The sequence below is a fragment of the Chelonia mydas genome, chromosome 7 (genome assembly GCF_015237465.2).
Source record: "Chelonia mydas isolate rCheMyd1 chromosome 7, rCheMyd1.pri.v2, whole genome shotgun sequence".
Lineage (NCBI taxonomy): Eukaryota > Metazoa > Chordata > Testudines > Cheloniidae > Chelonia > Chelonia mydas.
Window position 1 is genome coordinate 47694132 of NC_057853.1, and position 270296 is coordinate 47964427.

Genomic DNA, 270296 nt, shown 5'->3' on the forward strand with positions numbered 1-270296 from the left:
TCCATCACACCAGACATCCACTGGCACGAGGTCCAGGGGGTGCCCAGCTGGGAACCAGGGAGCTGCAACCAGCGCTTGTCAACACCCCGTACCACCGCATCCTGGCGGAACTCAAGCGCCGTGGGGAGTGGAGTCCTCTGTGGCTAGCACTTCATCTGGAGCGCCTTCGCTGGGAGCATTCAACATTCAGAACCCCGCTTGGTTCTAGTGGACTTGTCGGTCCTCTGGTGTTGAATGTCCAGTCAGGGAACAAAATCAGCTTTGCCTGAAGGCAAAAATAGTTGGAACTATTTCTCACCTTATTCTGGGGTGAGGAATCAGACTTGGTGCATTGCCATCCTGAACCAACCCTAGCTATTTTTAATTGCTGTAAATACGCTCAGCCAAAACCTGAGAGGTGCAACACGCCCTGAGCCATTGTTTTCTGTCTTCTGATCCAACTACTGTAGCATCTCAGCGCCTCTCCATCTTTAAAATATTTCCCCTCATGCCAGCCATGATGTAGGGCTGTGCTGTTAGCCCTACTGGACAGATAACAATAGCTAACACCCAGCTCTTACATTGCGTTCTTTGTCAGTAGATCTCTCAGTTGCTGTAAAAGGAAGTCAAGTTCATTATTACCAGTTTACAGATGGGGAAACTGAGGCATGGAAAGACTAAGGTGGTGTCTCCACTGTAAACTCAATGTGTGACTGAAGCTCATGGAGACATACCCAAGTTGGCTTTAATCTAGTGTGCTCAGATCCTGAAGCAGTGAAGCCCTGGCAGCACTGCTGTCAGGCCCAGAACCCTGGGGAATTACTGAGGTGGCTAACCCATGCTGCCGTGCCTGCTCCGATACCCGAGCGAGCTAGATTAAAGCTTGTTTGGATGTATCTACAGGAGCTACAGTCACATCCCAGGATTGCACTAGACACATACCCTGAAGGTGTGTCTATATCGCAGTTAAACATCTGCTACTGGTCCCATGCCAGCTGCCTTGGGTTAAGAGGGTCTGTTTAATTGCTGGGTCCCTCCCATCTTGCAGGGTCCTAGAGCTTAGGCTGCAGCCCAAGCCTCTTCACTGCAATTAAACAGTGAGCCATGTGGGTTAGCTGGCATGTGCTAGCCAGGGGTCTTTAATTGAAGTGTAGACACACCTAAGTGACTTGCCTGAGGTCACCCAAGAAGTCTGTGGTAGAGTAGGGAACTGAGCCCAGGTCTTCCAATGCCCACGTTAGTGCCCTAACCACTGGGCCAATCTGCCTTTTTTTTAGTGGGTGCTTTGTATGAGCACTGTGTGCATGTTTCTCTTTACAGAGCCTCACTCCCAGGTCTTTACCCTCTTCTGCTGCTGCTTTGAGTGATACTTTGCTTATTGCAGTGTGCTTGAGGTAATGCAGTTTGGAAAAGGGATGACAAAAAGAAATAAAAAAGAAAGAAAGTAGTCGAAGACCAAAATATTTAGAGCTGGTGATGAAAACATACAATCTGGGATTGTTCTGGGGGTGAAGTCAGCCCAGTCCTTCCTGCTAATACCTGCTTGGACTAAAAAACACAATATTTAGTTTTGCGGTAGCAATTGGTATTTTTTACAGCTGCAGTGAATAAACAAGGCTGTAGTTTATCGGGAACTTGAGCTTGCTCTTGACAAAAGACATTTTCCACGTCAAGGATGCAGTGAACTCCTGGTAGCTGGAAGTGCTATCATTGTAACGGACCATGTGCCAAATGCAGTTCTCTTTCCAGCTAAGTGCAGACACCAGGGTCCCAGGCCTAACCTTAAGGCCTGATCTGAGATCATCGATAAGGCATAGGGCTAAGAGATCTGCTGGGGGGGGGGCGTCTATGGGAGCAATGGACAACTGGCAATGTCCCCACGTACTGATCCAAAACTTCTACCCAACATGGTAGAGAAGAATTAAAATAGTTTCCAGTGTCATGCATCATGCAGTGTTTTAAATCATAAACCTGGCTACATTGCACAGAGTCAGAGTTGGGGGTTTAGTGCGGTTGTTTGGGGAAGGAAGTATCATTTAACATACCACTGGCATGAAGTTACTGGGTATGATGAGTAAAGGAGAGGATCAAGCATTTCAGTGCCCTTTTAAATTATAATATGCCGTAGTTGATGCCTGGCACTTTTCAGCAGTAGATCTCAAAGCGCTTTACAAAGGTCAGTGTCATGATCCCTGTTTCACAGGTGGAGAAACTGAGGCACAAAGCGGGGCAGTGACTTGCCCAGGGTCATTCAGCACACCAGCAATGGAGCTGGGAGTAGAACTCAGCTGTCCTGAGTCCTAGTCTGTGCTCTGTTCACTAGGCCACATTGCCTCAATTAAAAAACCTAGGGACAAATCCTATGGTCTTTACTCAGACAGAATTCCCTTTGACTTCAGTGGGAGCGTGGGCCATCCCTCTGAACAAACCCCCAGCAATCCCTTTGGGTTTGGGGTTTATTTCCAGGATAACCACACTAAAATAGACTAGCAAAGGCTGTGGCCACATTTTCTTCTCAGACCAAACAAGGTAAACAGCATCAGCAATACGTTACCAACAGGGAAGCGTCATTTCTGCACTGCTCCCTGGCCTGCCCTCCATTCCCACTGCTGCTCCCCTCCCAGCCCCTCCCTGAGGCTTTGGGCCACAGTCACTAGTATGCTTCAGCTGGTTTGCCATGGGGTTTAGGGTGCCTTTGCGTTAGGGGGGCAATGTAAAGCAGCCAGAATCTGGGTTTATGAGACCAACTACATTTAGGTGTAGAGAAGCCTGTGTTTCCACATACATGCCCCACAACTACCCTCAGATCCCCCATGGACTCTGTGCCTGGGGTTTAATTCTGAGATGTACCCCTAGGAGCCCAGGCAAACGGAAGTGAAGGTGGCTGTAAGCCATCGTTGCGATGCCTGGATTCGAGGCGGACTAGAGGTTGCAAATTAGAGCAGCCCCGGTGGTTACCTATAGGGTGTGTGTCAGCCCAGAACCTCCATGGATGCATGTGCTTTGGAGAATCCCCCTCCATCTCCTGCCTCCACCTGGGGGCACGAGTAAGGTGGGCTATGTCATGGCTACAAGGGAGTTGTGCTAGAAAATGGATTGAAGGTTTCAAGATGTGGGGTGGAATCCTGCCATGCCCTGTTCACATTAGGGCCTGGGATGAGGTAGGGTGTGGCTCTTGTCCATAAAAATTGTTTTGCTGAGAGGTACTGTTGCTGCAGGAACCTCCATCGTCTCTGGGATTTAATGTGAGTGCCCCTTTCCATTAACATACCTGGCAGTGTGAGTGAATCACAAAACCAAAGACAAAAGGGGGTTGTGAACCCTCCCAGGTGTTTGGACTGAACCGGTGCTTTTGCTGAGTTGTGTGTGAGTGAGAGAGAGAGAGAGAGAGAAAAGATGACAGAAAATGGGGAAAGACTCAGATCCTGGAAGAAATTGTGGGAGAGGTTTTTGGGTCGGTGGTGCAAGCTGAAAAGTGTGTTCTTCCCCTGAGAAGAGTTTCCTGCCATTTGGTTCTTTCTGTGTTCACAGACACCGGACTTTGCGCATTCTTTGTAAATAAACACAATTTCAACAAAGAAATACTTATCACCCATTTCTACTCCTAGCTGGAACAACCCCAGGGCCCCAGAATTTGCCTAGCCACCTGGGTCAAAAAGTGGCAACACTATTTAATAAAACTTAAAACAAAACAAACCCTCTCTACATTTGAGGACTTACGTTCCCTGTAATTAGAGGAGGGCAAATAACTCAAATACTTCCATAGCTCTTCTCTCAAATCACAACCAGAATTTGCTTCCCCCGTGATTGTGCCTGCTTGTGTTCATATTCTAGCACACGGATTTCCTGGCAGGAAGGGACATACAAACCATGAATAGGGCAGAATATCTGCAAATGCTGAACTCAGGAATATTTGATTCTAAAAGCAATGCGGATCCAACTAGGGAAGCGATACAGTGCCATGTGATCGAAACATCTACTCCAAACTAACCAGCGCAGTTTGCATATGGAATGATTACAGTGGACCAGTTGATAAGTCCTACAAACAATTCTTGGCCTATCTGCTGAACAATTTTGAACAACAAAAGGAATTGGGGAGAACTGTGAGCTCCCCTCAGACAATTCACAAAGGGAAGATGAGGTAAAAATCAAGGTGTTCTCATGACAGTCAATTAATCATGACAATCCTGGGTTCTCAACCAGAGGTCATGATCAGGTGTTGAGGGCTTACGTCCACCATGCCCATCTCATATTACTAAAGGGGAGTGCGTTCCCTGCTAGCAGGGAGGGGGGCTATTGGGTCCCAGTCTAGAAAAGGGAGTCCCAATTTGGAAAAGGCTGAGAAGCAAACTGATCTATTACAAATAGTTTGCCCTGCGCAGCTGGAGCGATGGAATCCAAAATGATCACATGAAAAAATAAACAAAGCATGTACAAAAATTCTCTCCAGGGTCTCAGGTGGATGGCTTGTTGGCGGTAAATGTTGCTTTATGGGCCTTGACTCTCTGTTCAGGGTTGAGCATATGTACAGAGCACTGCCAAGCCAAATCCCACCTCTGTGGCCATCAAACCCCAGGAGATAAATGGATTCCAGTCTGTTGGAAAATAATTACCTTTCTAGAGTTCTTCAACTAGTCCCTCTTGAAAATCATGCTCCAATTAGAGGGTGCTGAATATAAATGCTTTGGATGTCCTTCTGGCCTGCAGATTAGCCCCAGATGTGCACCAGCAACAGGTGTTATTACATTAAACATCATAGCAATCAGTCCTGAGTCATGGTTTTTAAGATGTCAAAACTTTTTCTTCAGCAAAAAAGCTGATAGTGATTTGTGCTAAATTAACTACAGGGATTCAATTCATTTTAACAACATGAGAGCTCAGACTTGCACTTGGGGGTTGCAAAAACAGAGGGTTAGGCCCTATAGTTACCTGGTTTAACTAATCCCAAATTGTTACCGGAGTGTGGATGCTGCTATATGGGTATAAAAGTGCTTATACTATTATAGATTATTCCTGTATGGGAAGGGGAATAAGGTGTCCCAGTGTAAGGCATATTTTTACCAGTAAAACTGCGTCCAGACTAGGGGTTGTGTTGGTATAACTATTTCAGTTACCCACCCCCCAAACTGAAACAGTTATATTGGTACAAAGGCCTTAGTTTTTTTGGCAATGACGATTGTCATATCAAGCTGCAATCATCCAGGGAATTGATGTACTTACTAGCTGATAAATGCAGAATTCAGACAATCGAAGTGCCAATGTTTGGAAGGTGGGCCACATGCAGAATAGCTTCCAAATCCCACTTGCTCCCACCTCTCACCCATTAATCTAATCAGCCAAGGTACCTGGAGCAGGGGGGCTTCCCACCCCTAAACCCACTGTCTGTGTGCATAAATGCATGCTTGCACTCTCTCTCTATTTGGTAGAATGTGTGAGCCTGCACATGAGCTCCTCCTCTGTTGGTTAGTAGAGCTGCATCTCTGGCTTATAGGGTGAATACAGTATCTGCGTTTTTAAAAGGAGAGGGTTCTGAGCTGTGGCCCCGATAGTAATGAGCTAACAGCACATGCACTGTCTGGGATTTACTCCTACAGATTATTAGGCCCGTGATACGGGGGAAGTCCCAGATGACTGGAAAAAGGCTAATGTAGTGCCCATCTTTAAAAAAGGGAAGAAGGAGGATCCTGGGAACTACAGGCCAGTCAGCCTCACCTCAGTCCCTGGAAAAATCATGGAGCAGGTCCTCAAAGAATCAATCCTGAAGCACTTAGAGGAGAGGAAAGTGATCAGGAACAGTCAGCATGGATTCACCAAGGGAAGGTCATGCCTGACTAATCTAATCGCCTTTTATGATGAGATTACTGGTTCTGTGGATGAAGGGAAAGCAGTGGATGTATTGTTTCTTGACTTTAGCAAAGCTTTTGACACGGTCTCCCACAGCATTCTTGTCAGCAAGTTAAGGAAGTATGGGCTGGATGAATGCACTATAAGGTGGGTAGAAAGCTGGCTAGATTGTCGGGCTCAACGGGTAGTGATCAATGGCTCCATGTCTAGTTGGCAGCCGGTGTCAAGTGGAGTGCCCCAGGGGTCGGTCCTGGGGCCGGTTTTGTTCAATATCTTCATAAATGATCTGGAGGATGGTGTGGATTGCACTCTCAGCAAATTTGCGGATGATACTAAACTGGGAGGAGTGGTAGATACGCTGGAGGGGAGGGATAGGATACAGAAGGACCTAGACAAATTGGAGGATTGGGCCAAAAGAAATCTGATGAGGTTCAATAAGGATAAGTGCAGGGTCCTGCACTTAGGACGGAAGAACCCAATGCACCGCTACAGACTAGGGACCGAATGGCTAGGCAGCAGTTCTGCGGAAAAGGACCTAGGGGTGACAGTGGACGAGAAGCTGGATATGAGTCAGCAGTGTGCCCTTGTTGCCAAGAAGGCCAATGGCATTTTGGGATGTATAAGTAGGGGCATAGCGAGCAGATCGAGGGACGTGATCGTTCCCCTCTATTCGACACTGGTGAGGCCTCATCTGGAGTACTGTGTCCAGTTTTGGGCCCCACACTACAAGAAGGATGTGGATAAATTGGAAAGAGTCCAGCGAAGGGCAACAAAAATGATTAGGGGTCTAGAGCACATGACTTATGAGGAGAGGCTGAGGGAGCTGGGATTGTTTAGTCTGCAGAAGAGAAGAATGAGGGGAGATTTGATAGCTGCTTTCAACTACCTGAAAGGGGGTTCCAAAGAGGATGGCTCTAGACTGTTCTCAATGGTAGCAGATGACAGAACGAGGAGTAATGGTCTCAAGTTGCAATGGGGGAGGTTTAGATTGGATATTAGGAAAAACTTTTTCACTAAGAGGGTGGTGAAACACTGGAATGCGTTACCTAGGGAGGTGGTAGAATCTCCTTCCTTACAGGTTTTTAAGGTCAGGCTTGACAAAGCCCTGGCTGGGATGATTTAACTGGGACTTGGTCCTGCTTTGAGCAGGGGGTTGGACTAGATGACCTTCTGGGGTCCCTTCCAACCCTGATATTCTATGATTCTATGATTCTCATTAAACCTGCCCCCAAAGGTCCTTTCTGCAGCTTAGTAAAAATACTGAGCCAAATTCATCACTGAGGATGTTCTATTGAGTTCACTGCAGTAAGAGCAGGGATGGATTTATCCCTGCGTGGGGGATCCTTTCTCCAAGCACTTGTGATGACAGAAGGTTTCCACCATTATTCATAAGCCTGAATCCTAGAGATTTGCAATCAGGAGCATTTTCCTCTTCTCCAAAATTTGGTGTAACATTTGGTGCTTTCAGAGGCAGAGAAGGTCCAAAGGCGCCCAGCCCTTCCAGGAGTCATGAGATCCCCACTAGCTCTTCCTGTGCCCCCCAAAACCTCCCTCCATCACAGCCTTGAGCCACCACATACTGACAACCTCCATCATACCCCAGCACCTCTCAAAGCCACCATCTCAATACACAGCCAACCCCACTCACCCCCAATAACCTCAAAGCTGCCCCACTATTTGCCCCAACGCACCTCCACAGAGAATAGACCACGTTCTTTCTACTCTTGTGACTTTATTGTCAGTCTCGTGATTTTTTTCTTAAAGCCCCAGCTCCTGGACTCAAGTGACTATATAAGAACTTTTATTTTTAAAAATGGAAGTTTCTAGTTGTAGGGGTTTGTGAAGAAAAGTGAGACCTAAAGGTTCAAAATCCAGAAGGTAATTAAAAGGGACCCCAAATGTGTGGCTTTTTTAAAGTCTTGATTTTAAATGTATGGGGGTTGGCAACATTGTAAACCCCCACTGATTGCACCCCAACCCCTCCCCATACAGAGCCTCTGCACCAATTGCACCCCAAACCCATCCAATACAGAGTCACACCATCCCCAACCATTGCACCCCAAACCCACCATATTCAGAGTCACCCCACCACACCTCAGACTCATCCCAGAGCCACCCAACCCCCACCCATTGCACCCCAAACCCAACCCATACAGAGCCACCCCACCACCCATTGCACCCCAACCCAACCCATACAGAACCACCCCACCCATTGCATCCAAAACATACCCCATACAGAGTCACCCCACCCAAACTCCACCCCAAACCCACCCCCACCCACTGCACCTCAAACCTACCCCATACAGAGCTGCCCAGCCAACCCACTGCACATCAAACCCACCCCATGCAGAGCCACCCACCCCCACACCTTGCATAGTCACCCCATCCCCCCACGCTAAAACCCACCCCATACAGAGCAAGTCAACCCCTGCATCCCAAACCCACCCCATACAGAGCCACCCCACGCCCACCCATTGCAACCGAAACCCAACCCATTCAGAGCCACCCACCCCACCCATTGCATCCCAAACCCACCCCATTCACAGCCACCCCACCCCCACACATTGCATCCCAAACCCACCCCATTCACAGCCACCCCACCCCCACACATTGAACACCTAGCCCACCCCATACAGCACCATCCCAAACCCACCCCACACAGAGCCACCCCATCCCCGCCCATGGCACTACCCCATACAGAGCCACCCACCCCCACCCATTGCATCCCAAACCCAACCCATATAGATTCACTGCACCCCACCCACTGCAACCCATACCCTCCCTACCCAGAGTCACCCACACCCAACCATTGCACCTGAAACCCAACCCCAGACAGCCACCCACCCCACCGATTACATCCAAAACCCACTCCACCCACTGCACCCCAAAACCACCCTATTCAGAGCCACCCCATCCATTGCACCCCAAGCCCACCCGATACAGAGCCACCCAACCTCCACTGCACCACAAACCCACCCCGTTCAGTGCCACCCCACCCACTACCCCTGAACCCACCACATACAGAGCTAATTAACTCCACCCATTGCACCCCAAACCCACTCTCTACAAAGCCACTCCACCCTACCAATTACATCCTAAACACACCCCATACGCAGCCTCCCAATCCGCACCCATTTCATTCCAAACCCACCCCATACAGAGCCAGATGACCCCCACCCCCTGCAACCGAAACACACCACATACAGAGCCACCACACCCCACCTACTGCATACAAAACCCACCCCATAAAAAGTCACCCACCCCTACCCATTGCCCCCCAAACCCACCCCATACAGAGCCACCCCATCCCCCCACTGCACCCCAACCCCCCCATACAGAGCACCCAACCACTGCATCCCAAACCCACCCAATAGAGCCACCCCACCCATTCCACTCCAAACCCACACCATACAGAGCCATCCCACCCCTACCCACTGCACCCCACCCATTCCACCCCAAACCCACCCCATTTAGAGCTACCCCACCCCCACCCATTGAACCCCAAACCCATCCCACACAGAGCCACCCCACCCATGGCAATACCCCATAAAAAGCCACCCACACTCACCCATTGCATCCAAAACCCAACCCATATACAGCCACTGCACCCCACCCACTGCACCCCAAATTCATCCCCACCCATTTTACCCCAAACCCATCCCATACAGTCTCCCTACACCTACTACACCCCAAACCCACCCCATACAGAACTGCCCAATCCCCACCCACTGCACCCCAAACCCACCTCATACAGAGCCACACCATCCCAGCTTGTGCCACACGCTCTCAAAGAAACTGCGGAATCACCTGATCAACATCCTCTACAGCAAACAGGGAAAGATTAAGAATGAGCTCTCAAAAATGGATACTCTCATAAAAAACCAACCTTCCACACAAACTTCCTCGTGGCTGGACTTTACTAAAACTAGACAAGCCATTTACAACATACACTTTGCTTCTCTACAAAAGAAAAAGGACACTAAACTTTCTAAACTACTACATGCCACAAGGGGCTACAGCAATGGTTCCCTCAACCCACCCAGCAATATTGTTAACCTATCCAACTATACTCTCAGCCCAGCAGAAGCAGCTGTCCTATCTCGGGGCCTCTCCTTCTGCCCCTCCACCCCCACGAACATGATACAGCTCTGTGGTGTCCTGTAATCCTATTTTCGACGTCTCCAACTCAAGGAATATTTCCAACATACCTCTGAACAACATACTAATCCACAGAGACCTCCCTACCAACACTACAAAAAGAAGGATTCTAGGTGGACTCCTCCTGAAGGTCGAAACAGCAGACTGGACTTCTACATAGAGCGCTTCCGCCGACGTGCACGGGCTGAAATTGTGGAAAAGCAGCATCACTTGCTCCATAACCTCAGCCGTGCGGAACACAATGCCATCCACAGCCTCAGAAACAACTCTGACATCATAATCAAAAAGGCTGACAAAGGAGGTGCTGTTGTCATCATGAATAGGTCGGAATATGAACAAGAGGCTGCTCGGCAGCTCTCCAACACCACTTTCTACAAGCCATTACCCTCTGATCCCACTGAGAGTTACCAAAAGAAACTACAGCATTTGCTCAAGAAACTCCCTGAAAAAGCACAAGATCAAATCCGCACAGACACACCCCTGGAACCCCGACCTGGGATATTCTATCTACTACCCAAGATCCATAAACCTGGAAATCCTGGGCGCCCCATCATCTCAGGCATTGGCACCCTGACAGCAGGATTGTCTGGCTATGTAGACTCCCTCCTCAGGCCCTACGCTACCAGCACTCCCAGCTACCTTCGAGACACCACTGACTTCCTGAGGAAACTACAATCCATCGGTGATCTTCCTGATAACACCATCCTGGCCACTATGGATGCAGAAGCCCTCTACACCAACATTCCACACAAAGATGGAATACAAGCCGTCAAGAACACTAACCCCGATAATGTCATGGCTAACCTGGTGTCTGAACTTTGTGACTTTGTCCTTACCCATAACTATTTTACATTTGGGGACAATGTACACCTTCAGATCAGCGGCACTGCTATGGGTACCCGCATGGCCCCACAGTATGCCAACATTTTTATGGCTGATTTAGAACAACGCTTCCTCAGCTCTCGTCCCCTAACGCCCCTACTCTACTTGCGCTATATTGATGACATCTTCATCATTTGGACCCATGGAAAAGAAGCCCTTGAGGAATTCCACCATGATTTCAACAATTTCCATCCCACCATCAACCTCAGCCTGGTCCAGTCCACACAAGAGATCCACTTCCTGGACACTACAGTGCTAATAAACGATGGTCACATAAACACCACCCTATACCGGAAACCTACTGACCGCTATTCCTACCTACATGCCTCCAGCTTTCACCCTGACCACACCACACGATCCATCGTCTACAGCCAAGCTCTGCGATACAACCGCATTTGCTCCAACCCCTCAGACAGAGACAGACACCTACAAGATCTCTATCAAGCATTCTTACAACTACAATACCCACCTGCGGAAGTGAAGAAACAGATTGATAGAGCCAGAAGAGTTCCCAGAAGTCACCTACTACAGGACAGGCCTAACAAAGAAAATAACAGAACGCCACTAGCCATCACCTTCAGCCCCCAACTAAAACCCCTCCAACGCATTATTAAGGATCTAAAACCTATCCTGAAGGATGACCCAACACTCTCACAAATCTTGGGAGACAGGCCAGTCCTTGCCTACAGACAGCCCCCCAACCTGAAGCAAATACTCACCAGCAACCACATACCACACAACAGAACCACTAACCCAGGAACCTATCCTTGCAACAAAGCCTGTTGCCAACTGTGCCCACATATCTATTCAGGGGACACCATCACAGGGCCTAATAACATCAGCCACACTATCAGAGGCTCGTTCACCTGCACATCCACCAATGTGATATATGCCATCATGTGCCAGCAATGCCCCTCTGCCATGTACATTGGTCAAACTGGACAGTCTCTACGTAAAAGAGTAAATGGACACAAATCAGATGTCAAGAATTATAACATTCATAAACCAGTCGGAGAACACTTCAATCGCTCTGGTCACGCGATTACAGACATGAAAGTCGCTATTTTACAACAAAAAAACTTCAAATCCAGACTCCAGCGAGAAACTGCTGAATTGGAATTCATTTGCAAATTGGATACAATTAACTTAGGCTTGAATAGAGACTGGGAGTGGCTTAGTCATTATGCAAGGTAGCCTATTTCCCCTTGTTTTTTCCTACCCCCCTCCCCCTCAGACGTTCTTGTTAAACCCTGGATTTGTGCTGGAAATGGCCCACCTTGATTATCATACACAATGTAAGGAGAGTGGTCACTTTGGATAAGCTATTACCAGCAGGAGAGTGAGTTTGTGTGTGTGGGGGGGGGGGGGTGAGAAAACCTGGATTTGTGCTGGAAATGGCCCAACTTGATTATCATACACATTGTAAGGAGAGTGGTCACTTTAGATAAGCTATTACCAGCAGGAGAGTGGGGTGGGAGGAGGTATTTTTTCATGCTTTTTGTGTGTATATAATAAGATCTTCTATACTTTCCACAGTATGCATCCGATGAAGTGAGCTGTAGCTCATGAAAGCTTATGCTCAAATAAATTGGTTAGTCTCTAAGGTGCCACAAGTACTCCTTTTCTTTTTGCGAATACAGACTAACACGGCTGTTACTCTGAAACTAGTCAGGAAGACTCGATTTAATCCTGGATTTCTCCATAAAAGTGCATTCTTGTTGGTTGTTATAATACGTATTCTTCACAACTCAGGGATAGATGAGACCCAGACTGGGTCTCTTTTATGGCCTGCTGCCATTATAGGTTTTCTGTTCTCGTGAGAGAATGATATGGTAATCTCAAATCAATGAAGGCTACACTCAGAAAGACCTCAAGACTTCTGGAATATGCTGCTCAAACAGTTTCACTTTTGTTTCTACTGCCTGTCCCTCCCTTCTCACATTTATCTCCTGACTTCTCCTTGTCCAGATCTGTTCCAACCCCAACAATCTTCTATTCATTGAACTTTTTCAAACTTTGCACTTTTAGAGAGAGGTAAGGGACTGACTCTGTGCACACAAATTTGCAGAGAGACAATAGGGTTGAGGTCTGTTATTTCTCACCTCTGTATATTTTCAAGTTTGCAGATGACACTAAACTGGGAGGAGAGGTAGATACGGTGGAAGGTAAGGCTAGGATACAAAGGGACCTAGACAAATTAGAGGACTGGGCCAAAAGAAATCTGATGAGATTCAACAAGGACAAGTGCAGAGTTCTGCACTTAGCACGGAAGAATCTCATGCACTGCTACAGACCAGGGCATGAGTGGCTAGGCACCAGTTCTGCAGAAAAGGACCTAGGGGTTACAGTGGATGAGAAGCTGGATATCAGTCAACAGTGTGCCCTTGTTGCCAAGAAGGCTAATGCCATTATGGGCTGTATAAGTAGGAGCATTGCCAGCAGATCGAGGGACATGATCATTCCCCTCTATTTGGCATTGGTGAGGCCTCATCTGGAGTACTGTATCCAGTTTTGGGCCCCACACTACAAGAAGGATGTGGAAAAATTGGAAAGAGCCCAGCAAAGGGCAACAACAATGATTAGGGGGCTGGAGCACAGGATTTATGAGGAGAGGCTGAGGGAGCTGGGATTATTTAGTCTGAAGAAGAGAAGAATGAGGGGGGATTTGATAGCTGCTTTCAACTACCTGAAAGGGGATTCCAAAGAGGATGGATCTAGACTGTTCTCAGTGGTAGCAGATGACAGAACAAGGAGTAATGGTCTCAAGTTGCGGTGGGGGAGGTTTAGATTGGATATTAGGAAAAACTTTTTCACTAGGAGGGTGGTGAAGCACTGGAATGCGTTACCCAGGGAGGTGGTGGAATCTCCTTCCTTAGAAGTTTTTAAGGTCAGGCTTGACAAAGCTCTGGCTGGAATGATTTAGTTGGGGATTGGTCCTGCTTTGAGCAGGGGGTTGGACTAGATGACCTCCTGAGGTCCCTTCCAACCCTGATATTCTATATTATGTATTTAAAAACATTTTTGCTGTTAACAAGCATGTTATCTCTGGAGAGACAAATCCACAGTTTGAGAACTGCAAAACTAAGTATCTCTGATGTCTTCTAGACTGAGCACTGAGTCCCGTTGGGAGGATAGAAAGATTAACCTAAATAATTTACGCAGAAGCCCCTGGAACCCCATAAGATTGGGTCCCTAATCCATGAACTATTGGAACTCATTTACAAAACTTTTCTTAAACATTACATGAATATATTGTCTCATACTATTGAATTAGACTTTATAGTCACTATTTCATGATGAGATATCTTTGAGCTATAATGTATCTTAATTAAAATGATCTCTAGATCAGATTTTTTTGGTAAAATGCTTTTTTAGGAAAAAGCAATTTAAATAAAAAACCCCCAATTTTTAATTGTTTTAAAAATCATTGGATTTTTATCCACCCTGCCCCAAACAGAGCCACCCACCCCACCCATTGCACCCCGAACAGAGACACCCAACCCCCACCAACTGCACCACAAACCCACCCCATACTGAGCCACCCCACCCTCAGTGCACCCCAAAGTTACCCTATACAGACCCACTCCACCCCCACCCATTGCACCCTAAACCCACTGTATACACAGCCACCCAATGTACTCCAAGCCCCTCCCATACAGTCACCTTACACACACTGCACCCAACCCCACCCCATAAAGAGCCACTGCACCCTAAACCCACCTCCTACAGAACCACCCACCCGACCCATTGCACTCGAAACCCACTCCCTACAGAGCCACCCCTTATACCCCAAATCCACCCAGGCAGAGCCACCCCACGGCCCCGCCCCGCTACCGGAGGCCCCGCCCCGCCCCGCCGCGCCCCGCCCCCGCGCCGGGCGGCCCCGGGCTCAGAGCGGCGGCGGCAGGCTGAGGGGACGCATCGCAGCGCGGCGCGCGACCAGCCCGACTCGGCCGGGATCCGCCTCAGCCCGGCCCCGCAATGGGCTGCACCGTGAGCGCCGAGGACAAGGCGGCGGCCGAGCGCTCTAAGATGATCGACAAGAACCTGCGCGAGGACGGCGAGAAGGCGGCGCGGGAGGTCAAGCTGCTGCTGCTGGGTGAGCCCCGGCCCGCTCGGTCCCGTCCAGTGCCCCGGTCCCCCCGCCAGCCCGCCTCACCCCCGCCGGTACCGCCCGCCCCGCCCCGCCCCGCCCCGCGCTGCGACCCGCCGGTACCGACCGCCCCGCGCTGCGGCTCCCCGGTCCGCCCCGTACCATCTCGGCAGCCCCCGCCCCTCCTGGTCCCGCCGGCCGGCCCTGCCCAGCGACACCCTCGCCCCCCGCTACCACCCCGCCAGCGCCCTGCTCCTCCCGTCTGGCCCCCGCGGTGCCACTGCCCCGCTTTCCGGTACCACCCTGTCAGCCGCCTGCCTCGCTCCGGCGGTACCACCCTGTCAGCCGCCTGCCTCGCTCCGGCGGTACCGCCCTGCCCTTTATCCCCCCCCCCCCCCAGTACCTGGATCCCTCCTGGTGACACCCCCACACCTTGGTACCACCCCGCCAGGCTCCTGTCCACCTTGCCCCTGCGGTATTGCCCTGTCCTTGACCCCCAGTACTGCCTGGTACCACCCTGCCCTGTGACCCCCCCCCCCGTGCCCAGTACCACCTGCCAGACCCTTGTCCGGCCTGCCCTGCAACCCCTCAGGCCCGTGGTGCCGCTCTATATCCCCCCAGTGCCTCCTGGTACCACCCTGCCCAACGACACCCTGCCTTTGTACCATCTGCCCCACTGCCTGGGCCCACCCCCCTGGTCCCGCCCAGCGACACCCTTGCCATCTTCCCCCTGCCCAGCTTGCCTCTGTGATACCACCCAGCCCTGCGTCCGCCCAGTACCCTGGTACCGCCTGGCCCAGCGACCCTCCTCTGGCCCTGCCCTGCGACACCCTCCTGTCCTGGTACCACCTGGCCCAGCCTCCTGGGCCCACCGAGAACCCTCGGTTACACTCCTGGGATTCTCCAGCATCTGAGAGCCCCCGCTCAGCCTGCTACCTCCCACAGAACACCCCCTCTGTGGTTCTCAAGGGCTTTTGAGACCCTGCATACTTTTAGCCTGTCCCATCCAGTGACCTGCTTAGCAGACCCCAAGGTACAGCCCAGTCCATTCTCCCAAAGAGCCCCCTACTGGCTTCCTGCACTCCCCTATGTTGCACCCCAGAGACACTCCAAGCCCTCCAGACTGCATTCCCAGGCTGCCTACGTACACCCCAGCAACCCTATGATATACCCCCCTAGGTACAGCCTACACCCCATACATCTCCCCTAATATACACCCTCAGTAAATCCCACCCACCCAGACTCTCTCAATACACCATTGCACAGACCATTGAGCCCACAACCCCCTTACATACACTGACACCCCTTATGTCACAGTCCACACATCTTTTATATTACAGACTCCCTAGTAACACCCCCATATAACTCCAGCCTCCACCCCCATACATGACAGTCCTCCCAGATACCTCTACTTTCTTCTAGATACCATAAGCCCCACCGTACATGAAAACCCTCTGTTTCAATCCTCAGATACCACAGGCCCCCACCTCTTTCTCAGCCCCATATACCATGGGCGCCTATGTATGGCATATGGAGGCATGTACCTCAGCCCTACATGTACCCCAACTGCCAAGTTTCTCTCACAGCTTTCTTCACTACCCCTCAATTAAGCTCCCCACCCTCATTAAATACAGACTCCTATCCTTCCCTACAAATTCCTGTACAACCCTCTGTGAACACCCTCTCCCCATCTTCCCCCAGAGATCCCCCGAATGAAACCCTTCCATTCCTCCCCGAACTGCCTATTACCCCACTCCCTCCCTTCAGCTACCCTTTTCTTCTGGAAAGGCCAACTCCTCATCTCCACACCCCCAGCTGTCCATGTATCCGCAAAGAATCCCCATTCCTCTGTCAGCCCAACATTTCCACATGGTGAAATACGCCATCCCGTCCAAACCCACCACCCTCCCTGAAGCCTTGTCCACACTCCAGCTACCAAATCCCCTCCAAACATGTTCTTCAGCTGCACCCATTCGCATGCACCTCACCAAATATCCCCTGCCAGTTACAGAACTCCACCCTTGTACAGCTATATACCCTGCCTTGTGTTTTCCAGCCACTCTGCAGAGTAAATGTGTGGAGGGGAGAGCTTTGAGGGTGCCCATGCCCCCTCCCACATCCATGCAGATGATGATGGAGAAGAGTTAGGATCCCTGTCAACTGTGGCTGGGGATGGATTGCTTGGGAGGAGAGTTGGAGACAGCTGCTGCTCAGGATGATGGAACTTGGGGGGGGGGGGGGGGGAATTGAAAACACTTTCATCCTGCTTGATTTGGGGGGCACTGTGGTCTGTGAAGTGAACCCCCCTTGCACTGAGCAGTGCTGCTCAGGGGGCGGAACTGCTTTTTGTTGATTCTTAGTCTCCCCTTTTTGAAACCCTTTGCAATCTGACTGAGACCAGATGGTGTGCTCATCCCCTTCCAGGAGATGCCCAGAGTGAGCTGGGTGGGTAGCTTTGTGTCTGCAGTCCCAGGTTACTGGTCAAAGGGCTCTGTCAGCCGCTTTATGCCTTTAGCATTCAGCAGTGTTCCGCACTATTTCTCTCTTCCCTCCTTTCTCTGAGCTCATCATGGGGCCCCGTAAGCTAGGAAAGTAAACATCTATTTCAAATCCTCAGATTTTCTTGCTTTTCTTTTTCCCAAATACCCCCACTTTTTTTTTTTGAGGGGGGAGAGGAAATAAATTGATCTTCAGTGCCAAGGTAGCAGGGTATTGAAAGAAAGTGTTTTCTGCAGGCCTTAGTGTGACTTGAATGGTGGAAAGCATACCCTGACAAGAAGCAGCAATGTGGATTCAGTATGTGTGGATACTGGATGCTCTTATTTGCTTAGTTCAGTAGCAAACTTTGCACCAGTCCAGCCTGTGTTTACTGCTCCTCAAATATTTTTCCACTTGTTATGCCCGTCTTTTAATGAAGCTCTAATCCAAATTGAAGATTTGTGCCTTATGGACATCTGATGATGATGAGAATGATAATGTGTTTGCATACCACTTGCTGTGTTCAAAGCACTTTACAGACATAAAACTCGGACATCTCTGCTCTCTGTCCTTTGGCTTTGGGGAAGAAAGCAGATTTTTAAAAAAATTTTAAATGACCTCCTAACTGGATTTTATTCTGCTTCTGAAATTCCCAGGAAGAGCAATTCCTCATTTAGCCTTTTAAATGCCATATTATGTGATACTCCCACACAGTGTGGGGAAGCCCAGATGGGGTGGTAAACTGGAAGATGTGGGGTGGGTTGGGACAAGAGGTAATTAGGAGACATAGGATGGAAGGAGAGAAGCATGTGATGGCACAGCAGTTGAGAAAATGTCTGTCTTGTGGATTTTTTAAATAGAGGAAACAGTGGCAGGAAACAATGATGAAATCAGGCAGGCTCATTTCTTTAAACACAACCTTGCATTAGTAACTACATAATTAACATCTGAGCAGCTCTAGTCAATACAGCATTGTGTTGATAAAATAACAACAGTGACTTCTTGACTTATTTAATATTGGTTAAGTGCCAACAACGTATGTACTCCCGCTAGGAAAGTCCGTGGGCTTATTTGAAGACAGTGCAGATACACTGATGCTTTTTAGAAGGATTTCAGTAAACAAATTAGATCAGATTCCTGTGTTGGTGTGATGTGCTGATGATATCAGGACTGACCAACTGGAATGCAAGATTTCTTAATACCATTAATATTTTAGGCCCTGATCCTGCAATCAGGATCTATGTGGGTGGACACCAGAGTAGCTCCATTGACTTAAATGGGGCTCTGTGCAGGTATGGGGATCTGTTTACAGGATTGGGGACTTAGGTGGGGAGAAGTCCTACAAGTATTGATGTAACCTTATTTTTGGGTGTGAAGGATCCAGGCCTAGTCTTGCATCTTTTTTTCCCCTTTAGAAATAAATGGGTCAAGTAAAGCAGCAGCACTAAAACATTGTTTCTTGTAGCCTCTTTAAACCCCCTGCTCCCCATAACTCCTAAATATTTAATAATAAAGCTGCAGAATGAGGTGCCTGTAGTACTTTTATTAGCAAAAACAAAAACCCATGCTTGACTTCCCCCCCCCCCATGAATTTTCTTTTGTATGAGTCTAGCATCTGTTGGCCTGCATAATTTGTAACATAAACATGCTTGTGATAGCCTGTGGATTTACAGCTGGCTAGGTGAATTCACTGGATAAATAAGGCAGAGGGCAGCAGCTTCACCCATAAACTAAAAATAACTTACAAGGTCGCAGACACCTTTTGGATTTGGATTTCCACCTGTGTTAGAGTAAAGACAACAAGAAACCTGTTTGTAGAGCGCTACTGTAGCATTTTTGCTAGCTTTGGTAAAATTCTCTAGCTGAAATGGATACTCGCAGCAAATGGTTTTTTTGGATAATCACTTTTGCACTGAATATTAAATGTGAAACAAGGGCATGAGATTTTCAAAATGCAAATGATGCACATGGTTAATTTACAGGTAATAATATTCCGTATGCTTCACTACTGTATGTTTTCTCAGTTTAGGGGGGCTGTAGCCATGTCCTTTGCTGTGGCTGTTTAAAGTAACTCATTTAGTAAAAAAGGCCTCCATCCTGCAAGCACTTATTCATGTGCTTCACTTTATTCACACAATGACTGCTGTTGGAGTTAGTAGAACTACTGATATGTAAAGTTAAGCATCGGGGCACGCATTGGTGTAAGGGCTAGTCCAGTATGTGTGTTACAGGTCGTGTCCCATGCCCCCCTCAACCCCCCCCATGCCTGTCATTGAGGATCTGAGCTGTTGCAGCCCCCAGCTAGGTAGCCTTGGCTCTGTAGCTCAAGCTCAAATCTCCTGTTTTTATCCCTGGAGGTACCCAGTTCAGTCCCTGGTGTGTTGGCCAAGATGTTGGCTGTCACATTTGCAGGATTGCTGCCAAAATGACCATCTGTTTTTGAGTGCTACCTGTTGGCTACAAAATTAAAGGGAAGAAAATGTCTTGGCAGCTTTGAGTGGAGGATGAATGTGTGTATTCTGCCCTCTGTCATGCTGTATGTACAGTGCTTGGTTTTGGATGTCCAGTGTGGAATGAATTATTTATTCCCAAATTGTATCTTTATGTTGGAAAGGATGGGAGGTGGGAGGAAGGGAAGCATCCAAATGATCCTTGACTTCTGAAGTGGAGAGTATTTACAAAATACAATTCTGATCTTGGTGTGGGGCTCTAAATTCAAAAGTAGAGCAAGACAATTTTTCTTTCTAGCAGCTGTTCAAGTGTAAATAGTGCTGAAGACTTGAGTCATTATTGCCCTATATTTAAGCTGAGACATGTCTGCAAAATACTTTCAAATTAACTTGAAGGCATTGCACAAACAGATTGCTCTTTACTGAGAACAGCAGTAAGACACCTTACTTCGTAGATTGTGACTAATTGTAATGTTAACTTTGTAATTTCTGAGCACAGTTGTCAATTTTGGGTCAGTTACAACAGGGTGAATCTCATCAGTAAATTCTTATAACAAGCACAAATTTTAATAGACTTTTGAAGAGTGACTGTATAACTGAGGAGTCCCTGGGACTTAGCAAGCACTTTCAGGATGAAAACTGGCTTGACCTTGATGAAATGAGTGGTGAAGAGAATCTGACGTTTGGTCTGTTAGTTGTATGCTAGAAGATGTTCCTCATTGCAAGGCTGAAAGTATGCATGTCTAAGTGATGCTTGCAGATGGACTGTCCCAGGCAGGCTGGTAATGGCAGATGTATTGTATGTACATTAAAGATAAGTCAAGGAAAACTCCTGTGGTATGAGATCATTATTGTTTGTTTGAGGGGAAAATGGATGTAAGCCTTCTAATCCCAATAGCTCTGAAGTCTGGATTTGTTTTTTCACCAGGTCTGTTGTCTTTACAAAGTGATACCGGTATGGTTCTAATACTCAATTTACATACTTACTCCTTAACGTTCCACTGTAGATGGATTCCCTCCCCCCGCCCCCCCCCCCAAAAAAACAAATAAAAAAAACCCAACAACAAGCTGTGCTCTGATGAAAGTTCTTACTCTATCAAGCTGCTGTGAGCTATTGCTTTGTGAGCCTCTGGAGCAGAGGGTAGTACCACGTTTTATCAGGACTTTTGTCTGCTTTGGGGAGAGCAGCTGCAGTCATCAGAGAACCAACTTCTTGTACAAGCTCAAATTAGTACTTTTCAGCAAACACGGTGGCTTTTGTCTGTTGTGGCTAAAGACTGGACTGAGGTCTCAACAAATCCTCTGTCAAATCAGAACTCTGTCTCTTCCTGCTCTTCATGTGCATTCAAACAGGCTTAAAAGGCTTCTCTTGTCTCGAATCTTTTGCACCAGAGTGTTGGCAAACTAGAATAGTCGTGTAGCTAAGGGCTCGTCTACACTGGCAATTTACAGCGCTGCAACTTTCTTGCTTAGGGTGAAAAAACACCCCCCTGAGCGCAGCAAGTTTCACCACTGTAAAGCGTCAGTGTGAACACTGCACCAGCGCTGGGAGCTGCACCCCCCTTGTGCCCTCCCAGAGCTCTGCCGTGACCACACAAGCCACGTTAAAGCGCTGCCAGTGTAGACTAGCCCTAAATCTCAGTGTGCACCACTTGCCTGGAAAATTTAATCTGCCATTTCAGCTCCAACAAACATGTTAGGGAGGCAGTAGGTAATGTTTTCTGTTGTCTTGATTTTAAATGGTGCCCTGTGATCTCCGTCCTTCTTTCCTCTCTGAATCATGGATGTTTGCTTAGATTTTTCACACAAACATTCATTAGAAGTAGGGCTGTTGGTTGATCGCAGTTTAACTCATGGGATTAACTCAAAATTAATTATGATTAAAAAAATTAATCACGATTAATAGCAGTTTAAATCACTGTTAAACAATAGAATACCAATTGAAATTTATTAAATATTTTGATGTTTTTGTACATATTCAAATATATTGATTTCAGTTACAACGCAGTATACAAAGTGTACAGTGCTCACTTTATATTTTTGATTACAAATATTTTCACTGTAAAAATGATAAAATAGTATTTTTCAGTTCACTTCATACAAGTACTGCAGTGCAAACTCTTTATTGTGAAAGTGCAAGTTACAACCGTAGATTGTTTTGTTTTTAAGTGCAGTTATGTAACAAAAACAATGTAAAATTTTAGAGCCTACAAATCCACTCAGTCCTACTTCTTGTTCAGCCACTTGCTAAGACAGACAAGTTTGTTTACATTTATGGGAGATAATGCTGCCCACTTCTTATTCACTATGTTTCCTGAAAGTGAGAACAGGTATTTACATGACACTTTTGTAGCTAGCATTTTAAGGTATTTACATGCCAGATATGCTAAACATTTGTATGCTGCTTCAGCCACCCATTCCAGAGGACATGCTTCCATGCTGATGACACGCATTAAAAATGTGTTAATTACATTTGTGACTGAAGTCCTTGGGCGAAGAATTGTATGCTCTGTTCTACCCACATTCTGCCGTATATTTCATGTTATAGCAGTCTCGGATAATGACTCAGCAATGGTGTTTGTTTTAAGAACACTTTCACTGTAGATTTGACAAAACACAAAGAAGGTACCAATGTGAGATTTCTAAAGATAGCTTAGCATTCGACCCAAGGTTTAAGAATCTGAAGTTCTGTCCAAAATCTGATAGGGACGGGGTGTGGAGCATGCTTTCAGAAGTCTTAAAAGAGCAACACTCCAATGTGGAACCTACAGAATCCGAACCACCAAAAAAGAAAATCAACCTTCTGCTGGTGGCATCTGACTTGGGTGATGAAAATGAACATGTGCTGGTCTGCACTGCTTTGGATCGTTATCGAGCAGAACCCATCATCAGCATGGATGCGTGTCCTCTGGAGTGGTGGTTGAAGCATGAAGGGACATCTGAATTTTTAGTGCATCTGGCGCATAAATATTGTGCGACGCCAGCTACAATGGTGCCATGAGAATGCCTGTTCTCACTTTTAGGTGACATTGTAAACAAGAATCAGGCAGCATTATCTTCTGCAAATGTAAACAAACTTGTTTGTCTGAGCGATTTGCTGACCAAGAAATAGGACTGAGTGGACTTGTAGACTCTAAAGTTTACATTTTGTTTTTGAATGCAGTTATTTTTTGTACATAATTCTACATTTGTAAGTTCAACTTTCATGATAAAAAGAAAAGGAGTACTTGTGGCACCTTAGAGACCAACAAATTTATTTGAGCATAAGCATCCGATGAAGTGAGCTGTAGCTCACGAAAGCTTATGCTCCAATTAATTTGTTTAGAGACTAAGCTTCCGTGAGCTACAGCTCACTTCATCGGATGCTTATGCTCAAATAAATTTGTTGGTCTCTAAGGTGCCACAAGTACTCCTTTTCTTTTTGCGGATACAGACGAACATGGCTGCTACTCTGAAACTTTTCATGATAAAGAGATGGCACTACAGTACTTGTATTCGGTGAACTGAAAAATACTATTTTTTACAGTGCAAATATTTGTAAAAAAAATAAAGTGAGCACTGTACACTTTGTATTCTGTGTTGTAATTGAAATCAAATACAAGTACTGCAGTGCAATCTCTTTATCATGAAAGTGCAAGTTGAAAATGTAGAAAACATCAAAAATTTAAGTGGTATTCCATTATTTTTTTAAAAGTGCGATTAATCACAATTTTTTTAATCGTTTGAGAGCCCTAATTAGAAGTTTTAGTGTTTGAATGGCTTATTCCAGTGGGCCATAAATTACCAAAACAAAACTTGTGGCCGCTTTGAATCAAGCGCGCTCCGTCCCAGAAGCTTCCTTTGGTGGGATTCACCCTTGAATTTGCCCATCATTTAGTGTCAAAAATAGACTGCTGCACAAGGGGAAAAATGTTTTTTTAAAAAAGACAGACTTTGGTTAGTAATTCTAAATTATTGTAAGACTTTCCATCTCTCTCCTTGAGGAATGTTAGCATTAGAAAAAAAATGGCTATGCAGCTTTGTTCCAAGGTTGAGTCTTTAGCTAAAAATAAATACAACTAAAGACTGTTCAGCTGGCTTGGAAACGATTTCCAAAGCCAATGAGAAATACCCTCCTGTTACCAAAGAGAAAAGTGTTGCCGAATTTTGCTGACCCGAAAGTAGGGTGGAGAGTTTCACTTGTGCTATTACTTGCTGCAGATCTAGATGCATTCTCTTGTTAAATTTCCATTCTCAGAAAACCAGCCCTTGACTCTCTGACACGCAGCTCTCCCTGTAGGGTAGTCCCTTTTGTGTCTGAGCAGTATGAGCTATTTTAATTTAGATCTAAGCTCTGCCTCTGGGGAGGAGTGATGGAAATAATTTCATTCTCTTAATGGCTTCTTTATAATTAGTTTAGTAACTCTGATTGTGCCCAGAAGTTTTTGATATCTCTGTGGACCAAGGGTTTTTTTTTATCAGTTCAGATGTGAAAGTTGGCTTCATTTACCAGAGAAACTTAAAAAAAACAAAAACAAAAACTTATCTTGCTGATGAGGAGTTGAAGAAAGCAAAGGCCCTAGCTATTCATCTCAGCCCAAGTATGCTCTCCAGAAGCATGGGAGACATTGTTTCTCCAGCAACCGTGAAGGTAGTGGAATATTGTAGCAGAATTAACATTTTGGAGCAGCGATAGTAATTGTTGTATAACAACACTGAGAGAAAACTGGAACCACCAGGACCTCTGGAATTTAACAGTTCATCAAGGCTAATTTCAGTGGCAGTGCAAACCAAACTGTGTGCCAAACAGTTTTTCAAATTTTACTGTAAGGATAACTAAATTTTTTGGTGCATTTACCCAGTAGGAGAACATAACTGCTTATAGCAGAGCAGCATCAAACATACACAGTGCTACTCATGGACTTAATCACGTCAAAGAACATATGCTTCTGTTCTAGAACATTGTTATCAGATAGTAGATTTTTGTCACTGCTTATTTTGGAAAAAAAATCTTTGGTCTGTAGACAGAGTTAATGAGAGTGGGTGTGTGTATACAGTATATATACTTTCTACAGCTGAGTAAGGCATGAACATATGCAAAATAGTTAAATAATATTGTCTCTGTTAGATGGTCTGAGATCTACAGTTCCACAAATGGAGAAAGATGAATAGATTGGAAAACATGCCTTATAATATGCAGTGCTGATAGCCGTGTTGGTCCCAGGATATTAGAGGGACAGCGTGGGTGACGTAATATCTTTTATTGGACCAAGCTTTTAAGCCATACAGAGCTGCTCTTCAGGTCTCTTCCTGAGGAAGAGCTCTGTGTGGCTTGAAAGCTTGTCTCTCACCAACAGAAGTTGGTCCAATGAAAGATACTCCCTCGCCCGCCATGCCTTAAAGTGTTGGACTCCCAGAGCTCAATCTATTTAGCTTAACAAAGAGATGTGACTTGATCACAGTCTGCAAGTACCTACACGGGGAACTAAACTTTCATAATGGGCTCTTCAGTCTAGCATACAAAGATATAACAAGATCCACTGGCTGGAAGATGAAGCTAGACAAATTCAGACTGGAAATAAAGTGTAAATTTTTATCAGGGAGAGTGAGTAACCCCTGGCACAAGTTATCCTGAGCTATGGTGGATTCTCCATCACTGGAAATTTGTAAATCAAGGGCAGGAGTACATTTAAAACACTGCAGCAGCACAGCTCTTCAGTGAAGACATTCCAGCACCAATGGGAGCTCTGCCATCAACATAATTAATTCACCTCCATGAGAGGAGGTAGCTATGTCAAGGGGAGGAGCTATTCTGTCAACATAGTGCTGTCTACAAAGAGGGTTAGGTCGGTATAACTGCATCACTCAGGGATTTTGCACACCCCTGAGTGATGTATAGTGATACCAATGTAAGTGTATAGTGTAGATCTGGCCCAAGATTGGATATTTTTCTAAAAGATCTGCTTTAGTTCTAACAGGAATTATTTGGGGGCAGGTTTCAGTTCTCTGGCCTGTGTCACACAGGAGGTCAGACTGGATGATCACAGTGGTCCCTTCTGGCCTTAGAATGTAAATCTGATTGTCGTTAAGGTTACTGGATGGCTGACAGCCACTAGTAAGTTTTAATTCTTCTTGCCATTCAGAAATTTGCCTGCTCAAAAAGTATAGTGTACTTAAAGGTTTTGTTTATTGGCTAAGCTGTCTTTGTTTAGTCACACATCCAGCCATGTCTAAACCAATCTCAGTGTAACTATTCCATAATGATACAGTAGGAAAAACCTCGCTTCACTGTTCCAGTGTCCATCCGGCAAATAATTGTATCTTCATCAATCATTTGGAATAATAGAATTCAAGTAATTGAAACTGAACGTATTAGTGCAGCATATCTGTCTCCTGCTTGTAAAAATAAACATCTTGGCTATGCCTCAACCTTTCGCTCAAATAAATGAATCACCCTTTGTCTAGCAGTAGCAGACCACTGTCCTGTGACATTTGTTCTGTTTTGTTAACATTGTCTTTAGTGATTTTAAAAAAAAATGAACAAGTGATTTAATTTCTGGTTGATCCCTGACTGAAGAGTTCTTGGTGGTTTTTTTTAAATTATTACCTTTTAAATGGTCTCCATCCAGTATAGTTCTTGTAGTCAAGTGATTTATTTAGATGTCATACCTCCTAGGCATAATTGGGGCTCAGAGCAATTGTCTCAGGCTCTTTGCAACCTCAGGCATGTGTTGCTGCGCTGGTTACGCCCAGGGCAGCTTCCTCTCTTTAAGGGTTTGCCTTTACTGCATAGTGAACTCAAGTGTTGCCCCTAATTTGCAAGCATGCTGAATTATGTGGCTGGCCTGAGCAGGGATATAGGCCAAAATTGAGTGAGTACATCTAGTCAGCTGCTGATTGACCACTTTGTAGTATGGATGCAGGCTAGTGCCAGCTGAGCACTTCTAAGGCTGCCGTGCCTTGCCACAATTTTCCCAGTGTGCCCAGAAAGGACAGACAGGTTCTCCCACACATACTTCTGTGCAAAGAACCATGGGATGTGCTCCTAGAAGTTGTAACGCCACCCATGAGTGAGTGCAGTGCCTGTGTGGACACAGCAAGTCACTGCTTAGTTTGCAGAGTTGCTGCTTTCACTTGAACTCAGTTAACTTGGGTGTAGGTAATTGGAGTTAACTCTGCAGTGAAGACACAAGCAATTGAGAGCTGTTGTTTCAGGCTCTCTGCAGACACAGGCAAACACCACTGCATCCGTTACACCCTCTGAGGTATTGTTTCTCATGTTAAATTTTATCATCAGTGTCTGAAAAATCCCCTTTTTAATAGGAAACATTTCTCTGTGTGTGTGTTGCTTTCCTCAGTCTGCAGACAGCTCCAGTACTTTTGCTATTGCTCAGAGCTTTGCCAAGCTGCATCAGGCTGAAGTTAATTCAGGACCGTTTAGATGCTTCAGCTCAGAACCCTGTGGGCAGAAGTGAAACTATTGGTCACATCAGTTTCATGCAGCTGCTTGGAAAGGTCATGAGTAGCAGCGGAGGAAGGGATTGGAATTTCTTCTTATGGGGGGGAGGACCCAGAAAAGAGTCTGAGGGAGGGGTGGGGCAATGGACAGTCCCCATTCTCCTCTGTGGCAGCCAGGATCCTCTCTGGGACAGAAGAGTTGGCTGGCACATGCTTCTGTCCAGCTGCATGTAGAGAGTGGAGCTACTGTTATAACAGCACCTAAGATTCTGGAACTGATGAGCTGTTCTCTCCCTTTCCAGTTTTCAGATTTATTTTTTTTAAGGTAGTGAAACAGACTAGATGCAAACTGTTGTCAAGTGCAGAGCTGTATAGTCTGTTGTTTGTGTGGCTCTTTTCCACAGCAACAGGGAGAGGAAAAATATTTTTAAAAATAGGAAAATATGCTTGTAAATCCCAAAAAACTGGCAAGGGACTTCTGGGGTAAAGTGCGGTACCTGAAACTACGTTAGTCTTTTTTTTCCTTCAGTTGACTAAATCTCAAATTGGTGGTGTCCCTCTAATCTTCATGGCAGCTTCATTCCCCAAGCTACTGTAGCCTTCTTAAATTTCCCACTTAGGATTTTAAATAGATTTTTCTCTTTATCACTCTCCCTCCGCCAGGTATAACTCTTTATGATTGTAAAGCAGCAGGTATATTTTTCCAGGAACAGATTTTAGGACTCAGCAAATGCTGCAGAGAATTTTTCTAGTTATTTTAATTAAAACTAGTCCTTCTGGGGTCTCCCAGTAATACAATACTTCCTCTCTCCTCCCCGCACCCCACATGAAGCTTCATCATTTAAAACAAAACATCATATTGAGTTGAGAGGAGGAAAAATCCAGCCCAGCTGCTAAAGTTCAGTTTACTCTGGAGTTCTGAGTTGTCTTTGGTCCATTTTCTTTACAGATGACAGTGACCATAAGTAAATGGATATTGGCTTTCTCCCAGACACCCAAGTTATTTTTAGATTGTGAAGGTTTTCTGCTGTAGCATGTGGTGAGGCAAGTGGTTCTATGTTTGGGTGGGGGAAAAAATATTGTGCAGTAATACGTTACTTAGATTAATTTCACACCCACCCTACATTTTTCTGTAGAATTTTGCCTGTTACAATTTTTATTTGCTTCCTGATGTTGTATTGGACTTGATTGTTTGAATGCATGCCAAAATAACTTAAAAAAAAAAAAAAAACAATCCTGTTCTTAGGATGTTATCACTCTGATAACTTGGCTGAGATGTCGTGTCCTACCAAGAATAAGAATGAACTCTTTCAGTTAGTTGCATAACTTTTTGGGGGGAGGTGAAAGTGAGAGATGGGAGAAATTGACATAGTTGATGCATTAGATGTACAAGAAAATAGTCTTCAATATATGGAGCTTGATCTTTTAACAAGTAATAAAATCATACTTAAAAATAAGAGTCTGAAATGTCAGCTATCTGGTTACTTCAGAACATTTTTTGGAATTGTATTCAGTGGCTGCTTTTGTTTTGTTGTCTACATGAACAGTTACAAGCTCTCTGTGGGTGTGTCTTTAAAAAACAGACCCCTTGCCAATAATCTCACTGGGTCTCAGTAAATGATATGTAACAGTTCCTTCCTGGTGCCTGGATCAAGGGGGCTATGAGTGGGTTGTGTGTGTGGCTTTTATTTTTGTTTGTAACTGACCTTTTTGGAGGCCCCTCCCCCACCTCTTGTGAACTGGCCTCTTGCAGGAAAAATTTACTCAGCAACCTTTTCTTCTGTTTTCGAGGCTTGCATAAAAATAGAGGAAGGGAGGGGCTGGCTGCAACTCTCTGAGGCTTCGTTTTCCCAGTGCAGTAGGTGGAGCTAGGATGGGTTGTGTGTGTGTTGCTGCCCATTTTGTTGCATTTCACTTGAGTGACTTTTCGCTATGGTTAACGGACTGTGGTGCCCCCTCCCCTGCTCTGAACTTCATCAGTAGTAGTACTGAAATGTTTCCAAATTTAGGTGTTTGCCCTGAAGCACCTAAATCCATAGGGAGGCACATAATTGGTCCTAACTCTCCCACCCCGCCTCAGAGTGCTGAGCACTCCCAGCTGCCCTATTTTCCACTGGGGTTTGGAAGCCCTCAACTGCTCTGAAAAGCAGGTCACCTACTCTGGTTGCTTAACCTGAGGCCACTGAGGTTTGCAATCTTTGACTGAAGTTTCGTCTCTTCCCCCCCCGCCCCCCTTCCACACAGTCAAGCACCCTACTATACTTGAACTTCTTTTAAACACAGATTTTGTTGTAATGTTAAAGTCTTCTTGCCAGACTCTGAGATCAGGGCCTAAGTGAGGGCTCCAGGCACCCCCTCCCGTCCTGTTGCCAGTCCCCTCGCAGTAGCTGTTAGCAAAGGAGGAAATTCTGAGGCATTGAGGGTTGCACTCACAACATTACCCAGGATACTTCTCCAGCTTACAGTTATGTTGTTGTATCACTGGGAGTCTGATCCCTGGGAACACACTGAAAGGTTTAACCTGTGCTTTTGTTTTGTGTTGAATCCAGATGTTACAGGGACGTCTGTCAGGTCAGTTTTGGCTCCACAGTTAGGTTCCCTAGGTCTAAGCATGTATAGAACCTTAAAAATCAACAGAAATGTTTCCATTAGAAACTTCTGGAAAGTTTCCTTTCTCCCCCCCTCCAATGTTTGTAAACTAACCTTGGCTGCTTTATGCTGGTGACCCAGGAAGTGAAATTGACAAACTCACTTGTCTGTTTTCAGTGTAGTGAGCTGATAAAAATGCCTAACTGTCAAAAATACAGCAAAAATACATGCGATTCACATCCGACAAAGTGAGCTGTAGCTCACGAAAGCTCATGCTCAAATAAATTGGTTAGTCTCTAAGGTGCCACAAGTACTCCTTTTCTTTTTGCGGATACAGACTAACACTGTTGCTACTCTGAAGCTAGTGAAAAGTAAATGAGAACATATAACATTAATAAGCTGTGGTGTTTGACAATGGTAAACGAACTGCTTTCTTAATGGGATTTTTAACCATGTGGTGTCCCTTTCAAAGTAAGCTTGGTCATGATCAGTGCGGGTTTTCAACTCCAGGACAAAGGTGGATTTGGAAGAAATGGGAGGCAGCCTAAAAAGACCTTTAGGATTTAGAACCTGAAGGAATCCTTGATATGAAATTCACAGCAAACTGAGGGGCTTATAAAATAGCAACCATTGAGTTTGTTTCTGTGCTTACCTTGTAAGAGCTGAGAGCCTCACTAATACTTATAGCGGTGCAGAGAGCTGTATGCCTAGCAGGGCTTTGGAACCTAGCAATGCAGGAAAGAGCTGTGAACTTGGATCTTGGCAAGGGGAGGTGACTTTCAAGTATATCAAAACGGATTAGTAAATGTTAAGTCTAAATAGACAACTTTAGGTTCTATGTGTTTTCTCTATTTTAAAAAAATAAATGTCAGCTGGCTCACTTTTGTTTCCTGCTAGAAGCTCAGCTGGAGGAGCTCTGCTCATCATGGATACATTTTTTTTTTTTTTTTTTTTTAAATAAAAAGGTATATCTCTGACACTCCTGAGCCTAAGGACTTGCCTACAGTAGAAAGATGTGCCTTTTAAATATACTGATATGGGTCTGGTCTACATGAGAAAATTAGTTTGGCTTAACTATGTCAGTCAGGGGTGTGAAAAATCCACACCACTAGGTAATCCACCTCCCCAGGAGGCAGTAGTAGTCTTCTGTTGACCTAGTGCTGTCTACACAGAGACTTAACAGTAAAATCTTCCCCTAGTATGGGGGCAGTTACATCACTGGAAAGGTGCTTTCTGCTGGTGTAGTTATTGGGAAGGGGACTATGCTATACTGGTATAAAGAAACTTCATATTGGTGCATCCACAACTGGGATTGTCCCAGTATTGGTATTTGTTACCCCATACAAAATGTGTATGTGGAGCGGGCTGAAGATGGAATGCGCCACCTTGAAAAGTGATATTGTCCCACCCTTACTTGGCAACTTGTAAACCCACCTCCACATAGCTTTCATGTATTAAACAAGGGGTTAAAATGTCTGGACCCTGAGGCATTCAGCAAGGACAAGTGCAGAGTCCTGCACTTAGGAATCCCATGCACCGCTACAGACTAGGGACAAAATGGCTAGGCAACAGTTCTGCAGAAAAGGACCTAGGGGTTACAGTGGACAAGAAGCTGGATATCAGTCAACAGTGTGCCCTTGTAGCCAAGAAGGCTAACGGCATTTTGGGCTGTATAAATAGGGGCATTGTCAGCAGATCGAGGGACGTGATCATTCCCCTCTTTTTGGCATTGGTGAGGCCTCATCTGGAGTACTGTGTCCAGTTTTGGGCCCCACACTACAAGAAGGATGTGGAAAAATTGGAAAGAGTTCAGTGGAGGGCAACAAAAATGATTAGGGGGCTGGAGCACATGACTTATGTGGAGAGGCTGAGGGAACTGGGATTATTAAGTCTGCAGAAGAGAAGAATGAGTGGGGATTTGATAGCAGCTTTCAACTACCTGAAAGGGGGTTCCAAAGAGGATGGATCTAGACTGTTCTCAGTGGTAGCAGATGAGAGAACAAGGAGTAATAGTCTCAAATTGCAGTGGGGGAGGTTGGATGCTAGGAAAAACTTTTCCTCTAGGAGGGTGGTGAAGCACTAGAATGGGTTACCTAGGGAGGTGGTGGATTCTCCTTCCTTAGAGGTTTTTAAGGTCAGGCTTGACAAAGCCCTGGCTGGGATGATTTAATTGGGGATTGGTCCTACTTTGAGCAGGGGGTTGGACTAGATGACTTCCTGAGGTCCCTTCCAATCCTGAGATTCTATGATTCGGGAGACTGGAAGGCCTGGCAGCCTCCTCACTGCTAGGTTATGATGGGGAATAGTGAAATTAGCACCCCATTCTAGTGGGGTCTTTTAGAGTTCTCAGGACAGTGTAAAGCTGCCCTCCTCTGGTGAGAAATCCCAATGGATTGGGAGTGGGGGGACTGCTGACTTCCCTCCCCACAGTTTGGGGAGTCGGCCGGTGCAGGTGGAGTGTGTGTGTTTAATGCCTCTGCGCCAGCTGGGGTAAATCAGGTCCATTGTGTTTAATTTTTAAGCAGTTGTTAACCCTGACTTGGAAGAGGATGCATTTGTGTACAAGGGGAAATATAGAGCAGGCCCAGGCTGCTCATTAGAGAGGAGAATCACCTGTCAAGTGCTCAGTTGCTTCCCTCAGTGCTTCTCTAGTGACTCGGTTTACTGCAGCCTGGCGCTGGAGTGCAGGGCTGGTGACGTTTCCTAACTTCAAATGCCCTATGCAGTTTGTCCTCGTTACCAGAGTTCCTCCTTTCCTGGCGAATGTTCAGGTCTTGCACAGAGCAAGACCTGTGCCCGTCTGTCTTCTCCAGCTTCAAGAACATTGTCCTCTGGTGGCCCATCTTGTGATGTCAGCTTGAGAGGGAGGAGCTACTTTGCTTGTGAAAATCCTGAGGAGCCATTGACCCAGCTTTTTGTGAATGGATAGAGCTTTATCTGAAGAATGGCATTTTAGACATTGAATTACTGAATATAATTGTGCGCTAACCACACAGTGAATGTTCTGCTCTGACTCCAGTTTAGTTCTTTCCCCAGGATGTTAAATTCCATTTTTCCCTATGTATGAAAACAGGCCTGCCAATGCCTGCTCTCCAAGACTTCCCCGTGCCATGGGGAGGGCTGGGTAGACATTGCCATTCCAGATTCTGTTGTAGCAGACATGGGGATTTGCCCTCTGTGCTTGGCCCAGAGGGGTGGACTCTAGAGCTAGGAGGATGTGGGTTCTACTCCTGGCTCTGCTACAGGCTTGCTCCATGTCCTTGTGCCTCAGTTTCTCCATTTGTAAAATAGAGATGATGTTGACCCATCTCTAAAATGCTTTGAGATCTATTAAGGAAGAGCTGTTCTCTACAAAAATCATTTATTCCTCGTATTGAACTCCAGGAGTCCTGCTTGAGAGTGCTCTATGGCTGGGATCTAGCGAGCAGGTCCATCTGAATGCTCTGTACCATGCTCAGTTGCGCTTGGGGGAGTTCTCTGGAACCCTTTCATGCTTGTGCTGCCTGGTGTTTTAGCTAGATTGCCAATTCTTTAGTTCAGGGGTTTTGTATTGGTGACTCCTTTCACACAGCAAGCCTCCGAGTGCGACTGCCCTTATAAATTTCAATGCACAATTTTTTATATTAAACGCTATTATGAATGCTGGAGGCGAAGTGGGATTTGGGGGTGAAGGCTGAGTGCTCAAGACCCCCAGTTTGAGAATACCTGCTTTAGTTACTCTCCCTGTGGGTTGCTGTGAACCCACTTCAGAGCTGCAGCTGGAAAGCACCCAGAGTTTCCAGTGCTGTGATTGTCTGGTCTGAATCATTGTGGCTGTGCTAAGTGAGAAGGTGACTAAGCTGCTGCCCTAGCAGTGTAATGTCATGAGCCACCTCCTTGTTCCCAAAGCTGTGTGTCAAGTTCCTTTCATTTGCGCTGTATCCCAGAGCATGCTACAGATGGAGAACTGGGTGCTGACAAATGCTGACTCCAGCAAGTTTTGACAGTGGTTCAGTGTCGAGTGATAGTGCTTGCACAGCCTTCAGTGTGAGAACATGCGCTCTGTCTAGCGTAAGATGTTGGCTGGGACATGGGTTATCCTTGTCTCCTTTGGGGAAAAGCACTGTGGGATCTGTAACATGCACCAGCCATGGGCAGGAAGGATCTCTGGTTTATTACCTGCTCATCTGATAGCCAGCACCTTTTCTCTGCGAGCTCTGTGGGGCTTGCAGCCATGTACTTCTGGCATTGAGACAGGAGTCATAGTTGTAATATGCAACTGCAATTAAATAAGTAGGGGCATAGCGAGCAGATCGAGGGACGTGATCGTTCCCCTCTATTCGACACTAGGCCTCATCTGGAGTACTGTGTCCAGTTTTGGGCCCCACACTACAAGAAGGATGTGGATAAATTGGAGAGAGTCCAGCGAAGGGCAACAAAAATGATTAGGGGTCTAGAGCACATGACTTATGAGGAGAGGCTGAGGGAGCTGGGATTGTTTAGTCTGCAGAAGAGAAGAATGAGGGGGGATTTGATAGCTGCTTTCAACTACCTGAAAGGGGGTTCCAAAGAGGATGGCTCTAGACTGTTCTCAGTGGTAGAAGATGACAGAACGAGGAGTAATGGTCTCAAGTTGCAATGGGGGAGGTTTAGATTGGATATTAGGAAAAACTTTTTCACTAAGAGGGTGGTGAAACACTGGAATGGGTTACCTAGGGAGGTGGTAGAATCTCCTTCCTTAGAGGTTTTTAAGGTCAGGCTTGACAAAGCCCTGGCTGGGATGATTTAACTGGGAATTGGTCCTGCTTCGAGCAGGGGGTTGGACTAGATGACCTTCTGGGGTCCCTTCCAACCCTGATATTCTATGATTCTATGAAATGACCACACTGCCCTAACTTCCTTTTAGGGCGCTGATGGACCAATATAATGCAACAGAGCTACTGTCATTTTAGTTTAGTCCTTCAGATTAGTGGTGGGTTGGGGCAAGTAGAAGCTAGTCAGGTACCTTTTGAACTGTAAAAATGGAACCTCACCAGCCTGGCTGAATGCGTCTCACTGACTTCACGTAATCAGCCGTTCTTTAGCTCTGTCCAGCCATCAAAAGATCTCAAAGCCCTGGGTAGACATAATGAATGTAGATCCTGTCAGAATGCCTGTCCTGAACCGCTGAGTATTGGGGGAGCTTCTCTGGCTACAGTCTTTGTGTGCCATGGAGGTTCTTCAAACTGCATTCAGTACTTTGGGGAGGGAACATGCTGCCTTCAGTCTTCCAGGATGTGGTTTGTGAAGCAAAATGATATCTGTAGAGGGGTCTGTTAAACCATTTACATGGAAAAGAGAGGGGTTGCTAATTAAGGATAATACATAATTAACGTTGAAAGTTAGGTCCGTCATAAATTGCAACCTGGAAGTGCTCAGTCTCCCCAAGGGGGGCTGGGAGAGTTACTTCCCTGTAACACTTTCACTCCCTTGATTGAATTTCCTCTTGAGGAAAAGTTTGTTCTGCCACAGGGATTGCAAAGGCAGTTTCCCTCTAGATTCCCTATAGAGTCTTCACCAAGGTTTTTATTTCAGCCTGAGAAGAGTCATTTGCTAAAGTGTTGAAGCATCAGGGAGCTAATTTCATATCAAGTGAAGAAAATACATTTTTTCCTGGCTATTCCTCAGGCAATGCCATCCCAGAGGAAATACTTCTGCCATTGCAAACAGGGTTTGTTTCTTTAGGGGTTGAGGCTTGCCTTTTGTTTTCTGCTAAATCTCATTTGGTCATTCGCAAACTAGGAGAATTAGTGAGTTATGACACTGCTAGGCTTTTACTGGGGCAATCTAAATGCCAAGACCAGGAAAAGAGACCCTTGCACATGACACAGATGAAGACTTAGTATAACTATTGTTGCTGATTCTAATCAGGAGCTAGCACTAATTTGTCAGCATCTGGATTTGGCTGGCAAGTGTTTTTCTGAATTGGAATATATGACTGTGCGTTGTATGTAGAATCCCCGGGCAACAGCTTTTCTTGTGCTTGCTCTGAATTATGAGCAGGATCAATTCTGCCTCTTGAGAGTCCAATTCATCTTCCTCATTAATTCCCCTCTCCCCCATTTTTGGTTCAGCTTCTTGTGTGATGAGGCTTCTCTGGAAGGTGGAGTTTCTAGTTAAATTTGTGCTGTTTGTGTTTTCCTGTTTCCATGTTGCAGTGGCTGTTGAATTAACATACCTGACAAGGTTATTTTTCTTCCATTAATTTCTTCCATTAATTAAACGGGCCAAGCTCCCGTTTACTAGCTCTTGTTAGCAGTTGCTCTAGCTGATTGTTTGTTCAGGCATGAGAGATGGAAGGGGAACCATTAGTATCAAGCTGTGCTGTTGTGACAAAGCCTGCTTCCTCCATTTGAGTGAAGTGATGGGGGAGGGGGTGAATGGTTCATTTCACCTCTTACCATCCATCTCTTTAGTCTCCTTTGTTTGTTTCTGCTTCTTTGTCAAATGGCCACTGAATGTGGAGGATTTTCAGATCAGAGGAGCAGGCTGGTTGGCACATAGGACTGGACTGCGAGCCCTGGGTTCTATTCCTAAACTTGCCGTGTGAGGCTTAATTCAGGCACGATTGCAAGACACTCAAATGCTACTGTGACTAATGCCAGTTAATAAGGAATTGTGGGGACGGTACTGCTGGGGTGCGACATGAGAAACCAAGGCTGTGCTGTCAGAGGTGTCCAAGGGAATGCATGGGTTAAAGCACCTGTTTCAGGACAGCTGTAGGGGGCACTAAGAACTGGCCCCTGACAGGTATTTAGGTACCTAATCCCCATTGATTTCAGGTGCCTGAAAACCTTTCGGGATCTGGGCCCAGGCTAGCAAGCTGAATGCATGTGGCCTTTAGCCCCACAGAAGAACTGGGGTTGGGCGGCAGCACCAATGAGCGCTACTGCTCCCAAGAGAAGCACTTGGTCTGCCCTGTCCATCCCACTATAAGGTGCTCATTACCATTGTATCTGAGCCCAGCCAAAATGAAGGTTCTTCTGGAAATAAGTAGAACTTGTTTGTGTGTAACTTTTTATTCCCAGTTTGTCAGCAGCCTCAGGCTGTGTCTGTGTGCTCTATCAGGATCCCACCCATAGCAATCTTTTATGTTCCCTTCCAAATGGAAAGTAATATTTTACCACAACTGGGAGCCTTGAAATGCCATGAATATGGTAAAGGCCATTAGGCTCTGCCTCTGGTCACCACTGCTGTAAAAATCACTGCTTGTGCTTTGAATGTGACAGTGCTGCTCTCATACAAAGCTGTTGAGACTTGAGCCTGCCATGCAAGTCTGAATGGATTCCTTCCATCAGTTAGCTCATTATAACCCTCTCACCAGTGGCTGAATTGGCCTACCAGGGCAGTAGGCGTTCAAATGATTAGTAATTTTGCACCTTAAAAAACAAATGGAACTGTTCTTCAATGCAGCTAGTTCGTTCTTTAACAGTTTGTGTGGTTCAGCCGGATACCAACATTCCTTGTAAGTGTCTGCACTGAATTTTTACTGCCATGTATCATTTACCAAATCAGTTTCACTTAATTCCTAAGATTCAGTCTATTTTTATGTCTCAGATCAGTCACCTGCACTTAATGTACAATTCATCTGCTCTGAAAGTGTGATTTGCATCATCGCATCGCGATTCAGATCTGCTCAGTTGAGATCAGCCTCTTCTGTAGTGTAGCTTTGACTGTGTCTCAGAGAAGGCACAAGTCCTCTTCCTTTGTGACATGGACACCAAATTGGTCCCCAAACCCTCCTTGATCTGCTTTAATGATAATCTCTGGGGAGGTCTCTGAACTCCACTCTTCCACTCCACTGAGTCTCTGCTATTCAGTGCTATTAGTGATGGAGTGCTATTACAGGAGGGTCAGTGGTGACCTTTCTTCTTTTGTACAGAATACAAGCTGTCACTGTGTGCTCTACAGTATGAGTGGTGACCAGCTTTAACAGGAAGAAGGACGGTCCAGTGGTTAGAGCACTAGCCTAGGATTTGGGAGACCTGGGTGCAAGCCCCAGCTCTGTCACACATTTTCTTTATGACCTTGGCCAGTCACTGCCTCAGCTCCTGGCATTTCCCTTCCTGTGCAAGAACCAATACATTAAAGATTATGATGTGCTCAGGTACTGCAGTGATGGGAGAGCCTGATAAAGATCTCTAAAAGAGGTCAACGGCATGATGTACCATAATAACCCTAGAGGTCACCTGGTGTGAGGTTAGGTGTGGTTCTGGAGCCAGCCTAACTGTGTCTAGTCGTGGTGGCCAACAACAGAATCTAAAATATGTGGCTGGACTAATTTGCTTGCATCAGATTGTGTGTGCGGTGTGAGGCCCCGGGCCTCCTTTTGTGCCTTGATAAAGTTGGCCATTAATTGGTACATATGTCAGGGTGACATACTGAAATGTGCACAAGGCACTGCAGTAGATAATTTTTGTTTAAAAACTAATCTGATCTTCTGTAGCCAGCATAAATGCAAGCTCTTCAAGCTGTAAACCCTGCTTGTTGCATATGCTTTATTCATGGTATTAAGTGCTGAGAAATCTGTAACAGCTGGAACCAAGCATTGGCAAATTGCTGCTAACAGATGCAATTTTAATACCTAATTATGCAGGGTAAATGGAGACATGATCTAAAGTGCACTGGATTGGTAACACAAAGTATACCCAGTCTACAGATCCCCTTGATTAATTCTGCTGATTACCTATTCACCTATTTCTAGCAACTGCCTGAAAATCTCAGTACAAAGCTCATAAAAAATGGGAAAACAGACTGTGGCCTTGGTGCCTCTAACCTGCATGCTTAGCAAAATAGTATGGTCCTGATTTGGGCTTCAGAGCATGGTTGATCGTGTGTGGTTGGTCTACCTTCCCCCTGCTCCTTTACTACAGGAGGCTGGGAATGTCCTGGTTACTGAATATGCAAAAACCTTTGTTTCCAGCAGAGCAGTACAATTTATGTATGCTGAGCCACCAGCAGAACTGCCTTCCTCTTCTGTACGGCTGTAAGGAGTCTAGGGGCTGGGATTGGCATGTGGCATGTTGAGTTTGCTTCCATGCTTAGTTTGTTCGGTGGGCTTTTTGTCTGACTTTCCAGTTATTTCCCATGTTGTAAAAGTATATGGTGGAGATGTAAGTCAAATCTGCCATGTCTCAGGCCATTAACATGCCATACTCATGGTGGAAGAGAATCTGTTACTTAAGAACCCATGTCTTGGGGAATGAATTCAGGGGTCTCAACAAACCTCTCCTGCTTTGAAGGTGGAGGTACACTGGGCCCGATTACTGCTCTGGAATGCCCCTTTTGGTCAGAAGTGTGTCTGACCTCTGCAGCTGGCTGATCAGGCACAGCCTGATGGGCCATTAAAACACTTGCTCATGTACTTGTGCTGCTCAGAATACACACAGTGATTTTTAATACAGGGCAGAATCTCTTCTGTTCTGAATTTAAAGCCAACACATTGGTTGGTTTCACTTATGAAGCCCTGACCCCAGGACTTTTGGAGCCATATTAGCATTTGCCAGTGATGTCTGTTCAGGCTTTGTCATCCATTGAAGTAGGGAGACCTTTTTTAGCCTTGCATTTTTTGAGGCTGTCTTTAACATGTAGCTAAGGCTGGCAGGGGGAATCTGATTCTCGGTGAGTCGGCCTCGAGTCACTTTGGTGTGAGTGTCTGACCTTGTAGCAACAGATCAGCGGGCGGTGGTCTACCCCTTTTTTCCCCCTTGAGATCTTGGAAATGGGTTGCTGCATCAGCCTGTCTGCTGAAAGCTCTGTTTAGGAATGTCTAACTCTTACAACCCTTTACACTAGAGGTTTGCAATAAATTTAGCGGGAATGACAATAATTGGAATATTTTGTCCAAACATTAAAATGGTGCTATTAACAATAGTCTCCTAAAAGACAGTGCCGTATAATTTCAGTGCCAGCTAATACCTTTGAAGGACTGAGTGTTGGATGGCTCAGCTAATGCAGGAGAGAGCCTTTTGCCTCAAGGCGGCTGGTTCAAATTCTGTCCTGGCTGGTAACGACCAAAATTTGTTCCTATGGGAAGGCTGTTAAGTGGCCTCTGTGAAGTGAGTTGATGGTCTCTGTCTGGTTCTGGGTGTCCCAAGTCTCAATTTGCCTTCTCTGTAGTTGCTGTTGCAGATATTTGTTGTTTGTATCGTAGCAATGGCTAGAGGCCCCATGGAAAAAAAGGCCCTGCCCTCAAGAGCTTACAGTCAAGGCAGACGGAGGGTGGGAGGGAAGGTGACTGGCCCAGTATAGGATAGCACGTCAGTTGCAGAGCCATGGAAGAACACAGGTCTTCTGATTCCCACTGGACCACATCTCCCCCCCCCCCCCCCCCCCACTCTCTTTCTCTCTTTCTGCTCTGAAGACCTAAGTCTTCTGCTTATAGGGCCTCCCTTGCCATGGATGACACATCCCACTTGGATTTCACTGCAAGGTCAATCAATAAGAAAAACTGAGAGAAGTCTTTTATTTAAAGGTGACCTGTAAAAGGTGAATAGGTATGTGCTCTCTTGATGCTTTGGGGTGTATGAAGGGGGCCTGGACGGTGTTGGAAAACCCAGCAGAATGGTACAGCTGCATTTAGATTTAGGCTTTTGGAGGTTTATGGCACTGGGAGTGTTAACTGCAGGGGTCCTGGGTGAAGCAAGGTGTCACTTTCTGACCCAGGAAGAGCCGGTTCAGAGCACTACAGCTTCAAATATTAAATCATGAGTCTGGTGCCAAAAGATCATCAGATTGAAGCAATTGTATATTTGGGTTTTTTTATTTGCTCTCTGGGTTCTGAGCCCTTGGAGCACACTCGGGTCCTTTTCTCCAAGCACAAGGGCTGGGACTTTTTTTTCAGTGCAAGCTGAGAGTCTCAAGTAATTACCTGGCTCCTGGAACTGGGGCTTTAAAACGCTAAACGCTGCAAGACTTCGTGATAAAATTACAGGAGTTGGCAACATGGAATCAAGCTGCTTCTGCTAGTGATTGCTGCTGCATAGGAGGAGGTGAGGAAATAGAAGCTTCCCTTATGAGCCAGCACTACTAGAAGAGAATACTTACCCAGTATGACTTTTCCATATAACCTCTCACTAAATTGCCACAGGGAGATTGTGTAAATGGAAGGGGAGGTGGCTTCTGATTGCAAGTTTGTTGGGGAGCTGTGGTTGAGACAAGCTCTCTGAAACCTTGCTTGCAATAGAAAGGGTTTGGTGGTATAGCCCTACCGGCAAACCCTCCTAGTGGGGACACAGCTCATACCAGCAAAAGAGTGTGTAGGGCCTAGTAGATAGAGCACTGGACTGGGACTCAGGAGATCTGGGTTCTATTGCTGGCTCTGCCACTTATTACTATTGAACTTGGACAACTCACTTCAGCTCCCTGTGCCTCAGTTTCCCCATATGCAAAATGGGGATGATACTTGCCTCTTTATAAAGTGCATTGAGATCTACTGATGAAAAGTGCTAGATAAGAGATGGGGGTAGAATGTTGTTATATTGGCAAAGGCCCTTTTTTTGCTGGCATAATTGCATCTACACTTTAGGATGTACATTTTTTGCATCCCATGCTCCCATTCAGCAGGCCAGGTTTTGCTGCTCTAAAAATGTAATTAAAAAAAATCACCTCCCGCCCAGCTATTAATACTTTACCAGCCCTTTACCAACCACAGATCCTTGTGTAGACCAGACACTATGGACCCATGTTTGAGGACCCACCTGAGCTGGTGTTTAGTGCAGCTCTTTCAGGATAGTCTTGGATCATTACTTTGCAAGTTCAAAATTGTTCCCTTCCTTTGTGATACTTGCTTCCTGTTGCTGTTTTTTAAAAGAGACAAAGGAAGAGATATGAACAAAAATACCTTGAACCGGGGGAGGAAGCACTCAACAACTGTGCGACAAACAATGATCTGGCTGAGTTGGGTTTTCTTTTAGTGGTAATTTATAGACTTCCTTTTTTTGTGGGGGAAGCAGAATTTTTCTTCTCTTCATACTCGTTCCTAGAATTGGGCATATGCAACACTCCTAAAACAGTGTTAATTTGTGCCCCTACTCTGCCTGACTGGGAGTTCCCCAAGCAGCCTGTCATGCAGGTTACTCCTGTCAGGACCACGAGTGACCTGAATGGAAGAGGCTGCCCAGTGACTTCAGGGATGAGGGACTCTGGGTTAAAACAAATGAGTCTGTCTCTTTGGATTTTCCAGCCACACCTCAGAGTGCCTGTCAGCAGCTCAGTGTCCACGTCTGTTGGAAATGAGCTAGAACTGTGGTGCGCTCTGCAGCAATTCAGGCCTCCATGGAAGCCAAAACCTGGATTTGGTCCTCTGCACTCAACACAGAGAGAGTACAGAATATTCCCTTCAGCACTCAAAATTCACCTTGATGTTGGTGAAAGGACTCCATAGGCAATCCCAGGAGGCCGGTGTTACCTTTCCCAGGGTAGGTGCAGCACAAGGTTCTCCCATGCTGCCATGCCAGTGTGGACAAACTGTCCCTGGGGGCAACAGGGGAGTTCAGTCACCATGGGCTTTCGGCTGAGAGCACCAGCGGGATGGCTAAAGATGGGAGAGAGGCTTCCGTTCCTAGTGGGCAGGTGTCTGCTTTATACACACATGCAGTCATTTCACAGAAGCAGCCTCACAGCCATCTGATGCAGGGCTTGAGCCATGTGTCAGCAGTGGAAATAAAGGGGTTAGTGCATGGGGATGTGGCCCCCTCTGAAATCCAGGCACAGTGTTCTGAGCTGCTGGGCTTTGTGTCTACAACAGTGCAGTTGAATAACAGTTTGCATCAAATCCAAGGACACGAGTTGTGGCCCTTAACTGTGCCCTCTTGACTCCCTGTGGTGGCACCTGATGTGCACACATCCATATGCAAAATCCCAGGCCTACTCAATCCTTTCCCATTTAGTCAGAATCTAAGCCTGCGCTCTCAAAGTGAGAGACTCCAGTTCCTGAGGCAAGCCTGTCAGTGTTCCAGTGCTTTCGTGTATCTGTTACAGTCCCAGTAGCAGCAGGGAGAAGGAAGTATCTTTCAGCTTTAATGGACTATGCTTTATTGAACAGAACTAGTCTCTTTCTGGGGCCACGTCATGTCCTGTGCTGCAGGAGTGAGGAGGTTAAACTGAGACAGCCTCTCTACCTTTTTCAAGCAGCAGAGCTATTAGTTCAGTTCTGGGATTATGAAAAAAGGCAATGACCGACCTTTTAATTGATTTATTTTTAATTTATTTTATTTTCTTTTTCTTTGTTAAAGTCCTGATTGCATCCCTCGCTCCCACTTAGCAGGTCAGTAAACACACGGCCTCTCTAACTGTTTCTTTGAGATAGAAATGTCTTGGGAAATTAATTCTTGTCTGCTCTCTGCCAAGCATGTCTGGTTTCTGCTCACTTAGAGGAAGGCACATACCATTCTTCCTTACAGTAAAGTACAGTAGGATGGATTGCCACACTGTGGGTGGGAATCATGCCAAGGGGTATGCCATGGTGGGCGAGGAACTACATATCGGCCACTGAGTCTTGCTTGTCACCAGGGAAGGGGCTCGTGCTTGCTGAGGTGATGAGCAGGGAGGCTTGATGCAATGAGGCTGCCAGTTCTAATTGCACTGGTGGTTTTTCCTAACTTAATCCATTGGCAGAAGCAGGATGACTGCAGCTTTGTCTGCAGCACTGTGAAATCAGTGCCTCTTCTGTTAGCATGCTGCCTAGTGCTCAGCACCACAGCAAGGGGCTTGGAAATGCTGAAGTGTAGGCACCACAGGGCTTGTGGGCTGCACTCTTACCAGCTCTGTTCTCTCTGTGGCCAGCTGACGAGGGGAGAGACTAACCTGTGGTACAGGAGTGAGTGGATTTAAATTGGCAAGAGGAGCCTGTTTAATGCTTGTGTTTCATCTGTGCATCCTGGTCTAGTACAAGGCTTGAGGAAAATCCTGGCTGCTTCTCTGGGGTGGAGGGTGGGGACAGGGCCTGCTTTTCTACATCTCTCTTGAAAGGCATGGGCTCTTTTTTCTCTCTCTCACTCTCCCCCTTCTCTATTCTTTGGGTTCCCTCAGCTCTCTGAATAGCCCCAGTACCTTCAGAAGCTGCTGTTCTGAGCTTTCCCAAACAGCAGCAGCTGCCCAGTGAAGTTGACATGATTCTTGTCAGTTTCACTGCTGCTGTTCAGAATCTTGTGGGCAGGGATGAAATTGACATGAATCCTTGTCAACTTTCCTTATTTGTATGGGAGAAGGTGCTAGAGACATTTATTGAAATGAGTGTTTATATGTCCAGCAGCTCTTGGATTTGCTTAAATAAGGTTGTAGGAGCCAAAGATCCCCAGCAATATTCCCAAGTCAAAAGTTAACTGAAATAGTCTTTATGATCACAGTTTGGTTCCGTGCCATAGATCTGTGTTTGGAGTCCAGGAAGCTAACCTTAATTTCTCTCTTGTTTTGTGTGTGCACACGTGTGAGGCAGATCATGCTAAAAAGTACCCTACAGAGTTATTTTTTGAAACCTGGTGGCCACTCTATTTTTGGGATGTCCTAATTCAAGAAACCGTTATCCATCTCACTTCAGATTTTATTGAAAAATTCTACCTCAGCATCCAGATCTAGGATGCTAATTTGAGGTCAATCTGACTTTAATTTTAGTTCTGGAGTTCCAAATCAGGGCTGTTTTGGAAACATAGGTGGAAACCTTAACTATAAAAAGAACAGGAGTGCTTGTGGCACCTTAGAGCATAAGCTTTCGTGGGCTACAGCCCACTTTATCGGATGCATAGAATGGAACATATCGTATACGTGTGTGTATATCTTCTTACTCTAAGTTGGAAGTTGCCATACAAACTGTAAAAAGAAAAGGAGTTCTTGTGGCACCTTAGAGACTAACAAATGTATTTGAGCATAAGCTTCCGTGAGCTACAACTCACGAAAGCTTATGCTCAAATAAATTGGTTAGTCTCTAAGGTGCCACAAGTACTCCTTTTCTTTTTGCAAATACAGACTAACACGGCTGTTACTCTGATGTCAGATTTGTGTCCATTTATTCTTTTGCGTAGAGGCTGTCTAGTTTGGCCAATGTACATGGCAGAGGGGCATTGCTGGCACATGATGGCATATATCACATTGGTAGATGTGCAGGTGAACGAGTCCCTGATGGCATGGCTCATGTGATTAGGTCCTATGATGGTGTCACTTGAATAAATATGTGGACAGAGCTGGCATCGGGCTTTGTTGCAAGGATAGGTTCCTGGGTTAGTGTTTTTGTTGTGTGGTTGCTGGTGAGTATTTGCTTCAGGTTGGGGGGCTGTCTGTAAGCAAGGTTTGTCTGCCAAGATCTGTGAGAGTGAGGGATCATTTTTCAGGATAGGTTGTAAATCTTTGTGCTGGAGAGGTTTTAGTTGGGGGTTGAAGGTGACAGCTAGTGGTGTTCTGTTATTTTCTTTGGGCCTGTCCCGTAATAGGTGACTTCTGGGTACTCTTCTGGCTCTGTCAATCTGTTTTTTCACTTCAGCAGGTGGGTATTGTAGTTTTAAGAATACTTGATAGAGATCTTGTAGGTGTTTTGTCTCTGTCTGAGGAATTGGAGCAAATGCGGTTGTATCTTAGAGCTTGGCTGTAGACAATGGATCGTGTGGTGTGTCCTGGATGGAAGCTGGAGGCATGTAGGTAAGTATAGTGGTCAGTAGGTTTCCGGTACAGGATGGTGTTTGTGACCATCGCTTATTAGCAAGGTAGTAGGAAATGGGTAGGTAGGAAATGGACCGCTTGTGTGGATTGGTCTAGGTTGAGGTTGATGGTGGGATGGAAATTGTTGAAATCATGGTGGAATTCCTCAAGGGCTTCTTTCCCATGGGTCCATATGATGATGTCATCAATGTAGCGCAGGTAGAGTAGGGGCATTAGGGGACGAGAGCTGAGGAAGCATTGTTCTAAGTCAGCCATAAAAATGTTGGCATACTGTGGGGCCATGCGGGTACCCATAGCAGTGCCGCTGACTTGAACTATAAAGTGGCTGCTGTCTGTAATATTTCACTCCAAGGTGCATAACCTATTTGCTTTAAAAACAACGTATATCTGTTTTCATATCAGTAGATTTTGCAGTTAATGTTTGTTTGCACTGTGGTAGCACCTCAAGACCTCCAAACAAGGATCAGGGCTCACTGTTCTATACAAACTGTATAGATGACCAAAATGGACAGTCCTTGTAACAGATTTACAGTCTGAGATTAGGACAATAACAGGTGGATAAACAGTCAAGCAGTCGTGGGCTCCAAATTACAGTAAAGATCGGCGTGTTTATATACGTAAGTCATCTTGATGGTGATGGGACTTGGAGATGGTCACCAGCTGAGCCGGTGTCAGATGGTTGTGATTTTTAGACCTTGCGGCAGAGTTAGGGTTCAATGGTGGAAAGATCTGAATCCTGATTATAGCCCAGACTTCACTGACAGTTGTAGTTTGTATTCCCCTTCCCCCCCCGCCCCCCCCCCCACTCTCCCCATATATATTAGCAAAGCATGTTTTCTGTCTGTGGCATAGAGCTATCCACAGTGAATCACTGAGTACCATTCGTAGGGAGTTAAGTAGCGTTTCCACAGAGGATGCAAAATCTATGGTGCAATTAGTCAGTTTTTCAATCCGTTGGCTGTAGCAGAGTTTGGTGGTCACATTTGAAGTGGGTGACCCAATAAATATTGAGCAAGAAAATTGGAGTCTCCAGAGCATTTTAATAGATTTTCATCCTTATGCTATTTACTATCATTAATATATTAATTTTGTTATCATAACTTCTAGGAGCCCCAGTCATAGAGCATTGTGCGAGGTCGTACACAAACTCAGAGCAAAGGGTGTCCCTTCCCAGAGAGCTTACAATCTAAGTCATGACACTGGCTTTTTTTGTCTTATCTACTTTTTGCTTGGGGATGGATTTCAGAATGCGGGGGTGGTGGTGGAAATATCATTACTCCCCCTTCCCACTCTCCTTCCCCCCCAACTCACTGCCTGTCTCTCCAGCATACTGGGACAGCTGATTAGCTTGTAGGAGCAAGCAATACGTTTGTTTTTGCTAGAACTTGTAAGCAGTGATTTTATTCTAGTTTTAAGTTGCATTATACATAATTATGAAAACTCATACTTATATACACTGCAAGCTTAAAAAAAAAAAAAGACTTGAAGAAACTTCCGAGATCTGCTTTGCTGCATTGGAAGTTAGGACGGAGGATGTGATGCAACATATTCTAGATCATCCCCTTTTCCAGTAGGAAAAAAGCATTTCTGGGAGGGTGTAGCTTCTCGTGGCAGTAAAGAGAAGCATTCGGGATTGACTTGGTTAGTCCTCCCTTTCTAGACAGTTGTGACAGCTATGTTTGTGGCTGGGTCCTCTGTAGACTGCTTAAAACTTCTTTATCTAAAGGGCCTGATGATTGCATGTTGCATAATAGCTTGTGACTTTGCTGAGTATCTCAGTTGAGACAGATGTTTGAGGCATGTATACAAGAAAATAATATGGTGCATAAGCTGTAAAACAGGGAACTTGTGCACTTAAACATTCTCCTCCTCAAAATAACCCCATCTTGCTCTGAATAATAATTTGGCAAACATAAAGCATGTGTCTAAAGATAGTGGGGTGATTCATTGCAAGCTTCCTGGAGGGACTGCCATGAATGCAGGCAGCTCCTGCTTTTCTACTTCTTCGTTTCAGCTAGAAGGTCAATAAGCGACAGATCTGGCTAGTGGGGCAGCTGGCTGTTTCCTGATGATGCCCCATCCTGGTATTCTGCCCATTTCTTGAACACTCTTCATACAGGCTTTAGAGGAGTTTTCTGGGTCACTGTCCTGCTTACTGATGAAATCCAGATGAATTAGATGCTATCCAGATGGATACAGAATGCTGCAGTGTGTCAGTTCAAGAACAAAAAACCTTGGCTGTCTGAGCCTGAGTCGTATTCGACTTGTGACAGATATGAATAGCAAAAATCTAGGAACGGAATTAAAGAACAACGAGCAGTGCCTTCATTTCCTGTGGGTGGGAGGGAGGAGCGTCTGGGGCTAAGTCATTCGGAGTGTTGCTGGAGTTACATTTCCCATCATTCTGAGTTTAGGTTGAAGGTGGTGTTTACAGCTGTTGGACATGGAGGTGGGGGAGGGACAGAGATTTGCTGGTTTTATATGGAAAGTTACCATGAAAAGTTTAGCACTGATGTCAGCACAGCATTGGCACTCGTACATTTCGCTCTCTTTTCTAGTAGGCACCAGAGGGGGTGTGTGCATGCCACTGCAAGCACATAGGAACAGTCGAGAAACTGCTGCAGATTCTTCCAAGCCCTTATGCTGACCTGCTTTAATTAAAAATGTATATAATTACTCCTCCCCTTCAGAAAAGGAATGGCAAAAGCTCTAACCTATATGTTTGCTTTGCTGGAGATTGTATATACAGTGGGAGAACCATTACCCCCCTAATTCCCCCCTCCCCCCCCCCCCCCCCCCCCCCCAAAAAAAAAAACACCAAAAAACCACACCACCCTCCTATATGTTAGACAAAAGGGTTCTAGTGGCATAAAGGGCACTAAGGGTCTTTGGTCTGCCCATGTCAAGGTTCCTTCCCCACTCTGAACTCTAGGGTACAGATGTGGGGACCTGCACGAAACCAGCTTAGGTTATTTTTACCAGCTTATTTTTACCAGCTTAGGTTAAAACTTCCCCAAGGTACCTTTTGCCCTTGGACTTTATTGCTGCCACCACCAAGCGTCTAACAAATATATAACAGGGAAAGAGCCCGCTTGGAAACATCTTTCCCCCCAAAATCCTCCCCGAACCCTACACCCCCTTTGCTGGGGAAGGCTTGATAAAAAATCCTCACCAATTTGCATCGGTGAATACAGACCCAAACCCTTGGATCTTAAGAACAATGAAAAAGCAATCAGGTTCTTAAAAAAAGAATTTTAATTGAAGAAAAAGTAAGTCACCTCTGTAAAATCAGGACGGTAAATACCTTAAAGGGTAATCAGATTCGAAACATAGAGAATCCCTCTAGGCAAAACCTTAAGTTACAAAAAGACACAAACAGGAATATACATTCCATTCAGCACAGCTTATTTCCTCAGCCATTTAAACAAAACAGAATCTGCCATAAGCCTGCCTTCTGAGACTCCCCATGGCATAGGGACTGGGACAAGGCCCAGCGCCCACTGCTGCAAAGATTCCATGCAGCACTGCCATAGTTTAGACAGGTCCCTGGAGCAGGCCAGGATCAGGAGGGCCCAAAGGTGGCTTAAAGCTGCTGTAGCTCCATCCCCCTGGCTGCCAGTTCTGTGCTGCCTCTCTAGGAAGTACAGTGCAGAATCTCATCCAGTGAGCCCCAGCCTGAGCTCCTTAGTCAAACACTTGTAATCAGTGGGAGATCTGCTGGAGCAGGGATCTCGAGGATTTGGCTCAATAGAACTGGGTTAATAGATGCACTTCTGTGAGCTGAGAAGTGTAATAGAATGTCCTTAATACCAGCTGTTGAGGGTTTCACGTAGCAAATCCCCAAGGATGCATATATAAGGAAGAATCTCCATAAATCATGTATCTTGCTAAATTTTTCTGGGTGCCTTCCCATACCTGGACTCTGATTACCATTAAGGAGAATTCCTTCAATCCTTGGGCAGTAATATTGTGCCATCAGAGGGTAAAGGGATACAATTGACTTAAAAAACAAAAACCAAACATTTCTCTGACAGGGCCTTGTCTCTCTTGCAAGAAACACCTAAATTACTGCGTGCATGAAAGTGTATTTCATAAGTTGTTTCAAAGGCAAGCTCACAACTTGCTCCCTAGTAAATTCATCACCTGTTCCAGTTAACTTGATGCACTGCCAGAGGTATGTGAGGCATATGCCTTTGGAGATCCACCCACAAGCAAAATGTGGTGAGAAAAAACTAAGAACCACACTGATTTTTTTCTTATTTGTACACTATCTATTAAAATGATCCAGAACTCTTTGGTGCAATAATTTATTACAGAAAGATTTCTCCTCCTCCCTCATTTTCAGTGTGTTTACTTTGTGCTTTTGCAGGCATTTGCAATGTAGAGTCAGTTTCAGTGCCCCCTCCCCACTCAGTCATTTCCTCATATTCTTTGTGTGGATCTTTCCTTCAGCAACAAGGAAGAGGAAAAAGTATTTCTTGAGTTGGAAAACTTAATTGTAAAGTCATTACAAAAATTGTCAAATGTTGAGGGCAGTTTTACTGCTTGAAACGAAATTAAATCAACTTCAAGAAGTGAGTTCAGTTAAAGTTGAATTCAAGTTAATGGTCTCTCTTTTAAAATCAGGTTTCAGAGTAACAGCCGTGTTAGTCTGTATTCGCAAAAAGAAAAGGAGTACTTGTGGCACCTTAGAGACTAACCAATTTATTTGAGCATAAGCTTTTGTGAGCTACAGCTCACTTCATCGGATGCACCCGATGAAGTGAGCTGTAGCTCACAAAAGCTTATGCTCAAATAAATTGGTTAGTCTCTAAGGTGCCACAAGTACTCCTTTTCTTTTAAAATCCTTCCTCAAATCCTTTGCAGGCTGTGCTGTGGTGAAATGAGCTTGCTGGGTACTGTGGGCAGAAAGATACAGGAAGACCGTTTCCTTGGAGGCCACTAGTTAGCTTAAAGCACCCAGTCCTCATTGCAGGTCAGTCATCCATGGCACCATCTACCTTAAAATTGATGCAGGAAAAGTGGAGTCTTAGGGTTGAGGGAGATTAATTAGTTCACATATCCAGATAGATTTGGGCAGATCAGCATGCAGATGTTTCTCTGTGCTTTATTTACATCTGATTGCATGCATCTGAATTTGTGCATGGAGACTTAAAAGTTAACGTTCAGGCAAGTACGTTTTCAGCATGGATTGCCCTTGGTCTTTAATTCTACTTCAGTTGTACATGGAATTGAAAAAATCCACAACCATCTACCCCTGTTGTTCAGCATGGGATCTCAGAAGCATCCCAATAAATCAGTTTTTAAAGCTTATTTAAATATATTGCAGGAAGTCTGTTCTCAGCCATTTGTCTATTAAATGACTTGCGTTTGTTAAACTTCTGATGAAGTGTAATTTTTGACCCAGGCCAACAGAGCTTGACTTTTCTCAATCAAAGACTCAGTTTGGGACTCTACTTTAAAGTAGACACCATCTACTTTAAAAAAAAAAACCAAAAACCTTTCTCTTCAGTGACCATGCCATGTGGCCCAGTTTCTGGGCTGGAGGGCACAAATGCATAATAACTCTGAGGAAAAGGTTTCCCAGTACAGCTTATGGGGTTACAAAGATGATGCATTCTTGGGTACTGGTGAGTAGCTGTCTGAGCTTTTCAGACTGGTGTCTTCGCGATGGTTTTGCTTTTTTTAAATTTCCTTGCTGCTGTGATCCTCCCCAATGCAGGAGTCACTAGTTGAGATTAAGGCTCCGAACCATCAAGGTACTTTCCAGCTGTTATCTGACTCTAGAGACTTGCAAAATCCAGTTTTCATATAAGCCTTGCAGAAATTCCTTGAAAACAAACAGGGACAGGTGGAGAAAGAACAGTAGCCAGGACATTTACATTGCCATTTTAAACTTAGTCTCCTGGATTTAGTAGGAATGACTGAAAACTGGGACAAAATAACCCTTGGTTACACAACAGCCTCGCACTAAGAAAACATAAGGCATTACCCTGCTGGACCAGGCCTGTGATCCCGCTAGTGCATTATCTTGCTTCTGACACTGACCAATACTAGTTGCTTCAGAGGATGATACAAGAAGCCCCACAGTAAGCAGCTCTGGGATAATCAGCCCCCAGGGAAAATTTTTTTCTAACCCCCAATAGTTATGTCCTAAAGCGGCAGGATTTTTAGTCCTTCCTGCAGGCCTCTGACTTGAGCAACACTAGGCTTGCTCCCTTTTTTACTGCTTCCTGATGTACAAAGGTTGCCTGAAAGGTGTGTGGGTTCCCACACCAGATTTTTTTGTTTTGTTTTGCCAGTTTATTGCCATTAGGAATTCAATTGTTGGCTGCACTGGAAGACTGTATGGTGACTGTAAAAACCTGTGAAAATATACCCTCACGAGACTCAAGAGAGCAAAGGCTGTGCAGCTGAGAAGGAAGAGATCTTTTTTTAGACTGTTTAAAACTTCGAAGGCCACCTTTAAGAATTGTTTTGTTGCTTAGATTCTTGCCACAGATCCTTCATGTGGCGCAGCAGAGAGGTAGGCCTGGTAAACAGTAACCCATTTGCAGTGTCTACATATCAATTCCACCTCTCTCTCCCCAAAGGTTTATTGAATCACTGAAATCTTGGGGCTACCAGAGGTCACCTTGTCCTAAAGGAGGTTTAGTACAGTTGAAAGCATCACTTGGCTGCGTAGTTGCAATAATGCATGTTACCAGAATATCCAATTCCTGCCTGTAAGGTTATATCAGGGGGTATGTTTCCCCGCCAGTCAATATTTGAGAACAAGGAGCCTTGTGTGCTGCATTATAATGACAACTGAGTTGCCTTGCTTTATTGCTGTTCCAGAGGGGGAATGTAGTAAAATAACAAAAGGCTTTTTAATTTCCTGTTTGGTGGGGTTTTTAAAAGCCCCCCCCCCCCCACTGAATTTAGTACCGATGAAAGGTACTAGAGTGAAGCTCTCCATCTAAAGAACAAGGATGGTGATGGCAGCAGTACTGGCTAGCTTCCCTTCAACACGTCTCAACCCTGACCTATGTAGGAAGCCCTGATGTATGTTGGGGAGTTATTCAAGGCCCATTCAGTCCTTGGCTTCTCAACGAGGCTGCTGTTTGTAAGGTAGCTCCTCTGACATGGAAACTTTTTAGCTAGTGGCTAAAACTAGCTAGTCACTAAAACTAGATGGAAACTAGGAACTTGCTTCCTGTGGACCATTGCCTTCAGTCGCAGCTGATTAGAATGGATGATGTAAAGTTTCTGGATTTGTTAACCACTCAATCACCTAGCCCTTAGACCTTGTACAGGATTGCAGCCTCTCCTGGTAGTTACTACAGTGGAAGAATGGTTTGCTATTGAAGTCTCTGCCTAACTCAGGGCAGGTTCTAATCTGACTACAATGGTGGGCAGGTTTTAAATTCAAAGGAATTCTTTGTGGTGTGTTCTAGTGGAAACCTGACTGCTACAAAGAAATGCATGCTTTCTTTGGAGACCCACCATTTAGCTGGGGATAATACAGCTGCTTGATTTATACAAGAAAGCATTCAAGCGATTGCTTTACTACTTCTAATTCAGTGCAGAGGATGTGAACTAGATGGTGTCACTCTTCAGGAGGATTTTGAATGCTGCTTTTAAATGGGTGACAGAGATGGTAGCTTGTCATGGCTTTCATTTGAAGATGATAGCATCTGCCCGCAAGTCTGTGATTTTGAGAGGAGGCGAGAGAAGTATGGGGAGCCTTGCCTGCCAATCGTTTTCTCTTAGTCATTTTAGAAACACAGAATCCTGTTGAAAGGCTGCCAGCTCTGTATGGGAATCAGATGGCCACTTGTGAAAACATTCCTTTTTTAAATGCAATTATTTTTAAAAGTAATTTTCCATTTATTGTTGCTACAATGGGCAGTCCAAAGGAATGTTTATTTTGCAAGTTGTTTTACCCCAGTTCAGTAGCTATCTTCCTAAGGTGGGGCTTGAAAAATCCATTTGGCATGCTGGAAACTTTTCCATGTCAAATGAAGATCCCTAGCAATTCCTGCAGAAACAAAGCTTTAATTGAGGTGGGGGGAAAAAAGGGTTTGTAGCCTTCATGGTTGTGAAGAGACTCTTCCAAATATAAGCTGAAACAGTGTTTTCTTCCTGAGTTTGCAAGCAGGCAACTCCAGGGCTTTTACTGCTGTTCAAGTTTTCCCCTGGGGCAATAGAGTGAAATTGAGACCACACTAATCTGTTTCACTCTGCTGTGAAACAAACATGGCTTTTTATCAGTTTCACCCTGCTTGGGCAGTCAGGTCTCTGGCTGCGTAACCCTATTATTCTATCCTCTCCCCTATTTTTAAGGTCTACCTCTGGCTAGTGGGTTTCTGGTATGTTTTTGAAACCCTGATCCAAAGGGGTAGGTGAGTATTATGTTACTGAGTTCCTGTGGATGGATACACAGGTTGTTTTTTAAATGTGTACCTTTTTAGTATTTCCTAAATATACAGGAGGTAAAGTTGTCAAATCAATTTACAGTAATGAATAAATATATCTACCCTGTTCAGTTAACAGTAGTCAATAAGCTACAGTTGAGCTAAGAATTAATTATGGGAAAAATATCTGGCTGATTGCTAAAACAATATAATACTATGTCAATAATTTTCCTGTCCAGGGATTTCCAAACTGTGATCTATGGTGAGCTGGCTGGGCATATGGTACTGGCTCTCCTTGTTTCCAATTGCTTAATCTCCTAAAAAGACACTACTTTTCCCTATGTAAGCAATTGATCTGACGCAGGGATGGATATCTGATCACCATGGAAGTGATGAAGGTGGTCCATGAGACACTGTCTATCTTCCAGTCACCTAGAGGTGGTACTAAATCTACTGTCTAGTGCTTTGCTATTCATTGGCATGAAATAGATAACAGGGCCTTAAAATTCTCCCAGTGTCTGGTCAAATGTTTCCTCCAAATATTATATTTTTAAACCAGCTGCATCTCATAAATCTGAATAATTAAGCCCAGATTGTCCTAGTACTCCAAACTGCATGATGGACATAAACCCCACTTCCATATAGTAGCATTCTGTAGCTATTTATGATCTAGAATGAAAAGTTCTGCTCAGGGGATATTTATGATATGGTAAAAATTTAAGAGTAATTTTATGCGGTACATTAAGACAGGATCCTAAATCATTGGCAGATTAAATTCCAGTCCTTTTCCAGAGAAATTCAAATCTAAAGATTTATGTCTAAGAATTAAAGGAAACATTGAATGATTTAAAATATGCATTAGTAATTTCTTTTCCCATAAATGGAAGCAGATGACTTGCTAAGTGTTTAATTCTGGTTCTTTCAGCTCATCCCTGATATTAGAAATCCAAAAACTAATCTTGGAGAAGTATTGATAAAAACATGCAAAGGCACGATCATATCTGAAAATGTTAATTCATTATCTACTATATCTCCCCCTTCTCCCCCCCCCCCCCCCACATGCTCCACAGTCTAACCTGAACTTGTAGCTGATAAATAAGAAATATTTTTCAGTTTTGCATTGCAACCAGTGCCATCTGTGCCTGGATTTTGTAGTAGTATCATGCCAGGGAAAACATTAATGCACCATAAGGCAATCCAGAAAATAGTCTTTTCTCATCCACTAGCAGCTGCTGCTTCCTTTCTTTTATTGCCATGAATTTGTTCTGTGACTCCTGTTACCTAAGACAACTGCTTTGCCGTCCAACATACAGGAGGACCTGGCTGGCCTGTGTGAGCCCCTGTGTGTATGGGGAGCCCAGATGGATATGGGGGCAGGATGCTAGCTAGCAGTTCATACACTTGTAATGTCATAAGACCATTATGACCAACCTTCTTATAATGTCTGCAGGGAGCAATGTGGAGGGCCATTTTGGCAATAGTCTCTTCCAGCTTGCATAGCTGGCTCCTCTCTCTTTCTATCTTGGGTATGTATATGGCCCCTGTTACTGTAGTATCTGAGCACCATGCAGTTAGCATATTTCTCCTCTTGCACCCCTGTGAGACAGGGCGTGGCTATTATCCCCATTGTATAGATGAGGAGCTAAGGCCCAGTGGCACTCAGTGACTTTGTCCAAGGTCTTACAGGGCGTCTCTGGTGGAGCAGGGGTTTGAACCCAGGTCTCCCAAGTCCTAGGCTAGTGCCCTGCCCCGGCCTTTGTCCAGCCTTGCTTGCGGCACTTGTTTAATATGGCCAAGATGAGCAGACTCTTTACTTCCTCCATTACAAAATCTTAGTTTGTGTGTTGTATCCGGACTACATCTCTAGCATAGTCTTCCTGCTGGTCTCCCTGCATGTGTTGCCTCTAGCTTGTACAGAACTGCACTGCCAGGTTCATTTCTCAACATCCTCTCTAGTCCTGAGTCCTTCTATTATTATCCCCTTTGCTTATCTGCTAATGCATTCCCAGGTCAAGTTTAAAATCATGTTGGTCGTTACAGCATGTCACCCTTCCACTCAGTCTTGGGAGTGAATGAATGGAGATCAGTCCCTCAGCCAGGCATTTGTTCTATCAAAGCAATGAACTGAGATTGATTTCCCGTAATTCCCCTCTCCTGCTCTGCCAATCATATTACCTGCCTCCCAGCTGGCTTCCTCTCTTTCTAAAATCCCTTTATCCAGTTCCACACCAAGCTCCTCATCTTTCAAAGCTCTCAACGATTCTGACCCATCTCATCTGTTCTCATTTTGTCCAACCCTCCATCCCATTATGCTCCTTTGTATCCTCTCTCAGTCACTCCCTTTGATTCCTCTCCAGGCTGCCTTCTCGGAACAGCCACTTTTACAGTAGGTTCCTGCTCCTTTCCTAGTTTTCCTCACATTGCTCCCTTTAGCTGTGGTGTCTCCACCCTTTGCCATGTCTGGACTGTTGTCCTGGGCCATGTGCCTTAGCCTTCTGATGGTAAACAGGACAGGGACCTTGGAATGCTGTGTGTATGTATGTGACTGTTCATTTCCAAATTTCAGTCATTTGCCATGGAACAGTTGGTTTCGTTAACGCTTTTCATTGCTTCTGGTAGAAGTTCCACTTGTTTTACAGACATACAGCTTGTCTTGCTCTGCAGAGCTGAAGCCTTGACTCCTGGGTGAATGTAAGATCTGTAGGAGTCCCAACCCAGTGAAGTCCTGAAGTGCTCCATGCTTCCTGGCCCAGGTGGAGCTCTTTGGTCCTTTCCAAACCCTACAGGCTACTAGATCCCAGAAGCTTGTAGCTCTTGTAAAGGCACTAGGGGTTCTCTGGTCCTGTAGAAGTTAAAAAGCCTCATTTCAGAAGCTGTTGGAGGGTCCTTGGATCCTAAAGCAATTAGGAACTCCAAGTGAGTCCCAGCCAGGGACATTGCAGCACTGTTTATATACCAAGAGAATATCCCATGTATTTGAGAGGCAAATGCAACATTGCACCAACTAAACTTTTCAGAGGCTTATCTTTACTGCAACAGCTGGCTGGATTTATTCCACTTGAGCTTGCCTAGCTCGTGTGAGAGCAACCACACTGCAAAACAGCACTGCAGCTACACTCAGAGCGATGTGATTAGCAGTTGAGGAGTTCTAATGCGATCTGAGGCACCCCTTCTGTATTACTAGTAGCTCCAACATCAGCAGTAGTCAAGCTCCAATCCCTCTTCCTGTTACCTCTGCAGTTCAGCTGAAAAGTCACACATGAGAAACTCCAGGCAGATTGGTCTAGATTTGGCACGCTTGGAGTGGGAGGGTCAGTCTACGTTATAACCAAGATTGTGTCTAGCTTTGACGGTGCAGACTTTCCATGATCCAGGTGCTGCTTAACTTACCACACTTGGTTTGGTTACAGGCAGGAAAGGGTTAAGGGCACATGTACGCCAAGTGCCAAGTTATGGGAGAGGGTGGGGGGGAACGAATTGGCAGTAACTTCTGTGGAGGTTTATGGAAACTTCACCCTGCATCTCTCACTAAATAGGTAAGTCCCAATTCTTCGAGGGGCGAACGCTCACTGATGCACTGAGTTGCTAATTAGGTAGCAAGATAAGGTCTTCGGAGGAGCTCCACTCCAACCAGATCTTGGCATCGGGCCGTTGGAAGTGTGAGTATATAAATATTGCATTAGATGTCATGACTGTATTGAAAGAAGCTTTAAAAGCTTAAATCACAGTGTTCAAAATATATTGGAACTAAATAATTTATCTTGCTGGCAAAATGTTGTTAAAAGATAAACGTTGCCTTTCGGATCCAGCCATCTGCTTCCTCAATGTTTTTTAAAAAATACCCCCCTCCCTCCCTCCCCCCCCCCCCCACAAAAAAACAATTCCTTGTACTTCAGAGAGAGGTCGATCTGGGTGGTGAAAACTGTGGAGTGCCAGCTGGTGGAAATGGTGAAGGCCCTGATCCTGGGGAATGATCTATGTGGGTGGACCCGTGCACACACACAGGAGCCCACACAGGAGTGCAGCGGTCCCTCCTGGGCAGATTTCAGTGCAGGATCAGGGCAAAATCTGCCCTGAGAGAGTCTTTTCTAGAGGACTTAAAGCAGCCATCTTAGTTCTCTGACTACCTTACGGACAGATTCTCGTTCATAAACTTGGGCCTTTTACCTCTAGTAGCCATTTTGAATCCAGAGCTCTTTTTGTTCCTTGGTGGGATATGAGCCGGTGTTGGCAGCACCGTTGTCTTCTTGGCTCCTGAGACTGTCAGCAAGGTGGCCCTGTAGATCCTGAACTCCTACGTGCTAGCCTGTGGAGCTGATCTCCTCCCATCTGTGGGAGACAGGTTTGAGAGGAAATCTTGCACAACCACTGTTTTATCTGTTCTGTGCCAAGTATTTTGCTTCTAATCATGTTGACCTGGCACTTTCGTCAGCTTCAAATTAATTTTAAGGAACAGCTATTCACTGACCTCTCATGCGCTGGTTCAAAGTGAAATCAGTGGAAGGAGACTGGTGTAAAGCAGTGTAAGAAATGAATCGGGACCTGGGACCTCCAGCGCAGTCTTCACTGGGATCATAGATGTGATCTTCATTGTAAGTACATGAGAATGGAAGAGGACTCAGAGTACATCTTCATGGCAGAGGTAGCTTGCACGTTGAGCACCCACATTAGCTGAGCCTGGGTACAGGTATCCCCACTGCAAAGCTTTGCCTGTTTTACTGTGTCCTCACTGTTTCTGTATTTCTGTGTATGTGCCTGGGGGCATATCTCATGGTTTTGTGTGCAGAGACGCTCTAGGATTCTTTCCCAGTCTGTTGTGGGAGAATTTTCTGCCCTTGGGAGGGAATTGTGGGAAGGCATTGGAGGACTATTAGCACTTCAGTGATTTAGCCTGAGTCCTCACTGAAAAGAGGGTGGGGTTGCTGCCCAAGTTCAAGTGGAGCCTGGGCTCTAACCTGCATCCCCAGCCAGGCCAGCTAGCCTGAGCCTATAATATCTCCAAGCCTGGGTCAGAGGTTTTTCTGTGAAAGCGGTAGGGAGTGCTGGGCTAAAACCCATGGAAGAGCCCTGGTTAACTGTGCAGTGAACACAGACCCTGGAAGCCTGGCCGTCCTTACCCATACGCAAAGCATGCAGCTGCATAGGGCACCAGGAAATTGTGACCTGCGCAGCTGCATGCTGCTCCAGCCCCTGCTCTGCCTCTTCCCCAGGCCTCCGCCCCCCCCCCCCCGCCTCTTCCCCTGGGCCCCGCCCCTTCCCTCCCCCCCAGCACTCACCAGTGGTGCGGCTGAGGCTGGGTCACTGCACTCCTGCTGCTGGAGAGTGCAGGCCCAGCCCCAGCCCTGCCCCCACTCCCCTAAGCTCTGCAGCCGGGCTGGGCCTGCACTCACTGGGAGTGCAGCGACCCGGCCTCAGCTGCACCGCTGGTGAGTGCTGGGGGGTGGTTCCCCCTGCCCCCCAAGCCAGCTGTGTGCCCCCCCCCCCCCCCCCATGCAGAGGCCTCCCCCGGCAGGGAGGGCTGCGTAGGGCCCCAGAATTGCTAGGGATGGCCCTGCCTGGAAGACTTGTTCCTGCTTTGGCACTTGATCAGTTCTTACCTTTCAGACTGCAGGTTCACACTGCAATATCCTTCCTGCCTAAGTTTCTCTGTGCGCTGGGGTAGTTGGGGCGTGAAGCTCAACGGAAGGGAAATAGCTTTCTTTCCTACTGGTCTTGGCTGAACGCTTTGGTCCTAAAAAGGCCCCACACCTGTGACTGAGGAAGAATAGCAGGAAAAGGAAAAACCGGCAAAATGGGTTTCTACACTTCTGCTTGCTTGAGGGCTTTTCTCTGAGTTGAAAATGCCTTTTTCTTCTGAGACAGGGCTGCTTAAAATCCGGGAAATACTGCCTCTTCCTCCACTCCCAGGCAGCCATCCAGGCAATTGTTCCCTTTAGTGAATGGATGTCATTTACTGTGTTCTGGGGATCTGGGCAGTGCTTTGAGCGAGTCTCAGTTCTCTTGCACTCCCATGTGAAAGAGGAGAGGCTATGGAAGTTCCAGTGATACCAGGAAGTGCAGCTGAGTGAGTGGAGGGTGGAAAGGTTCACATTGGCTAGAGCGGGCAGAGACAGAAACTCACCTGGCAAGGTCCTGGGATTCAACCCCCAGCATTAGTCACTTTGCAGGCATCTGTTTTTTTTCATCAGAAATAATACATCTTATGTGGATGCTGTGTCCTGCTTTTTAAACATGAGCAAACAAGTGGTAGAACTTGCAATGCAGAGAGATGGGTTTTGATTTTTATTAATACATCTTTATTAAATGTTGTGATGCAGACATTATAAAATTTTTGAATACCCCTAGAACTTGCAAACCTCTTACGTAAGGAAATAAAATTTGAAACATGCTGGCTGTTGGGGTTTGCTTGTCAGGGAATCCAATACATGCTACTGTAGGAACTAAACATGTAGCAATAAGTTATGGAGACAGGCACAAATGGTGGAACTGTTATGTCCTTTTCTTCCCTCACGTCAGAAGCTTTATTGTTCACTAATACAAGTATGGGACTGAATCAGGGAAAAGATGCATTAACAATACCCATCTCTTGTCTGGTGCTTTTCATTAGTAGAACTCAAAGAAGCTCAGTATCATTATTCCTATTTTACAGATGGGGAAACTGAGGCACAGAGAGGTGGCTTGCCCAAGGTCATCCAGCAGGCCAGTGGCTGAGCTGGGAATAGAACCCAGGTCCCACGAGTCCCCGCCCAGTCAATGTAATTAGATTGAGGAGAATTTATTGCTCTTATTCCCTTTTTAGGGACAGAGCCCTAGATGACTTTTTACTGAAATAGCTACACTTAGTGAGGGTGCAGTTGTATCGTTACGTTGACGTAGCTTTATTCCCCTTCCCGTAGAGGAATAGCTGTCCTGCTATAAGCACCTTTATACTGGTACAAATGTGTCTGCGCTAGGGCAGTTGTATTGCTTTAATTATATTTAAAGCAGTACAACCTGTCTGTCTGCCTACGAGCCCTAAGGTCTCATGTAGGAGAGGGAAGTTCCTCACAGCCTCTGGAAGAGGACTACTCTAGTTTGCCAGCACCTTTGAGGCAGAAGGTTGCTGTGTGCTAGCTGACAGTTTCCTTTTTAACATCTGGCTGGCTAGAATCCGTGCAGGGTGAGGGCTCTGAGCTCTCCTCCACCAGTGACCATCTTCCCTAAAATTAGCGGTTGAAAAGGAATGTTCCATACTGTTGTGCAGTAGCAAAATGTGCCAAGCAAGTTTATTCCGTGCTACACAGCTGATTTGCATTGATGCCTTTCTTGGGAGGGCGTGGGGACTATCACCAAAAACCTGGCAACTGAAGTCACTCATGAAAGATCTTGTACAGTGGGGTATCCCTCCTGCCTCCAGTTTGGTAACCCCGGATAGAAAGCCAGAAAAGAATAATCCATTGCAGCCCTCTGAGCAGAGGAGCCTCTGAGTGTATTGTCTGGTGGGGATTTAGGATGACTTAATTCCCTTGGAATGCTGATCTTCTCCAGCCGCTGAGAGTGGAACCCATTCCGTTTCACAGTGCCGTAGGGAGGAGCTGTGGGCCAGAAAGGGGAGGAGAAGGAGGAGTGGCGAGCTTTGTTCTCCACAGGGAGTCGGGGCCTGACTGAGGAGGGAGAGCGGTGGGCATGGCAAAGCAGTCCCACTTGCAGGGAAGGCTGTTTCTTCAGCAAATCTCTGCCTTTAGCCATGACCTGCTCCTGGGTTCTGCAGTGCCACAGGCACCTTTTGCCACTTGGATTGCGAGCATCAGTTCAGACGGAGTGCTGGCATTAAGATCCACTGAAATGGAAATGATGTGCTTTTCATCCAGGAGTTTGGATGCCAAACCAGCGCCTTTCTGGTGACTTAATCAATAATGGCAGAGCTGTAGGCACTTTATTTCAGAGGTGGGGTGGTTCTGGAGGAAAAACTTTTGAGTGGCCGGGTTTCCCTTTTTTGGTCTTCCCAAGCCTGCAGGCATTTCCATATGGTACCTCCTTGAGAAAGGTGCGAACAGCCTCATTCAGCTCAATAGAGTGTTGACCCTGAAGCCTACTGATGCAAAATATCGGTGTTAACAGTATTTCTCTCTGGAGAGGATGGATGTGTCTAATGCACTAGACTGGGACTCAGGACACCTGGATTCAGTTTTAGCTCTTCCACAGACTCCCTATGCAACCTGGGGCAAGTCACTTAACGCATGATTTTGGGTCCTCACCTGTAAAATGGGAATTGACTGTCTTGTCTATTTAAACTGTAAGCTCAAGAAGGATCAGGGACCTGTCTCTCTTATTATTCATGAGTAGTACCTAGCACAATGGGGTCCTGCTCTCAGTAGGGGCAGCTAGATGCTAATATAATACAAATAAACTATTCCAATTTTATCAGAAATATTCAGCTAATGTACTCATCCAGCATGACTGGATAGCATACGACTGAGGGAAGGAAAGGGCCAGATCAGTCAGGTCTCGCCTGGTCTACCCCCCAGAAGGGTGAATGGTCAGCATATGTTTTCCTAATGCTCTGGTCTGTTCACTTTAAAATGTAGCAATCAGTGGGGTTTCTTCTGCTCCCCTGCAGAGACTTTCACCATCTAATAGATTTTCCCCCCACCCCCAGGTGTAAATGTTGCTCAGTTTCATCCCATTCTTTCCTACTTGTGCTCCCAGGACTCAATGTGAGCCCCAGAGAACCAGGAAAAGGAAGGGAGAAGATAGGTTAGTGAGGGATAAAGATGTTGGAGCCTGCGTAGAGTCGGTCCTGTCCCATTCCTGCCCCTCCCCCTCCCCCTATGGCTCTCATTGCTTTCATCCTTAGAAGTAATGATTTTAGCCGCTGTGACCCTGATGCCCTCTCTGTGTGTATGTGGTTTGCTGGGTCGGTAGAGGTGAGCTGAGTCGGGAAGGAGCTTTGATAAAGCTCCAGCTAATGATGAAAATAGAGTCTACAGCTATTGAAACTGAGAGAAATGAAACCATTTGATTCTGGAGCCTGCACATGACTTCTAGGGCCGTGGCTGCTGCTGCTATCTTCTCGTCAGGGCCTTTATTTCTGAGATAAGTGAGTCTTATCATCCCCATTATGTAGATAACTTCTCTGGGCCACAGTTTTCCTAAGTGACTTCCTCACATTCACGGGGTGAGTTAATGGCAGATCTAAGAATAGACCCAGGCCTGCTGTTCCCAGCTCTGTGCTTGAACCAATACAGCAGGGTGTGGTGGTATACTGGGAGTGCTGTTAGCACACTGGGAACAGAGCCCCTGAATTGCCTAAGGACACTGCTGTTGAGTATTCAGAAACCTTCTAAGGGGGCTATTTCTCCATTTTTCTCCTTGACCAGCTGATTTGTTCTATAATGCAGATGTGCTGTTACAGTTGCTCTCAGATAACTCACAAACTTTGAGGCCAGGCACCTTCAGCCAGCTGAGGACTGAAAGTAGCCAGCATTGCTTTAGAAAGTGGCTGGTTCTATTTGAGTAATGTTTGGCTGCTCACACTTGATGTGTCCTTTGTTATATCGAATACCTGCATTGATAGAAACTTTGCCAGCCAGTCAAATCTCTCCTCTTCCTGGCATGTGTTGGCTGGGTATGAATGGATTGGGCAGAATGCTGCCTGTCAAATCAGGGGAAAATGGATTACAGTGTCATCTCCACGGTTGGAGAACTTGGTTGTGCAGGGGTTAAATGGGAGCCTTGAGCTCCAAGAGGCCAGGAGGTCACGATAGGTGGTAAACAGATGCTTATGCAGAAATGGAGGTCCTGTGGAAAAACTTACTTTCTGCTTTACCTTTGTGCTGCAATCAATCATGTGCAGTCCCAGGCATGATACTGCTTCAGCTGAGCTAGAAGTGTAGTAAAGGAAGTATTGTGTCATAAAGCAGTGGATCAAAGCAACAGTAAAATAGCTTCTGCGGCAGCATAATTATCCAAGTAAATCTTCGAGGTGTGACCGTGCAGGGGCAGAGTCTAAACACTATAGCAGCTATTCCAGTAGTGATAGATCTTGGCTACTGTCTGGCCAATCCCAGACAGACATGTGAGATGCAGCAAGACAAGAATAACTCCAGTGTTCAGTGTAAAAAGAAAAGGAGTACTTGTGGCACCTTAGACACTAACAAATTTCTTTGAGCATAAGCTTTCGTGAGCTGTAGCTGCTTATGCTCAAAGAAATTTGTTAGTGTCTAAGGTGCCACAAGTACTCCTTTTCTTTTTGCGAATACAGACTAACATGGCTGCTACTCTGAAAAGTGTTCAGTGTGATGAGGAGGAGCTGCATGTTTGTTGTTCCCATAATCCTAAGGGCTTTGTCAGTTGCTGGCTTTCTACTGAGTTGGTCCTGGCCTCTCAGATTTCCTAATACACATAACTGAGGCTCTGATTTTGCCCTGATGGGCCCAGTGCTCATGGTAATCATGAATTCAAATAAACTCCATGACCCCCGTAACAATGTCTCCTATTCTCTCTAGGCATTGCAGCCTGTCCCGCGGAGTCGCAATGTCACTCAGGTTTGGTATGCTTGCTCCTCCACAGATGGAGATTGGGGGGTGGATGTGCCAAACTTGAGTGGCATCGTGACCTAGTGCACGCAGATGCAGTGCCAATGAATTTTGGCCCTTAACCCCTCCATCTACAAAGGAGCAGATGGACCAAACCTGAGTGGCATTGTGGCTGGCTCTGTGGATATAGAGAAAGAGGTGGATGTGATATATCTTGACTTTAGCAAAGTTTTTGGTACAGTCTCCCACAGTATTCTTGCCAGCAAGTTAAAGAAGTATGGATTGGATGAATGGACTATAAGGTGGATAGAAAGCTGGCTAGATTGTCGGGCTCAACGGGTAGTGATCAATGGCTCGATGTCTGGTTGGCAGCCGGTATCAAGTGGGGCCCCAGGGGTTGGTTCTGGGGCCGGTTTTGTTCAACATCTTTATCGATGGTCTGGATGATGGGATTAATTGCACCCTCGGCAAGTTCGTAGATGACACTAAACTGTGGGGAGAGGTAGATATGCTGGAGGGTAGGGATAGGGTCCAGAGTGACCTAGACAAATTGGAGGATTGGGCCAAAAGAAATCTGATGAGGTTCAACAAGGACAAGTGCAGAGTCCTGCACTTAAGAAGGAAGAATCCCATGCACCGCTGCAGGCTGGGGACCGACTGGCTAAGCAGCAGTTCCCCAGAAAAGGACCTGGGGACTGCAGTGGACAAGAAGATGGACATGAGTCAGTAGTGTGCCCTTGTTGCCAAGAAGGCCAATGGCATATTGGCTGTATTAGTAGGAGCATTGCCAGCAGATTGAGGGAAGTGATTATTCCCCTCTATTCGGCATTGGTGAGGCCACATCTGGAGCATTGTGTCCAGTTTTGGTCCCCCCACTACAGAAGGGATGTGGACAAATTGGAGAGAGTCCAGCGGAGGGCAACGAAAATGATCAGGGGGCACATAACTTACGAGGAGAGGCTGAGGGAACTGGGGTTATTTAGTCTGCAGAGGAGAAGAGTGAGGGGGGATTTGATAGCAGCTTTCAGTTACCTGAAGGGGGGTTCCAAAGAGGATGGAGCTTGGCTGTTCAGTGGTGGCAGATGGCAGAACAAGGAGCAATGGTCTCAAGTTGCAGTGGGGGAGGTCTAGGTTGGATTTTAGGAAACACTTTCACCAGGAGGGTGATGAGGCACTGGAATGGGTTACCTAAGGAGGTGGTGGAATCTCCATCCTTGGAGGTTTTTAAGGCCCAGCTTGACAGAGCCTTGGCTGGGATGATTTAGTTTGTGTTGGCCCTGCTTTTAGCAGGGGATTTGACTAGATTAGTGGTCTCCGAACTTTTTGGCTCGCCCAACCCCAGGGTGAAGACCGGAAGACCAGTTGCAGGCGCACCGCCAACGGAAGAAGACGGGAAGACTTACCGCAGGCGGGCCACCGGAGGGGAACATCAGCTGTGGATGTGCAGAGCTGCTGCCGAAGGAAAAAAATGGTGGAGTGCCGTCCGGTGGTGCTCCTGCTGCTGCGAACCCCCTGGGATAATCTCGCGTACTCCCTGGGGTGTGCGCACCCCAGTTTGGAGACCACTGGACTAGATGACCTCCTGAGGTCTCTTTCAGCCCTAATATTCTTTTGATTCTATGACTACGTGGGCCAGGTTACTATGCCCAGAGTTGGGAGCCATCCCCACAGGACCCATCACTGAGGGGTGAGCCACAAACACTTCCCCCACCTCCCATGGATCCCCCACTCCTCACCTTTCTGTGATGATCTTGTTTTCCCATGCCTCTTCTGTGAAATTGTTAAAATTTTCTGTGAATAAATCATAGCTTCAAACATCACTTTTAAAGGCATGGCGGAGTGAGAGCTGTCTTTGCGTTAGAGGAAACACAGGCGTAGGGCGTGTGCAGCAGCACAACTGTGTTGTGGTAGCTATGCTGTTGTGACCCTGTCATGCAGACACAGTCTATACTGACTCAAGGGTTTTTTCCAGTGCTGTAGTAATCCACCTCTACAAGTTGCAGGACTCATTCTTCTGTCACCCAGACTGTGTCTACACTGGGGGTTAGGTCGGCCTAGCTACCATAAATCTACATCCTGGAGCGTCATAGCAGTGTTGACTTAAGTGTGAGGTATAGACCATTCTTGAGCCCTCATTCACTGGTCATTGTCCCTGAATCGGTGCCACCTCGTCAGACAAAGGCAAATCCTGCCTTGCCCTTAATCCTGATCGTTGTTGCAGGCCAGCCATTGCTGAAATGGGGCTATTGCTGAATGTGGACAAGGGGCATGGCTACGCTTGCAGATGTAGAGCGCTATGAGTTAAACCAGCCCTTGGAGACTGCAGCAGGGAAAGCGCTGTAGTGTGTTCACACTGTCAGTTTCAAGCGCACTGGCATGGCCACATTTGCGGCACTTGCAGCAGCATTGGGAGCGGTGGATTATGGGCAGCTATCCCACGGATCACCTCTTCCCATTCTGGCGCTGTGGCTTGTGGGAAGGGGGAGGGAGGGAGATGCGGGGCATTCTGGGTCCTGTCCCAACGCCCCGTGATGCATCGCTTCACATCCCAGCAATCCCTGTGCTTCTGTCCACATTTGGTGCCATCTTTCAACATTTATTGTACTGCGCACTCGGTCTTCCCTTTCGGGCTGTGGGAATGGATCCCAGACTGCTGAGGAATATGCTGATGGGTCTTGCAAACATGTCACAAATTGCAGTCGAGTTACTCCTTAAGCTAAAAACTGACAGTGAGGAGTCCAACGATGTTGACGCGCATAACGCATACGAGCGGAGATTGCTTGTGGCATTCACAGACATGCTGACCACAGTGGAACGCCGCTTTTGGGCTCAGGAAACAAGCACTAAGTGGTGCGATCACATCGCCATGCAAGTCTGGGATGACGAGCAGTGGCTGTAGAACTTTCGGATGAGAAAAGCCACTTTCATGGGACTGTGTGAGGAGCTCGCCCCCACCCTGCAGCGCAAGGACACGAGATTGAGAGCTGCCCTGACGGTGGAGAAGCGGGTGGCTATTGCAATCTGGAAGCTGGCAACTCCAGACAGCGACCGATCGGTCACCTAACCAGTTTGGAGTGGGAAAGTCGACGGTTGGAATCCTGTTGATGCAAGTTTGCAGGACCGTTAATCGCATTCTGCTCAGAAGAACCGTGACTCCGGGTAACGTGCATGACATTGTGACTGGCTTTGCACAAGTGGGCTTCCCTAACTGTAGAGGGGCGGTAGATGGGATGCATATTCCAATTCTGGCACCAGCTCACCTAGCCTCCGAGTACATAAATTGGAAGGGGTATTTCTCTCTGGTTCTCCAGGTGCTTGTGGATCACCGTGGGCATTTCATTGACATTAACGCCAGCTGGCCTGGAAAGGTGCATGACGCATGCATCTTTCGGAACACAGGCCTGTTCATGAAGCTGCGAGCCAGGATTTTCTTCCCAGACCAGAAGATCACCATAGGGGAAGTTGAAATGCCCATTGTGATCCTTGGAGACCCCGCTTACTCTTTAATGCCGTGGCTCATGAAACCCTACGCAGGGAGCCTTGACAGCAGCAAGGAGCGGTTCAACAGGCTGAGTCAGTTGACTGTGGAGTGTGCTTTTGGCTGTTTAAAGGACTGCTGGTGCTCTCTATATGAGAAGCTGGACCTGGCCGATGACAGCATCCCTGCGGTTATATCTGCGTGCTGTACGCTCCATAACATTTGTGAAGGGAAGGGTGAAAGACAGATTCAGGTATGAAACTCGGAGGTTCAACAGCTGGAGGCTGAATTTGAACAGCCAGAGAGCCAGGCTATTAGAGGGGCCCAGTGGGGGCTGCAAGGATTAGGGATGCCTTGAGGGCGCAATTTGAGGCTGAAAGCCACCGGTAATGTTTGGTGCCCTGCACGGGAGTGAAGTGCAGTGCTTCCAATGTTAGTAGGAATCTGTGTTTGCTACATATGATGCACTGACTTGCAGTGTCTGTTGCTCTCCTGGGCTAAGGTATCTTTTACTTAATGCAATATTAAATGTTTTCAAAGCCAAAAAATTCTTTTATTGAAAAGAAACACAACTGCTTGGGAAACAGAAAGGGCATGACACATCTGTGCTGTTTGGGACGAGGGAAGGGGGTGGGGAGGGGAACGGGACAATCAGAGATTTGCGTATGTCCTGTTATCAAACTCAGCCTTCCTGTGTGGAGTGCCGTGCAATGAGTGCTGTGTTTCAGGCTGGCTAAAATGCATGGTGATGGGGGTTGAGTGCAGTGGGTAAGGGTCGTAGTTTGCAAGGCTGGGTGGTGAAGCTACAAGTGTTGGAGGCAGGTGGTGGCGAGAAGAACCTGGATGTTGGGGAAAATGGGTTGGCGGTGACATGGGGGCACAAGGGAAAGAGTTTTGGGACAAGGTCTACAGGGGCGGGAGGCGGGCAGGCGTGGAAATGCTCCGCTTGCATTGCTACTAGCGCCTATATCGAGTCTGCCTGGCACTCCATGATGCTTAGCAGCCGCTCTGTGCTTTGGTGCCAGCGATCCGCATTCTGCTGGCGGACCCTCCTTTCACTCTCCTGCCACTCCTGCACTTTTTGATTTTCATTAAGGGAGTGCTGCATGACTTCATGCAGCGTGTCCTCTTTGCTTCTACGAGGCTGCTTCCTGATTCTTCGGAGTTTTTTGGGCGGTGATAACAAGGACGGCTGGGATCTCAAGGCTGCATCTGTAGAGCCAAAATGCGACACTTAACAGAGGCAGCATTGTTCACATCAGACAGAGCAATGATTTGACTGTACTTAGACGAGCACAGTGTACGCAGTCACAGAAATTGCCCATCTCAAACCGAGCGCACATAAGCCGTGGGAGCCCCACAATGGTGAGCACAGGGGCAAGGTGGACTAATTGTTTCTCGGCCGTACTGTCCTCTGGGGTTCTGTGCCTTGGGGAGAGCCAACAGCTGCAGGGGGCCGCTATACTGAACGCTGTCCCCACATTTTCCACAGGATGAGTTCGTCCTGGAAAAGATCTTGCTACTGAGGGTGACCTGGGAAGCAAGGGAGGGTCTTCCACTGCAATGCGGCTTCCGCCCTGGCCCATATGCAGCTTGCCTGTGTGCAGCAATGGTCCCCCGGCCCATCACTGCACAGTGGTGCAGACATGTTAGCCTGACTGGGACAAGGACCACAGTAGCTCTGCCAAGAAACCTGCGCAAGCAGATTGCCCAGCGTCTGCATGAGACCTTTGAAGAGATCACTGAGGCCGATTTCTGCGATGTGAGACAGCACATCAATGCCCTATTCCGCATCTAGGCATGCATGGAGCCCTAACTCTCCTCGCCCCAACAGCCCGCACCGAATAACTTCCTTCCCAAAATAAAAGCCGCTTACCGGGAACCTCCTCTGGTGTTTGTCCTTCCCCAAGCACCAGCCGCCGCGACTGGCTGCCTTCCTCCTGGCTTGAAAACAGCTCCGGGCTGCATCCATCTAGGGATGCTGGGGCGTCTTCCTCCTCGTCCGCACCCTCGCTCCTGCTTTGCTGCTCCTTCTCCTGCCTTGTTGCGCTGGGCTCTGAAGTGTCCATGGTGGTATGGAGTGGAGGTGGGGTCGCCCCCAAGTATCACGTCCAGCTCTTTGTAGAAATGACAGGTCACAGGGGCAGCACTGGAGTGGCTGTTTTCCTCGCGGGCTTTGCGGTAGGCATTCTGCAGCTCCTTCACTTTAACCCTGCACAGCAGTGCGTCCCGGTCATGGCCCCTTTCCATCATGTCCCTTGGTATCTGCCGGAAGGTACTGTAATTCCTGCAGCTGGATTGCAGCTGGGACTGGACAGCTTTCTCCCCCCAAACACTGAGGTCTAGCCACCTCACCATTGCTTCATACTGGGGATCGCCTGGCGCTTGGAGGCATGGTCACCTGGAAAGATTCGCTGAGAGCACTCCACGCCTGGCTGAGCAAACAGGAAGGGGATTTTCAAAATTCCCAGAGAATTTAAAGGGTGGGTCTGACGACTGGTCACCTTAGGGCAGTAGAGTTCAAAGTGATGACCAGAGTGGCTAGAACGGGCATTGTGGGACACTTCTGGAGGCTGATAAGAGCGCATTAATAGATCAGGGCATCCACACTGGTGCTGCGGCGCTCCATGGAGGTGCATTAACTATAGCAATGAAAAACCCCTTCCACTGATGTAGGCTGTGTCCACGCTACAGGGTTACAAGGGTGATGGAAGAATTCTTTAGTTAACCTAGCTATTGCTGCTCGGAGGGCTGGGTTACGGAAAAATCCCTTCCACTGCTGTATGAAGCATGTATGCCATGGTTCTGTGGCTGTGCCATGTAGTGCCCAGAGTGTAGGCATGGCCTTACTTTCGCATCCCTATTCTCTCCTCTCCTTCGCTGGTTTTCAGAGGGGGAGTCCAGAATCTATCCAGCATCTGTCTCTTAGGTACGTATGTATATGGCCCCTGTTGCTGTAACACCCGACTGCCTCACAATCCTTAATGCACTGATCCTGTGAGACAGGGCAGGGCTGTTAACCCCATTGTACAGATTCAGGAACAGAGGCACAGAAAGGCTAAGGGTCTTGCCAAAGGATAGTACAGGAAGTCTGTGTCAGAGCAGGTATTTGAACCTTGGTCTTTCGAGTAGTAGGCTAGCACCCGAACCACTGGGCCACCCTGGCCAGCACCTGGCAATTCGAGCCACTGGCAACCCCATACAAACTAAATTGGAGCCAGTATGTTTACTGGGCAAATGGGATGATTTGAAAGGCAAATCAAATGAAAAGTTTTCCATGCAAACTGTATTGTAGGTTTATTTTATAGAATTGTCTTGCAGCCTAGCTTCCAAATGATGTCGTTTGTTTAAAACATTGCATGTTCTGTACTGGCACCATAAGTGTGCTTGGCATTTTAGGGATGATCAGGGCACTGCCCAGCCCTGGGGATTTCACAATATAGGTAGGTATGACATGTTTGATTCAGGGAGAGAAGGCAGTAGGCAAGGGGAGAGAAGGAACTGAGTCTTACTTACAGGCCAGGTCTACACTTAAAAATTAGATCGACCTAGCTGCGTTGCTCAAGACCGTGAACAATTTTGCGCCCTGGCCAATGCAGTTAGGTCAAGCTAATCCCGGTGTAGAAACTGCTAGGTTGATGGAAGAACTCTTCCGCCCATCTAGCTGCCACGTCTTGGAGAGACGGATTAGCTACTTTGACGGAAAAATCCCTTTTGTCAATGTGGGAAGTGCCTTCACTACAGTGTTTCAGCTGTGCCGATGTAGCATAGACACACCCTCAGTAGCATGCTGTTCTTTTTCCAGTTTTCTTAGGGCTTGTCTATACTGGCACGTTATAGCGCTGTAACTTTCTTGCTCAGGGGTGTGAAAAAACAAAAAAAATTCTCTGTAGTAATTCAGAGCCCTCCCAGTCTAGTGTCCAATCTCTAGCCATTGGAGATATTTGCTAATAATGCCCCATGGAGAAGAACAGAAACTATTCGTGCTCCTCTCAGAGCTATTGTTTCAGGCTCTCTGCAGAGCCAGGCAGTCATCACTTCACTGGTTACCCCATTTTCACAGTGTGAATGTTGTCTTTGCAAGAGGGCATGAGATGGGCTTGGTTAAATTCTGGAGCATGAGATGGCAGCCTGCTAGGGAAAAAAAAGCACCAAATTCAGGTCCTGGTGTAGGGGAGGGTTTAGAAGGAGGGGAGAGAATTTGCATGACCTGCAGGATCAGGGACGTTCTTTCAAGTACAGGGACTGCATGAGAGAAGGCCCCAAGTCTGGAGGGTCAGGGAGGTGGAAGGAAGTATGGTGAACATGTTGGAGTATGGATAGGGCCTAGGTGGGAGAGTTGCGATGGTAAAATATAGGTCAGGGGATACAGCATAGGCCTTGAGGGTAAGAATGAGGAGTTTTCACTGTTTTGAAAATGGTGACATGCTTTAATACTGGAAGCTGCTCTGTTGCTAGAGGCCAGATCCCACCACCTGTTTCATGTTAAGTGCCACTTTGTTGTGGCATGTGATGCTCCATGGGTAAGAATTGCAGGTTCTGGACTTGCTGCTGCTGAAATGAAATATCCATTTTCCGTGATCGCTCTGATTAACAAAGAGGCCTGATTTGAATTCTGCCCAACGGCTCCACAGAGGGTTGCCTTCTGCTGAGACACCATTTATTTACCCCCTACAGACAAGGCCTTAGTGCCTGATGAGGTGCTAACTACATTCATATAACACATTTGAGGCCTGAGAATAAGTTTTTGCACTCTCTTAGTACTTGAAGATGGACACTTAACCTGGCTAATCAGAGTGGATTGTGCTCTCAAAATTAATGAGACACTAAAGCACTGTAATGAATAAAGGGAGATTTTAAAAAAACCCACCAACCCCTGTACAACTTGAAGGGCTAGATTGAAAACCGTTTCAGAATATGGTGTAAACTCTGCTTTCTCTGAAAGGGTTTGAACACCATTAGGCTGTGACAAGTTCAGAATCTGTTCCCAATATGGTTTGTTCGTTGTCTGTGCTGGGCCATATTTTATTCAAAATTGGTGTAAAGAGCTTGATCTTCCCTTGTTCCACGGGCATGAATTTATGAAGATTTGGGACCAGATTCTGAACTTCTTTACAGCTATCTAACTTCATTGGAGTTGCTTCTGACTTACACCAGTGTGGTGGGAGGGTTCTTGAAGAATACATTAATTTTTTCTAAACCTTCTGTTTGTGGCTCAGTCCCTCCAATGCCTCATCTATGCTAGGGAAAAGCATTGGGTTAGAAAACGTGTTCACAATTTTGCCATTAGTATGAACCAGGATGTGACTGTCCTTGCCTGCACTAAGGGTGAAATAATGGTTAATTAACACATTTTTGAACTCTGCGTGCTCTATCCCAGTATAGAGGAAGCTAGGTTGGCTTGTGTGCTCCCTTGCTTTCTGGTTTGGGACCCTGCATTGCCAACTCTCAGCTGTGAAATGGATTTTTTTCAGTAAAGTTCCTCCTTCCCCTTCCTTTCCAAATGGATTTAAAGAGAACTGGTTGTTGAGTCATGCGACTGGACTAATTCAAGAGGGGAGTTTGGGAAAGGAATATGTTTGGAAGTGAGGGTGATGGGGACAATCCTGGATTCCAGCCATTGCTGCCATATTATTCAAACGCTGTTCTCTTAATGATGGGAGCGTTTTAGAAATCCAGCTGCTACAGCAGATGAGTCATCGCCCATCTTGAATGTCGTCTACTTCAGGGAATTTTAGAGAGATTCCCACTGGTGTCTGCTGCTGTCTCAGCTGTACTGATGGGAGCTGTCATTAAGACAAGGCCGCAGAAGCTTTACATCATGTCCGCTCACCCTGGTTAATTGATGTGGTTCTAAAAACGTAGAAGCTGCAGGGTGCTTTTCTGCACTATGGATCCCACTGGTCCAATGGAGCAGATGGTAGGAAACAGTCTCTAAAATTTCTTAGAATAGACAATGCCTAAGTGGTTCATTCCCGGCTGGGAACAGCCTAGGTGTGAAAGACGCATGGAAAAAACAACAAGAGTCCGGTGGCACTTTAAAGACTAACAGCTTTATTTGAGCATAAGCTTTCGTGGGTAAAAACCCTGAAGGTGCCACCGGACTCCTTGTCGTTTTTGTGGATACAGACTAACACGGCTACCCCTCTGATACTTGACAACATGAAAAAGAAGGCTTTCTGCAAAGGTAAAAGCACTGCCTGGGATCCCCAGAGTGCATGGTGCTGTATGTGTGACAGGGGATTGTATATGCTGTTCGTCTGATTGTTACTAATCTTTCTCATCCCGCTTGTCTTTCATCCATCTCGTATGTCCTTTGAGACATGTAGGCTGAGCTTTGTGGGGCAGAGGCTGTTGACTTTGTTTGTACAGTTCTAGCACGATGGGGCCCTGGTCTTGAACTGGGGTGCTGCCATAATACAAATTAGAAAAAATTAGTTCTGAAACAGAAGCTTTCATTTGGAAATTGGAGTCAAAAGGGACAAATCTCCCGAATTAGAGAACTCCAGTGGAAACAGGACAGTGTCAGTAAAAGCAAGGGATTTCGAGTTGGCAAAAAGGTGGTTTTTGTTTTGTTTTGCTTTTAAGTCTTGGAGACTAATTGAAAGAGTTCAAAACAGAGAAAAAGCCACTTACACAACTAGGGTGAATGCAGTCAAGAGAATTTGCAGTGACAGCTCTACTGCATCTTAGTTAAAATGTCACTTGCAAATGAAGGTGAGGGAATTCTGTAGCTCAGTTCCTTCTGACATCACAATTCCACCACCCAGCAACTTAGGGCTTGTCTACACTGGCACTTTACAGCACTGTAGCTTTCTTGCTCAGGGGTGTGAAAAAACGCCCCCTGGGCGCTGCACATTTCAGTGCTCTAATGTGCCAGTATAGACAGTGCACCAGCCCTGGGAGCTATGCCCCTCGTGGAGGTGGTGTGTGTGGGTTTGTTTTTTTTTTTTTTTTTTTTAAAAAGTGCTGGGAGAGAGCTCTCCCAGCAGTGCCGCAACCAAGCGGCAGCGCTTTAACGTCATCAGTGAAGACGCGTCCTTAGAGCGTGATTTCTTAGGCCTTGTCTACACTTACAGCGCTGCAGTGGCGCGGGTGCAGTGCTCAGTGATGACGTTACTTATACCGACGAGAGAGCTTCTCCCATCAGCGCAGGTACTCCACCTCCCCGGGAGGCGGGTAGCTGTGGTGATGGGAGCAGCCCTCCTGGCAACATAGCGCTGTCTACAGTGTGGGTTAGGTTGGTATAACTACATCTCTCAGGTATGTGGATTTTTCACACCTGCGCTGCCCTCCTTCCCCCAAGGCCCCACCCCTTGCTTGCTCTTCTCCTCCCCCTTCCATGCCAATTGTTCCCCCTTGTGGCCAGTAAAAAGTTATGTCGTCTCCCCCCCCCCGTCCCCCAGTTCCAGCACTCCTGTAAGCAGCCACTGTGCCACAAGTACTCCTTTTCTTTTTGCTGCTAAAAAGCCACTTCTCAACACTTCATCTCAATTCTTGCATCTTCCCCTTCTGCAAAGGATTCAGTTTTATTCTCTGCCTTTCCTCCCCTATTCTCAAGGTGGCTCAGACCTGTTTGGTGTTCTCATCACATCTCAGTTTCAAAGGAAATCAATTCTATGTAAACTGGCTTATGCAAACCTGGGAATCCTAGTGTGAAGGCTTGCATGGCCTTGTAGAATTGCCATGGGTGGGGATGCTGGAGTGAAGAGCAATTGTTTTCTTTAATTGAGCCTAATATAGACAGGTAGAGGATGACACATAGCAGCATTAATGAAGAGCAGGTTTATTTTTTACAGAAGTGATTGTTGTAATTACTGCTCAAGTTAATGATTATAAACAGATGCTTCTGTTTTTACAGCTAGTGGGAGTGATCACCTCAGGCTGTTCGGGTTTCAGTACTGTGAAAACAGGCTTGCTTCAAATTGGTACCTGGTGTCTGACTGGAGCTTTGCGGTCTATTTTCCCAGCATTGAAGGGACCATGTTTGCCTGGCTTATGTTCTTATTGATGAGAATCTTGTATGCCGTGGGAGCACATACCTGTTACTGAAGCTTTTAAGGGTAATATTGACTTTTCTTTTCCCTGTTCCAGCGCTCAAGAATAGCTCGCTAGATTTACTTTAGCAGCTGAAGTGTTAACTCTCTTTAAATTGTGCTCTGTAACTTCTCTGAGACTCTGATACCTCTGAGTTGGGATCCTTCTTTCCCGCTTCCTTCTAGACCCACTTTCTTCAGCCTGAAGGCAGTGATTGGGCCTAGTGATCTAGTTTTCCCTCAGCTGTACTTTGGAAATCAAGAGAGAATTGTTAGCATGGAATGAAGCTTATGCCTAGCCCGTCCTTGTGTCTTAAGTCTGCAGTCTAATCTGCATAGTTTAATGCATGAAGAAATTCACATACAGCTGGAAGGAACCAGAGAAATTTCCTGCCCAGTATCGCTCTACTTCCTGGGGTCACTAGTCAGTCTCTGACACCCTGTAAGGTAGTGGGGGTATCTTGGTGCTTAACACCAAGTGGAAATTACCAATAACCAACTGTACTAGTATGTTGAAGCGGGACCCTGAAATAAATGGAGACAGATTGGGAAGTTCCCTGCAGCTTTCAAAGATTCTGTTTAAACATGGGATACTATAGCCTTCAGAGGTGGAAAAACTGTATATGGGACAGGCTAAATCTCCTAACTGTTCCCCTTTGGTAGAGAATCTAGGGGGTGGGGGTCAGCCGTCTTTTCTTCAGCCTGTAGCGCAAGGGGCGGAGCTGAGTGACAGTGAAGGATCACTTAGAGAGGGTGCCCTTAAAGCTCTTACAATTTTGAAATACTTTACTGGTCTGAGAGAAGCTCTCTATAGGCTTACTAAAGAGTGGTGGTAGATGCACTGAAAACATTCACAGTGTGTCTACTGGAGCTGGGAATTGCACCTCCCGGCGGATGGGGAGACATACCCTCAGACAGTTTTCTCTGTCCGTCCTTTAGAGCCTGTCCACTCTATAGCTGAAATACTGACAGGTGAGGGTGTTAGTACCATAATTGCACAAGGACTATACAATCTGTCATGTATCCCCTAATACTGAGCAGCTGTCTGAACGTGCTTCAGGGACACATAACCTGGGCTTTGTGTCCCTAAGAATGTCTGTAGCACCAAGTTCAGCAGCCCTTGTAGCTAAAAGTCTCCACTACAGCTCTGTGCCTCAGTTTCCCATCTCTAAAATGTGGATAATGGCACTTACCCTCCTTTGTAAAGCACTTTGAGATCTGCAGATTGGATGTGCTGTGTAAGAGGTAGGTGGTAACAATATTATGAAAATGAAAACAATCCTTAGCGTGGTACTGTCAGTAGGTGATCCCATCTGCCTAAGTGGCCAAAGTATATCCCCAAAGTTTCCAGTCCAATTGTGTTGATCTTCTAGTAGCCACCTGGCTGTGTTGACGATCCCTTAGTGTTCACTAATGTCCTAACACTCTCTTCCCTGCCTGCCTTTCAGAATAGTCCAGTCCTCTTTCCATTTGATCTCAATGTAGGCTCGTATTCCAGGGTCCCTGTGGCCTCTGGATAGAATATAGCACTGCATAAAAGATTTGGGGTGGCATCCCAGTGGACTGAGTTTCGCTTACTGGCTGCCTTTTGATCACCTTGGCCTCATTGGTTCCTGAAGGAAGACACTCTGATATACAGTGTTCTTTCCATCAGTCTATGAGTCATATATTTGGTTCTGTGAAAAGGCTTTGTTAGTGACATGGCCTTTAAAAGTCCCATGGCGGTGCTGAGTGAAGGAAAGAAATCAGAATCATAGAATATCAGGATTGGAAGGGACCTCAGGAGGTCATCTAGTCAAACCCCCTGCTCAAAGCAGGACCAATCCCCAATTTTTGCCCCAGATCCCAAATGGCCTCCTCAAGGATTTGAACTCACAACCCTGGGTTTAGCAGGCCAATGCTCAAACCACTGAGCTATCCCTCCCGCCTCCTCCCCCCCCCGGTTCTTGTTTGCAAACCCAATGTGATTTTTCTTTCTTTCCGATCAATCACACACAACTTCAGTCAAACAGTATATTTCAAGTTAAGTTAAAAACATGTGATCCAATTCACTGGGGCGAGTGCCATCATGGGGGTAAGATGCTGCTTCCTTGGCCAATTCCTCCTAATGGTTCTCTCCTGGAAGGGCCTATAAGGAAAGCTAGCTTGGGAGGGAAGAAGATATTGAAAGGCTCCAGTCCATGTAGGTAGATATAAGGGGACAGTGTGGTAATGTCTCAGTACATTTCCCAGGGTAGGTACCAACCAGAGCAGCTCCATCAGTAGCTGCAGCAGTGCTAGAGTAGCAGCATCACTGGCACTCTAACCAGCATGTTACCTCACCCTGCTCAGAGAAGGTTTAGATAATGTGATTACAAACTGGTTGTCCATTTGTAGTACCAGGGCTGCCACTGTTGCTGCAAATGGTGGAGATGCTCAGGCTGGTGCGAACAGTGGGAAACACTGGGGGTTGAAATAAGAGGGTGGGCTTTGGTAGGGCACAAAATAGGCAGCAGCTGAAGGAGTAGAGGGGAAGGAATGTTTAGCGGCCCACTTCCAAGAGCATTATTGATCACAGGGGAACCGGGAGTCCTCAGGAACAGTGAGTCACTGCGTTGCGAGTCAGGTGATTCAACACCCTACCTGAAGGATGCTGACTCCCCAGTTCTCTAACTAGGTGCAGGAAGACTGTCTGAGATGGTGAACATTGTGTGGGAGAACGATCTACCTAGGGAGAAGGACAAAGCCCTGGTAACTCCATAAGGAATGGACTGGAGAAGTGGTGGAATGGTGCTCCCATCATCTGCTGTAATAAATACGCTCCCATCATGGGACATGTTGGGTGAAATCTTGGCCCCATTAAAGTTGATAGGAAGTCATCCATTGAAATCAATGGGGTCAAGATTTCATCCATGAAGGGTTCTGAGATCTATCAGGGAAGGATGTAAGGTACTGGATTCTGAGCTAGAGGTCACTAGAGATTTGAGAATATGGATAACCCATTCCTGAGTGTGCTTGATTGATGTTTGAGGAATTGGGGCTTAAGGGGATGAGTTGAAGGTCTGGATAACCATTTCAAAAGAAGCACAATCAAGAGTTGAATGAGGGGGAGACTAGCAAGGAGAAGTGACACTCTCCAGCACGTAATGCAGCATGAAGACCTAAGACCCTTAAACAGACTTGGGGTAGAGTATTTTATGACTAAAGATTTTGTTTAAGATTGTTGACTTGCAGAGCTGCATATCTGACTATTGAGGCTTTTCTTGGTAACAATAGGAAGTAGGAGTGGAACGGATTACTGTAGACATATCATACAGTGAGTTGGCAGCAGTTTTGACTAAATGTAAGAGTAATCCTAGATTTGTAATTGCTGTGTAGATAACCTGTACTTTCTTTCTTACAGCATAGACACATTGTGCAAAATCAAACTTTAGAGCTCAGTAACCCTTCTGCAGAATGTCTAAACTCTGTGCTTGTTATTTTATTCATATCTTGTCTTGTTTTATATGGGAACGGTCTACGGGAAATGCATTCACCACCTTGGCTGTGTTTTGGAGGCACCAGTAGAGAAATCTTGGAACCTTGGACCTCCAAGTTGAATCTGGGTCACTGAAATGGCAAATGTAGGTTCCTCAATTTTCTTAAGCTCCGTATTCACCATTAAAAGTCACTGTCGTACCCAGGATGGTATGATATAGCCTGTTATATACTTTCAGCATCTTGGGTATTGTGGGGTGTGGTAAATGTTCACTTGTAATAGTGACTACTGGCAGCACAGTGAGAAACCAAGAATTCTCACAGCCATGGTGGTTTCCTTCATCCACCTGCCCAGGATGGACTTCGTAGGTACGTGTCCTTCAAGCATTCTTCTGTGCATTATGTTTTGAGAGCCTGAGCTAGGAATCATAGAATATCAGGGTTGGGAGGGACCTCAGGAGGTCATCTAGTCCAACCCCCTGCTCAAAGCAGGACCCCAATTAAATTATCCCAGCCAGGGCTTTGTCAAGCCTGACCTTAAAAATCTCAAAGGAAGGAGAGTTCACCACCTCCCTAGGTAACGCATTCCAGTGCTTCACCACTCTCCTAGTGAACAAGTTTTTTCTAACATCCAACCTAAACCTCCCCCACTGTAACTTGAGACCATTACTCCTTGTTCTGTCATCTGCAACCACTGAGAACAGTCTAGATCCATCCTCTTTGGAACCCCCTTTCAGGTAGTTGAAAGCAGCTATTAAATCCCCCCTCATTCGTCTCTTCTGTAGACTAAATAATCCCAGTTCCCTCAGCCTCTCCTCATAACTCATGTGTTCCAGTCCCCTAATCATTTTTGTTGCCCTCCGCTGGACTCTTTCCAATTTTTCCATATCCTTCTTGTAGTGTGGGGCCCAAAACTGGAGACACTACTCCAGATGAGGCCTCGCCAATGTCGAATAGAGGGGAACGATCACGTCCCTCGATCTGCTGGCAATGCTCCTACTAATGCAGCCCAATATGCTGTTAGTCTTCTTGGCAACAAGGGCACACTGCTGACTCATACCCAGCTTCTCATCCACTGTAATCCCCAGGTCCTTTTCTGCAGAACTGCTGCCTAGCCGTTCAGTCCCTAGTCTTTAGTGGTGCATGGGATTCTTCCATCCTAAGTGCAGGACTCTGCACTTGTCCTTGTTGAACCTCATCAGATTTCTTTTGGCCCAATCCTCTAATTCGTCTAGGTCCTCTGTATCCTATCCCTACCCTTCAGCATATCTACCATTCCTCCCAGTTTAGTGTCATCTGCAAACTTGCTGAGGGTGCAGTCCATGCCATCCTCCAGACCATTAATGAAGCTATTGAACAAAACCAGCCCCAGGACTGACCCCTGGGGCACTTTGCTTGATACTGGCTGCCAACTAGACATGGAGCCATTGATCACTACCCGTTAAGCCCGACAATCTAGCCAGCTTTCTAACCACCTTATACTCCATTCATCCAGCCCATATGTCTTTAACTTAGTGGCAAGAATACTGTGGGAGACCGTATCAAAAGCTTCATTGCTTTGCACTCATTGTTCCTTCCAGCTGTACATTACAAATCTAGAGGTACATATCAAAGCGCAGTTGGAAGGAATGATGATCCATGTATCTAATGTGTGCTCTCAAAAAGCCATGCATGGAGACTTTGAGGTAAGTATGAGGAAAAATGCTGTCACCATTTGAATATTTGGTTGGAATAAGCTGCCAAGGCAGACTGAGCAGCTGACTGTCCCAAAGGTAACTCAGGCTGAGTCTGGAGACCCGTCTTGTGCAGTCAACGGAAAGCTTTAAAAGACACAATTGCCACATTAGACTCTTGAAAGCGGTGACTTGCTGCCCTTGTAAATATATGGAAAGCCATCAGTGAAACTCAGGGTATGTCTTTGGTAGCAATGTTTAAAGCGCTGCCATGGTAGCGCTTTAATGTACAGAGAGGCTAAATGCCTTGCCGTGGCAGCGCTTTAATGTGGCTGTGTAGTTGCAGCACCAGCAACTACAGAGAGAGAGCTCTCCCAGCGCTGTAAAAACACCACCCCACGAGGGGAGTAGCTACCAGTGCTGGGAGCATGGCTTCCAGCGCTAGTGCACTGTCTACACTGCCACTTTACAGCGCTGAAACTTGCAGCGCTCGGTTGTGTTTTTTCACATCTCCTGAGTGAGAGAGTTGCAGTGCTGTAAAGTGGCAGTGTAGACAAGGCCTCAGTGCTGCTGCTTGACTCACAATATTTACAAAGGATGAGTTTGAGCAGCTTGAACCTGTGATGGAGTGAGTGACCGTGGGCCGGGCCTTTAGATAAGGACACTTACTTGTGAACAGTTGTAATGAAATGGCTGACTGGGGAGAAGCTGCATAGCATCTGTCACTGCAGTTGTCTTCAGTGAGTGGACTATGGTACCACAATCACAGTGCAGTGTGCTCATTCTGTAATTGGCAGGGAAACAATCTTGGAGATGAAGAGGGGACAGCCATGCCCTCGGGGGAGAGTGGAATACATTATTAGTTCTTATCAAACTGTAGGACCTTTCAGGTGATGCTGAGAGCCCTCAGATTATCAATTCATTAGGTGTTTGCTGGCAGCGATTGTGAAGTGACTCCTTAGCACTGTGACTGCAGAGGGTACTCTCTGTGGTGTGCTATTACAATTCAGTGCCTCTTCAATAGGCCTAAAGTGGAGCTGCTGGTATACTGCTGTGAAATAGCCTTGAATGGAATAGTTATACGTCTTTTTCTTTTTTTTATTTTCCATTTCAAAATAATTCTTTTAACAAAGCCGCTGAGCTAAACTGGTGAGGCCTGATTAAATAGAAGGACACTGGGATAACCTGGTTAGTGACAGTTCCTCATTAAGCTCGTTAAGTCCATCTGCTCCATTACTTTGCTCGGCCTAGTTTGTAGTACTGCTTTTCCTGGACTATTGCCTAGTCTAATCGTTCCTGATGGTCTAAATTTCTCTTTGCTTGGTTGGGCATGGCTAACTGTTCCTTTCTAAGCTGGTGCTCGCACCTTTCAAATACCGGTGGACCCTTCTCTCCCGCTTCGATCATCACCTTGTCAAGATATCTAGCTCTCTGGAAAGCTCCCTCCACATGAGCCAATTCTCCTGTCCCTTTATCACTTTTGTTGCTCATCTGCATTTCCTCCAGTTCAGTATCTTTCTGGTATTGAGGTGCCCAGCACCGTGCTCAGTGTTGCAGATGTGGTCTCTGCAGAGCATCTAGGGACCATCTGTGGTGTGAGATCTCCATGCGTGCAGCTGAGGATCAAACTTGGTGTTGCTGTCTGCATTGTGCTTTGCTGCTGGTTCTCTCTGCCTTGGAACAGGTTTGCGATTCCTACACCATTATAGCTTTACATCTGGGGCTTTCCCAAACTGAATCTCATTTTATTTCCTGCACCCTATTTCTGCCCTCTCAGTTTGGGCCTCTATCCTCTGGCATTTGTGGCCCCTCAATGAGGTTACTCAATTGTCTCTCAAGTATTTATCTGGCCCCCATTACCATAGTGTCTGAGTACCTCACAATCTTCCTACTCACAACACCCTGGGGGGCAGGGCTGTTGTCTCCATTGCACAGATGGGGAACTGAGGTGCAGAGAGGCTAAATGCCTTGCCCAGGGTCACAGGAAGGTTGTGGCAGAGCCAGGGACTTGCACCCTGGTCTCCTGGGTCCATGGGAGAGCAAGGAAGAGCTTTAGTAAATGATATTTGAGGAAAAGTATTTTCTTATTTATTATTTCTGTAGATCTCAAAATCATCTAGGTGCTTTATAGCCTAATAATGTGGCCCCCAGCAGTTGGCCATCAAGAGATCTTGGCGTGTTCAGTATGGAAGGAAAAATGACCTTGGGCGATCTAACAGTGGTCTTCTATGTTGTTTGTTTGTATTGCCATAGGTCTTGATTCATCAAAGGGTTTTTTGATATTAGAGCTATAAACTTCCAGTTGTCCCTTGCCCTTGCCTGTTTGGTGAGCTTCTTGTGGTGGTGGAGATAGGTCTTGAGCAGGGCTTAGAGTGCGGACAGGGCTGTGCCTTTACAGATCAGCTCAGGAAGGACATGCCACGTGTCAAGGTTGGTACGGGAGAAAGCCCAGCGATGGCTGTGGGGGAGGTGGCTGAAAGGAGTATGAAGCCTGCCTAAAATACCGTACAAAGGACAGAGGTTGGTTATTCCCCTTAGGCCATGAGAAGAAATGAGCAGTCAGTGCAGCAGGGAGAATTTGAGGTAAGTATCTTGAAAAATGCTATCACCATTTAAATATTTGGTTGGAACAAACTGCCAAGGCAGATTAAGCAGCTGACTGTCCCAGAGGTAACCCAGGCTGAGTCTGGAGACCTGTCTTGTGCAGACCGTTGAAGGGTAATGAAATCTGTTCTGGAGGAAGGGCTCAGTGACCTGGAGCCTCCCTCCAGCCCTAGCGGTTCTCCTCACTTGAAGTTGCTAAGATCCCTTTTCAGTGTCTGAGATGCTGTGGTTAAAATTGTCTGCAAGACCAGAGGCTCAGGGCTCCATAACTTTCCTTCCAGGCTGAAACTTGTCGCCATGCTCCACCGCGGGAAGATTTTTTCCAAAAATGGGACCAGAATTGTTTCAGGTTCCTTGTGAGGAATGGAAGGTGGTGGGGACAGGGATGGAAGCTTTGGATTCCTTTGTTTGCCACCTTCAATCCAGAAAAAACTCTCCTTTAAAAATATAAATAACCCCACTCTCTTGTATGTCTGAGTGCTTTAATCTTTTGAGAACAATGAAGAAGGTGGGGTCTGAACTTGACTTCCCTTTGCAATAGTAGACTTGTAATCTAGAGAACCATGTCTTTGAGTTCTCAATATTCAGGAGCATTTCCTCTCTTAATCCACTGCTGTGGGGCTGAGAAATACTGAAGACTTTTGTGGAGCTAACGCAGTGGCAATATCTTGTGCTCGCCCTGCTGGCTGTGCAGTTACCGTGCCCTTGGTGGAGCTGGAGGGCGCATCCCAGATGGCTGCTGATGCCTACAAGTGCTGGTTTAGTTACTGTTTCGTCACCTGGGCACCTTTTCTTTGCTTTCAGTGTTCTTCTAGCACAATTTGTTGTGAAACTGCATCTGGGAGTAATTCAGGTCTGGGAGATAGGAGTGGGAAGAGAAATCTGCCTGAGACAATATTCCTACCTTCTTCCACAGCAGCAGTGATCAGTCTGGCATCTGAACCTCCATGGTCACTTGGATCGCTAAGAGGTCTGAAATGCAGCTCCCACCCTGGGCGTGGCCAACAACCTGGTTTGTATGCTACACAACTCCACCCCTTGAGGAGATGGAAGTGTAGTGGTAAGACCTATGAATCCACTGACTTCCATCACAGAGGCTTCCCACTTTGCTAACATAACTTTGGTAGCAGTTAATCCTGAACTGCCAGAGCTGATACTCAGATGGTGGCCGAGTACCTGGTGGCCTAGTTTAGTTTTTGGTATGTAGTGACTTCTGATGGGAAATCTGCTTGAGGAACAAACCACCTCCTGTTTAGATGGCATTTTAGAAATATTACTCTTTGTTTCCAGTCCAGATTTGTTCGAGTAAATGCTTCAAGCTATTGGACTGACCTGGCCTTTCTCAGAATGTAACTAAATTAATGTGTTTTTGGAGGGCATTAACAGGAATTAACTTCGTATTAGTCATTCCTCAGTCTAAGACGGGTGGGCAAACTTTTTGGGCTGAGGGCCACATCTGGGTGGGGAAACTGTATGCGGGCCTGGGCAGGGGGTTGGGGTGTGGGAGGGAGTGCGGGGTGTGGGAAGGGGTGTGGTGTGCAGGAATGGGCTTGGGGCAGAGGAGGGGTGGTGGGGTGTATGAGGGGGCTCAGGGAAGGGGGTTGGGGAGCAGGAGGGGGCTCAGGGCAGGGGTGCAGGAGGGGTGTGGACTGTGGGAGGGGGCTCAGGGCAGGGGGTTGGGGTGCAGGAGGGGTACGGGGTGCGGCTTGGCACCGCTTACCTAACGCAGCTCGGCACCGTTTACCTAACGTGGTTCCGGGGTGGCAGCGGCATGCACCGGAGCCAGGGCAGGCTCCCTGCCTGCCTGCCCTGGCCCCATGCTGTGCCGCTCCGGGAAGCGGCCGGCACTATGTCCCTGCCTGGCCGCTATCCTGAAGATGAGCAGAGGGTAATTTGCAAGGGAAATGGCTAGGGCTCTCGATTAATCGCAGTTAATTCACGGGATTAACGCAAAAAAAATTGTGATTAATTACGATTTTAATTGCACTGTTAAACATTAGAATATCAATTGAAATGTATTAAATATTTTAGATTTTCATATACATTATATTGTGTTGCAATTGAAATCAAAGTGTATATTTTTTATTACAAATATTTGCACTGTAAAAATGATAAACAAAAGAAATGGTATTTTTCAATTCACCTCATACAAGTATTGTAGGGCTATCTCTTTATCCTGAAAGTGCAACTTACAAATGTAGATTTTTTTGTTTGTTACATAACTGAACTCAAAAACAAAACCATGTAAAACTTCAGAGTTTACAAGTCCACTCAGTCCTACTTCTTGTTCAGCCACTCAGTAAGACAGACAAGTTTGTTTACATTTACAGGCGATAATGCTGCCCTCTTCTTAGAATCATAGAATGTTCGGGTTGGAAGAGACCTCAGGAGGGCTGGACTTCGTTTATTTGACCTTCTTTTACACCCCTCTGTGCACTCATTGCCTAACTTTTAAGGGCCAAATCTGAGTGTCAGTAGAAGCAGAAACGGCACACTTCTCCTCTCAAATCTTCCAGGAGACAGGCGACTTCATGGAATAGGTGGTGTGGCTCTTGCTGCCTATGAGCGACTGGGAGATACTCTTGATCTGCTTCCTCAAACCTGCTTTGCCAAGGATACCAAGCACCTGTCACCTTGTGTTTCAGCAGTTTCTCAGCAGGCAGAGAGATGGACTCCAGCCTTTGTATGCCTACTAATTAGAAGCAGAAAAACATGGTGGCAACATAGAATCAAAAGCTAGAAATGAAAAACTGGGTCCTGAAAATCCTTGCTAACCGTGTCAGCAGGTTTGGAAGGGTAGCCCAATAAACCCCATTCCATGCAGTTTGCTAGCTAATGATTTTATCTCCTTAATTGATCTTTAGTTCATCTATCCTCTATTTTTTGCCTCTTTATAGGGTTGTTTAAAAGCCCTTGGTTCCATTCTAGGCGTTATTTGCTTAATTCCGAACAGAGATGTATTTGGGCGACTTATCACCTGATTGAAATGACTTAAGAAAGAGCACCAGCAGACACTCTGACATGCGCCTGTTTGAGACGCCCCTGGAAAGTCTCTACAAAGATCAGGGGAACTATGTGGGGTTGGGTGAGCTGTCAGCTTCTCAAAAGCCAATGGTAGTGGTGGCTGCTTGGTGAACTGTTGCTCCACCTTAGAGTCCTGTGCCCCACTGATCTCTGCAAATCTGTGGTCAGATACTGGTAAGCGAATGGGTTGAAGAGTTATTGTGGGATGTTAGAGACCAGATTGCTACTCTCAGAGGAGACACAAAGTGCAGCATGCACCCCAGTGACTGCTCCACAGTCTTAGCATGACCCCTCACATCTCTGTTATGGAAGTGGGACCTATAAAGATCAGTAAGCACTACGGGGTGGAACCCTTCTTCTCTGTGGGGCTTGTTTCCATGTTGCAGATTAGGGCAGATAGTTTATCCAAGACAGTGCTGAGCTTTGGGTTTCTGGGGAAATTGCCAATGTCCTTCCCAGCTGGGCAGAGGATTCTAGGGCAGGTCAAGGGTTCGGAGGCTCCTGGGCAGCATTGGAAGCTCTAGCAGAGACTGGATTCCTATTACTTTCCCGTTTGTTAGCACAGCGGAGCAGACATTCCTGGTGGTAGTGGAGGAAATGAGGCAGCACTGATGAATTGCCCTTAAACTCTTGGTTTAAACAGGCTCAGATCTGAGAGGCAGGGCAGGCTGTGGAGGAGACAGCTCCCTCTGGCAGCTGGCCTCCTTACAGGGGCCCTGAGTGCATGAGGCCAAGGAGGACCTTTGAGCCATAGAAGTATAGGCTGCCAGTCTATAGGAAAGCACTGTGGTCAGTTGTCTGTCCCTGGGGCTTCCCATGTACAAAAATGGGTGGAATCCTTCATGTGGCTTTGTGCGGCTCCCGAGAGAGAAGTCAGTGGGATGAATTGTCTCCTGCGTAACAATCATCTTCTGAGGCCATGGCACTTTCCTTGGCATGCAGCCATGGAGGCGGTTCTAATCAAAGGAGTCTTGGGCTGGCTCCATCATGTCCCATCCGTGATGAGCTGGCCGTTACATTTTTCATTTAGAAGTTTCCTTTATTTTGTTGGGGGTTAGAGAAGCTTCCCCCCCACCCCCACTGTGAATGTCATGGAAACTATGCCATGCCTGTAATAGTAAAGATCGGATGTAGAGATAAATATAGCTTTGGGGTTAGCACTGACCTTGGCAAACTGCATTTCTGATTTGACACATGCTGGCCCGTCTCCTGCTGGCGGCAGTAAAACGTGAAAAAACAAAGCTGGATTATTCTCCCTCGATCTCTGCCTGGCTGGGGCTTTTGAAATCTCATCACTGTTTGGTTTGGATCTTGCCTTTGGACCAGGAATGAAACTAGCCTTCTGTCATTGCCACAGCAGCTCAAACGGTTTCCCCGTTCGTTTGAAGACGTGAGTATCTCGGATTCCAGAACTCTTAGGATTGGTGTGGCCTTTATTGTTTTTAAGATGAAAGCTGGTTTCTGTAAAGCTGCTGAGCAATGTGTTCCTAGTGTGCGTGGAATTTCCTCCCCCTGCACCACAATAAGTGTACATATTCCTGATTTGCATTCTGGGGGGATAAGGGAATAACTTTGATTCCCTCTTCTGAGAACCAGCATCTGAGCAAAAGCTAGTGTTTTGGAGGTTGTGAGCCTTGTAATTGCAGTTTGCTTAAATTTTAAGAGCAACTTAAGGAATTGTGCTGGCCCTAAATGTTGAAAAACAAATCCTATTTCCAGCAGTGAGTATAGCCAGCACCTTACAGGTTTGGTGTGATTGCCTACCTGCCATGCTGTGATTTGAACCACCATGAAGACCTTTTAAGCCATGGTCTGCTTCTCAGAAGTAGAGTTTTAAATGCAGGTGGGGTGGACCAATGCAAGCCCTGGGTAGTTCTACAATGCTGCAGTTGTCATGTGAAGTGGAGTGACTGGGACCATTGCATGCTGGGTCCTTCTAGTTTCTGCAGGTTGTGGTTCCATTTAAAGAGGGTGGCCAATGGCTTTGGTTTGGGCATAGTGTGGGTGCCCAGATCAAACATGATGTGCAGGCTCATCAGTCAACGGAGTGGCAGCTTGTTTGCATACCAGGCAAATAGCATCCTCCCCAAAGAGCATACGCATTGGGGTGATATTCCTGGTATACAAAGTAAGCTGAGACAACAACCGCCTGCTCTGGGGATTGACATGCTCAGATTAGCAAGTATATTTACAAAATAAAACCCTGCTAGGAAAAGAGCCCACAGAGAGGCCTTGTCATGCATGTGAGGTGTCCAGCGAGGCTACCCTGGCCACCTGTTCCCCCTACGCAGGGAAGGAATTAGAACCAGTTAAAAGTTCCCACAAACTGGGTGCCCAGTTCTGAGGTTGCCAAGTTGCAGAACAGGCTGGTAAGAAACCCTGTCTTGCTTAAGGGTGCCCCTTCTCCAGGCTTCATAAAGTCACCCAGACCAAGCAGACAAAGGAGTGTTTAATATAAGTCATGTCCAGTGAGACATTCTTGGCGCCTGTCTCTACTGCAGTCGGAGGTGTGATTGCAGGACTGTACATGCACGGGAGTTAGTGTTGATCTAGCTAGATCAGCGCTAGCTCGCGGGGATGTGCCCAGAGTCCTGGATGGGTGGGGCTAGCATGTGCAGCTGTCCATGTTGCCAGACCTTCGCTGCTATGCTTTCTTGAGTTAGCTTTCATCCAGCTAGCTCAAGTGTGCCTGCATGTGTGTGGCTGTCATACCTCTGATTGCAGCGTAGATGAACCCTTAGTGTGATTGGCTCCCCTAGCTCTTCTGGCAGCAGCACTGGAGTGGAGCCTAATGACATGCCCCTTCCCCAAGCAGGAGGAAAGATCTAGTCGTTGTAGTGGCAAAGCCTGGCACATGGAGATGGCAGCAATAATCTCCAGCATCAGTCATTGTCAGCACTCTTGTAGCTGTCCTGCTGCTGTGTCAGCATCTGCCAGCCGTGGTGCATTTTTCCCAGCTGACATCTCTCAGCTGAATCACTCCCTGTGTTTTGAGAGGTTAATTTTAGCATAATCTTTATTCCCCCCCCCGGTAATCTCATCCCCACTGTGGCGTGTAATGGGTCAACTCTGCCATCAGCCATTTAGAGTCCATTTTAAGTTCTGTGCAAGGCTTCTTTTAAACACAGGGTGCCACTTCTGTCTGACCTCAATCACAGTGCTGGGGGCTGTCATTTGGGATGGGCCGGCACTCTGCGCTGCTGTCGGACTCTTTCTGAAGCGACCCACCTTGTGTGCCCCACAGGGACGCTTTTGTTCTAGCAAATCTCTTGGGTGCAAAATGCAATTTGAAAGGTCGGGAACACAACTGTGCAATAGCTAAACATAGGCACATTGGATTTAAAATAACTTCTCTTTCTTGGTGGTTAGCTTATGAGGTGGGCTCAGCCTATGTTGGGCTCTACTGATGTAGGTGCCCCATGGGGTTGGGGGGGGGCAGTTGTGGGTCAGGTTCAGTAACCAGTCCAAAGCCAGCAAGGACCAGTGTATGTGCATGAATTATAGATTACATGTTGCATTATGACATGAAGTAAATGAGATCGTGTTGTGGTAGAGCTTAAAATTCTCAACTAAACGGCTGCTCCTGCCCTCTGCCAGACTTTTATTCCAGAAGATTGCCTTCTGATTGCCATCAGAACAGCTGGGGAGTGTCATGCTGCAATAGTTCTCCTGGCAGCCTGCTGTGCCCTGTCCCCAGCAGGTCACTCAGTGCCCTGGCATCAGTGCCATCTTCCTTCTCTCCTCTAGCTTCCTCACTCGCCCATCTGTGGCTTCTTTCATGAGCAGGCCTGTGGAGCTCTTCTGATCATTCCTTCTCCAGCCAGTACACCCTTGTCCAGCCCCACCTGTGGCACAGCTCCAGATCTCAGTCAACTGAAAGCCTTCCAAAGGAGATGAAACCCAGGGCCTAGCCTGTATGATGCTATGACCTGCTGGAGCCTTCCTGAAAGCCTTATTCCCTCCATTCCCATCTCTATACTGGCCTAACTTCTCCGCAGTTATCCCCAGTTTGGGGGGACCTGAACTGAGCTTCATTCAGACCAGAGCTTTCTAACAAAGCTGACCGGTGTTTGGGTGATGATTAAGTACATGGAGCTGTTTTTCCAGAGAGATCTAAGTGCTGGATTGCCTTGCTGTTGTGAAGGAGTCTCCTCTTGCAAGTTACTAAACCACATTTCATGCTGCAGCTGCAGGAAATAAACCACTTCTGGAAAAAACCATCAGTGTTAAATTCACTCCTAGTAATGCAGGGTTGACACTAGAATTGCATAAGTGTAGAACTAATTGCTGTATGTGTATTAGTGGGCCCGCCTACATATATAAATGTATCATCACTCTAGTATCTGAGCGAATCACAAGCCCTAACGTATCAAACCTTAACCCCCCCCCAGGCGGTGGAGAAAGTAGTATAATCCCTGTTTTACAGATAGGAAAACTGAGGCCCCGGGGGTGAATTGCCCTGTCTGAAGTTGCACAGAGGCTTTCTAGAAGAGCCGTTAAGGCGCGCAATGTCTCCTGGCTCTCACTCCTGTGCCATGACCGCTAGGCTATTCCTTCCTCTGCTTCAGTATTTAGTGATGGCATAACAAACAGCCAACTCGTTTTTAAATTGAAATGCTGAAAACACTACAATACATTGCTGGCTCTAGGACCCCGTAGAACCCTCAATCTGCTCATCAGTTTTGCCTGTTGGCCATTCCATTCAACCCCATCTGAGGAGGCAGGCTGCTTGTTTGAACTTCACTGTGGTTCCCTCCCCCATCTCCAGGTCTCAGGGGTATACTGAAGCCATTTAAAAATCCATCTCCTCTCTGTGTTTGTAATGAGTGCAGATATGTACACAGTGTGACTGTAATGCCAAATAACGGCTTAGTCTAGCAAACTGGATTTTACTGTGCTCTAGTCTTTGATTTTTCTTACACTAGCGATCAGTTAATGGTCTGTCAATGGAGCCCTTATAGCTGAGGCTGTTAAAACCTACAAATACCCGATGCATTGTCGAGAGATTCAGTTAATCAAATATAGACCTCAGAAGATTTTTTTAAAATAACTGTCAGGATATGTGATCCTTTTGCAATACTGCCTCTAACACGTAACGAATGTGTAGCAACATGAGGCTGTGAAAGGGAAGGGAAGGCTTTATTTCGAATTGGAAATGGTATTTTTTTATTGTGTTTCATGCCTCAGGCCCTGTGTTTGCTGACATATTGAAAGTGATGTATTGCTGTGGATGATGCGTTGTTTTCAACGGAAGCTGCCCTGCTGCTTAGAATATAAATGAATTCCGAAGTTATCCAGCTGTTGCCTTCTTTTCTTTGGAATCTTTGTGTTTTGAGTTGAAGTGACTTGTGCAAGGTGGAACCTGGGTTTCCTGACTCCTGGAGCAGTGTCCTCTCTCTTTAGAACAAGCTGCTTCTCAGAGTTATGGTTGTGCTGTTGCATCTCAATCCTTGATACGTTTGAGACTACTAGTGATTGAGCTGGAGATCTCTCCATGTCTGTCTGTCTCAGGGCTTGTCCACTCGGAGAAATTTCCTGGACTAGCTATACCAGAATGATTCCTCTAGTTCTACAAGTATAAATCAGTGTGTGTGGACACATTCTTCTGGAATAAGTGTTTTTATTCCACAATAATTACCCACTTGGTCTTTGAACCACTTAATTCTTTTTACCAGTAGCAGATTTTCTCTAGGATGCATTATTCATGAGTGCAGCTTGTTTGGGAATGAGAAGGTGTTGATATTAAATGTGGTGGAATGTCGTGTCCAGAGCCTACTAGTTTAAGACCGTGTCATCCAGTTGTAACAATGATGGGAAGGGAGCCAGCTGGAGGAGGTAAGATCAGGATAAAATGTTAAGTGGGGAACATTCTTCTGAAAGAATGGAGTATCTTTCTCTAGCTTTCTGTCCAGAAGGATCTGAAAGTACTTCACAAACGATGGTAGCTTCCTCTGCCTCTGATCGGGCCTGTTCTCGTCACTGAATGATGTGATACTGAGTAAAAACAACAAGGAGTCCGGTGGCACCTTAAAAACTAACAGATTTGTTTGGGCATAAGCTTTCGTGGGTAAAAAAACCACTTTTTTCAGACGCATGGAGTGGAGAAGAGGGAAAAAAACAAAAAAACCTTAGTGTGTCACAAACCATTGTGTTTCTTGGGAGGAAGGATGGGTCAGTGGGTAAGGTACTAGTTTGAGAATGGGGTTCAATACCTTGCTCCCTCTGTGACCTTGGTAAAGTCATTTAATCTCTCCGTTCCCTATCTGTAAAATGGGGATGGTCCACTGTCCCTCTCTACTCTAATATCTGGTCTTTGGGAGGTGCCCGCAACAGATGTTTCAGTGGAAGGTCCAAGACCCCTGCAGTGGGCAGTGGTGGAATAACCTGCCCATAGAGAGATTTTTTTCTTAACCCTTTACTTCTCCCCATAGATAATGACTGGCTTATGCCCTGAATTGGGGGTGTCAATTTTCCTTCCGGAACTCTTGCCTTTCCTTACTGTTGTCACTCTGGATGGCCTCACATGTCCAGCCCTCTTCTGAATCCTGCTAGGCTTTTAGTCTCAGTGCTGGCTTGTGGTAATGAGTACCACGGACTTAAGTGCACCATCAAAGGAAATACTTTTCTATGCCATACGTTTAAAGTTGCTGCCTTATTGTGGTTAGAAACTGCTCTTCTGCAAATCTGTTTAATTATAGGTAGCTCTTAGTTCAGGGGAGAATGTATTGCAGGAGAGACCACCACAAGAGGTGGAAGAAACTCTGATACATTACTGAAGGGACACGAATTATAAAAGAGCATTATAAAGATGAATGGTGGGTCTTTTAAACCATTTCAGCTTCTTTCCTTGTGTGCATACGTAGGAGTGCAAAAACCCTCACTATATCATGTATACTCCTTTGTTTACAGCTAACCTTTGTTCTGAAGTCATTTATTTGCAATTGGTTAATTACAGAGACCTCCTGGAACTTTTAAGTAAAAACCCAGGCTTTTCAAGGAAACTGCTGGGGCTAGCAATGGTGGCTTAGGATGCTGTCTTGAGGGCATGCTGTTGGTCAGGAGCTGGCTGCACAGAGCCAGCCAGTGTGGTGAGTAGCTTAGGGAATGCGTGTGCATGTGTTTGATGCAAAATCAGTATCAGTTGGAGGACGACGGATTTGTCTGCATGTCAACTATTTGCATTTCCAAGTAGTCTTCCCATGCTCCATGCCTGTTTGTTTTACTGTCGCTTCTAGTCACGTCAGTTCCTAGTGTTCTCTCCCCTTCCCTCCATGGGATTCCAACCATGTGCTCGCAAACAGGGGCAGCTGCTACCATGATGAAATACAGTGCAGGGCCTAAGAAGCCTTCGTGTATACTTTGCTTTTGGTGCATCTGCATTTGATGAACCCCGCTTTTTGCAGATCACTTACACATGTCTGCAGTAGCACAAGGTATGCAAGCACAGGGCAAAGTGCAAATATAAATACCCACACAGTGAACTCTATAAACAGGGCCCTGTGCAGTCCACAATTCCATGGTGCAGAATTGTGCTGTAGAATCTCAGCTTTCAGTTGTTTCTAGTCCTTGTGGCTTCAGAGAGAACCTCGAAAACATGGCCTGCATGTGAAGCCATGCAGCGTCACCTGCCTGAATCTGCAGACAGCATGAAAAGATGGCTTGAAGAGGTGTGAACTGTCTTATTCATCTCAGAGTCTGGGGCCCCTGGATTTGGCATTTCCCATGACACTCTGCAATTCAATGTTTCTGGCCCGGAATTTGGCATTTTACTGCAGGCAGGTGCTTGGCACTCATTTTGTCTCCCTGCCTGCTGGGATCTACCTGCTGCTGCCTCTTGCTCTCCAGCTTTCCCCATAATGGGGAGTTAATTGGATTTACAGTGCATGCTCCCTGCACTGTTCTGTGGAGCCAGGCAGCAGGGGTGTGAGCTAGTGAGGGTTTTCATCAGCCAGGAGAGGGGGTGGCGGAAGCATTAGTCTTTTAAGGCAGGGGCAGGCAAACTTTTTGGCCTGAGGGCCACATTGGGTTTCCAAAATTGTATGGAAGGCCGGTTAGGGGAGGCTGTGTCTCCTCAAACAGCCAGACATGGCTCATCCCCCGCCTCCTATGCAAACCCCCACCCCTGCTTCTCGCCCCCAGACCCCCCACCCCTGACTGCCCCCCCCCGCCCCCCAGGACCCCAGCCTCATCCAACCCCCCTGTTCCCTGCCCTTTGACCACCCCGACCCCTATCCACATCCCTGCCCCCTGACCACCACCCCCAACTCCTCTGCCCTCTATCCAACCCCCCCTGCCCCCTTACCACGCTGCCTGGAGCACTGGTGGCTGGCGGTGCTATAGCCACGCTGGTCAGAGCACTAGGTCAGGCCGCGGCTCTGCAACTGCGCTGCCCAGCTGCCTACAGCGTTGCGCTGGCAGCACAATGCGCTGAGGCTGCAAGGGAGGGGGGACGGCGGGGGAGGGGCCGAGGGGGCTAGCCTCCTGGGCCAGGAGTTCAGGGGCCAGGCAGGAGGGTCTCGCAGGCCGTAGTTTGCTCACTTCTGTTTTAAGGCCTTTTCCTCAGGGCTTGTTTTATGGTTGACAGAACAGGAAGCAAATCCATTGATCAAAACTGGGCATAATTCCCATAGGCGTTCCCTGCTGTGGACAGCCAGGAGAGCCGAGAACACTCCTCTGCACTTAGTTCCCCTTTGACCCAGCTTCCCTTTCCTGCGGCTAGGGGGCAAGCAGGGATGTGTTAACCCTTTACAGACTGCAGCTCCTGCTCCTTGTCACAAGGGAGTTGAGGAGCTAGAACCCAGCTTGCAGTCTGGAAGCAAAGGGAGCTGGAAGTGTATGCTGCCAAGCAAGGCAGTGGGGAGAACAGTGCAGGGACTGAAGTGTGGCGAGTCTGTCAGCCAGCTAGTCTTCCCCTTTCCCAGACACATGGGTTGAGCTGGGTTACCTGGTCAACATCTCAGGCTTTCTCTATGCTTGCAGCAGTGCATAGGGTTCATGTAGCCACACACCACAAGGAAAGGAGGCTGCGTCCATGGTCACTGTGGTGTCTAACTGCATGTGTAGAGCCCTGCGTGGAAATAAAATTTGCATCCGATCTGCAAACATGGTTCATGGACATAAAGTGGATTCCACAGTTTTCAGGGCTCTAGATATATTTGGATCCGCATCCATCCGCTATCCACAAATGTGGTGCTCAGATATCCGCAGATATAAAGTAGATATCCACAGATTTGCAGGGCTCTATGCATATGGCAGTGAAAGGCTCCTGCGGGAGGAGGCAGTGGGGAAGGGCTCCAGCAGCAAGGAGCTGCTGGAGCCTTTTCCCGCTGCCGGAGTCTTTCACTGCAGCAGAGAGAGGCTCCTGCAGCAGGCAGGCAGGCAGTGGGACATTACATTGCTGTTTTTAGCAGTGTAGACTTGCGGGGCACTGCTTGGGTGTGTAGAGAGCTGTGTAGAGTATATACCATAAGGTTTAGGCATTTCTACTCGCCTAACAGTGCCTAACTGTCTATGTTGCTGTTATATCTATGCTAGTTGGGTGTGCAGTATCTGTATGCTGCCACAAGTGTAGACCCACCCTAAGGAGCAAAGATCTGGGCATGGATCAGGCTGCCTCGATATCCTAACAAAAACCGCATCTTTAATGAATTTTAGCTGTGTTTTCTGACTGCCCCTGAGAGGGGGGGGTGGAGTGTGGGGGCAGTGGTAGCAAAGAGTGAAGAATGTTACTTAGCAATAGAATAATTATTGCTGCCGAATTTAGAAGTTGCAGTGAAATGTGGTCCCATCCTGGCTTGTAGTATGTGTGGCCCTGTGTATATAACACCTATGCTATTGTGTTCAGCTCCAAGGGTATGGCTCAACTGGGGGTTTTTTAGGAAAGAGCAACACAAGTGCTGCAAAGCTTGAGTCATGAGGAGAGATTGGGGCCCCGATTCAGCAAAGCTCTGAAGCACATGCTTAAATTAACCCATTGATTTCAGTGGGACTAAAGCACTGTTTAAGTGCTTTGCTGGATTGGGGTCTTAAAGAGCTAAATGTGCATAGCCGGGCAAAGTGCTGCCTAGGGGGATTAGACACAGCTCTGCAAATGTTGTTTTTTTAGGGTGTAAACACTGAAGAGGAAAAGGGATTTTTCAGGGTGTAATGGATAAATTATGACTTCATGGAGTGCACGGAAATTGTAAATATGCTCCCCCAAATCATGATCTTTTTTAAATATATTTTTTTTAAAAAGGAAAATGTCTACAACAAAGTCTTCAATACAGAAAATTACCTTAGCTAGTCGGTTTCCAGGACAGAATGAATTCTACAAGTCTGTGTTGAAGAATAGACTGGTGTGTGCATGCAACAAAAATAGATGAACACTTGGTTGACTGCATATGTTTGATTAAATTTACTTGAATTTTCTAAACTAATATTAGTGATGATTTATCTAGGGTAATGGGATAATGCTAAGAACAAGAAAGAAAATGGGGGTTAAAGATCAGGGAGACCTGAGATCCGTTAGACTCTGGAATGGTCTCCCAAGGATTGGGATGGTAACCCCATGGCTCAGAGCACTTAAACTGGACTGGATGCTGCACTGGAAGATACACACCTGGAAATAACCCAGCCCTGAAAAATGGCATTGATGTGACCTAATAAATTTATTTCCTCTCTTCTCAGGATACTGGGGCGGGGAGCATTGGCACTATGGGCAGAAATTGTTCAGAACATTCAACACTAAAAGTAGTAACTGAGATAGTAAACTCTTCAGGGCAGGAAATGTGTGCACTCCTTGACTTGGAAAACGTTATTTGGATTGTGGCCGGGCCCACAGTTAGCTCAGCAAACAGTACCAAGCCAGTCAGTTGTTTGAATTAAACTTGTTGCTGCTTACGTTTAGCCTTTGTGCTTTTAAATTCTTGTTCCTGTGTTGGGTTTCATGTGTCCCTATGCTTCTCTTTACCCTGAGAATCTGTGCAGTTCATCCAGATTGTGTTTGGCTGGCTGCCTGATCCACGTACTCTAAAGGATCATCAGCTGTTTTCAGGGGGCTCCAAGGATTGCCTGAGTAATGTTGAAGCAATCTTGAGATTAATCTTTCAACTGTTATCCAAGCAAGCAAACAGTACTGAGCAAATGTGCTAGAGGTTTGAGCAAATCTACTAGGCCTTTAGGTGTTAGGATGTCTCTGTGTTGGCAGATGTGATTTGCTGGGCTGTGACAGCCACTTTTCACGTTGGGCTTTCAAGCCATGATTACTCAGCATGGCAAGCCCCTAGAGAGAGACCTTTCCAAGGTGCATACTTTTTGAAGCATGTACTGGCCTACTTAAGTCCTTTATGAACATACTGGTGCTAGTGTGCTCTCGGGGTGGGGTTAAAATGAAGTGAGCGCTCCCCAGAACAGGTTTCAGAGTAACAGCCATGTTAGTCTGTATTCGCAAAAAGAAAAGGAGTGCTTGTGGCACCTTAGAGACTAACCAATTTATTTGAGCATAAGCTTTCGTGAGCTACAGCTCAAGTGAGCTGTAGCTCACGAAAGCTTATGCTCAAATAAATTGGTTAGTCTCTAAGGTGCCACAAGTACTCCTTTTCTTTTTACTCCCCAAAACATAGTCCTTAAACTGCAGATAGTCCTAGGAATTTGATTCTCCAGATTTCACTGTGCTTGGTGAGTATTTCAGCTGAAAAGTCATAAAGGCAGGACATGGCATAGACCAGTGACTGTTCATGAGGGAGTAATTCCACTGGAGACGTTGAGATGGTGCAGTCAGCCTTCAGAACCTTTTGACCTCACCAGAACCCAGAGGATCAATGCCAGGGAGCTTCCTGGGCTTTCTTTGTTCTGCATCTCTAGTGGGGTGTGTTGTGCATCATCCGCATTCTGGTGCCACCTGAATGCTCCATGGTGTCCCTGTCTGACTCCTCCCTCCTCATCCTGCATGGACACTGGCCCCTCCATCCTGCAGCATGCTACTCTCTGCGAGCAGGTTACACGCTCCACCTGAGTTCTCTGCCCTGTGGGCTATGAGTGTTGTAGTCATAGAGTTTACGGCCAGAAGGGCCCACCAGATGATCTAGTCTGACCTCCTATCTATCCCAGACCACCAGCACCACCCAGCCTTCGCACACTAAATCCAACCACCAAAATTAGACCCATGTATTACAGCCCACAGGAGACAAGACTGTTCTGTGCCACAGGCAGAGAATAGGAGGGACTGAGGTGCACCAGTGCCCGAGGCCCCTGCAACGACAGGGAATTGATTGTCAGAGATACCCAGATGATCCATCAAGTGACCTGGACCCACAAGCAGCAGAGGAAGGTGACTCCCCCACCAGTCTGGTGTGGGGGGAAATTCCTTTCCGACCCCACACGTGGTGATCAGTTAGACCCTGAGCATGTGGACAAGAACCTGCAAGCAAGCACCTGAGAAAGAGAAAGCTCAGTGCCACCTCGGAGCACTGGCCTTGTGGTCCACTGCCTCATCCCGAGCCATGGCCAACTCTGATGCTTCAAGAACGAGGAGTACTTGTGGCACCTTAAAGAATAACAAATTTATTTGCGCATAAGCTTTCGTGGGCTAAAGCCCACTTCATCAGATGCATGCAGTGGAAAATACAATAGGAAGATATATCGTGAACATGAAAAAATGGGTGTTGCCATACCAACTCTAAAGAGACTAATCAATTAAGGTGGGCTATTATCAGCAAGAGAAAAAAAATTTTGTAGTGATAATCAGGATGGCCCATTTCAAACAGTTCACAAGAAGGTGTGAGTAACAATAGGGGGAAAATTAGCATGGGGAAATAGTTTTTACTTTGTGTAATGACCTATCCACTCCCATTCCTTATTCAAGCCTAATGTAATGGTGTCCAGTTTGCAAATTAATTCTGGTTCTGCAGTTTCTCGTTGGAGTCTGTTTCTGAAGATTTTTTGTTGAAGAATTGAGACTTTTAGGTCTGTAATTGAGTGACCAGGGAGGCTGAAGTGTTCTCCGAGTGGTTTTTGAATGTTTTCTAATTCTTGACATCTGATTTGTGTCCATTTATTCTTTTGCATAGAGACTGTCCGGTTTGGCCAATGCAATGTACATGGCAGAGGGGCTTCATGCTTCAGAGGAAGGAGTCAAAAAGCCCAAGCAGATGGAATACATTGGGGAAGGAGAAATCCCTTCCCGACCCTGCAGGTGACGGGGCAAGCCATCAAAGCCCTGACGCATGGGATTTTAGGAACATAAGACATAAACCAGAGGGGACCCCCAGGGCTGTAGACCCTCCCTCCACCCTCCTAAGCAATCCCCATCATTCAGTCTCACTCAGAAATTTTTCTCTCTCTCTCTGTCTCTCATTCTCTACGCTAACAAAGATATTTTCCCCCACAACTCCTGTTGGGAGACTGCTCTGGAACCTCACTTCTCTGGTGGTTGAAACCTTTGAATTTACAGCCTGAATTTGTGAATGAGAGAGGATGTGAGTTTAGGTTTATACATTCAGAACATGTGTCACAATACATGTTTGCACTGTGTAGTTCAGTGAACATCAAGATTTGTTGTCCCTTGACATTACTCTTGACCTTAGCTTAGGGTAACATTTTCCCTCTGGGTTATTAAATCTGATTTCACCTCAACAGAAGTCAATAACTTATTGTACAGTGGCCTATGAATTTAGGATTGTAAGGCAACTGTTAACAACTTTTCCTCTTCGCATGGTTGGTGTGAATGTATTGGTCTAAGAGCATTGCTGCTGGAAGAGAGGAAATTGACAACCAAGTGCCAATGAATACCTATTGACCCATGAAGGATGGCTGGTGCAAAGTCTGCTGCATGCTGTAGGAACAGTCAGTATCTGTTTGTCAGAACAACCTGAACTGCAGCTGGCTCTGTAGCACTAACCGTTTCCGGGAAGGGTGAGCCAGCCAGCCATCTTGCAATGGAATGCTACAGGCACAAGCAAAGCAGAAAAGTCGGATAGCTCTTGCTAGGGCTGGACCCTGGAGGAGATGACAGGCCTCTGAGGCACGGTTGTAAAGCACTCTGTTTAGCAGCGAGAGCGCCTGTTTGACCTGCATGAAGGATTTGGCCTATAAATGGGATTAAGGGATTTAATGTACAAGAGGAGGAAGTGAAAGCACAATCTCTCATTAACTGGGGAAAGGCTGGCAGTGCACATGTGTGTGGGGAAACGGCAGAGCCCAGGTCACCACCAATAGCAGTGTCAGGAGATCAGAAAGCTTTGTTTGCAGGTAGGATTGGAGGCTCCGGGCTAAGGGGCTGAGAGGAAGGGTTACCCTAACTGTGTCTCAGGGTCTAGAAGGTAGCTCTTGTCTCTGAGGCCAAAGCATGGTCCAGGGAGCCTACAAATCCCAGCATGTAATGCAATCCCCATTTGAGCAGTTGCATGCTGGGACCACTAGTCTCCAAGTGCTTGATCTCATGTTGCTAATGTGGCCTTTTGACACAATTTTGTCATGTTCCTTGGACTCTGATTCCAAATTCACAGGAATAAGCAAACTAGCATACAAACCCATTCTGCCTGCTGGTTGGGCTGGAACAATGTCTTTGAGTTTGCTCAGAGTAGCTGTTTCCTTTGCAGAGGATGTGAAAACACTGGCTCCTCTCCGGTAGGGAAATGTTAAAACCTTATGATCCTCACATGGACTTTGTCAAGGATTTTGTCATTAGAGCAGCAGCTACAGCAGTGTTAAAAAGATTCCAGTAAAATGTCTTGTGCTCTGTTGGTTTCCATGCCTAATTAAGAGGCTTTTTAGTACGTTCTGTTTAGGAGAAAACCAATGGCTTCTCATCCCAGAGGGATCAATTAAAAGCCCATGTGTGACTGGGCTGGCTGAGTTGTGCCTTGCTGGGCGACCTGAGTGTTCTGTGCTGTTGGTACCATCTGTTACCAGCATCTCAGAACACGCTACTTGCTATTCAGGTACCTACTCGGAGCATGTGCACAGACACACAGTGTGGTTTCAGTTCTTATTCCGTAGAAAATAGCAAAGTGCCCGTCCCTCCATGGGGTGTGATTGCTCTGATCTGTTCACCGCTCCTGCAAATGGGAATTTGGTCTGAGGCACTGTGTAGCTGGCTGAAGGGCATCCATGAGGTTTGCAGCCCTGGCTCTTTTTAGATTGCTTTTGTAATGGTGGCACTTGGCCATCTGTGTCTCAATACCATGTGAGAATCCCTTCTCTCTGCCCTCTTGGCCACGCCTAACTTGACTGGAGTGGATGGAGCTGCAGAGAATTCAATTAGTATTCTAAGTTTTTCCTTCTTGCCTGCATTTAGACACCCGTGGCTGGCCCAGGCAAGCTAGCTGTTTAATTGTGGTGTGTGGACATTCAGGCTCGGAGGGTCCTAGAGCCTGGCCTCATGCACCAGCCAGAATGTCCACACCTCAATTAAAGTAAGCTGCGAGGGGGACATGGCTTGCACACAGCCGCTGTACTACACCTGGTTTGCCATCTGCTCGATCTTCCTGACAGCTGAAGTCTAGTGGGAAAGGGGAGTAAGGAGCCCCCTTTGTTGAGTGCTAATGAATCTTGTATTCGGGTCTGCTGCTGCCAAGCCCAGGGCTCTATTTACCTAATGAATCTCAGTTGTGGGAAACATGCACAAATGGGGGTGGGAGGGCACTAAATGGGTGACTGTGTGCGCAGGTGGGGAGGCGGGGACGACGTGGGTGATTCTGGACACTGCTGAGTTACCCAGTTTTTCGTATAGAGCTTAAATATAAGCAAAGGCTAGACCAGAGAAGTGGTTGGGTGACTGTATACCTGGTGAAGGGGTGTGGTCTATTCAGAGAAGTAGAAACCCTTTTCTCTAGGTTCCAAGCCATTCTGTCTTGCTGTCAGGTCAGAGTGCTGTGAGTCTATTTAGATGTGTTGAGTATATACCCCAGAGCTCTGGGGGAAGTGGACCATTGATAGCTACAAGTGTAGAAGAGCTCTGTGGGGTCTCGGAAGAGGATGCCTCCAGCAGCCCAGCGCTCCCTCAATTTGCACTGGGCCACAGGTGCAGTACGGACTGATAGAGGTGGCACTTTGGTCTTTAGAATCGCTGCTTCCTGCAGAGCCCCCCACCGAAATAATGGCCAGACCTGACCAAGCTCAGTCTGAGATCACAGGCTCTGGAGGGGGCGGCAGCTGCTCCTCAACCCCAGAGCTTCTGCAGAGGCATGGGATCTAAGGACCCTCCTCACGCCCATAACTCCCTGAGTGAGCACCCTACTGCAATTCCCTGCCACTGCAGAGGCCTCAGCCATGGGTGCACCTCTGTTCTCTGCCTGTGGTGCCTAGTAGTTGTCTCCTGATCACTGTAATGCTTGAGCCCAGTGATCCGGATTGGACTAAATACAAGGGTATCTGGGTGGGGTTTAGTGGCCTGTGAAGTGCAGGAGGTCAGACTAGATGGTTTGACCTTTAAACTTTGCGTCTCTTTGCTGCAGTACTGGTCCCCATTGAGGACACGGGTGATCCGTGTTGTGCGCGGCCACAGCAGGATAGTTGCTAGAAGTTTGTCTGCCATCACCTCGGCAGATGTTTGCGTGTCAGGGAGGCAAAGTTTAATCCACGCATTGTTCAGGAACCAGCTCTGCTGTTAGTTTGCTAATTACAATACTGACATAATTATACATCCGGTTTTATACATAACAAATACAGCACTGCTCGGGCAAGAGCAGCCCGGTAATTGAATCACCCCTACACAAGATCTTCCATTTGACAACAAACATTCATGTAAGCACAGCCCATCTATTGAGAGGCTTCAGCTCTTTCTGCACTGATTTATTGGAGGTGTAAGTATTTCTCATTTGCTGTTGGATTTGTTGTGGTGTCCCGGGTAGCTAAGTTAAAAGGCAGAGGCTCTTGGCTTGAAAACAGGGCATTGTCGTTAACTAGATGACACCTGCTAAGCTGAGCCCTTGGCCTTGTAGAAACCTTCAATAAATTAAATGCAGAAAGCCCAGTGTTGCAAAGGCCTGGCTGGAGTCCCGGCATGGCAGGGTAGTCCTTTGGCATTGAGTGATAAGCTTTTTTTGTCTTCACCAGAGGAGGTACCCACGGTCCTGTGCATGGGGCCTGAAATCCAGGTCTTCCTGGTGTTTTGAAATAAACAGTCAGAGGGAGTCCTCACACCTTAACATCAAAGAAGCTGCTGCACTGGAGTTTGACCTTCCATCTGTTTTCCATGATGCACTTTGGTGACTCCCACTGAACCCAAGTATTGCTGAGAAGGGGGGAGGGCTTTGATCTGGGTTGAATTCCCACACCTCATGGCTTTCCTTTCTGTATGAGCCCAGTCTTTGCTCCCACCTTCACTCTGCATCCCAATTACCCTGTCTGCCAGCGCAGCCTCTATATGGAGACCAGATTGTCGTTCCATCACTCAGGTTTGGCTGACCCCAGGGCTGGGCATGTTCCGTGTGTGAAACGCTGTGAGGCCAAGCAGCTGCAGCCATGCTTGAGATGTAACCGTTAATTACATCTTAGTTTTATGAAGTCAGACCCTTTTATTTCATTGATCTCACATTGAAGGCACTGCAGACACAGTAGGCTTTTATTTATAGCTGCTGCTGCTCCTTGGAACAGGCCTTTCCTCCTCTTGCATTTCAAACTGTCTTTGTTCCTTTCCTCTCCTCTTGCAGTCTGAAGTGGCTGGCTAGGCACCTATTTCCCATGCCCGCAGCATTTTATGTCAATGGCTTTTTAGCTTTCAGCCTTGTCCATTCTGGTTTGTAACCAGTTATGGCCCGGTTGGCTGTAAACATGATTTGTGTCTGCACATCATGTACTAAAATGAAGCTGTAGCAGCGAAGCATGTGGTCCCTGCCAGAGGCCTAGCTCGGCACATGACTCATGGAACTGGATTAGCACACTGGATTCATTTGCAGTTTGGACATGATTTCCTACTGGGCTCTGTGTAACGAGTTAGGGCAGTCCTCCTCCTTCCCAGCTGTCTGGGCAGTAGGACGTCTCAGAATTCATTTCCCCATGTTCTGCTGGGGTCCAAGGCACCAAGTGATTGCTGCCTGGATTTTCCTGGAATGCAGGCAGATGCATGGTAGGTTCAGATGCACAACCCCAGCTGTGGTGGCTATGATATGAACACTCACCAAATTGGGTTCTTTATACCTGGCTAAGGTGACCGGGTGTCTCACCAGATGGAGCATCACAATTAAAGGCTGTAGAGCAGGCAGGGGAGTCGTACAGTGGAGTTTGTAGGCAGGACCCTACCTAGCATCTTTTATCCACGTGGATTTCAAAGTGCGTTAGCCACTTCTCTGAACTGTGGAGGACAGACTGCTAAGCAATGGCACCAATTTACGTGGTAAAACATACTCCAGACTCTGTCTGGAAAAGGCCCTTTTTGTCTAGCACTTCTCCTGCCTTATCCCTGGCCAGCGGGGGAAATGTGTTTTTTTTTTTTTTTTTTTTAAACTGGACAAGTCATTTTAGAGCCTGATGGATTTATCTGTTTTGGAAACTTCTCTTTTCTGGTCACTCGCCCACAAACAGCTCGTTTGTTTTGCTCACTAGTCTTTGGGCCCTGTTTGTGCAAAGGGACAGTTTCTCCCCTCTTGAAGTCTCCAGCTCTTAAATTTATTAGGATTTTGAAAAGAGAGGCCAGTTTGTCTCAGGTAACCAATGCCAGAGTCTCATCTCGGTCATAACAGTGTGAACTGGGAGTAACTCCTTTGAAGCCAGTGAAATTACTCTGGACATACACCAGTGTAACTGAGCTGATAAGCCTGCTCTTGGAAATCTTGGGTAAATCAGTGGGATACATTTCCTTTGCCCAGACTGGCTTTCGGTTGTCACAGGCTTCTGGAAAACCAGATTTGTTTTTTCCTGACTGTCGTTTGACTGCTAAAAGTGGGCTTTTAAAACAGCTTGGCAGTTGTGCTTGTTGTCTGGGCTCCGTGGGTGCTAGAGTCAAGGCTGGTGTTTTTCGACGAAGAGATCAGAATTCGATTTTGATGTTGGCTTCTTCGGTTGCTGCTTTGTCCTGGGACTAAAATTATGTGCTTGCTGAGTTTGAGGATTGTTCTAGTTTTCTGTAGGAAAACGGGAGAAAGAGACACACAGATTTGGGGGTGGGACGAGGTGGGGTTGCCTGTCTGTGTAAGGAAAAAATGTGGGTTCTCTTGAAATCCGTGCTCCTTGCACCTCGGAGGGTGTGTGTATTTAGAGCAGCTGTGGTAGTTTTAAAACATTTACAGTATCTGTCAAAATAATGGGCTTCTGCCACAACTGAAAATGCGACTGCCTCTAGGGTAGAGTGCAGCTGGCCTTCAACATGCTGCAGCACTTGAGAACAGTTCAGGGCAGCCTGGTGGGTAATATTTAAGGCAAGCTCTTCCATCACTTTGCCCCTTTTTTATTAAATGTTTTAAGGTATCAATTTCCCAAGCACCTAGCCAAAAGGAAAAAAAAAATGCAGTGCAGGGAAGCAGGGAGCTGCCTCCACAGTGAAAGCGGTACATCTGTAGATGTGGAATCTGTTTCCTTCGAGCCTTGGGTGTACGCGTTCTTGGGTCACATTGACTCTGGGCTCATCTGGCTTGCATTAAAAGGCTGCTCTGCTTTCTCATAGGAAACCTTCTGGCTGGAAACCTCCTCCAGCAGACCAGGTGTCTTGTGGTTCCATGCCTATTGGGAAACGGATGGCAGGTTTGCTGTTTGGTTGTATTAACAACTGGGCCTTCATGTTCTTTCCTTCTGATCTTTTCCTGATTAGCCCCCCGAATGAGCGAGTGTCTCCTAGCATCTCGGTGTGGATATGTCAGCTAGCCCTGGCCAGATAGGCTCTGATCCTGCCATCTGCATGGAGCTGTGGTCAGCCAAAGTCAAATTACCATTTCAGGAATGTTGTCACTTGAAAACTCCCCTGGCTTATGCCATCCTCCATGTCCATTCTTCCTTCTCCAGTGCTGTTTTGGGGAGCGTCTGCACAGAGCTAGGGCTTGTGTTCAACTTGCCAGGTTAAATATAGGGCAGAACTGGAATGTTCTTGAGGAGTAGATGCTAGGACGTCACCTGCTGGTAGTTATAAAGCCCTGCTCTACCTCACTGCGCACACAGTGATACCATTGCTAGATGGTACACATGGAAGCCAAAGCTTAGAGGTTCCAAAACCTAGCGCTAGCATCTTCCCAGTTAAGTTCTGATTGAATTCGAGGTTGTTCAGGGAGTGATCCCTAGGATAAAACACCAAGAGACTCCTAGTGCAGATGCCCCTTTCCGGTGTACGGTTGGATACTTTGAGACTTGCTTTTATTATTTCTGTCCTCCTTACAGGCCTCTTTTCATAGCAAAATGCATACTGAGCTCTGTCCCCAGTAGTCCTTACCTTGTTAGTGGTGTCTGTTCTAAAACCAGCACACAATGTGTCCATGCAGCTAGTTTTGGTAAATCACTGTGAAAGTTTACCAGCCTAGGCACAATCTACCTGCCTACATTGATGATGGCAAAACAGATGTGTTGTTTACCCCTTCACATAACACAAGAACCACGAGTCGGCCTCTGAAATTAATAGGTAGCAGGTTTAAAACAAACAAAAGGAAGGACTTCTTCATGCAACCCACAGCCAACCTATAGAACTCATTGCCAGGGATGTTATGAAGGCCAAAAGTATAACTGGGTTTAAAAAAACCAAAAAAACTAGATAAGTTCCTGGAGGATGAGTCCATCAATGACTGTTAGCCAAGATGGTCAGGGACCCAGCCCCATGCTCTGGGTGTCCCTAAACCCTCAACAGCCAGAAGCTGGGACTGGACGATTGGGTGGATAACTCAAAATTGCCCTATTCTGTTCATTCCATCTGAAGCACCTGGCACTTGCCACTGTCAGAGACAGGACTTTGGGCTAGATGGACCATTGGTCTGACCCAGTGTGGCCGTTCTTATGTTTGCTTACCTGTGAGCAGAATTTTTTTCAGCCTGACACTACCTCAGCCACAGTTGTCTAGTGCTGCCTGGAGGGGTAATGAGCTGTGGTAGACAGAATCAGGATAATTGTAATAATATACAGCATTTATTTTGTCGGTTATTTGGAGAGCTTTTGGAGATGGGTGGGATTCTCCCCATATTAATAGATGGGGAAACGGAGGCAAAGAGCAGGGAAGTGACTTGCCCAAAATCTGAGTGTGTCCCTTACTGAACTGAGCATAGAACACAGGTCTCGTGACCTGCTGTGTAAGGCTCCAACCACTAGACTTGTTGCCTAGTATCTAATCTTGGTAGAGGGTTGTCTTGTGAGTGCTTCTGACTAGTGGGAGGCAGTGTGGCCTAGTAGATAGAGCACTGGATTGGGCCTCAGTTTCTGCCACTGGCCTGCTGCATGACCTTGGGCAAGTCACTTCCCCTCTCTGTGTCTCAGTTTCCCCATATGTAGATTGGGGATAATGATATTGACCTCTCTTGTAAAGTGCTTTGAGATCTACTGATGAGACATGCTAGAGAGGAGCGTGGGAATATTATAGTGCTTGTAGTACAGGTTGAAAAATGGCCACTTGGGCCACAGACTGAGCGATCTGCTCTTTATGGGGTTAAGTTCCTGAGTCTCTGCCAGGCCTTCCAGAGAGGGCACAGTGCTGTCTGATGCTAGGGAGCAGTCTTCAGGAGGCGGCCGGGTGACTTAGCTCTTCTCCAGCAGGAGAAGAGCTTCGCCCCTGCTGCTTTGAGATACCAGTGGTTAGTCCCCTCCCAGCACTAGGATCCCAGGTGACAGGGCCTGACCTTGGTTAAAAGGCAGAGGGTTAGCATGAAGAACCTGCTCTGAGGAGTGGCAAGCCGTTACGTAATGGTGTGCATGCTAACCCCTTGCAGCGCCTGGCGAAGTCTGACACCCTGGGCTGGACCCCATCTGGCCTGCTCAGCGTGAACCTGATTGTGTCCTGGGGTGGAACTGTCTCCGAGCTGTATGTTCCTGAAACACATGACTCTTTGCACCACATAGCAGGAGAATAAGGTGATCAGATTTGGTTTTATTTCCCTACTAGGGTAGCAAAGTAGGAGTGGAGACAGGAAACGCTTCCCAAGTGCCACTCGCTGAGCTTAGCAGCTCCTTTGAAGAGCCAAGACGCCAGTCAGGCCTTTCAAGAAAAAGCCAAGTCCCAGGCGGGAGCGCTCCTCCGTTTTAGAGGCCAACCTCCTTATTAGCTGGCTGCTCTCCATGCTATGTTCCGTAAGCCCAGACACTGTGACAGAATAATACCTAGAAGAGCATCTGCAGACCCTTGTCCTTCGGCAGGTGTCCCCGCTGGGTACCTAGCCATGATTAGAGACAATTGCTGTCTGTGAAAGGGATGGTACAGCTGTAGCTCAGCACTGGCACCAGCAAGCCAGCTGGCTTGCTCTGCTGAGTTGACACGGTGGCCTGGAGAGTGTCTGCACCATCTCACCGGCTTATTAAAATATCTTCTGACAGGCGCCAGCCTTGCTCGTAGAGGCTCATTGCAGGGAGAGCTTGGAGGCTCTGGATATCTTTCTGTTTGTGCACAGTGGCTCTCCCTTTAACTTACTTTTGCAAAGCTGTTGGCTAGCTGAGAGCTCTCTCAGCTTTTGACTGGCAGGGGCGGGAAGAGGGAGCCCTGGAACTCTCTGATCCAGGGCCCTTGCATTGCTTTTATTTAGGATATTGAATTTCTTTGACTTCCACCTCTTAGCCTGTACTCTGAGGCAGGGAGTGGCTAGGCTATTTGCAGGGAAGAGGCCTTCTCTTAGGTAGCTGGTACAGTAAGTGCATTGGATATATTTGTCAGGGTGGTGGCTAGATATGCTGGGGACCTTCCAGAGTCCATCTCGGGCTGACAAGCTATTGCTCCCAAGCTCACCTCCCCAGGGCCATCTGGCTGTTGGGGTTACCAGAGATCTCTGAGGGGGACAGGGATCCTCTGTATGAACACGTGCACTTGTGCCGGGCACATGTTGGCAGGAGAGGCTCTTGCCAGTCTTTAAAAGAGAACATTGGGCATCCAGAGGTAAAGAGTTTGCCCTCTGGACAACGCATGTCCCATTGGGATGCAGCAGACTGCAACAGTGTGTGTGGTGAGAGCTGCTTGGGGCTTCAGAAACTTAAATAGGCACAAATTCCATACCTCTTCCGCACTGAGAGACCATAACAAACCTGCCCCTGGTTCTCCGAGGGAGCATGGAAAGTCAGTTGCTGCCTGCTAATTACCATCCTTAGTTATGGATTAGAGTGGGGTGGTGACCATCTCCATACATGCAGTGTATTGGTCAGATACAATGCTCTGCACACAGCTGTGACTCTGGGTGTTTCTCTCCTCTTAGAGGCTGGGGAGGGGGAACAACAATGGCAGTGTTATTGGAGGAGGTGCACCTCAGTATTGATGTCCTTTCAGTCTACAGTGCACATATAATAAAGCACACAAAGAATCTGGGGGGTGGGGGAGCCTTAATAATGTCCCTTGTGATGAGCGTCTGGGAAATGGTGAGTTTAAGAAGGGTTTTCAATAGACTCTCCCTAATCCACATACAGGAGCAACTTGCTACCACCTGGAAATCTGCCCCCAGCAATGGCCATCTCGGAGATGCTACTGGAGCATCCGGACTGCTGAGCCTTCGCTATGGTTGTGAAGTGTGCTCCAGGGTGCTTCTGAAAACAAAGCCCTTAAATAAAACTCTGCTCCCGTTGATCAAATGAAGGAGCCGAGCTCATTCTGTGATGCATCATTTTGTGTATGTTCCTTTTTTCATTCATTTACACAACTGCTCGCAAGGGGTTGGTGAGACATAGCAGTAATCAGAGAGAACTTCAGGGTTTGGATATAAAATCAAACAAATCAGCCTTGTGGGATGTTAAATTGAGGGCAGTTTCAAATGGAAGTAGGTTGGTAAAACCGTATGTGGCAGTGGGTTGTTGCAGTAAAAGGAGGGAGATCCTAGTGATTGGGGTAATATGGTCTGAGCCAGTTATGCCACATGAGAACCAAAGTACTTGAATCTCCAGCGTCACAGATCAAAGCCCTGAACCTGATCTCTGCAGTTAGACAGCTGATCAGTGGGAGTCTGAGTGTGCAGCTGCCTGCAGGATTGGAGCCTGAGCTCATCCTTTTGGAGGATATTTACTGCATGTGTGAACAAGCTTCCTTGTCTCTTACCAACTGGATCGGTCCATTTTCTAGGCTTGCCAAACTTCCTCTTCCAAATGGAACCCTCCGATTGAGTTAGTGTTTGTGTACCTGGCTGCAGTGTGGTCCCTGCTGGTGGGAGCACAAACTCGCTCTGCTGTAACCAAGCCACACCAAATCAGTGCAGTCCCAGGAGATTCCCTGCATTCCAGGTCACCATGGGGCATACAGGCTCTGAGTGCTCAGTATCTTCTGTGTTTTTGTGACCTTTAAAATGGCTGAGCGGATGAGTTTTTGGCACTCCCCAGAAGGCTGTGCTTGGGTTGACACCTCATGTGCCAAGTTTCAGCCCTAGGCATATTTTGACAGCCGAACATTAAGGTCGTGTCGTCCCGTCCCCCCCCCCCGCCCCCCTCGCAATTCCCTATGAACAGCATAACTGAGCTCTGCCCTGAGCAGGGCAGGCATTAGTATCGGTGAGCTGTCTCTGCACAACCCAGTTGTGATCCGTTCAGCCCTGGGGCAACAGGGTTTGCTGCTGGTTGTAAATCACTGAGCAAGCCCCATGACTCACTCTTTCAGACCAAAGCTGAGCTGGGCTGCTGGGACTTGGGCGTCTTTCAGCATTACTGACTGGAAAGCCTGGTTCACACTCAGATCCCATTTCCAGACCTCCTGCTCTGTGCAGGGCGATACCCTAAAGCCAGAGACAAGCTGGACCCATGGTGATCTGAGAGCTCCTTTAACCAGCAGTATACAATACAGCAGTGCACAGACAATCCAGGAAGTTTTTGGAGAGTGTTGGGGACAACTTCCTGGTACGAGTGACGGAGGAACCGACTAGGGGCGTGCTCCTCTTGACCTGCTGCTTACAAACAGGGAAGAATTGGCAGGGGAAGTAGAAGTGGGTGGCAACCTAGGCAGCAGTGACCAGGAGATGGTCAAGTTCAGGATCCTGACAAAAGGAAGAAAGGAGAGTAGCAAAATACTGACCCTGGACTTCAGAAAAGCAGATTTAGACTCCCTTAAGGAACTGATGGGAAGGATCCACTGGGAGGCTAATATGAGGGGCAAGAAGTCCAGGAGAGCTGACTGTATTTTAAAGAAACCTTATTGAGTGCGCAGGAAGAAACCATCCCGAAGTGCAGAAAGAATAGCAAATATGGCAGGCGACGTGCTTGGCTTAACAGTGAAATCTTCGGTGAGCTTAAACTCAAAAAGGAAGCTTAAGAGAAGTGGAAATTTGGACAGATGACTAGGGAGGAGTATAAAAACATTGCTAGAGCATGCAGGGGTGTAATCAGGATGGCCAAGGCAAAATGGAGTTGCAAGGGATGTGAGGGGAACAAGAAGGGTTTCTACAGGCATGTTAGCAACAAGAAGGTGGTCAGGGAAAGTGTGGGCTCCTTACTGAATGGGGGAGGCAACATAGTGACAGATGATATGGAAAAAGCTGAAGTACTCAATGCTTTTTTGCCTCTGTCTTCACAGACAAAGGCAGCTCTCAGACTACTGCACTGGGCAACACAGCATGGGGAGTAGGTGAGCAGCTGTCAGTGATGAAATAACAGGTTAAGGACTTTAGAAAAGCTGGACATGTACAAGTCCCTGGGGCTGGATCTAAGGCATCCAAGGGTGCTGAGGGAGTTGGCTGATGTGATTGCAGTGCCATTGGACATTATCTTTGAAAATTCGTGGCGATCTGGGGAGGTCCCAGACAATTGGAAAAAGGCAAATATAGTTCCCACACTTAAGGGAAGAAACAGAACCCGGGGACCTAGAGTCCCTGGCAAAATCATGGAGCAGGTCCTCAAGGAATCCATTTTGAAGCACTTGGAGGAGAGGAAGGTGATCAGGAACAGTCAACATGGATTCACCAAGGGCAAGTCATCCCTGACCAACCTGATTGCCTTCTATTGAGTAATGGTCTCAAGTTGCAGTGGGGGAGGTTTAGGTTTGATATTAGGAAAAACTTTTTCACTAGGAGGGTGGTGAAACACTGGAATGCGTTACCTAGGGAGATGGTGGAATCTCCTTCCTTAGAAGTTTTTAAGGTCAGGCTTGACAAAGCCCTGGCTCGGATGATTTGATTGGGGATAGGTCCTGCTTTGAGCAGGGGGTTGGACTAGATGACCTCCTGAGGTCCCTTCCAACCCTGATATTCTATGATTCTATGATTAGATAACTGGCTTTGTGGATATGGGGAGAGCGGTGGATGTGATATATCTTGACTTTAGAAAAGCTTTTGATACAGTCTCCCACAATATTCTTGTCAGCAAGTTAAAGTATGGATTGGATGAATGGACTATAAGGTGGATAGAAAGCTGGCTAGATTGTCGGGCTCAATGGGTAGCGATCAACGGCTCGATGTCTAGTTGGCAGCTGGTATCAAGCAGAGTGCCCCAGGGGTCGGTCCTGGGGCTGGTTTTGTTCAACATCTTTATTAATGATCTGGATGATGGGATTAATTGAACCTTCAGCAAGTTCACAGATCAACAATCTGGGGGGAGCGGTAGATACGCTGGAGAGTAGGGATAGGGTCCAGAGCACTGTTCCCTCTAAGCTCTGCGCGTGCACACAGATCCTAAACCCCGCGCACAGGGCAAAACACTGTGTGCACAATAATTTGCACAGAAATTTTTTGCACACACGGCCTGTCAAAAATTAGACGGAACGTTGGTCCAGAGTGAGGTAGACAAATTGGAGGATTGGGCTAAAAGAAATCTGATGAGGTTCAACAAGGACAAGTGAAGAGTCTTGCACTTAGGATGGAAGAATCCCATGCACCGCTCAGGCTGGGGACCGACTGGCTAAGCGGCAGTTCTGCAGAAAAGGACCTGGGGATTACAGTGGACGAGAAGCTGGAAATGCGTCATCAGTGTGCCCTTGTTGCCAAGAAGGCCAGTGGCATATTGGGCTGCATTAGTAGGAGCATTGCCAGCAGATCGAGGGAAGTGATTATTCCCCTCTATTTGGCACTGGTGAGGCCACATCTGGAGTATTGCGTCCAGTTTTGGTCCCCCCACTACAGAAGGGATGTGGACAAATTGGAGAGAGTCCAGCGGAGGGCAACGAAAATGATCAGGGGGTTGGGGCACATGACTTACGAGGAGAGGCTGAGGGAACTGGGGTTATTTAGTCTGCAGAGGAGAAGAGTGAGGGGGTATTTGATAGCGGCTTTCCTGAAGTTACCTGAAGGGGGGTTCCAAAGAGGATGGAGCTTGGCTGTTCTCAGTGGTGGCAGATGACAGAACAAGGAGCAATGGTCTCAAGTTGCAGTGGGGGAGGTCTAGGTTGGATATTAGGAAACACTGTTTCACTAGGAGGGTGATGAGGCACTGGAATGGGTTACCAAAGGAGGTGGTGGAACCTCCATCCTGAGAGGTTTTTAAGGCCTGGCTTGACAGAGCCCTGGCTGTGATGATTTAGTTGGTGTTGGTCCTGTGTTGAGCAGGGGGTTGGACTAGATGATCTCCTGAGGTCTCTTCCAACCTCATCTTCTATGATTCTATGCCAGTCCCATTCAGAACCAGTCAGTCCTGCTGAGGGCAGCTGAACGGTAGGGGGTAGCTGAAGTAGGGGGGCTGGAGGGACCTGGAGAGGCTTCGGAGCAGCTGTGCCATTTGGAGACACTAGCTCCTGGGGGCAGACCTCATTAGCTGAAGGGCAAATGGCTTGCGCTGTATTTGGCAGCAGATGTTTCCATCTGCTGATAGGAGCCTTGACTATATGTAACCCTCTAAAGTGCATCTCCTTTTTACTAATTCTGCCTGATTAGCTCCTCTGTCTTAGACAGGAGCTCAGCCTCCCTTAGCTAGGCGGGGTCTGGGGGGCAGTAATCTGAGCACACTCTGCCTCTTGTTGGTGAGGGGGAATTCCTAGATTCCAAGGGACCACTGTGATCACGTCGTCCGACCTGCTGTGTAACAGGCCACAGAACTGCCCCCTGATTGTCTGTCTGTGTGTGATGTGTGCACACCCTGCTGGTCTTCCCCGAGGGGCTTTGAGTGGTTCCCATCTGGGCCTTGGGCCAGACCATGCTGCAAGGGAGCAGCCAAGGTCAGGGCTTGTGCCCCCTCCTGGCCATGCAGCAGGCCTGTCCGCTAGACTGACCTTTCCACACTCTCCATCCCAACTGCTGCCATCAGTGACCCAAATCCAGGGAGGGTTTTCACTGATGAGATCTAGGGCAGAAAGACCAGCTCCAGCCTGTAGTGCTGTCCAATGGCCATGGCTGGGTGGGTGAAGGACCCCTGTCTCTGAAATCGTGGGCTAGTGGGCCAGCTGGAGGGCAGGACGAGGTGACCGATCACTGCCCAACCTCCATGACAGACAGCAGGCGGGTTTGTCACACACTGTGCTGTGGGTACTGCTCAGATCCCATCCCGGCCAGCCCAGTCGCAGTCTGGGTGCAGGACAAGATGTTCACCGTCGGGGGGGGGGATACTGGTGTTGAACCGATATCTTGTGGGCTCTCTGGAGGACAGTGTATAGAAACCTCTGTGTGGTGACAAGGAACGTGACTCCCTCTTGGGAGTGATGGCCCCTCCGCTCTGAGGAAAGGCAGCACGCTCCACCCCAGCCCCAAAAGCTTGGAGATGACAGGATCTGAGCTGGCAGCAAGTGGAAAGGAGAGTGGGGATGCTGGCATGGCGCTGGCACTCTGGCCAGCAGGAGGCCTTAAATTATAGGAGAGAATGCCTCTGAATTCATTATGGGGCATTTATGTCCTAAAAGTCTTGTAATGTTTCAGTTCCTATCCCTGTTATGTACTGCTGCAGCTTGCATCTGCCACTGCATCTCTGCTTCCTTTTCTCAGTTGGCTGACCCTCAGGCAGCATGGCTCTAGGCCAAGCTGGCACCAAATCTCCCCAGGCTGCTGAAAGCCATGCAACCTAGCCTTCGCTTCCAGGGAGAGGAAGGGGAATCTGTGCGGCTTTCCTCTCGGGCTGCACGGAGCGAACTGGTGCTAGACAATGCAGATGAACCAGTGTTTGCAGGCGTGAGGACAGCCAGCTATAGGAATGAATCTGAGAGCAATGGGTAGGGAAACTGAGACACTCATCAGATCCAGCTGTGTCCTAGGGGGCAGATCCAGGCACTGCCTCCTGTTCAGAGATGTAGCAGGGGGCCTGCATCATCCTAGCATGGCTTCTCTGGCCAGTACTTGCTGTCATGCTGGTTAGAACGTGGTTGTAAGGTAGAATGCCCCGTCTGCATTGGTCAGGTCTATCCATGTACTTGCAGGCCCCCGTCACACTACTGTATCTGAGCACTTCAGAAATGTTGGTGAGTTCCTCCTCATAGCCCCCTCCTTCTCTCCATGAGGTAGGGCAGCAGGATCACCATTTGACAGATGGGAAACTGAGGCTCAGAGCATGACTTGCCTTTGGTCACTTGAAGCCTTTGGCAGAGCAGGGAATTGGACCCATCTTGATAACGATAGCTGTGCTTAGAGTGGGGCGTGCAATGGGCATGTATACTGCCTGGCTAGGATAGTATGCCGTGGTACCTACTTCCACTGCCAGCTTCCAGGAGGAAGAGGAGGTTTCCTGTGGGTGGGGGAGGAGAGAGCCCACTCACTCGACTCTTCCTCCCCCGTGATCATGGTAGTCCCTGAAAGAGTAACTGCTTCCAGCTGGCCTCTGCTGCCCAGGGGTTTGTGATGTCTGGAGCCACACGTGTGGGATGGGGAGAGGCATGATTGGCTTCCTGGAATGCCCCTCTTCCCCCCCTAACATGATTCAGAGTTTGCACCACGCCAGGGACGTTCCACTTAGTCTCGCTGTTCATCACCGTCCTGGCCCTCGTTAAGTGTCAGGCAGGACACCGGTTCTTGCAGCCTGCCTGGGAAAGCCGGCTGTGCTGATGGGCTTGTCAATGAAGATCAGGCCTTGGTGGCTCCCCTATCCAACCAAGGCCACGTCTAGTTCAAGGAATCGGTCCACGCTGCACCAGTTCACTTGGCCCAGCCGTGCACGTTCATGCAGGTTATGCTGCGCCATTGCAAAGCAGCCTGTGATTTTGCCCTGCAGCCACCCTCGTGCTGCGTAGCGCCTGTTGTGGCCTGTGGCCCTCTGAGCATGTAGCCTGTTGTCTGGGCGCTGCTCTCTGGCCTGGGGCATTCTCGATAATCTTTGCTCAGCACAAAGGGATATTTCTAGAGGGCTGAGAGGACTTGTGGGGAAAAAGTGGTGGCAAACTTCCCACCATCCTCTGGGGAACTCCCATAATATCTGAGTGGGAGCCCTGAACTTGCCTGCAGCTGTTGGTATAGTTTCAGGCTGTCCTTGCGAGATGAAGTAATGCTGTAGCTGCGGTGTTGTCTGGACGTGCATGTTTCTATACCCCGATGCTTCCGTTAGACTTCTTGGCCGTCCCTATGAGGTGTCTTGTTTGCAGGGGCCTTTCAAGAGGCGGAAGGGGGCTGTTTTCCAGGGGCAGACAGCTTTTCTAGGAGCTCAGCCTCCTGAAAGAGCACTCTCTCCTCTCCCAAGGTGGAAGGATCCCTCCCCCCCACTGTAACTTAGTCCTTGGGAGGGTCAGCATTTGTCAGCCAGTGGTGCATGAGAGAACTGGGTGTGCTGTGTCTACTTCCCTGCCTTTGGACACACTGCGGCCTCTGCAAATCGGGCTCTGCTAAGGTGTGTCCAGCTGGATAGCCAATGTCTCTCGTCACTTTGACAGTGCGGGGCCTAGGTGCTTGTTGCTTTGAGTTTGCGTTGCTCCAGGGTGGGGATGAGGGCCCCTTGTTCCCAGCTTTCCCCATCAGACTGGCCCAGAGGCCTTGTACTGCTCAGTATTCATACCCCCTGTTCATGTCCACAGGTGTGCTGGTACTGTCCAGCTAGCAGCTTCTGCCAGTGTGCAAGGCTTCCAAAGTCACGTAGGTGGGATCACTGGGGCATGTGAAGGGCTGAGGCATGCTGCACAGTGAGATTGAGCCCACTAAAGTGTGTGGTGCCAAAAGTCACCTTCCCTTTATCCCAGGAGAGCAGGGTCTACTCCAGTGCATCCCTTTGCAAGCTTCTTCTTGCAAGCTTCTGTACATCTCTGGGCTAAAGTGTCTGATGACCAGAGAAGTGCTTGTAAGCCCAGAGGGCCAGACTCTTTGAGGCTCTGCTGCTGGGAGGCCTGTCTGGATGTTAATGCGGCAGCAGGTGGGTTACATCCTCTGTTGTTGTTGACCCTAATCACACCACAGTGTCCCGCTGCCGCACGGCAATGTCCAGTCAAACACTGCAGCTCATGGCTTTTCTCTCTCTCCTTTCTCTACAGGTGCAGGAGAGTCTGGGAAGAGCACAATTGTCAAGCAGATGAAGTAAGCAATACCTCCCCTCCTTTGCTTTTGTTTCTGAATTTCAGCAATTGCCTCCCTATTTCACCCCACTGTAGAGAGTGGAGTGTGCGTTCTACAGCCAGGGACTGGGGTGCCACGTGGGTGCTGCATTCTGCAGCTAGGGGCCAGGGCGGTGGTGCCACGTTTTGTATGAACTCCTTTAATAATAATTAATAATAATTTTTAAAAATTGCGATCCGAAGCCTGTGATTTCAACAAAAGTTATCCATGCTTTATAGATGCTTTAGTTTCCATTAGCGAGACCTAGAAAAAGCGCTTCCAGGGGATAGTTATGGCAGGCTTCTCTGCACTGCATTTGGGTGATACGATTTCCATGTTCTTAGGGCTCTTGTTTTAAAAACACCCTTTTTGTATTTGAGTTTTTCATCTGAACAGCCAGGGCAGCCCACGCTGTGGGGCCAGTGATCAGTTAGAATGGCTGCTCTGGCGTTGCACCATTGACCACATCCAGACCCTAGAGAGCTTGTTGTGTCGTAGCCTAACTGGCTGGCTGCTGACCCTGTTAGCTCTGTTGGGGAACTGTGTGGTCGCTGGTGTCTGCACTCTCTCTGCTACTCTCCCGTTCAGCACACTGTTCCCCTGTTCAGTTCGCAGGGTGGCTTGTTTCAGCTTTGCCCAAAGCCAACGCCGAACTGCCTGGAGGTTGGGCTGGAACTTCCCCAGTGCGTTGGCCCTGACAGAACCGCTGGTTAGAGGGCTGTTCACGCTTGCCTCTAGCCAGCACCAGTTGCTTCCCCGTTGGAGGCAGGAGACTGGACTAGCTGGCCCACTGGTCTGATCCAGCCGGGCAGTTTGTATGTTCCTGCATCGCATCCATCTGCTCGCAGCAAAACGGTCCCACTCTGGGTCTTTCAAAGGGACATGCATTTCCCACGCTGCCATGAACTCGCTCAAATGTGCTGAAAAATGTTCATTTGTGTCTCTTGTCCATTATCTTGGAGGTATGGGTCTGTGCTATGGCCGTCGCTCCCTCTGAATGCCCGAGAGACCTTTCCTGTTCAGTTTTACTATAAGTCCTCCGTAGCGCATCTTGGGATAAAGCAGAGAGTCGCTTTCACTCCATGTGGTAGGACAATACCTGGGCAAGCTGCTCTGAGCAGCTGAGTTCTTCCCCATCCCATGCTCCCGCTTGTGGGAGTGCCAAGGGCTCACTGTATTCCTGGGACTGGGCCGCAGTCTAGCTTCGGTTGGGGTTAGCAGTGTCTGAGGAGAAGGGACTCTGTTTATATACTTGCTATTTTTGTCTTTTTAATAACACTGTTCAGTTTCAGCAATCCATCCACATAAAGCTAGCAGCACCTCTGCACAGCCTTACAGGACAGCATTCAGACTCCACATGCTTTATGGATTCCACAAAAAGATTAGGGAGGCAGAGCAGATTAGAGGATTTAAAAAACAAACCCTTGTGATTAAAACCTCCTCTCATAGCCAGGCCCTCTAATTTTGGGCACAGTATTCTCTCTGGCTGGCATGATGAACCCAGAACTTGCTTAATTTGAGCAAAACTTTACTCTTCTGGCAGCCTGGGGCAAATTGCCTTTTGAATATTTCAGTGACTTGCAATTAAACATGGAAAGTGACATCAAAAATGCATATGACAGTGATTACATAAATAGCAAAGAGCAATGCTAAAAGGTATCGCACAATGAGGATATACAAAAATGGTTTGTGTTGGGAGAGGCAGCCTAGAGACCCCTGCACAGCCTCACAAACTAAAACCTCCTGATAGGAAACCACCCTGGTAGAAATCTGCTGCATAAGAATTGACAGACCCATTCTAGTGAGGAGGGAAAACGATGATTGGCTGAACAGGGCCCTATAGAAATAAACCTTCAGGGGAAGGTTCAAGGCATTCTCTAAAAGTAGAGGGAGCTGTTTGTCAAAGGGGAGTGACTTCCGAACTCTGGGGTTTACACTGCGCAGAGAGGTTTTATAATCATTCTGTTCAGACGGGCTGTATCTCCTTAACATCTGAGCATCCAGACCCAGAGCATGGCCAAGCTAAAGAACAGCCAAATCCCCAGTGGGCATAACTCAAGTGAGCATTCCACAAGAGAATTAGACTGGGGGGTGGGGGTGGGGGGGTAGATTTCCTGCCTGGCCTGAAGAGAAGAAACTCTCTTGGAAAGACAGAGAGGAAGGTTGGTCCTGTGGTTAAGGCATTTGACTGGGTCTCAGAAGATTTTGGTTCAATTTCCAGTGCTACTACAGACTTCCTAAGTGGGCAAATAACTGAGACTCTGTGCCTCAATTCCCCTCTCTGTTCTGTCTAGTCCCTGCCCCCAAAGAGCTGACAATCCCATGCTATGTGACAGCTAGCACAGTGCGGCCCTGATTTTGGTTGGGGCTTCTAATGTTGCTACAATACAAAAAGCTGCTATTCAGAATAATACTCAAATGTATTTAAAACCAGATCCTTTAATTACGTTGTATGTGTCTGAACCTCTTGCTGAAATGTGTTTGTGATCCCCTGCAGTGTGGGAGCCCAAACGCAATAGATTGTTCTGCTAGATTAAGGTGGGGTGGAGACTGGAGTACAAGAGCTGTTTTAATGAGTCAATAAAATGCTTAAGTTTTAAAGGGCTGCGGAACCTGGTTATTTTGGGCATCTCTATGCTGTCAATCAACACAGCATGCTGGAGCTGAACAGGTTGGCTGCGTTTGCTCCATTTATCCTGGCACATTCAGGCTTGAAAAATTAGTGGCAGGTAACAAACTCCCTGCCTGCTGGGTGGCTGGTGGGTGAGTGAGAACTCTGCTGCTACAGGTGGAATTGATAAGCATCTGGTCAATTTCACTGTTGCTTAGCTGGCTAGTCTTTTCAACTGCAGGGAACCCAAGCAGAGTCTAGTGGATTTCAGTATTGCTGTTGGGGACAGCAGCAGAGGCACAGCCTTGATCACAAACCAGCTGCTGCTGTGGGATGTCCCAGGTCGAGGGGTCCCAGCACGGCCAAGGGGTTGTGATCACCCTCCCTTTTTTATGGTGACTAGTTCTTTCTTGTTGTAACATGGCCTCCTGGTAGGGAAACAGTTCAGAAACACTGCCCTAGGTGGTGGTTAGGGGAGAAGAGTCTCTTCTTCAGTTCTGCATCTCCCCTCTTCCTCCCCCCCCAAAAAAAAAAAAAAAAAAAAAATCTTCTCGCAGCAGCTGACTAAACCTGACTAGTTTCACGGCTGCTGAGCTCACTCCAGGCAGCGATTCTGGAACTGATCAGCTGCTGTAGAAAGCTGTGCGAGGCTGAGGTCTCGGGATGACCAGCAGCAGGAAGGCAAGAACTTAGTACCCAAAATCCAGTGGGGTGAGGGGGGAAAGAGAAGGGGGGGGGGAGTTCCCTTTTTTTGCAGTAGTTGAATCTTCAGACTTCTCACCACCTCTCCTGGGAGGTGGGAAGGGGGGTGGGGGGGACAACCCTCTTGGAGCCAGGATGGGATGGTGGGGGAGCTCTGGCTGGGGTGTCTGGGAGGGATGTTGGTGACAACCCTAGTAGGTTAATCTGAAAGCTGGGTCCAGGGACAGCATTCAGGTGGGAAGCATGCAGTGCCCTATGCTCGCTGCAGGCTGAGTGCCCTGCCCTGGTGCGGCTGAGGACCCCGTCTTTCATAGCAGCCGTTATCTAGCAAACATCTGGGTGATTGTCTTCTCCCCTCGGAGTCGGGCAGCACTGCCACAGTCCTTCTCATCCCCGGTGCTGGGCTCCCGTGATGGTAACATGGCCCTCTTTAGTGGTGCTGCTCCCAGAGACCGTCTCCACTGGGAAGTGCATCTCGGGGGAATGCTTCCTGCCCACCGGAGAGGGAGCTGCTGCACAGAGCTGAATGGGGGCGGCTCCCAGCGAGCAATGCGAATCCTAGTGAGGGAGCAGGGGGTGAGGGTGGGTTCTGCTGGGGAGCTCCGCTAGGACATGGTCAGCTCGGTGATGGTCTGACTTTGTTCCTGACCCCTCTTCAAGGATTATCCATGAGGATGGCTACTCAGAAGAGGAGTGCAGGCAATACAAAGCCGTGGTTTACAGCAACACCATTCAGTCCATTATGGCCATCATCAAAGCCATGGGCAACCTGCAGATTGACTTCGGAGACCTTGCAAGAGCGGTGAGTTACCCTCTCTGTGCCTGAAGATTGTCCTTGCTTTCACTGCTAGCCCTGGCGTGGGGAGTCAGAGCTCTTCTGCCTGCTGCTGGTCTGAATGAGGCATTCGAGGAGTCGTGACTCTTGCCAGAGGAGCAAGAATAGCTGAATCCTAGAACTGTTGGTGCCTAGAACCTCGCTGGCCGTTGGGAGGTTGAGGCTAGCCATGCCCAGCAGCAGTTGCAGTCAATAGATTTTTAAGAGCTGTGCTTCTGAGTGGGTGAGGCCTGAGCAACATAACCCAGCCAGCCCCTAAGGCCTTGGGGGTTATGTTTAGCCTGAGGACTCCAGGCATGGGCATGTGCTGCTACACTGTGCACTGCAGACAGGCAAGTGCTTGTTCAGCTCCCACCTGAGCACTGTGTGTGACCTGTCCTCCATCCTGCTGGGTCCCAGCCTGAGGGATGGGGCAGTTGTGAGGGGAGGTGCCTCTGGGGCACAAGCTTTAATGAGGGTGAGCTTTTAGGTGCAGAGAATCAAAGCGACTCAGGCTTGGTCCAGGCATGTGCCCTGACCTACTCCACCATTCGCTGCCTCCCTGTAACCACCAAGAGCAAGCTAAGGGCCAGCATGAGCAAAGGGGATCTAGATAGGAGGCAACGTGGTCTAATGGCTACAGCAATGGCTGGCGATTCAGCAGAGCTGGGTTTTATTCCTGGCTCCCTAGGTTTCCTGTGTGACATCAGGCAAGCTGCCTCCCTGTGCCGCCTTCTGGGGATAATGCTGCACTCCCCATATATGGCGCACCGAGATGCTGCGAGAGGGTGCTGTGGAAGGGCTAAGTAAGGTTTGGGGGGGGCTAACAATAGCAGCAGCAATCATGTTTTTTTTTTTCCTCCGCCTGGGACCTCCCTCGTTCAGGGTTTGCTCACTTTGCAAAGCCGTGTGTCTGGTTTGGTTGGTCATTACCTGGGGATCAGAAGTAGGACGCTGTTTGTTCAGCCCCCAGCAATGTCCCTCAATTGCTTAAACCATGCGTAGCAAGATCTGAGAGATGGCAGGTGTCCTTAATCTGCCTAATGACCACGCGTATGGTGATGTCCTACCATACCTGGCTCCTGAGGAATGCTTTGGTCTGAAGGCTAATGAACTAGCTTTGCGTTCTCAGAAGCTCCCCCTTGCTAATGAGGGCACAGGATAGATCTTCTAACACCACTTTTTGACCCCAGTCATCAACTGGTAATGCCCTGAAATCTTCTAGGGACTTCCATAAAGGTGCTTTAATAAGTGGGGTCCTTGCTACTGACCAGTGCTAATTACCTTGCTCTGGTCCTCTGAGGAGTTGGGAGTTTATGCTTGGGGAGAGTTCTATGATGATTACCCTGTGTAAGTGATTGTATGCTCTCTCTGCCAGCGAGAGCAGGCACTGCCATGGGGGACTGCTTTTAATGCATGGTTGGCCTAACAGCAGCCCTGCAGCCCACAGTCTGAGCAGGTTTGCTTGGTGCTAGGTAGTGTAAGTGGTGGCAGAATTAAACCACATGCACTAGATGTCTGAGCCTGATTTTCATTAACTTCCATTGTAATGAGTTACTGCTTGTAGTGTTGGATGGGGGGAGAGGAAATGTCTCACGATAGCCATAAAATGCTGAATGTGTCTGTGCACGGAGTTTCTAACTTCAGATCTGCCTCGATGGCTCCCCCCATCCCAAAATACGGCTTCTAGAATCCCTCAGACAAGATGGCCAGACTTTTGATGCTCCAGCTATGTGCATGAAATATAGCAGGTCACAGCCATTCTCCTCATGAATGCAGTGGAAGTGCTGTAATCAGTACAGCTCCCATCATGCAGTGCTTCACCGTGGCCTAGCTGCTAGCTTCCAGGTGACCTTAAAGCCGCTGAGGTTACTAGGGTCCTGTGGTAGCTGCAAATCTCCCAGGCTTAGTGTAGGCCAGGGAAAAGGGGCTGCTTTCCCAGCTTGGCTTGACTCGGCTCAGCTCAGGTTTATTAGTACGACAAGAGCAGGCAAACCAAGCTTAGCATGACTCACTTCCTTATAAATGCATGCAGTGTGCAGGACAGACAAGTACTTGCTCTAGCATTCTTCCTTGTTTGCTGTGTACCGCTTTGTTGCCCTGCAGGTAGATGGAGAGAGCCCTAGCAGCATGTAGCAAGTGCCCAGGTGGCCACTGGGCCATAGTGTGATGCTATGGTTTAAAACACAGGCTTACAAAGAGGCTTGTACAGCTGAGGAAGCTGGTCCTCCTGCCAAGCCAGCTATGAGTAGAGAATGTGACTGCAGCAGCAAAACTGTCCTTTCTCCTTAAACCCTGGAGGCGGTTGTACCTGTCAGAAGGGCTCCCAGCAGGAAAAGAGATGTTTAAGCCCTGCCTATGGCCTCCTGGCAGTGTGAAGCTGGCTGGCAGTGCTAGAGGCTGAACCCAGTTTACCTCCTTGGTGCTTTCCGTATTCCTGGGCCAAGGACAGGAGGTTGTACTTGGCACTGCCAGCACAAAGGAGTCGACAAGGAAAGTTCTGCAATCCACACAGGGCTGATGTGGCAGAGGGTTCTCAGCGATTCAGATGAGCTGGGCTCTGCTGGAGACTTATTCCCTTGAGGGCTATCTTGAGTGAGTAGCTACAATTGCTGAGGCAAAGGAATTCTTGATGCTCCAGTCTCCATCCCTCCCATTTCCCAGCAGGGAATGCTGAAATTGTCTTAGCTTGGCCTTCCTGCTACCTCTCTGTTTGTCACTGGGGTCATAAAAGGCAGGGGAGACAAAGCTTCTGCATTTCGTTTGCTTATGGGAGCATCAGCTGGTTGGGTGACTGCAAATGAGCACTGTATAGCAGGTGTATTTCTCCTCTGCCCAGTCCCCTCCATGGTTTAACAGAGGCCAGTTGAAATGAAATCTAGCTTATTGTTTAGAGGCGTCCTCAGCAAGGAGCATCCCTAATACCATGGCATGGCAGAGGACCTGGGCCTTTCCTTTCTGACCTCTGTGGGTTCCTGAGAAGTAAATGTATGTGTAACTGTTGGGCAATGTGTTTATGCATTCCCTTCCATGCCTGACCACAGAGGATGCAAGTCTGTTACAGCCCCCACTACGGAGCCAGGCTCTTTTAGTGCTGGAGGTCCCCCAGTGCAGACCCTGGGCATGCTCAAGCAGGTGGCCGTCACATGTGCTGTTGAGAAGAGCCCCTCTGATTAGAAGTGCAGGGTGTCTTGGGGGCCTGAAAATCTGGAGCTGCAGCAGCCCAGCTGTGTACCTGCCAGTAGCTGATCGGCTGGGGAGGCTGTCTGATTCTCCCCATTTGTGTGTTGCAACACGCTTTGATCCTGCTTTTAGAGTTCTGCTCAGCACTGGGAGACCCTGCAGAACAGTCACAGTGCGGCATCTATTCCGCTGCCCGAAATGCTCCCTCTCCTCCAAACGATGGATTGATCGAGCCATCTTGGTGACTGGCCATCTCTGTAGGGCTCCTGTTCATGTCTAACATTGTGCCTTAGTCACCAGAATGCCTTGCAGACACTTGACAATCGGTCACCAGTTTCCCCCTGTGTCATAAGTTCGGTGCATGGGCAAGGGAACGAAAGGAGATCTCTGTGTAAACACAAAGGTTCCTGAACAATCCTGCCCGAGTTTCCTTGCTGTCGGGTCACAAGCTAATCCAAATGGTGTACTGCTGTTCCCAGGGCTAAGTAACCGATGATAAGCCATGACTGCATATTTTTTAAATTGACATCTAGTTTGTTTGCCTGCCATCAGCCCTGCAGGAAATCAGTGGAGTCCCAAAGTGTGGATTTTTCTGCTGGCTTCTTTGCAAAGATTTGAAGTGCCACTTGCCCCATTACTCAAAGAAGTGAACCTCCCTGGGGAGGGGTTTCTTGGGAGCCTTAGCGGCACATGCATAGTACATGGTAGGTGCAAACCTCCTGGGTTTTGGAGCTCTATGTTCCTCTAGTACAAGGCTTGGCCATCAAACTTTAGTGTGATCAGCTTTCATACATAGCAGACGTGAGAAGCAGCTGTTGCTCAGGAACTTCATTGATGTTTGTGGTTTGCTGTTCCCTGCAGGATGATGCTCGTCAGTTATTTGCACTCTCTTGCACTGCAGAGGAGCAGGGAATCATGCCAGAGGACCTTGCCAATGTGATTCGGAGGCTGTGGGCTGATAACGGTGTCCAGGCCTGCTTTAACCGCTCCCGAGAGTACCAGCTGAATGACTCTGCTGCATAGTGAGTACCTCTCCTTTACTGTCCTCAGGCAGATTTAACCTGGGGCTGAAATGTGCCACAGCTTCAAGTGGCGTGTGCCAAAGGCCAGCCTGTACAGTGTGTGAAATCTGATGGGGAGCTGCACCCTGATGATGGTGTCTTGTTCATGGACAAAATGACCTATGTGCATTGAGCTGGAGACATGCGCGTGCTGCTGTCATGAGTGTGGGCACTGCTGTAAGCACAAAGGGGGCAGGTGTAGGATAATGAAACATTGACCATCACTCTGCTAGATTTGCCATGTAACACAGCGGTCTCCATTGCTTCCTCTGGTGCTATCTTAAAATAATCTGAATTGTGGTTGCATGTCAATACTGGGCAAGATAAACTAGTCATTGGTGCTGGCTCTTTGGCTTCCTCACCAACCATTGTTCGCAGGGACTGTCCTGGGCCCCTTGGGACCAGAGGGAGTAGTCTGGCCAGGGGAGGGGGAGTTCAGGGAAGGGTATGCCACATCCTCTGAGAGTAATTCTAGTACAAGTTGAGCACAGTTTGGATGGCAACTGTCCAAGCATTGTGGGACGTTTGGGTCTGGAATTTCTGGGCTGGGTTGCCCCTTCTTGCCCTCCCATGAGCCTTGCGAATGGGTTAGCTGGAAGCTGGGGAACTGTTCATCATTGCCCCCTGGTTTGTGACACAGAGGCTACCTGGTTGCTAATGCAGCCCAAGGGTTGGATCCCAGCAGACTGCCCTGGAGACACAGCCAGGTGGACACCCCCTGTTCCCCAGGGGATGTTCCTATGACCCCTTGCCCTTGTTTAACGTTTAGGTGATCCTGTGGGACCTGTGCAGAATGCTCCACTGTCCCAGGCCCTGCCCTGCCATGTGCGCTGCACAGACTCATCCTTTGTCCCCAGCCTGCTGCAGCACCTGGTGCACCTTCCCTCTCACAAGCTCACCCAGAAATTCCTGCCTGGCGTGGCTGGCCCTGAGGCATTGGCTGTAGGGGGCAGTGGTAACCTCTCCACCTCCTGGGAGCATATCGCAGTTGTGACGGTGTCTGTCTCCCACCGCGTCCTCTCTGGATTGTTTCCCGTCTGCTATCACAAAGTACAGCCCCATGTCCTCCTCCCACGTGCAGTAGTTTTGGGTGTCTCTGTAAGCCACAGGCTGGGGGTGGCTAGAAGACACTGCTCGAGTTCTTGGGGCCAGCCTCAGCAAGGAGAGCCAGGCTCCAGTTCTGGCTGTAACGCATTTTCCTGCATCTGAGTATGTGGGTGTGTTTGGCAAAAAAATATCCTGGCTCTGGCAGTGTGGGGTGGATGTGATGGGGGAAGGGGGTGGAAGAGATGAGTGCCTGTGGTAGTCTCCCCCCCCCCCCCCCCCCCCGCAAATGGGTTGCCAGGAGAACACATGCTGCGTGAGATCCATGTGGGACCTCGGTCCCTCTTCTCCCTGAGCACCAGAGAGGAACGGTCTGAATATTTACGGCACTATTTTTCCATGGCATATTGCGATGGCCTGCTTCATGGTGTCTTCTCCCCTTTTTCTCCCCCTCTCCTGCCCCCCAATCCTAGAGCCCTGATGGGCTGCAGGCTGGCAGGGTTTGATTAGTTGCTTGTTGCTGCGTTGCAGTGAAGGTTTCGAGCCTGCCTTGAAACAAGGGGCTCCACTAAGACAACCTGCCTCTGTATTGCTGCTCACCAGCATCCTGGTAAGTGGGCTGCTGTTGCCCTGCTCTTGTGGCTGTTCTTGGAACAGGAGTGCGTCACTGCATCATGCACTCCATTTCACAAACCCACTGCAAATGTGCTTAACGAGTTTACAATGCTTGTTGGCAGGGTAACCGGGGGAGAGGTAAACAGACTGCAGGCTCTCCTTTGGGTCAGCCTCTCCTTTCTAAGGGCTGTGGGGTTTTTAACACACTCCACTCACCACGTGAGGAGATGGAGCCATAGCTGTCCTTCCATGGTGGAGGCCCTCTGTGCATTACCCAGTGCTACCCCAGGGCAGCTCAACTGGCCAGCCCACTTAGTGCTCTGGGACTTCCAGGGTGCAAACAATTTGGGTGTGTTGGGGGGAGATGGGAAACAACTGAAATGAAATTGACTCTTTGGTCAGTCTTTGCTGCAGCCAGCCCCAGCTCTTAGCCAGGTGTTGCCATTAACTCTCTTCCCCCACCCCCCACCCCTGTGCAAAACTTTCATCTGCATTTAGTGGTGCTTTTAACCCCGGGCTGGCTGGGGCTGAACCTAGGTGCCACTTTCTTTGGGTCTGGTAATCTGTCCACTTTGCAGTGAGGACACAGGTTAAACCACTGCAGTGCTGCTAGTCCTCCAGTGCCTTCCCACAGTTCCCCCCCACACCCAGAAGGACAGCCAGGTTTCCCCACTGTTGACTGGAAAACATCCTAGAGCGGTTTGGCTGAGTGTAGTGCAGAGCCCCCTGGGATGTGCCTCCGGGAGTTCCAGCCACATTCACAGGGGAGTGCAGCAGCATAGGCAGGGCTTTGCAGCGGGGTGCTGCACACCCAAGCTAGGCTGACTGGCTGGGTTAACTCTGCAGTGAAGATGTACCCTTTTGTCCCAGGCACTCTTTTGGAGAGTGCATATTTGCAAATCCAGAGCTGCAGTTGCTTCTCTTTAAGGTGCTGAAGCTATGCCCACAGCTCCTAGGAACGTTTCTTCCCCCCCACCCCCGGGTGATAACAGAACTAGAAAGGAAGATGTTTCAAAACCATGTCCTCATATTGCAGCTCTTGTGCCCAACAGTCTCTTGACTGCAATGGTGAGGCCCAGCCATCAGGCCAGAGAATGGAGTGTGCCTGAGTCCCACCCAGCCTTCCCGGTTCCTTTTGCCTCCGGCACATCCAGATCTGTGGATTGCCCTCAGAGTCCCAGCTGGTCTTTCTGGACTGGGAGGGGTCTCTGAATTGCCCCCTCCCCTTCCTCTCCTCTGCCAGAGGAGTCAGTGTGTGAGAGGAGATTGTCCCTCTCACTTAGTGAGCAAATATTTCATTACAGTGATTGGGAGCCAGGCCTGGCTGGGCTGACTTAAGGAAACACCCTCAGCAGAGCCTCACTCTGCATGTGTCCCTGGGCTCCAGCACAGAGACTGTAGGCAAATGCCCCAGTTTTGCCAAAGTTGTCAGGATGGCCAGGACAGTGTTTAAAAAAGGGACTATCCTGGCCAAACGGGACATATGGCCACCCTAGTTGAATGAAATAGAATTTTAAAAGCTGATGTACTCTTGGTCCAAACATCAACACAGCTGCTGATAGGACAGCAGCACTTCTGCTCAGCCCTGTCTGTCAGCAGTTTAAATTACATATACTTTTGCTTTAAGACCTCGTTGCTTTTATATAAAAAAGGCTTTTGTCTGGCATAGTCACTTACAACTCCAGCTTCCCTTGCCCTGTCAGATAGGTGGAGAGGCTGGAGGGAATTCAGAGAGGCACAGAAAGTATCATGAAATTGACTGATGGGGAGAAATTATCAAGGCTGTACAGCTCGACTAAGCGATAGCTAATGATGGGAGAAATCTGTCTCCAAGTATTTGACACATGCAGATAAAAAAGATAGGGTGATCCAAGAAGGGGCATAAATGAGTGAAATAGAGGTTAGGAAAACTTGCAGACAGTGAGATCTATTTTACTGTGGAATAATCTCTCCATGGAAAGGGACAGAAAGCCCCATGGTACATTTAAACTTAGTTCAGTCTATCCTCCAGGGCTTCGTCTAGAGAGAACAAATTCTGCCTTGGCAGGCAGATGAGCCAAGCTCTTTTCCATCTCTAACTTACACAACCCTCATGGGACTTTGATAAAGGGCCATCAAGGCAGTCACAGAAACAAATGTAACAGGCTTGCTCATCTGCTGTTCAGGAGAGGGAGAGTCAAGCTTTGGGGTGAGACACCAGATCCTGACTGATTAGTACAGTGAATAACCTCTGTTCAGCAGGCCTTACAGTTACAGCCACTCCCCAGGGCTTCTGCAACCAGTACAGCGTATTGCCTGCTGAAATAGCCTCTGTAAGCGGGACTGTAAGTCAGAGGGGAAATGTCATAGGCCTAGCATTTTCAGACCTGGGTGCCTAGAATTAAGCTCTCAAAATCCCTGTTTACACACGTCAATCAAAGTGGGGGGTGTTTCAGACACGCCAAGTATCCCTAAATCCCACTGAAGAGGGAGATGCATTTGCCCAGCACTCCTGGTAATTAAGCCACTTTCGTTTAGGTTCCTAAATGAGGATTTAACAGCCTAACTTGAAGCTCCAGGTTTGAGCCTGCTGGGCTGTATATGGTATAGAACAATCTGCAGCACTCGCTGTCTTTCTGAGTAACCAGGATGTGTTCGTGTCATGTAACTCCTCCAGCTCTGATCCACTGGAGTACGTCTGCAGCTACAGCTTACAAAGCAAAGCATGCCCTTCCAGGTCACATGGCAAGTGTCTTTCTTCATGGCCTTTTTTCTGGCTGCCGTGGAGCACCAAGAGCCACTGAGTGTTCACTTCATGTGATCCTCAGCTTTTACAGGGGAGTGTCCTGAGACCAACGATTCTCCTTGAGGATGGCTTTATTTCAGCCTTTTTCTTTCTCCTGCCCTGGGCAAGGGCTTTAGATAAAGGAAAATAGACTTTCTGTATCTCCTTACAAGATAAATTCTATCCCTTCTTGTTGCTGTTACATTTCGGTGCTTGAAAGACTAAACCCCCACAAATGAAAATGTCTGCTTTGAAGAGAAGAGCATGTTAAACACAAGAACAACAATTTTTTAGGTGAACTTGAATTCTCCAGAAGTCAGCAAGAGCCTGTAAGGGGCTGATTGAGTTCCATCATGGCATTATCTGGACCTATCCTCCGGTACACTCCATTAGTGCTAGTAGGTAGGCTTTCACGTTGGAAATATGGGAAGCTGCAGAATGAATGGTAAGAAAAGAATTAGGTGCTGTGATCGAGATCAACAGCTTGTGAGGACATCTTCAAGCAGAATGCACATCCAGCTGCATTATGGTCCTACCCAAGAGCAGCACAGTTTGGGCACAGCTTGGGCTGGGCATGAGTCACAAGACTACTAGCTTTAGAACTTCTGAGAGGAGGAACCACAAACAGCAGAGCAGCTGAACAAACTATTCTTATCCTAGAATATCAGGGTTGGAGGGGACCTCAGGAGGTCATCTAGTCCAACCCCCTGCTCGAAGCAGAACCAATCACCAATTTTTGCCCCAGATCCCTAAATGGCCCCCTCAAGGATTGAACTCACAACCCTGGGTTTAGCAGGCCAATGCTCAAACCACTGAGGTATCCCTCCTCTCCTCCTTTTGGAACTAACTCAGATGTGTTCCTTCCAGGGGAGGCAGTTGCTGATTCTGACACTGTCAGTATACGTCCCTCAGGCTTCCCGTTACTGATGCTTTTCAAATTATGCCAGACGTGGCTTTTTTGGAAACTCACACTTTACAGGAAGAGGTTTCAGTTGGTAACTGCCTCGGTGTCATCGTCAATTAGCCTGGGAAAGAAAATACTCCATTGTGGAGTGGCCTGGTGTAACCTTTGGAAATGGCCCATGCCTGCGATGCCCCATGTGTTTTTTGTGTTGGAGCTCTGTGGTCACAAGACTAATCAGATTTTGTGCCATCCACGGACAGCAAAAGCAGACTGTGAAAGCTGGGCATTCTTTGCTTGCCTTGGCTCAAAGCAGCTGTTCCAAACCCACACTGACAGCTTTGAGAGTCCTGGCTCCCATTTTACCATAACGAAAGGGATGCAAGAAATGCCGCTTGGAAAGCTGAGCACCTGGCGTAACCCACTGAGAAACCTTCAGAAGACCGAGCCAATTCCACTTAAATTCCCAGACTTGTCTTTTGGAGGTGTTGTACAGGTTTCCTCTGAGGATGAGGACTGACCTTGTCCTCAAAGAAAACATGTACAACCACCTTCAAAAGTTGAGCCTGGGAATTGAAATATAGAGCAGTCTGGATCACTAGGAAAGCTGGATGCAAGCAAACCGTGTGTTTTAATATAGCCAAATATAGTTACACATCCAGGAACAAAGAATGTGGTCCATACTTACAAGATGGAGGACTCTGTCCTGGGAAGCAGTGACTCTGAAAAAGACTTGGAGGTTGTGGTGGATAATCAGGTGAACCATGAGCTCCCAGAGCAACCATGTGGCCAAAAGAGCTAATGTGATCCTAGGGTGTATAAACAGGGGAATCTCCAGTAGGAGCAGAGAAGATATTTTTGCCTCTGTATTTGGCACTGGTGCAACCGCTGCTGGAATCCTGTGTCCAGTTGTGGTGTCCACAACTCAAAAAGGATGTTGGTAAATTGGAGAGGGTTCAGAGAAGAGCCAGGAGAATGATTAAAGGATTGGAAAACCTGCCTGAGAATGGTAGCCTCAAGGAGTTCAATCTACTTAGCTTAACAAAGAGCAGGTTCGGGGGGTGACTTGTTCAGTTTGTAAGTACTAGCTGGGGAACAAATATTTGCTAATTAGCTCTTCAACCCCCTCCCCCCCCCCCGACCCAAGCCTCACTGAGACTCCAGGAGAAACCCCATTGCATTAATTCCAGCAGTGCAGACTGGATGTAGTGGATTTGTCTGTAATCAGTACCATGTGGCTGAGTGCATATTCTTGCCCTGATTCTCATTTGCACTTAGACTCTTTGACACTGCTCCGGTGAGTCTAATTGACACCTCCTTGATGACCCAGAGCAGCAGAAATGGCCCACCATGCATGTGAGAATCGGGCGTTCCGTTCCTTGGCAGGACCACTCCAGAACTTGGCAGTGATGTACCAGAGAACTCCGACAGTTTATCTAGTTTTCCCCAAGAAATTTTGTATTAAAATGCTGTTCTAAAGTTTCTTTTGGGGGAACCTCCATGGTCTGTCTTCACTGTAACTCTGTGGTGCATGAACATGGCCATCTAAGGGGGCCGGACGTGGCTCCAGCTGCTCTCTCAGACCAGCAAGGGGTCACTAGCAAGTGGCATGATGTGCTGCTGTGTCTCATTCCTGGGACTGAGCATCCTTTGATAGCAAGGGTCTGACAGAGCCTGACAGCCTCAGCCTCTGATTGCCTGAGATGGTGTGTTGCACTGGAGCTATATCACCAGACCAGCATTTAAGTACAAGGGATTTCCCAGAAGGCTTTTAGATAGAGAGGAGAATAAGGGGCTGGCAATATGGGGTATCTTCCCAGTTATACTGGTAAAGTTAAACCGCTGTAGTTAAACCAGTATAACTCCCCATGTTGACACTCTTGGTATAAGTTCTTTTTTTCAATTTAGCTTAAATCACTTCCAACATGGTATAAACTAAACTGAAAAAGGGCCCTTAATAAAAAGGCCATGAGTGAAAGTGTCCAAATGCAGAGTTATATATGATATAAACTCTAGCAGTTTAAATTCACACCTATCTTCTACCAGTACGACTCCCCCATGTAGACAAGTCCTGAGAGGACAATATCCAGAATATTCTGTGTTGCTTTCATCGTCCCAAATTCTTTGTTGTATGGAGACCAGATTGTCTGACACAGGTTTATGCTGATGTCTAACCAGACAAGAATGTGTGCTGTGCTGGTGGCAGGCATCGTTCTTTGATTGCTCTTATCGATGAGCTCATGCTTGTTCATATCTATTCCAATTAGGTGTGTGCGTGCCGGTTGCACAGTTCGTCGGAAGGTTTTTCCCCTAGCAGCACCTGTCGGGTTGGCTCTGGAGCCCCCTGGAGTCGCGTCTTTATGGCGCCGCATATAGGGCCCTGCCAACCCACCGCCTCTCCAGTTCCTCCTTACCATCAGTTGCAGTTGTCGGAGCGTTTCATCTCTAGTCTTCAATGAGTGATCCTCCTAGCATATTTTCTGTAAATAGTTACAGATCGTTTAAAAAATTGTTGTGGGTAGTTAGACATCTGGACCTGGGGTACTGGGGAGTGTTTCCCTCCCCCACTTCCCTGTCCCTCTCCCAGGCCCAGGGCATGCCTCGGACCCAGGGGTTTAAGCCGTGCGGGGTTTGCTAGAAACCTGTGCCCCAGGGTGACTCATCTTGTCTAAAGTGCTTGGGGGAGTCCCATCAAGCAGACAGGTGCAAGATCTGTAGGAGCTTTCGCACCCACACGAAGTAAGAGAGGGTTCACAGACCAAAGTTGCTGTTAATGGAAGCAGATCTCCACCCTGAGTCTGAGTCGAGCCCCATGGATATGGTGTTGGGCTCCTCCATGGCGGTGCACAGCGCGCTGGCTTCGGTCCAGGAGGTGCTGAGGAAGGACTCTGGGGTTAGAGACCCTCGGCACTGGCACTCCCTAGCGCAGAGCACGGCATGGGATAAATATCGGCATCACTCAGTCTTCTGTGCCGAAGTAGTAGTACAGGAACATTGATAGAGGGCGCTCCCCTTCCCGTGCCCAGGAACATGAACCCAACGGAGGTGAACTCCACCTCCACTCCAGTCAGCAGTCAGCACTGTTGACTCCGCGCCCACGGGAGGGACCGTTGAGTCCGGTGCCACCGGAGGAGACCTAGGTGGAGGATTTGGACCTCCCATCCACACCCAAGACTTATGAGGCGGCGCAGGACCTGATAACATTGACAGCGGCAGAGCACCGGTCCAGAGGCCACTGGTGAAGCCAAGGGGCAAGCCAGCTATGGCTCGGCCATGATCTACATCGCCCCAGCACCGATCCCCAGCAGTGACAGGCATGGCACCGTCATGGTCCCCGCATGCGGACTCATCAGAATCTGCATCGGACACTGATTCATGTGTCCCGGAGAAGCCGACACTGTAGCCACTGGCACTCCCAGTCAGCAGGAATGACCCAAACTTTCCCCTCAGTACCATGGCCATCACAATGGCAGGTACCAGCTCAGATGCCAGTCCAGTGGCCCTTCTGGACCCTGTGGGCTTACCACCAGTCCCAGGGGTCTGCCTCGGTACGCTCCTTTTCAGTCACGTCTGAGAGAAGGACTGCATTTGGTGCCAGGGATTTCTCCTGGGCATCAGCCACCGCTACTGCTGCCAGCGCCATGATTGGTACCACACCCGGCACCGATATCGGGCCCGGCACCACGGCTACACTCAGTACCATGGACGATGCTGCTGTTGCAACCGGTACCAGGGCCGGCACCGAAGTGGACTCAGACTTGGGGACAGAGTTGCAGCATTTTGAGGAACTTGATGGGAAGGCGGGGCATTCCCATATTCCAGGCTCCTCCTCCTCATCTCCAGATGAGGCAGTGGCAGGAACATCCTTGGGGCCTCCCCTTCCCGACAGCAGAGCCCACCTTGAACTTCTGAGGTGGGTCGTTCAGAACCTTGGGGTACAGATGGAAGGGGTCACCAAGGTGTCAGACCCAATGGTAGACATTTTATCCTGGCAGTACCCACCAGGGTGGCCCTTCCCCGGATAAAGACCATTCAGGAGAACATACAAACCCTGTGACAGCCACCATCCTCTCTGGCTCCTACAGCTAAGAGAGTTGAGAAAAAGTACTTTGTGCCCTCCAAGGACTATAAATACTTGTTTACCCACCCTCCGCTGGACTCACTGGTAATGGCAGCTGTTAACGGCGGGAAAGGCAAGGGCCTACCCCTCAAGCTAAGGATGCAAAGAAGCTGGACCTCTTCGGGAGGAAAACCATGAGTTTTCAAAGATAACGGCCAATGGCTCTGCAATCAGATCAGCCAATTCCCTCAGCACCCTTGGATGCATTAGATCTGGACTCATGGACTTGTGCATGTCCAGCTTTTCTAAATAGTCCTTAACCTGTTCTTTCACCACTGAAGGCTGCTCACCTCCTCCTCATACTGTGTTGCTCAGAACAGCAGTCTGGGAGCTGACCTTGTCTGTGAAGACTGAGGCAAAAAAAGCCTTAGTACTTCAGCTTTTTCCACATCATCTGTCACTAGGTTGCCTCTCCCATTCAGTAAGGGACCCACACTTTCCCTGATCACTTTCTTGTTGCTAACATACCTGTAGAAACCCTTCTTGTTACCCTTCACATCCCTTGCTAGCTGCAACTCCAGTTGTGTTTTGGCCTTCCTGATTACACCCCTGCATGCTTGAGCAATATTTTTATATAGTGTCTAGTCCCACTGGAATCGGGAATTTGATGAGAGGATAATTCCTTAGGACGGAGATATGTAGAGTTCATGGGGAGAGCTTGCAGATGGGCTGCATTTTTCTGTTTTAGCCTGTTGCCACCTCTGAGTCTGTTGAATCTGCAGTGAAGGCTGTGATGTTAAGCAGAGCTGCAATCTCTTCCCTGCACTGTTCATCAGTCTGTACTTCCTGTTCTCAGTCAGTGTGACTAATCGCTCCCCTTTGGTTCCAGGCAAAGGCTCTGTCTTCACCAACCCAGCAAGCTCTCAGGTTGTTTGCTCCCTGAATTAGCTTATTAGGTGTCCTGCTGCTCTGGGATTTCTCAGGTGAAAGACTACAAAGGGAAGAAGAAATGTTTACATAAAGGACTGGACAAAAAGTTCCCAATCCATGCAGCTCCCGGATCTTGGATGAAGACCTGGGAATGTTTTCCAAAGACATTCTTTTTTCTTCTCTGAACAAATCTAGATTGGGTCAGGAGGAAATTAACACAACAAGAGCACCTCAAATTTGTGCTGGATGCATCTTCACCTGGCAGTCTGTGCAAAGGACGCTTTGTGCACAGTAAAAACGAGTCGTCCTTGTGGCACATTAGAGACTAAAATTTATTTGGGCATAAGCTTTCGTGGGCCAAAACCCACTTCATCAGATGCATGGAGTGGAAAATACAGTAGGGAGGTATAAATACACAGCATATGAAAAGATGGGAGTTGCCTTACCAAGTGGTGGGGGAGGAGGGAGGTCAGTGCTAACGAGCCAATTCAATTAAGGTGGAAGTGGGCTATTCTCAACAGTTGACAAGAAGGGGTGGAAATCACTTTTGTAGTGCTAATGAGGCCAATATAATCAAGGTGGCCCATTTCAAACAGTTGACAAGAAGGTGTGAGTATCAGCAGGGGGAAATTACTTTTTGTAGTGACCCATCCACTCCCAGTCTTTATTCAGACCTAATTTGATGGTGTCCAGTTTGCAAATTAATTCCAGTTCTGCAGTTTGTCGTTGGAGTCTGTTTTTGAAGTTTTTTTGTCGAAGAATTGCCACTTTTAAGTCTGTTATTGAGTGTCCAGGGAGATTGAAGTGCTCTCCTACTGGTTTTTGAATGTTCTAATTCTTGATGTCAGATTTGTGTCCGTTTATTCTTTCACGTAGAGACTGTCTGGTTTGGCCAATGTACATAGCAGAGGAGCATTGCTGGCACATGATGGCATATATCACATTGGTAAATGTGCACGTGAACGAGCCCCTGATGGTGTGGCTGAGGTGGTTAGGTCCTATGATGGTGTCCCTTGAATAGATATGCGGACAGAGTTGGCACCAGGGTTTGTTGCAGGGTTTGATGCCTGGGTTAGTTTTTTTGTTGTGTGGTGTGTAGTTGCTGATGACTACTTGCTTCAGGTTGGGGGGCTGTCTATAAGCGAGGACTGGCCTGTCTCCCAAGGTCTGTGAGAGTGAGGGATTGTCCTTCAGGATAGGTTGTAGATCCTTGATGATGCGCTGGAGAGGTTTTAGTTGGGGGCTGTAGGCGATGGTTAGTGGCATTCTGTTACTTTGTTGGGCCTGTCCTATAATAGGTGACTTCTGGGTACCCTTCTGGCTCTGTCAGTATTTCTCTTCACTTCCCCAGGTGGGTATTGTAGTTTTAAGAACGCTTGGTAGAGATCTTGTAGGTATAGGTGTTTGTCTCTGTCTGAAAGATTGGAGCAAATGCGGTTGTATCTTAGAGCTTGGTTGTAGACAATGGATCGTGTGATGTGGTCTGGATGAAAGCTAGAGGCATGTAGGTAAGTATAGTGGTCAGTACGTTTCTGGTATAGGGTGGTGTTTATGTGACCATTGCTTATTTGCACTATAGTGTCTAGGCAGTGGATCTCTTGTGTGGACTGGTCCAGGTTGAGGTTGATGGTGGGGTGGAAATTGTTAAAATTGTGCACAGTGTTTATTTACAGCAGCTCCATCTGGGCTTTCACTTTAAAGCTGACGCTGTCAAGTTGTGTACATGGAAGCGACAATGACAAATGAAAATCCCAGCCGGTGGAACCAAATTAGGTAGGGTTGACCGACTCTCCTCCCAGACGCAGCACGCTCCAGAGACCCAGGGAAAGCCGCAATACAATACCAGGCACAGCCTTGCAACTGGGAATAGTAGGTCTTCAAAAAGTTTGCAAATTTCTTTGAGTCCATTTCCTTCTGTCTGAGCAGTGAAATGGAGTTCATGTGCAAGCACGGTATGTCCTGCAAAGAATTTCTCTCTTGGGTCTTTGGAAAGTACATGCTAATGGGAGCAGACACATGCTCCCTTTTCTCTCAATTGTTAGCAGATGCTGGTGTGTAAGTACCTAAGAGGAAAGATGAGCTAGAGGTTAGGGCAGTGAGAACCAGATTCAGTTTGTCCTTTAATCTTCTCTGGGGAAAACAGCACAGGAACAAATACCTTCAAGGTTCTGAGGTGCTCAGATACTACAGTGATAGGGTCCAGACAAGAACCTAGTGTTGATTTGAATGTAATTTTGATAGTAGAAACACTAAGCTCTAATTTCAGCCTGTGATAAGAGATGGATGAGAACTAACAGGGCTCTTCCCTCTTCAGCATTAGGGTCTGAACCTAGGATTGGGTTTAACTCACAGTCAGGATATATGGAGAGATGGTTTCTATGCTTGAGGGTCTATGCACAGATCTTCAGAAGTAGCACCTATATACCCTGCCACTTCATTCTTCAAAACGAACACCGCTACAAATTTGACCAAGCAGCAGTAACAAACGAGTTCAAGCATACTCCACTGCTGGCAAGGGAGAGCTCAGAGGGAGTTCTGAGAATAAAGTTGGCTCTGTTGCAAAATCTGCTTTTTCCAAATATCTGCAGTTCGGTTTTCTGAACTAGCACTTCTGCGTTAGAACCAGGAACGGACCCTATTTAAAAACACTGCATTGAGAATCTGAATAAGAGGAAAGAGTAAGGGTTATTGACCTGGCTTCCTATGCAGCCACCTTGGAATCTAGCAAACTGAAGGCGGCCTTTTGCCAACAACATTGGCCAAGAGCACTTCCTTCTGTTGGTAGATTGTCCCCTTCTTACATAGCGCTAGAGAGCTCCTGCTGTCTGCACAGACTCTGGGACCCTAGGGCATTGCCTTTGGAGGAAAGCAGACTCCCAAAGAGATTCTTCTTGCTATTGTGGGAAATTAACCAGCAATATTCCTTGGGTTTTCTAGCCCAGTACCTCAGAGCTTGTTGCTATAGGAAAGACTGCATCCCACACATGCTATCCATACCCGGGAGGATCAGCCCCGCTTGGAGTCAAAATTGGAAGGAAGCATGGCAGGTGTAGCAAGGTAGTATTTGATGCTTCCAGTATTTGATTTAAGAAGGGAAATGGCTCCAACTCGCTATCTGGAGGATTAGGCCAAAAGAAATCTGAGGTTCAACAAGGACAAGTGCAGAGTCCTGCACTTAGGACGGAAGAATCCCATGAACCGCTACAGGCTGGGGACCGATTGGCTAATCAGCACTTCTGCAGAAAAGGACCTGGGGATTACAGTGGATGAGAAGCTGGATATGAGTCAGCTGTGTGCCCTTGTTGCCAAGAAGGCTAACAGCATATTGGGCTGCATTAGTAGGAGCACAGCCAGCAGATCAAGGGAAGTGATTATTCCCCTCTATTTGGCACTGGTGAGGCCACATCTGGAGTATTGCGTCCAGTTTTGGGCCCCCCGCTACAGAAAGGATGTCGACAAATTGGAGAGAGTCCAGTGGAGGGCAACGAAAATGATCGGGGGCTGGGGCACCTGACTTACAAGGAACTGGGCTTGTTAAATCTGCAGAAGAGAAGAGTAAGGGGGGATTTGAAAGCCGCCTTCAACTACCTGAAGGGGAGTTCCAAAGAGGATGGAGCTCGGCCGTTCTCAGTGGTGTTTGATGACAGAACAAGGAGCAATGGTCTCAAGTTGCAGAGGGGGAGGTCTAGGTTGGATATTAGGAAACACTTTCACTAGGAGGGTGATGAGGCACTGGAATGGGTTACCTAAGGAGGTGGTGGAGTCTCCATCCTTAAAGGTTTTTAAGGCCCAGCTTGACAAAGCCCTGGCTGGGATGATTTAGTTGGGGTTGGTCCTGCTTTGAGCAGGGGGTTGGACTAGATGGCCTCCTGAGGTCTCTTCCAACCCTAATCTTCTATGATTCTGAGATTCCCTAGTACATTGCGGTGCCGACAGGGCTCGCATCCTGGCACATGGCAGGAGCATGGCAAACGTTGACTGCCTCCCAAGGACTGATCTGCTAGGTGGTGCCCAGCTGAGAGTCTGGAAACTTGCCAGGAGCCCATAGCTGCGTTTAGTGGGTATCATAGAATATCAGGGTTGGAAGGGACCTCAGGAGGTCATCTAGTCCAACCCCCTGCTCAAAGCAGGACCAATCCCCAATTAAATCATCCCAGCCAGGGCTTTGTCAAGCCTGACCTTAAAAACTTATCTAATAGATAAGTGTCTAATAGAGCAACTGCAGCTGCCTGGGTTTTCAGTGCAGAGATGCCTCCTGATTGTATTTCTGACCCCAGCACATAATGCAGCTGCCGATGCCTCAGATGATAATGGAGAGTTGCACTTGTCCGTAGACACAACCTCCGTATTCAGGCTGAGGATAGCTGAGGTAGTTGAGAGTTCTGGACTGTATGCGCTGTTCCTGTTCACTGTGTGGAGCTGTCATGTCACTGCTGGGATTCCTGGCTTAGTCTGATTTCAAAACCATAATACGGGGTGGGTGGGTGGGTGGGGGGAGAGTCAATTTACAGGTCAAATTATTCATCAGCACTTGTATTAAGTGCCAGATTTGTGCATTTTGCTCCTGTATGGACACAGGGTGGGATCTAACAGTGTTAAGAGTGCAGGTCCCACTGGTTTCCAACAGGACTCGTGCTCCAAACTCATGTGGACACTTTGAAGATCCCCCCACAGCCACTATCCCAGAGAAGTGACAGTCTTGGCTGTGAAGTCCAGGGGGAGAGACGGAAGGTATTATGCAGGACACGAGCCCATAACCATAGACTGAATTGGATAACAACACAGCCGCAAAGGCATTAACTAGCTGGGTGGTGGTAGCTCCTGGTGGGTATTAAGCTGGTAAGTAAGCTGCCGCCGCTGCCACCACCACCACCACCACCATCATTCTGCTCATGTGCTTTCATTTACTCTCCAGCCCTGTGTACCTGGTTCTCCTAATAGAGATCTAGAGCTGCTTTCCTTAACTGCTGGCTGAATAACCATTAACTTACTGATAAGAATCCTAGGCATGTTTGTATAGCACTGGGAAATCTCTAAAGAAACAAGCTACTGCTACCAGGCTTCTGAGGCTCAGTCCATAGTAATTGGTTACTTTCCCCAGGATAGTCATTGTTCCTGCCTTGGATGGCTTCAGTGTCTTTACTTCGTGAAGGAACATCTTAAAGGATGATTTTCACCATGAAGAATGGCTTCTTTGTCAGGCTTGTATTTTTCTCCCACTCCTGCGTGCCCATATGGTGGATCATCTGTGCTGGCCAGGCTCTGAGAGAAGAGGGCTGGCTCTGACGTTATCTCTACCATTTAAGGCTGTGTGTATTTTTGTTTAAACAAGCAGGAAGTTGGTTATCATAAGATGTGCTTTTCCCTGAGGTGGCATTAGACTATATAATGACGAGCTGATGATGGTCTCATCGGGCTGGAGGAGAAGTAGAGCTGTCTGTGTGTGTAATGCAAGCATGGCTTGGAAATCAGGGGAGAAGGAAAGAATCTGTCAGGAGCCTCACAGGTATTTTCAGAAAAGGTCCATTTACCATTAATTCATTTCCATGCCCTTTCCAGACAAGCCCTGCAGCTTCACAGCATCAGGTGTGTTCAGTGCAAAAATCAATGCTAATGCAGTATTTAGGGTGAGTTTTTAAACCCCCACAGGTCTGGAAAATTCAACAGCATCACATCTCTAAAATACAGCCTTTCTTACCCATCTGCACAGCTGCAATGCTCAGCCAAGCTCTCATCACGCATCTTGATTATTGCAACATCCCTCTCTCTGACTTTGATAAATGTAGGCTTTCCCCACTCATATTCAGCCAGAATGCTGCTGCAAAGGTCATTTTCCCTCCTTGGTTGCTTTGACCATCGTCTCCTGCCCTTTGCATTCCTCCACTGGCCCCCTATCACGTCAAACAGAAGCTGTTTGTCTTCCCTTTGAAGGCCCTTCAGAGTCAGTCCCCACCCTGCTTATCTTCTCCCCTTTGCTGTCAGTCAGCTCTCACCTTGGATCAGCCCGTGATGCCGCCTCCACTGCCCACTGGTTGTTTTCAAACAAGGCCCTTTGTGCTCCTGCCATGCTTACCAATACTCTTATTGTTCACTTGTACGCCCCTGTCCGTCTCCATCTCTTGTCACACTTGGTCCCTGCCCCAAGGGGCTTGCAGACTATCTTTTTGCTCTGTGTTTGTGCAGCACCTGGCACAGTGGGGGCTGAGTTCATGGCACTATGCAATCCAAATAGCCGTTATGGTTCCCATAACATCTGTATCTATCTCCAGTTGTGCATACGTGCTATTTTGTCTAGCTCATAACATGCCCATGGGACCTTAGTGCGTGGCAAGCTAGGGTGTGAATCTACAGCACGCTAACTTGCCACACAGTCACGTCCCGTGTGGACGCTGCTACAGAAGACAAGCCCTAAATATCTCTATTCGCTTTGGCTGGGGTGCAGTGGCTTTTAAGACTTTCTCCGGTGGATATCTTGATTTCTGGGAGTGAAAATTCTTCAGCTGCTGTGCTGTGTCAGTGTCACTCACATTGGTCTTTCCTTAGCTTTTTAAAAAACGTGGGACTAAGAGGAGGCAAACTCTGCTGTATTATACTCTGAAATAAACCCTTTCTATTCCTGGCATTACTTCCCCCAGTCCCCGGCGGGGGGTGCGCGCTGGAGGTAGCTCCTCTAGCTGGAGTTTGTTTGTCTAGCGAGCTCACCCCAAGACTCTGCCTGAAACGGGAGGCTTGTGGACGTCGCCCCCTCAGTTCCTGTTGTTCTGCTTGTCACTGAGGCTTCACGCTCCCAATTTAGCTTCTTTGAAGTGAAGCAATTGTTGAGGGCGGTGATGCCACCTGTGGAGCTTGGTGGGAGCCGTGGAGTGGGCTGGGCCTGGCTTTGTATTCGCAGTCTGTTAACTTCACCCTAGAGGAGGAATTGGGCCATTTCTCTGTTAGTGATTTCTCATGAACAATTTGAGACCAAAAGAGACTGCAAAGCAAGGAGTGTTTGTCCCATCCAGTCTGAGACCATCCAGTTGGCCCAAGGAGACTCAGCCAGTGCTGCTTGCTTCTGTGTAGGAGAACCAGCACTTTGAGTCTTGAGCTAGGCACAGCTCCGGGAGCTGCTTGGGGTCGGTAGCCGTGCCGAGATAGGTTCCTTCCTGCTGGAGTGGCATGTTGGGCACTGTGCCCACCACCACTGCGCAGAGAGAAGCACGTAAGAGGGAGTGTCTCCAGACAGAGAACATGATAGGGCTGGGGGATGGTTGGTTGGGAAGGGTCTGTGATGTTCCAAGAGCCTGATGGTATAGCAGATCCATTGCACTAATCCTCTTACTTTGTGACCTGATAAGAAGGGATTAGATCTGTGCTTCTGGTGAGCTCAAATGTGGTGGGTGTAGTTGAAAAGCATCAGCAGTTTGGATTTAACAGTGATCTACAAAAGGAGTAACGGGGTTTTTTTGGGGGGGTGCTTTATGATGTATACAGAGAGCCTGAAAGGAATGTTTGTATTTATTAACTCTTCTCAACCTGTGTCCCATTGTGTGCCGTATTTGCAGTTTATGTGTTAGGTGGGCTGCATCCACACTATACATATATATATACACTGCCTGTATGGCCCTGAAGATGTCACATGAGCCGCAGCTGTGCACTGATTGGGCCACAAGCGGACCGCGGGTTGAGTACCACTGTTCTAGCTTTTTTAGCTTATAAATATTAGGCTTATCAATGCGTTCCCAGGTTTTGCTGGAGGTATCCTTGGAGGCCAAGAGAACTGGACAGGTAGCTTTCTTAAAGCTTGGACGAAGAGGTGGAGCTTTCTGTATCTTTAATCCAGATCTTCTGTACCAGATGTTGCTACTCAGAAGCTGGTTATATACCATCTATTTCAAGCTAGAGTTATAAACAAAACTCCCTTCCCCTTTCATTTCCATAGGTGTGGCTTTCTTGGTTCTCATGACCCTATGAGTTCTCTAGGCCTCCGAAGGGTATGTCTACACTGCAGTGTAAGCCCAGCATTTGAACTCAGGCTCAAGCCTAGCTCCGCTTCTGTCTACACAAATCACGCTAGCCCAGCATGCAGACCCAGGATCCCAGGACCCCACGGGGTGGAGGGGCCGAGCCAGAGTCAAGCCCGTACCCAGGGTTCAAACCTCTTTCAGTGTAGACACAGCCCTACTAGACTCGCACTCTGGGAGTCTGCCAAAAGTATCGACAGGCTCACTTTCTTTGCCCTCTGGACAGTCAGGTTTTCCTACGCTGCATCATGAAGAAAGGTTTAGAATGGCCACATTTTGGGAAAGCGTTGGGAAGTCTGGGATATGGGTGGTTGGACTCAGACTGCATAATGCAGTATAAATGTTGGAGCTGCAGGCTGGGACCCAGGGTTCAACAATTCCTAATTCCCAGGGTTACAGATGAATGTAGATGCTCAAGCCCAACTTAACAAATCCAGGGTCTGCTAACTCGAGTTCTACTGACCCTTGGCTTATGTTGCAGTGTAGACATACCACTAGAGTCCTCTAGGAGAAACAAGGGGGAGGACCTGAATTTCAAATGTGGGTAATAAAACAAGCTGAAACAGTTTTATCTGGGGAGGGAAACAACCTTCCTGGTCTCCTTTTGTGTTATCGAGAAACAAACAATGGCACAAGCCCAACTGTGTTTCCTTTGCAGATTGCGCTGAACTGGTTTCCCTTTAGCCCCGCCCTCGATTGCATCTGAGATGGCCTATGGAATGAGATTTTTTTTTTTTGTCTGCCTCTTAGGCTTGAAACACTACTGTCATGAACCCAAACTTCTCCAGGGACTGGTTCCAGTGCCCCTGGGTGGGACTGTTCAGCCACATAGGAGAACAGAAGATAAACTACTGGGGAAGAATTTTGGTTAGCACATAAATACCTTGAGGCATTAGGAATGCAGGTCAAGTCCATGGGACTTGAACAAAGCCTTTGTGACTTGAGCTTTAGGTTTTCTGCAGTGGCTCTTTCTTCCTAGCCCCCTCAATGGCAAGAAATAAGGTTTCCCAGCAGTTACTACAAATGCGTGCTTCATGGTGAGAGCCACGGCTGTTCCAGGAAACAGGCAGTTGCAGCGTATTCTGTTACATGAAGAGCACTAACTATTGAAAGATTAATGATAAAATCACAAGAGCTGGTAACATTGTCTCTGTCTCTGCGCTTGTCTACACCCAGCATGACTCTGGCTGAACTGGTGGAGTGATCTAAAATCAGTTTAGCGAAACCAGTGCAAAAGGCTATGTGGACACTCTTAAATAGATATAAACCTGTCGAGTGGTTTTAATAACACCACCTAGCTCTTACCTAGCACTTTTCATCCATAGATCTCAAAGTGCTTACAAAGGAGGTCAGTATCATTAGCCCCCCTTTAGAGATGGGGAAACTGAGGCACAGGGTGAGGTAGTGACTTGCCCAAGGTCACCCAGCAGGGGCCAGTGGCAGAACCAGGAATTGAACCAGGTCTCTATGCACTTAGGCTACTTAGGTTAAGTCGATTAGGAGCAGATTGGCTTATTTCAAGTTAGCTTCATTCTTATACTATAATAAGAGCATCTACACAGGGTTTGCACTGGTTTAACTAAATCCATTTAAAGAACAATTGAAATTAATCTGGTGCAATTTTTGTGCGTCATGATGGCCTGTCTTGCCCCCCATCACCAGGGTATCTGGCAGTCTCTCACACGTTGAATTTATCCTCTCACCATCCTGAGGATCCGTGTGATCCCCGTTTTACAGATGGGGTGTTAAATTGCTTGGAGAATGAGGTGTTTGTCCAGTGTCTGTCTGTCTCTCTCTCTGGAATCCCAGTCCAGTGCCTTAGCTGCAAGTCCAGCCTTCCTGCTGTTGATTGGTCACAAGACTTTTTAAAAAAAGTTTGCATGAGAGAAATTGGCATCGCGCTGGCCTGTCGGAGGGCAATTCAGTGCTGGTGTGTGTAGATCCATAAATCTAATGAATTTGTTTCAACTTATCCCTGAAGCGATTTACTGAGGGCAAGTTTACAGTACAGCACTACCTCAGCATAGCTGCACCCCATCTGGTGAAGTGCTAGGCCAATGGGAGAGCGCTCTCCTGTTAGCATAATTACTCCACCTCAGCGAGAAGTGGAAGCTATGTAGGCAGGTTAGAATCAGTGAGAGGGTTGTGTCACTGGACACAAAGTGAGCCTTCAGACATCTGATCTCTCGTGGTTTGGAGAGAACCTACCTTTTCTCAGTCCACCCACTTGGGACTTGTGGAGCAATTGCCTGTCGGTCTGTATCCATCTGTTGTCTCCTGTCTAACACTCAGGCTGCAAGTTTCTTGGGGCAGGGCCCATATTTTTGTTGTGTTTGTACAGCACCTGGCACAGTGGGTGTGGTTCCTAGGTGCTACGATAATACGAATAATAAATAGCAGCAGCAGCATACTGGGCAGAGCTGGGCCCAAGGGGGATAGTTAAGCTGAAAGCTTCAGTTTAAGGCTAGGTTTGCAAAAGGCACTAAAAGGAAGAAATGTCCGTCATGCCTGTGAGGCACCAGGATAACCACAGGTGTTGGGAAATCCAACCGACAGCCTGGAACCTCAGTGCCTCAGTTCTGGCATGTGACATCATTTCAGACTCATCATGTATCTGTCAAGACACGCCCTGTGGCCAGCTCCTGCATTGAAAAGTATTCGGGGCTTCACCTCCAGGACAAATGGCCAGAGGGCAAAAAAGTCATGGATCTGAAGGGGAAGTGGGGGGGTTATAGCAAGAACTTGCTTAGACCAGGAGACACTGGGAGTGTTGGAGAGGGAAATGTTTCAAAGTACAGCAACGGCTTATGAGTGGAAGTACCCACGGCCCAGTTCGAGGATTATTGTGCATTATACAAGTTCAGTTGCAGTGTCTATTCTGTAATTTCTTGGTTTGTTACAGCTGTGTTCACTAGCAAAAACAGTGTGATATATTGGGGAGATCCGGAGTGGTAGGTTTTAGATGTGGTATAAGCTATGTCTTCAGTGACTTTGTGTAGCACTGTCTATGTACATTTATTTGGGGTAGTGCTGTACCACACTGCTAGAACCTCAGAGCTGTATCTCTAACTGTCTAGAGCAGGCAGGAACTTGGGGTCGGATCTTTTCCCCTGTTGCTAATGAGTTTAACGGGCACTTATACATGATGATGATGATAGGCAGCAGTATAAAACCCCAAGATGGAAGTATGCAGGTGGTGGTTATGCAGTGTATAAAACAAAAATCCCCTTTGTTGATATGATAGAGTAGCTCTTGGTGGTCTGCCTGCTTTGTTCCGGGAGCTTTCAAATAGGTCACAGGCAAGGGCTCATCACACTGATGTGTCTAATCAGATTTGTTCCATATCCCTTATTACTTGCACATGTGGGGTGTTCCTTAGCAGCGTGTTGCATTTCTGTGCTGCTCTTGGGCCTGTTAGCACAGGGCCACGAATCCAGGGACTAGCTGTATTATCAAAGGGACAGGGTTCAAACCAAAATGGATTCCGTTCCTCTAGACAGCCCTTGGAAGACCCAGTCTGGAATAGTGTGTGCAGTCAGAGGGGGAAGGTTGCACTGTCACTGTGTGCAAGCTGCACGCTGGATGCCATCCAGGGTATTGGGTGCTGTACCGGTTGCAGTTGCATTGCCTAGGAGGTGGGAGCAAAGGCGATAACACCGCTGAAGGAGCTTAATGATGAGGCACAGTCTTATGAGCAAAGAGGAGAAGGAAAGCAGGTGTCCCAGGTGGTGAGGGGGAGGTAGAGACCAGCCATTTCTCTTTGGTGATGGGTTTGAGGACAGAATTTTCTAGCCTTTTCAGTGGCCTCAATCCAAATGAATGCCTTGCTCTTCCCCGGGCCTGGTGAGGTAGGGCAGTATCAGCTCTGTTTTACACATGGGAAACGGAGGCACAGGGACTTTGTGGCTTGCCCAAGGTCCAGCAGAGACTCCTGTGGCAGAACCGGGAACTGATCCCACCCAGTGTTTTCACCATCAGATAATCTTTCCTTCCTAAACAGGGGCTTGCCCAGAACCACTTCCTGCCATGAGTAAAAGCCCTCTGGAGGATCTGTTCCCGGGGAGAGCAATGGGAGAAATGAGTTCCAGAAGCTCAGCTCCGATTTTGGCAGACGAGGGAAATAGAAGGGGTTGTCTAGGCAGGAAGGTTAAAACGGGGCCCCAGCTGCCAGCTTGTTGCGACATAGGGCAGCTTCCAATGCTGTCTGAACTGAACACACGTTTGGTAGCTGCTCTGATTATTAGTGTCACCAGGGCCTGTCTCTACACAGTTTGATTCATGATCTTGGGCTTGTTCTAAAATTGTTGTGAACGTGACTTGTCAAATTCTGGCTCCAACAAATAAGTATTGTGACAAAGTTCCTCCTCTGCCTTAGTGGGTCCTGCGCTTATTGGTGGATTTGCTTGCCTCAGAGGTTCACGGCAGCCCTCAGTTTGGACACTTTCATGGCTCAGATCTGCCATTCACTCAGTTAGCCTCATCACTGGCCAGCCTGGGGAAAAGGAAGAGGAACAATCCCCGCAGTCTCTGCTGATCGGGGAACAGGCCAGAGACCTTCCCCTCTGGTGGAACCCACAGTCCAGGTCAACTCCTCCTGTATCAAGTTGGGAGTTGTGGGGGGTGGAGGGATGGGGGGAACCCGGGCCCACCCTCTACTCCGGGTTCCAGCCCAGGGCCCTGTGGATTGCAGCTGTCTACAGTGGCTCCTGTAACAGCTACGTGACAGCTACAACTCCCTGGGCTACTTCCCCATGGCCTCCTCCCAACACCTTCTTTATTCTCACCACAGGACCTTCCTCCTGATGTCTGGTAATGCTTGTACTTCTCAGTCTTCCAGTAGTACGCCTTCTCACTCTCAGCTTCTTGCTCCCAGCTCCTCACACGCACCACAAACTGAAGTGAGCTCCTTTTAAACCCAGGTGCCCTGATTAGCCTGCCTTAATTGATTCTAGCAGCTTCTTGATTGGCTGCAGGTGTCCTAATCAGCCTGTCTGCCTTAATTGTTTCCAGAAAGTTCTTGATTGTTCTGGAACCTTCCCTATTACCTTACCCAGGGAAAAGGGACCTGCTTAACCAGGGGTTAATATATCTGTCTTCTGTCACTCTCCTGTAGCTGCCCGCCCACTTCCCAGATCCCAGTAGGATCACTCTCCTGTAGCCCTCTGGCCTGGAGGGAGAGGACTGCTGGTCCTGCTGCTGCTAGGCCCTGGGCTCTCCCTGCTGCTACTGCTGTTGCTGCTCCAGCTGCTGCCCTGGCTGGGCCAGATACCATCCCCCTTCTCTGCTACCTTGTTGCTGGCCAGCTGCTGGACCCCCCCCCCTCAGGTTCTGCTACTGCTCCAACTGCAGCCCCTTGGGGGGGGCCTGCTGGCCCACTCCCCAGAAGGGGGAAGTGAGGGACCCGAGCCCCAGCCGTTGCTGCTGCGGACATGACCATCACCACCACCAGTGAGGGGTCCTGTCTGCCTGCCTGGCCACCGGGCTGCTGCCCGGGAGCTGCTGGACCCCGAAGGAGGAGGGGAAGAGGCCATGTGCTGCTGGGGGAGCACACAGGGACTCTGCAGACCACTGTGGAGGGGGCCTTAAGGCTGAGTAACTTTTGAACTGTGCTCTGCTGGTTGGGGTTTTGACTGTGTTTGTGGGGACACAGGGGGTGTGGCGTGGAGCCTGCCCCCCAGTCCATCTTTGTCGTCGTCCCCCCCCCCCCAGCCCCGACCACCACTGTCGTCGCTGCCCCCTCCACCACCCTCAGTGGACACTTACCATCTGCTTCAAGCTCCTGCCCCTGGGACTCTGCTGCTTGCTTGGCTGGCCGTGCCCTTTCTCCACCTTTTTGGGCCTGAAGCAGCAGCCAGCCCATACCAACTCTCTTGTGCGAGTGCACATGAGTGCACGTACCCCCCCCTTAGACTGACCCCCTTCAGCAAGCCCCCCAGCTTTGTCTCTTGCTACCTGCCCCATTTTGCTTCTTGCAGCCTTTTGCCCCCCCTTTTACCCCAGCACCTTGCTAGCTTCAGTTTGTTTGCTTGCCCCGCCCTTTTCCCTCTGCAGCTTTTGTTTGCCCTGCCCAAGCCTCTGCCGCTAGCCCCTTGGTTCCCTATCTTACCTCCAGCTTGGTTCTTCCCCCCTCCCCACCCCACGTGGTTCCCCTGCCCTGATTGGCCCCTTACTCAGTGCGCCCATGCCCCCTCCCATGCGCTTGTGCTCTTCCCCTGTTTGAGTTTGCCCCTATCTCACTGCACCCCCCTAAAGTTATGACCCCCCTCCCCTAGTGCAGCTAGGGGAGCCGGATTCCCATCCTGAGTCGGTGACTGCCCCCCATGAGCCCTTGATAGCCCCCCTGTCCAGCCCATCCCTTTTGGCGCCTTCCTCCCCTGCCTGCAGCCTAGTGGGGAGGAGTGGTCGACCTGCCTCCCCCTTCCCCTCCTCTCTCTGGTGTTTTTCCCCTTCCTCCCTGCTCATTATGGCGGGGAACGCGGCGGGTGGGGCCCCTCCAGCAGACCCGGCTGCCTCTCCATCACCCCCCCAAGCCTCTCCTCAACTGCCGCTGCCAAACCACCTGCCACCGCCCCTGCTGGGGCGCCAGCCCCAGTGGGCACCGGGGTGACCTCCGCTGCTGCCACATCCCTCGCCCCCTCAGATTCTGGGGGAGCGCCCCCAGCTGGCGGGAAGGGCCAGGTTAAGAAGAAGGGGAAGGGCCCTGCTAAAAAGACCAGGCCCTCCATGGCAGGGGCTGCCCCCACTGCCGCTGCCCCACCACCGGCTGCGGCGTCCCTCCCCGCTGTTCCCTCCACCAGCTCTGCGGGTGTCCCTCCCCCGGCCCCCAGGGCCTACGCCCAGGTGGCGGCAGCCCCCCCCGCCTGCCGCTACATCATCTCTCCTGCCCACTGCCTCCGCTACCATCTATAGCGGCCGGGGCCCGTTTCCCACCATGACCAGGAAGCATGGCGTCCGTTGCCTCCTGGTGCTCACCTCACCCCACGTGGAGACCTACGTGCGGGCATTGGCGAGGGCAGTGGGGCCCACGGCCATTGTGGCGGCCTCCAAAATGTATGGCAAGGTTGTCTTCTTCTTAGCATCGGAGGCTACCACCCAGGAGGTGCTGGAGAAGGGCCTGGTAGTGGGGGGGGTATTCGTCCCCCTGGAGCCGCAGGAGGACCTGGGCGTCCGCCTGGTCCTGACCTCTGTCCCTCCCTTCCTTCCCAATGCCGCCCTGTTACCCGCCCTCTCTACCCTTGGGAAACCCATCTCCGTTGTCAGCCCTCTCCCATTGGGCTGCAAAGACCTCGCCCTCCGTCACGTCCTCTCGTTTCGCCGGCAAGTGCAGCTTCAACTGCCGCCGCCTGCGCGTGACGGAGAGGCGCTCGAGGGGTCATTCCTGGTCCCCTACCAAGGGGCCCATTACCGGGTGCATTATTCCATGGGGGAGGCCCGGTGCTACCTCTGCCGGGCAATGGGGCACGTCCGGAGGGACTGCCCCCTGGCCTGGCAAGGGGGGACATCCGGGATCCCCGAGCCCCAGCAGGGCGCCGGCCCTGTCATCGCCGGTGCCCCAGGCTGCCCGGCGCCCAGAGCGCCCCTCCTCCTCCTCCTCAGTCCGCCAGTGCTCCCGCTCGGGCCCAAGGGGTACTTCCCCCAGCGCACCCAGACGAGCGGGAGAGCCCCGACTCTGCTGCCTGCAATCTGGTGGGGCTCCTAGAGGAGGGTGCGGCAGGGATACCGCCAAGCATGGGAGAGGGCCCGCCCCAGGGGGAATCTTCCCTCCCTCATGCCGGCCCATTGCTGCCTCCCACAGTCCCTGAGCCGTCGCCCCTGCCCCCTGACCCGACCCCTGTTAGCCAGCCCCCAGATGGTGCCATGGAGGGCTGGGCCCTAGTCCAGGGGAAGTGGGACAAGCGGAAGGCTCGAGCTCCGCTCCTTTCCACCGATGCGGAAGCCCCCCGGAAGACCAGAAAGGGGGGCACCGATGCCGAGCCTTCTGCGTTGCCCGCGGGTGCGTTCCATCCACCGGTGCCGGCTGGGGAAGGCGTGGCAGCACAGGAGAGCAGTACCACCCCTCCATTGGAGTCCCTCCCCTCCAAGGCCTCTGATGGAGCCCCTCCTGCCCCATTACCATCTGGAGCCCCTGTGAGCCCCGAGGCGAGCGTCGCTTCGTACACTGGTGGGGAGATCTCTGGGGTGGTGGAAGGAGAGCTCCCTTCCATCTATGAGGGGATCAAGGCCCTGGGTCTGACCCCGGTCACCCAGGGGGAGGACGAGCCTCTGCCAGCGGGCCTCGATCTGAGCGACCTCACCCCAGCCCCCCTTCTCCATGCTCCCTCCCCCAACCGCTGCTTCCGCTCCCACCTCCGAGGGTTCCCTGGGCTCCTCCATCTGCCCGGCCGCGGGTGGCACCCTGCTGACGGCTGTCGAGCCTACGGAGGCGACGGCCGGTGCTGTGCGCCTGGGACCCGAGCCCCATGGGATGTCCCTCGTGGGCGTGGGGCAACCGATCTCCTTCCTGGGCGGGGACCCCACTGAAGACTGTCCACGTTTCGATGCCGTGGCTACTACGCCGGCCATGGAGCCAGAGCCCGGCATCACGGAGGGCCCCCTTCCCACCCCCCAGATCCCTGAGCTTGCCCGAGAGACGCCATTTTCCAGCGGCCTGGCTACTGGGGCCCAGGATCCTGCCTCTGCCCCTCTCCCTGATTCTGCTCCCAACCCCTTCCCTGCCCCTGATGCCAACCCCGTCCCTATCCCCTCCACCTCCCGTGATGCCATTGCCGCCCCTGGGGCCATCATTTCCTCACTCCCAGAGGATAGCCCCCAGGGAGCGGCCTCTGTATTTCCCTGTCCCGATTCACCAGGGGCTGCTATCTTCCCTCTGCCGCCCCCACTTTTGCCAGGGTTTGAGGGGGACCACGTGGCGCCAGCCCATCAGGCGCCACGTCGGGGGTCCGCCCCTTGCCTGCCCGTTTCGGTGGGCCACAGGGCTGTCGGGGGTCCCTCCAGAGGATAGCCAGGGGCTAGTGACCCCGGCCCCCCATACGCTGCGAGAGGAGCTGCGGGAGTTCCTTGAGGACGTCCGTGGCTCCCGTAACAAGGTGCAGCTCGCTCTCCAGCGATGGGGGGACTTCCCTCAAATCCTCCGGGCCGCGAGGGCCCTCATGGGGGAGGATAAAAGAACTGGGAAGCAGGCCGCCGCGGCCTATCAGCAGGTCCGCCACTTCCGTGACTCCTTACTCACCTACGGGGTAGGTCACGGATTCTTGCGCGGTCTGTTGGGAGCCGCAAGCGTCCCTGCTGGTGAGGATCCCCCCCAGCCCTCCTCATGGCACCTCTCACCATCGCAACGTTGAACACCCGGGGCTGTAGGATGGATCTCCGCAGGTGCCAGGTGCTCTCCTTCTTTCAGGAGTGGGGGTACTCTGTGGTTTTCCTGCAGGAGACCCATACGGATCCAGCCGCCGAAGACAGCTGGCGGCTGGACTGGGGGGACAGGGTCTACTTTAGCCATCTCACAGTTCGTATGGCTGGAGTGGTGACCCTGTTCTCCCCCGGCCTACGGCTCGAGGTGCTGGGGGTTGCTGAGGCTGTGCCGGGCTGCCTGCTGCACCTCCGGGTCCGTATGGAGGGGCTCGTGGTCAATCTTGTTAACGTCTTTGCCCTGACATCGGGCCCGGAGTGGCTGCGTTTCTTTCAGCAGGCGTCTGCCTTCCTCAGCACCTTGGATCCTCGCGAGTGCCTGGCCTGGGCGGGGACTTCAATACTATCCTCGAGAAGCGGGACCGCTCGGGGACCGAGCAGTGCCCGGCCGCAGCGGACGTCCTCCGGGAGATAGTCTAACACCACTCCCTGGTGGACGTCTGGCGCGACCACCACCCGGATGACGTCTCAACGTTCACCTTTGTCCGGGTGGAGGCCCATCTGTCGCGCCACTCCCGGTTGGACCACATCTATTTATCACGTTTCCACATTTCACGGGCCCAGTCCTCCAGCATCTGGCCGGCCCCGTTCTCCGATCATCATTTAGCCACCACGACGGCCTCTCTCTGTGCAGAGAGGCTGGGGCCGGCCTGTTGGCATTTTAACAACAGCTTGTTGGAGGATGTGGGCTTCATGGCGTCCTTCCGGGAGTTCTGGCTGGCGTGGCTAGGGCAGCAGCCTGTCTTTCCCTCAGTGCGGCGGTGGTGGGACCTAGGGAAGGTGTGCGCCCTGCTCTTCTGCCATGACTACACCCGGGGCGCCAGCCGACGGAGGGGTGCGGCGATAGGGCAGTTGGAACGGGAGGTCTTAGAGCTGGAGAGGCGTCTGGCCGCCAGCCCCGAGGATCCACCCCTCTGCGGGGCATGCCGGGAGAAGCGGGAGGAGCTCCAGGCCCTCGAGGACCATCGGGCCCGGGGTGCCTTTGTTCAATCCCAGATCCGCCTCCTTCGGGAGATGGATCGCGGCTCCCGCTTCTTCTACACCCTGGAGAAAAAGAGGGGGGCCAAGAAGCACATCGCCTGCCTCCTAGCAAAGTACTGCACCCCCTCAAGGATCCGGCGGAGATGTGCGGGAGGGCCAGCGCCTTCTATGCAGGCCTTTTCTCCCCGGATCCGACCGATCCTAACGCTTGCAGAGTGCTCTGGGAGTTCAGATGGTCAGCATGGGCGACCGAGACCGGCTAGAGCTGCCTCTCACTCTGGCCGAGTTCTCGGAAGCCTTCCGTCGCATGCCAACCAATAAATCTCTGGGCATGGACGGGCTGACCGTGGAGTTCTACCGCATGTTCTGGGACTTCCTCAGCCCAGACCTAGTCATCGTCTGGGCCAAGTCTTGACAGAGCGGGGTTCTCCCTCTTTCGTGCAGGCGAGCCGTGCTTGCCTTATTGCCAAAGAAGGGGGACCGCCACGATTTACAAAATTGGCGTCCCGTCTCGCTCCTCAGCACGGACTACAAGGTCGTAGCGAAAGCCATCTCGCTGCGGCTAGGGTCCGTGCTGGTGGACGTGGTCCACCCAGACCAGACCTACACCCTCCCGGGCCGCACCATCTTTGACAATCTGTATCTGGTCGAGGACCTCTTGGAACTTGGGTGCAGGGACGGTCTGTCATTTGCCCTCCTTTCCCTGGATCAGGAGAAGGTGTTTGACAGGGTGGACCACGGGCATCTCCTGAGCACTCTGCGAGCGTTTGGCTTCGGACCCCAGTTTATGGGTTTTCTCCAGGTGCTGTACGCCTCCACAGAGTGTCTGGTCCAGCTCAACTGGACCCTGACCGAACCGGTCAGCTTCAGGTGAGGAGTACGACAGGGGTGCCCCCTCTCGGGCCAGCTGTACGCTCTGGTGATCGAGCCCTTCCTCTGTCTCCTCTGCAGAAGGTTGATGGGGTTGGTGCTGCAGGAGCTGGAGCTGCGGCTGGTCCTGTTGGCGTACGCTGACGATGTGCTCCTCGTGGTCCAGGACCCGGGCGACGTGGCGCGGGTGAAGGCTTGCCAGGCCATCTACTCGGCAGCCTCCTCTGCCCAAGTCAACTGGATCAAGAGCTCTGGCTTGGTGGTAGGGGACTGGTGGCAGGCGAGCTCCCTCCCACCCGCGCTTCAGGCCATCCGGTGGAGTGCAGGTCCGCTGCTCTATCTCAGCGTTTACCTTTTTGCCACGCATCCCTCTCCACCAGAGAACTGGCACAATTTAGAGGGCAGGGTGGTAGAGCGGCTCTGGAAATGGACAGGACTACTCTGGTGCCTCTCCCTTCGAGGGAGGGCACTGGTGCTTAATCAACTAGTCCTGTCCATGCTCTGGTACCGGCTCAACACCTTGGTCCCGGCCCCGGGTTTCCTGGCCAACCTCCGGACGTCGATTCTGGAGTTCTTTTGGTCAGGACTGCACTGGGTCTCTGCAGGGGTTCTCCATCTACCCCTGGAGGAGGGGGGGCAGGGCCTGAAGTGTCTCCGCACTCAGGTCCATGTCTTCCGCCTCCAGGCCCTGCAGAGGCTCCTTTATGGTGCAGGTAATCCAGCGTGGAGCGTACTGGCGCACGCCTTCCTGCGCCACTTCCAAGGGCTCCAATATGACCGGCAGCTTCTTTACCTCCATCCGAGAGGTCTTCCGCGAGACCTCTCTGGGCTGCCGGTCTTCTACCAGGACTTCCTCCAGACCTGGAAACTGTTTACAGCGACTAGGTCCGTGGCGGCCTCCATGGGGGAAGATCTCCTTGCGGAGCCCCTGCTACACAACCCCCAGCTCCATGTGCAGGTGGCGGAGTCCCCCTCAGTGCGCCAGAGGTTGGTCCTGGCAGAAGTCACCAGAGTCGTAGACCTTCTGGACTACGACCGGGGAGACTGGCTGGATCCCCTGACGTTTGCTCAGCACATGGGGCTCTCAAGACCTCATACTCCCTGGTGCGTACTTCGGGAGGTGAAGGCCACTTTGCCACCCGCTGCTCGGGTTTACCTTGACCATGTCCTGCATGAGGGCGTGCCCCGCCCACCCTCCACCCCAGGCCCGCTGGACCTTTTCATTGGGCCCCTGCCCCGTGGACCCAAGCAACCCTCCCCCACCCCTTCACCGTGAGCCGGCTGCACGAGCTGCAGCCAGTCTGCTTCCAGACCGTGCCAAGGAAATATCTATACATGCTCATGCTCCACACCCTTCACGCCCTCACCCTCGTGTCCCGCCCCGATGCAAAATGATGGGAACTCCTGCCACCTTTGGAGGGTGAGGAGCCCCAGTGGGCCAGCCTATATTCCACCTTGGTCCCGAGGCCCGCCGGGGATATCCATTGGCGGCTCCTTCACGGAGCCTTGAGCAAAGGCGTGTACTTGGCACGGTTCACCCCTATCCCAGACACCTGCCCCTTTTGCTGCGTGAGGGAAACCGTGGCACACACATTTGGAGTGTGCCAGGCTGCAGCCCCTATTCCGGCTCCTCACCAATATTTTATTACGTTTTTTTGCACTTTTCCCTTCACCTTCTTATTTATGCACTCCCTATCCGCGGCCCCACAAAGTCACGGGATCTCCTGGTCAACCTCCTCCTGGCCCTAGCTAAAATGGCCATCTATAAAACCAGAGTGAGGAGGTTGGCCGATGGAGTCTCCTGTGACTGTGGGGCCTATTTCCGATCCTCCGTCCATTCACGTATCCGGGCAGAGTTCCTCTGGGCGGCGTCCACTGACTCCCTTGATGTCTTTGAGGAGCAGTGGGCGCTGTCCGGGGTTCTCTGCTCGGTGTCCCCATCTGGTTCCACTCGTTTGACCCTTTGACCACACTCCTGTCCCTGTTATTTCATTAGTTGTCCCCTGGATTTATTTGGTGTCCAGGTCCTGTGGATCTCCCTCTTAGGCTGTGGGGGAGCCTTTAGCAGTGGGTGGGCTTTGCCTGCCCACTTCTCGGATCCCAATAGGATCACTCTCCTGTAGCCATCTGGCCCGACCCTGTCACAGTACCCAATGCCGGAGGCTGTGGGTCGGGGGTTAGATAGAGTGATGACCAAGGCCAGGTCTACACTATGGTGTCTGCCTGCAGAGCTGGGCCAGGCAGGGTGTGAAGCAGTCCGACCATCGTAGCTGTGCCAGCGGAAGGCCCTAGTGGAGATGCAGCTTTGCTGTCAGGACTGTGCTTTCACCAGTGGAGCTTGATTCGCTCGTGGGGATTGGTTTCACTATCCAGGGACAAAGTGCAGCTTTCCCCAGTGCCACTGCACCCACGCTAGGAGCGTTGCTAGTATAGCTGTACTGGTGAAGCACGGCTAGTGTGTGTATAGCCAAGACAGCCCAAGCTGTGGGGCACAGCAAGCGATTTACCTCTGCAAATAAGCCACCTTAATTGTCTTTGTTTTCCCAGGGCTTATTGTCTGCACACAGCTAATAGGACAGTGACAATAAGCTGGTATCTCTTTGCATCCAGCGATAAGCACAGGTCAAAGGCTGTGTTTCTTTGAATGATCTTGCATAAGCTTTTCTCAGCTGAGCAGGAGTCCAGGAGCCCTCCGCCCTTCCTTGCTTTGTTGTGCCGGTGTTACGTAGAAAGGCCGCCTGGCCCGCGGCAGGGAACTTGTAGCTGTGCGGGAAGGAACTCAGTAATGCTCGTGATAATGGAACCACTCCATGGGAGGGCTGCAATCAGAACAAAGTGGCAGGCACCGTGCGTGCTGGCCGTACCCAGACAGTCCCGCATGGGTGTGGGATCCTGCAGACTCCTCCCCCAGTCACCAGCATCACAGGAAAAACTCAGTTCCTGCCAGGAGCAGCTAAGGGAAGCTAGAGATCCCCTTGGCAAGGGAACTGCATTGATCATCCCGGATAAACTCTTCAAATCTAGATGTGGCCCTAGCATCAGGGTTGATTCATTTGTTATTGATTTGTATTGCCAGGGGTAGGAAGGATAGGCTAGTGGGTAGGGTGTGGCACTGAGACTATGGTTTGATTCCTCGCAGTGCCACAGGCTTCCTGGGTGACCATGGGCCTGTCTACCTTGGGGAAGGGTGACTGGTATAGGTTATCTTGGTTCCCCAAACAAAATAAGCCATAAGCCCTCTTTCACCAGTGTAACTGACTGCACGAGGGCCTTTGTCAGTACTGAAATGTCACCCTCTCCACAAGCAACATAGCTCAATCTGCAAACATTTCTAGTGTAAACCTGGCCTAATTCTCCCCAGTCTCAGCTCCGCGTCTGTACAGTGGGGATAACGCCACTACCTAGCCCACAGGTGTGCAGGGGTGGTAAAATCCATAGATGACTCTGTGATTAGGGCCATATAAGTAAGGCTGCGGATAAGCACTGGCTGCTGCTGGGGCAGTCTCGGGCCACCCTCTCCTAGCCCCCAGCAGCAGAGTTTGGGTGTGGGAGGGGGCAGGGGATTGGGGCACAGGACAGGGTGAGGTGGGCTCTGGTCAGGACTTACCTGTGAGGGCTCCCCGGAAGCGGCAACATTCCCCTTGCTCAGTTGCTAGGTGGGGGCGTGGCCAGGCAGCACTGCCTTGGCTCAGAGTGCTGGCTTCACAGCTCCCATTGGCTGGGAACCACGGCCAATGGGAGCTGCGGAGGCAGCACGCAGAGCTGCCTGGCCACACCTCTGCCTAGCGAGGGGGATGTCGCTGCTTCTGGGGAGCCCCCCAGGTAAGCACCGCCCAGAGCCCACCTCACCCTGTCCCGTTCCCCTACCGCACCCAAACTGTGCTGCTGCTGGTGGGGGCGGTGCGGAGCCAGGTAGGGAGCCTGCCAGCCGCGCCCCCCAGCACCAGCTGGGGTCCCAGGCTGCGCGCTGCCACCCACGGCCCCCAGCTCCCTGCCCCCAAGTTTGTCGGGTATATAGTAAGAGTCATAGACAGGTCACGGGCCGTGAATTTTTGTTTATTGCCCGTGACCTGTCCGTGACTTTTACTAAAAATACCCAGGACTAAAACGTACCCTTACATATAAGTAACTGGATGGTGTGTAAAGTCCCAGTCAAGATCGGGACCCATGGTGCTAGGTACTGTATGTACACGAACTAGCTGGGATCAGTGGGCACTGTGTTCCTAACTCCCTTAGGTGCCTTAAACTTCCAGACAGCGAGAGACTGTCCATGCCTCCAAGAGCTTACCAGTGAAATAGATGAGCCAAAGGCTGGGAGACCAGGATGGCCTGTTCCCCTCCCTCCCCCCCCCTTGCTCCCGGGTGGTCGTTGCTGCTCTGGTGAAACATTAGCCTGCCACTTGAGAGCTTCAGCCTTTGGGAGGGAGACTGGATCTCCCCAGCGCCCATCCCCCTCGCTGGAGGATTGCCCTAGCATAGGCGCCGACTCTGTGGGTGCTCTGGGGCTCAAGCACTTGGAGCACAGCTGTTCGGCGGTTGAGGGAGGCACTTGGGGGAGAGCAGTGGCCGGAAGCCTCGGGGGAGGGGTTGGAGCAGGGTGGGAAGAGCCGGAGTGAGGGCGGGGCCTCGGGGGTGGAGTGGGGGCAGGGTCTTGAGGGAAAGGGCGGAGCAGTATGGGAAGTGATGAAGCGAGGGCGGGGCCTCGGGAGGGGGCAGAGTGGGGTGGGACCTTGGGGCGGAGTGAGGGTGGAGCATCCCCCAGGGGAAAAAAATAAAACTCGGTGCCTATGTTCCCTAGTCTTTAGGGTGGCGGTAGTGCTGCAAGCCCTCTAATAAGCATCCCCTGGGGGTCTCCAGGAGGGGGTGGTGCAAACAGATCACAAGACCCTGCTCTCTGGAGCCGCCAGTGTGTCTAAGCCACGGCTGCCTTGGCAGCACTTCACTTCGTCTTGTTAAGTGGGAAAAGTGCAGCACCCTCCGCCCCCCTCCCCAGCAGGGCTCTTGGGTTGCATTGCCCCAGCACAGAGCTGCCTCCAGCGCTGCCCACGCAGCGGTTCGTTCCCCACTGGCTGAGCTGCAGCGTTCCTTGCCTCACTTTCCCCTTTGTCATGGTGTTGGGGCTCTAATGCAGGACAAACGGGGGTAACTCGCCTTGCCAAGGATGCTGGGACCCCCTGTGGCCCTGGAACTAGCGAATCTTTACTGCGAATGCAAAGCAGCAGCCGTCAGGAGAGACTTGAGCTGCCACAAGCTTTTCTCTGAGTTCAGGCCTTGTCATCTCAGCGGCCCCAGGGCTAATGCATTGTTTGTGTAGCACCAAGCCGCGAGTGCGGGAAACGGGGCTTATTGGCCCTCCAGCCAGCTAAGGAATCACTTCAGGGACTCAGCGGGTTAAGGACACTCAGCAGGTGGGAAAAGGGAGTTTCTGATCTCTAACCCAATGTGGCGCACCCTATGCCAACGGAGCTAGGAATCCTCATGACAGCCTGGTCCCCAGTGGGAGAGGAGGGCGGGGAAGGGGGGAGGTGTACGAAAGGCCACAATAGCAGTTCAGCTAGTGCAGCCCAGCCCAGCCCCTGGCTTTTGCTTCCTGTTTTTGTACTGTGAGGCTGAAAGAGTTTCCGGCTGTTTTTGAGCAGCCAGCTCATTTGCATAATGCGGTCAGGCCTTTCTTTTTAAAGAAGAGTGAGCATGCTGGAGCCATGCCCTCGGAGTGGGTGAAGCTCCGGCTTTGGGCAGGGCAGGCATCCCCTCCTGCGGGGATCTCTGGGGCTAGGAGGGTGCGGAGAACACCCAGTGTCTTCCTGCAAGCGCACCTGCTCACCGGACTGAAGATCAGAAAAAAATCTGGGGGCCAGATGCGCAGCTGGTGTAAATCAACATCACTTTATGGTCTTTGCTGCTGAGCCGCTGGCCAGAGCCATTGGCTCCCTGCCTGGCACTGGTATTTCAGGCTCCCCTTTGATCCCTTGGCTCTCCCTCTCACATTAAGTGTGTTCCCCTGGTGGCCCTGAGGCCAGTCCCTTACCATTCGTATGCAGGTGCTTTATTCCACAATGACCATGGATGTGCTCACTGCCAGGAGCTCAGGGAGTGGAGCAGCTCATGTGGAGGCCAGGTGGATGCACTGCAAGTAGCTGGTGGCTATTGCATCGTCCAGCCAGCCTCAGAGTAGGGACCCGTGTTGAAGGTTAGCGTTACAGTCTTCGGTCCCTACCAGAGGTCTAGCTTTAAATGTGGTTTTCTGCAGACTCCAGACCTGAGGCTTGGACATTTTGAGGTTTCTCTGAGATGAGTGTGCCCAGCATCTGCCAGCTTTCCCATGTGTCAGGTATTGACGTGTCCTGGAGCATGTGCCTCTGGCAGAGTGAGGGATGGACAGCATGACTGAGCTCTGGCTGAGATTCACCTATGCAAATCCCACTTGCCTGCAGTGCTCTCTTGGGAGCAGTGCCCGGAAAGCCTCATGTAGGCAGACTTGCGCTGCATGCAAATGTTTGCAGGTGGCAGGATCTCCTTGGGCCATGCTGCGGCTGATCAGGAGGCAAGGCCTTTCATGTGCTCCTTGTTGTGGGCCCAAACTTGGGACTTGTCCCTGCTTCACTGCAGGCTGATCTCTGCTGGGGGCACAAACCCATCTTGTGACGCAAGCTGCAACTTCCATTCCCCAGCTCTTGAAGAGCAGCCTTTAAAAACTCCCTTGGAAGGGAAATGGATGTTAATTAGCACAGTGGGAAAGTGAGGAGCTCTCCTGAGGGGTACGTGTTACTCCGTGATTTTTCCCATGTAATAACTGCGCTGCACCTGCCATTCCCCAGCCCAGTCCCCTTTGTTCTCTGTGATGGAGGGGAATCTGTCATCTCAAAGTTTAGCTCTCACCAGATTAGGGTGCTGCAAATCCCCTGATTAACATGGTTCTAATTTGCTTAAAGGATGCCTGAGTGTAATAACCGAATTAAGCAACTGAGCTGGGGCAATTTAAACTCTCGCTGACCTCCCAGGCAGTGTCCTGGGCAGAATTCCTGAGCCTGCAACATCAAATGTTCAAAGGTGCTGCTGTGCTCGGATACTGCTTTTGTAGACTGCTTCCTAGACTGAGTCCACAGTAACTGCCAGTGCTACCCAGAGCTCAGACTTGTCCCCAACGGCTTTGAAGCAGAGAGAAAAGACTGGCCCTGAAGTTTGCTTGGCAGATGAAAGTTCTGTAGATACTTGATGCCAGGCTACTGGAGCTGGTGGTCACAGTAGAAGTACGTAAGGTTGGAGTACAGATGTGCAGGCTTGATCCTGCTGGGGGCTCTGATTTGTGCACCACACCCAGCCAGAGCCTTTGCTTTAAAACCCCATGATGCCAGTCTGCTGAGCTGAGACAGCATACCGGCCTCTTCCTTGTCACCGCTTCTGGGGCCACCAGGGCTTCCCGTGCGTTCGACAGGGCTACAGCTCCAGGTGTAATCTGCTGTCCTGTCTGTGAGATCTCTTGGATTAAGGCCATTTTCACCAGTCATTGTACAGGTCTCAGCTGAGGGAGAAAGCGTTGAGCTAGGTTTCTGTCACAGACTGCTCCCTCTGCTGGAAAGATCAGGACTCTAAAGAGTGACTTACACTAAATCTAGCAGCCAACACTTGATCGGGATCCCCAAAATGTCACCAGTGGAGCACTGAATTGCCCTTCCCTGTAATTCAGAGGGTCTGTCTGCACTGCAGTTGGGTGGTGAGATTGCAGCATGTGTAGACATGCTCACGCTAGCTTTGATCTAGCCAGCACAAGTAACAGTAGCTACAGCTGTATGGGCTCGCCTCGCCCACCCAGAACCCCTATACATCCTCGAGTGGCCCCTGCCTATCACTGCTATTGTTACTTGAGCTAGCTTTGCTGTAGCTCAGAGGTTCTCAAACTGTGGTCCGTTCTCCATTCAGGTGGTCCGTGGATAGTTCCGTCTAAGGTGCACACCTGGGCAGCCGCACACGAGAGAATAAAGGGCCACCCACCTAATTAGTGGAGCTGCGCAGGCGTGGCTCCACTAATTAGGTGCCTGGACCCTGGAGAAGATGCACGTGTAAGGTGGGGTGGTGGCCTTGGGGGGAATAGGTGGTAGGTGGGAGGGGGCAGTGGGGTGAGAAGAGGGGGTGGGGGGAATTTGGGACGTGCAGGGCTGTGGTGGTCAGAGGGAGGCAACTTTCCCCAGCTCCAAGGCTGCAGCTGCGGGAGAGAGATGGCTCTGGTCTGGGGCTGCTGTGATGTGGGAGACACCCCCCTCCTTCCCAGCCCCAGCTTGGGGGCTGCTGCAGTAGGGAGGAGAGGGAGAGACCCCCCACTCCTTCCCAGCCTCGGAGGGCACATCCATTGCATTAGAAAGGTAAGACTACTGATATTAAAATATGAGGTGTGTGCTTTTATTTGTGGAACAAAAAAATGTTTAAGGTTTTTTTTATATAGTGCTTTTATCCAAAGTGCTTTACAATAGTTAGCTAACGGTACAAACAGCATTTGGAAAGATCATTAAGTGGTCTGCCGAGACCCTCAGCAATTTTCAACTGGTCCGCTTAAAAAAAAAAAAAAAAAAAAAAGTTTGAGAACCACTGCTCTAGCTAGATCAGAGTTAGTGTGGGTCTGTCTACATATGCTGCAGCCACACCTCCCATTGTGGTGTAGGTACCCCCAAAGGTGCAGCCTGGGTGGGCTGTAGGCCCCAGCATGAATTCTATGCCTTGATCTGAGCAGCCTGGACGCAGGGCATGCCAGGACCTGTGGATTCAGCACCCCACATCTCTATTGTTGTGGGGTGGGGATTATGCTTAGTTAAGGACTTAATCCGGGGGGGATCTCTGAATCGCACCAGGAGCAGTACAGGATCGTCACGCTCTTGGTGTTTTCGGGGAAGCCACTCTTTGCGTCTTGTCAGCCCTTCTCCCAACTCCTCCAACAGGACCCCGTGCAGCTGTGCTGCATGCAGCGAGGGCCCTGTGAACTGTGCCGGGGCGGAAGGGATAGGGAGTGTTTGCTGATCATCTCCAGCTGGCAACGGAGGCAGTTGCCCCATCAGGGTATTTCTGCCTGGGCTGCAGCACTGCCTCCCCATCTCCTCCCCTACGCCTGCACCTCCCTCTTCCTCCCAGGATGGAGGGGTTTGTGTTTTTGACTATAAATGGTGCACAACCATCAATTGTTTCCGCTCTTTGTGTGGTTTGTTGCCATAGTGATGAATACTTTCCTTTCTCCATTTTTTCCTGAGGGCAGCACCGTATCAATGCAGCTCCGTAGCTGTGATTAGCTCAGAATGGGGTGGGGAAAAACAGCCCTGCCCTGAGCACCAGACAGGATCTACTCCCCCAGAAAAGCTCCAGTTATACCCAGGGACTGCACTCTCCCCAGCCAGGAGCAAGGAAATCCACAAGGGTGGCAGATACATGCTGCAGAGCAGCATAACACAGTAATGGGGCACAAGACCCCCACCTTTACAAATGGGCCTTGTTTTCAGAATGATGCAGCCATGGCCCTTGGTTTGACTGTATCAGCCTCACTATTTCAATAGCTCAGAAGGCCTCTGACGGGTTTCAATGGGGAGCAAAATCCTTTAGCTAGTGCAGATGACTCCCACTAGTGAAAGTACTGAGTAAAAATGCAGGAGGAGCCAAAGTTCAGCCTACATATTCAGCCCCCAGCCTGCCTGGACTACACATCCCACCATGCAGTGCTCCACCTTGATTGAGGAGCCTGCTGCACTGCATGCTGGGACATGCTACAGGCTGGGGACTGACTGGCTAAGCAGCAGTTCTTCAGAAAAGGACCTGGGGATTACAGTGGATGAGAAACTGGATATGAGTCAGCAGTATGCCCTTGTTGCCAAGAAGGCTAACGGCATGTTGGGCTGCATTAGTAGGAGCATTGCCAGCAGATCGAGGGAAGTGATTATTTCCCTCTATTCGGCACTGGTGAGGCCACATCTGGAGTATTGCATCCAGTTTTGGGTCCTCCACTACAGAAGGGATCTGGACAAATTGGAGAGAGTCCACCAGAGGGCAACGAAAATAATCGGGGGCTGGGGCACGTGACTTATGAGACGAGGCTGAGGGAACTGGGCTTGTTTAGTCTGCAGAAGAAAAGAGTAAGGGGGGATTTGATAGCAGCCTTCAACTACCTGAAGGGGGGTTCCAAAGAGGATGGAGCTCAGCTGTTCTCAGTGGTGGCAGATGACAGAACAAGGAGCAACGGTCTCAAGTTGCAGTGGGGGAGGTCTAGGTTGGATATTAGGAAACACTATTTCACTAGGAGGGTGATGAGGCACTGGAATGGGTTACCTGAGGAGGTGGTGGAATCTCCATCCTTAGAAGTTTTTGAGGCTTGGCTTGACAAAGCCCTGGTTGGGATGATTTAGTTGGGGTTGGTCCTGCTTTGAGCAGGGGGTTGGACTAGATGATCTCCTGAGGTCTTTTCCAACCCTAATCTTCTATGATTCTGTGTAGTTTCCATGGGCCATGCCTCCGTATGGAGGATGAAGCACAGCTGGGGTCCCTTTCTCACATGATTCCTCACCTGCAGTTTCTTTGGGCTGGGGCTGCATGCTCACTCTAGGGAACGGATCCAGCTTGCTAGAATCTCTTCCAGCCTCTTTCCCCTACTCGCTGGCCAGGAGGTAGGTGTGAAGGGGACTTTATTTAACAAACATGGAAATGTTCCCTGGGCAGCTATACTCCCATCATCCTGCCATACCGGTGGGTCTGAGTCCCCCTGGAACCAATGCTGCAATGTGGCCCACTTTCCTGTTTTCCCCCAAAGCACCCGGTCTGTGCAGTAGCTGAGAGAACAGAGCCCTGAGACCGCACCAAGCCATGTCCTTTGGCTTGCCTTGCTGACGCAGCTTCCTTTGTGTTCTCTTGGCAGCTACCTGAATGACCTGGAGAGGATAGCCAGAGGGGACTACATTCCAACCCAGCAGGATGTGCTAAGGACCAGGGTGAAGACCACGGGCATTGTAGAGACTCACTTCACGTTTAAGGATCTGCATTTCAAGTAAGTGGGAGCTGCAAGACATGCCGGCCCCTTCATTTCACTTCTCCTGGTGTCACTTGGGCTCATCCATTCAACCTTAGCTTTCCCTAGGGAGACGGGAACCTGTCCTCCCAGCAAAGCAATTCTCTCAGCGTGGTGCACCTGCAAATGCCTTAGCTTTTAACAAGGCAGTGCAGCCTCTGGGTCTGAGCATGCTCAGACCCAATCTTGAGCCTTGCAGACTTGGGCCAATGTGGGCTGTTGCATGCTGGGACTTGCAGCCCTTACGCGGGTCAGGCCTGAGAAGGCGTACAGCTTTAATTAGCTTCCTTATGTCAAAGGTAGGGGCAACCCGCTTGCTCTGGCAGGCTGCCTGCAAGGATACGTCTTCACTGCACACTAAGCCCAGGTTCCAGCTTGGGTTTAGCCCAGGCCACCCTTCCAGCCACACACAAATCAGTCTGACTCAGGTCTGACCCTGCTAGAAGGTGGGTCAGAGCCCGAGTCCCGTCATTTTTGCAGTGTGGACGCGGCTCAAGCCACAGCCCTGAGTCAGAAGGCCACGTGGTGCAGCGTGGATGCATTAGCACAATGCAGTGTGGACACTCGAGCATGGGCTGGGAAACACTGAGCGCACAAACCCGAGTCCCCCAAACCCAGGTTTAGTGTGCTGTTGTAGACACAACATAGGTGCTGACAGTTTGGGCCGCGCTGTCTAACGTGTCTGTAGCTGAATCCTTGCCCAGCCTAACAGCCGGCCTGCTGGGAGCTAGGCTCGACTCGGCAACGCTGACTCTCACTGAGGAGTTCAGCCAGCCTGTGAGAACGTCCCCTCCATTTGTGTCCCGCTGCAGCTGGCAGCCAGGCTGGAAGGTGAGGAGACACGTTGATCCCTCTCCCAGGGAGGGAGCTTGTAATGTTGCCGTAGCCACAGTGGTGCAGTTAAGATCAGAACCAAGCCCTGTCCCCATTTCCAGCTCCTGCCGTGTTCCCTGGGCACCTGTTGGATTAGCTAATCAATGCTCCTGCTGTGCTGGCTGGGGGGGAGGCCAGGCTCAGCATGGGGCTGTGACTCCGGTGACCCCCGGCCAAACTAATTCTTGAAATAAACAGCTGCACTCCGCTGACCTCATCAGAGCTGGGCCTGGGCTGCAGCTGTTACCTGGCTTCTATCCTGGGTTCTGCCACTAGCCTACTAGCTGACCTTGCCAGGTCATTTCACCCCTCCGTGCCTCAGTTTCCCCATGTGTAAATTGGGAATAATACCTGCTGGGCAGGGTCAAGAGTTAATTTCCTGTCTAGAGTGCTTTGAGATCCTCTGATTAATGGCGCTAGAGAAGGATAGCGTCAATAGCAGTGTGTTAGTGTCACTGGCTTGTAGGAGAGGAATTAGCACAGTGGAAACACACTGAGCTACTCTGCCCTCGTAAATGTCTGTCTCCGTTCGCTCTAATGGAGGCTGAATGTGCTGTACGCTGGTGCGTGGTGCAGGGATCCCAGATCTGGAATAGCAGTGGGCTGCAGGTCAGGACAAAAGTGCATTGGCACAGGGGTGTGAGAGCTGTGGGCAGGAGTGGGGGAGCGTGTCTATCCAATGCACTTACCCTCTTTACTTCACAAGCACCAGACTGACCCGCAGGATAGAGGTAGAAATAAGCATTGGCTTCACATCTGTTGATACTTTATCATTCAGTTTTTAAATGTGTGGCTCCCCTAGCCAAATTTCTTCCCATTCCAAGAGGCTGCAGTGCAGCTAATCCCCCCCAGCACTGCCTGAGCATTAGCTGGGAGGGGGGGATGCAGCTGCCAGGATGACAGCAGGGCTGAGGGTTAGCAGGGCTTAGCTCTTCACTAGCATTGCTGCGAGACTGGAAGGTTTTGGGGCCAGATGGCAAAGCCCTGCCTCCTGTCGTTTGAAGTGGTCCAGCTTTACTTCAGCGCACCAAAGAGGCACTCGCAGGACTCTGAAACCTGCAGGAAAACTAAACTCGCCACTGGAATAAAACGCTCTGTAATCAGTCAAGAAGCTCCGGAGATGGATCCGTTGCTTCAGAGGCTGCCCTATCCCTGTGATCTCGCCAGGCTGCAGCCCAGCCTCCCACTCCCTGAGCATAGTAAAATTGTGCTTTCCAAATGCCAGCCCCCAAATAGTACTGCACGTGGAGTGGGAAGAGAACATGCTGAATGCACACGTCGGCGCTAAGAATGTGACGCAACAGACCTACTGGCTGCTGAGTGTAGCAGATTTCCAGCTGATGCCAATGTACTCCTGGATCGTGCTGCTACAGAACCAGCTTGCTGCTATCTGTGCACACTCAGCCTGACATTGCGATGCACCCCGAGAAGCCACCTTTGGCTGGGACTACTGTAATTCATCACATGAAAGTAGCTGGAAAGGATCATGTACCCTCTTCGTTCACATCACGCCCAGACTAGGCCTGCCATTTGGTATCTGGCTGTGGCTTATAGCTCCCCTCACCGTAGTGTCTGACTGCCTCACGCTCTGTAAAGTGTTTCTCCTCCTGAGTCACCTGTTGGCTGGGGAGGTGCCACCCCTGGTTCCACGGAGGTAGAGAGTCCAGATGACTTGCCTGAGGTCACCCAGGCAGTCTGTGGCAGAGCAGGAGATTGAACCCATGTCTCTGGTGTCCTAGGGAGGTGCCCTAACCACTGGGCCGTTCTTCCTATCTGTGACCATAGAAATTAGAGAATGTAAAGAGTAATAAAATCAACTGATCTGTCCCTTTGACACAGGTCCTAGTCACCATCCCCTCCCCCGCAATCCTGGGCTGCAGCTGTAGTCGGAACATGGCTGTTAAAGACGGAGCGTGTTTATATTCTGTTGTTTCACCCCTGTCAGCAGGGTTGTGGCTTTGTAATGCACTTTATTTAGCTAAGCACATCACATCTGAGCCCCTATGTTGGAATATGGATTATTTTGGTTGACTAGGAAAAGCTGCACATCCACCACATTTAGATCAGGGGTGGCCAACCTGAGCCTGAGAAGGAGCCAGAATTTACCAATGTACATTGCCAAAGAGCCACAGTAATACGTCAGCAGCCCCATATCAGCTCCCCCTTCCCCCGCCCGCTCCCAGAGCCTCCCACCCACCAGCAGCCCCCCTGATCAGTGCCTCCCCCTCCCGATCAGCTGTTTCATGGCATTCATGGTTGCTGCTGCTGCTGGCGAAATCTCCTAGCAAATTTTATTGGGGTGACTTTAAAAACAGGTTAATGGGATGATCACTCTCAACAAATAGCAAAATCCTGAGCCGCCTGACATTGGGTTACTGTGTCCTCATGTTCCCACCATTCCAGGGGACGATGAAATCGAATTGAATGAGATTACACTGGCTTGAAAAGGTGAGAGCCTGAATCGGTGTAAGCAAGTTTAGTGCCCCCCTTTGCTTCGCATCAGATGGAAGCAGCAGCGTCCCTTTCATTGTAGGCACCTGCATCATGGTGGTTACTGGGGACTGAGCCTGGACTTTGATCCCCAGCAGCAGAAACCTGTATCGGGTAATTGAACAGTCTGCTCTCCCCTTCCCTTTAGCTGGGAGTGTGGTGCGAGCTCGTATCTTCTCGGGGACCAAAGACGAGATGGAGGGTGAGCACCCCTGCTCAGCCAGTGGTATTACCAAAGGGATACCACATGTCCCTCTCAATAGGATAGAATCGTCACCTCGGTGTCTTAGGGCTGCATCTCCTGCATGTGAAAAATCCACACCTCGGAAAGAAACAGTGAAGCCGATGGAAGTCCTGGTGTAGACAGCGCTAGGTCTACAGAAGAATGCTTCCATCAATCTGGCTACCGCCGCTCAGGGAGGTGGATTAACCACAGCAATGGGAGAACCCCTCCCATCAGTGTAGTGCAGGGGCGGGCAAACTTTTTGGCCTGAGGGCCACATCGGGTTTCCAAAATTGTATGGAGGGCCAGTTAGGGAAGGCTGTGCCTCTCCAAACAGCCAGGTATGGCCTGGCCTCCGACCCCTATCCACCCTGCCCCGTTTCTCACCCCCTGATGGCCTCCCTGGGACTCCTAACCTTCCAACCCCCACTGTTCCCTGTCCCCTGACATCCCCCCTGGACCCCCTGCCCCATCCAACCCCTCCTCTCATTCCTGACTGCCCCCCTCCAACCCCCCCCGGACCCCTGTCCCATCCAACCACCCCTTCTCCCTGACCACCCCAGGAACCCCTGACTGCCACCCCATCCAACCCCCCTCCTTCTTGACTGTGCCCCCCCGGGACCCCTGCCCCTATTCAACCCCCCTGTTCCTCACCCTCTGACTGCCCCGACCCCTGTCCACACCCCCGCCCCCTGACCACCACCCCGAACTCCCTTGCCCTCTATCCAATCCCTCCTCCCCCTTACCGCGCTGGCGGTGCTACAACTGTGCTGCCCGGCTGGAGTCAGCCACGCCATCGCACAGCACAGAGCACCGGGTCGGGCCGGCAGCGCAGTGAGCTGAGGCTGCGGGGGAGAGGGGCCAGCCGGCCGGGCAGAAGGGTCCCGCGGGCCGTAGTTTGCCCACCTCTGGTGTAGTGTCTAGACTGACACTCTGCAGCAGTTTAAGCGTAGACATAGTCAGAGTCCCCTGATGCTCCTTCTATCTGAAGTGCCAGCTTGTCTGTGTCTCAGAGAGCTAGTTTACAAAGGTCTTGAGTCACTGATAGCAGCGCTAGTGTACCCAGTGCTCCAGTGGCCATGGGCATTTTGTACACCTTCTCTGAGCAGAGTTCAACTATCCCATGCTTAAAATGCTAGTGGCTTTCTGGTGCCCTATGTCCCAGTGGGAGCACAGCAGGGAGATGGAGGTGTTGGGCGAGAGAGCTAGTGGAGCGGTGCTTGTGTATCACAGTCCTGTGGGATTTCCGCTCAGCTGTGGAAAAAGGGGCTTCAGCCTGCCCGGGAATCTGGTTCCTCCACCCTGAGTCACTTACCTATATACCTGTCTGTCTGGGAATGGATCTGGCCTTCATGGTTTTTAGTGGTGTATGACATTGCGCTAGAGAAAAGCTCTGGAGACTGTAGATTGGATTTTCAGTTGCCTTGTGCTTTCAGGGACATCCTCCTCCAGAAAAGTCTGCGCAATAATTCTGTGGGTGATGTTCATGCACTTCAGCCACTTTCAGGCTTTCTTGCTTGATGAGGAGTAGTTTTGACCCAAAAATATAGGCCCTTCTTAAAATAATAGGGGTTTCGTAGAAAATGTCATCAAGAATCTAAATGTCTGCTTCACTGTTTCTTAGATACCCTGAGATCAGTATGTCAGATTTAAGGAAGATGCAGATTGTTGCAGAGAACCAGACAAAATACAGGGATGTTGTGGGGAAGGGCAAACTATCTGTTTGAGCTTGTCTGTAGCTGTGACACTGAGTACCCGTCTTACAGCTGAAGAGAGAGTTCAGAAGCTTGTCTCTTTCACCAGCAAAATGCGGTTCAACTGAAGACATAACCTCACCTACCTTGTCTCACTAGTGGGAATTAGTCACCCAGCTTGAGTCCTATGTGCAAAGACATCAGTGCTGGTCATGGACCAGCCTTTGATGAGCAGGTGGAGTTCCCAGAGGGGAGATGGTGTACAGCCAAGAAAGTAAACCAGATGTTGCACCTCCAAAAAACAGCACGGGGCAGGTGAACTAAGGCAGGGGTGGGCTAACTTTTTGGCCTGAGGGGAAATTGGATGGGGAAATTGCATGCAGGGCCATGAATGTAGGGGTGGGGAAGGGGGTTGGGGTGCGGGAGGGAGTGCGGGGTGTGTGTGTGGGGGGGGTGGTGTGCGGGAGGGGGCTCAGGGCAGGGGGTTGGGGTGCAAGAGGAATGCAGGCTCTGGCCCGGCGCTGCTTACCTTGAGCGGCTCCAGGGTGGCAGCGGTGTGCAGCGGGGCTAAGGCAGGCTCCCTGCCTGCCCTGGCCCCGCATCACTCCCAGAAGCTGCAGGCACCATATCCCTGGGAAGAGGTGGAGGGGCAGAGGGCTCTGCGCACCGCCCTCCCCTGCGGGTACCTCCCCCGCAGATCCCATTGGCCGCGGTTTTCTGGTTCCAGCCAATGGGAGCTGCAGGGGGCGGTGCCTGCAAGTGAGGGCAGCGCACGGAGCCCTCTGCCCTCCCCTCCCCCAGGGGCCACAGGGACGTCGTGCCGGCTGCTTCCGGGAGCGGCACAGGGCCAGGGCAGGCAGGGAGCCTGCCTTGGCCCCGCTGCACGACGGGGCTGGCAATCCCGCTGGCCGGATCCAAAGCCCTGATGGGCCGGATGCGGCCCACAGGCCATAGTTTGCCCACCCCTGAACTAAGGTTTGCCCAATATGAAGGAGCTCAGTCCAGGTGGCATGGTGGTGGCTTTGAGCTTTTATGGAGTTTAAGAACATTAAGTTAAAAAATACTTGGTTATAATTTCTTCCCAGCCTCCCCGCCCCCATGGAAATGTAGGGAAACATGATGAACACTGCAAAATACTTACTTTTTGGCTAGGTAAAAAGAGCTGCTGGGGATTGCCAGGGCATGGCCCCAGTTCAGGGGCTACCACAGCACCATACTGGAGACCCCCAGCAGGAGAGCTCTGGGAGGAATAGGAATATAACGCACACTGCAGGAGTGGTGTGTGCTGCCGAAGGTGGAGCAGCTTTTCAGTGAGTGCGCTAAGGCACCCTAATTATTTCACACCCCGTCTTCTGGCCGGGCCCTGCATGTTTACATGTTCCTGGGATGCTGGGTTTCCTTTCTCTGTCTCTGAGCTGGAACTCCTGGGTCCGCTTCATCACACTGTTGAACAGATTGCTCAGCCCGTTGGAAAGGGCCCATCGCGGCAGGCCGTGCACCCCTGCTAGCGGCATGGCAGTGGGCTAGGAGGAGGATCTAGATTTCAGTTGTAATGAAATTCTTGCTGGCTGATTAGAGAGAAGCCCATTAACTCCAGTGTCCCCCTTTCCATGCTCCTATCCCAGAGCTAGCCACTCATTGCCAGTGCTGCACCAGGAGACTTTTCACATGGGCTGGTTGGGGGCTCTTCTTTCTCAAGAGTTTGGGCTGGTAAGTTATAGACCTATTGGCCAGGAGGGACCATTCTGACCATCTGATCTGACCTCCTGCTTCACACAGGCCAGAGCACACAAGGGAATCGAATGGGCTAAAGTGACTTTACCGCCCTGACTGTATCTAGGGGACAGAGCCAAACCGCCTGAGTGAACTCTGTCCAGGAGAACACGCGGCAAGAGCACCGTGCTCCTGGAGGGGGGTGACCTCTTCATAGTGACCATTCGAAACAGCAGTAAAGTCTAGCCCCAGCTGATCACAAAGAACCATGGTCCAGCAGCCAGGGTGTGGGGCTGGAAACTAGGTCTACTTCTGTCCCCAAATCTGCACCTCTGTTTCCCCATCCACACAGCATGGAAAATCATATTTACTGGGCCCATTGTTTGTAAAGTGCCCCGAGTTCTGTGGATGCAGGTGTAAATGTGAAGCATTATTTGTGACAGCAGCACACTTCTGGAATATCCCAGAGCTAGCTCTTCCTTCAGGGCCCTAGCATTGGCAGGCAGGGAGTGTTGTAAAACTGCAGCGGCTGAATGGCTTCACTCCTCCCCCACTTCCCCCTTCTCTTTCTCTCCCCCACACACCCCTAACTCTCTTTGTGCAAGTTTGGTACACTACAATTATTTCCTGGCCAGTGTGCAAATCCACAGACTATGTGAGTAAATCCATTACAACAGCAAACTGTTGGTGCTCCACCACTTCCATACAGAAGGCCTAACCACCCCGCTCCATTTTTCCAGGGGCCCCGTACATGATCGCCTAGGTTAACAGCAGCCACGTCTGATCCTACCCAATAGCTGCTAGGTAGCTCCTGTGCAATAGCTTTACAATGTGAATGTTCCTCTCTTTTATCACTTACATTCTTTTGCCATCAGTGGCTGTGTTGAAGAAGCTAGAAATGTTTGGGAGAGAAGCAAAGTCCTATTGATGGCTCGGTGTCTGTGATCAAGGGTAGCCTGTTTTCTGCAGGCAGATGTAGCCAGAAGGGATCCTGGCTCCTGTGCCCTCATAATTGCTACAGGTTTTGAACTTTCTTCTCTACAAACTCCTGTGTTTTTACAGGCCTTGGAGGCTCTAACGTGAAGCCATTGAGAGAGAGAGAGAGGCATAAAAGGGGTCAAACAAATTAAATCCCAGTTTTCTGACCTAAATAAAAATCACATGCTTTGCCTCAGTCCTCGCTAGGCTGGGGAGCCCTCCTGCCTTTGCTGAGCAGGGTCATGTCAGCTGATGTTGGCAAGGCAGAGCTCATCCTGAGCTGGTTCATGTCCTGCGCTGACAGCATACCACAGTAATGAGGAGCCCTGTGGAGCAGAGTGGGGACACGACCCCATCCTGGTGAGACTGATTTCATGTTTAATCCAGCGCCTGACAACTGTGCGAATTCCGTACTCTCCATGTCCTGGGCTGCAAGAAGGGGAGGGCGTGCCCTGGGGTAGGGAAGGGAGCTCAGTCGTGGCTCTGGTAGAGGACACTGTCCCTTCTCCGTGTTTATACCCAAGTGCTGGCCCTTGCATGCATAGTAACTGGGCATCAGCTACTCAGTGCTGTGTGGGAACGCCGTGCTTTTCTGCGGGGTCACATGCGGCTGGGGTGCCAAAGCCGTGGGTGGCTCCTGTTGAGTCAGGTGCCTCCAGCTAGAGAGGGTGGGGGAGTATCTTTGGGGCAGGGAAAGCTGGGCCAGAGGGGGGCCTGGAGGAAAACCCGAGGGACAGCCCCTCTTGGGGAGGAAGCTTGGGCAGAGGTGTCTGTGCTGTTGCTTAGAGTTACCATGAAATCCAAGCAGCAGGAAAAGGGCTGGGTTTGGCGCCTTGGCGCCTGCCCCGGACAGCGGAGGGAGCGATGTCTTTCCTGACCCATTGGTAGAGCCCTGCACAGATACACAATTTATACCTGCGGGTGCAGATATCCACATCTGCGGATATAATTTGTGTATCCGTGCAGAGTTCTACCCATTGGAGGGTCTGCTATTGCATAGGGAGGCTCAGGTCTTCTAAGTGGGTCTGGGAAGGAGGTGGCCTCCTGGGGTTCCTAATTCAGGTCTCACTTATTCCATAAGACAAATGGTGGGAGTAAGTGCTGGCCACCCTGGGGTCTGAGAGTCAAGCTGGGTTGCTCCCCTTCGTGCATGCTCACTACTAACTGAGTACATATGCCCCTGAAGACATGCCTTGGTCTGTTCAGTGACTCGGGCACACTGCACTTGAGCTCGGCTCACAATTCTCTTGCTGTGTGAGCTGGATTCCGCCTTACCCTGCTGTACCTGTGCTGACCCTGCAGGCCCCCAGGATAGAAAAAGGAGCAAGAACCTCATTCCTACAGAAACTAACTGCAACTCTGAACACGCCTGGAAAGTGGGTCTGTGGCAGCCCTAGCTAGAAAGAGCTGCTGGGGGTTGTCACAGCACCATACTGACTCATGGACTCTAAGTCCAGAAGGGACCATCATGATCATCTAGTCTGACCTCCTGCACATTACAGGCCACAGAATCTCACACGCCTGCTCCTGTAATAGATCCCTAACCTCTGGCTGAGTTACTGATGTCTTCAAATTATGGTTTAAAGCAGGGGTGAGCAAACGACGGTCCGCGGGCTGGATCCGGCCTGCCAGCTGTTTTAAGCTGGCCTTCAAACTCCAGCTGGGAAGCAGGGTTGGGGGCCGCTCCATGTGGCTCCCAGAAGCAGCGGCATAGCCCTCCTCAGGCTCCTACGCATAGGGGTAGCCAGGGGGCTCTGTTTGCATGCTAACCCTGCCCAAAAGCCCGCCCCGCCCCCAGCTCCCATTGGCCAGGAACTGCAGGGGCAGTGCCTGCGGACGGGGCAGTGTGCAGAGCTGCCTGGCCACACCTCCGCATAGGAGCCAGAGAATTGACATGCTGCTGCTTCTGGGAGCTGCTTGAGGTAAGCGTCGCCTGGAGCCTGAGCCCTTGCCCCAGCCCAGAGCACCCTCCTGCACCCCAAACCCCTCATCCAGAGCAAAATTGGGGTTGGGGTGCAGGAGAGGGTGAGGGTTCTGGTTGGGGGTGCAGGCTCCGAGGTGGGGCCAAAAATGAGGAGTTCAGGGTGCGGGAGGGGGCTCCAGGCTGGGGCAGTGGGGTGCATAGGGAGTGCAGGCTCCAGCTGGGAGCCCCCCTCCCGCACCCTGAACTCCTCATTTTTGGCCCCACCTCGGAGCCTGCACCCCCAACCAGAACCCTCACCCTCTCCTGCACCCCAACCCCAATTTTGTGAGCATTCATGGCCCACCATACAATTTCTATTCCCGGATGTGGCTCTCAGGCCAAAAAGTTTGTCCACCCTTGGTTTAAAGATTTCAAGTTAGAGAATCCACCATTTACACTAATTTAAACCTGCAAGTGACTCGTGCCTCATGCTGTAGAGAAAGGTGGAAAAAACCCTGGGGTCTCTGCCAATCTTACCTGGGGGAAAATATGGCGATCAGTTAGATCCTAAGCATGTGGGCAAGATCCAGCAGCTAGACAGCTGGGAAAGAATTCTCTGTAGCAACTCAGAGCCCTCCCACTCTAGTTGTTCCATCACTGGCCATAGGAGATATTTGCTGCTAGCAGTTGCAGATCGGCTACATGCCATTGTAGGCAGTCTCATCGTAACATCCCCTCCATTAACTTATCAAGCTCAGTCTTGAAGCCAATTAGGGTTTTTGCCTCCACTGCTCCTCTTGGGAGGCTGTTTCAGAACTTCACTCCTCTGACGGTTAGAAACCTTTGCCTATTTTCAAGCCTAAACTTGTTAATGGTCAGTTTACAACCATTTGTTCTTGTGTCCACGTTTGCACTTAATTTAACTAACTCCTCTCCCTCCCTGGTATTTATCCCTCTGATGTATTTATAGAGAGCAATCATATCTCCCCTCAGCCATCGTTTGGCTAGACTAAACAAGCCACGCTCTTTGACTCTCTTCCCATAAGATAGGTTTTCCATTCCTCGAATCATCCTAATAGCCCTTCTCTGCTCCTGTTCCAGTTTCAATTCATCTTTCTTAAACATGGGAGACCAGAACTGCACAGAGTGTCCCAGATGAGGTCTCACCAGTGCCTTGTGTAATGGTACTAACACTTCCCTGTCTCTACTGGAAATATCTCACCCGATGAATCCTAGGACTGCATTAGCCTTTTTCATGGGCATACCATGTTGACTGCTTATAGTCACCCAGCTCTTTCTCCTCCTCTGCTGCTCCCACCTTATACATCCCCAGCTTACAGCAAAACTAGTTGTTGTTTTGTCCCCAAGTATGTGACCTTGCACTTTGCAATATTAAATTTCATCCCATTTCTATTACTCCAGTTTTCAAGGTTGTCTAGATCTTGTATGCTATTCGGGTCCTCCTTGGTATTGGCAAAACCTCCCAGCTTTGTGTCATTCACAAATTTTATTAGCACACTTCTGCTTTTTGTGCCAAGATCAGTAATAGAAATGTTAATAAAATTGGTCCCAAGACTGATCCCTGAGGAACTCCACTAGTAACCTCTTTGCGCCCTGTCAGTTCACCTTTCAGTAGGACTCTTTGTAGTCTCCCCATTAACCAGTTCCTTGCCCACCTCTCAATTCTCAGAGTAAGCCCCATCTTCTCCAATTTAACTGATGATTTCCCTGGTGGACTTGTATCAAGTGCCTTACTGAACTCCAGACAGGTGACTGGAGATCAAAAGGAGTAGAGCTCTAGAGTCCCACTGCACACAGCCAGGGCCGGTTCCTTCGGCCAGCAGCGCTGAGAGTTAGCGTGGGGTCTGTCAAACCCCCTGGCGGTGGGCATGGTACACACATACACACACACACACACACACACACACACTTGGAAGAGAGGAGGATCTGGTTTGTTTTTTTTTATCCATGTGGCAGCAAACACACGGTAACATCCTAGTGTGTACTAGGCACTTCGTGGTTCTCACGTGCGTCAGTGCGTTGAGGTGAACCATGCGCTCCCTCAGTGTTTACCCTGACCTGCTAACGGGTGCAAATTGCCTTGTTCGCACATTTTAGTCGCCACAGCTTAAAAACCCTCCTGTGTAGTGAAGACAAGGATTTAGGGAGAGGGTAGTTGTTCCTTGGTGTACGTGGTGGTTCAGAGAGAGCTGACACATCCCTGCTTTAGTACGTTCATTCCAGCAGGAGCTGTGGGGAGACTAGACAGAGTTCCGGTCCTGTTATCTGTGTGGCTGAAACGATGATGTGAAATGCCGATCAGTCGTCAAGCAAAGAAAAACACATCTCCAGAGGATTTCAATAGCGAGCAGTTTGCAGGGGAAGTTGGAATGCAGTTCTGTAGGTTTTGCCAGTTTTCGTACTTTATTGCTCCATAGGTTCTGTGGGCAAGGAGAGAGAGCCAGCTGTGTGCGCCAAAAGAGACTGGGCCTAGGATTCACTGCAGAAGGAGCCTAGCGGTCAAAGGTGGCTCATGGAGTCCATGGAATATAGATTAGGACATCTTGGCTACTCCTCATCCTAGCTGGAAAGACAACAGCAGTGGTTCTCAACCTGTGGCCCACAGGCCACATACGATCATATTAGCGTACAGCTGCAGCCCGGCTCAGCTGTGTGCTAAAGGCCACGGGCTCTGGGCTGCCGGCTATCGCCGGCTCCATGCAGCGGGGTCCGGCCAGCCGGCTGCTGCCAGCTGCGGGCTGCCGCCCAGCCATGTACAGCAGGGGCCAGGTTCGGGGTCTCTGCCCCCTGCCCTGCACACAGCTCTCCGCTGCGGGCCCCACTCTGTGGAGGAGTCTCTGGGCGGAGAGCGCTGGGCATAGGGGTTTGTGGGGGCCACAATGATAAATAGGTTGAGAACCACTGGACTACAGCATGCTTAGTCCTCTGAAGAGGATCTAAGGCGAGCAATGCCCATGTAAGTGCTTCTCTCAGCACCTAGGGCCACTAACAGCAACACTGGAAATATTGTACATATCATAAATATCGACTCCACAAATCACAGTTCCCCCCTCCCCCATCTTCTAGCTCTGTGTAGCTTGAAAGCTTGTCTCTTTCACCAGCAGAAGTTGGTCCAATAAAAGATATTACCTCACCCACCTCATTTGAAGCTAAGGTAATTTACAAGTGAAATGAGCAAGTGTTTGCTGAAGAGCAAAGCCACAGAGCATTCAGGATTGCAACTGCTGCACTTACAGTGTGGTACAGCCATCACCATCAGATGATTGGTGTCTCTTTTTTCAATTGTGGGAGGAGCTTAGAAACATGGGAGAAGCTAAGCTATTTAAATATAATAACCTAGATAGAACAGATATAAGGAGAAATAAATCTATAGCGAAGATTCCTCTCCTTGGCAATCCTTGCATTATCCTGCAGAGAGAGAGAGAGAGAGATCTTCAGATAAAGGCTGGGTTTCTAAAACGGATCATTGTGTAAGGCATTTTGCTTAGGGGATAAATTGAACTTCGGCCCTTTTGTGAGTGTGTTACAGACTCACAGGTCGTGCCCATTCTTGGCCCCGTATGGTCCTTGCGGGGAACGCTTTCAATGTGACAGCCCTGTCCTTTGTCTTCCCTCCCAGGTAAACAGGTTGCTGGGGCCCTCTCTCTTCTGTCCTTTGTTCCCCTCTGGCTGGAACTGGTTGTTCAGGTCACCAGGGTCCTCTCTTCTCAGTCCTTTGTCCTCCCACTGGCCAGAACCGGCTGACTGCCAAGCAGGGGTGAGCCTCTTAGTCACCAGGTCACCAGTTGTTAGGGTTCCCCATCTCCAGGCCATTGTCCGGCGGTCCCAGCTGCTAGGCGAGGTCACACCTGGTCCTTTGCAACAACAAACCCTCTCCCACCACCTTGTTAAACATGCAGTACAGAGGGAAGCTGAGGAGCGCACACACTATTCATGTGAAAGACTACAAAGATCCCCAACTTTGTCACAGTATGTGCTTTAATAATGTATGAAAAAGGTCTGAAAGGGTTTTTAATAAGTGTTTTTGCTTGTTTCCTACCTCAGAAATGCAGGTTTTCTCTAGCCTATTTTCTGTTTTGAGGAGGCTTGGCAGGTGACTAGAGAGCAGGTAGATGCATGGCTGATCTGTCTCCGAAAGATGCACTGTTGTAACCAAACTGATCTGTGCCCATTAGGGACTCGGACCAGTGCAGCTGAATCCAGGGCACTGATCTTACCCCAGTGTGGCATGATTTTTTCTACACACAGCCTGTGCACTGATTTAGTGAAATCTATGCAACCCGTGTTGTGTGGACACTCTTAAATTGGTTAAGTTTAAGGCCAGGTCTACATGTTCAGGTATGCGAAAAATCCACACCCCTGCGTCATGTAGTTAAGCTCACCTACCCTTCAGTGAAATAGCACTGGGAAGAATTCGTCCATCTCCCTAGCCGTGGCCTCTCAGGGAAGTGGTTAACTCTGGTGCTAGGAGAGCCCCTCACATCACTGCAGTGAGTGGCTCCCGGAAGCACTTCAGCTGCACCACTCTTGCAGTTTAAGTGTAGACACAGCCTGAGTCAATTACAAACTGAAACCGATTTGGTTTCAGATCACACTGTTAATTACGCAAGTGCCACTGGGTGTGTCGTCCAGGCCTAACATACCCAGAGTCCCTGAGTTTAATGTGAGCAGGTGCCTGCTGGACGCACAGGAAGCGGTGCTGTCGTTATCTGACAATGTGCACCACTTGGCAATCTTAATGATTTCTGCATCTTAACTACGGAAGCCATCCCACACCCAGTCATGAGTGAGTCTGATCATCCCCCTTTCACTCATGGGGAAACCGAGGCACAGAAAGCAGAGGTGACTACCCCAGCGCCACCCAGCATCTCAGCAGCAGAGGCAGGAATAAAACTCCAGAGGTCCCAGCTCTTGATCCCCTGCCCAGTCTCCACTGATGCCCAGGGGAATTGGTGCCTTTGCGTGTGCCTGGCAAGTTACCGTTCAGAGCACTCACTCTAAACAAGCAAGATGCTGACCCCGTTGGCCCTCGCACATTGTGCTGTAACACCGTGTTCTTATCCTATTTAGCTCAGCAGCGCTACATGTGACGAGTGTAATCCACTCCCGAGCCTTGCATTTCCTTTGCACTGCTAGGATAGCTGTCTGAATGTGTGCAAGGCTACTGAGGCCTCAGCCTCTGCTTCCCAGTGCTTGCCGACAGCGTCTTCCCAGAGATCCATCCTTGCTTGCCACAGCGCACTTCCCACTTGCCTGCAAGCTGCAGAAATACCTCCCATGGGGCATGGATGCTGGAAGGGAAAAGGGAAGTTTACACTTCCCAGGAACGGAGGTGGCTGTTTAAATGGCTTGTCTGTGAGACCTTGTCTTCTCCAGGGAAAAAAGGTTTGTTCTTAACTCAGGTTAGCTGACATGAGATAAAACTGCAGTGAAGGCAAGGCATTTTCACATGAATTAGCAGGTTGAGATAAAGACTGGAGCAACCTAGGATTTAGCCAAGTAGACCTGCTAACTTGTCTTCACTGGGATTTTAACCAGTTAAACTTGCTAACTCGTGTTAAGAACACACTTTTTTTTTTCCTAGTGAAGGTGCAGTTTTATCCCCAAGTTAACTATCCAGTGTTAGAATCCTATGTCTGCACTGCACAGCCAGCCTGGGTGATTGTACCTGGGTGTGCGTGTCCCACCACAGAGCCCTACCCCTGTTAGCATCCTCATGGTCTCTGCACTCACCCATGTGTGCTGAGGGAACATCCCATGATTCTTTGTGCTAGAGACGCTCTAGGATTTCCCCCAGTCAGTTGTGTCAGTTGCAGGAGAACTTATCTGTCCTTTGGAGGGAATTCCGGGAGGGCACAGGACTCAAACCCCAATTTTAGAGCCATCCAGGTCACCAGCTGGCTACAGACTTGCTTAGACATTGTAGTGTGGTCAGGGCCGAAATGCAGCTAAAATTCTCGTGTCCGACCTGCTGCTGCGATGCTGCTGTGCCCGGGAGCTGAGGCAGGAGTTTGCTGACTTAGCAGAGGGAACGGCACATCGGGCTGGCCAAGAGAACAGCAGCTAGTCATCTGGGCTGGTGCCCGCGCCACTTAATCCTTCCGAGATGGCAAAGGGGTTTCTAAGTAATGTGAGCAAATGATTCTCAATAAGAATGATTTACTCTGCACTCCTGAGCATCCCCAGGCAGCCTGCGGATTCCTAGGCTCAGGTCCTCAGTGGTGTTTAATTGCTGTCAAGGCTGATTCCCCACTCTAGCACTTCGCGTGCAGAAGGTGGGGGCCCGCAAGGCTTCTAAAAATTAATACTGGCCACTTCAGGCTTGTATTAAACTTCCAAGGTTACAGCTTTTCTCTGACCTTGGATGGGTAAATGCTGCCACCACCCAAGTGCAAGATCCCTTTGAAAACCCAGGAAGGCACACTTAGGAATTCCTTCCTGTGGGGTAACCTCAAGCCCTTTCACCCCCCTCCGGGGAAGAGCTGAGAAAGAAAACCAAAGGAAATCAGCTGTTGCCACCAGCTAATTAAACAACATGTGCACAAACCTCTTAGGACACAAAAATCCAATCCTATTCTTAAAAAAGGTAAATTTTATTAAAAACAAAAAGAAAATACATCTGGAAACTCAGGCTATTGCTAGATTTTAAAAAGAACCACTTACAAGGATTTAGCATCAAAATAACTTCTTGAGGTCCAGCTTAAAGGTTACAAACAAAACAAAAGCATTTGGGGTTAGCACAGAGGAGTCCACAAGCCATAAAGAAATAAGAGATAAACCTAATCGCATCTTCCTAGACATTCCCTGATCTACTTACATATCTGGGGTTTCAAATGAGTAGTTTCTAGGTATGATTAGATTTATTTTTCATACCTGGCTTAAACTTCTTACAGCATTGCTGCTCTGTGTCTCCTCTCTGGAAGAACAACCACAGACAGACAAAAGGTTCGATTTTTAAAAAGTTCTAGCTTTCCCATTAGCTCTTTTGGCCAGGTGCCTACTCACTTTCTTTTACCTATGCATAGCTGTCAGACTTTTTAACCCTTTACAGGTAAAGCAAGTAGAGAACAGTTACCAAGAGGGATTTTATAGCTAACTGGCTTGCTGGGTGTCCATAAAAGGGAGCTACCCCCCTTCATTTATCACAGCTACCAAGCACCCTTTGAAGATCTGGGCCTAATTAATTAATTAATTGAGCCTCTCAGTTCTGGGAGGTTGGTCTTACAGGTGGGGAAACTGAGGCCCGTGCAGGCGACGAGACCTTCCAGCGTGTCCCAGCCAGTTGGTAGTAGGGCGAAGTGGCTCCCAGTCTCAGCTCTAGCCGGCTCTCCCTCTCTGGACTGGGGAGTCATAGATCAGGCTGAGGCTCAGCAATGGACGGAGTGGGGGAGAAGCTGCCCTGCTGTAACGCTGGCTGTTTGCTTGCAGGATGTTTGACGTGGGCGGCCAGAGGTCGGAAAGGAAGAAGTGGATCCATTGCTTCGAGGGCGTGACAGCCATTATCTTCTGCGTGGCTCTCAGCGCCTACGACCTGGTTCTGGCTGAGGACGAGGAGATGGTAAGGACAGGAGAGGGGCTAATCTGGCCCTGCGTCGGAGCTAATCTGAAATGCACGAGCATGAGGGACCATGGGCTGGGTGTCTCCAGCTCAATCCCCCGGATCCGTGCATGTTCAGCGGGGAGGGGGTTTGCTGGGTTCCAGGCCTCTCTCTCTCCACCACCCCCCACCCCCCCGGCACTCTAATCTCCTTGCTCCCACTGGATGCTTCTATCCCTCTCTGGCATCCTCTCCTCACCTGCCCCCACCCTCATTGGCTACCATTGCATCACCTCTCTTACACGGGGGACAGAAACGAGGGGTGTCTGTAGGTTAGATGCGTGCAGGAACTGGGCATCTCAGCAGACTCATTAGCCCTCATCTGGGGCAGTAGAAAGCTGTGGGTTTGCCTCCTAGCCACCTGATCCTGCCAAAACTAGAAGGTACCGTTGGGTATGTCTAGTCTGAGCAGGCCAAAGACCTGCCCCCAAACAATCCAAAGAGCAGCCAGTTTTGACAGATAAATTCCAGAGATGGAGAATCCACCACGCCCCCTGGTAAATTGCTCCAGTGGCTCATTACTCACTGCTAAACAATTCTGCCTTCTAGCCATGGTTTGTTCTGTAGTTCCACGAGGTCTTTAGTGATTGCAGCGATACACTGGGCAGCTCATGGGTCCTGCAGGTATGCTGAGCGTAACTTGGTTAACACCATCTCTGTCCCAAAATTCCGGTACTCCACAGTGATGAGGCTGACGTTTTGGGAAGGGTGCTGTCTCAGTGCTCTGTAACGTTGGCAATTTGGCACCAGCAGTGCAGTGTTCTTGTGCCAGGCTGGGATATGATAATAGCCTAACAGCCAAATGGTCCTCCCTTTTCGTTCCAATGCCCCAGCACATTTATCTCTTCCCTTTCTTCCGCTTTCTGTGGCTCCACATGATGATGATGATTAAACCTGTGTGCAAGTGTCATAAACTTGCCCTCTGATGCTTTCATGTGGCTTCTAGGAATTCCAGCTGATCGTGACCCTCCCCACATGCTTTCTACTCTGAAAACTGCTCTGCAATAAGATTTATGGCTTTAAAACATTTTAAAGCTTCTCAGAATTCTCTTAGAACTGAGTTAACCTGGGTGCCTAGGCCCCTAAACATAGGAGACACGAGCACCCCCGGCTAGCTAGACTCCAGTGGGAATGGTTGGAGGCAGTTCCATCCAGGAAACACCGGAAATGCATGAGGCTGTTGGTGCCCAAACTTCTCCAGAGTTGAGACACGGTGCCCCAAAATCCAGTGATCATCTCTGTGTGAAAGGCAGAGGTTCTGGCTTTGCTGGCTCCTGAGACCTTCCCCAACTCATGCCGGTCTGTCTGACGTCCTTGTATGGCCCCATCACTCACCCGTGAGCAGGGGAGTAGTATTAGCCTCATTGTACAGATGGGAAACTGAGGCCCAATACTCAAAGGTATTTAGGCAGCAAACTTCCATTGATTTCGACTGAACTTGGCTACAGCATGAAGGAATTTGATTCTAGTGGAAGTGAGACCCCCTAAACTCCTCTGAGGATCTGGTCCAAAGTGATTTGCACAAAGTCACACAGGGAGTTTTGGGGGACAAGGGAATTGAATCTGGGTCTTTTGAATTCCAGTCACATGCCCTAACCACTAGGCAGCCTTTCCCCCTGCCATTTCCCCAGCTCCTAACCCAATTCTTGCTCTGTCTGGGTCCCGTCTGGCTCACTGAATCCTGTGGTTGGTTGTCTTGACAGAACCGGATGCATGAGAGCATGAAGCTGTTCGACAGCATCTGTAACAACAAGTGGTTCACAGACACATCCATCATCCTTTTCCTGAATAAGAAGGACCTCTTTGAGGAGAAGATCATACACAGCCCCCTGACCATCTGCTTCCCCGAGTACACAGGTAATGTGCTGCTTCTCGCCAGGGTGAAACCCATCCTGGCTCCCAGCGGGTGGCGAATCAGCCACTTCCACATGGCTCTGGGATGTGGTCTGTCGCTCAGCACCTGCTCTGGGTGGAGGATAAACTTGTAGCTCCTAGAATTTCCATCCCAGACCTTCCCCATTTGAAGATCATGTGGCCACACCCTGGTATTTTAGGCTGCACTCACAGGCCACGGGGAGGAGGTAGAAATGAAAACGCCAAGGGTTCGACTATCTTGTTTATACATAGACCTTACTAGGTCTGTTGCGTGAGATCTCTGCCTGTTAGTATGGGTCATGGCTGGGAGGAGGTGACCTCAAATGGGAGGTCCTGTGTTGTCAGGAGCAATTGGGTGCCATTGCAGATCTCACGAGAGGCATCTGCTTAGGAATGCGTGAAATGAGCATGTGGACGGTACAGAGATGAGTGTAGTATAAAGGCTCAGCTACTAGGTCAGATGCAATAGGTCTCATGCAAGATACATAGGGGTCTGAAGAGACTGAGAATAGCACCAAGAGCTGAGAGGCTCCTGGCGGTGCCAGAGGAACTGAACCCAGAGGTCTGTGCAGCCGCAGCTAGACCAGGAAACTCCTGTGACTGACAGTGGGGCTGCCTCCCCCTGTGAATGGGACAGACAGTGGGAAAATCCAGCTCTGTCGCTGTTCCTGCTGATGTGAGAAGGGATGTAAGAGAGGGCAGCTCTGTTGAGATGTTGACCGGAGGGCGAGCCCCCTGGAAGGGGGTCTTACCTGAGTTAGAGTGGCTGTCTGCTATATTTAGCTGTGGGGCAGGGTTGGGTATAAAGCCCATCCAAACCCTGTGGTTGTACATGGCAGCTGAGTTGAGTCAGGCCCTGGAGTTGGCTGCTGCTGTCTGGGAGCTTAGCTCCAGCAGTAGCGACGTGGGTTCCATGCACAAGATGCCGAGGACTTATCTGATCATGTGCTAGAGCAGGCCTGAGGTGCTGGGGAGATCTCTGCTCAGCTCTCGCTTCCTCCAGGTACCCTGGAATGGCCCTGTGAGCTGCTTCCTGCCAGGCCAGCTGTTAGCACAGCTTCTCCTGCATCACAGCCCAGGCGGTCACAACACCTGGGGCTCAGAGAGGATTCGGTTCAGGGGCAGGATGAAGCCACTGCAAACTTCAAGGCAAACCCCATTGTCAGAGGGGACGATGGAGCTGCCCTGTTCAGTGCCGTCAGGCTGGGAGCATGCAGGCCAAGCCAGGCCTGCCAAAGTTACTCTAGGAGATGCTCTCTCTGGACTTATTGAGATCCTACCTATTTGAGGTGGTCATGTTAGTTGAACACTGGCCCCAATGTACTTCAAACGATTGGGGAGTTGCTTGAGCCCCAGCGCTTGATGTGCAAAGCCGGTCCCTTACTCGCACCTTGGAGTCCCAGCTTCCCTGGCGTTCCATCAGGAGCTGCCCTCTCCCAGCCCTGGGGGGAAGCTGGGGCTCCCAAGGTGGAGACCAGCTGGCCTCTTCCACATAGTGGCTCTGCCTTGTCAAACTGGGATGCCTGCCTATTGTGTACCACTTCAGTCCAGTGGCTGTGGCCGTGGTGGAGGAGAGGCGGGTTTGAAAATCCGTGTAAGTTGTAGGAAACCTGGGCCCAACGGGGAGTGATGGTCACTACACTGCTCTCCAGGGCCCCTGTGAGCTCAGAGTACAACCCACTGGCCAAGTTCCACGTCCTGCTCTGCCCAGCCCACGGAGGGTGAGTCTGTTCCAGCCACAGCTACGGAGCTTGACTCTTTAGCTCAAGCTATAGCAGCTCCTGCTTCTGGTTTAATCCCTGGCATAGCAGCATAGCACGTGGATCCTCTTTGAGAGGCCTCGACCTCTCCAGCTGTGGCCCTGTGCTGGGTTTAGCTCTGGGAGCATGTCTCATTCTGTCCATTGAAGGGCAGCAGTGCCAGCTCGTAGCACCTGGGACCTCTGTGCCAGACAGGACCGCACTGTGCCAGGTACTGTACAAACACAGTGTCGTTAACTCTCCCTGGTCACTAATCCCTGTGAGCCCTTGAAATGGGGGTTTGATTCCAGGGCAGCCCCAGGGGCCCCAGAGAGGCAGGGAAGAGAAGGTGAGCACAGCAGCATGCAGGCTCCATTTAGTCTGCATTGTTTTGTCAGCACCTCCTGACAGCACTGGCAAATCCTCATCGGGCCCTTGCTGTGAGACTGAAAACCTGAGGGCGTCTCCTCTGTGACGCTTGTTCTGCACGGAGGAAGTGCCAGAGGCATGCAAGGTCAGGAGGACAGGAAACAGCAAGCTACAGACCTGCTCAGTCCCTGCTGATAAGCTACCAGGCCAGTAGCTTGTGTCTGGCTCCTTCTAGCAAGGCTCCCGTGCTGGGCTCAGTGGAGTCTCCAGCAGTGGGGGGCTCTGTACAGGGTAGCGGCACGTTGGGCTGGGGTTTAACTGCACAGCGGCTGAGCTGCTCTCTCCTGGGGTTACTGGCAGCTGTGCGCATCGTGACTGCCTTCCATACAGAAGGGAACCAGTGGACAGACCTGCTTCCGTCTGGGCTAGGGGGTGAAATACCTTTTGGCCAGCCAGTTCAAGCCTTCGGACCTGCTCTGGCTGTGGGCAGAACGCTGTATTCAGGCTCTGTATGGGCTGTCTGGGTCTCCACCCCACCCGCCATGTGCCAGGCGCCCAGGCCTGGCTTGGGGGTAAGTAGCTTTGACCTAGAAGGGATACTGTCCCCTTGTCTTAGGGGTCTGGCTACACCAGTAGTTCTCAAACTTTTGTCCTGGTGACCCCTTTCACATAGCTGTGAAGGGGTCTGAGTGCGACCCCCCCTTATAAATGAAAAACACTTTTTTAAATATATTTAACACCATTATAAATTCAGGAGGCAAAGTGGGGTTTGGAGTGGAGTTTGACAGCTCGCAACCCCCCATGTAATAAGCTTGCAACCCCCTGAGGGGTCCTGACCCCCAGTTTGAGAACCCCTAGTCTACAGTGCAGCTCTGAGCGCACCTCCCAACCCGGGGAAACAGGCTCATGCCCTGCTAGTGTGAGTCTGTCTGCCTGGGATCAGAGGCTCTTCCCACTGCAGAGTGGATGGACCCTGACTTGAGTGACCTAACTTAAGTTAAGAACCCATCTTTTTTCGCAGTGTTGACTTTCCCGTAGGCACTTACCTGGCTGTAGTATCTGGGCACCTCACTGTCTTCATTGTGATCCTCACACGCCGCCCGAGCGGCAGGACAGGGCTGTCGCTCTGTTGTACAGATGAGGGCCTGAGTGGTGAGTGGCAGGATCAAGGTCGCACCCCGAGTCTGTGGGAGAGGAGGAGATTGAACCAGGTCTCCCCTTCTAGGCTGGTGCTCTAAGCTCTGGCCCAGCCTCCCCTCTCTCCGCTTGTGAGTTGGGCGGGCCTAAAATTCCACCTGCTTTTTCTTGAAAAAACCCAAACCCAAACTAAACCAAAGTTGTCCTCGGCAACCCTACAACAACCCCTTCCTCTGCCCCACGCCAGCAGAACAAACCTGCTGCTGTGCAGCTCCTCTCAAACCCAGCACCCAGCTGCATCCTGCCATAGCAAGCCAGCATGGGCACACCCTGCAGCCAGGGTTGGAGCAGCCTGCTGGTCTGTAGCAACCCTACAATAACAAACTGGGGCCTATGGCCTATCTACTCCTCTCAAATGATGCTGTGTGAACGATCAGGGCATAGAGCCTGGTGCCCCATCCCTCCTGGAACAGCAGTGCGTCGATCTGATGGAGAAGTGACGTTCAGGAGGATAATAGCTGTAAACGTCTAGCTCTGAGGCTTTCTGAAAAATTGATGGGGGAGGGGAAATCATGTGATCGAGGGGAAAATATGTTGGATTTTAACCCCATGTGCACGTCTGCGTCTCTTTTGCAGCACAGCTGCTCTCAGTCCCAGCCCAAGGTAACTTTGGAACAGCCAGTTCTTCTTCAAGTGATTGCTGCTGTGCATTCCAATAGGGGTGTGTGCACACGCCACTGGAAGCTTTTCCTTTGCGGTACCCGTCGGATTGGCAGTGGAGACCCCTAGAGTGGCGCCCTCATGGCGTCGTATATATGACCCTGCCACCCTGCTGCCCGTTCAGTTCCTTCTTACCGTCTGTGGTGGTTGTTGGAACAGCTTAGTGCTTGCTCACAAGTTACTTAGCCTAGTGGTTTCCTTTGTCTTCAGTGTAGATAGTTATTCAAGTTATTAATAGTTGTAGTTATTATTCTTCCAAGGGGTTCCCCCGTCCCCCCTTCGTTCTACTTTCCCCGGCGCCAGGGCATGCCTCGGCCGCAGGGGTTTAAAGCATGCGAGAGATGTGGGAAGCCTATTCCCACAATTGTCTCAAGTGTCTTGGCAGGGGCCATCAAACAGATAAGTACCCTATTTGCAAGGGCTTTAAACCCAGAACAAAGAAAGAGCGGGACTACCGCCTGAAACTCCTTTTGATGGAGTCGGCCCTTCAGCTGCAGACGGAACCGGCGCCGGTCTCCTCGGTACGCAGTGCGCTGGCCTCAGCGTGGGATGTCCCAGCACTGAGGAAGGACCCGGCAAGGAGCCACCAGCACTATTCTCCGGCACACAATGCCAGTGCCTCATGTCGGCACCGATCCCAGTCTCCGGTGCCACATAAGAAAAAGAAACTGGACAGAGGTCGTTCCCCTGTCAGGAAGCCGAAGGGTGATCACAGTGGGGTGCGTCCTCCGGTTGGACACCCCCGGCAAAGCCATCAAGAGCCAACGCTCTCAGCCTCGGCCCCGGCTGCAGAGCCCTTGAGTCCGGCGGGAACGGAGTCTCCTACACATGGGGAATTAGAGGAAGAGCTCGACCTCCCCTCCACTCTGGACACCTATGAGGCAGCCCGCGATCTCATTGATATGACGTCGCAGTACCTGGACCCGCATGCGCGAGATCCGGGCCTGCAGAATCAGCTACCGGCATCGGTACCGACGGCAGCAGTGTGCCCGGCACCGAGGGGCACTACTATGCCACCAATGACTTCGGCACCGATGTCGGTGGCACCGATGATGGCAGTTCCGATGGCTACGGCACCATTGGGGACAGCGATGCCAGCACCGATGACGGCACCGCCACTAATCCAGCACCGTGGTAAACCCATGATGCTATGGCACCGGTCTCTGTCCCCTCGCCACCGTTCTCCGGTACCATCGGGCTCTGCTCCACTGTGGTCGGCATTGGATACTTGTCGGAGTCAGAGGCCGAATCTTCACAGTCCCAACGCAGTCATTACCGATCTTGGTCCCGGCACCATCAGCCGGCGGAGCAAGCGGCGCCCATAGCCACTTGGCCACCCCAGTGGCAGGGCCCAGTACAATGGCCCTTTTGGACCCCTGGTCCTATCATCAGGCCCAAGGCCAAGGGTCTAGACCTGTGTCAGTGGTAGAATCATAGAATATCAGGGAGGTCATCTAGTCCAACCCCCTGCTCAAAGCGGGACCAATCCCCAACTAAATCATCCCAGCCAGAGCTTTGTCAAGCCTGACCTTAAAAACTTCTAAGGAAGGAGATTCCACCACCTCCCTAGGTAACGCATTCCAGTGCTTCACCACCCTCCTAGTGAAAAATTTTTTCCTAATATCCAATCTAAACCTCCCCCACCGCAACTTGAGACCATTACTCCTTGTTCTGTCATCTGCTACCACTGAGAACAGTCTAGATCCATCCTCTTTGGAACCCCCTTTCAGGTAGTTGAAAGCAGCTATCAAATCCCCCCTCATTCTTCTCTTCCACAGACTAAACAATCCCAGTTCCCTAAGCCTCTCCTCTTAAGTCATGTGTTCCAGTTCCCTAATCATTTTTGTTGACCTCCGCTGGACGCTTTCCAATTTTTCCACATCCTTCTTGTAGTGTGGGGCCCAAAACTAGACACAGTACTCCAGATGAGGCCTCACCAATGTCGAATAGAGCGGAATGATCATGTCCCTCGATCTGCTGGCAATGCCCCTACTTATACATCCCAAAATGCCATTGACCTTCTTGGCAACAACGGCACACTGTTGACTCACATCCAGCTTCTTGTCCACTGTAACCCCTATGTCCTTTTCTGCAGAACTGCTGCCGAGCCATTCAGTCCCTAGTCTGTAGCGGTGCATGGGATTCTTCCATCCTAAGTGCAGGACTCTGCACTTGTCCTTGTTGAACCTCATCAGATTTCTTTTGGCCCAATCCTCTAATTTGTCTAGGTCCCTCTGTATCCTATCCCTACCCTCCAGCATATCTACCACTCCTCCCAGTTTAGTGTCATCTGCAGGCTTGCTGAGGGTGCAATCCACACCATCCTCCAGATCATTTATGAAGATATTGAACAAAACCGGCCCCAGGACCGACCCCTGGGGCACTCCACTTGATACCGGCTGCCAACTAGACATGGAGCCATTGATCACTACCCGTTGAGCCCGACAATCTAGCCAACTTTCTATCCACCTTATAGTCCATTCATCCAGCCCATACTTCTTTAAGTTGCTAGCAAGAATACTGTGGGAGACTGTGTCAAAAGCTTTGCTAAAGTCAAGGAACAACACGTCCACTGCTTTCCCCTCATCCACAGAGCCAGTTATCTCGTCATAGAAGGCAATTAGATTAGTCAGGCATGACTTGCCCTTGGTGAATCCATGCTGACTGTTCCTGATCACTTTCCTCTCCTCTAAGTGCTTCAGAATTGATTCCTTGAGGACCTGCTCCACGATTTTTCCAGGGACTGAGGTGAGGCTGACTGGCCTGTAGTTTCCAGGATCCTCCTCTTTCCCTTTTTTAAAGATGGGCACTACATTAGCCTTTTTCCAGTCGTCCGGGACTTCCCCCGATCACCAGGAGTTTTCAAACATAATGGCCAATGGCTCTGCAATCACATCCGCCATCTCCTTTAGCACTCTCGGATGCAGCGCATCCGGCCCTATGGACTTGTGCTCGTTCAGCTTTTCTAAATAGTCCCAAACCACTTCTTTCTCCACAGAGGGCTGGTCGTCACCTCCCCATGCTGTGTTGCCCAGTGCAATAGTCTGGGAGCTGACCTTGTTCGTGAAGACAGAGGCAAAAAAAGCATTGAGTACATTAGCTTTTTCCACATCCTCTGTCACTAGGTTGCCTCCCTCATTCAGTAAGGGGCCCACACTTTCCTTGACTTTCTTCTTGTTGCTAACATACCTGAAGAAACCCTTCTTATTACTCTTAACATTTCTTGCTATTAATCTTAACAGCCCCATGCCCCTCCATCAGCATCATCGACGGCACGCCGCTCCTCTAGGGCACCAGAGGACCCTACACGGGATGTGACTGTCGATCAGCCGCAGAGCCACAGCTCCCACTCCATTGACGGTAGAGGCCACTCAGCCGGTCGTTGTCAGGCCTCCTGAGTTACCATGTCCAGCCTCTAGACAACTGGAGGGGCAGGAGGACCCGGTTCCGGGAACGTCTTCCTCCTCTTCGCCTGATGAGGCTGTGGCGGGCACATCCACTGCTTTACCACCAATGGATGTCAAGGGCCACCAGGACCTACTTAGGAGGGTGGCAAGTAACCTTAACTCCAGGTGGAGGAAGTTGCTGAGGACTTAGACCCCACAGTAGATATCCTCGCCCCGGAGGGTCCCTCCAGGGTTACATTGTCTCTCATAAAGTCTATCCAGACTACCACCAATGTGCTTTGGCAGACTGCAGCCTCTATACCACTGATGGCTAAGGGTGTGGAGAGACACTACTTTCTGCCACAAAAGGGCTGTGAGCACCTTTTTACACACCCCCAACCGGGTACGTTGGTCGTAGATGCGGTAAATCATAAGGAGTGGCAGGGTCAACCAGGTTCCGCTCCTAAGTCACATGACTCAAAGAAGCTGGACCTCTTCGGCCATAAAGTCTATTCAACTGGGGGGTCTCCAGCTTCGAATAGCTAACCAACAGACAGCGCTAGGCTGATATGCCTTTAATTCCTGGTAGGTGTTGGCCAAGTTCCAGGAGTTTATCCCGACTGACACATGTAGGGAGTTCGGAGCCCTCCTAGAGGAAGGCAGGGTGGTCTCTAGAACTGCTCTTCAAGCAGCCCGTGATGCGGTGGATTTGGGAGCTAGAACTATGGCCACCACCATCACTGTGAGACGTAGTGCATGGCTCCAGGTCTCGGGTATCTCTCCCGAGGTCCAAAATACCGTACAGGACCTTCCCTTTGACCGTGAGGGCCTGTTTGCCCAAAATACGGACAAATGTTTACACAGCCTCAAGGACTCTCGGGCCACGCTGAGATCTCTGGGGCTGCACACCCCTGCCCTTCAGAGAAGACCTTTTAGGCCTCAGCCCCCATCTGGCTTCTACCAAGAACCCCCGAGATGGGACCCACCTAGAAGGAGGGGCAGAAACAATAGGAGGCGCCCACAGTCCTCTTTGGGCCAAGGCCAGAGTTCGACTAAACAGCCCCCGGCCCTAAGCCTACCTTTTGAAGTTAAGCATGAGGACAGCGCACCAGTCGCCTTACCGGATCCTTCCCGTCCTTTTGTGAACCGACTCTCCTGCTTCTACCGGGCTTGGGCTCAGATCACGTCAGATCGCTGGGTACTCAGCACGGTAGGGGCGGGATATTCTATCCAATTCTGCTCCCTACCGCCCTCCCACCCACCTTCCCCGTCTCTCTTCAGCGACCCTTCTCACGAGCAACTTCTTTTACAGGAGGTTCAACCGCTCCTAGCACTAGGGGTGATAGAGGAGGTCCCTCAGGAATTCAGGGCAAGGGGTTCTGCTCCCGTTATTTCCTTATCCCCACGGTCAAGGGGGGGCTTCTGCATATCCTGGACCTGTGGGACCTCAACTCATACATTAAAAAAGATGAAGTTTTGCATGGTCTCTCTGGCCGCCATCGTTCCCTCAATGGATCCGGGAGACTGGTACGCTGCCCTCGACTTGAAGGACGCTTATTTCCATATTTCAATTATCCCTTCCCACAGGCGTTTTCTCAGGTTCGTAGTCGGTGGCCATCACTACCAGTTCAGGGTGCTTCCGTTTGGTCTTCCCACCACCCCTCGGGTATTCACCAAGTGTATGGGGGTAGTGGCAACTTTCCTCTGCAGGCACCAGGTCCAGGTTTTCCCATACCTGGACGACTGGCTTCTCAAGGCAGAATCCCAAACAAGGGTAGCGCAGCACGTATCCCTGGTCAGGGACACATTCCTCTGGCTGGGCCTTATATTGAACGAACCCAAGTCTATCCTGACCCCCACTCAAAGGATAGAGTTCATTAGAGCCCTCCTGGACTCTGCAGTCACGAGGGTGTTCCTCCCAGAACTACGCTTCAAAGCAATCTCGGACATTATTCATACCCTCGTTCGTTTCCCAGCCACCACAGCCAGAAACTGTATAGGTCTTCTGGGACATATGGCCGCCTGCACATATGTGGTGCAACACGCCAGGCTCCGCCTTTGACCTCTACAAGCGTGGCTTGCACAGGCAGGGCAGGGACCCATTGGACTCAATAGTGACCCTCCCTCCGCGAATACTCAGCTCCCTCCACTGGTGGCTCCAACCTCAGATGGTCTGTGCGGGAGTTTCTTTCACAAAGCCCCAACCGACGATTGTCCTGGTTAAGGACGCTTCAGCGCTCGGTTGGGGAGCTCATCTAGGCAGTGTCAGAACCCAAGGCCTCAGGTCCCAGGCAGAGCTGTCACTGTACATCAACGTCCGAGAGTTGAGAGCGGTTCGCCTGGCATGCCAGACATTCCAGAGCCGTCTCCAGGACAGGTGCGTATCAGTACTCACAGACAACACCACAGAGATGTTTTATATAAACAAACAGGGTGGTGCTCGCTCCTCTTCCCTCTGTCGGGAAGCCCTCACCCTGTGGGATTTTTGCATCACGCACTCCATACACCTGGAGGCGTCATACCTTCCTGGGGTGCAGAACAAGCTGGTTGACCACCTCAGCCACTCGTTCCAGGGACACGAGCGGTCCCTCAGATCGGATATCGCCCACTCAATTTTCCAGAAGTGGGGCTTTCCCCATACAGACCTGTTCGCCACATGGGGCAACAGGAAATGCCAGAGGTTCTGCTCCTTCCTGAACCACAGCCCAGGCTCCATTGCAGACACCTGTCACCTATCTTGGGTGGGGCATCTGATGTATGCGTTTCCACCGTTCCCCCTCATACACAGAGTGCTCCTCAAGGTTCACCAGGACGGCCTCGTTGATCCTGATAGCACCAGCGTGGCTCCGCCAACACTGGTTCACCGTATTGCTGAACCTTTCAGTGGTCACACCAATAGTGTTCCCCATCTGCCCATCCCTAATTTCGCAGGACCACGGCCGGCTGCAGCACCCCAACCTGGAGTCCCTCCACCTCACAGCGTAGAAACTCCATGGTTGAACCCTTTGGAACTTCAGTGTTCGAACTCGGTCAGGGAAGTCCTGTTGGGAAGCAGAAGACCCTCCACTCGAGCCACGTACCTGGCCAAGTGGAAGTGTTTGGTCCCGACAAAGAGGATCTGAACCACAATCAGCCCCAGTTCCCCTTGTCCTAGACTACCTCTTGGACCTCAAGCACCAAGGGTTGGCGATATCCCTAAGGGTACATCTGGTGGCCATTTCGGCCTTCCACCCAGGAACGCTGGGGGGATCAGTATTCAGTAACCCTATGGTGGGTAGGTTCCTTAAGGGCTTTGACAGACTTTACCCACCTGTACATCGGCCTGTTCCCCCCCGGACTTAAACCTGGTCCTATCCTCTCTCATGAGGCCCCCCTTTGAGCCTATGGCTACCTGCCCTCTCTCCTATCTGTCCTGAAAGGTGGCCTTCCTAGTAGCTATAACCTCTGCAAGGAGAGCGTCAGAGCCCAGACCTCCGAACCCCCGTACACAGTGTTTTATAAAAACAAAGTGCAGCTACGCCCCCACCATGCATTGTTGCCCAAAGTGGTCTCCCAGTTTCATGTGAACCAGGACATATTCTTGCCTGTGTTCTTCCTTAAACCCCATGCCACCAGCAGGGAGCGAATGTTTCACACCTTCGATGTTAGACGGGCCTTAGCCCTTTACATTGAACGCACAAAGCTGTTCCGTAAATCACCACAGCTCTTTACTGCAATTGCAGAAAGGATGAGGGGGTTTCCTATCTCATCACAGAGAATGTCATCATGGATCACATCCTGCATCAGGGCGTGCTATGACCTGGCTAAAATTCCAGCTCCACCCATTAGAGCGCATTCCACCAGAGCGCAAGCGACGTCTGCGGCTTTCCTGGCGCAGGTCCCTATCCTGGACATCTGCAAGGCAGCAACGTGGTCTTCAGTCCACACCTTCACTTCCCATTACGCCATGACCCAGCAGGCGAGGGATGCTGCTGCTTTTGGTTTGGCAGTCTTCCAGTCGACAGTCAGGTGAACTCCGACCCCTCCTCCGGGGTAACCGCTTGGAAGTCACCTATTGGAATGCACATGAGCAATCACGTGAAGAAGAAAAAACGGTTACTCATCTCTCATAACTGTTGTTCTTCGAGATGTGTTGCTCCTGTCCATTCCAAATCCCGCCTGCCTCCCCTCTGTCGGAGTCTTCTGGCAAGAAAGAACTGAGCAGGCAGCGGGTCAGCAGGGTCATATATATATCGCCATGAGGGCGCCACTCTAGGGGTCTCCACTGCCGACCCGACGGGTACCTCTAGGGAAAAGCTTCCAGCGATCATGCATGCGGCACACGCACACACCTATTGGAATGGACAGGAGCAACACATTTCGAAGAACAACAGTTACGAGAGGTGAATAACCGTTTTTTTTCCCAGTCATTTTGTGTGCTCTGACGCAGCTCCACCAGCCCTGCAGAAAGTGACTGGATGTGGGAGTTAGTCCGGTTACTGCCGCCTTTCAGGTTGCAGGTTACCTCAGCGTGGCTTCTGAGGAAAATGGAAGAGCTGATGCAGCCAGTGCCCCTATTACAAACAAGCGCCCTGGGTGGGCCCGATGCACCACTGTGCCTTGCTGGGCGTAGCACCCTCAGATCTTATCCCCCAGCCATGCACCTGGCCTGCCAGTCCTTAGCCAATACTGGGCATTTCCCCCAACTGGCCACCAATCTAAGCTGCCACCTCAGTCTGCTACCTGTGAGTGCCACTTTCCTGCGGAGTGCGCTGAGGAATCAGGGAGTGCAGACTGGGAAGGGATTCTCAAGGTAGGGTGCATTCGGCAGGCTCTACCATGGCACCGCCCGGGCCAGAGCCAGCTAGAGTCGCCAGCAGTCAGGCACAAGCGGTCGTCTTTCAAGCCATGCTGCTCCCTCTCTCCCCTTCTTCAGTCTCTGTTTACAGTGCCAGTGCCAGGACCCAGTCAAATCGAATAGCAGCGTCTCCTGACAGCGGGCTAGGCTGGCTTGGTAGGGTGCTTTGGGTGACAGCCTGGGATCTGGAGAGGCCTTAGTGGGAGAAGTGTGCAGTTCTGGACTCCACACTTCGGGGGTGATATGGACAAATTGGAGAGAGTGCAGAATGGTCAAAGGTTTAGAAAACCTGACTGCTGGGGACAGGTCAAGAACCTGGGCATGTTTGGTCTTGAGCAAAGAAGACTGAGGTGGGGGTGGGCCTGATACCAGTGTTCAAATTTGTGAAGGGCTCTTCTAAAGAGGATGGGGATCAATTGTTCTCCACCTCCACTGAAGGGAGGACAAGCAGCAATGGGCGTAATTGGCAGCAAGGGAGATAGAGGTTAGATATTGGCAAACACTTTCTAACTCTCAGGGGAGTAAAGCTCTAGAACAGGCCTACAAGGGGGGTTGTGGGATCCCTGTCATTGGGGGGGTTTAAGACCGAGTCGCACAAATCCCTGTCAGGGCTGGTTTTGGGTGACTTGGTCCTGCCTTAGCGCAGGGGGCTGGAGTTGATGGTCTCTCTCGGGTCCTTCCAGCCTGGCATTTCTCTGATTCTCCAACCACAGACATGGATAAGACTTTCCCTGAGGACAGCAGGCAACAAGTTGTCTCCATGCACTGTTATTGTGGGCTTCCGACATCCTTTATCCCAGATCACTGGAGAGCCCCCAGAAGAGGATTTGGGGGTGTCCAGAGGTTTCTCAGTCAACTGCCGTCTTGGCCTACACACCAGGGATAGAACTGGGCACCTCAGAGTTAAGAGTAGGGCTTGAGCTAAATGACTGAGTCCTCAGGTGGGCCTGTACCAGGTGCCATCCTCTGGGGGCTAGGCAGAGGGGCCAGTAACGCACCCGGCCCTGTGGTGTACATGTTGCAGTGTGTGTATACTGGCCAGCATGTTCTAGGCGGAGCTGATCGCATGGGTTTGTCACTTGTAAATGGGTGGACACCCGCACTGAAATGCGTCCAACTCGGAGCCCTGGTGCAGAGGGGCCCGAATGTGCATGACGAACAAGCACTTCCTTTGGACCCAGTTCGGCACGTGGCTCAACAGACCCAGTCAGTCCTCCAAGGTGGGTGGGGAAGGTTCTCCGTGCCAGATGCTGTCCCTCTCCACATTCCCTCACCCATGGCACTCACTGCATTGTCATGGAGTGAGATCCCGGGGCACAGCATCGGTGCCCAAAGACTCAAACATTGGGTCCGACCCCCAGAAATCACGAGTGCAACTTAAAACTCCTGAGCATTTAAAACCCAACAGCTGTTAAGTTCTGTTTCTTTGATTCTGATGTCTGAGCAGTCAGGCTCACTCAGGTCACACTGTCAAGCTTTCCTCTGCGGCTGGGAGGGCAAGACACTTTTTTTAAGGAAGATGTGATCTCATACAATGAATCATAGAATCATAGAATATCAGGGTTGGAAGGGACCCCAGAAGGTCATCTAGTCCAACCCCCTGCTCGAAGCAGGACCAATTCCCAGTTAAATCATCCCAGCCAGGGCTTTGTCAAGCCTGACCTTAAAAACCTCTAAGGAAGGAGATTCTACCACCTCCCTAGGTAACGCATTCCAGTGTTTCACCACACTCTTAGTGAAAAAGTTTTTCCTAATATCCAATCTAAACCTCCCCCATTGCAACTTGAGACCATTACTCCTCGTTCTGTCATCTTCTACCACTGAGAACAGTCTAGAGCCATCCTCTTTGGAACCCCCTTTCAGGTAGTTGAAAGCAGCTATCAAATCCCCCCTCATTCTTCTCTTCTGCAGACTAAACAATCCCAGCTCCCTCAGCCTCTCCTCTCCAATGGCACGACTCCTCGTGAGAGCTGGCGGTGCTGGGGACGAAAGGCTGACTCGCACTGTCCTATGTGTGTGAAATCTGCCTCCTCCAGTAGAGGGAGCTGCTCACTGAAGGCTGGGGATTAAAGTTGTGTTGTAAGCAACTGTGGCCACATGTGGGGTGAGAAATGAGCTGTGAGTGCAACAGCATCTCTGGTGACATGGCTGGGAGTCTCCTCAGATCAGCAATTACTGGAGGCGCCCGTTGTTCAGCCCCGTTCACGCCCCGGACTAGTCTTGATGCAGAACAGGTGTGATTGGTTAAGTTGCATTCAAATCCCCTAGTGACTGGGTGGCTTTTGGAGCCAGTGGAAGCGTCTCCTTTGCTTGGGACTTGTGGCGTGGCTCTGAACTTCGCCAGCCACTATCCAGCGTCTGGGCCAGGTGTCACATTGGGGCACTAACACTGCATGGAGCCCGACTGGGAGCACTCTCCTCTGGGGCATCCCCCTCCCCTCAGCATAGCTGGCATTAATGCAGGAGCGGAGGGAGCCTGAGGGGTGGGGGGGAATGGAGGGTACAACTGCAGTCAACAGAGCCGTTCAAATTGGGTCATTTTAACTAAGGGGGAGACTACGTGAGGCTGGCCCAATGGTTAGGGCACGAACCTGGGACTCAGCAGACTCCGATTCAATTCCCTTGTCCCCCATCTGTTCCTCAGTTTGCCCATCTGTACACTGGGGATAATAGCACAGCCCTTCTGCACAGGGATGGGAGGTAAATACAACACGGTGTTAGGTACCCCTAAGACAGACTAATGGAGGAAATATTCCTGGTACACCAGGCCCAGTTCTCTTCACCCTGTTTCTACCATGGTGCACAGCAGACAAAGGGACTTCAGAGACAAGTGCCAGCAAGGAGGTGTGGAGAGATGGGGTCAGAGATGAGTAAGGGGGGACATGACTGACAAGGTGCACAAGCACATGGTTGGTCAGTGGCGTGGTTCTGCTCACAGGGACAGTTGGGGACATTGAAAGGCAACATGCTGAATACTGCTGAGGGTGCTTTTTCACCTAGTGTTTATTTAACCTGTGGAACTCATTGCCTCAAGACCTCCCTGAAGCTGAGAGGTTAACAGGATTCAACCAAGGTTGGGGGCGTGTGTATGGCTGAGAAGCTCCACATTTACACTGGTCAGGAGAGAAGCATGGACGAGGCTTAGTCTTGGGGGTCACGCTTTCTAGAAGGGGCCAGTGAATGAAGACTGGGGTATGTGCTGGGATGGCTGTAAGCCAGGAGTGGGCAAACTTTTTGGCCTGAGGGCCACATCTGGGTGGGGAAATTGCTTGCAGGGGCTTGGAGTGCAGGAGGGAGTGCGGTGTGCAGGAAGGGGCTCAGGGCAAGGGGTTGGGGCAGAGGAGGGGTGTGGGGTGTACGAGGGGACTCGGCATGGGGTTGGGGTGCAGGAGGGGGTGCACAGTGCAGGAGCGGGCTCAGGGCAGTGGTGCAGGGAGGGATGCGGAGTGCAGGAGGGGGCTCAGGGCAGGGGATTGGGGTGCAGGAGGGGGTGCACAGTATGGGAGGGGGCTCAGGGCAGTGGTGCAGGGAGGGGTGTGGGGTGCATCAGGGGGTTCAGGGCTGGGGGTTGGGGTGCAGGAGGGATGCAGGGTGCAGGCAGGGGGCTAAGGGCAGGGAGTTGGGGTGCAGGAGGGGTGTGGGATGTGACAGGGGGTTGGGGTGCAGGCAGGGGGCTCAGGGCAGGGAGTTGAGGTGCGCGGTGCAGGAGGGGTTCAGGCTCCGGTGTGGCAACAGCACGACCAGGGCCGGCCCTGGCCCTGGCCCTGGCCCTGGCCCTGGCCCTGGCCCTGGCCCTGGGAAGCTGCTGGCATCATGTCCCTGTGGCCCCTGGGAGAGGCGGGGCAGAGGGCTGGGCATGCTGCCCTTGCCAGTAGGTACCTCCCCCAAAGCTCCCATTGGCTGCAATTCCCCGTTCCCGGCCAATGGGAGCTTCGGGGGAGGTACCCACAGGCAAGCACAGCGCAGGGAGCCCTCTGCCCCCCAGGGGCCACAGGAACGTGGTGCCAGCCACTTCTGAGAGCGCCGCGGGGCCCACTGCGCCACGGTGGTGGCAATCCCGCAGGCTGGATCCAAAGGCCTAAGGGGCCGGATCCGGACCACGGGCCATAGTTTGCCCACTCCTGTTGTAAGCCGTGGTCATAAGCAACCTATGCGCACTCTAGCAGTCGAATAGCCATTTATTAAAGCATCTGTTGTTCATTTATTAACCCTCTGTAGGCTGCTTGCAAACATCCCTGTGGTGTAAAGTGTGACTGTATCCATGGCACAGACCCAGCTCGAGCACCAGGTCAGGATCTTGCTTTCTGCCTGGGGAAACCGAGGCACTGCCAGGGGAAGGGACCAACCCGGGATCAGTGTTCGGGGGGGCTGCCTCTTAGCATTGTGCCCTGTACGCAAGTGGCTCATTCCCTCTCCTCCTCCTCCTCCTCCTCCTCAGGGGCCAATAAGTACGATGAGGCGGCCGGCTACATCCAGAGCAAGTTTGAGGACCTGAACAAGCGGAAGGACACCAAGGAGATCTACACACACTTCACCTGTGCTACCGACACCAAGAACGTGCAGTTTGTCTTTGACGCCGTCACCGATGTCATCATCAAAAACAACCTGAAGGACTGCGGCCTCTTCTAATGGTGGAACGGCACCTGCTGCGGAATGGGGGAAGGTGAGGCTGACCCAGCAAGGGCTCAGGGATAGAGGCTGAGGAAAAGGGCGGGGCTGGTGCCCAGAGACGGCCTGTGTAGGAGAGGCACTGATGCCGGGACTGGAGGAGGCCAGGCTGGGGAGCTCTGGGGCTGGCTGTGAAGCCAGGGTCCTTCTCTCGCCATGTTCCCGTGAGCCTCTCAGCCACGGGTGCGTGAGCAAACGGGCCCTTGCTTCTTCTCAAGCAGCCCTACTGAGCTGTGGGATGGGGCAGCCCCACTGCATGCATCAGCCCAAGGGGATGCCTCTCAGTAATGTACAAGGCAGGCAGAGTATAGGCCAGGGCGACATTTCCCAGAGATGGTAGAACCTCACTCTGTGGGCTGCTGCTGGGGGAAGGGAGCCGTAGGCTTATGAGGAAGCGGCTTGGGGGGCCTTCAGGCCTGTGGGGAGGGGAATGGGGGCCAGCAACCTCATGGGGTGGGGCCTGCAGGCCTCGGCGGGCTGGAGATTGCAGCCTCTCTACCTTGCATAGTGATCCTGTCCCATGTGGGGCAGATTGGAGCCCAGTCATGGTGAAATCCAAGCCACCTGGCCCCCAGCCCCCAGCCATCACCTAATCATGTTGCCCTAATGCTTTATGGTGGGGAGCCCAGGGGTGGCCCATGGGTTGCAGGAGCAGAGGACTGGCTCTAGGTGGCACAGGTTGCAGCAGGCCCAGGTGTTGGGCCCTCCCTGGGGAGGCCAGTAGGTGTGAGGGGGCTCTTACCCTTGCAGCACCCATGGCCAGCGACGCTGACATGCCTGAGGCCAGACACAGGGCCCAGTGTTGCCGGGGCATGGGGCTTGTGCCCGTGTTCTCTGACCAGCCTGAGAGGCCATGGGAAGGGCGGCTCCAGCTAGCATCCAGCTAGCTCCCTTTCCCGGGGTGGCTCACACGCAGCTTACAAAGCCAGCTGTGCTGGGGGACGCTGGGCTCTGGGGAGCCTGGGACTCACCCGTAGCTCCTGGGGGAGGGACTCCAGCATCAACTCTGGGAAGCTGTGCCCTAGGTCTGGTAGCCCGTGCCTCTCAATGGCTGTGCCCTGTGCTCGCAGTCCCACTGCCCTCAGCCTCCGCTCTGAATGCAGCTCCCGGTGATGCCAGTTTCCCCTTGGGGGGGGAGATGTGCTCCCTCAAGGGCTGTGTTTGAAGGCATGTCCACGGCACTGTGAGCCAGGCACCCTGCATAAGGCCAGGCTGCTGCCATTCCTGATAGCCCTGGCAGGTAGGTGGAACCCGGGCCCTGCCCCCCTTGTGGCAGTGGGGCCACACACACACATTGCTGAGCTTGCTGTAGCCTTGACTGCCAGAGCTGCGGGTGTTCAGATCCAGAGGTCGCTGGTTCGATCCCCGTGGCTGATGACCCGGGGGCATGGCATTAAATTGGCACCAAAGGAACCTCCTTTTGTTTCCCCTTTCCCATCTCTCTGCTTCTCCCCCTACAGTCCCACTGGGGGCTGCAGCAGGGCTCAAGTGCTGCCCGTGGGCCAGATGGCGGTTGCCCCCCCCCGCCCCCCTCTGGTTTGCACATGTCTATCCTGTCTGGTCTCTCCAAACTCCAGAATCTCCCATTAAGCCTGGAGAGTCCCACCAGCCTGATAACGTGGTGATCAGCCGTGGCCTGCGGGTCTCACCAGCATAACTCCTGGGTGCGTCTCTCTTCTAGGACTACTTGAACTGCATGTACCGGAGGAGAGGCTGTCGCCGACGAAGGAAGGACTGCACCATTTAACAACTTCTGCTTCTTGGTTTTTTGTGTTTTGTTTTGTTTTGTTTTTCCTCTCCTAATAAAAGACTTTGGTTAATGATCATGACATGAAGGCAGCAAGCCGCCTGCTGCAGACCGTGTTTCTACCTGAACCTGCCTGGTATTTCTCCCCCCTGTCCACCCCCACAAGGACAGATCAGTGGCTGTAGATTGGGACATTTTCATCCCGTTAAACTAAAGCGCAGCAATTTCAAAACAAAAAAAATTATTTTGGGGGTGGGGGAAACCCACGTTTGTCATTGTTTTTTTGAAACTGTGGTTGGAATTGCTCCCGGCCATCGTCACTTAAGAAATCGCTTTCCAAATGTTTACATTCGAACCGTTGCTCTTTCATTTGGGGCAGGGGGGGGCTCCAGCAAGTCCCTCAGGCTTCTGTGATTTGCACAGACCAGCAAGAGAAAAAATCAACATTCCTTTTAAAAAAAAATCAATTAAAAAAAAAGAAAAGAAAATTGTATTTTACATTGCTTTTTAAAGGAGATCTTTTTTTAAAACTATTTAACAAAGTCCAGTACTAAATGGTCAAGTTGTCCTCACAAAATCTTCTACACTTAAAAAATAAATAAATTGTGCCTTGAGGGGTGTTAGTACGTTTACATCTGTTCTGTAGTTTGCTCCAACATGAGTTGTGTTTAGAATTGGGTTCAAATAAATTCTCCCCTCCAGATCTCCGGGCCAGACTCGGTCCCCAGCATGGGGAGAACACGGCCCAGAACCTCGAGCCGCATCTTTTCCCATCGGCAGAACTAGGTTTCTAAGGGCTAAGACGCCAGCGAAGGACTAAGTGGTGGTGATCACGTCCGTGTCTTTCCCGTTCCTTCTCCTCCCCTGCCCCAGTGGGCGGGGATTGCTCATGAGGTTGCTCTACTGTCAACTCTGTTTTAAACGTAGTTTCTTAGCTCTAACTGTAGCGTCGGTTGAGGAAACACTGCTGTACGTAAGCGGGCCCCGCGGGGCAAGCTCCTCGGGGCCCTTAGCCAGCGACGGACGCAGCCTAGCTTTTATCACAGGATGTTTTACCAAATTGTTCACATGGTTTGAAATAATAAAATGTAGAAAGAAACCCCCCCGTTTGTGCTGTTTTGATTGGATCCGTCCCCAGCGAAAGGAAGTTTGGGGACCCGTTGGGAGAGGGAAACCCCATGGAAAGCAGCTGTGAGCTTTGCCCCAGCCCCGGGGAGCTGTGCTTGCAGGACCAATGCTCTCTGTTGAGAGGCCACGAGATTGGCTTGTTCGGTGCCAGGGATCCGGAACCCTCGGCCCGGGGCAATGAACAGAGAGGCTGAGGCTAGACTCTTTATTAATAAAAGAGGATGGGGATGTGGGACAGAGGGGGAGCAGCAGCTGTGGTACCAGGGGGCAATGGGGGGATTTGGATGGTGAGCTGCGGCTGTGATACCTAGGGGATGATGGGTTGCCACAGCCGTGGTACCGGGAGGAGGGATGTGGATGTGGTACAGATGGGGAGCTGCAGATGTGGCACTGGGGGCTGGTGATGGGGGGAGGGGCGGCTGTGGCTGGGAGGGGCATGGTGATTTGTGGGGGCTGCGGCACTGGGGGGTGATGATGGGGGGGCGGCACCAGGGGCTCAGAAGAGGCCACAGTCTTTGAGGTTCTCTTTGATGATGATGTCAGTGACGGCGTCGAAGACGAACTTGACGTTCTCCGTGTCGGTGGCACAGGTCAGGTGTGAGTAGATCTCCTTTACATCCCGGCGCATGTTGAGCTCCAGGAACTGGACCTTGATGTAGGTGCCTGCGTCCTCGAACGTATTGGGTCCTGTGGAGGCACCAGGGTCAAGGGGCGGCTCAGCTGCTGAACTGGTTCTGAGCTCTGTGGGGAGGCGTGGACACCCTAGACCCTGCCAGATGCTCCCTGCCCCCACCCCCAAACCTGCTGTGAGGGCCACTGGTGAGATCCCCCAAAGCTTCATTACCCCATTCACTCCATTTGCTCCCCTTTCTCCTCTCCAGTCTAGTCCAAATGCATGTCTCAGATCCTTCCTCTCCCCCCCTGAAAATACCCTGGTCAGCTTAAACAGCAGGGCTGAGCTGCCCCGCAGGAGAGACAAAGGGGACTTTCTGCCACCTCTGTGCCCTCCCCAGTTGAGGCACCACTGGGGCTGGCACCCCCTGTCCTCAGTGTAAATGCAAGGAGCCAGAACCACTGGTGGACAATGGTGCTCTGCTAGGACTAGCCTCCCAGCCACTGACTCCTCACTGAGGGCACCCCGTAGCTTTGCTCCTGCAGGGAGATGGCCATAGCCCCTCCTAGTGTGGGCAAAGAATCTCGCCAGCGTGATCAGCTCCTGCAAACACCTGCCATGCGGGACTGGCAGAGATGCCCCAAGAGTTGGCAGCGGCAGGACATCCTGCTCTGCCTGGCACTGAGGGGAGCCAGTCGACTGACTGGCTGTGTGGCAGAGGTATGGACGGCAGGGCCAGGATTGAGGGCAGAGTTAAGGCTCTTCTGGTGGGGCAGGGGCTTGGGAGTGTGATGGGCAATGCAGTGGGTGGCAGGGACCTGGGGGGCGGTCTCTAAGTTGGTGCCACGTGGCATGCTTGACCCAGCCACACGGCCGTGGGTGTCCCCGGGCTCGAGGATTGGACGCAAGCTGCCCTCCGCTGCCCACTGCAGAGTGTTCCCACATAAGAGCCTGGCGCTAACGGTGGGTCTGTGGATTGTGCGGGGCAGGAGGGAAGCACTGACCCTGCCCCAGCATAAGGGGGGATCCTGACAGAGGGCCTGGTCCCAGCTTCATAGCTCAGCTGAGCTGGCTTTGTGCCCAGGTTCCCCCTCTGCTGGGTGTGCAGAGCACTGGCCGGATTCACCCCTCCCCAGTGAGTTCTGTGGGAGTTTGGCATGTCATAGCATCTGTGAATCTGGGCCCCAGCGTCTCCTCCCCAGCAGTGCAGCACCTGCCTTTGGGAAACGCCTGCCCACATGCTCGTCCGAACAGGGTAGCTGGGGACCTGGTGAGCCCTGTCCTGTGGTAGGAGTATCACGCTGCTAGCCAGGGCAGTGCTGTCCCAAGGCACTGTGCTCTGAGCTCTTCACTTGCTGGGTTGCTTGGCAAGAGAGAGACCCTGGAGTCCCCATCTCCAGCCTCCCTGCTCCCCCCTCCCCAATGCTTCCCTTGGGGGCTCTCCCAAAAGGGCTCCCCAGGCTGGGGAATTCAGGGCTGGCCCCCCAAGGGACTTAGAGCTGCAAGGCGTTCAGGTACCTGCATTCACAGGCCTGTGCTGGGCCCCCCTGGCCAGTGGGTGGAGCTGCTAACCAGTAGGAAATACTGGGGGCGGGAGCTAACCCCGGACTCTCAGAGTGACTTGGTCCCCAACCCTGCCTCCCTGGGATCTTCAGCTGGGAGCCCTCTTCTGGAGTTATGGGGGTGTAACCTGGTCAGTTCTAGTGAGGCCCCCATAATTCAACCACTGGGCAACAGCCCCCACTGCACCCTAAAGCCTGGGCAGCTCCCCTTCTCTGTGGTGGCCTTGGTGTGAGTTACGGTCACGGCCCGCCCCAGGTTGGACGCCGCAGGCTGGCCTACCAGGCTGAGCGACGTCTGGTTCAAGAATTCAGGGGAGGCCCCCGGTGTGAGATAGGGCTTCAGGCAGCTCAGGGACATCATGGAGGTGTGAGGACCTGCAGGTCGCCTGCTTAGCTGCTGGCTTCACCAGCCGGCTGTCTGAGGAGCATGGTGGGGGCTGCTCAGATGATCAGCTCAAGCCCAGCAGCAGGGCGCTGACTGCTCAAAGCATTCGTCCACAGCTGCCATGGCCCCTACCCCACCTCGCCCCAGGGAACCTGGCTCTGGCCCTTGGCTTCATTTCCTGACCGCTGACTCCTGCTCCAACCACTAGGCAGAGCCTCCCAGAGGATTCAGGGGGCCTGGGGCAAAGCAATTTCGGGGGCCCCTTCCAGTGGCATAGCCAGGGGGAGCGGACATAAAAGGTGCCAGCCGCTTGTACTCACCCGGCGGCGCTCCGGGTCTTCGGCGGCGGGTCCTTCACTTGCTCCGGTTCTTTGGCGGCACTGAAGGACTCGCCACCAAAATGCCGCCGAAGACCCAGAGCGAGTGAAGGACCTGCCGCCAAAGACCCGGAGCGCCGTCGGGTGAGTAAAAATTAAAAAGGCACCACTTATGCTCAGTGGGAGAGTGGCCGCTGCCCCGCTCCCCCCTAGCTACGCTACTGGCCCCTTCCCTGTCTCAGACTTCAGCCATTCTCGTGGGGGCTCCTGCAGGACCTGGGATAAATTGCCCCACTTGCTCCCCCCCGTGGGTGGCTCTGCCACCAGGCCATCCCCCCGGCATCCCACTCCCTGCCACATCTGGACCGAGGAACCTCTGTGCATGCTCACTCCCAGAAACCACTAGGCACCATGGGGACTTTAACGGTGGAAGCTCAGGCACCTGGAGAGTTGGCAGCAGCTGAGTGCGCCCAAATGTTGAACTTAAGCGGCACTGAATTTGTACGATAAGATGGGGATGTATCAATTAGAAGCGACAAAGGAGGGGAAAGACCTGGGTATATTGGTTGGTCATAGAATGACTCTGAGCCATTAATGTGATGCGTCCGTGAAGGGCTAATGCGGTCCTAGGCAGAGGCGAAAGTAAGCCAATACAGGACTGTACGGCGTAATGGCAGAGCCGGTACACTGCCGACCATACCAGCAGGGCACAGCTTCCCCAGGCCGGAGATTTAAAGAGCCCGGGGCTCCGGCTGCTGTGGGGAGCCCCGGGCCCTTTAAATCATTGCCCAAGCACTTGGGCTCCAGCAGTGATTTAAACGGCCCACAGCTCCCAGCCACCGATTCCACAGCTCGAGCCCCCGGCCCTTTAAATCTCAATTTAAAGAGCCTGGGGATTTAAAGCCCCCCGCTCAGGACTCCGGTGTACCGGTAAGTCCTTTAAGTTACTTTCATCCCTGGTCCTAGGATGCATCAGGCGAGGTATTTCCAGTAGAGACAGGGAAGTGTTAGTACCATTACACAAGACACTGGTGAGACCTCATCTGGAATAAATACTGTGTATAATTCTGGTCTCCCATGTTTAAGAAAGATGAACTGAAACTGGAACAGGTGCAGAGAAAAGCTACTAGGATGATCCGAGGAATGGAAAACCTGTCTTATGAGAAGAGACTCAAAGAGCTTGACTTGTTTAGTCTAACCAAAAGAAGGCCGAGGGGAGATATGATTGCTCTCTCTACACACATCAGAGGGATAAATACCAAGGAAGGAGAGGAGTTATTTAAGTGCAAATGTGGACACAAGAACAAATGGATGTAAACTGGCCAACAGCAAGTTTAGTGTTGAAATTAGACAAAGGTTTCTAACCATCAGAGTGAAGTGCTGGAACAGCCTCCCAAGGGAAGCAGTGGGGGCAAAAACACTTAACTGATGTCCAGAACTGAGCATGAAAAGATTACGGAAGGGACGGTATGCTGAGGTTGCTGAGGGATGATGATGATGGTTTGATGAAGTACAATGGCATGTGGCCCATCCATGACAGCCCTTAGCAAATATTTCCAGTGGCTGGTGATGGGGTACTAGAGAGGAGGGCTCTGAGTTACTACAGAGAATTCTTTCCCAGCTGTCTGGCTGCTGCGTCTTGCCCACATGCTCAGGGTCTAACTGATCCATATCTGGGGTCGGGAAGGAATTTTCCTCTGGGTCACAGTGGCAGAGACCTCCTTCCTCTGCAGCACGGGGCAGAGGTCACTTGCAGGTTTAAACTAGTGTAAATGGTGAATTCTCTGTAACGTTAAGTCTTTAAATCATGATGTGAGGACATCAGTAACTCGGCCAGAGGTTAGGGGTCTCTTATAGGAGCGGGCAGGTGAGTTTCTGTGGTCTGCAATGTGCAGGAGGTCAGACTAGATGATCACAATGGCCCCTTCTGACCTTGATGGCAGTGAATCTAAAGTGGCAGCAAGGTGCCCAAATCCCTATATGGCTCTAGCCATTAGGGAACAACAGGGAGAGACCCCCCCACCGGCATTGGGCCCCCTCATTTCACACCCTAGTACAGCAGAGGAGGACTCTAACCTGCCTGAGCAGCTCCACCCGCTCCCAGCTGGCGTTGAGCACCAGGGAAGAGATGCTGAGTTCTGAGCAGGTTTGGCAGGGTTTGATTTGTATCGGTGAATGTCACTAAACGTCGATTTCACCTGCATGCCCAAACCCACGAAACCCTACTTCCATCGGCAAGCCTCGGCACGTCCAGATGGGCAAGGGATTAAAACTGCTGCATGAGACCTTCTCAGGGGCCCAGCCAATGCTGGGGATGGACGGAGGCTCTGGACCAACAGCCTAACGCCTGGACAGTAAAGCTAGGCCTTCTCTGTCCATTTAAGCAGCTCTGTTTTCGATGGCTGGCTGGGTGATGGTGACAATGGTGCGGTGATGGCTCATACAGCTTTAACTGAATCTCAGCATCTGCTGGCATTAAATAATTATTGTCTGCGCTCCCACCCCCAATCTCCCACGAGTACGAACATTTAAACTGAGAGAAAACTTAAAACCGCTGAAAACTCTGAATTGTGCACAACTGCAAAAATGTAAGTTGATAAAAAAATCTTTAAAAATAAAAAAGCTCCATGAACATTAATCCTACTGTCAACAGCATAAAAATTAACCCCCAATTTCTGCCTGGCGGGGGGAGGGGGCACTGACCCTGCAGGGGTAGCAGCCTTTGCACGGAGCAGTGGGGAGATCTGGTGGCCAGTGATGGAAGCACAGGTACATGCGGCCATAAAGCTAACCGGTGGGCATGTTTAGTGTAAGTAGCTGATCTGGTACTTAGCGGGCAGCTTGGCTTCTGAGATGTGCCCTGCAGCTGGTCCCCCCTCAGTCACCTTGTGCATAACTAACCTGCACGCTGGTCGCTGGCATTTGGATCTGGGCTCTTTTGGGCGTCTGTTTGTCCCTGAAAACCCATTTGACTTGTGAATCAAAACCCAGTTCCCCTGCAACCTCTTTGCTGCACGTTTTGCGTGGGGTGGGGTAGAGGACCCGCAGCAGGCTGGGCACTTACCGTCGTAATCAGGGAAGCAGATGCTGAGGTGGGCCTTCCTGATCTTCTCCAGGAAGACATCCTTCTTGTTGAGGAAGAGGACGATGGAGGTGATGGCGAAGTAGCGGTGGTTGCAGATGCTGTTGAAGAGATGCAGGCTCTCGTGCATCCGGTTCTGGGGAGGAGCAAGGGGCCAAATGGGGCTTTTAGTTGCATCTCAAGCATCAATTTCCTGCCTCGTCTCCTGGAATGTTTGTGGTGTGAATGGGAGGTCGGCTGGGCCAGTGGAGGACAGATTACAGGGTCTCCTACCCTGTCTAGCTTGGTAACCCTTGTAGCCTTCGAGTGCGTGCTCTGCTGCTCCCCTGTGATCCCTAGCCCCTGCTGCCTGGTGGGTCCGAGCCCCACTAGCTCCTGTTAATAACACAGAGAGATTTCTATCCAGAGATCGCAGCATGCTTTACAGAATCTAGGAGCATCATCCCCATTTTACTGCTGGGGAAACTGAGGCACAGAGCAGTGCAGTGACATGGCCAGGGTCACCCAGCAGGCCAGTGGCAGAACCAGGCACAGAGCCCCCACCTTGAGTCATGCTCCCTCCCACGCCACGCCACGCCACCCCACCCCACCCCAGGCCACGCTGCCTCCCAACGGGCTGTTGTCTCTGCTTACTCGCCAATTATTGGCATTCGGAGTGAGGCCAGGGAGGTGGCTGCTGTTGCTCCAGGTAGATTATTTCTAGCTGTATCAGCAGCTTTAAAACCCCTGTGAAACCTCCCCTCCCCCACGTCCACCCCACGGTCTCCGCCATCAGCAGGACGGTTTGCCCAAGGTCACGGGCAGGGCAGGACCAGAACACAGGTCTGCTAAAGTCCCCACCCTGTGCTGTGACCACAGCCCCATGCTCCCTCCCCGGACTCCAGGTCTGCACAGAGGATCCGATTGGCTAGCCAGTCTCAGGGGCGTGAGCTGATTGGCTGGATGTTTTTGGAAGCGCTCTGTGATAGGCTGGCCTTGGAGGAGTTCAGCACGTATCTGAGGCCTCTGGGGTTCTTCTAGTGCTTGGGTCGGTACTCTGCTTGCACTGGGCCTGACTGGCTCCCGCTGGCTAAGAGCCAAGGGTCTCACGTCGCGCCCGCGTTTCCCCCCCCGCCCCCCCCCCCCGATAGCCAGGTTCCACTCACCACTTCGTCGTCCTCCACCAGGACCATGTCGTAGGCACTGAGGGCGGCGATGAAGATGATGCAGGTGACCCCTTCGAAGCAGTGAATCCACTTCTTTCGCTCAGAGCGCTGGCCGCCTACGTCGAACATCCTGGGGCCGGGGAGAGGGTCCCTTGAGCAGCCAGGCTCCAAAGCGGGCATGGGCCGCCTTGCTAGCGTGGGGGGAGAGACCTCCCGAGGGGACAGCTTTGTTCCGGACCCTGTGGCCTCTGCTACTGCTTGGGCTGGGGGCATCTCTGCAGGGGCACCTGGCCATGGGCGGCTGACCACAGCTCGGGGCTGGCCACAGCTGGGGTGATGGCTGCCAAGTAAGGGACTGTTGGAGACCTGGGCACAGCCGGTGGCACGGACCCTGCCCCCGCGGTGGGGACCAGAGTGGTGGAGAACGGTGCTGGGTTAGCCACGGAGCAGGTCCGGCACTGGCAAGGGGTCTCAACACTCTTACCTGGAAGGACAACCCCCAAGGAGCTGTGGTCCATGCCCCCCAGTCCAGGCTTGGCTGGCACAGCCGCTGGCAGGGCTGGTTAGTGCCAGCTGTGTTGCCCACCCAAGGGGAAATGGGCTGAGAGTGTCATGCTGAGGATAGGTGTGTTCTGGGCTGCCCAGCTCCTGGGCAGTGTCCATGTGGCATCTCCGGCTGCAGCTGGCCAGGGCCACCCAGCTGGGACTGGGGAGAGGTGGCTGGAGCAGGGAAAGGAGCCTCCGCGGAACGAGACGGGAAAGCTCCCATAATGGGGGAGCAAGAGCTAATTGGAGGTTCTCATTGGGGGGGAGTTAAACCCTCTGCTCTGCCCACAATGGAAAGGCCACAGACTGCAGCCTGACCGGCACAGCAGGGCCCTGAGAGCCCCGGCTGGCACCACGCCCAGCCTGGGTGCATCAGCACTAGATGGCGCCAGCCAATAACAAATGAAGACGAGGATGAGCCCTGGTGAGATTACGGTGCCAAGATTCAGCAGGTGGGAGAGGCCCCCTCCCAGAGCAGGGGCCTGGGCTGAGCGTGGGACTCAGCCAGTCCCCGGAGGGGGCTGGGGCCAGAGGCTGTTGGAGACTGTATCAGCTCAATGGGAAAACAGCCCTGGAAAGCAGAGGGCCCCAACCGCCCTGTTCTGTCATGTTGGTGCATTGCCACCCCAGGGCATGCGCAGCGTTGGCCCAGCCAGCCCCAGGCCCTGTGCCCAGCTCTGCCTGCCTGCTCCCATCCCTCCCACTGCCCAAATCTCCTCCTTGCCTTAACCCTTCGAATCCCAACCTGCCCCTGACTGGGTCTCCAGTGCTCCAGGCCCCAGAGTCCTGCCCAAGCCCAGCACCCCCTTCTGCTGTGCCCCACAGGTCTTGGGGCGGCTCTCCACACCCACATCTGGAGCTGGCTGCTGGGACCCTTGTTGACACCCCCCCACACCCCGCGGGCTGTCTGTGCTTAGCAGGGCCCTTTCCCGCACCATGCCCTACCTGAAGTTGAGGTCCTTGAAGGAGAACTGAGTCTCGATGATGCCGGTGGTCTTGACCCTGGAGCGCAGCACATCCTGCTCTGTGGGGACGTAGCCAGATGCCACCAGGCGCGCCACATCGCTCAGGTAGCTGCCCAGGCAGAAAGGAAGGGCCTGAAATACTCATCACCTCGGGGATGGCAAGGGATGGTTTCCATGCTTCCCAGGCCCAGAGCGGCTGGAGCCAAAGCTGGGTGCCCTTCTGGTTGGGTGGCCCTGGACAGCTCACGCAGGTGCATGGGGGTCAGGGATCTAGCCCCATCGCTGCCTCATGCTTGCATCCCACTGACTGGGGTCCCTTTGGCTGCTGCGCTTGGTAGCTTTGAAGGAGCTCAGAGGGGGGCAGCGGCTTCCCCAAAGCTGGCAAAGTTCAAGTGGGCACCACGAGAGGACTAGCTTCCAGCTCAGATGCCCATTCGCCCCAGGCTGTGGGCTCCCTGGGGCAGGGCCTGGCTTTCGCTGGGTGTCTGGGTAGTGCCCAGCACGAGGGGCCCCTTGGAGCTGCCTGGACCCCACCCACCCCACACGCTGCTATATTCTAGGGTGACCAGTGCCTAGAGCCACCTGCTGCTGCTGTTACTTCTTCGTCTTGCCGTGGTGCTGAGATCGGGTGCTGTGTGGACACAGCAAAGGGCTGGCACACTATAGCTACAGACCTCCCCACGGGCACCCTGACGGCAACCCGCCTCCTGCCTCCCACCCCCTCTCTGCATCTCCAGGAAAGGGGCCCCGGTCCCCTCTTTCCCTGGCCCCACACTGGCCTCTGGAGCTGCTCTGAGTCCCAGTAGTGCCATTCCTCCTCAGCCTGCACCCTCTTGGCCCTGTGCCCACCTCCCTGTGCCAGCGCCTGTGTGGGCTCAGCAGAGGGCTGCCTGTGCCAGAGGAATGGGACTAGGTGTTGGGGTGAGGTGGGGGTGGGCTGGGGAGAACCCCCCCCACTCTCCCTTACATACTGGGGAACAGTCAAACCACTTGTTCTGATGTTCCCCAAACTCCTCCCAGCCTCCAGGTCAGTGCAAAGCCAGGGGGGTTCCTAGCCCATCTCCCATGGGACTGGCAGGCCACTCCCTTGCCAATGCCTCTGTGATGAGGTCTGTGGGGGCACCTGAGCCGGGGTACTGCCTGGGCGGCCTGTGCCCTAGGAGGTTACACAGGAAGGTTCATACTAGCCGGCCGAGTCGTTCAGCTGGTACTCCGAGGCGCGCTCGAAGCAGGCCTGGATGCCCGTGTCCTTCCAGAGGCGGGCAATGATGTCAGACATCTCCTTGGGCATGGTGCCCTCTTCAATGGTGTCAGCCAAGTGCAGCAGCTTACGGGCATCGTCCTGAGGAGACAGGGCGCAGCAGGATCAGTTTCTTTGGCTTGGCCCAGGCTCACCAGGAGGCACCGGATGCTCTGAAGTAAAGCCCTGTCAGCAGTGGGAATTGAACCTGCACCCACTGGATCTAAACACATGAGCTAAACTACCCAGCTCTGCTGTCTGGGGCCATAGGGGACTCATCAACCGCTATATGTGGCTGAGAGGGGTGCAGAACCCCACCTATCCCCCTCCTGTGCCCAGCCGCTCACCTGCCGGGCCGAGTCCCCGTACTGGATGCTCAGCGTGCCCATGGCCCGCACAATGGCCAGCATGGACTGCAGGGTGTTGCTGTAGATGATGGAGATGAACTCCAGGCACTCTTCCAGGGAGTATCCATCCTGGTGGATGATCCTGGTGGAGACAGGAGCAGGTGGTGAGCCTGGGGGAGGCCGCGGGCTCCACAGCTGGGCACTCCCTGGCAATGCCTGGCCAAGCACAGAGGGCACCCAATGGGCTGGAGGCGTTGCCACCGGCTCGCTCCCTTCCAGTGAGTTTCCCCAACATGAGCCTAGCAGTATGGCAGCCATGCCACGATGGCATGTGCTGCCTGAGGGACAGTCTCAGCACACTGCAGTGGGCATGGTGGGTGGGCAGAATTCCCTGGGGATGAGGAGGGGTATTGGGGAGCCCCCAGAGGTTGCACCCTAGCGTATCGCAGCTGGGCATCACCTGGAAAGGCAGAAATCGGTGGGGGGTAGCATGCCACTGCCAGTAAAGGCTGCTGCGGGAGATCCTGTCTCAAAAACCAGGCGTGCAGGGTGGGGCAGGAGCTGGCTGTGGGGAGCTCCCAGCTACTCCAGCCCCAGCCTCTCCCAGCAAGGGGCACTGTGGATAGCAAGGTAGGCATCAATGAGGTGTGAACCCACTTACTTCATTTGTTTTACAATTGTGCTCTTCCCGGATTCTCCAGCTCCTGGGGGACAGAAAGGAAAGTCATGGCAGGGAACATGCCCAGTGTGGAGCCCGACGCAGCCACCTGGGTCGCCATGCCGTGGGGCGCTGGGTGGGTGCGACAGGGAGCCCGCTGCTAATCAGCTCCAATGGAGCAGTAACGGAGGGGGCAAGGGAGATGGAGAGCCACCTTGGGTGGTCTGGGCATCACGTGGCCTGACATCCTCTGTGCCCATACAGTTCTGCTGCAACTCCCTCCCTGGCTCTGGTTGGATGGACCAACCCATTGGATGGACTAACAGGGCCCTGGGGTGGGACTGGAGCCCACTGGGCCACGTGTCACAGGCCCCCCTCTGTGCTAGAACCATGGAGGCAGGCACAGTCCCAGAACCTGCTTTTAGCGCCGGAGGGCCCCGGTTCAAGTGCAGATGTGTTGGGCAAGATGGTGGCAGCCTCATGCAGCTGCCCCGGCCCACAGTCGCCTGGCTGCACTCAGTGCATGGCTGCAAAGCAAGCTGGAGAGCTGAGAACGGGGGCGGGGCAGGTACAGCCCTAATCGCTTCTCTGCAGACACAGGGCTCTGGCTAATGCGATCTGCACCACAGCTCGGCTTAAGCATCCACGCCCCAGGCAGAGCCGCCTGGGCCCAGGTGGAGGGCCCATGCAGATGCTAGCCACAGAAAAAGGGGACACTGATGCCCCAGCGATCTGTGGGCAGTGTGCGGACGTGAAGGCAGCTGGAGGCTCTGCCCCAACCTTGCCGTGTGGGAACGGCACCTGTTATCAGATGGGGCAGCCACAGCAATGGGGTGGAGGGAAAGGTACCACCCAGCCCAGCGTACATGTGCAGGCTCCTGTGCATTGCCTGGGGCACCCTGCGAGCCCCCGAGACAGCGCAACAGAACCGCAGAGACCTTGTCCGCTGGGTCCCCCCCCGAGGGCTGGAACAGCGGGGTGTAAAGCCAGCGACAGCGGCCAGACCCTCCCCGGCGCAGCGCCATGGCATCAGCGAGGCAAGGGCCACAGCAGTCAACCAGCAAAGCTGAGTCCCATCAGCCGGGAGTCTGTCCCCATGGCGGTCGGAGGAGCTGCTGTGGATTTACCCCAGCTGGTCCCAGCCGTGTCTCTAAGGCACCAGCCCCATCTCTGTCAGTGTGGGGGAGCCAGGTGGGTTCAGATCCATTGGTCACACACAGTCCCCCCAGGCCCAGCCCCTGGGAGGGCAGAGTTGGGGGCGCTCAGGGGCGGGGTGCTGGGCATCTGTGCTTGTGTGTTTAATGCCAAGGGAGTCTGAACTGAAGCCCAGTGCCACCCGCCCTGCCTGCCTGGCACCACCCTGAGCTGAATCCCCCAGGGCCGTGCCACGGGAGCTGCCAGCATTGGTGCAGAGCCCTCTGGGAAGGCCCAGTACCACAGGCTTGCTGGTCAGGAGCTGCAGGGGCTGGTCAGGATGTGGGGGACTGGCTGGCTCAGGATTGGGGGGACTGGTCAGGCTCTGGGGGAGCTGGTCAGGATGGGGGGCCTGGCTCAGGATCTGGGGGGGCTGGTCAGGATGGAGGGCTGGCTCAGGATCTGGGGGGCAGGCTTAGGATGGGGGGCCTGGCTCCATAGCCCAACACATACCCAAAAGCAGCAGCTTGACCGTCCTGGCATCCTTCTCCGCATCTTCCTTGAGCTTCTTCTCCAGCTCGCGGGAGTGTTTCTCCTCTGCGCTGGCGCCAGCGCCCATGGTCCGGGTGCACCCGCTGAGCTGGTCTTTTGCGCTCAGCGACAGGGGGAACCCTAGACCAACCCCTAAATCTCCGGCACCCCCCGCCAGTCTCCCTCTTCGCCCACCAGGAGCGCGAAGCGGCACTGTTTCCCACCGCTCCCCAGGCGCCGACTGCCCCCGCCCTGGCCCCAGTGCCAGCCACACGCCAGTTGGGGAGGATTTTGCGGGCTCTGGCCGTCAGGTGCTCCCAGCCACCCAATCTGTGGCAAGGACAGGTGGCCAAGGATCAGGTGCAGACCCACTCCACCTCCCCCCACAGCCCAGCTTGGAGCTGACTTGCTGCGCTCAGCATGGCAAGCAGCCGGTGAGCCGCTGGCTTAAGCTAAAGCCCCTCAAATCTCCCCCTTGCTGAGCCCAGCGATTTCAAGCCTCATCCGATCCTGGCCAGCGATGGGGCAGCAGGTTATACAGGAAGGGCCTTCCCCACAGCCCTGCACCCCTTCCCCCTCCCCGGCATGGGGAGCAGCATGGGTGGGCTTGGGGTACAAAGGGACATGCTGCTGGGTCCTGTGCTGAGCCCAGCCCAGCTGGACCTGCAACTCCAGCACCAGGACATTGAGTGTCCAGGGGCTCTGAGGACTGCCCTCGACATCAGCCAGTGCTGTGAGCATTGCGGGGCACCGCCGGCCGGGGCACCTAGCACCTAGCCTGGATCTCAGGCTGCCTGTGTGGCCATGTTCTAGATCCATGTGGGCAGCTGCCACCATTGCCTGGCACAGGAGCAAGGGGGAGCTTCAGGAGATGGCCCAGCTGGCTGGGGGAGGAGTTTGCCACGTAGGCATGGAGCTGCTGGATGCCAGCTGGATTTCCTTGCCCCCTCCCAGCGCCACCATCCCTTGCTGCCCCATCCGGGCTCAGGGTGATGCCCCAGGGAAACCTTTGAGCTCATCTCATCAGGCCCCTCCTGCTCCCTGTCTCAGCCCTGCTCTCCGGCCCTCAGGGACTCAAGCCCCCCTACCCCTGGGAACTGCCCAGGGCTTGTAGATCCCCTGACCTGCTCCACTGCCCAACCATCCGTCTGAGGGTGCCCAACAGACCATACGCTGCTCTAACCCCACCACCACCCAACCAACATGCCTGCCCCTAGATATGGGGCTCTGGAGATCAGATATGATGGATACCACTGCACCAGCCTGGCCTATGGCCTCCAGCCCCAGCCAGCCAGCCCCATGAGAGGGGAAGCCTAGGACCCGGGAGAGCAGGCTGAAGGGAATCAGAGCTCGGGAGTGGGGGTGAGGGTGGGAGTAAGGGTGAGCAAAGGGAGTTATTGGGGAGGAGCATGTCTGGGGAAAATTGAAAAACGGGTGCAGGGGGGAATTGGGGGTTGGGCCATTGAAATGTTTCATTTCAACAAAGTCATTTCATTTTGCTTTTGACCATTTTTAACCATGTTTGAGTATTGTGTTGTGTTATTTATTATTTCAAGCACTTTACAATGAAAGGAACGTTTGAAAGTGATGATCCTGTTTGGAAAATATTCACGGTTTCAATTAGTTTTTTGGCTGAAAAACCTCTAAACAAAAATTTAGGAAAAAAATCAGAACATTTTGCTATTTGGGCATTGAAAGGACTCAGTGTATTGAAATTCCCTTTAATTTTACTTTTAAAAAGAAATCAAAACCATTTAGAAAAAAGCAATAACCGGCACTTTACTGCTTGAGGTTCTGTTTTATGGTAAATGTGATTGAGCATGTGGGTTGTGTTGTGTGGGTCTGTGTGGGTGGCAGATGGCGGGTGGGGGGTGCTGCAGTCAGAAGCTACATGTGTTTGGGGCTTTGGTTGTGTTGTTATGTGGGTGGTTGTGTTGAATTCTGTGCAGGTTGTGTTGTGCTGGGAGAGTTGTGTGGATCTGGGCAGGTGGCGAATGAGGGGTGCTGGTTGTGTTGTGTTGGTTTGCCTGTGGAGTGAGTTGTCTGGGTCTGTGCAGGTGGCGAATGAAGGTGTGTGCTGAAGCGAGGGGCTGTGCGTGTTTGAGGTTGTCATGTTGTTGTGTGAGTGGTTGTTGTGACTCTGGCAGACCAGATGCCAACTCTTACCCAGGCTGCAAGCATTAGCTCAGAACTGACAAACTCATAGCTGGAGACCAGAGCACTGCTGGAAGCTGGGAATGGGCGACAGGGGATGGATCACTAACTTGATGATTACCTGTTCTGTTCATTTCCTCTGGGGCACCTGGCATTGGTCACTGTTGGTAGTCAGGATACTGGGCTAGATGGACCTTTGGTCTGACCCAGTCTGGATGTTCTTATGTCACCTGTATGGTAGTTTTGCTCAAATAGGTATTAGTCTTATGAGAAACTATTTCGTGTTTAGACCAGGGGTGGGCAAACTACGGTCTGCAGGCCGGATCTGGCCTGCCAGCCATTTTAAACCAGCCCTCGAGCTCTCACTGGGGAGCAAGGTCTGGGGCTTGCCCTGCTCCGGCACTCCAGCCAGGGAGCAGGGTCTGGGGCTGCTCCACGTGGCTCCTGGAAGCTGCGGCATTGCCCTGCTCCAGCTCCTATACGTAGGGGCAGCGAGGGGCTCCGCTCTGCATGCTGCCCCCTGCCCCAAGCACCACCCCCGCAGCTCCTATTGGCCAGGAACTGCGGCTAATGGGAGCTGCAGGGGCAGTGCCTGTGGATGGGGCAGCATGCAGAGCCACCTGGCAGTGGCTCTGCGTGGGAGCCAGAGGGGGAACATGGACGCTGCTTCCAGGAGCTGCTTGAGGTAAGCGCCGCCCAGAGCCTGAGCTCCTCCCCACAGCCTAAGCCCCTGCCCCAGCCCTGATCCCCCTCCCGCCCTCTGAACCACCATCCTGCACCCCCAAACCCCTCATCCACAGCCCCAGCCGAGTCTGTACCACTTCCTGCACCCCAACCCCCTGCCCTAGCCCTGATCCCCCTCCCGTCTTCCAAACCCCTTGGTCCAAGCTGGGAGCACCGTCCTACACCCCAAACTCTTCATCCCCAGCCCCACCCCAGAGCCTGCACCACCAGCTGGAGCGCTCACACCCCCGGCCCCCCGCACCCTACTTCCCCACCCCAGCCCAGAGCTCCCTCCCACACCCTGAACTCCTCATTTCTGGCCCCACCCTGGAGCCCACACCCTCAAACAGAGCCCTCACCATCTCCCACACTCTAACCCCAACTTTGTGAGCATTCATGGCCTGCCATACCATTTCTATTCCCAGATGTGGGCCAAAAAGTTTGCCCACACCTGGTTTAGACTCTACAAAATGCTTGTAAATTGCAGCCTGTGTTCATCTCACTTGTGATGCCTGTAAACCAGGCTATTAAGTAAGATTTAAGTGTTTGCTCTGAAACAGTAAAACCCCACAGGCAAGAGCAAACCACCATGAAATGTTAGTTTGCCACAGGAGGTGCCATCTCCTATCCAACAGGAGAAGGGCCCTAGAACTCAGACAACCCTTGTGGAACAGCAAAGGACAAATTACTCCCTTGATAGCTCCCCATCCCCCATGAAGAGGAGACCTGCATGTGAACACCTCCCTTTATCTTGGCAGAGGGGAATAAAAATCCCCGACAGTAAGAAACTGCCTCTGTTTGAACTCTGAGGGGCCAGAGACCCCAAACTGAAGCCAGAAACTCCCAGGGGCTGCCTCCCCGGGCCATCCTGAGAGACACTTTGAATTGACAGATCTCACTACAACTCTGTCACTCTTAGGCCAGATCTGTGCTACACACAGAGCTTCTCCCACCAACATAGCTACTGCCTCTCCTGGAGGTGGAGTTATGAACCTGACAGGAGAGCTCTCTCCTGTCAGCATGCCATGTCTTCAGCAGATGCGCTACAGTGGCAGCTGCGCTGATGCACGTTTGTAGGGTAGACCTGTCCTTCGAGTTTAGATGGGAACTCATTGGTGTGGATATGTTTTGTAGCCAATAATTTGAGTTTATTATCCAGTTACTGTATGATGTTATGATTAATTAACATGTCATGAGATATAGAATCATTGTAAGTTAAATAGAATTAATGTGTAGGATTATAGAAGTATAAGATTGATCAGTATTTAGAGAGAATCATGTATCAGATATCTAAGTAAGTGTAACCCTTCTGCCTGTCAGAGTTGGCAGCAGCAAGGGCCGGGTTCAGTATCCAGGGGTTCCATTCCAATAACACAATGCAAAACCGGCTCGAGCCCCCACCCAGTGACCTGGGACAAATATACACCACCCCCGCTGGGTGCCTCCAAGAGACAATACTTCCCCTCTCACAAGCACAGAGTCTGAGTGTAGCAAAAAGCCTTTTAATAACAGAGAGAAACAATGTGGCATTATGTTGGGGAAACACCACCAACAGGATTTATAACACAACCCATGAGCAAAAAACCCACCCCAAGCAAATTGGGGCGTGTTCTTTCCCTTTGGTTCTTGAGTCCAGCAACCCAAAATCACCCAAAGTCCCAAAAGTCCAATGACCCAAAAGTCTCTGTCCCTGGTCAGGGCAGCCCCAGAGTTCAAAAGTTTATCTGCAGAGTTTTACCTCCCAACCTAGGTGGAGATGGGGGGTGTGTGTTAAGGGGCACCTTACATGGTCCAAAGCTGATGGCCCCACCTCTCCATGGGGGCTCCGCTCTGCCAGCCGCCCTATGAGTTGCTCTAGGCATCCGACAAACTACTCTGCTCTGCTCCACGAACCGCTCTGCTCCACAAGCTGCTCTGTTCACCATCCCGCAAACTGCTCCACCATATATCTTCAGGCTCCCCCACTACTTAACACAACACTCAGTGATTTCAGCTCTTAGTAAGTTTAGCTCTTTTGCAATTTCAGCTTGTAGTAGGGGAGCCTCAGTGCTGGTGCACCATTAACCCAAAGTGAATTCAGCTCAGCAGCCTGTAACTAGACTCCTAATGGAATCAAAATTAGCTCTGATATTCCACAGTAGAGAGAGGAGGATGTGCAATTAGCATGTAAGGCCCTCACCAGGAGGGGAGGAGGCCACACCACCAAGCATTAACACCTATCCCCAGACTCTCTCAATTCAGAGTTTTGGAACCCATGTCCCTTGCCTAGCGACTGCTACTTACTTGATGGCGAGTCCCTCCATCATAACAAAAGGCCAAGTACAGTTCCACTGTCCTTGATTCCCATAATCAGGGTAATAACAATTTATTCTTCCTGCCCCAATAACAGAGACACTGGGGATCCCACAGCAGCCAAAGTGATCATTTGGGTAGCTATGGCCTCATTCTAGGCGGGGTAGGTGTGCCTATGCAAATGAGATCAGCCCCTGAAGTTCTTTTCCACAACTTGCCACACCTCACCACCAGATGTCAGGGTGAAGCTCATCCTGACTCTGCTTACAATAAGAAAGGCAGAAACACAAGACCTGTAGGCTGAGGCCTGCAAGATTTTAGCTTAGCTATTTTAGACCTTGCCAATAAGAAATGTTGACATAAGTAAGTGAGCAAAGAATAACCTGATGCCCTACAATTATGGGAAAAGAGGTACCAAGGGGTAATATTGCGAAAAATTAGCCAGAAGATTAATTTTAAAGCACAAAAATACTGTAAAGGCATATCTGTTTCTCACATGTGTCTTAACCACAGGATACAAGTTATGTGTCAGTGTTAATGAGCATAAAGAGAACCTACACAACCTGTAGGAATTGGAGTCCCTCAAGTTTCTAGGGGACACAGACCAATAAGGGAAAAGAGGGGTGACAATTTCATGTACATGCACAGAATGTAGGTATAGGCAGAATCACATTATAAAAAGGGGGTGCCTGCAGCGCGAAAATTGAGCTTCCTATGGGAAACTCCAGCAAGAGCCAACCCATTACTGGTGCCAAGTATCAGGGGGTAGCCGTGTTAGTCTGTATCAACAAAAACAACGAGGCGTCTGGTGGCACCTTAAAGACTAACAGATTTTCTTGGACATAAGCTTTCGTGTGTAAAAAACCCCACTTGCATGCATCTGAAGAAGTGGAGTTTTTACCCATGAAAGCTTATGCCCAAATAAATCTGTTAGTCTTTAAGGTGCCACCGGACTCCTCGTTGTTTTTGTTGATACAGACTAACATGGCTACCGCTCGGATACTAACAATGCTATCCCTCTGCTGATGATCAATACATCAGAGACCCATGAGACCCTAACACAACCTAGAGAGGATGTGGGTGGCTGTAGTTAGAACTGGTGCATGGATAGATCTAGGAGTTGTATATACTATGACATTCATGACTTTGTTGGTAACTGTAACAAAGTGGGGATTTTCCCTTGTTATGTTGTATGTGAGCCTATGTGAGTTTTACTGTTTTGCATGAATGCTGTGTGTGCCTCAGTTTCCCTATGTATTGCACCAATGTCTAGGTGGTGGGAATAAGGGTGTGTGACTTTTGTGGAGGTTGCTCCAGCTGCCTGCACAGATGCTATGGCTGCCCCTTCGTAACCTGAGACCCAGGAGGGGGACCAGGTGACTCTTGGCCTGGGAAGTAAGACAAAGGCCGGAGGAGGAGCAATGGGCAAGGCAGGGGCCAGGCAGCTGGAAGTGAATCAGCCTTGGCTGGCTTGGGGAAGGACCAGAGCCCTGGCGCTGGGCTCCCCTCCCCCCAAGATGGACTTGACTGAAAGTCACTGATTTCTGTGCTAACAAGCTCTGTTCTACGCTGTGTTCCTGTCAACTAATAAACCTTCTGTTTTACCGGCTGGCTGAGAGTCACATCTGACTGTGGAGTTGGGGTGCAGGGCCCTCTGGCTTCCCCCCGTTTCCCACTCGCTGCGGGAAGCGCACAGCGTGGAAGGAAAGGCTGAATGCTCCGAGGTCAGACCCAGGACGGTCAAAGCTGGGTAAGCTTCTTTCCCTGGAGACAGTCTGCTCAGGGAGGAGGCATGCTCCCCTGGAGTCCTGACTCACTTTGTATGGAGTAGTTCCAGAGCATCGCCCTGGTGACTCCGTGACAGTAACTTTAATACAATTGATAAAAGAGAGTGGCCCTTGTTCTTGTGATTGTCTGTGTTACTTGCCTGTCGTTTCCTGCGTTCCTATGAGCTCTAGTTCTAAAACAGTCAGAGCTAACTCTGATGAATGTGAGACTTTAGCCACCAGAGCCGAACCCTCCATGGTGTAATAGAACATCACAAAAATTAACTTTAAATTAAAATAAAGGCTACAGGTCGCTTGCTTTAACCTGTGAATAATTCTCATTCCTTTTTCCTAGTTAATAACCCTTTAGCTCCCCTTTTACAGGACTGGCTACAGGCGTTGTCTTTGGTGTAAGATCTAGGGGACCAACTGATCTGGGGTAAATGACAGGTCTCTTGGGACTGGAGGCAACCTGAACGTGGTGTGATTTTTGGTATAAGTGACCATTTAGCATGAAGTCCAGTTTGTCTGGATTGCAAGATAGACTGGAGAGTCCAAGGGGACTGTCTGTGACTCCATGGTGACACTGTGAGAGTGATCCAGGAGTTCACATTTGTTACTGGCTTGGTGAAATCTGGTTATGACCAGTCCACCAGCTTGGGGTGTCTGCCCAGAGGAGGGCATGCATGGCTGTGATCCACTCCAGAGAGCATGGCAGTTGGCTTGATTTGTGTCTGCAGGGTTGTGCTGGGGGAGTCTGTGTTGATTTGTTTGGGCATGGGGATTGCATTGAGGATTTTGGGTTGAGTTGTACAGAATCAGCCACTGAAGAACTGTGGCAGTTAGTGAATCTCACCATGCAAATTAGCTGTGAAGTATTAAGGGTGGTGACTGGTGAGTTCCCTCTGCAGTCACAGAGAGCTGGGGCCACTGGCATAGATGGCTGTGTGCTTTCTGGTGTAGTTTATACAGAGGGTTGATATTGGAACAAAATGGTTTTGTTTGAGCAAAAATGAGTATTTTTTTTGAGTTGCCATGAATTTAGAAAAAACGTCATCGTAAGTGCAGTCAGGAACTAATCCCCCCTCCCCCGCACTTTTTTTCAGAATGGTCAGGGAACTAAACAATCCATTATTTGCATAGCTCTAAGTATGCCCTCCCTCCGGCACGGGCAGGTTAGTCACGTGAGTGTGTTTTTCACGATAAAAACGGTTTGTAAATTGTTTGTTACAATTTTTGAAAATGAAAAAATTTCAATTAAAAATAATTTAGTGGGAAATGTTTTAAAAGAGACAAGAGGGCTGTCCCTTCCCCACACCCCATTCCCACGCCCCATTCACTCCTTTTCCATGTCTCTTTCACACGTTTTTTGCGTGTTTTGAAAGGAAACGAGTGTTCTGGGCTTGTGCCGATGGGCTCGCTTGTATCCCACCAGGGAAGTGTGGCTCTCCCACCCTGGCCGCCCAGCCAGCAGCGATAGGGGGCAACCAGATGCAGTCACAGCCCGGGGGAGTCGTGCTTAGGGTACCCACATGTAACCATTGGCCGATGGGGTTTGCCTTGTGGGGAACTGAATGCCAACACGACACCAGCCCCTCCCCACTGGGGAAGGAGGGAGCCAGGAACCAGATAGAGAGTGGATGTAGGGGATCCAGAGGACAGGGCATACCCTTCTAGTCCAGCCTGTTTAGGGAACTCTTTGTTCCCCATCGTTGGTGTCAGTTCCCTGGGGTGGCTTCCAGCTGAACACAGCAGAGCCCTCCATGCCACATGGTTAGGCAGATACTGCGGCAGTTCCGCAGAAAAGGATGTGGGGATTACAGTGGATGAGAACCTAGATATGAGTCAGCAGTGTACCCTTGTTGCCAAGAAGACCAATGGCATATTGGGCTGCATTAGAATCATAGAATCTCAGGGTTGGAAGGGACCTCAGGAGGTCATCTAGTCCAACCCCCTGCTCAAAGCAGGACCAATCCCTGATTTTTGCCCCAGATCCCTAAATAGCCCCCTCAAGGTCTGAACTCACAACCCTAGGTTTAGCAGGCCAATGCTCAAACCACTGAGCTATCCCTCCCCCCAACTCCCTAGGTAACTAATTCCAGTGCTTCACCACCCTCCTAGTGAAAAAGTTTTTCCTAATATCCAATCTAAACCTCCCCCACTGCAACTTGAGACCATTACTCCTCATTCTGTCATCTGCTATCACTGAGAACAGTCTAGATCCATCCTTTTTGGAACCCCCTTTCAGGTAGTTGAAAGCAGCTATCAAATCCCCCATCATTCTTCTCTTCTGCAGACTTAATAATCCCAGTTCCCTCAGCCTCTCCTCATAAATCGTGTGCTCCAGCCCCCTAATCATTTTTGTTGCCCTGCGTTGGACTCTTTCCAATTTTCTCACATCCTTCTTGCTGTGTGGGGCCCAAAACTGGACACAGTACTCCAGATGAGGCCTCACCAATACTGAATAGAGGGGAATGATCACGTCCCTCCATCTGCTGGCAATGCTCCTACTTATAGAGCCCAAAATGCTGTTAGCCTTCTTGGCAACAAGGGCACACTGTTGACTCATATCTAGCGTCTTGTCCATTGTAACTCCTAGGTCCTTTGCTGCAGAACTGCTGCCTAGCCACTCGGTCCCTAGTCTGTAGCGGTGCATGGGATTCTTCCATCCTAAGTGCAGGACTCTGCACTTGTCCTTGTTGAACCTCATCAGATTTCTTTTGGCCCAATCTTCCAATTTGTCTAGGTCACTCTGGACCCTATCGCTACCCTTCAGCATATCTACCACTCCTCCCAACTGAATGTCATCTGCAAACCTGCTGAGGGTGCAATCCACGATATCCTCCAGATCATTAATGAAGATATTGAACAAAACCGGCCCCATGACTGACTCTTGGAGCACTCCGTTTGATACCAGATGCCAACTAGACATGGAGCCATTGATCACTGCCTGATGATCTAGCCAGCTTTCTATCCACCTTATAGTCCATTCATCTAGCCCATACTTCTTTAACTTGGTACAGCTGATGGAAGAAAAGACCCAAGAATTGGAGATTCAGGTGGAAACTTTGGTTGAGTTTATAAGGGGGTTCTAGCAGATGATGGAGCACAGACATGAGGAGGCTGAAGGGAAAAGCTCAGACTTGCAGACAGAAGCAGGACCAAAGAACTCTGAGGGGAGACTGCTGGGTGAGGAAAGTGGACAGTGGAAGCACGTGACTAAGAGAACTAGGCAGAGGAAAAGACAGGCCAGTGAAGGAGAAACAGAGCTCAGGAACAGGTTTGTGGAGTTGGGAAATGAAGAAGGGGCACAGCAGGTGGTCACTGAAGGTGAGAGGGCAAGGAAGAAGAGAAGAGAAGCTAGTTCTATAGGAAGAGGGCAAGAGTCGATGGAGATAACACCACCAAATATGAGCCCCAGGGGGATACAGGATGTGTTGCAGAGGATTGCAAGGGAGAATAGGAATCAAGAGGACTTGCAGCCAGAGGGAACAGGGGATAGACCGGAGAATCTCTCCATCACCAGGAAAAGGCAGGTCTACATTATTGGGGACTCCTTACTGAGAAGAATAGACAGGCCTGTAACCAGAGCTGATCCAGAGAACAGAAGGGGGTGCTGCCTGCTGGGTGCTAAGATACCTGAGGCTGAAGAGGATCCTAATGGGAGTGGAAAGAATCCACTGATTGTCCTTCATGTGGGAATAAATGATATGGCTAGATTCTCACTGGAACATATCAAGGGAGACTATGCCAGGCTGGGGAAGATGCTTAAGGAAATTGAAGCTCAGGTGATCTTCAGTGGGATTCTGCCTGTTCCTAGAGAAGGGCAACAAAGGTGTGACAAGATTATGATGCTCAACAGATGGCTCAGGCAGCGGTGCTATAAGGAGGGCTTTGGAATTTATGGCCACTGGGAAGCATTCATGGAGAGAGGACTGTTCTCTCTGGATGAACTTCACCTGAGTAGGGAGGGAAATAGACTTCTAGGATGGAGTCTGGCACAACTGATTAAGAGAGCTTTCAACTAGGAATCTGGGGGAGATGGCTGGGAGATGTCCAAGTAATCTCCATGCCGGATTTTAGCATTGAGAGGGAAGAAAATGAAGTAAGAAAGGATACAGCCGTGGGTAGGAGAATGGACATAAGGAGGAAGGGTAGTGTACATACCAATCTAATAGGTGATACTGGGCCAAAAAGTTTGCCCACCCCTGGTCTATTGCATATTCTTGGATGAAGATTATCTGGGCAATATCCTCCTTCCTCAGTGCCCCCCACCCCGAATACCTGGCTCTGAACTTACTAAGTGGGTCCATCCTCCCCACTGATAACCCAGCCACAGACTGGCTGTGAAGTGCCAGCCCTTCCCATGCCATGCTGCCCACCTCACACTGGGTCCAATTCTCACAAGCTCAGCACTGAGCAGCTCCCATTACACCTGAGGGGCGCCTCCACTGTTCTCAGTGTGGTGGTGGGGACTCCATTGTTCTCGCTGGGAAGGGGGAGTGTCCGTTGTTCTCTGCAGCGTGGGGCACGGGTCACTTGTTGGAGGATTCTCTGCACCTTGAAGTCTTTAAATCATGATTTGAGGACTTCAATAGCTCAGATATAGGTTAGGGGTTTGTTACAGGAGTGGGTGGGTGAGATTCTGTGGCCTGCATTGTGCAGGAGGTCGGACTAGACGATCATAACGGTCCCTTCTGACCTTAAAGTCCATGACTCTATGACTAACTTGCTGGCAAGAATACTGTGGGAGACTGTATCAAAAGCTTTGCCAGAATCAAGGAATAACATGTCCACTGCTTTCCCCTCATCCACAGAGCCAGTTATCTCATCATAGAAGGCAATTAGGTTAGTCAGGCATGACTTGCCCTTGGTGAATCCATGCTGACTGTTCCTGATCACTTTCCTCTCCTTTAAGTGCTTCAAAATTGATTTCTTGAGGACCTGCTCCATGATTTTTCCAGGGACTGAGATGAGGCTGACTGGCCTGTAGTTCCCCGGATCCTCCTTCTTCCCTTTTTTAAAGATGGGCACTACATTAACCTTTTTCCAGTCATCCGGGACCTCTGCCGATCGCCATGAGTTTTCAAAGATAATGGAAAATGGCTCTGCAATCACATCCACCAACTCCTTTAGTACCTTCGGATGCAGTGCATCCGGCCCAATGGACTTGTGCTCATCCAGCTTTTCTAAATAGTCCTGAACCACTTCTTTCTCCACAGAGGGCTGGTCGCCTCCTCCCCATGCTGTGCTGCCCAGTGCAGTTGTCTGGGAGCTGACCTTGTTCGTGAAGACAGAGGCAAAAAAAGCATTGAGTACATTAGCTTTTTCCACATCCTCTGTCACTAATTTGCCTCCCTCATTCAGTAAGGGGTCCACACTTTCCTTGACCACCTTCTTGTTGCTAACATACCTGTAGAAACCCTTCTTGTTACTCTTAACATCTCTTGCTAGCTGCAACTCCAAGTGTGATTTGGCCTTCCTGATTTCACTCCTGCATGCCTGAGCAATATTTTTTGGAGCATTGCCAGCAGATCAATGGAAGTGATTATTCCCCTCTATACGGAATCTGGAGTATTGCGTCCAGTTTTGGTCCCCACACTACAGAAGGGATGTGGATAAATTGGAGAGACTCCAGCAGAATTATTAGGGGGCTGGGGCACATGGCTTACGAGGAGAGGCTGAGGGAACTGGGGTTATTTAGACTGCAGAAGAGAAGAGTAAGGGGGGATTTGATAGCAGCCTTCAACTACCTGGAGTGGGGTTCCAAGGAGGATGGAGCTTGGCTGTTCTCAGTGGTGGCAGATGACAGAACAAGGAGTAATGGTCTCACATTGCAGTGGGGGAGGTCTAGGTTGGATATTAGAAAACACTATTTCACTAGGAGGGTGGTGAAGCACTGGAATGGGTTACCTATGGAGGTGGTGGAATCAGAGTTGTTAAATACACTGAAGGAGTCCGTGTAATGCAAGCTGGACATGAGCTCTCATCTGTCGGCTTATAGCGTCTTCACCAGATGTGTTACTGCAGCGCACCTGCCCAGGTGTACATTTGTAGTGCAGACCTGCCCTAAGACAGGAAGTGTTTAACCATTCTCATGAGTCAAATCAAGGCATTCAGAGAACTGAAGCAAGAGCTAGGCAGATAATGGTATGACCCAACATACAGGACAACTTATAGAAGGATGTCAGGAACATAGGCCAAGGAACCAAAAAGAATCATTATAATCTCCTGAGATTCCTGATCTACCATGGCAGGAGATAGCTGCAGGTGGTTTTGACTTTGGCAGATGTGTCTACTCTAAGTGGCTAAAAGAACAGGAGTACTTGTGGCACCTTAGAGACTAACAAATTTATTTGAGCATGAGCTTTCATGAGCTACAGCTCACTTCATCGGATGAGCATCCGATGAAGTGAGCTGTAGCTCACGAAAGCTTATGCTCAGATAAATTTGTTAGTCTCTAAGCTGCCACAAGTACTCCTGTTCTTTTTGTGGATACAGACTAACACGGCTGCTACTCTGAAACCTGTCCAAGTGGCTATTTTTCCAAACGTCCAGAAGTTCTGTGTCAGCCAGAGAAGTCGGTGCGCTCTGTTATTGTTAACTGAGAGCTGTATTTGCACGCCAGGTCACCCGGAAGAGTTAGTGAGTGACCAAGTTCTGTTTGCAAGTGCAGAAGTGGGTAACTTCACAAGATCTGGGGGGGTGAAACTCATCCAGCCCTGGATACCCGCAATGGAACAGAATGGCTGGGTGAACCGTTCTGATGATGAAATCCACATTTCGCAAAACAACTGCATCAGGCAAAGATCCCTCCTCCGCTCTTTTGGACTTGAGAAACGCATTATTGACAGGAATGCGGCCCTGCACATGATGGGGAGGATGTTGTGAGCTACTCTTCCATTCTTACATGCACTGCTGCAACCCAAAGGGCTCACACCTGATTAAAGCAGCTACAGGAAGACAGACTAGATGCTGTGGCCTGACAGCTACACTGCTATGGGCGTTCCATCACCGAGATCCAATATGTATGGGAACCACAGCAGGTTGGCAAGCAGCAAGGGTGGTAGCGATGGGTCCAGACAGCCATTATCATATTGAGACACACACAGGACAAAGGTACAGAAGTAATAGAAGGTGCCTAAGACCTGACTGGACACTACCAACATTGGATACACAACAGCAGCAGCGGTCCCTGCAAGCCAGCAATCAGCATTGACGCTAGCATCTCTTGAGACGCAGGTTGCAGCCGGACCATCAGAAAGTCCATTCGCAGGACGTGGCCGGCCAGTGTGCATGCCAGCAGGGTACTGAGGTGTGTGTTCCCTGTCTGGACGGGAACTCCACGCAAAAGCAGCTTCAGGCAGTGGGGAAGCGCGAGCTCCCGGCTTTACGTGTTGACAGCCTCTGACCCGCACACATTACACAGCCAGGATTACACAGCCAGCGGCCAGCAGTGCGGGAAGCAGGCCACATGCTGAGGGCCCGGACTGTTGGAGGTGTTGTTTGGGGTGGGGTTTGAAGGCGAAAGGGAGCTGTAGTGTACGGTGGTGCTAGTCTCTGTAAAGTTAGGCACTTGTAGTCAGCAGAGGGGTCCTCTTGGGTGGGGCAGACACAGGCAGAGAAGAGTCTGGAGGACTCCCCATGACATGTAACTAACAGAGAGTGAGGGTGAAACGCTGGGCTCATGCTGGGGTCCTGGAGTACAGGGACTGTAGTGCGCTTACCAGGAGGATGCTTTCAGCTGCCTGGAGTCACCCCCAGCTCCGCCCTGAGGGTTCAGGGGACAGGGTGACACCTCAGTGAAATTGAGCTCAATGGATCAGTTTCAGGCCCACAGGATTCAGCCCTGTCCAGGCCTTGCACATTCCCAGACCTTCCCCACGACCCTTCCATCCCCAGGCCATATTCCGCACTAGCCCTGCCACATCCCAGTGATCAGCGGCCCAATACACCTGCTGTGACATTCTGTACCTCGTGGGAACCCCTGCACCCTCATGTTCACCTTTATAAAATGATTGTGTGGTATCCAATGCAAAGTTTGTTATGTCGGGTGTCTTCAGAAGGCTCATGATGCACTGAGCATTGTTGTTATAGTAATGTTATAGGTTGTAATTTCATGTATATAGCTATGAGGCTGAAAATGTATCCTCATGGCTTGAAACAAAACCAGGCAAAAACTCCAAGAGCAGAGGGGCAGTTCACACCTCAACAGGGCCTGTATGGGACAAACCCAGCCCAGCCTCACAGAAACAAAGGACACTGGCCTAGGCAGCAATAAAAAGGATCTGTTGGACTCTCGAGTGAGTCACCCCCCTTCCCTTGGTCAGTTGGGGACTGCGATGAGGTAATGCTCACCTGACTCTGAAGGGGCGGGGGGCAAAGCCAAGAGGGAAGAAAGACCATGATAAAAGGAAGAGACGTTTGCCATGCCCTTCCTCTCTCTTCCACCCCCATCTACAGACACCACCACCAAGCGACTGAAGCGCTGATCAAAGGGGAGAGTCTTGCTGAAAGGCAACCAGCCAGCCTGTGGTGAGAAGCATCAAAGTTTGTAAGGACACTGAAAGTGTTAAGATCAGCTTAGAATGTATTTTGCTTTTATTTCATTTGACCAAATCCAGCTTGTTATGCTTTGATTTATAATCACTTAAAATCTGTGTAGTTAATAAATCTGTTTATTCTACCTGAAGCAGTGTGTTTGCTTTGAAGCATGTCAGAGACTCCCCTTGGGATAACAAGCCTGGTACATATCAATTTCTTTGTTAAATTGACAAACTCATATAAGCTTGCAGTGTCCAGTGGGCATAACTGGACACTGCAAGACGGAGGTTCCTAGGGTTGCGTCTGGGACCAGAAATATTGGTTAGTGTCATTCGGTTGCACAATCCAAGGAGCAGCTCACATGCCAGAGGCTGTGCATGAACAGCCCAGGAGTGGAGGTTCTCACAGCAGAGCAGGGTAAGGCTGGCTCCCAGAGTCAAGGATTGGAATGACCAAGCAGATCACCAGTCCAGATAACACCAGAGGGGAATGTCACAGTGGTGCAGTGAGCAGGGTGTCTGTACAGTTTATTACTCCAAGTGGGGTTCACACTTTAAGCATTAATATTTATGATTTTAAGTGAGTCTTAAGTGCAGTGGCTAACAGTCAGGAAGGGGTCACAGTTTTGTTATTTTCTGTTTGCTTATTTCAGGAAAGGGAAGTCAGAACAGAAAAGCAGGAAAATGAGTGAAAGCAGTGAAGCAATTGCAAAGTTGGAGCTTTTTAGGCTGCAGGTTGCAGAAAAGGAAGCTGCACCCAAAAGGGCTATGGAAGAAAATGAGAAAGAGAGAAGAAAAAGAAAAAGAGTGGGGAGAAAGAGAGAGCGAAAACACCAACTGGACCTGCTAGAGAAGCAGAACCAGAACCCCCTGACCCCAATGACTTCCATCACTCCAAAAATCCACAAATGGGAACACTTATGTCCTGCATACAGTGAAGAGGAAGACATTGCTGAATATCTGACTACCTTCGAAAGGCTGTGTGTAATACATGAAATCCCTGATGATAAGAGAGTTCCTACCCTGACTGTGAAATTAACTGGTAAAGCTCAAAATGTATTCAATGGAATACTGATTGGAGATGCTTTAGACTATTGTAAATTTAAAGATACTGTTTTGCGAAGTTTTCAGACTAGCCCCGGAAACATACAGCGTTAAATTTAGGAATCTTAAGAGGGATATTGGGATGAGTAATGGGGAATATGTAAACAAAATGAAAGATTTGTTAGGAAAATGGGTGAGGGGTAAAGAGGTGGCAAGTTTTGAGGCAAAGTTGGATCTTGTTGCTCCAGAGCATTTCCTAAGCATGTGTAAGGCTGATGTAAAGCAGTGTCTATGGGACAAAGATGTAAAGTCTGTGGATGAGACGGCTGTTTTAGCTGATGCCTTTGAACAGACTCCAGCGTCTATTGAGAGCAGGCCACAGAAGAGGGGCTTAGAACTGGTGGGAAGGGAGGATCCCATTTTGCCCCTGGGAGCCTAAACATTCTCTTACCCAAAAACATCCCTCTACTGGTAACTCCTATCCCAAATCTCCTGTAAAAGCAGAAGAGCCCAAAAGGTGCCATCAGTGCAATTCCACTGATCACCTGAGGAATAAATGCTCTGTGCTAGGAGGAAGCAGACAACCAATAGCTCATGTTAGTTCTGCTGTCCTCAACACAGAAACCCCCCAAGCAATTGAAACCTATCATATTGGTTTTGTGAGGCCTCTGCAGAACCAGATATTGAGCATGTTAAGGTTGTCCAAATTCATGGCGGGGAGCACTTGGGGCAGAGGGATACAGGGGCCCAGATATCTCTGGGTAAGTAGAGTGGGGTCCCAAAGGCCAGTATGTTGCCTGGCCAAATGGCACAGATTGTGGGAGTGGGCGAAAGCAAATTCCTCATACCACTAGCTAAAATCCATGTGGTGTGGGAAGGTTTGGAAAGTGTTTTGACTGTGGGGGTAATGGAACACCTCCTAGTTGACCTGCTTCTTGGTAATGATTTTTTCCGTGTAGCTCAGGTTAAAGCATTTGCCTGCAGCAGGAGGGAGTGTTATGCTGGGACCCCTGAGGGAAAGGGTAATGCCTGCCAGGGAGAGACCAACCAAGGTTGTTAGCTGCCAGGAGGTCACAGCTGAACCAGAGATAAACCTGGCTCTAGGGAGCAGAGAGAAATGTGTCCCAGAGGAGAGCCCAGAGAAGGGGCAGGGAATCTCAGAAACCACTGAGATGGGTGAGAATTCCTGTGACTCTGTAACACAGGGAAGCAGGGGGCTTCCAAGCATGGGAGGGGCTGATACTAGCGTCTTTCCAGCAGAAGGCAACATGCCCTCAGGCGCAGGGGCAGGAGAGGTGTTGTCAGTGATTAAGGAAACTGTCCCAGTTGTTAGCTGGCAGAGTTTTGCCAAGAGACAACAAGAGACAGAACCCTTCCTAGGGAGCACAGAGGAATGAGTCTTAGAGGGGGGGCCCAGAGGAGAAAACTGGGGAAGGAATCCATGCTCCTCAATCCCAACCCGCAGCCCCCCGCCATCCCAGCCCTGGCACCCTCACCCTTGGCATGCTCCTCAATCCCAACCTGCAGCTACCCCCTGCCATCCCACCCTGGCACCTCCACCCCCATCATGCTTCTCAATCCCAATCCACAGCCCCTCCCCCTGCCATCCCAGCCCTGGGCCTCTAGCCACCGCCTCTTCACCTGCCTCCTGGCCCGTGGCAACCTGCTCTCTCAGAGAGGGCCTGCCCATTATCATAGAATCATATAAGATTAGGGTTGGAAGAGACCTCAGGAGATCATCTAGTTCAATCCCCTGCTCAAAGCAGGACCAGCACCAACTAAATCATCCCAGCCAAGGCTTTGTCAAGCCGGGCCTTAAAAACCTTTAAGAATGGAGATTCCACCACCTCCCTAGGTAACCCATTCTAGTGCTTCACCACCCTCCTAGCGAAATAGTGTTTCTTAATATCCAACCTAGACCTCCCACACTGCAACTTGAGACCATTGCTCCTTGTTCTGTCATCTGCCACCATTGAGAACAGCTGAGCTTCATCCCCTTTGGAACCCCCTTCAGGTAATTGAAGGCTGCTATCAAATCCCCCCCTCACTCTTCTGCAGACTAAACAAGCCCAGTTCCCTCAGCCTCTTCTCGTAAGTCACGGCTTTGTCATCTGGCCCCAAAACCTTCCAGTCTCACTGCAGTGCTAGTGAAGAGCTAAGGCAGCCACCCTCAGCCCTGCTGTCATCCTGGCAGCTGCATCCCCCCCTCCCAGCTAATGCTCAGGCAGTGCTGGGGGGGATTAGCTGCACTGCAGCCTCTTGGAATGGGAAGAAATTTGGCTAGGGGAGCCACAAATTTAAAAGCTGAATGATAAAGTATCAACAGATGGGAAGCCAATGCTTATTTCTACCTCTATCCTGCAGGTCAGTCTGGTGCTTGTGAAGTAAAGAGAGTAAGTGCACTGGATAGACACGCTCCCCCACTCCTGCCCACAGCTCTCACACCCCTGTGCCAATGCACTTTTGTCCTGACCTGCAGCCCCTTGCTATTCCAGATCTGAGATCCCCGCTCTGCCAAAGCTCCCCACTCCTGACCTGCAGCCCCCCAGCTATTCCAGCCCTGAAAAGACAGCTGTCCTAACTTCTAGAAAGATTCTGCAATGTGTGGCCTCGGCTGAGACCAAACGGATTTCCACTCATTTGCCTGCAAGACACCACGCACCAGGGTACAGCAAGTTCAGCCTCCATTAGAGCAAACGGAGACAGACATTTAGGAGGGCAGAGTAGCTCAGTGTGTTTCCACTGTGCTAATTCCTCTCCTACAAGCCAGTGACACTAACACACTGCTATTGACGCTATCCTTCTCTAGCACCATTAATCAGAGGATCTCAAAGCACTCTAGACAGGAAATTAACTCTTGACCCTGCCTAGCAGGCATTATTCCCAATTTACACATGTTACAGCTGTTTATTTCAAGAATTAGTTTGGCCGGGGGTCACCGGAGCCACAGCCCCATGCTGAGCCTGGCCTCGCCTCCCCTCCCCTCCCCCCGAGCCAGCACAGCAGGAGCATTGATTAGCTAATCCAACAGGTGCCCAGGGTACACGGCAGGAGCTGGAAATGGGGACAGGGCTTGGTTCTGATCTTAACTGCACCACTGTGGCTACGGCAACATTACAAGCTCCCTCCCTGGGAGAGCGGCAAAGAGTCCTGTGGCACCTTATAGACTAACACACGTATTGGAGCATAAGCTTTCATTGGTGAATACCCACTTCATCGGACATGCATCTGACGAAGCGGGTATTCAGCCACAAAAGCTTATGCTCCAATACGTCTGTTAGTCTAGAAGGTGCTACAGGACTCTTTGCTGCTTTTACAGATCCAGACTAACATGGCTACCCCTCTGATACTTGACTCCCTGGGAGAGGGATCAACATGTCTCCTCACTTTCCAGCCTGGTTGCCAGCTGCAGCGGGACACAAATGGAGGGGACGTTCTCACAGGCCGGCTGAACTCCTCAGTGAGAGTCAGCGTTGCCGAGTCGAGCCTAGCTCCCAGCAGGCCGGCTGTTAGGCTGGGCAAGGATTCAGCTACAGACACGTTAGACAGCGCGGCCCAAACTGTCAGCACCTATGTTGTGTCTACAACAGCACACTAAACCTGGGTTTGGGGGACTCGGGTTTGCGCGCTCAGTGTTTCCAAGCCCATGCTTGAGTGTCCACACTGCATTGTGCTAATGCATCCACGCTGCACCACGTGGCCTTCTGACTCAGGGCTGTGGCTTGAGCCGCGTCCACACTGCAAAAATGACGGGACTCGGGCTCTGACCCACCTTCTAGCAGGGTCAGACCTGAGTCAGACTGATTTGTGTGTGGCTGGAAGGGTGGCTTGGGCTCAAACCCAAGTTGGAACCTGGGCTTAGTGTGCAGTGAAGACGTATCCTTGCAGGTAGCCTTCCAGAGCAAGCGGGTTGCCCCACCTTTGACATAAGGAAGCTAATTAAAGCTGTACGCCTTCTCAGGCCTGACCCACGTAAGGGCTGCAAGTCACAGCATACAACAGCCCACATTGGCCCAAGTCTGCAAGGCTCAAGATTGGGTCTGAGCATGCTCAGACCCAGAGGCTGCACTGCCTTGTTAAAAGCTAAGGCATTTGCAGGTGCACCACGCTGAGAGAATTGCTTTGCTGGCAGGACAGGTTCCCGTCTCCCTAAGGAAAGCTAAGGTTGAATGGGATGAGCCCAAGTGACACCAGGAGAGGTGAAATGAAGGGGCTGGCATATCTTGCAGTTCCAACTTACTTGAAATGCAGATCCTTAAACGTGAAGTGAGTCTCTACAATGCCCGTGGTCTTCACCCTGGTCTTTAGCACATCCTGCTGGGTTGGAATGTAGTCCCCTCTGGCTATCCTCTCCAGGTCATTCAGGTAGCTGCAGCGAGAACACAAAGGAAGCTGCGTCAGCAAGGCAAGCCAAAGGACGTGGTTTGGTGCAGTCTCAGGGCTCTGGTGGAGTAAAGGGGCATCTTACGTACTCCAAGGGCCAACTGCCCCGCCTCTCCGTGGGTTTCTGCTACAGCCTTCACTGCGAGCCGCTCCTCCCCAATAGCCATCCTACAAGCCACTCCCCAATATATCTTCAGACTCCCTACTACTTAACACAGTACTCAGTGATCTCAACTCATAGTAGGGGAGCCCCAGCGGCCCAAGGTGAACTCAGCTCTGCAACCGACTCTTAGAATAATCAAAATTAGCTCTATTATTGAGGAAAGGAAGAACAGTTGGCATTTAGGACCCCCCAAAAGACACCCATGCCAAGGAGGAAGGAAAGATCCCAATCCCTGTCTTTATTCAGAGTTTTGGAACCCATGTCCCTTGCCTAGCAAGTGTTACTTAGTTGATGGCGAGTCCCTCCATCATAACAAAAGGCCAAGTACAGTTCTACTGTACTTGATTCACATAATCAGGATAATAACACTTTATTCTTCCTGCCCAAATAACAGAGAAACTGGGGGATCCCACAGCCCCTAAAGTGACCATCTAGGCGGGGTGGGTGTGCCTATGCAAATAAGATCAGCCCCTGACGTTCTTTTCCACAACCCGCCACAGCTCACCACCAGATGTCACAGTAGATCTCATCCTGACCTTGCTTACATTTGTTAAGTAAAGTCCCCTTTACACCTATCTGCTGGCCAGCGAGTAGGGGAAAGAGACTGGCAGAAACTCCAGCAAGCTCGATCTGTTCCCTAGTGTGAGCATGCAGCCCCAGCCCAAACAGACAAACACAGTGCAGGTGGGGAATCATGTGAGAAAGGGACCCCAGCTGCACTTCATCCTCCATATAGAGCCATGGCCCATGGAAACTACATAGAATCATAGATGATTAGGGTAGGAAGGGACCTCAGGAGGTCATCTAGTCCCACCCCCTTCTCAAAGCAGGACTAATCCCCAACTAAATCATCCCAGCCAGGGCTTTGTCAAGCTGGGCCTTAAAAACCTCTAAGGATGATGAGCCCCCTCATCATTTTTGTTGCCCTCCACTGGACGCTTTCCAATTTTTCCACATCCTTCTTGTAGGGTGGGACCCCAAACTGGACACAGTACTCCAGATGAGGCCTCACCAATGCCGAATAGAGGGGAACGATCCCATCCCTCAATCTGCTGGCAATGCCCCTACTTATACAGCCCAAAATGCTGTTAGCCTTCTTGGCAACAAGGGCACGCTGTTGACTCATATCCAGCTTCTCGTCCACTGTAACCCCTAGGTCCTTTTCTGCAGAACTGCTGCTTAGCCAGTCAGTCCCCAGCCTGTAGCAGTGCATGGGATTCTTCCGTCCTAAGTGCAGAGTTCCTAAGTGCAGGACTCTGCATTTTCCTTGTTGAACCTCATCAGATTTCTTTTGGCCCAATCCTCCAATTTGTCTAGGTCACTCTGGACCCTCTCCCTACCCTCCAGCATATCTACCTCTCCCCACAGCTGAGTGTAATCCACGAACATGCTGAGGGTGCAATCCATCCCATCATCCAGATCATTAATAAAGATGGCAAACAAAACTGGCCCCTGGACCGACCCTTGGGGCACTCCGCTTGATACCGGCTGCCAACTAAACATCGAACTGTTGACCACTACCCGTTGAGCCTGACAATCTAGCCAGCTTTCTATCCACCTTATAGTCCATTCATCCAGCCCATATTTCTTTAACTTGCTGGCAAGAATATTGTGGGAGACCGTATCAAAAGCTTTGCTTAAGTCAAGATATATCACATCCACCTCTTTCTCCATATCTACAGAGCCAGTTATCTCATCATAGAAGTCAATCAGGCTGATCAGGCATGACTTGCCCTTGGTGAATCAATGTTGACTGTTCCTGATCACCTTCCTCTCCTCCAAGTGCTTCAAAATGGTTTCTTTGAGGACCTGCTTCATGATTTTTCCAGGGACTGAGGGTGAGGCATATGGTTGTGCTCCAAGGACAAACAAGCAAGTGCACTGGGTCTCCCAAGCTGATTGCAAGTGTGAGCCCCAGAAGATGGAGCCCGAGTCTCTGTTGGCGAAAGGGTTAATTGCCCACCGTGACCACCGCTGGAAAGCACAGCCCTGAGAATGGCTGGGTGGGGGGAGAGGGGGAGGAATGGTGGCAGGTGCATGGTGGGTCTGTGGAGCTGGGACTGAGAAGGGTAGCAACTCCAGAGCCATGGCGTGAGCCTGTGTCACGTCTGAGACACGCTTGGGCTTACCACCACCTGGGGGGAAGCACAGTTCTGCAGCTCTACCAGCAGGGTGCACATGGGGGTGATGAATGTTCTCCTGGCTTGCGTGGGCTGCTGAGATCTCCTGGCCCGGGACTGTTTAAGGTGACGGGATGGGGGTGGAGGATACATGAGAGGCCAGACTGGGCTGTGGGCAGGGCTGGATGGATGCTGAGAGAGGGACTCCCTCTTCATGTGGGTAGAGCATGTGGGTCCTGGGAGCTGGATCAGCACCAGCAGCCTCTCTGTGGGTGAGGCTGGAGCATTCGCTTGGGCTTCCCCACATGCCAGGCCTGGCCGGGGCATCCTCCGCTCAGTGGAACATAGGGGTGCCTAGCAGGGGCTGCTGAACTCTGTTCACTTGCGATCAAAGGCAGATCGGAAGGCTGGGCAGCTGGTGGGTGCCCGGGGAGTCGCTGTAATGAGGCAGGGCCTCTGCCCAGCCTGCTGACGACTCACCCACTGGGTCTCTAAGCCCAGGTGCCCCTTGGGTGAGCTGACAAGTCACAGGGGCATGGTCCCTACTCCCTCTGAAAGGGCCAGGGTCGCCCCCCAGGAAGATGCATGGCCAAGTGAAACTTCACAAACAGCCCTTTGATCTGTACCTGCTCCATGCCGGGGCAGACCCACAGAGTGCGTCTTAGGAGGCAGCAGGTGTCCTGGCTGGGAGCTCAGTTCTCTGCCCGGCAGTGCCACATCCAGCCACCAGAGGGAGCAAGGTGGCCACAAATCTCCTCCTCTGGCAGGCCAGTGTCGCCCAGTGGGGTCCGGGGGGCAGCCTCCGCAGAGCCAGGCTAATGTGAGACAGAGCCACAGCCTCCAGCCAACTGCATGTATCCACAGGGCTGGTGCCTGAGGGGCAGGCGGCCTGCAAGGCCTAGCTTGCTGGCAGCCCCACACCATGGAAAACCCCGTGTTGTTCCAGGCCCAACCCAAAGGGATTTTTTTAAAAATTTTTAACAAATTGAAAATTGAAAAAAAGAGAAAAGGTGATGGTCAAACAAGCAATATTTCTTTCCAGCAGCCGGCAGCCCCAGCACAAGGTCTGGCCCTTTGTTACACACCCTGGTTCCTCTTTTTCACACGAAAGGATGGTTTGAAATGAAACGTGGTTTCTAAACCAGAAAACTGAAACTTTTTGATTTTTCTTAAAAAAATTATTTTCCACCAGGACAAAATGGTCAAAATTGACAGGAATTTGCTAAATATTCCAGTCTGGCCACATTTGTGTTTTTGGCTCAAAAGAAATTTGGCCAAAAATGTTGCCCGCTTCTACTCAGTCCCCCTTCCCCCCCCCCCCCCCCCCCCCCCGCCCCCCAATGAGCCCCAGGGACCCCAGAGCTCTGGGAGTCCTTTTCAAAGGGATCCAAACACCCAATCCCCGTTAGTTTTGAAAATCAGTCTTTTGGGTGCCTCAACCAACCTTAACTCTGAGTTTCCTGGATTATAATGCCTGCTTTTGGGGAATATTTGCAACATCCCTGCAATGGTTTTTTTGACCCTTTTCTTACTCATACATGCTAGCAACCTGCACATGCCCCCCCAACTCCTCCGTCAGCCGTGACTCTCAGCCAGTGCGTAAAACAGAAGGTTTATTAGTCAACAGGAACACAGTGTAGACCAAAACTAGTAAGCAGGAAGTTACAGCAAAGGCCATCTTGGCGGAGGGGTGGTGGGATCCAGAGCCCCCTGCGTCCCAACCAGGAGACTGACTGGCTTCTAGCAGCCCATCCTCAGTCACTCCCAGAGGCCCCTCCTTCATTCTTTGTCTCTTTCCCAGACAAGCAGGTCACCTGGCCTCCACTTCTCGCTTTGTTCTCCAGCGCCTCTGGCTGGCTCCTAGAGAGAACGGGCCCTGGCCATCAGGTGCCAGGATACAGGGTGTTGGCCATTCTCTGTGCCCAGGCAGCCAGCTGGCAGTCACACCTGACTCGAGGGGTCTCTGCAATGATCACAGACCCTCATCCCACCTCCTAGATACTTGAGTAACACATAGGGGAAACTGAGGCACACACAGTATTCAGCCGAAACATTAAGCACATTCCCACTTTGTCACAATGGCCTTCTTCCAAGGGCCTCACTTGTAACCCACCAGGGAAATGTAGCTGTCCCTGTCAGATCCCGTGTCACAACCCCTGCAAAGCCACGCTGTGGGACTGTCCACATTTACCTCTTGGTGGTTTGCCAGTACAGCACCCAGTAATCACCCCCTCTGCAGCTGCCTGGAGCTCCCAGCACACACAGAGCCCAGGGGGATGAGGTTGTGCTTGTCTCAATCTGTGCCCAGCAGGCCCAGTCCCATGCTGTGGTGCATCTATTGGAGGCCAGTGTCTCAGTCATGGGCAGTCGCCAGCATGCCTGGTGGAGCAGGACAGTGTGCCCATAGGTGGGACCAGCATACCAGGTGCTGGGCTGAGTCATTGAACCCCAAGAGTAAAGCACAGGCTGAGCTGGAGGAGCCTGTCGGTTAACTCAGCCTGTAGGGGCCTCTTAAAACCTTGATGGGTGTGGCCACACTGGCTGGCACGTGCCAGCTGACTTGGGCTCACCAGGCTCAGGTTAAGGGGCTGTTTAATTGTAGCGCAGACGTTCGAGCTTTGGGATCCTCCCACCTCACAGGGTTCTAGTGCCCTGGCTCCCGCCTGAGCCCAGATGTCTACATTGCAGTTCAACGACCCTTTAGCCCAGCTCAGCTGGCACGGGCTAGCCATGGGGTTTTAATTGCAGTGTAGGCATCTCCCAGTGCCCCAGCCACTACTTGAGGAGGACAGAGGGGTGCTGGGGTGAGCATGGGGTTTGGGAGGTGCAGTTCTGTCCCATACAAAGCTGGTGAGATGCACTAGTGAGCCTTCACTGGCACTTTGCACTAGGCAGGGAGATGCCTTGTCCCATGAATGGCCCTCGGGGAATGCAGTTAATAATAAACAGCTGCTGATGGAATGATTCAGTGCCATACCTTGGACTGGAGGGGGCTCAGCATCTTGCCTGGAGAGCCAGAGTCAATATTGCACTGTGGGCTGTGAGGACAGAGTAACACAGGAGGTATGTCGGGGTGGCTGGCTGGGGAGGGAAATGGGGGGCTGGTTGCTGTTAGAGAGCTTATTCCTTCACTCTCCCACTTCCCTGGTCCTTCTCGTATGAACAGAGAGCAACAATACCCGAAGTCCGAAGGTACAAACAATTCGATGTTTATTGGGGTGAACTTCCAGCAAGCTTAAATACAAGTTCCTTTTTCCTTATTTTCGAATCCCAACTTACTTCCTGTTTGCCCCTAATTTATATAGTAATATTCTTAGCTATACCTTAACCAATCATTCTACTGAAATTTAACTAACCAATCCTAACATATTGTAACATGATTAGCTAACCAATTATATCCCACTACCTTAATTAGATTACACCCAGCAAAATTAATTATACAGCAGACAGAAACAATCACAGAACCAGACAGAGATTATACAGACAAACAATAGCAAAGTGGGAACTATAATGACAAAACAATACAGAAGTGAGGATTTCACATCCCAGTATTGATAAGTGAGTTCTTGCCAGACAGGATGCTATCAAACTAAGTTTCCTTTTACATTTTCTAGGCACTTCCCTTTCTCTGGAGGTGATAGGAATACAATCCTGTCCTGATAGTGCCTGACAGCCCAATAGCACCTTATTTCAATGTGACTAGTTTGGAATGTGAGGATGTGACTGTTCACTTCCTAGCTTATGGCTGCCTCTGCTGCTTAGCCAAAGGCCTTAGCCTAAGAACAGGGCCTCAAACTGTCACTGTAAGAGAAGGCCCTTACACCAGCAGACAGTGATTTTGATTCTTTCTTTTATACCTCTAGAACTAGCCAAGTGATAAGAATACACCTAAATTCTTAAAGTACAGGCCTTTACAGACAGGCCTGAATATCTATATCCTAACAGTTGCATTGTGTGAACTAGGCTGGGATCAAGTCCCTGCAAACCATGGCTCAGTTCTAGTGTCTGGCCAAGCTTTGCTCAGTGCACCATGGTGGCTTTCTGCTCTCTTGGCATTTCCCTTCCCCCGTGTGCCCCCCAGCAGCCTCTGGGCTGTGTGAGATTGTGCTGGGCTGCCTGTGACCCCACAGGGCTGTCCTGCTGGGTAGGGATGGATGGAGCACAGCAGCACCCCAACCCTTCCCTGCACATCTGCTGCCCATTGGCACAGCCAGTGCCAGAGACGCCTCCGAGGGATTTCCCCACAGCCCTCCTCCCTTCAGTCAGGAATGTGTCCAGGAATGAGGAGTAGCTGCTGGCTGCTCTGTGCTCCCATCGAAACCACACCTGGCAGCAGTGGGGGCTCAGTGATATCATTTCCCAAGGGAAAATAACCAAAGCATTTGTGCTCCCTGTGAAGGGTTATGCCCCTTGGGAAGCCACCTGATGTGCTGAGATACCACTGAGTCGACCTGTTCTGCCAGCATGGGCCCTCTTTAACCTGGCTTGCTGAGCCAGGCTTTTAAAACCTCCTCTAACGCACACACAGGCAGGGCCACACCCAGCTGCAGATCAGCTCTGGGAAGACTCAGTTAAGGGACTTGCTCCAGCACTCAGATGTCCACCTCCCTTGCAGTGCAGACCCAAAGGTATATTATGAAAGTCGCGCCCTCCCTCAATGTGGAGAGAGGTGTGCACAACTTCTCACCCCCCAGGTTAGAAATTACAGAAACTGGATTTAATAATAAACAAAACAAATTTTATTAACTATAAAAGGCAGATATTAAGTGGTAAAAGGGGTAACAAACAGAACAAAGCAGATTACTAAACAAATGAAATCAAACACACAAACTAAGCTAGTTTCATTAAAGAAATTGGTTACAAATAGATATTGTCGCAGGCAGTTTGCAAAGTTTCTGTGGTTCAGAATTCCAGTTATATTCCTTTTCAGACTGGACCCCTGTCTCAGTCTGGACTCCCCCCTTGCCTTCCCTTTTGCAGTCTTTCTTCTTGGGCAGACAGCCCATGGAGAGGAGGAGTCCTGTTTGCCTTCCTCCCCACCCTTAAATAGGATTTACATAAGGAGGGAATCCTTTGTTTCCCAAATGTGACCCCCCGCCCTTCCCTTACAGTGGAAAGTTACAAGAAGTCCCAGGTAACGGTTTAGTATCAGGGGAAAAGATTAGCTGACTTTGTAAGGTTACAGCATCCATGAGTCATTGGCAGTATGGAGCTTCCTGTTGGGATCCAGGAAGGCTTCACGGTGTATTGTCCTTGAATCATAGAATCATAGAATCATAGAATATCAGGGTTGGAAGGGACCTCAGGAGGTCATCTAGTCCAACCCCCTGCTCAAAGCAGGACCAATCCCCAACTAAATGATCCCAGCCAGGGCTTTGTCAAGCCTGACCTTAAAAACTTCTAAGTGTTCCACCACCCTCCTAGTGAAAAAGGTTTTCCTAATATCCAACCTAAACCTCCCCCACTGCAACTTGAGACCATTACTCCTTGTTCTGTCATCAGCTACCACTGAGAACAGTCTAGATCCATCCTCTTTGGAACCCCCTTTCAGGTAGTTGAAAGCAGCTATCAAATCCCCCCTCATTCTTCTCTTCCGCAGACTAAATAATCCCAGTTCCTTCAGCCTCTCCTCATAAATCATGTGTTCCAGTCCCCTAATCATTTTTGTTGCCCTCCGCTGGATGCTTTCCAATTTTTCCACATCCTTCTTGAAGTGTGGGGCCCAAAACTGGACACAATACTCCAGATGAGGCCTCACCAATGCCGAATAGAGGGGAACGATCAAGTCCCTCCATCTGCTGGCAATGCCCCTACTTATACATCCCAAAATGCCATTGGCCTTCTTGGCAACAAGGGCACACTGTTGACTGATATCCAGCTTCTCGTCCACTGTAACCCCTAGGTCCTTTTCTGATCCTTGCTGATGGGCCACCAGCCCAGTCTGGCTTTTCCATTGTTGTACCTGAAGTGTTAACAGAGGGCGTCACCCAAAGTAGCATAGTTGAAATACAGATACATAGTCAATATTCCTAACTTCAGGTACAGAAATGATACAGGCTTACAAACTGGATAATCATATTCAGTAAATCATAATCTTTCCAATATCTCACACGAGCCATCTGGCATAAAGCATATCTCAGTTATGTCATATTCATATCATAAGCATATTTTCATAAGGAATATGGAATGCAATGTCACACTCCTGACACCTCGCTCTCCTGGGCACGTTAGCTCCTCTGGGTCCCCCCTTCACCCAAGAGTTACAGGGGAAATGGGCAGCTCCCTACAGAGGCAGTGTTAAACTGAGATGCCCCACCTCCCCAGCGCTGCCCAGGTCCAGAGCCAGTGGGATGCAGTAGTGCAGGGCTCTGCACTCTAAGGGGAAATTGCGCCCCACCAGGCAGGCTCCATACCATGGGTGCTGGAGCGTGAATGCACATGGCTTCTTACAGTACACCCTGCTAGGAGAGGCTGTGGCCGGAGTAGCCTGGAGCTCCCCCACAGCCAGCATCCCCTGCCTGTCTCAGTACAGGAAGAGAGGGTTGTGGGTCAGGCCTGTCCTGGCGCAGGCAGAGGGAGTTGTGGGTCAGACCCATCCCAGCACCTGCAGAGAGGGTTCAGGGTCAGGCCCATCCCGAGATGGTCAGAGAGGGTTCTACGTCAGGCTTGTCCCGGTGCCAGCGGAGAGGGATCTAGGTCAGGCCAGTCCCGGCGCCGGCAGAGAGGGCTCTGTGTCAGGCCTGTCCCAGCGTGGAGCAGAGAGGGTTCTCTAGATCAGGCCTGTTCTGTGGCAGGGAGAGAGCATTCTGGGTCAGGCCCGTCCTGGCGCCAGCAGAGATGATTTAGGGTCAGGTCCGTCCCAACGCTGGCAGAGAGGGTTCTGGGTCACCCCTGTCCCGGCACAGGGCAGAGATGGTTTGGGGTCAGGTCCCCCCAGGTGAGAGCAGTGCACCGTTGGGCCCTGTTCCTCACTCCCCCTGGTGCCCCCCTCCAGGGCCGGCCGGCCTGGCCTTCCGTCGCACAGTCTGAGCTCAGGCAGGAGGGGCTCCATGGCCTGAGACTCACCCTTTCCTGCCTGCGCCTCTATCGGCTCCCCTCCCGCACCTCAGGAACCCTGCAGGACCGGGTGCTGGCCTGGGCGATGCTGGGCTCTGCCCTATCTTGGACGGGCCTAGGGCTGGCACTCCCTATCTAGCTCCACGCTCCCCGGGGCTTCGTGGGCGCAAAGGGATCTCTTTCCTCCAACAGAAACCGGCCCCACACATCCAGCTGATCACTGCAGGGGGGCAGGGGTGTCTGGGGGGGGGTCTTGCACTGCCCCAGGGGAGGGGATCCCAGCCCGACTGGGGATTCACCCATTGTCATCCAGAGCCCTGGAAAGCATCACTCCCACCCCCAGCAGGGAGGCACACACTAGTTCACAGATGGGGAAACTGAGGCACAGAGAGGGTAGTGACTGGCTCAGGGTCACAGTGCTGTCCTGTGGCAGAACCTGGCATGGAACCCAGGTATCCTGGCCCCCAGACCAATGCAGTAAGCACCTGGGCAGCCTTGCTGTGTGCTAGCAGGCATCACTGAGTCAGTCCCAGTGGGAGAAGCCAGGCCAGGCATCCGCTGAGGACCTTGATCCCTCCGGATCTGCCTCTGCAGAGATCCAGGATCACAGGCAAAGCAGCTGTGTGGGGCCGTTCCCTGGACATATCCAGGCATCGCTGTGCCATCACCTTCACGGCCAGTGGTGCCCTGAGACCCCCGTGCCAGGCTGAGATCCTGGCGCCCTGGGCACAGGCACCTCACACACGTTGGGGATGAACGTTTCTGGACCCCACATGAGCAGAAAGCTCAAGGTGCTGTCCCAGTCTGACTGAGTGGGGTCCCTGCCATGTTGTCCCCGAGCAGGTCAGGGAGTGGGGTGGGTTCAGGGTGGATCTGACAGAGGTGCCCCCTAGAGATAATGTGATGTCTCCCCCCCGCCCCTCCCCCCAGGTCCATGTTCAAAGGCTCCACCTAGAGCGAATCCCCCAGCCAGCCCTGGCACATGGCTCAAGGAGAACCCGGGGGTGGCAGACAGGCTGTGGCCATGGCAGGATGCACTGGGGGGGCCATGAGATTGTGCACTCAGTGCCAACACCTCTGTCAGCCTAGCACTTTGTGGGCTGGGGTCCCCTGCCTGGACCCCCCCTGCCTTGGGCAGCCTCAAGCCCCTCTTCCCAGCAGGGCCAGGGGCAACTTGGCCATGTGGCTGCCTGGCCTCCTGCTGCGTGGAGAGTGGGCATCAGTGTGTGGGGCGCTCGGCCCAGCACTGCCCCATGCTGGCATCATGCCAGGGCTCTGCCAGCCCCTGCACCAAGGGCACCCAGCCTGCTCTGCCAGGGGAGAGACTCCCCCTGTACCACAACCTCCGGCCTGGGCAGAGGCAGGGGCAGGGCACAGGGGTAGCGCGGTGGGGAACAGAGGCGTCCGAGGGTCCCCACGAAGTGGGCACATGTGAGATGGTTGCCATGGGTTAGGGGTCTCGTGGCACCTGATGCTGGCTTTAGGATGGGTGTGCCGATGCCTTCAGGAATGGAAAGTGGGCACATTGTTCTGCCAGCGTGTCCAGGGCATGAGCTGTCCTAAGGATGGGTGGGGTGGGGGCCATGCCATGAGATGGGGTGGAGGGGCTGTGCCTCAGGGGAGAGGGTGGAGGCCGTAACATGGGTGGGGATGGGGAAGACCGTGACCCAGGGTGGGGAGGGGGGAAGCTGGGCCGCAAGGTGGGGAGGGGGGTGCCATGCCTAGGAGGGGGAGCGGGGGGGTGTGAGGCCGGGCCGCAGGCTGGTGCTGGCGTCTCATCTGTATGCTCCGTGTTTCAGTGCCTCGGAGGCACCTTCACCCACTCCATGAAGTCGACCAAGGATTACCCAGACTAGGTGATCAACTTCATGTGCACTCACCCGCTGATGTACCATGCCGTGTACCCCGTGCACCGCCAGCCGCTGGTGGTGCGCAGCAACGTGCACTACAAGTTCACCACCGTGGCCGTGGACCAGGTGGACACAGCTGTGATGTTATTGACAGAATCTGTAACCGTATAGATCATTGTTGCAACCAAAGTCCTATAGTGGCACCAAATCTTGTATAAAGGGGGTTAAACAAGGTGTCTAAGACAAGGTTGTGGTTTGCTGGTTATGATTACGCTGTCTATATGTGTCTATCATTTTTGTAGTTAAAGTTATGAATATTGGCTCTATACTGTCTGTATTTCAAACTCGTGCTATGCTTCTGGGTGACACCCCAGACAAGTTGGTGTCATCTCTGCCTAGCCTGCTTGATGGCCCATTAAGGACCATCAGCTATACAACTGACCCATTGAGAGAAGGCAGATACACCTTGTGATTCAGCAAGGTATGCAGGGACTTGCCCATGTGACTCCAAACTCCATTTTGCTGTAATTTTCCACAGTAAGAACACAGAGGTGTTCTTACACCTGGAAAAGACTATAAAAGGCTGATGCCTCATCTCCATCTTGTCTTCAGTCCTGCTTCTTACCTCTGGAGGGACTTTGCTACACTGAAGCTTTGAACCAAGGACTGAATGACCCATCTCAGCTGTGGATGTGCTCCAGAGACGTGATTTGAACCTGCAGTTTATTCCATCACTGCTATAAGCCTGAACCAAGAACTTTGCCATTTCTGTATGTAATTGATTCCATTTAGCCAATTCTAGCTCTCATCTATATCTTTTTCCTTTTATGAATAAACCTTTAGAGTTTAGATTCTAAAGGATTGGCAACGGCGTGATTTGTGGGTAAGATCTGATTTGTATATTGACCTGGGTCTGGGGCTTGATCCTTTGGGATCAGGAGAACCTTTTTTCTTTTACTGGGGTATTGGTTTTCATAACCATTTGTCCCCCTAACAAGTGGCACTGGTGGTGATACTGGGAAACTGGAGTGTCTAAGGGAATTGCTTGTGTGACTTGTGGTTAGCCAGTGAAGTGAGACCGAAGTCCTCTCTGGCTGGCTGGTTTGGTTTGCCTTAGTGGTGGAAAAACCCCAGCCTCTGGCTGTAACTGCCCTGCTTGAAGAAATTGGTCCTGAATTGGCACTCTCAGTTGAGTCCTGCCAGAACCAGCATCTTCACACTTGTATCTCAATGTGTTTTGATTCTGAAGTAGCCTTAGGGCATGGCTACTTGCGAGTTACAGCGCATTAAAGCAGCCCCGTGCGCTCTAACTCACGACGCATCCACACGGGCAAGGCATGTAGAGCGCTCTGACTCCGCGGCTAGAGCGCTGCTGGTACTCCACCTCGGCGAGTGGAATAATGTTTGATGTGCCCCCCGCTGGAGCGCCACGGCACCTGTGTGGACACCCTGGTCCTATAGTGCGCTCTGATCGGCCTCCAGAAATGTCCCACAATGCCTGTTCTAGCCACTCTGGTCATCACTTTGAACTCTACTGCCCTGCCCGCAGGTGACCAACCGTCAGACCCGCCTTTTAAATTTTCTGAGAATTTTGAAAATCCTCTTCCTGTTTGCTCAGCCAGGCGTGGAGTGCTCTCAGCGAATCTTTCCAGTGACCATGCCGCCACACGCCAGGCGAGCCCCAGTATAGAGCAATGGCAAGGCACTGGACCTCATCAGTGTTTGGGGGGAGGAAGCTGTCCAGTCCCAGCTGTGCTCCAGCCATAGGAATTACGATACCTTCAGGCAGATATCAAGGGCCATGCTGGAAAGGGGCCATGACCAGGACACACTGCAGAGCAGGGTTAAAGTGAAGGACCTGCAGCATGCCTACCACAAAGCCCACGAGGCAAACTGCCACTCCGGTGCTGCCCCCGTGACCTGCGGTTTTTACAAAGAGCTGGACGTGATACTTGGGGGCGACCCCACCTCCTCTCCAAGTACCACCATGGACACTTCAGAGCCCCAGTGCAACAAGGCAGGAGGAGGAGGAGCAAAGAGGGAGCGAGGGTGCTGAGGAGGAGGAAGACACCCCGGCATTCCTAGATGCATGCAGCCAGGAGGAAGGTAGCCAGTTGCAGCAGCCGGTGCTTGGGGAAGGACAAACACCAGAGGAGGTTCCCGATAAGTGGCTTTTATTCTGGGAAGGAAGTTATTCGGTGTAGGCTCTTGGGGCAAGGAGGGTTAGGGCTGCATGCATGCCTAGACGCAGAATAGGGCGTTGATGTGCTCTCTCACATCACGGTAATCAGCCTCAGTGATCTCTTTAAGGTCTCATCCAGAACTTGGGCAATGCACTTGCGCAGGTTTCATGGGAGAGCCACTGTGGTCCTTGTCCCAGTAAGGCTAACATGTCCGTGCCACTGTGCCGTGAGGGGTGGGGGGACCATTGCTGCACACAGGCAAGCTGCATATGGGCCAGGGTGGAAGCCGCATTGCAGTAGAAAACCCTCCCTTGCTTCCCAGGTCACCCTCAGCAGCGAGATATCTTCCAGGACGAACTCCTGTGGAAAATGTGGGGACAGTGTTCAGTATAGGGGCCCCCTGCAGCTGTTGGCTCTCCCCAAGGCACAGAGACCCAGAGGACAGTACAGCCGTGAAACAATCACCATTTTGGAAAAAAGAAAAGGAGTACTTGTGGCACCTTAAGAGACTAACAAATTTATTTGGGCATAAGCTTTGGTCCAAATAAATTTGTTAGTCTCTAAGGTGCCACAAGTAAACCTCATTCTTTTTGCTGATACAGACTAACACGACTACCACTCTGAAACCTGTCACCACTTTGGGGCTCCCGGGTGTTATGTGCGCTTGCTTTGGGACAGGCAAAATATGCGATTGTGTAGACTGTGCTTGCCCTCCTTAAGCACGGGGGGGATCATTGCTCTGTCTGGTGTGAACAATGCTGCCTCTGTTAAGTGTTGCATTTTTCCTTTACAGACGCAACCTTGAGATCTCAGCCATCCGTGTTATCACTGGCCGAGAGGCTGCAAAGAATCAGGAAGAGGCCACGTAGAAGCAAAGAGGACATGCTGCATGAAGGCATGCAGCACTCCCTTAATGAAAATCAAAAAGTGCAGGAGTGGTGGGAGAGTGAAAGGAGGGTCCACCAGCAGAATGCGGATCGCTGGCACCAAAGCACAGAGTGGCTGATAAGCATCATGGTGCGCCAAGCGGACTCGATCCAGGCTGTTATAAATATAAAGAGAAGGGTAACCACCTTTCTGTATACAGTGCTATAAAATCCCTCCTGGCCAGAGGCAACATCCTGTTACCTGTAAAGGGTTAAGAAGCTCAGATAACCTGACTGGCACCTGCCTCAAAGGACCAATAAGGGGACAAGATACTTTCAAATCTTGCGGGGTGGGAAGGCTTTTGTTTGTGCTCTTTTTTTACATGGTTGTTCTCTCTTGGGACTGAGAGAGGCCAAACAGAAATCCATCTTCTCCAACCCATCCTAATCCAAGTCTCCAATATTGCAACCAGTGTAGGTAAGCCAGGCAAGGTGGATTAGTTTATCTTTTGTTTTATGTGAATTTTCTCTGTGTTAATAGGGAGGTTTATTCCTGTTTTCTGTAACTTCAAGGTTTTGCCCAGAGGGGGATCCTCTGTGTTTTGAATCTGAATACCCTGTAAAGTATTTTCCAACCTGATTTTACAGAGATGATTTTTACCTTTCTTTTTTTTAAATAAAAGCCTTCTTTTAAGAACTTGACTGATTTTTCCATTGTTCCAAGATCCAGGGGTTTGGGTCTTTGATGATCTTGTAACCAGTTGGTTAGGATATTATTCTCAAGCCTCCCCAGGAAAGCAGGTGTGTAGGGCTTGGGGGGATATTTTGGGGGAAGACGTCTCCAAGTGGGCTCTTTCCCTGTTCTTTGTTTAAAACGCTTGGTGGTGGCAACATACTGTTCAAGGACAAGGCAAAGTTTGTACCTTGGGGAAGTTTTTAACCTAAGCTGGTAAGAATAAGCTTAGGGGGTCTTTCATGCGGGTCCCCACATCTGTACCTTAGAGTTCAGAGTGTGGAAGGAACCCTGACACAGGCGCTCATAGCTATGCAGGTGGAGCACTACCACGCCTTCCCCCGCACCCCCCCCCCCCCGCAGCCCTTGTCCCAAAACTCTTTCCCTTGTGCCCCAATTTCACCTCCAACCCACTTTCCCCAAGCTCCGGGTTCTTATTGCCACTAGCTGCCTCCAGAACCTGTAGCTTCACCACTCAGCCCTGAAAACTACAACCCTTACCCACTGCAGTCAACCCCCATCAGCATGCAGTATAGCCATCCTGAAGTGCAGCACTCATTGCACAGCACGCCAAACAGGAAGGCTGAGTATGATAACAGGACACATGCAAACCTGTGATTGTACCATTCCCCACCCCACCTCCTTGCCCTTTGTGTTTCCCAAGCAGTTGTGTTTCTTTTCAATAAATACATTTTCTTTTCATTAAATGGATTTTTTTGCTTTGAAAACATTTTTATTATTGCATAACATAAAAGATACCTTAGCCCAGGAAACCAACAGGCACTGCAAGTCAGTGTATCATACATAGCAAACACAGATTCCTAACATTGGAACCACTGCACTTCACTCCCGTGCAGGGCGCCAGACATTACTGGTGGCTTTCAGCCTCAAATTGCTCCCTCAAGCCATCCCTAATCCTTGCAGCCCCGCACTGGGGCCCTCTAATAGCCCTGCTCTCTGGCTGTTCAAATTCAGCCTCCAGGTGTTGAACCTCCGAGTTCCATGCCTGAGTGAATCTTTCACCCTTCCCTTCACAAATTTTATGGAGGGTACAGCACATGGATATAACCACGGGGATGTTGTCATTGGCCAGGTCCAGCTTCCCATACAGGATGCGCCAGCGGCCCTTTAAACAGCCAAAAGCTCACTCCACAGTCATTCTGCACTGGCTCAGCCTGTTGTTGAACCACTCCTTGCTGCTGTCAAGGCCCCTGTGTAGGGTTTCATGAGCCATGGCATTAAAGGGTAAGCGGGTCTCCACATCTGTAAATAGTTCCAAGGATCACAATGGGTATTTCGACTTCCCCATGGTGATCTTCTGGTCTGGGAAGAAAGTCCCAGCTTGCAGCTTCCTGAACAGGCCAGTGTTCCGAAAGATGCATGCGTCATGCACCTTTCCAGGCCAGCCTGCGTTAATGTCAATGAAGTGCCCACGGTGATCCACAAGCGCCTGGAGAACCATAGAGCAATAGCCTTTCTGATTAACATACTCTGAGGCTAGGTGGGCTGGTGCCAGAATTAGAATATGTGTCCCATCTAGCGCCCCTCCGCAGTTAGGGAAACCCATTTGTGCAAAGCCAGCCACAATGTCATGCACGTTACCCAGAGTCACGGTTCTTCTGAGCAGGATGCGATTAATGGCCCTGCAAACTTGCATCAACACGATTCCAATGGTCGACTTCCCCACTCCAAACTGGTTAGCGACCGATCGGTCACTGTCTGGAGTTGCCAGCTTCCAGATTGCAATAGTCACCGGCTTCTCCACCCTCAGGGCAGCTCTCAATCTCATGTCCTTGCGCTGCAGGGTGGGGGCGAGCTCCTCACACAGACCCATGAAAGTGGCTTTCCTCATCCAAAAGTTCTGCAGCCACTGCTCATCATCCCAGACCTGCATGACGATGTGATCCCACCACTCAGTGCTTGTTTCCTGAGCCCAAAAGCGGTGTTCCACGGTGGTGAGCATGTCCGTGAATGCCACAAGCAAACTCGTGTTGTATGTGTTACCCTCGTTGATATCATTATCGGAGTCCACGCTGTCACTTTGGATCATAAGGAGTAACTCGACTGCCAAACGTGATGTGCTGGTGAGACTCGTCAGCATATTCCTCAGCAGTTGGGGCTCCATTCCCGCAGACCAAAAGGGAAGACAGAGTGCGCAGTACAAAAAAGCATTGAAAGATAGCACCAATTGTGGACGGAAGCAGAGGGATTGCTGGGATGCAAACCGATGCATCACGGGGCGTTGGGACAGGACCTAGAATGCCCCGCACCTCTCACCCCCTTCCCACAAGCCACAGAATGGGAAGAGGTGCTCTGCAGGATAGCTGCCCACAATGCACCTCTCCCAGTGCCGCTGCAAGTGCTGCAACTGTGGCCACGCCAGTGGGCTTGCAGCTGTCAGTGTGGACAGACTGCAGCGCTTTCCCTACTGCACTCTACGAAAGTTGGTTTAACTCAAAGCGCTCCACATTTGCAAGTGTAGCCATGCCCTTAGTAAAGCATTTGGTCAGCTTCTTGAGAAAGGAATTTGCAAGTTAGTGCCCAATCAAGAAACAGTTACTTGACAATGGATTTTGGGATATGCCAATCCACATCTGAGCTTTCCTGGGAATGTTCAAACTAAGATGTAAACGATGGCATTGGCCTGCAAACTGAGTCATGCATGGACATGTAACTTGCCCATGTGACTGCAAACTCCATCATGCTTAGGAGGTTTTCATGCAGGTCCCCACAACTGTACCCTAGAGTTCAGAGTGGGGAAGGAACCCTGACATGAAAACCTCCTAAGCTTACTTTTACCAGATTAGGTTAAAACTTCCCCAAGGTACAAACTATTTTACCTTTTGCCCTTGGACTTTCGCTGCCACCACCAAACATTTATCTGGGTTTATTGGGAAAACGTTGTTTGGAAACGTCTTTCCCCCCAAAATCCTCCCAACCCTTGCACCCCACTTCCTGGGGAAGGTTTGGTAAAAATCCTCACCAATTTGCATAGGTGACCACAGACCCAAACCCTTGGATCTTAAGAACAATGAAAAAAGCATTCAGTTCTTGAAAAGAAACATTTTAATAGAAGAAACAGTAAAAAGAATCACCCCTATAAAATCAGGCTGCTAATACCTTACAGGGTAATTAGATTCAAAACATAGAGAATCCCTCTAGGCAAAACCTTAAGTTACAAAAAGACAGAAAAACAGGAATATCCATTCCATTCAGCACAGCTTAATTTCTCAGCCATTTCAAGAAATCATAATCTAACGCATATCTAGCTAGATTACTTACAAAGTTCTAAGACTCCATTCCTGTTCTGTCCCCGGCAAAACCATCATGGTTTTGCCGGGGACAGCAAAACCATCACACAGACAGACACAGACCCTTTGTTTTTCTCCCTCCTCCCAGCTTTTGAAAGTATCTTGTCTCCTCATTGGTCATTTTGGTCAGGTGCCAGTGAGGGTATCCTAGCTTCTTAACGCTTTACAGGTGAAAGGATTTTTCCTCCGGCCAGGAGGGATTTTAAAGGTGTTTACCCTTCACTTTATATTTATGACAGGGGGATATGCGGAGACCCAAGTGTGGGAGGCCCCACACTTCTCCCACAAGCACTGGAGCAGGGTTGACATGAAGTTGGACCCCTGGTCTGTAAGGACCTCCTTGGGGAACCTCACTCTGCTGAAAATGGTCAGCAGCGCGTTTGCCAAGGTATCTGCCTTGATCGAGGACGGAGCACCGCCTTGTGTAGTGAAATATACCATCACCAGTTTTCTTCCCAGCCCAGGCTGCCTTGCTGAGGGGCCCCACTATGTCCCTAGCCACTGTCAGGGTTCCCTCCCCACTCTGAACTCTGGGGTACAGATGTGGAGACCCACATGAAAGACACCCTAAGCTTATATTCCATCAGCTTAGGTTAAAAACTTCCTCAAGGCACAAATTCCTTTCCTTGTCTTTGGATGGTATTGCTGCCACCACCAAGTGATTTAAACAAACATTCAGGGAGGGGCCACTTGGAGCCCTATCCCTCTCAAAATATCGCCCCAAGCCCCTTCACCCCCTTTCCTGGGGAGGCTTGAGAATAATATACCAACCAAATAGGTAAACAAGGTGAGCACAGACCAGACCCTTGGGTTTTTAGGACACTAAAAACCAATCAGGTTCTTAAAAGCAGAACTTTATTATAAAGAAAAAAAGTAAAAGAAGCACCTCTGTAAAATCAGGATGGAAGGTAATTTTACAGGGTAATAAAAAGATTTAAAACACAGAGGATTCCCCTCTAGACTCAATTTTAAAGTTACAAAACAGGAATAAACCTCCCTCTTAGCACAGGGAAAATTTACAAGCTAAAACAAAAGATAATCTAACACATTTCCTTGCTACTACTTATAATTTCTGTAATTTTAGATATCCCATTTCAGTAGGAGCTGGATTACCAGCTTGGTCTCTCTCTTTGTCTCAAGAGAGAACACACAGAGAGCACAAACAAAACCTTCTCCCCATCCCCCCACCCCAGATTTGAAAGTATCTTCTTTGCCCATTGGTCCTTCTGGTCAGGTGCCAACTAGTTATTTGAGCTTCTTAAACCCTTACAGGTAAAGGAGGGATTTTATGCTACCTGTAGCTGTATGTTTATGACAGCTACCTTCTGAAAATGCTCCTCTACGATGGGCAAAGGTCTCAGAGCTGTTTTACACTTATCCCAGGCCTTCCCCATCCTCTGGGAGGAGTCACAGGACCTGCAATACTGTTGGACTGCGTCCAAGACCCGGGGCCAGTAAAAGTTCTGCAGCAGCCTCTGCGTGGTGCGCCGGATGCCCTGATGCCCCGAAAGGGGAATATCATGGGCCAAATACAACAACCTGCAGTGGTAGCTCTGGTGAACCACCAATTGCTTCCTGGCTTTCCAAGGTTCAGTTTGCCCTGGGCCAGCCCATTCCCAGTACAGGAATCCCTTCTCCCACAGGAACGTCTCCCGGTAGTGCTCCCTCAGGGGTCCTGCACTGCTGTGGCCAGCAAGGGCCCTCAGTTTCTTTAAGGATGGATCCTCCTGTAGCTCCGTCTGGAATTCTGCTGCTGGGTTTGGGGCCACAGTCCTGGCTGGCTGTTCCTTGGTTTCCCCACCGTGGGACAGAGGCTCAGGCCCAGCCCTCTCAAGCCCTATCCTCAGTGCTTCGCTCTCCCACGTTGGGAGGTCCCACACTGCTGGATTGGGACAGGATGTCCCTCAATGGCTCTGGCTCTGGGTAAGGACCAGGGTGCTCTGAGTGCCATCCGGCCAGTCCCCCAAGTCATTACCCATTAGCATCTCTGAGGGTAGCTGATCATGCACCCCAACCTCTTTAGGGCCTTCCTTAGCCCCCCATTTCAGATGTATCCTCACTACAGGCACCTTGACGGGGGGCCCAAACACCCCTCTAAGGGTCAGGTATGCATTGGGCACTAGCAGGTCTGGGTCTACCACCTCAGGCCGCGCCAGTGTCACCTCTGTGCCCGTGTCCCAGAACCCCTGGACGCTCCTTCCCCCCATCTCAATGGGGATGTTGTGGCGATTGTGCCCAGGGCTCTGTCCCACACTCACCCATTGAATTGAGTGTGTACGCTGCAGGGCTGGAGCCCCGCCTTCCCCTACTGGCCTGGCCTGGTGGTCCCCTCCCCCTGGCACAGCCCTACTGACTGTGGCCCCCTAGACCAGCAGTGCCCCCTCTCAGTTCTTTTTGGCTGCCATTTCCTTCATCTTCAGGCATTGCGCCACTGTGTGTCCTTTTTGGCCACAGTAATTGCATTTCAGGTTGCTCAAGTCCCAGGAGAGGGGTCAGCCCACCCCAGCCTTCACAGGAATCCTTGAGTTGGCTTCCTGGAGTTCCACCTTTGAGAGGTCTCTGGGTGACTCTCCTTCTGAGTCCCTGACGTGGCTCTCCCTCCTCCCCCCGATCTGCTGTCCACAAACTCATCTGCCAGTGCCCCTGCACTGCACAGATCTTTAGGCTTCGGGTCCACTAACCACACCTTAAGGTCTGGAGGGCAGATGTCATACAGCTGCTCCAACCCCACCAGGTTACACACGGCCTCGGTGCTAGTGGCCCCTGTGCCCTTCCCCCACTTACAGAGATAGTCCCCCAGCAGGTTGGTGACCTCCTTGTAAGTGACACCTGAGGTCTTGCGTACACCCCGGAATCGTTTTCTGTACGCCTCGGGGGTCAGTTCAAACTTCATCAGCAAAACCTGTTTGAAAAGGTCATAGTCCCCCATCTAAATACCACCCATTTGGTTGCATGTCTCTTAGGCCTTGGGACCCAGCCGGGGTGGGTAGACAGCGGAGCCTGTCTGTGAGGTCAGTCTAGTTCAGATCACAAGGCTTCTCAAAGGATGTGAGGTAGGCATCAATAGCCCCCCCTCCCCCGCCCCCTTAAACTGGGGCAACAATTTGGTGTCCAGATTCCCCGTAGAACTGGCTCTCAGGATCCTTCTCCACTCACCCCCTGGCAGGCCCTCTAGGCCCGCCTCTCCTCCAACTCCAGTTCATGCTTTCGCTGTTCTGCATGGTCCGCCAGCCTCCATTCCTCCAGCTCCAGCTCCTTCACTTTCAGCCCCAATCTCTGCAGCTCCTCTGGGGAGAAACCTGATGTGGGATCCCAGCTGCTGACCAGGGAGTCAGGTCTGATAGACTCCCGGCTGCTACACCGATAGCCCCCCTGGCTACTCCCAGGCTCTCCGGGCATCCCGGGAGCCCTGCTGGGATCTGGAACTTGCTCCTTGCACTGGTCACCCTCTACCAGCTGGGAAATCAGCTGCTCCTTGGTAAGCCTTCCAACGCTCAGCCCTCTCTCCCTGCGCAGACGTGCAAGGTCCCTTTTAGGGAGCTGGTTATAGGCTAGGGGTGGATAAATTATGGCCCTGCTCCAGCTCCTATGTGCTCCAATGGGAGCTGCAGGGGCCATGCCTGCATTGGATGGGGCAGTGTGCAGAGCCACCTGGCCATGCCTCTGCATTGGAGCTGGAGAAGGGACATGCCCCACGCCCCAACCCCCTGCCCCAGCCCTGATCCCTCTCCTGCTCTCCAACCCCCTCAATCCCAGCTCGGAGCATCCTCCTGCACCCCAAACCTCTCATACCTAGGCCCACCCCAGATTCCACACCCCCAGGCCGGAACCTGCACCCCTTCCCAAGCCCTGATCCCCCTCCTGCCCTCCAAACCCCTCGGTCCCAGCCCAGAGCACGCTCCTACACCCCAAACTCCTCATCCCCAGCCCGCACGCCTTCCCACACTCCAACCCCAATTATATGAGCATTCATGGCCAGCCAAACAATTTCTCAAAAAGAAAAGGAGTACTAGTGGCACCTTAGAGACTAACCAATTTATTTGAGCATGAGCTTTCGTGAGCTACAGCTCACTTCATCAGATGCATTCAGTGGAAAATACAGTGAGGAGATTTAAATAAATAGTTTTCCCCATGTTTATTCCCCTCCTCCCCCCACTGCTCCTCGGACGTTCCTGTTAACTGCTGGAAATGGCCCACCTTGATTATCACTACAAAAGGTTTTCTCTCTCCCCCCCTCCTGCTGGTAATAGCTCATCTTAAGTGATCACTCTCCTTACAGTGTGTATGATAACACCCATTTTTTCATGTTCTGTGTGTATATAAATCTCCTCACTGTATTTTCCACTGAATGCATCCGATGAAGTGAGCTGTAGCTCATGAAAGCTTATGCTCAAATAAATTGGTTAGTCTCTACGGTGCTACAAGTACTCCTTTTCTTTTTGCGAATACAGACTAACACGGCTGCTACTCTGAAATCAAACAATTTCTATTCCCCGATGTGGCCTCGGGCCAAAAAGTTTGCCCACCCCTGCTATAGGCCATTTCCTCGCTGGTTCCTTCAATTCCCTCGTTTTATCGCTGGCAGCCACTCACTGCAAAGTGCCTGCGCTTGCAGCCAACCGTCTGCATCCACAAACCAGCCTCTGCTTCTATATTGTCATGGACTCACAGGACTCATGCTCTCTCTAGGCTCCGTACGGTCCCTGGGAGGAACCCCCTTCAGTGCGACAGCTCTTCTCGGGGGTCCACTCTCTCCGCAGCCCATTGTCCTTCCACTGGCCAGAACCGGCTGTGACTCCCGAGCTGGGCCTCCCGGTCACCAGGTCAACAGTTGCTGGGGTATCCATTTTCCAGGCTGGTCATCAGGTCACTTGTCCCTGGGGTATCCATTCTCCATTCGCTGGCCCTCTGTAACAACAAACACATCTCTCCCACCACCTTGTTAAACCAATAACACACAGGGAAACTGAGTCCCATGTCCTCCGCATGCAAACCACTGCAAACAACAAGAAAACCCCCTGCTTTGTCACACCACCCTGGGGAGGGGCTGGGGGGTGGTGTATGAAGCTGGGGGAACAAGGAGAGTTTGTTTGTGGGTGGTGGAGCTGGAAGGGGGCAACTAGACCTGAGAAACATGAACACTCCCCCACACAGTGACTGAGACATGTGTAAGTGGGGGAATGGTCTCGCTATTGTGGGGAACTTTCCTGACTTATACACGGTGAAATGGGCTAGCGAAAGAATCTGAGTCCTCACTCCCACTTCCTTTACCCAGAGGCCCCTCTGACCCCCAGGGCTCCCCTTCCACTCTCCTGTGTGGCAGAGTCCTCGTAACCCCAACAAGACTGGGCCCAGGATTCCTGAGGGGTTCGACCCCCAACCTTGTTGTGGTCACTTAGGGCAGGAGCTAGGGTGTCCCCACTCCGGGGTGCTCTCTCTGCGCTGGATGCTTCCCTGACCCACTGATCATTACATACAGTTCAAAGAAATACAATTTATTAAACAGCAATCAATTTAAAAAAATAAGGAAAAAATGGGAAAGGTTAAAGGAAAACCCGTCACCCTGCTCTATGGTATGGGGACATCACAACCAGCGTCTCTGGAAAGTAAGGGCAGTTCAGTCTATTCCTCACAAGTCCCAGGCCTCCTCAGCCCTGGATGTTCTGCAGGGATGCTGCGGGTCGGACACTTGCTCTGATGGTGGCCACACGCTCTCAGGCTCTAGGTGTGTGACGTTATTGACTTGAATTGGGACCGTATAGAACATTGTTGTAACCAAGGTCCTGTAGTGGCACCAAATCTTCTATAAAGGGGGTCAAATAAGGTGTCTAAGATGAGGTTCTGGTTTGCTGGTTAGGATTATGCTATCTGTTTGCATGTATCATTTTTGTATTTAAAGTTGTAAGTATTGGCTCTATACTGTCTGTATTTCAAACTTACGCTGTGCTTCTGGGTGACACCCCAGACAAGTTGGTTTCAGCTCTGCCTAGCCTGCTTGATGGCCCATTAAGGACCATCAGCTATACAACTGACCCACTGAGAGAAGGCAGACATGCCTTGGGACTCAGCAAGGCACGCAGGGACCTGCCTATGGACAGAACTCTGAGGTTTTTCCAGGCCATGTGATGGACAGCTTGTCTTTGGGACACAGAAAGAAAGACCACCTGGTGAGAGAATATAAAAAGCTGCTGCAGCTCCTCCATCGTGTCTTCAATCCTGCTTCTTACCTGTGGAGGAACTTTGCTACACTGAAGCTTTGTACCAAGGACTGAAAGACCCATCCCAGCTGTGGATGTGCTCCAGAGAATTGATTTGAACCTGCAGTTTCTTCCATCACTGCTACAAGCCTGAACCAAGAACTTTGTCCTTACTGTATGTAATTGATTCCATTTAACCAGTTCTAGCTCTCATCTATATTTCCTTCCTTTTACAAATAAACCTTTAGAGTTTAGATCTAAAGGATTGGCAACAGCATGATTTGTGGGTAAGATCTGATTTGTATATTGACCTGGGTCTGGGGTTTGATCCTTTGGGATCAAAAGAACCTTTTTTCTTGGACTGGGGTATTCGTTTTCATAACCATTTGTCCCCATAACGAGGGGCACTGGTGGTGATACTGGGAAACTGGGGTGTCTAAGGGAATTGCTTGTGTGACTTGTGGTTAGCCAGTGGGGAAAAACCAAAATCTTCTCTGTTTGGCTGGTTTGGTTTGCCTTGGTGTGCATAGAAACCCCAGCCTTGGGCTATAACTGTCCTGCTTTAAGCAATTTGTCTTGAATTGGCACTCTCAGTTGGGTCCCGCCAGAACCAGCCTCATTACAGGCACATTTCCTTCACTGTCACACTTCTCCACATGGGTAAATTATAGGGACACTCATCTTCCACTATCCTTGCCTTCCCAAACTCCTGACTAGACAAAGCCCTCAGCTCACAAGGCTGCCTAGGCTCATCCAAACTTTCCTTCCCAGGCACATTGCCACTCCCCACAGATAAACTGCTGCTCTTCTCACTACCCTGAGCTACTGCCAGCAAATCACAGTTACGCTTTTCAGGTTCACTTTTATAAGCTGTACTAGCCAACAATCCATCACCCATCAAAAATCTACCCTTTCCTTCCTCAGTTAGGGCTTCAACCTGACCATCCACTTTAATCTGCTCCTGAGAAACATTGTCCTAACCAATGAGATCTTTCTGTGCTTGACCTAATTCCAGATTCACTTCTGAGACATTAGACAGACAGTCAGAAACTTCATTCACAGACAAACAGCTACTTTCCAAAGATAAATTTTTGGAAAAACCCTCCATAGATACAACTTCAGGATTAATCCTCTCCTGTGCCTGGTTTGTGTTAACTTGACTGAACATAGCTTTAATATCATTTCCAATCATAAGATCCTTAGGGATTGTATTCTTCACTCCCACAACCATGGTGCCCTCAAATCCCTTCCATTTAAGGTGGATTTTAGCCAAAGGCACCCTGACAAAATACTCAGATAGGGCTACAACAGTTACACTTTCATCTTCCTCCCTGACAAGACTTGCTTTAACCAAAGTAATATCTGCTGCGGTGTCCCTCCGTGCCACACACCTTACTCCATTCACTTCTGCGCTGCTAATAAACTCTGCATTATTTTTCCCATATTTAGCTTTAATATGAGTTTTAAGGTCAAATTCTTCAGAGACCACAGAAACAGCATTTACACACAGGTCACCAGCGCTGGGCTCTATGTGGCTTGCCTGTGAGTTTATAATAACAGGATTAGCATTTGCCATGGCATTTGGGGTTGCTGGTTTTGGGCTGCCCTTCAGGGTTGGGCAATCTGGTCTCATATGGCCCAGCACACCACAGTGATGGCATTCAACCTTGTTTATTCTTGTAGTGAGAGTTCCTACCTTCTGGGCTCCCTTTATAAGAGTGAGGGCCAGGTTTACTTTTAAATCCTTCCCTCCTCTTGAACTGGGGAGAATGGTGATTAATTTCCCCCTGGGGTTTATACCCTTCCCGAGCCCTGTTTTGGGTATGGGCATCTGCAATCTCTGCGGCCCGTAGGACTGACTCAGGGTCCCTATCACACACACCTGCTCTCACATGCTATGGAACAATGTCCAAGAACTGTTCCAAAGTTATTAACTCCAGCAGTTTTTCAAAACTCCCATGCGCCTTTGCTCCCACAAGTCACTTTTTAACAAAACCCATCAGCTTGTGAGCACATTCTACAAAAGTACAATCATTGGACATTTTAAACTTTCTAAACTTAACTCTGTAAGAATCGGGAGTAACCTTGAACCTCCTCAACACAGAATCTTTAAGCTCATAATCCGAGGCTTCTTGTTCCCCCAGTTCATTCAATACCTCCCTGGCTTTTCCCGTCAGTCTGGTCAGCAGGACAGGCATTCGCTGACCATCGGGGATCTAGTACAGATTGCAGAGGCGTTCAAAGGTAGACAAAAACTCCTCTATATCCTCAGTATCATTGTAAATGGGACACATCCTCTCCCAGTTTTTCTCGTGGTGGTGGGGAAGTGGAGTACCAGGTGGCGATGACTTTCTCTGCTTTTCCATGACTTGGAGCTAAAGTTTGACTGTCTCCTGTTCCACCTTGTGAGTCTCCTGTTGCCTCTGTTGAGCTTTCTCCTCAGCCGCCAGCAGCTCCAGACGCCCCTTATGAGCTTTTTCTTCTCTCTCAGCCGCTTCTCTTTCGAACTCAGCATTCTTTTGCTTTTCCAGCAATTGAAGATCTGCTAGATTCCGTTCATGCTCAAGTTGCAGTTTATTTGCTGCCTTTTGCACTCTAATTTTTTCTGCACCTTCTGTAGCCTCAAGTAAGGGCTGTGCTCCTGCCTCCTGGTCACTGGCCACTAACAGATTTCTCAGTTCTTGATGTGTAGCTTTCTTTCTAAAGCTTATCCCCTTTTCTGAACACAATCTTCCAGGGCCTTTTTGTCAAGGCCCTCATATGCTCTGTGCTCACCCATTGCAACTGCTCTTTAACCAACCAAACTCTCAATACTAAAATGCAAATGTGGATAGCGTGGGGTTCTGTCCCAAAGTTTAATTGACCTGGTTCTGTGGATCCAAGCACGACTACGCCACTGTAACGAGGCTGGTTCTGGCGGGATCCAACTGAGAGTACCAATTCAGGACAAATTGCTTAAAGCAGGGCAGTTACAGCCCAAGGCTGGGATTTCTATGCACACCAAGGCAAACCAAACCAGCCAAACAGAGAAGACTTTGGTTTTACCCCACTGGCTAACCACAAGTCACACAAGCAATTCCCTTAGACACCCCAGTTTCCCAGTATCACCACCAGTGCCACTCGTTATGGACATGAATGGTGATGAAAACCAATACCCCAGTAAAAGAAAAAAGAATCTCCCGATCCCAAAGGATCAAGCCCCAGACCCAGGTCAATATACAAATCAGATCTTACCCGCAAATCACGCTGTTGCCAATCCTTTAGAATCTAAACTCTAAAGGTTTATTCATAAAAGGAAAAAGATAGAGATGAGAGCTAGAATTGGTTGAATGGAATCAATTACATACAGTAATGGCAAAGTTCTTGATTCAGGATTGTAGCAGTGATGGAATAAACTGCAGGTTCAAATCAAGTCTCTGGAGCACATCCACAGCTGGGATGGGTCATTCAGTCCTTGGTACAAAGCTTCAGTGTAGCAAAGTTCCTCCACAGGTAAGAAGCAGGATTGAAGACACGATGGAGGAGCTGCAGCAGCTTTTTATATTCTCTCACCAGGTGGTCTTTCTTTCTGTGTCCCAAAGACAAGCTGTCCATCACATGGCCTGGAAAAACCTCAGAGTTCTGTCCATAGGCAGGTCCCTGCATGCCTTGTTGAGTCCCAAGGTGTAGCTGCTTTCTCTCAATGGGTCAGTTGTATAGCTGATGGTCCTTAAAGGCTAGGGAGAGCTGACACCAACTTGTCTGAGGTGTCACCCAGAAGCATAGCATAAGTTTGAAATACAGACAGTATAGAGCCAATACTTATATCTTTAAATACAAAAATGATACATGCAAACAGATAGCATAATCCTAACCAGCAAACCATAACCTCATTTTAGACACCTTATTTGACCCCTTTATACAAGATCTGATGCCGCTGTAGGACCTTGGTTGCAACAATGTTCTATCAGTTCAAGTCAATAACGTCACAAGGTGGCAGGACCCTTCTTCTCAGTGTCACCCTGCCCTGTCGGGATTACAATCCCCCTCCAAGTCTGGCCTGCCAGGCGTCTTGGCTGTGGGCATCTCCCTGTGCTGGGCCCACTGCCCAGGATCCCCTTTGCTCTTCCCAGCTGCTCACCTCACCCAGCTCCTGACTGCTCCAGCTCCAGCTCCAGCTCCAGCTCCAGCTCCAGCTCCAGCTCCACCACTCTGTCTCAGCTCCACCTCCACTCTGCCTCAGCACGGCTGCTGCTCTGTCTCCAGCTCCCTGGGCTGCTTCTCTGACCCCTCTGGCTCTGGTTGCTGCAGCTCTGCTGCCAGGACAGGTCTCCTCTGTGGGCTGCTTCTGTGACTCTGCTCCCACCACTGACCTGCTTCCTGGGCTGCTTTTCTGGCCGCTCTGGATCTGGCACGGCTCTGCTCCCCAGCTCAGCTCGGGACCCTGCTTTCTCCTTAGCTCAGCCCGCCCTGTCAATTAGGCTGACCTGGAGCATTGGCCTCTCCCCATTGTTCCTGGGGACTGTCAGTCTCAGGGTCCTGATTCCCCATCGACCCTTCCCCTTCCTTTTGGTACTGGGAGCTAGCCAACCAAAACACCCCCATTGAGTTTAGTAAGGGGACAACAGTCCTCTTACATTCCCCCTTGCTAAAATTCTGCCACAACCACAATATTCAAACCGATACATCCGGGCCCATATTAACAACATATACCCACATCATGTCAGATTAAAAACCTATTAACAATTATCAAAAGAAAATTTAACATATTTAACATTCTACATCTACTTCTTCATACTATACATGACAAGATTCATTAAAACATTACATAGGGGCGTCGTGAGAGGCTGAGTAGCAGCCCCGGAGACCGAAAACCTCACTGCAGCACAGGGACAGCCCAACCACCCATGAGCGTCCCAGACTGAGAGGATTTCCTGTGCCGGAGGGGAGAGTGAGTCTGCAGGGCCTGTGTGCTCCAGCCAGGGAGATGGTTTGGGTAAGAGCTCCCTCCTGACAAAATCAGGACTAGCCCGGGGTGGCGGAGCGGAAGGGGGGAGCAGGCTCAGGCCCCCACTTGCCCTGGCTCAGGGTTAGTCCTTGTCCCTAGCATTAAATTGCGGTGCACTACGTAGGAAGCACTGGCTGCTAGCTGATGGCCCAGGGTGCAGACCTTGCTTCTCCGCCCGAGGGTTTGTGTGCCCCATGCGACCCCTCTTCGGGCCCCTCAGGCCCGTCCCCTGGGCCCTGCCAGCGGAACCAAGATGCGCCAGATCAGGGTCAGTGTTAGAACTGGTGCAGAACTCAGCATTTGGGAAAAAACCAGAAGAAAGGAACGTTTTAATTTCATTAGCTGTTACCTGGTGGGGGGGATTAAATGAAATTTCAATGCGATAATTGTCAAAGAGGGCCTTGCATTTGGGTGACCCCCCCATCTGCCTAGACGAGTGGGGCGAGAGAAGCAAAAAGGGCTTTCCCCACCTAAATGGAATGACAGAGTTTTTGATTTTCTCATCTGCCCCAGCCCATGGTGTGAGCATTTCATATGCGCCAAACCGTGAACGGTCCCCAATGAATCGAAAGTGACCGTCCCCCCAAAGTCTGACATTTTTCATTTTGAATTCTTTTCACGAAGGAAACTGCTGTGAGTTTTGCAGCGTTTTGCTTTGTTTGCAGCTGCTTTTTTCCAAGCAATTCTTTTGCATGCAGAAAAAGCCCACCTGTGTGGTGCTGGCCCAGCCCTTTGCCTTGGGAGCAGCTCTGAGTTCCCAAGCCTCCCTGCCCAATACTGACAGGACGTGCTGCTCTCTTGGGGTGTCACCGTCTGATGTAGCGCAGTTGGGCAGGGGGAGGAAATCCTCTCGCCGGCGTTTGCCCACAGTGTCACTGCACAGTCATGTGCTAACCAGCTGTTTAGACATGGGGTCTGAGGTGTATTACACCCGCTGCTGCCCTCTACTGGATTGGATGGGCTCTGCTCCAGGGTTTGTCACCCTCTAGTGGCTGAGTGGTGAATTGTCTCCTCTAGGTTGCTGAGCTCGGAGCGGGCTCGCCTGAGTGCTACACTTGATGCCACACACATGCTTAGCCGAGGACCGTGGTGTCTGGCTGCACAGCACATGGCCACATGTACCCACCCCACCTCGG

At 50.3% G+C, this 270296-nt stretch overlaps 2 protein-coding genes across 4 annotated transcripts; one reads left to right on the forward strand and one right to left on the reverse strand.

The window, feature by feature from the left end:
• Nucleotides 1-14725: 14725 nt before the first annotated feature.
• On the forward strand, nucleotides 14726-206235 carry GNAI2 (G protein subunit alpha i2). Of its 3 annotated transcripts, none has more exons than XM_043550568.1 (10): nucleotides 14729-14962; nucleotides 84656-84799; nucleotides 118124-118166; nucleotides 122158-122299; nucleotides 126356-126516; nucleotides 167017-167145; nucleotides 184490-184619; nucleotides 186362-186515; nucleotides 203160-203384; nucleotides 205071-206235. In XM_043550568.1, exons 1-9 carry the CDS (start codon nucleotides 14845-14847, stop codon nucleotides 203348-203350), a joined length of 1212 nt encoding a protein of 403 aa, XP_043406503.1. In that variant the 5' UTR covers nucleotides 14729-14844; the 3' UTR covers nucleotides 203351-203384; nucleotides 205071-206235. The 3 variants fall into 3 exon arrangements, with proteins under 3 accessions (XP_037759914.1, XP_043406503.1, XP_037759913.1); XM_037903985.2 differs by having other exon boundaries at nucleotides 14732-14962; nucleotides 84656-84751; XM_037903986.1 differs by lacking the exon at nucleotides 84656-84799 and having other exon boundaries at nucleotides 14726-14962.
• Nucleotides 206236-206733: 498 nt separating this feature from the next.
• GNAT1 (G protein subunit alpha transducin 1) lies at nucleotides 206734-219026 on the reverse strand. Its single transcript, XM_007052675.3, has 8 exons — nucleotides 218772-219026; nucleotides 217128-217170; nucleotides 216467-216608; nucleotides 216064-216221; nucleotides 214860-214988; nucleotides 213369-213498; nucleotides 212206-212359; nucleotides 206734-206951 (listed from the first exon to the last, which is right to left on the reverse strand). Exons 1-8 carry the CDS (start codon nucleotides 218875-218877, stop codon nucleotides 206761-206763), a joined length of 1053 nt encoding a protein of 350 aa, XP_007052737.1. The 5' UTR covers nucleotides 218878-219026; the 3' UTR covers nucleotides 206734-206760.
• Between the last annotated feature and the right edge of the window lie 51270 nt (nucleotides 219027-270296).

Coding starts and splice junctions, on each gene's coding strand:
- GNAT1 (XM_007052675.3), bottom strand. CDS start 218,877: ATGGGCGCTGGCGCCAGCGCAGAGGAGAAACACTCCCGCGAGCTGGAG. Junction 212,360..213,368: donor TGGTGGAGGACGACGAAGTG/GTGAGTGGAACC, acceptor GCTCCTCCCCAG/AACCGGATGCACGAGAGCCT. Junction 206,952..212,205: donor CTGCTTCCCTGATTACGACG/GTAAGTGCCCAG, acceptor GTGCCTCCACAG/GACCCAATACGTTCGAGGAC.
- GNAI2 (XM_043550568.1), top strand. CDS start 14,845: ATGGGCTGCACCGTGAGCGCCGAGGACAAGGCGGCGGCCGAGCGCTCT. Junction 122,300..126,355: donor TCGGAGACCTTGCAAGAGCG/GTGAGTTACCCT, acceptor TGTTCCCTGCAG/GATGATGCTCGTCAGTTATT. Junction 126,517..167,016: donor CTGAATGACTCTGCTGCATA/GTGAGTACCTCT, acceptor TTCTCTTGGCAG/CTACCTGAATGACCTGGAGA.